Source organism: Pseudoliparis swirei, chromosome 4 (assembly GCF_029220125.1).
Source record: "Pseudoliparis swirei isolate HS2019 ecotype Mariana Trench chromosome 4, NWPU_hadal_v1, whole genome shotgun sequence".
Classification (NCBI taxonomy): Eukaryota; Metazoa; Chordata; class Actinopteri; order Perciformes; family Liparidae; genus Pseudoliparis; species Pseudoliparis swirei.
The window spans coordinates 32065733-32354090 of NC_079391.1; the positions used below are offsets into that span (position 1 = coordinate 32065733).

The window sequence follows — 288358 nt, forward strand, 5'->3', positions numbered from 1 at the left end:
TGCGGGCGAGTCGGACGAGAGGGGGAAAAAAAAACCTTTTCGCACCCGTGTGGTGAATGTGAAGCAGCAGCCAGTTAGCTTAGCTTAGCATAAAGACTGGAAACGGTAGGAAACGCCTAGCATTCCGCCCATCGGCGCCTCTAAAGCTCAGCGGTCGTCGCCGTCGGATCGTATCTCTATATTCTCCACGAAGCGCTTCGTTTCTCTCGTCGTGCCATGCCGCCAGCCCAAAACGCTTTTAGTGCGGCATTCAAGACGTTTGGAAATAATTTAAACTCGTAATGTTCAAATATGCAAAGAAGACTTGTTTTATTTATTTTTCTGGGGGCTTAAAGTGATCACAGAGCCGGCGGGTCTCTGGAGAGGACGCGCCGCGGCGACGCCCACCTCCGCCCCAATTAGAGCGCTTCAGCCGTGAAGAATGTCTGCTCATGCTTATTTTCCCAGAGTGCACCTGGATTGACAGCTGCTCGCGCGCCACTAACGAGGACGGGGTGCAACAGACTCGAGCTTCTCATACGTTTAAAAACCTTCAAATTTAACGCCGGCGTCCCGTTTCGATCGACGCTCGTGATGTACACGTCGTTCTGTGATGTAATATTCGGTGTTGTATTGGCTCTACGTTACCGTGGTAACACGCAGACAGAAAGTGACGTTTGGTAAACGGAAAAGAGACGGAAGACTTCATATTTTACCCCGCGGCGTTTCAATTGTTTCTTCTCTTTCGTTTTTTAATAAAGTTGCCAGCCGTGTTATTGATTTATTTCCCGACAGACACATTTTTGCAGGAATTTATCACTGTTGTTGTTCGCTTTGCTTTCTGCACAGAGCAGATAAAAGATGACGTGTGTGTGTGTGTGGGTGTGTGCGTGTGTGTGTGTGTCCGTGTCCTCAGAGATCATCCCTCGCTCCATCCTCATGACCACCTTCGAAGGCAGCTACTACCTGCTGTGCGCGCTGGGAGACGGAGCACTCTTCTACTTCGGTCTGGACCTGCAGACCGGTAAGTCGCACCGGCGCCGACGGACGAGAACGGCGCATTTTTTCTTCCCGGGAAAATTGTCGAATAATGCGTTTAGAACTGTCAGGGTTCGTACGGTCATGGAAAACCTGGAAAAGTCATGGAATTTAAAATGGTCATTTCCAGGCCTGGAAAAGTCATGGAAAAAAACTTAAATCATCAAAGTTTTGGAAAAGTCATGGAAATGTGTTAAAATCACATGTTCATTTACGCCGAGTTTGAAATAATTAATATATTTTTTAAAGAAAGACGCTCAAAATATAAGTCGTCGTACGCTCTCAATAGGCAACATTTTCTAACTTTTTCAGCAGGAAGAAGGTTTAGACAAGCTGGCGTCCCGAATGGAGGAAATAATAACGTTTCCACAGAGATAAGCCCCGCCCCCTCCTGCTGCCACAAACGGTCAAGCGAGTCACGCGTTGCGAATATTCTCAACGCTCTTGGTGCGAACGCAGCGTCAGGTGGGCGTGGTTCGTCTCTATATTCGGTGGTTTAAACTTTGCAGCCTGAAGCAAACTTCTTTGCGTACACTAGATTATTTACATCTCTGTAGGAGCGTTGTTGTCGTCGTCGTTTGGAGGCGTGTCCGTCGCCGCGGCGACAGCAGAGGGCGACGTAGAGCCCGACTTCAAGCTGCATCCTCCTCCTGCAGCTCAGTCGCGGGGCAGAAGCGACGAGCTCTCTCCTTAAGTCCCCGAGACCCGAGACCACCGGGTGGCGTCGCTGAGATGACATCACCCGGTCAAGGAGCCCGAGTGATGCAATTTCAAGGAATAAAAGAAAGCAAATTAAAGAGCGCGGAACACACAAGCCGGGCCTCCGCGCGAAGAGCCCTTTAATTCCTCCTCCATTGATCGCTGTCTGAGCCGCTCTCCGGGCTCTCTTGACCTTTTTTAAAGAGACGCCTGTTTGGTTTATTTAACCTTTTGATGATGTCAAGTGGACTGAATAGTCGATGCGGCGATGAGAAACCTGGATGTCATCATCACGTACACGAGAATATAAACGTAAAGCGGGTTATTCCCGCGGCTCGTAGGGGATTTAATAAGATGTTAAGCGTGTTCTTTTTCCACCCGCACGTCTGCGTTGGAACAGACGGGTCGGCGGCGCCGTTCAGTTACATTACGATGCCTTCAGGTTCCGTTACGTGAAATATAGGACTGGGCGAAGCTAAATTGTGTTGCATCACGATGTGTTCAAACGTAATTAGATTAAATATTCCTTTATTTGTCCCACAGTGGGGACATTTCAGGATCACAGCAGCGGGTGCACATCAGAGTATTAATAGAAAATAAAAATAAAATACAAAACACAATAAGAATACAAAATACTAAATATACAGAGGAAACATAAAGTGCTGAGTTTTCCAAGAGCTCCAGTGATCTACTGCAGTTTGTTGTGCAGCCTGACGGCAGCGGGAAGTTTTAATTTTTTTAATTTTTAATGTTTTAAATTGAGCTTTGGGGAGCAACTTGAATAAATTCAGTTGTTTTCACGTCAATGTACCAAAAAATTTAAACTACTAATGTCGAGATCTTTTGAATCAATAAAGTACGTCATCGTTCAAATTGTGCGTTTTTATGGAAATAAGTAAAAAGATAACGTGTATAACTTGTGTTGGTCTCCATGAGTCTATAGTGCGGAGCCTCGTCGATTGGCTGCTATAACAAAAACAATCTGCCAATACCTCCATGAAATCATCCGTCTCTTTTTCTTTCTCTTCCTCCAATCTGCGATGCAGATCGCGTTTTACGATCCGGCTGTTTACGGCGAAAAAGCCGCCGAACACGATGCGTAATATTAAGACTGTTAGTCGTGATTTAAAGAGAAGGAACGAGAATCTGAGCTGGGAAGCGTAGAGGGGGCGGGGCTTAACCACCATAAAAGAGGATGGACTTTAACCATCTCCTCCTCGGGGTTCGTACAGTCATGGAAAACCTGGAACAGTCATGGAATTTGGAAATGGTTAATTCCAGGCCTCGAAAGGTTTTGGAGAAACAAAAATCCCACATATTTGGAAAAGTCCTGGAAATGTGTTCTATTCACATTTAAAGTAATTAAAGGACCCACGTCTGAGTTGATTTAAAGTAATTAATCTGAATTAAAAGAAGGGTTTGTGCCCTTTTTATATATGACGCTCGAAATATAAGCCGCATACGCTTCATTTGAGTTATTTAAGGTTATATACTGTATACTTTGGAGTTCTCTTTGTTAGTTTAAAGACGACGATTTCTCACTTTTTCATGTACGAGCTGAGATTTCACAAAATGTTTGCTTATGGAAATTTGGTTTAAAGTCCTGGACACCCATTGGTCGACATGTGTGTGAACCCTGCCTCCTTTCCTCCTTTCCTCCCCCTCTAGGCGCCCTGAGCGAGCGCAAGAAGGTGACCCTGGGCACCCAGCCCACCGTGCTGCGGACCTTCCGGTCGCTCTCCACCTCCAACGTGTTCGCCTGCTCCGACCGGCCCACCGTCATCTACTCCTCCAACCACAAGCTGGTGTTCTCCAACGTCAACCTGAAGGAGGTCAACTACATGTGCCCCCTCAACTCCGAGGGCTACCCCGACAGGTCGGCCGGCCGGACGCTCGCACCTCTCCCAACGCGTTTTTAAAATCTCCCTCTTACAGGAAGTGAGCGTGTACTCTGCCGTTCAAAAGTTTGGGGTCACCCAGCAATTTCGATTTTTATTTATTCAATTAATTGCAACATTAATATAAATATAGTCAAGACTATACAAGTTTAGAATGATAATTTTTATTTTAAATATTAATGTAGTTCTTTTGTGGCTCAAAGGAAGGCCAGTTTTATAGCTTCTCTCACCAGCTTAACTGTTTTCAGCTGCGCTCACATAAAAAGGGTTTTCAAGGGTTTTCTCCCCCTCCGCTAGTCTTCTAAGGCGATAACACCATGTGCCACTAGAACACTGGAGATGGGCCTCTACACACCTCTGTAGAGACTTCATTACACACCAGAGAATAGTCATTTACACATTAACTATGTAGAGAGAGTATTTATGATTAATTTAATGTTATCTTCATTGAAAGAAACAGAGCTTTGATCAATAAGGACATTTCTAAGTGACCCCAAACCTTTGAACGGTAGTGTATCTACTAATACAGATCTACGAACACAGATATACTAACACAGATGTACTAACACAGATATACTAATATAGATATACTAACACAGATATACTAACACAGATATACTAACACAGATATACTAACACAGATATACTAACACAGATATACTAAAACAAATGTACTAAAACAGATATACTAAAACAAATGTACCAAAACAGATGTACTAATACAGATGTACTAATACAGATGTACTAATATAGATATACTAACACAGATATACGAATACAGATATACTAAAACAAATGTACTAAAACAGATGTACTAATACAGATGTACTAATACAGATATACTAACACAGATATACTAATACAGATGTACTAACACAGATATACTAATACAGATATACTAACACAGATATACTAACACAGATGTACTAATACAGATGTACTAATACAGATATACTAACACAGATATACTAATACAGATGTACTAACACAGATGTACTAATACAGATGTACTAATACAGATATACTAATACAGATATACTAACACAGATATACTAACACGGCGTCGTGCTTTTCGTTCCCAACAGTCTGGCTCTGGCCAACAACAGCACGCTGACCATCGGCACCATCGACGAGATCCAGAAGCTCCACATCCGGACCGTCCCCCTCTACGAGTCGCCCAGGTCAGTGTCCTCAGGCTGAGGAACTGAGGATCAGTACCCAACCTCCTCCTCCGTGTTGGATTCGTCTGTTTGTTGCACATTTTGCATGTTTTTGAGCTCAAGACGTTTAAGCGACGACTCCAGGTTGTTGCATCTTTTATCAGGGTTCGTACGGTCATGGAATACCTGGAGAAATCCCCAAAGTTTTGGAAAAGTCACGGACATTCTGCTATATTCATACGGTCATTTACGCAGTTTGATTAAATATAATAATATTCTTTTAATCCAACGATTGTCTCTCATGCATTTGTGTTATCTAAGGTTATACTCATGTATGAACTGAGATTTCACAATGTCTTTTATTTTATTTCTAACGTCTTCCTTTTCTTGACCTTGACTCTCCCCCACCAGGCGGATCTGTTACCAGGAGGTGTCCCAATGCTTCGGGGTTCTCTCCAGCCGGGTGGAGATCCAGGACGTGAGCGGCTCCACGTCCGCCGTGCGGCCCAGCGCGAGCACTCAGGTGCGGGAGCTGCTCCCGAACAACCGCCCACGGGGCGCGCTTGTTTTGCTCTCTTATCCGACCGGGCGGGCCGGAGGAGGACATTATGTTTACGCGTCTGGCCCTGTTGGTCGCTCAGCGGGTTTCCTGGAGCCGGTGTTCTCTAAACCAGGATTTAAATCTCAATGCTTCTGATCATTTTCTTTTCACAGTGTCGAAATCGTCTTTTAAGCCGGTTTTCGTTCTAAAATAGTATTTGTTAAATGTAATTATTGTCTCAGCCAGGAGCATCGTGAGTGTGTGTGTGTGTGTGTGTGTGCACCTCTCTGTCCGTCCGCGGCCCAGCTTCATTTCTGCCGCAGCAGTATATTGTTGTACGGCTGCAGGACCTCTCGTGGTTTCAGTGACTCAGTTTCTCCAAAAACACCATTTAGTTTTGACTGCCTGCTCCTCACGGCTCAGTGCACGGCCGACCAGGAGCACGGTGGGATGGAGGGGAACGGTGTGGTCGACTAACGTAACTACCGGCTAATGTAACTACCGTCTAACGTAACTACCGGCTGATGCAGCGCTGAGTGCCTCTCGGCCACCGGGTCTGCTCACTCCATTAGTCTTTTAAGGCTAATGGCTAACGTAACTACCAGCCAGCTTAACTACCGTCTAACGTTACTACCGGCTGACGCACCGCTGAGTGCCTATCGGAGATTAGTCTGCTCACTAATGTTGTCGTGTGAGGCAGAAGCGTGTTCCTACCGGGAGGAGGAGGCTCAGCCAGTTGTGAGACTGACTCTCAATGTTTCTATCGCAGGAGTTCAAAACGAGTTCAAACGCCATTAAACACAATCGTCTTTGTTAGAGTTTTGTTGTGGAGGAATCCGGGGAACGAGTTGGAGGACCAACAATTAAGAGAGATTTATACCCGCGGAGCTCCTCCGCGACTCCTCTCAGCCAGATTGACGCGACGGCGTGTCCACTCGGCTCTTTAGCTCCCCCAGAGGGGGGGGGGGGGAGGGGCCGTTTTATCTGTTCTGTGTCGGAACAACAAAGCCTCGAACGCGTGAACGATGTTTACCTGGTTTTTTAAATGCACCACATCTGCTGCTCCAGATGGTGCCTTCAGTGTCGCTGGAGCTCACAGAGAAACGCTTCACAACCTTTTTCATTAAGTTTATCCCGAGTCTTCCTCCTGACTCCTGAGTCTTCCTCCTAAGTCTTCCTCCTGACTCCTGAGTCTTCCTCCTGAGTCTTCCTCCCGAGTCTTCCTCCTGACTCCTGAGTCTTCCTCCTGACTTCTGACTCTTCCTCCTGACTCTTCCTCCCGAGTCTTCCTCCTGACGCTTCATCCTGACTGCTGAGTCTTCCTCATGAGTCTTCCTCATGAGTCTTCCTCCTGAGTCTTCCTCCTGAGTCTTCCTCCTGACTCTTCCTCCTGACTCTTCCTCCTGACTCTTCCTCCTGACTCTTTCTCCTGACTCTTTCTCCTGAGTCTTCCTCATGTTACTTCCTCCTGACTCTTCATCCTGACTCTTCCTCCTGACACTTCCTCCTGACTCTTCCTAATGACCCTTCCTCCTGACCCTGACTCTTCCTCGTTGCAGGCTCTCTCCAGCAGCGTGAGCTCCAGCAAGCTCTTCCCCAGCAGCACTTCTCCCCACGAGACGTCCTTTGGTGAAGAGGTGGAGGTCCACAGTCTGCTGGTGGTGGACCAGCACACCTTCGAAGGTGAGGAGGCGAACAATGTCCGAGCAGGAAAACTCTCCGCGGTTGTTTTTTATTTTACAATCAAACCGTGTTTTCATTTTTTCAACATCGTTCTATTTTAATATTAGTCATTCATTCATACTTAGTATTTAGAAATGTTTGATATTAAAATCCCGTGAGCGCTGTCCTCGACCTCGCCTCCTAAGAAATGATTTTAAGGCTTGTAATGGAGATATTTTTTTACTTTTTCTTTGCCGAGTGAATTCAATGAGCGACGGGTCTTCACAAAGCATCGCACAAAAGCACAACTTTAAATATCGATGTTCATTTTTAAAGCCATTCGGCATGAAAAGGGCGATTTGTGTCCGTATTGCGCAACACCAACCACGGGCATCCCATAATCCCATAGTGCCCCTGCACCCCGGTCTCCATGTGGGACCCCCCCCCCCCCCCCCCCTGACGCTGACTAGCACCTCTGCTTTGCAATGCAGATTCCGCTGCACCAAGAGGAGCGACCGCACCGGCATGCATTAGCGAGGGATCATATGCTAATGATATGCTAATGATATGCAAATGAGGGCCCCGCTGCAGGAGGACGGATAGGGGATCCCACGGCGAGCTCGCCTCCCTCGCTTGGCGTGGGATCCCCTATCCGTCCTCCTGCAGCTTCATAGGCGCACACTGAGGTGTGTGTGTGTGTGTGTGTGTGTGTGTGTGTGTGTGTGTGTGTGTGTGTGTGTGTGTGTGTGTGTGTGTGTGTGTGTGTGTGTGTGTGTGTGTGTGTGTGTGTGTGTGTGTGTGTGTGTGTGTGTGTGTGTGTGTGTGTGTGTGTGTGTGTGTGTTTTGCAATCATTTATTCATTCCGCCGCTGAGATCCGCAGTGGTTTTATCTAATAAGATTAACTCGTGTCTAACGGGCGCCTGATGCACGTCCGGGGGGGACGCCGCTTTGTGCCGGTTTACTAAAAGTAGATTTTATAAAAAAGGGTTGCGTAATTGAGCAAGAAGCCGAGCGGCGTCGAGACGTAAACAAACCTCCACTCGGCCCTCGCTTGTGTGGAAGAGAAAATATTATTTAGTTATTTAATGTTCTGGTATTTAGATCGGCGGACGTTTAAAGGTTATTTATGCGAAGAGAGAACGAAAATGAATTTTAGTTTGGATTATTATTCTGTTAGTTTACTCCCCAGGAATGAATTTGTCTTGGAAGAAGACTTTTAAATGTGTGTAATGCAAAAATGAATGAGATATGTTAAAGGGGCTTTATTTAGACTTTCATCTCAATATTCATGAGAATCTATTACATCATCATTATTGACGTGCATTGAATACAGAGAGACACGTTTCACTGACTCATCACTTTAAAATACAGAAGAGTCTCGTCCACATTATACTTAGTAAAAAAAAAACGTCTGAAAAGAACTTTTATGTTATGAAATTTGTACGTTTAAAAAAAAATATATATATATAGATTGGACTTTTTAGTCTTCAAACTTCTCCGTCAGTCCTCTGGTGGTGTGGCGTGTCTCTATCAGTCCTCTGGTGGTGTAGCGTGTCTCCATCAGTCCTCTGGTGGTGTAACGTGTCTCCATCAGTCCTCTGGTGGTGTAGCGTGTCTCTATCAGTCCTCTGGTGGTGTAACGTGTCTCCGTCAGTCCTCTGGTGGTGTAACGTGTCTCCGTCAGTCCTCTGGTGGTGTAGCGTGTCTCTATCAGTCCTCTGGTGGTGTAACGTGTCTCCATCAGTCCTCTGGTGGTGTAACGTGTCTCCATCAGTCCTCTGGTGGTGTAGCGTGTCTCTGTCAGTCCTCTGGTGGTGTAACGTGTCTCCGTCAGTCCTCTGGTGGTGTAACGGGTCTCCATCAGTCCTCTGGTGGTGTAACGTGTCTCCGTCAGTCCTCTGGTGGTGTAACGTGTCTCCGTCAGTCCTCTGGTGGTGTAACGTGTCTCCGTCAGTCCTCTGGTGGTGTAACGTGTCTCCGTCAGTCCTCTGGTGGTGTAACGTGTCTCCGTCAGTCCTCTGGTGGTGTAACGTGTCTCCATCAGTCCTCTGGTGGTGTAACGTGTCTCCGTCAGTCCTCTGGTGGTGTAACGTGTCTCCGTCAGTCCTCTGGTGGTGTAGCGTGTCTCCATCAGTCCTCTGGTGGTGTAACGTGTCTCCGTCAGTCCTCTGGTGGTGTAACGTGTCTCCATCAGTCCTCTGGTGGTGTAACGTGTCTCCGTCAGTCCTCTGGTGGTGTAACGTGTCTCCGTCAGTCCTCTGGTGGTGTAACGTGTCTCCGTCAGTCCTCTGGTGGTGTAGCGTGTCTCCGTCAGTCCTCTGGTGGTGTAGCGTGTCTCCATCAGTCCTCTGGTGGTGTAACGTGTCTCCGTCAGTCCTCTGGTGGTGTAACGTGTCTCCGTCAGTCCTCTGGTGGTGTAGCGTGTCTCCGTCAGTCCTCTGGTGGTGTAACGTGTCTCCGTCAGTCCTCTGGTGGTGTAACGTGTCTCCGTCAGTCCTCTGGTGGTGTAACGTGTCTCCGTCAGTCCTCTGGTGGTGTAGCGTGTCTCCATCAGTCCTCTAGTGGTGTAACGTGTCTCTGTCAGTCCTCTGGTGGTGTAGCGTGTCTCCATCAGTCCTCTGGTAGTGTAGCGTGTCTCCGTCAGTCCTCTGGTGGTGTAACGTGTCTCCGTCAGTCCTCTGGTGGTGTAACGTGTCTCCGTCAGTCCTCTGGTGGTGTAACGTGTCTCCGTCAGTCCTCTAGTGGTGTAACGTGTCTCTGTCAGTCCTCTGGTGGTGTAGCGTGTCTCCGTCAGTCCTCTGGTGGTGTAGCGTGTCTCCGTCAGTCCTCTGGTGGTGTAACGGGTGGTGTCTCCGTCAGTCCTCCACGCCCACCAGTTCCTGCCCAGTGAGTACGCCCTCAGCATGGTGTCGTGCCGCCTGGGCAAAGACCCGTCGGTGTACTTCATCGTCGGCACCGCCATGGTGTACCCGGAGGAGGCGGAGCCTAAGCAGGGGCGCATCATCGTCTTCCACTACACCGACGGTCAGTCTCTCTCTCTCCATCCCTCTCTCTCTCCATCCTTTTCTCCGTCCTTCTCTCTCGCTCTCTATCCCTCTCTCTCTTTCTCCATCTCTCGCTCTCTCTCCAGCCTTCTCTCTCTCTCCATCCCCCTCTCTCTCTTTCTCTCCATCCCTCTCTCCCTCCCTCTCTCTCCCTCCCTCCCTCTTCATCCTTCAACAGGTTTCATTTCCTTCCCTCCCCCCCGCGGTGTCGTTTCCTTCTTGGCCCGCGGACACTCCGTCCTCCCGTGCTCTCTTAATCTCTTTCTCATCTCTTTCTCATCTCTTTCTTATCTCCACCCCCCCGATACCGATTCCCTCTCATTTCCTTTCCTACCGCGTCCCTCTCAAGGTGCGCCGCACCTTCATTTATCCTCCTCTTTGACTTTCCGTGCCACCGTCTTCCCCCTTTTCTCTTTGTGTGTTTCCTCTCCTCTTCTTCCTCCTCTCTCCCGGCTGTCGGGGGTTGTAGACCCCCGTGGTTCTGGAGTTCCACCGTCGGCGCCCATGTGACGCCGCTGTGCTCCCTGCTGCAGGTAAGCTGCAGACGGTGGCCGAGAAGGAGGTGAAGGGAGCCGTCTACTCCATGGTGGAGTTCAACGGAAAACTGCTGGCCAGCATCAACAGCACAGTGAGTGGTGTATTTGTGTATATATGTGTATATATATATGTGTATATATACGTGTGTGTATATATATATATATATATATATACATACATACGTATATTTCACACAAAATGTACCACAGGGGAAATGTGACGTTTAAAAAAAAAAAAAACTTTCTTTGAAGTAATTTCAACAGTAAAAATCCCCCCCCCCCCCCGTAACACCAGGCTCATCCACGCCTACTATAGATGGTTTAAATGATTAAACCGTGACGGGGAAGCTTCGTCTCTCCAGACATGGAGTGGGGGGTTCCTGCCGCTTCCTCCGCTCGACGCTTTCCTTTCGCCCAATCGGACGAAGGCGTTTCACCCGAAATTAAACCAGCGAGTGTTTCTAATTGGCGATAAATGAGTTAAAGTTGCACCGACATCAACGTTCAGTCACATTTGTTTTATTTGGGTTTCTCTGAATCTGAATCAGTCGCCTCTAAACTCACCGTCACCCCCCAAATGTCATCCAGTCATTAAGGACTAACTCTAATGTCCCCCTTTTTGTTGGAGTCACTTAATGCAACACGGTGTCGATGTCTGACGTTCGTCGCTCATGACATCTTTTCTTAAATTTCCTCTCTTTGTCCTCTTTCCTCCGGCATTCCTTCCTCGGCTGAAGCCGGCGAACAGTTCATCACTGTCACTCGGAGGAAAACAACTCCCATATTTCTGTCAATATGATGAAACGGCTTCTTTTTTTGGGGGAGATTTCCCCAGCTGGAGCGGTTATCCCCCGCGGAAGTTGTCCGTTTGGACTCGTCTGGGAGCGACGAGATCTCATCGGGGTTTAAAACGTATAGCGATGGCGCGCGTGTTCAGATTAATTCTCCCTTTTATCAAATAACAGGACATTTTCCCTCAAAAGCAAGATGGGGTTTGACTGACGGCCTCTCCATCTGTCACCACATGGTGTCATTGATGCTCGTATTAACATATTATTTTCTATAAGCGCGATACTTGGCGTCGACTTGGAACGCAAACTAAATGTCGATGTTTTATTCAGCAGCCGTTTAGGACAACATGGAAATGAGGTTCATTTTTCTTATTTCACTCGTGTCTGTAAGGGAGATGTGAAGCTACAGCCAGCAGGTGCTTAGCTTAGCATAGTTTAGCTTAGTTTAGCTCAAAACTAGATTAAACAGAATCTGCCGACCAGCACGTCTTTAAAATAAATGTATTTTTAAAATAGCATGATCTAACGTGTTATATCCGGTGAGCTCGTCCTTATCTTCACCAACAAGTGCTCGGCTAACGTTGGTTGAAAACAGGATGTAAACGCATCTGCGACGCCGTCCTCCTCCTCCTTCTCCTCCTCCTCATTAATATTACTATTTTAAATTTTTCGATGCATAAAACTATCAACAATATATTTAAGATTATTTTATACTTTGAAAAGAAAGCTGAGAAGCATGCAGGTTTTATTTCTGCTGTGTAAAAAACAATATGATAAACAAATGGAGACGATGCCGGTCACTGGACGAGGTCCTTTAGATATTTGAAAGATTTTCCCAATAAAAGTATTTCTTTATATATATATATATATATATATTTAAATGTATATATATATTTCTATATATATATATTTTTATATTTCAATATTTATATATACATATTTATTTATATATATATACAGTATATTTATAAATATATTTATATAAATATATATATACAGTATATATATTTATATACAGTATTTATATATATATATATATACAGTATATATATTTATATATAGATACAGTATATTTATATATATTTATAAATATATTTGTATATACACTACATTTATATATATTTATAAATATTGATATATATAATAAATAAAACAAATACCATCTGAGCTTCTCCTTTAGGACCGCGTGGAAGACTTTCTTGTTTTTTTCCCCCCCATGGTTTCATAATGATCCGTTAACTCCTCGCGTAACGTGGCAGCTGATCGCTCGAGGCGGTTAATCATCGAGGCGGGACTTTTTAAAAAGTCGGCCTCGCTAATCGATACCGCAAAAAACGCTGACTCGGCTTGTGTGTGTCAGGTGCGTCTATACGAGTGGACGGCGGAGAAGGAGCTGAGGACCGAGTGCAACCACTACAACAACATCATGGCGCTGTACCTGAAGACCAAGGGGGACTTCATCCTGGTGGGGGACCTGATGAGGTCCGTCCTGCTGCTGGCCTACAAGCCCATGGAGGGCAACTTTGAAGAGGTGAGGAAGACCTTGTGGCGAGGAAGGGCAGGCAAGAGCAAAAACAGTTGATTTCCTCTCTCTCAGCCAGAAGGCGGCTGGTTGGGAAAATACATTTATTTTTTTCCACACTGATACGATCACACATCAAACGAATATTTTGGTTGCCGTCTGTTTATCGTCAGTTGCATGTTTCATGTTGGTGTGTAAATGTCTTCCCTCTCTCTCTCTGAAGCATTGTAGCTGACACACACACACACACACACACACACACACCCCTTTTTGATGAGCAGTGTTCAAAATTGATTTGCGGCGGAGAGATGAAGAGATTTGAGGACGAGTCACGAACGCTGTCGGGGAAACGCTCGGGCCGCTCGGCGTAATAAGTGAGAGAGACGCACGTTTATTCAGAAACAGAAAATAACTCGCAGTAGATTGAAAGCAGGAATTTGCAGCTGTCATTTAAAAAAATCATTCGATGCGGCTCTCGTGCATCGTGCAACCGGTTGTGTGTGTGTTTGTGTGTGCACCTCTGTCTGTCCACGGCTAATCTCGCATTCTGCTGCAGAACACAGCGTGATATTTTTGCTGCCCTGTTATGGCTGCATGCTCAAGGTGAAGCCGACGCTGAAGGACTTCAACCTGCATTCTCTCTACTGACCACCAGGGGGAGACTCCTCTGGTTGTATAGAAGTCTATGCTTCACGTGTTAAAGCTGCATTCTCTCTACTGACCACCAGGGGCGACTCCTCTGGTTGAATAGAAGTCTTTATAAAAGGACTCTACTCCTCTCTTGATTTATTCCCTCAGTAAACATCGTAACAATAAAGAGTCTCGAGCTAACGACAACCGGAATTCCCCAAATGGCGTCCGTTGATTAGTTTTACTTTCCTCTCTGCAGCCTTTTTGTTTTTCTTTGTCGTTCGAGTGCCGTTCATCTCCTCGTATAACCCTGAAAAATGATTCCTACTAAGTGTCAGATTCTGATTACGGCGATGTGACCCAATAAACACGACATTTAAAATCCAGAGTGTCGCACAACGCTCGCCGGCTGCTCCGAGGAACCGATGTTCTGGCTCTTTGGGACTCTGGTCCCTTTTTTTGGGGGATGCGAATGTCTCCGAGGGCATTTTATAAATACCCATCGCCCTTCTACTGAGACGCAGAGAGAGCGCTGGCTGCATAACAAGTATGTGTGTGTGTGTGTGTGTGTGTGTGTGTGTGTGTCTTTAACAAGTCTTGTGCACACTAACTATGTCTTTCTGCCCTCGTGTGCAGTCAGCGTTTCATAGATAATATATTTACTCGGAGGCGAGAGCCACACAGTGCGTCCTGGTTGTTTATTTATTTAGAGCGGAGTGCTCTCCTTTATTTATTTATTTAAGGAGCGTCCTGGAAGCCGTCCAGCTCCGTCTTATCTGCCCGAGGCGGGGTTAGTTTGAGCGCCTTGCTCAAGGGCACCTCCAGATTCATCCCGCCGGTCGCAATCTCGCTTCTCCGACCTTTGTGTCGAGGGGTCGCCGCTTCTGTTTTATTCATTTTGCATTTGTTGTTTGTTGTTGTCAGATCGCGCGTGACTTCAATCCCAACTGGATGAGTGCCGTGGAAATCCTGGACGACGACAACTTCCTGGGGGCGGAGAACGCCTTCAACCTGTTCGTGTGCCAGAAGGACAGGTGAGGACACCTTCACAGGAAGTTACGGGACATCAATATTGTTAAATTATTATAATATTATATATATTATATATATATTATTATTATTTTATATATATATTATTATTATATGATATATATATATTATTTAAGTATAATTATAATTAATTCAATTAATATGATTTATTATTAATTATATATACAAGAATAAATAAATGTATCTGTTTTTTTCAATTGGTTATCAGCAGCCTTAAAATCTATATTAACCTAATGTCGTTGGTATAAGATCATGTAATAAGATGGTAATATCTATAATATATAGTATCGAAAATAAAAATGTAACATACACTGGACAATTTTGTGTTTTCTATGAAAACTAACACTTTTATTAATCTAATAAATTGCAAAATAAATATAAAATATAGTAAAGACATTGAGAATGTTAGAAACAATTATTTTTAGATGAAATATGAATGTAGTTCTTGTGGCTCAAAGGAAGGCCAGTCTTCTCTCACCGGCATAACTGTTTTCAGCTGCGCTCACAAAAAAAGGGTTTTCAAGGGTTTTCTACCCCTCCGTTAGTCTTCTAAGGAGATAACACAATGTACCATTAGAACACGGGAGATGGGCCGCCGGTGTCGTTGTCACGGGGACCGGCGAGCGAGGCGGTCTGAGAGCGCCGCCACTCCTTATCCGTGTGATGCATCGGCCTGACGCCGCTGACCTTTTGTTTTAGTCTCTCATCCCTCTTCCTGTTCCACTCCCCCCTCACCCTTTTATCCATTACGCCTCTGTTATTATTATGACCTGACCTTTCACAACACTTCTGATATCGCCCCCCCCCCCCTCCTTCCTGTGCGCAGCGCGGCCACCACGGACGAGGAGCGGCAGCACCTGCAGGAGGTCGGGGTGTTCCACCTGGGGGAGTTCGTGAACGTCTTCTGCCACGGCTCGCTGGTGCTGCAGAACCTCGGCGAGAGCTCCACGCCCACCCAGGGCTCCGTGCTCTTCGGCACCGTTAACGGCATGATCGGTAGGGGTCACGGACCGTCACACACACACACACACACGCAGATGCAGGTAAAGCTCTATTTCTACGTTTGAGTCTTTTACGGTTTCATTTTGATCCAAACTGTTTGAAATCCATCATTTAAAGGGCCAGTGTGAAGCATTTAGGGGGCAGAAAATGAAATATGATATGAATAAGTTAGATTTATTTAGTCGGAACCTTTATTCTGAACTTTTAGTCGGAACCTTTAGTCGGAATCTTTATTCTGAACTTTTAGCCGGAATCTTATGTCGGACCCTTGAGTCGGACCTTTGAATCGGACCCTTGAGTCGGACCCTTGAGTCGGACCCTCTCGCGCTACGGTTTCCTCCTCGTAGTTTTGCTGCTCGTCGCTCAGATAAAACGAGTTCTTCCGGCAAATTAGATGCTGCAGGCCACAGTTTTAATAAAGTTTGTTTTGGAGACTGAAGGTGAAGAAGGACACAAAGTTTGACTCACTTCTCTAAACTTTGTGGGTTCAGTTGGTTTCACGCTGACAGCCCAAACGTCTCCGTCTTGAATCGCCCTTTGAACTGTTGTTTGCTTCTCTGAGTAACTCCATCTGTTCCATCTTTCTTTTCCGTTTATTTATTACTATTTGCGCGTACAAAGTTTTCTCTCCAATTTGCATTTAATCCATCTAACAACTTTTCCACCTCCATCATCATCATTGTTATTATTTTCCAGTTTTTGCTTTTCCAGTCCATCCGTCAAACATTTAGAAATTTAAAATGCACATATTAATAGAAAAAGATGAATGGAAACACACTGACTGTGTTTCGTTGCGCAACCCTGCACAATAACAATAATATAACCGTGTTATACTTCATACAGGCTTCGCACGGTCATGGAAAACCTGGAAAAGTCCTGGAATTGTAAAATGGTTATTTCCAGGCCTGGAAATGTGCTAAAAAAAAGTAATCTTAAAGGTTTTGGAAAAGTGTTATATTCATATGTTTGATTAAAAGAATAAACATTTCTATACATTATTATTCTTTTAATCAAACTATTGTCTCTCATTCATTTGTGTCATTTAAGGTTTATACTCATGTAGACACGGAGATTTCCCAATGGTTGGTCATGCATGTTTGGTTCACAGTCCTGGACACCCATTGGTCCAGAGGCGTGTGAACCGCTGCTGCTTCATGGAGACGCAACGCACTCCAGCTCTGTCGCTACGTTCTGACATGTCTTAATGAATTGTTGTAATAATTCTAATAATAATCAGCAGGTAAGTAATGAAGATATTCATGAGCTGCAGTCAGACCGTTGTTCTGGCTTCGCTGCAGAGCGACGAGCTCTCTGTTCACACCGGTGGCTTTTTAACATATTTTATTATGATGGTGCATGCTGTCACTTTCAGTGCCCATTATTTCCCGGGATGCTCTCGGTGTCACGGAACTGGAAGGAAACGCTCGCTGCGACTTTTTCACATTTTTTTGGGAACGTTTTTGAATTATTGAGACGTTAAAATCGCGACCTTTGCCTCCCGACGCTGTCGCGCGACGGAATTTATTCAAATGTAGCTATTGTGAAGCGTCCACGTGTTCTCTCGCAGATCCTTAACGCCTTCATGGTCTCGTGTGTGTGTGTGTGTGTGTCAGGTCTGGTGACGTCCCTGTCAGAGGGCTGGTACAGCCTCCTCCTGGATCTGCAGAACCGCCTCAACAAGGTCATCAAGAGCGTCGGCAAGATCGAGCACAGCTTATATCCTTCCTGTGTTGGCGCCGCCCGTCATGGGGGGGGCAGCGACGTGGCGTTAGATACAGACATTGCATTGAATTGTCGTTACTGTGAGGAAGTTTGAACCGTTTATGAACCAGTCTGAGTTTAAGCCCGTTTCCCAAAGGGCACTACCACCGGTGTCCACAGGGGGCGCCACCTTCCACACGACAGTCCATCGTAGAAGTAGTTGCAGCTTCACAATTCTTCAGTCCGTTACAGTGATAAACTAATTCTATTGAGCTTTTAGAACTAAGCAACAGAAGCAAATATCCCTTTTTAGGCTTGAGGAAATCTCGAGGGGCCTTTTCCAAGATTTATTTTAGTCCTTAAAGATGAAATTCAAACATAAAAGTAAAGAACCGACCCTGTTCTACAGTCCAGTGGGGGAGCCGTGAAACTGCAATGTTTAGTGAAAAGTATTTTCAGGAGCTTTAGTTTCAGGTCGTTGAACTGCTGATGTGAGGAAGTAGAACTAAGACTGCACTCACAACGCCGAGCCCTAGAGCTGATACTGTTGTTGTTGTTTACATCCCATAAATACACCTGTCTGCAGGTTCCATACGCGGTTCTTCCAGCTGCCGGCTCTTATGAACAGAGCTCTTCATTATTATTATTAGACATCAAACCCCCCCCCCCCCCAGTGGTTTTCCTTGACTCCTCCGCACCTGGAGGTCGTTCCACACGGAGCGTAAGACGGAGCAGGCCACGGGCTTCATCGACGGGGACCTGATCGAGAGCTTCCTGGACCTGGGCCGGGCCAAGATGCAGGAGGTCGTCAGCACTCTGCAGGTACCGGGAGCCGTGAGGGCCGAGGAGTTGGGAATACATGGTGTCAAGAAAGCCGCCGGGAAAAAACTCCAAAGAGTTGATTTAAAGTTGATTTAAATGCAACGCGGCATAACGCAGCGGCGTATTGAGGCGTATAATAAACGTGAAAAAATGTTAACAATAATAATAATTCGACAGCCCGGAGATGTGGAACGCAAGTTTTCTGACTAATGTCGGTGCGATCCCAAAATAAATGTCTCAATGTGGGACCGTTTTGTCCTTCAGGGCGCTTCATTCTAGACTTGATGCAGGAGGCGGAGCCTCCACATTATGTCTGTGTGTGTTTGACTGAACTTCCAGAGAACCTTTGAGCCAGTTTTATGAGCTGTGGGTGGGAACGGGGCAGCAACGTCACTTTAAACACATTCTGCTTTGATCTCTAGGGATTAGAGACGTCAACGTCCGCTGTAAAAAATCAAATGTGCTTCAAAAAATTTGCACGTTTAAAAAAGAAAATGTGTGTATTTGTAATCCAACTATCAGCAATTTAGGATTGTTCTCAATCATCTGACTATTCGCTCGGTTGATGTTTTTTTGTGGCTTTCAAACATCAGAGCGAGCCAACCAATCAGAGCTCAAGTTGATGGCATCACATTTATCGTAAACACAAAGAGTAAAACTGTTCAAATGAAACTCTTCTTGACTGAAGGAGCTCGAGGCTAAAACCGAAAAGACGTAGCCGGCAGCTCAGCCTCACGTTCCAGAGCGTGTGACCGCGAAATGTTTGAAGCGACGTTAACGAGATGATTATCCGAAAAGGGAACTGTGTGACGGGTCGCTTCATGTATTTGCAGTTTTATTGAAAGAAACGTCATCAGAAACGTGCGTCTCTCCTCCTCACGCCGTGTGTTCCCCTCCAGATCGACGACGGCAGCGGCATGAAGCGCGAGGCCACGGTGGACGAGGTCATCAAGATCGTGGAGGAGCTGACGAGGATCCACTAACGGCCCCGAAGCCCCGCCCCCCCCACCGGGAACCCGCCGGCCGAGCGAGAAGGAGCGACATTCAGCGAAGAGGAGGAAGAGGAGGAAGCAGTGGGGTTTTACAGATTTGTAAATAATTATAAATAAGCGGCGTGTGCATGTTCGTCCTTCAGACGTCGGCGCCCAAGGCCCCCGGAGCCGCGCTCGGACGACAGCAAATGACGAAAGTGGAGACTTTTGGTCCGAGGTGTGTGTGTGTGTGTGTGTGTGTGTGTGTGTATGACGATAAACGGGAGGAACCAGTTGTTTGTTGTTTTTTCTGGGTTTTTTCTCACCAAATATTAAAATATCATTCTCTGGGATGTCTGAGTGATCCGGGCGGGGGGGCGACGCCGTGAGAACATCCTCCTCCACACACACCCGGCAGTTCAAATCTGACCGACTCACGCTTTTCAAGTTTTGTTATTGGAGTGTGGCGTGACCACGCTGAGTCAGCAGAACGGTAGATTTATAGCTATTTTGTCTTTGTGATGTTTTTCTTTGTTTATTCTAATAAACTTTGCTTTAGTACCGTCGGCGGCCGAGTCTCATTTCATGTCCTCGGTCTCATTTTTACATTACATGTCATTTAGCAGACGCTTTTATCCAAAGCGACTTTCAATAAGTGCATTTCAACCTAGAGTACAAACTAAGAACAACAAGAACACAGGAAGCAACACTTCCTCAACTCAGTCGAACTACAAAAGCACCACAATAAGTGCCATCCCAGTGCCACTGAAGTGCAAATCTGTGTTTTAATCCAGATATAGTCGGAAAAGGTGTGTTTTCAGTCTCAGGCGGAAGATGTAGAGACGTCCTGCTGTCCTGATGTCAGTGGGGAGCTCGTTCCACCACTGAGGAGCAGGACAGCAAACAGTCTGGATGTAGAGTGGTTAGCTCGAGGTGCAGGAGTCACAAGTCGATTGGCTGTTGCCGAGCGGAGCGAACGTGCCGGGGTGTACGGTGTGACCATATCCCGGATGTAGACGGGGCCCGATCCGTCTAGAGCACGGTACGCCAGGACCAGTGTTTTGAAGCGGATGCGAGCAGCCACCGGTAACCAGTGAAGAGAGCGGAGGAGCGGAGTGGTGTGGGTGAATTTCGGGAGACTGAAGACCAGTCGAGCTGCTGCATTCTGGATGAGCTGCAGAGGTCGGATGGCCTTAGCAGGTAGACCAGCCAGGAGGGAGTTGCAGTAGTCAAGGCGTGAAATGATCAGAGCCTGGATCAGAACCTGCGCCGCCTTCTGAGTAAGAAGAGGCCGTATTCTCCTGATGTTGTGCAGCATGTACCTACAGGAACGCGCTGTTGCAGTGATGTTGGCCGTCAGGGAGAGTTGACTGTCGAGTGTCACCCCGAGGTTCCTGGCAGTCAGGGTAGGGGCCAACACGGAGCTGTTGAAGGTGGTAGTCAGGTCATGGGTGGGGGACCCTTTCCCTGGAAGGAATAGTAGCTCGGTCTTGTCAGGGTTGATCTTCAGGTGGTGAGCAGACATCCACAGAGATGTCGGTCAGACAGGCAGAGATTCGCGCCGCCACCCTTGTTTCGGACGGTGGAAACGAGAAGATCAGTTGGGTGTCATCAGCATAGCTATGGTAGGAGAAGCCATGCGAACGAATGACAGAGCCGAGAGAATTTGTGTACAGAGAGAAGAGCAGGGGACCCAGGACGGAGCCTTGAGGAACCCCAGTAGTGAGAGGACAAGGATCAGACACAGATCCTCTCCAAGTGACCCGGTAAGTGCGGTCTTTAAGGTAGGAAGAGAAAAGAGCGAGTGCAGTGCCTGAGATCCCCAGGTCCTGAAGAGAAGAGATAAGGATCTGGTGGTTCACGGTGTCAAATGCTGCAGAAAGGTCGAGAAGGACAGAGGAGAGAGAGGCTGCTCTAGCAGAGTGAAGCTGCTCAGAGACAGCAAGGAGGGCCGTCTCTGTCGAGTGGCCGGCCTTGAATCCAGACTGGTGAGGGTCAAGAAGGTTGTTACTGTGGAGATAGGAGGACACTTGGCTCAAGATAGCTCGCTCCAGAGTTTTGGAGAGAAAAGGAAGAAGAGAGACCGGTCTGTAGTTGCTGACTTCAGACGGGTCGAGGTGGGTTTCTTCAGGAGAGGGTTGACTCTCGCCTCCTTCAGAGAGTTAGGGAAACAGCCAGTTGAGAGGGAGCTGTTAATAAGATGGGTGAGGAAGGTCAGAAGGTCAGGAGCAATAGCCTGGAGAATGGGAGACGGGACGGAGTCAAGGGCACAGGTGGTCGGGCGGAGGTCACCAAGCTAAGAACTTGATTGGGAGACAGGGGGGTGAAAGAGGAAAGAGAGGGGGATGAAGAAGTTAGTGTTGGTGAGGTGATAGAAGATGGATTAGTAAAGGAGGAGCGTATGTCATCTATCTTGTTTGTAAAGTAGTCGACAAAGTGGCTCGGCAAAAGGGTGGAAGGAGGAGGGGGACAGGGGGGATCAAGGAGGTTGGAAAAAATGAAGAGTTTTTTGGGGTTAGAGAAGGAAGACTGAATTTTGGGCAGGTAGAACAAGCTTTTGGCTGCAGATATAGAGGAAGAGAAGGAGGAGAGGAGAGATTGATAGAAGAGCAAGTCTTCCGCTTGATTCGTTTTTCGCCATTTTCTTTCCGTCGCTCGCAGGGTGGCTCTCTCGGCGCGCACCGAGTCCGACAACCACGGAGAGGAGAGGATTTCCGAACCGGTCGTGTCTTAAAAGGACAAAGAGAATCAAGAGATGAAGACAGGGAAGAGAGGAGAGTGTCTGTGGCAGAGTTAGGCTGCATGAGTGAGAAGCAGTCAGTTGAGGGGAGAGCAGATAGGACAGAGGAGGCCAGAGAGGAGGGACAGAGGAGGCCAGAGAGGAGGGGCAGAGGGTGCGAATGTTGCGGCGTACAGGTGCAGAGTCTGTAGATATGGGTGGGTTGTCAGTACCATAGAGCAAGAGAGAATAAGAGATGAAGAAGTGGTCAGAGACATGGAGAGGAGTTACAGTGAGGTTAGAGGTAGAGCAGCTTCTAGTGGACATGTAGTCAAGGCGGTTGCCGGCTTTGTGAGTGGGAGGTGAGGGACTGAGTGAGAGGTCAAAGGAAGACAGGAAGAGATCACATGACTTCTCTGTCTGGATGTTCAAGTCACCCAGAAGGATGAGCGGGGGGCCGTGTTCCGAGAAGTTCGACAGGAGGGCGTCTAGCTCTTCCAAGAAATCTCCCAAAGAACCAGGGGGACGGTAGAGAACAACCATGTGAAGTTGAACCGGATGAGTAACGGTCACAGCATGGAACTCAAAAGTCAGTGGGATAAAGAGTGGAAGCGGGTAGGGACAGAAACACCATGTGGGTGAGATGAGTAAACCTGTAGCTCCACCCCGACCAGAGGGTCTGGGTGTGTGGCTGAAGGAGAAGGCCGAGGAGAGAGCAGGTAGACGTGTTGTCTGCTGTGATCCAGGTCTCAGTGAGAGCCAGGAAGTCAAGCGACTGCTCCATGGCAAAGAGATGAAACCGGCCTTGCGGTTGGCTGACTGACAGTTCCAGAGGCCTCCTGTGACAAGGTGCTGGGTGTGAGTAGAACGGGTAGGAAGGAGAACCGAGGAGGGGTTCCGGTACATGAATGAACGAGTCCTATAGTAACTACGAGTAGAGATACGCACAGGTATGGAAAAGACACACATATTCACAAAATGGTGGAATACACAGCCACCGACGAAGACTTCTATGTCTTTGTCCTCCGAGTCTTGACTCCAACGGAAGACTCCGATGTCTTTGTCCTCCGAGTCTCGACTCCAACGGAAGACTCCGATGTCTTTGTCCTCCGAGTCCTCGTCCGATGACGCTAAAGACCCGATCCGGTTATGAGCCCAAGTTGGTGCCAATTACCTCCAGCCGCGTTGACACCACCCTTTGCTCGTTGGTATTCAAATGACACTCAATTGAAACCAGGTGATGAGCGCTCGTCCAATCAGTGAAGATTCAGGTGTCAGTAATCAGGACACACCTCTACCAAAACAAATCCTAAAACAGTACAGACCAACAATCCAGCAGCTCCAAACAACAAATACAACAGTAACTCAGCAGATAAACTAATCCAAAGAAGACACTTAGCAGGATCCAAGTAGTCAGTAGTCTCGCCTCACAGGTAGAAAATGCATTTCAGGTCCTCCGTCTCATTTCATGTCCTCCGTCTCATTTCATGTCCTCGGTCTCATTTCATGTCCTCGGTCTCATTTCAGGTCCTCCATCTCATTTCAGGTCCTCCGTCTCATTTCAGGTCCTCGGTCTCATTTCATGTCCTCCGTCTCATTTCAGGTCCTCTGTCTCATTTCAGGTCCTCGGTCTCATTTCAGGGCCTCCGTCTCATTTCAGGTCCTCCGTCTCATTTCAGGTCCTCTGTCTCATTTCATGTCCTCGGTCTCATTTCAGGTCCTCCATCTCATTTCAGGTCCTCGGTCTCATTTCAGGTCCTCTGTCTCATTTCAGGTCCTCGGTCTCATTTCAGGTCCTCCATCTCATTTCATGTCCTCGGTCTCATTTCAGGTCCTCTGTCTCATTTCAGGTCCTCTGTCTCATTTCAGGTCCTCGGTCTCATTTCAGGTCCTCCGTCTCATTTCAGGGCCTCCATCTCATTTCATGTCCTCTGTCTCATTTCAGGTCCTCGGTCTCATTTCAGGTCCTCCGTCTCATTTCAGGGCCTCCGTCTCATTTCAGGTCCTCTGTCTCATTTCATGTCCTCGGTCTCATTTCAGGTCCTCCATCTCATTTCATGTCCTCGGTCTCATTTCAGGTCCTCCATCTCATTTCATGTCCTCGGTCTCATTTCAGGTCCTCCATCTCATTTCAGGGCCTCCGTCTCATTTCAGGTCCTCCATCTCATTTCAGGTCCTCGGTCTCATTTCAGGTCCTCCGTCTCATTTCATGTCCTCGGTCTCATTTCAGGTCCTCTGTCTCATTTCAGGTCCTCCATCTCATTTCATGTCCTCGGTCTCATTTCATGTCCTCGGTCTCATTTCATGTCCTCTGTCTCATTTCAGGTCCTCGGTCTCATTTCAGGTCCTCGGTCTCATTTCATGTCCTCCATCTCATTTCATGTCCTCGGTCTCATTTCAGGTCCTCCATCTCATTTCAGGTCCTCTGTCTCATTTCAGGGCCTCGGTCTCATTTCAGGTCCTCTGTCTCATTTCATGTCCTCGGTCTCATTTCAGGTCCTCCATCTCATTTCATGTCCTCGGTCTCATTTCAGGTCCTCCGTCTCATTTCATGTCCTCTGTCTCATTTCATGTCCTCGGTCTCATTTCAGGTCCTCCGTCTCATTTCATGTCCTCGGTCTCATTTCAGGTCCTCCATCTCATTTCATGTCCTCGGTCTCATTTCAGGTCCTCCGTCTCATTTCATGTCCTCGGTCTCATTTCATGTCCTCGGTCTCATTTCAGGTCCTCCATCTCATTTCATGTCCTCGGTCTCATTTCAGGTCCTCCATCTCATTTCATGTCCTCGGTCTCATTTCATGTCCTCGGTCTCATTTCAGGTCCTCTGTCTCATTTCAGGTCCTCTGTCTCATTTCATGTCCTCGGTCTCATTTCAGGTCCTCCATCTCATTTCATGTCCTCGGTCTCATTTCAGGTCCTCCATCTCATTTCATGTCCTCCGTCTCATTTCAGGTCCTCGGTCTCATTTCAGGTCCTCTGTCTCATTTCAGGGCCTCCGTCTCATTTCAGGTCCTCGGTCTCATTTCAGGGCCTCGGTCTCATTTCATGTCCTCCATCTCATTTCATGTCCTCCGTCTCATTTCAGGTCCTCGGTCTCATTTCAGGTCCTCTGTCTCATTTCAGGGCCTCCGTCTCATTTCAGGTCCTCGGTCTCATTTCAGGTCCTCGGTCTCATTTCATGTCCTCCATCTCATTTCATGTCCTCGGTCTCATTTCAGGTCCTCCATCTCATTTCAGGTCCTCTGTCTCATTTCAGGGCCTCGGTCTCATTTCAGGTCCTCTGTCTCATTTCATGTCCTCGGTCTCATTTCAGGTCCTCCATCTCATTTCATGTCCTCGGTCTCATTTCAGGTCCTCCGTCTCATTTCATGTCCTCTGTCTCATTTCATGTCCTCGGTCTCATTTCAGGTCCTCCGTCTCATTTCATGTCCTCGGTCTCATTTCAGGTCCTCCATCTCATTTCAGGTCCTCCGTCTCATTTCAGGGCCTCCATCTCATTTTATGTCCTCGGTCTCATTTCAGGTCCTCCATCTCATTTCATGTCCTCGGTCTCATTTCAGGTCCTCCGTCTCATTTCAGGTCCTCCATCTCATTTCATGTCCTCGGTCTCATTTCAGGTCCTCTGTCTCATTTCAGGTCCTCCGTCTCATTTCAGGTCCTCCGTCTCATTTCAGGTCCTCCGTCTCATTTCAGGTCCTCTGTCTCATTTCAGGTCCTCGGTCTCATTTCAGGTCCTCCATCTCATTTCATGTCCTCCGTCTCATTTCAGGGCCTCCGTCTCATTTCAGGTCCTCTGTCTCATTTCAGGTCCTCGGTCTCATTTCAGGTCCTCTGTCTCATTTTAGGTCCTCCGTCTCATTTCAGGTCCTCCGTCTCATTTCAGGTCCTCCGTCTCATTTCAGGTCCTCCATCTCATTTCATGTCCTCCGTCTCATTTCAGGGCCTCCGTCTCATTTCAGGTCCTCTGTCTCATTTCATGTCCTCGGTCTCATTGCAGGTCCTCCGTCTCATTTTAGGTCCTCCGTCTCATTTCAGGTCCTCCGTCTCATTTCAGGTCCTCCGTCTCATTTCAGGTCCTCCGTCTCCTCCTCTGATGGTTGTTTTCCATGAATCTGTCTATCTTTGGGGGGGCGGCCATGTTGGTTTGTGTACCTCTCACATCGACAACGATTTATTTTGATCAACTTTTCGTACACACGCTTGTGACTCGCTGACGTAAATGACATTTTTATTAAGTGTGTCCAGGTTTATTACATTCATACGACCTTCATGGTCGTATTAACCGTCACGCGGTGTGTTTATTTAATCCTCATTGTTCATGAACGGCGACCTCGACAGACGTTCATTCACAGCAAATATTTACTTCATAATGTGAATATTTGCTCCTTTTCTTAGTTTCATGTCTTATTTTAACGTCTCTGCCCTCACAGCTGAGTCGGCTTTGGGAATTAGACATGTTTTACTGCATAGCAACCATTATTTATTCAATAATGAAAATAATGATTTACAGCTCCAGATATTTGTGTATATACAGGACTGTCTCAGAAAATTAGAATATTGTGATAAAGTTCTTTATTTTCTGTAATGCAATTAAAAAAACAATAATGTCATGCATTCTGGATTCATTACAAATCAACTGAAATATTGCAAGCCTTTTATTCTTTTAATATTGCTGATTATGGCTTACAGCTTAAGAAAACTCTAAAATCCTATCTCATAAAATTTTAATATTTCCTCAGACCAAGTAAAAAAAAAGATTTATAACAGCTGAGTGTTTGTCAAGGCTCAGGAAACCCTTGCAGGTGTTTCGAGTTAATTAGACAATTCAAGTGATTTGTTTAATACCCTACTAGTATACTTTTTCATGATATTCTAATATTTAGAGATAGGATATTTGAGTTTTCTTAAGCTGTAAGCCATAATCAGCAATATTAAAAGAATAAAAGGCTTGCAATATTTCAGTTGATTTGTAATGAATCCAGAATGCATGACATTTTTGTTTTTTGAATTGCATTACAGAAAATAAAGAACTTCATCACAATATTCTAATTTTCTGAGACAGTCCTGTATATATATTTATTTATATATATATATATTTATGTTTATTTTCACGAGGCAGTGATGACCCATTATGAATGTTTTAATATTAACAGACTCACAACTAATATAACTCAGATGATAAAAGAGTTCAATAAGAGGGAGAAAAAGAAGTCGTCCATGAAGCTGCCCGAGTGAAGGAGCCGGTTCAATAATCCTGGAAGGTCAAACCATTATTATTTAACATGAACACTTGGTTTCCATGGAAACGCCCACCTGTGTGCACAGTTACCTGTGTGCTGATGACCAACACGCTGGGACCAAACTGAAATGACAAAGTATTTAAAGTTTGGGGACTTAATTTATATATAGATTATATTTATATATATATTTATTTAATATATATATGTGTATATATTTAATATATATATGTATCTATATATATATGTGTATATATAATATAGATTATATTTTTATATATATAATATATTTATATGTATATTAATTGATGAGATATTGACTATAAATAACCTTTAGATTCACCCCCAAAGAGTTTGCGTATATAGTTTCTGGATAAACTTCCATAGTTCAGCTAAACTAAAGCAGCTGCTGATTAACTTCCAACCCCGAGCTCCTGATGAGAGACGGCAAGAATTAAATATTGACATCGTTTCCTTTGTGCTCTGTTTTTAATTTGATATTTTTTACACATTTGGCTAAACAGCATTTTCGTCACCTTCAGACTCAAAGAGACGGAAAATAGGGTAAAAACCAAGTGTGTGTGTGTGTGTGTGAAACTTGCTCCTCTCTGGTTCTCCTTGTAGTAAAATCATTCAGTGGAGAGGAAGTCGTTCCAGCTGGGCAGACCCCAAAAAATAAACCATCCTAAAATATCTCCTGCAGGGCGTCGAACATCACGGACAATGTTAACAGGCTGTGAGGGAGGATTTAACTTGGTGGGGGTGGGGGGGTCAACCGTGTAGAACCACCTCGGGGTGGCGTCCAGCCCTGATTAAACCAGCAGCAGCTGGCCGGCCAAAGCAAATTGTTCCCTTCAGAACATCTGAGTCTGAACCAGAAGGTTCTGAGGAGTGAAGCTGAAGGGCCTCAAAGCTGCCGTAGCCCCGCGCACAACGCGCTCTGCGTCACGGGCGGTGTGACCCTAAAGAAAGTAGAGAGAATGAAAGTTGAAGGCACTTCAGCATCGGCTTCATGTGTTAAAGCTGCATTCTCTCTCCTGACCACCAGAGGGTGACTCCTCTGGTTGTATAGAAGTCTATGCTTCATGTGTTAAAGATGCATTCTCTCTCCTGACCACCAGAGGGTGACTCCTCTGGTCGTATAGAAGTCTATGCTTCATGTGTTAAAGCTGCATTCTCTCTCCTGACCACCAGGGGGCGACTCCTCTGGTTGTATAGAAGTCTATGCTTCATGTGTTAAAGCTGCATTCTCTCTCCTGACCACCAGGGGGCAACTCCTCTGGTTGTATAGAAGTCTATGCTTCATGTGTTAAAGCTGCATTCTCAGTAATGACCACCAGGGGGTGACTCCTCTGGTTGTATAGAAGTCTATGCTTCATGTGTGAAAGCTGCTTTCTCTCCTGGCTAAACGAACACTCATCCTCATCTTTAATAACATCCTCAAACAGAAGTTGTGTCTTTGTTGAGGGACTATTTTCTCTGTAATGAGGGAATCCGTCAGGCTCATTGATCTGTTTTCATTCCATGTTCGACAACGAGCAACGAGCTCAGGGTCCACGGGGGATACTCATCGGATCAATTCATTGTCTGTTTGGGTACTTTGTAGTTGACAATAAGAAGAAGAACAAATATATATATATATATATACTAGTGCTGTGAAAAATAACGCGTTAACTCAGTTAATTCAATTACAGGTTTAACTAGTTTTTTTTTTTTAACGCATTTAACGCATGCGCAGAATGAGCTTCCAATCCGTCTGTTGTTGGTCGTCGGGACGAAAAAAAAGTCACTTGCAAAATGAGCTTCCAATCCACCACTTCAATCTGAACTCTGTCCGCTCTCATGCAGACGGTCTGTTCATCGGTAATGATCCTTCCGCAGGTTCACCTCCGGAAACCTTGTTACGACTTTTACTTCCTGTAGATCAGGGTCTCAACACGTCGATCGCGACCCGCCAGTCGATCGCGGCGTAGTGTCGGTAGATCACATGACATTAAAAAGATTGGCCCGCCCCCTGACATGTTCTCCAGAGCACGTCTTTGTTCTTTTATTAAACTAAACGTCTGTTGTTGATCGTATCTCCACAGCAGCATGTCATTTCTGTCTCTTCGCGTCGCGTTAACACTTATCGATCTCCGTCTGGCGCGCCACAGAGCTCCGTGCGCGCGCATCGGGACCGAGCAAAAAAAAAGTCACTTGTCAATCTGTCCACCTTTAGATTGTATCATGGTGGAGTTAATGGTTGACAAACAAGAGAAAAATTTTCTGTTTAACCCTCCTGTTACCTTTACATTTACTAACATGTTTTACCCTCGGGGTCAATTTGACCCCAGCAATTAAAACCTCCAGAAAATTATTAGAATTAATATTGCTTCCCAAGTTTAAGTGTGAGGTACTTTATGTTTGTTTGTTGACTACCTAAATAGCCCTTTAAATAAATAAAAAAGTTGATATTTCTGATATGTTTGACACAGTGAAAAACAGCCTGGGGTCAAATTGACCCCAAAGAACACCGACATTAAACATTGAATGGGGTCAAATTGACCCGAAAGGTAACAGGAGGGTTAAACATTCTGTTTAGGATGAAGATGTATTAATGTTCCATATGGAAGAAAACTGCTAAATAACTGCTGAGTTGCAGCACCATTGTATAGAAGAATGTATAAATGTATATATCCGTCTTTTGTCATAAATCTCTATGTTCTCACAAAATATACCGAGAATATCGGTAATATGTGATTAATCATGATTAATCCACAAAAACCTGTGATTAACCCGATTAAAAATTGTAATCGTTTCACAGCCCTAATATTTATGTCACCATATATATCTGAAAATACTCTCAAAAGTAGAGGCAGGTAACTTTAGCTAATTATCACAAATCCACAAACACATCCACCATGACATTGTGGATTCAGCCAGGCTAGCTGTTCCCCCCCGTTTCCAGTCTTTGTGCTAAGCTACGCTAACTGAGGTCGTTAAATTAGCATACGTCGTATATCTCCCGATGTGTGTCACGTGGACAGTTGTGTATTTTTCTTCGTGGATGGAGGGTTTACCTTTTGATCCGGTGTCACATGACCTCATGTCGACCGTTGCGTGTCACGGCGTGTCTGATTAGCAAGAGGAAGTGAAAATGACCTTTTGGTACCGTCTCCCTCAGAGGGAGGCGTCATGACAACGCTCCTGTGCTAATGACGGACCCGTCGCCTCGCGCTTCAGCTTCATTTCCTTATCTCTGGATTCACAAAACCTGAGCTCTCCGTCTACATTGTCCCTGGATGAACCGTGTGTGTGTGTGTGTGAGTGTGTGTGTGTGTGTGTGTGTCCCCCCTTCTTTATGGAGTCTAAACAGCATGGATAATACATTATGTGCAGGGCCCCAGGCCTCCACCCCCCTCCCCCTTTCCCACTCTGGCACATCATTTGCTGCTGTCATTCCGGTTCTGCAGCAGCTGGGGGGGGGGGGGGGGGTAGAGTACCCTTCTCCCGGGCTACCTGTCGCACCAGGATGAGACTTTAAACCTCTCTGTTTTTGTGTGTGCAGCATTTTATTAGGATAATGTCTCCTTCAACAGATTGTTATTGAGACTTTACCCCCCCCCCCTCCCCACCACCAACCCCCCATTTCAGGGTTGATTCTAATGGCATGAAACACGTGATGAGGTCTCCTCCTCCGTGCATCCGGTAAAAGAAAAAAAGCGTCCGTCTCTCTTTAAAAGAAAGAAAATGATGTTCATATTTGCTCTCCGTTGTGAAGATCAGATATGAAGGGGAGTGTTCTGCAGATCTCTGAACATCATCTCCACCACGTTGTGTTCATAATCTCGCGGCCTCTAATCTCATTAGTTTTGACGCAAAGTGGGATTGGTTTTGATGCTCCGGCGTACCGCACGAAATATGAAAAAATTCAAAGTGCCCTACATTGGGCAGTGAAGGTTTATTTATTTATTTGAAGCACACTCGAGGCGAGTGTCTGATAACGCAGCCTCGTCTCTGAGAGCGCCGTTAAGATGCTAATCCGGTTTTCCGAACATAAAATGACGCTGCAGAGGGAGAATCCGCAGCCATTTCCTCGTGTTGTTTAATTACACGATGCAGATGAAAGGCGCTCGCTGGCCACGGAGAGACGAGAGGCCGAGCGTCTCTGAGCAGAGAAAGGGAAAGGTGTGAACTCAAATGAGTGCATTGTCTAAAGGGATGCTAGCAGCTGTGCGAGGCTGTTTAGGCTAAATGCTAACGAGCCGACTTTCAGTTACCGAGAGAATTTTAAGCAAAACCTTTCAAATGTTGCAAATGAAGAGAGAAAATGTGAATTAGGAGCGAATAAACTCAGCCACAGCGGAGTGTGGTCAGACGCTGGCGCTAAAGGCTACGTGTTGGTGCTAAAGGCTACGTGTTGGTGCTAAAGGCTACGTGTTGGTGCTAAAGGCTACGTGTTGGTGCTAAAGGCTACGCGTTGGTGCTAAAGGCTACGCGTTGGTGCTAAAGGCTACGCGTTGGTGCTAAAGGCTACGCATTGCCGCTAAAGGCTATGCGTTGCCGCTAAAGGCTACGCGTTGCCGCTAAAGGCTACGCGTTGGCGCTAAAGGCTACGCGTTGCCGCTAAAGGCTACGCGTTGCCGCTAAAGGCTACGTGTTGGTGCTAAAGGCTACGTGTTGCCGCTAAAGGCTACGTGTTGGTGCTAAAGGCTACGCGTTGCCGCTAAAGGCTACGTGTTGGCGCTAAAGGCTACGCATTGCCGCTAAAGGCTACGCGTTGGCGCTAAAGGCTACGTGTTTGTGCTAAAGGCTACGTAGTTGGCGCTAAAGGCTACGGGTTGGTGCTAAAGGCTACGTGTTGGTGCTAAAGGCTACGTGTTGGCGCTAAAGGCTACGTGTTGGTGCTAAAGGCTACGTGTTGGTGCTAAAGGCTACGTGTTGGTGCTAAAGGCTACGTGTTGCCGCTAAAGGCTACGTGTTGGCATTAAAGACTACGTGTTGGCGCTAAAGGCTACGTGTTGCCGCTAAAGACTACGTGTTGCCGCTAAAGGCTACGTGTTGGTGCTAAAGGCTACGTGTTGCCGCTAAAGACTACGTGTTGCCGCTAAAGGCTACGTGTTGCCGCTAAAGGCTACATGTGGAGTCTTGTTTGAAGCTGCTGGCTAAGGATAAGCGGAGATACAGTCAGATTGTAATACACGCCGGTGGTAATGACGCCCGAGCCCGCCGCTCGGAACTCACTAAAATTAATGTGGAATCGGTGTGTGCTTATGCCAAGACGTTGTCGGACACCGTAATTTTCTCTGGCCCTCTCCCAAATTTGCAGACAGACGAATTGTATAGCCGAATGTCGTCTTTCAACCGCTGGCTGTCGAGGTGGTGCCCAGCGAATAATGTGGGCAACGTAGACAACTGGAAGACTTTCTGGGAAAACCTGATCTGATGAGGAGGCGGCATTCATCCCACGTTGGACGGAGCGTCTCATTTCTGCGAATATGACCAAGTTGATCACGGACTTAATCTATGACAACCCAGGGTTCAGATCAGGAACCGGGAGCAGAGTTGTAGTTTAACACCCTTCTCTGCTCTTCCATTCGAGCAGTTACCCACCCTTGACTTTAGAGTAGAGACTGTGTCTGTCCCACGGCCACTTCAATTAAATAAATCAAAAGTAAGCAGAAGAGGAGTCGTACACAATAACCTTATACAAGTTAACACAATTATTTCAGCAGTGCAACAAAATAGGTCTATTAAATGTGGTCTCCTAAATATTCGATCTCTGTCATCTAAAGCTGTGTTACTGAATGATTTAATATCAGATAATCACATTGATTTATGTTGCCTAACTGAAACCTGGCTGAGCCATGAAGAATATGTCTGCCTGAATGAATCGACTCCTCCAAGTCATATTAATACTCACATTCCTCGAGGCACCGGTCGAGGAGGTGGAGTAGCAGCCATCTTTGAATCGAGCCTATTAATTAATCCTCAACCAAAATTACACTACACCTCATTTGAAAGCCTTGTTCTTAGTCTTTCACATCCAACCTGGAAAACACTACAGCCAATTCGATTTGTGATTCTGTACCGCCACCAGGTCCATATTCAGAGTTTATATCTGAATTCTCAGAATTTATATCAAGTTTGGTTCTTAAAACCGATAAAGTTATTATTGTTGGAGATTTTAATATCCATGTGGATGTTGATAATGATTGCCTTAGTGCTGCATTCATCTCCTTGTTGGACTCGATTGGCTTCTGTCAGAGAGTACAGAAACCCACTCACAGCTTTGGCCACACGCTTGATCTTGTTCTTACTTATGGCGTTGACATTGAGCATTTGAACGTCTTCCCACAGAATCCTCTTCTGTCAGACCACAACCTCATAACTTTTGAATTTATACTACCGTGGTGTACTCCGTTAGTCAAAAGTTTCTACACCAGATGTCTAACTGACAGTGCTGTAGCTAAATTTAAAGAAGCGATTCCTTCTGTATTTGATTCGATACCACGTCTCAATATAACAGAGGACTCCTGGTCTAACTTTAGTCCGTCCCAGATTGATCATCTTGTTGACAGTGCCATAGGCTCTCTGAGAATGACACTGGACTCGATAGCTCCTCTGAAGAAGACGACAGTGAGGAAGAGGAGGTTTGCTCCTGGTATAACCCTCAGACCCGCAAACTGAAGCAAGCGTCACGAAAGCTTGAACGCATATGGCGTTCAACTAATCTCGAAGAATCCCGCTTAGTTTGGCGAGATAGTCTTAAAACATATAAGAAGGCCCTCCGTAATGCCAGAGCAGCCTATTACTCATCAATAATAGAAAAATAAGGACAACCCCAGGTTTCTCTTCAGCACTGTAGCCAGGCTGACAGAGAGTCACAGCTCTGTGGAGCCGAGCATTCCTATAAACCTTAGTGGTAATGACTTTATGAACTTCTTTAATGAAAAGATTTTAACTATTAGGGACAAGATTAATAATCTCTTGCCCATAACCAGTGCCAATCTGTTCTCAAGTGGAATGGCCTTGGAAACCGCTGTATGCCCTGGTGTATATTTGGAGAGATTTTCTCCTATCAACCGTGAACAATTATTTTCAACGGTTTCTACTTGAACACGTCTACCTGTCTCTTGGACCCCATCCCGACGAGGCTGCTTAAAGACGTTTTGCCTTTAATTGGCGGCTCTCTATTAGATATTATCAATGTGTCTCTGCTAACAGGCCACGTACCACACTCCTTCAAGGTGGCTGTTATTAAACCTCTCCTGAAGAAGCCCACTCTGGATCCAGAGGTATTGGCTAACTACAGACCGATCTCTAACCTCCCTTCCTCTCCAAGATCCTTGAGAAAGTGGTCGCAAATCAGTTGTGCGACTTTCTACATCATAATAGTTTATTTGAGAAATTTCAATCAGGATTTAGAAAACACCACAGCACCGAGACGGCACTGGTGAAAATTACAAATGACCTCTTAATGGCAGCAGATAAAGGACTCCTCTCTGTCCTGGTCTTGTTAGACCTTAGTGCTGCATTCGACACCATTGACCATGACATCCTGTTACAGAGACTGGAGCAGTCGATTGGCATTTCAGGCACGGCACTAATTTGGTTTAAATCCTATTTATCAGATCGATCTCAGTTTGTATTTGTAAACGATGACGCCTCGATAACCACCAACGTTAATCACGGAGTTCCACAAGGTTCTGTGCTTGGACCAATTTTATTTACCTTATACATGCTTCCTTTGGGCAATATTATCAGGAAACACTCCATAAACTTTCATTGTTATGCAGATGACACTCAACTATATTTATCGATAAAACCAGAGGAGAGCAACCAACTCTGTAAAATTCAAGCATGTCTTAAAGACATAAAACATGGATGACCTGCAACTTCTTGATGTTAAACTCAGACAAAACCGAAGTAATTTTAATCAGCCCTGAGCACCTCAGAGATCAATTATCTGGTGATGTGGATTCTGTAGACGGCATTGCCCTGGCATCCAACACCACTGTAAAGAATCTTGGCGTTATCTTTGATCGGGACTTGTCCTTTAACTCCCACGTAAAGCAAATCTCAAGGACTGCATTCTTTCATCTACGTAATATTTCAAAAATCAGGCACATCTTGTCTCAAAAGATGCAGAAAAATTGGTTCACGTTCGTTACTTGAGACTGGATTACTGCAACTCCTTATTAGCAGGCTGCTCTAATAAATCTCTTAGGTCCCTCCAGTTGATCCAGAATGCTGCAGCTCGTGTTCTCACTAAAACTAAGAAAAGAGATCACATCACTCCTGCACTAGCTGCTCTGCACTGGCTCCCAGTAAAATCAAGAATCACTTTTAAAATTCTTCTCTTAACCTACAAAGCCTTGATTGGTGATGCTCCATCATATCTTAAGGAGCTTGTCGTACCATATTGCCCCACTAGAGCTACGCTCACTAAATGCGGGACTACTTGTAGTTCCTAGAGTCTTAAAAAGTAGAATGGGAGCCAGAGCCTTTAGTTATCAAGCTCCTCTTTATGGAACCAGCTTCCAATTTCAGTCCGGGAGGCAGACACAGTCACCTCGTTTAAGAGTAGACTTAAGACCTTCCTCTTTGACAGAGCTTATAGTTAGGGCTGAATCAGGTTTGCCCTGGTCCAGCCCCTTGATATGCTGCTATAGGCTTATAGCTGCCGGGGACGTTTTAGGATGCACTGAGTACCTATCTCCTCTTTTTCTCTCCTTAAGAATGAATTTTCATCTCTCAATCACACGTTACTAACTATTCTTGCACCGCGGAAGACCTTTTGACTTTACGTCTCATGGGGTCATCGGACCCTATGAGTGGGCATAGATCCTATCTGCCTGATGGATCGTCTGGGTCGTGGAATTCCTGCTCATGACTACGCCACTGTCCTGTTGAGACTCCGCCCCTCCTCCTCCCACCGCCATCTGCCTGATGGATCGTGGAGGTCTCCATCGTGGAATATGCCTACTATGAACTATTCATACACTCTGTCATATTCATTGAATGTATTTTAACTCTAAATCTGTCCTTCTGTACACATTACATCTATTGCATCTGTCCATCCTAGGAGAGGGATCCTCCTCTGTTGCTCTCCTCCAGGTTTCTTCCCTCTTTTTCCCCCTGAAGGGTTATTTGGGAGTTTTTCCTGGTCCGATGTGAGGTTTTGGGGCAGGGATGTCTATGTGTACAGATTGTAAAGCACTCCGAGACAAATTTGTAATTTGTGAAATTGGGCTATACAAATAAACTGAATTGAATTGAATTGAATGTTGGCATTAAAGATTACGTGTTGGTGCTAAAGGCTACGTGTTGGCAGCACTTGTTGCCTCAGACCCGTGTTACTGCGTGGCTACATATTGAAGCTCGGAGTGTTTTAACAAGGAAGGCAAAAAACCTGCTGCAAGACATCTGAGCCAGAATCCGATGTGAACAGCGGCCCGTTGACTCTGAGGCTCTAATGATGCTCTCCTTCTCATCTCTTGGGGCCCAACGGACCTCTAAAAGTCAGCCGGGTCGAGGCAAACACAGACGGCCAGACATCGACATTTCTTCTCACTAATTGGCTCAAACTTTCCCCACAACATGTTTTTTGTTTTCACTTATAGCTTTTGTTGTATATACATATATTCTACTATAGATCTAAATAATTTGTCCCTATGGAAACCCAATTAAGAGAAGCTCCAGTGACACTCGGCCAAAGGAGAGACGTCCAGTCGCGGTCGTCGTGCTCCGGCGAGCTCAGTGTCAGGGCGCCGTAAACAATGCCGGCGTCTCGCCTTAGCACGAAAAGAGAATTAATGGTTTGTAAATCAAAGCGTTGCATTCTGGGGGAAAGCAATCGGAAAGAAGGATGGAGGCGGTCGGTCGTTTAACCTTTCGTGTTTTCTTACCTCTCACTCAGGGAAGAATGTGCAAAGTCCTTTGGAGGGTCTCGGTTATTTCTCGGCTCACACGTTGTGCTGCGTGTCAGCTGATTGGTGGATATCCAAACGAACCCGGGCCGAGTTTTTTTGATGCATGGGTTGATGTCGTGCACCTGGAGGTCAACCGGGGGTCAAGTGGGAAGTTGTCTTAATTTATGTATTTGTTGAACAGGTGACATGTACAGGTGTGAGAACATGGAGGAGGAGAGTAATAAATAAAAGCTCAACTAAATATTAATTTTACGAATGTCGATATGTCAATTTAATACTGTAGCTACATAAATATTATTAGTATTCATTTTATTATTTCTTATATTATTGTTATTGCTATTACCATAATCAGTAATACAAATAAAGAAAAGTAAGGAAAACATAATAAGACAAACAAAACAATGACAAATGAATGAATAATAATAATAACAATGATAATATTTTTAATTGTTGATATTGCTATTACGATAATCAATAATATAAATAAGAACAATTAAGGAAAATAAAATAAGGCAAAATTACATAAAAAATAATGACAAATGAATGAATAATAATAACAATAATAATAATTAATAATATTATCTTTTGAATTATTGTTATTTATTTTACCATAATTAATAATATAAAGAAAGACAATTAAGGGAAATTAAATAGGACAAAATTAAATAAAAAACAATCACAAATGAATGAATAATAACAATAATAATAATACTTTTGAAGAATCATGTGTCTTCGCTATAGCCCAGGAAGAAGGCGACCTCAGAGGACCAGAGCCGCCCACTCCTCCAGGTGTGACCCCTGACCCTCTGTTAAAGACGCCGGCCCCTCGTGAGCGGCTCGGTGAAGTTATCTCCCCGCCTGCGGCCTCAACCCGTCGCCCCGGCCGCCTCCATCTCTCACGGCTGCGCTCCATCACCCGATCGATAGACCTCCTTCCCGGCAGACGAAGCTCCGGTGACACGAGTCCCATTAGCGGCGGCTCGGTTCCATCAAAGTGTCCCGGTGAGTGACGCCGGAGCGCCGGCTGCACGCGGCACGCGGACTCCGGTGCTTCTGACACCCGACAACAGAGGAGGAGGAGGACGTGTTTTTAACGAGTGAGTCGAGCCCTCGGCTCCGAAGGGATTCTCCGGTGTTTTCTTTGTCTTTGTGTCCAGCTGATAACGGGCGACGTCGTCGTGACATCCGCTGGAATGCTCTTTCAAACGCAGTATAAATATGTATGAGTGTAAACAGAGGATTCTGTATGGGACCTTTACTATGGAAATGTGGTTAAAAAAAAGGACTTTACAATAAAATCCATTTGAAATGTCTTTGGAACATCCCAACAGGACTGACTGAGCCCAGTGTCCTGAACATGGAAATATCCTGGAGCCAGACACAGAACATAAAAGAAGGAGAAATTACTTTTTCTGGGGGGGGGGGGGGGACTGTTCGCCGCCGCCTCGCGGTTTTGAGAAGGCCGCGGTGCCGCGCGGTTTTATCACCTCGCCGCCGTTCGGCTGCAGGAACAAGACGAAAGGAGGCGAGGGAGGCGCCGCACGGGAATGTTTTGTTGATCGAGCACGAAACGGGAGAAAGCCCGAGGACACGGCGTGAATAAAGCATGGGGGGGGGGGGGGTCGAGGCTCGTGGAAGGCCGGCTGTGTTTCAGCGACCTCGTTTCCGGACTGATGGAGGGAGCCGGAGCCTCTTTCACGGTGAGAGGCCTCTCTTCTTCTCTCCTCTTCTCTCAGGTCACTGTGCGTCTCTTAGAGGTCATTGTTTGTCTCTTAGAGGTCATTGTGTGTCTCTTAGAGGTCACTGTGCGTCTCTTAGAGGTCAGTGTGTGTCTCTTAGAGGTCACTGTGTTTCTCTTAGAGGTCATTGTGTGTCTCTTAGAGGTCATTGTGTGTCTCTTAGAGGTCATTGTTTGTCTCTTAGAGGTAATTGTTTGTCTCTTATAGGTCACTGTGTGTCTCTTAGAGGTCATTGTTTGTCTCTTAGAGGTCACTGTGTGTCTCTTAGAGGTCATTGTTTGTCTCTTAGAGGTCATTGTTTGTCTCTTAGAGCTCACTGTGTGTCTCTTAGAGGTCACTGTGTGTCTCTTAGAGGTCATTGTGTGTCTCTTAGAGGTCACTGTGTGTCTCTTAGAGGTCACTGTGCTTCTCTTAGAGGTCATTGTTTGTCTCTTAGAGGTCATTGTGCTTCTCTTAGAGGTCACTGTGTGTCTCTTAGAGGTCACTGTGTGTCTCTTAGAGGTCACTGTGCTTCTCTTAGAGGTCACTGTGTGTCTCTTAGAGGTCATTGTGCGTCTCTTAGAGGTCACTGTGTGTCTCTTAGAGGTCATTGTGCGTCTCTTAGAGGTCATTGTGCGTCTCTTAGAGGTCACTGTGCGTCTCTTAGAGGTCACTGTGCTTCTCTTAGAGGTCACTGTGTCTCTTAGAGGTCATTGTGCGTCTCTTAGAGGTCATTGTGCGTCTCTTAGAGGTCATTGTCTCTTAGAGGTCACTGTGCGTCTCTTAGAGGTCATTGTGTGTCTCTTAGAGGTCATTGTTTGTCTCTTAGAGGCCATTGTCTCTTAGAGGTCACTGTGTGTCTCTTAGAGGTCATTGTTTGTCTCTTAGAGGTCACTGTGTGTCTCTTAGGGGTCATTATTTGTCTCTTAGAGGTCACTGTGTCTCTTAGAGGTCACTGTGTGTCTCTTAGAGGTCACTGTGCTTCTCTTAGAGGTCATTGTTTGTCTCTTAGAGGTCATTGTGCTTCTCTTAGAGGTCACTGTGTGTCTCTTAGAGGTCACTGTGTGTCTCTTAGAGGTCACTGTGCTTCTCTTAGAGGTCACTGTGTGTCTCTTAGAGGTCATTGTGCGTCTCTTAGAGGTCATTGTGTGTCTCTTAGAGGTCACTGTGTGTCTCTTAGAGGTCATTGTTTGTCTCTTAGAGGTCACTGTGTGTCTCTTAGAGCTCACTGTGTGTCTCTTAGAGGTCATTGTGCGTCTCTTAGAGGTCACTGTGTGTCTCTTAGAGGTCATTGTGCGTCTCTTAGAGGTCATTGTGCGTCTCTTAGAGGTCACTGTGTGTCTCTTAGAGGTCACTGTGCTTCTCTTAGAGGTCACTGTGTCTCTTAGAAGTCATTGTGCGTCTCTTAGAGGTCATTGTGCGTCTCTTAGAGGTCATTGTCTCTTAGAGGTCACTGTGCTTCTCTTAGAGGTCATTGTTTGTCTCTTAGAGGTCATTGTTTGTCTCTTAGAGGTCATTGTGCTTCTCTTAGAGGTCACTGTGTGTCTCTTAGAGGTCACTGTGCTTCTCTTAGAGGTCACTGTTTGTCTCTTAGAGGTCACTGTGTGTCTCTTAGAGGTCATTGTGCGTCTCTTAGAGGTCATTGTGCGTCTCTTAGAGGTCACTGTGTGTCTCTTAGAGGTCACTGTGCTTCTCTTAGAGGTCACTGTGTCTCTTAGAAGTCATTGTGCGTCTCTTAGAGGTCATTGTGTGTCTCTTAGAGGTCATTGTTTGTCTCTTAGAGGCCATTGTCTCTTAGAGGTCACTGTGTGTCTCTTAGAGGTCACTGTGTGTCTCTTAGAGGTCATTGTTTGTCTCTTAGAGGTCACTGTGTGTCTCTTAGGGGTCATTATTTGTCTCTTAGAGGTCACTGTGTCTCTTAGAGGTCATTATTTGTCTCTTAGAGGCCACTGTGTGTCTCTTAGAGGTCATTGTGTGTCTCTTAGAGGTCACTGTGTGTCTCTTAGAGGTCATTGTTTGTCTCTTAGAGGTCACTGTGTGTCTCTTAGAGGTCACTGTGTGTCTCTTAGAGGTCATTGTGTGTCTCTTAGAGGTCACTGTGTGTCTCTTAGAGGTCATTGTTTGTCTCTTAGAGGTCACTGTGTGTCTCTTAGAGGTCACTGTGTGTCTCTTAGAGGTCATTGTGTGTCTCTTAGAGGTCATTGTGTGTCTCTTAGAGGTCACTGTGTGTCTCTTAGAGGTCATTGTGTGTCTCTTAGAGGTCACTGTGTGTCTCTTAGAGGTCATTGTGTGTCTCTTATAGGTCACTGTGTGTCTCTTAGAGGTCACTGTGTGTCTCTTAGAGGTCATTGAGCGTCTCTTAGAGGCCATTGTGTGTCTCTTAGAGGTCACTGTGTGTCTCTTAGAGGTCATTGTGTGTCTCTTAGAGGTCACTGTGTGTCTCTTATAGGTCACTGTGTGTCTCTTAGAGGTCATTGTGCGTCTCTTAGAGGTCACTGTGTGTCTCTTAGAGGTCACTGTTTGTCTCTTAGAGGTCACTGTGTGTCTCTTAGAGGTCACTGTTTGTCTCTTAGAGGTCACTGTGTGTCTCTTAGAGGTCACTGTGTGTCTCTTAGAGGTCACTGTGTGTCTCTTAGAGGTCATTGTGTGTCTCTTAGAGGTCACTGTGTGTCTCTTAGAGGTCACTGTGTGTCTCTCTGAGGTTGTTCTTGTAGTTTCGGGCACATCTTGCCTCCTCCGGTCCTGACCCCTCTTTATCTGGTCGAAGGTGTCGCTCGTCTCTGTGAACTCACCTCCCTGTCCTCGGGTGTTCCTGACTGAAGGCCCCAGACGGTGGATTGTCATTTCCATTCATCGTTTCATTTACGGTTTCATCACGTGAAGCCTTTTGAGACTCGAGGGCTGTGCACACCAACGTGACTTATTTCTAAATAAGAACGGCTGTGAAGTCAATGAAAACACACACACACACTCACACACACACATATAAGAGCTCAAATCAATGTGTGAAAAGTCGATGTTTGGTGTAATGGGGCCTTCAGTCTTAACATCTGCTTTGGCATTTTTAAAACGACATGTGTTCACGGGGATCAGCGGGCGTCGGCTAAACCAGCAGAAATAAAAGCTTGTGGATTTTACGCGTCAACGGATCCGGCCCATCGTGCCATGTTTACACATCTCTGTGTTATTAGTGTTACTGTGTCTTGGTGTCTTGGTTAAAGGTGCCGTGTACAGGACTCAGCAAACGGCTATGACCGATGGAAAGGTGTTCTACATTTGAATGATGTCTTATTCCATTGTTTTTATTGTCATGCGCCACCAAACGTACTTATAAACTGATTTCTGATTCCCCATCCTGTTGTTGAGCACGACTTGGAGCTCTCGCTCCTCCGATGTGTCGTTGGAAAAGACACCTGATTGTTCCCGAGGGTTCCTGAATGCACCGTCGTTTGGCTTGGCGGCTCCTTGGTGCGTCTGAACGACGACACAAGAAGCTTCGAGCGGTCGGGAGACCGGAGAGGCACTTTGCGAGTCCATTTACCATGCCCCAGTGCATGCTGGGATAGAATCAGGACTATTTGCAGGGTCAACACTTACCACTGCGCTGAAGATAATCCCAGTAGGCTTCCAGACTTCGCCTGTAAACCCTGAACCTGTAAAGAAATACTCAAACGTCTTGTAGCCGGAGACGAAGTATGTCGCTTCACGCCGACGACCCGGCGCGGTCGGTTCGGGTCGAGAAGGCTCCGCCTCCACGCCTCGTTTGTGTGCGTTGACTTATTCATGCGATACTTTCACAGAGAGTTACAACTCCAGGGATCTGTCACTAAATAACTCGGAAAGGGGGGGGGGGGGTAAATATTTACCAACCAATCGCTGGAGACCAACATATCCACCTGAATCCAACATAATAAAGTCACCATGTGATGTGTTGCCATGACAACATATGCTGAGAGAGATGGATGGATGTAGGTCGATATTGAGAATATTAATCAAATTAATGTGTTAATAAATGTCATGTCATACTATTCAAAAGGGGAGTCCCTCACGTTGGGAACATAAGTATTAATATCCCTCCATCGAGGAGCATTCCTGTGATTGATTACCCTGAAAAGTCTCAAGTCTTTTTAAATGTAATAGAATTGTCGCTCGCAGTTACACGTCGTTTAAAAGCTTCGTCGATGTCCGGCAGCGTTACAATAATTTAAAGCCGATTTAATTTGGAGGGAAAAAATAGAAACGCTGAGCGTCTGAATCCCGGCACGACAGAGGAAGATGATAAATGTTTTTAAGACTTCAAAGGGGAGCGATTAGAGGAACCTTTAATGGGTTTATGACGTCTGCCGCTCCATTGGCCCGGCTCTGATTGGCTGATCGTTAGTGTCCCGATTAAAACACCAGAAGAACCGCTGTTTGTCTCGTTTGGATCGTCTGCTTCCTGTTCCCATGTCTAGTTTGGATCCTCTACTTCCTGTTCCCCATGTCTAGTTTAGATCATCTGCTTCCTGTTCCCATGTCTGGTTTGGATCCTCTGCTTCCTGTTCCCATGTCTAGTGTGGACCATCTGCTTCCTGTTCCCTATTTCTAGTTTAGATCATCTGCTTCCTGTTCCCATGTCTAGTTTGGATCCTCTGCTTCCTGTTCCCATATCTAGTTTAGACCATCTGCTTCCTGTTCCCATGTCTAGTTTAGATCATCTGCTTCCTGTTCCCATGTCTGGTTTGGATCCTCTGCTTCCTGTTCCCTATTTCTAGTTTAGATCATCTATTTCCTGTTCCCATGTCTCGTTTGGATCATCTACTTCCTGTTCCCCATGTCTAGTTTAGATCATCTGCTTCCTGTTCCCATGTCTGGTTTCGATCATCTGCTTCCTGTTCCCCAAATCCACTTTGGATCATCTACTTCCTGTTCCCATGTCTAGTTTAGATCATCTACTTCCTGTTCCCATGTCTGGTTTGGATCCTATGCTTCCTGTTCCCATGTCTAATTTGGATCCTCTGCTTCCTGTTCCCTATTTCTAGTTTAGATCATCTACTTCCTGTTCCCATGTCTAGTTTGGATCATCTACTTCCTGTTCCCCATGTCTAGTTTAGATCATCTGCTTCCTGTTCCCATGTCTGGGTTGGATCCTCTGCTTCCTGTTCCCTATTTCTAGTTTAGATCATCTACTTCCTGTTCCCATGTCTCGTTTGGATCATCTGCTTCCTGTTCCCATGTCTGGTTTAGATCATCTGCTTCCTGTTCCCATGTCTGGTTTGGATCCTCTGCTTCCTGTTCCCATGTCTAGTTTAGATCATCTACTTCCTGTTCCCATGTCTAGTTTAGATCATCTACTTCCTGTTCCCATGTCTAGTTTAGATCATCTATTTCCTGTTCCCATGTCTGGTTTGGATCCTCTGCTTCCTGTTCCCATGTCTAATTTGGATCCTCTGCTTCCTGTTCCCATGTCTAGTTTGGATCATCTACTTCCTGTTCCCCATGTCTAGTTTAGATCATCTGCTTCCTGTTCCCATGTCTGGGTTGGATCCTCTGCTTCCTGTTCCCTATTTCTAGTTTAGATCATCTACTTCCTGTTCCCATGTCTCGTTTGGATCATCTGCTTCCTGTTCCCATGTCTGGTTTAGATCATCTGCTTCCTGTTCCCCAAATCTACTTTGGATCCTCTGCCTCCTGTTCCCATGTCTAGTTTAGATCATCTACTTCCTGTTCCCATGTCTAGTTTAGATCATCTACTTCCTGTTCCCATGTCTAGTTTAGATCATCTATTTCCTGTTCCCATGTCTGGTTTGGACCATCTGCTTCCTGTTCCCATATCTGGTTTAGATCATCTACTTCCTGTTCCCCATGTCTAGTTTAGATCATCTGCTTCCTGTTCCCATGTCTGGTTTAGATCATCTGCTTCCTGTTCCCATGTCTGGTTTAGATCATCTGCTTCCTGTTCCCATGTCTGGTTTGGACCATCTGCTTCCTGTTCCCATGTCTGGTTTAGATCATCTACTTCCTGTTCCCCATGTCTAGTTTAGATCATCTGCTTCCTGTTCCCATGTCTGGTTTAGACCATCTGCTTCCTGTTCCCATGTCTGGTTTAGATCATCTACTTCCTGTTCCCATGTCTAGTTTAGATCATCTGCTTCCTGTTCCCATGTCTGGTTTAGATCATCTGCTTCCTGTTCCCATGTCTGGTTTAGATCATCTGCTTCCTGTTCCCATGTCTGGTTTGGACCATCTGCTTCCTGTTCCCATGTCTGGTTTAGATCATCTGCTTCCTGTTCCCCATGTCTGGTTTGGACCATCTACTTCCTGTTCCCATGTCTAGTTTGCATCGTCTGCTTCCTGTCTCGCTGGTTCGAGGGTTGTTGGTTCACTTGGTTACGTTTGACCTCCTTTTAGACCGATGACACGCCCTTTTATTTAGACGTCAGCCAATGGGAACCTTCACATTCCTCCGGCTGCCTCTGGGGAGACGGCGTCTCTCTCACACTTCACCTCTGAAAACACGACACGGCGTGTTAAACACGACACCCGAGGGGAAACCACGAGGAAATGTGTTTTCTCTTTTTTATTTTGTTTTCATGACTAATAAACGTCCTGAAAGGATTTCACCTGCTGGCTGATGTATGCAATTAATTTGGCAGACTTAATGGGGGGGAGGGGGAGGGGGTGGGGGGTTGATGAAACATTTCCACATTCCTAGTTGCTTCGGGGACGTTCGGTCTCTCAGGTCCAGATGGTTTGAAGCCAGGGGAGAAAAAAAATGTAGAAATGCAAAAATGGTTCCTGTAAGTGGACCTCAAAGCATCCTGAGACAATTTAATCATCATGTGTCTCTGGTGTACCGGCCAGCACGGCCCAGTATATTGGTATAAATATTAATATATAATATATATTTATATATATATTTATATATTATATATTTATATATATATAAATATATTTATTTATATATATATATATATAAACCGAACTTTGGACCGAATGTCGTCCCGAAAGATTTGTTGTTAACAGATTGCATTTCGTGACTATACTTTCAAAACTGCAGCGAGACTGTTTGCTTCACAGAATCTCCTCTTCGGAGCTGTAGTGTGATAAATAAAGCTTTCGGGGAGCATCAATTGGCCGAGAGTTAAACCGTCGGGGATGCCACGGGCCTTGGATTACATTTAAGGGCTCAAAGTAGGAAGCGGAGAGGAAGCCAGAGGGGGCTTCACAGCCTGCAGATGAGTCCTTGTCCCGGGGGCTGTGAGCGGCGCTCAGAGGGCCGTCTGGAGGATCCTGCTCGACTTTGTTGCTTTTAAAGTCCTCTGACGGACTCTTTTCTAGATGGTGTATTTATCATGTCTCGGATAAATCCACCCGCTAGAAAGAAAAGCCACAGGAGTCCCAACGCGGATCATTCCGATCGACGTGTATCTAATCACCGGCTCGATTACTTCGCCGCCACCGAATGTTTTAATGCACAGGCGTCAAACACGAGGCCCGCGGGCCCAATGCGGCCCACCACGTCATTTTATGCGCCCTCCTGACGGCTTGAAAGACATATGCTCACCGTTATATCCTGTGCTTTTATTTTGAAGGTTACAAATTAAATGGATTTGTTTTATAATATTAGAGAAATTTTCTTGTGTACAATATTTTTACTCTCGAATAAACATTAATCAAATGCAAAGAGAGTTATTTAACTATATGTTCGGGAGTAGTTTATACACTTCAGTTACACCGGCCCTTTAAGATGCGGCCATGAAACAGAGTTGGACACCCTTGTTTTAATGACTCGGAAACACGTAAACGCTTTGGCGAGTTTCCTCCGCTCTCCTGTTTTTGCCATCGAGCGTGTTTTTCGGGGATCGGTCACGGAAACCTTCAGCGTTTTTATTTTTTCCCCCGTGGAGGAACGACAAGACGACGGCGTTCAGTCGAGCCGAAACATTTAATACGCACCATGGCAGGAGACATGCACTTGCATCACTTCACACGGTCCCCGACTGCATCGCTCTCGTTGTGAGAACACAAACCCTCAAATAATTTAGAACAAAACACATATTTTAAAAAAGGGTGGTACATTTCTTTCTTTCTTTCTTCTTATACATAGTTCATAATACTGCTTCATAAAATGTATCACAAAAAAAGTAGCTTTTTTTTGGGGACAAAGAGCAAACCATAAGAAACCAAACTCAGGTACACGGACACGGTGCTTGTGGATAGTTGGCGGAAAACACTGTGAAGAGGTGACATCCGAGAGGGAATGTCACGAAGAGGACGAGGAAAGAAGAGTCTGTCGGGGGGGAGGAAGAGGACGAAGAAGAGGAGGACGGTGGGTCTATATCCGTTCCCTCTCTGATGAGAAACAATCCAAGTGTGCTGAAGGTCAGAGAGGTCGATCTCTAGGCGTAGAAGGTCTCTACTTTCACCGCCTGACAGAACATCGTCATGGAGAACACCAGGCCCAGGATCTGAGGAACAAAGGCCGCCGTTAGAACCGACAAGGACCGGCTCCAGGGGCCCGCTGGCACTGAGATGGAGCCTCTGTTTGGCTCATGTCATATCAATAAAAGCCCAAAGATTGTACCACTCACCAAACTCATGGTCTGTACTTCCTGTATATTTATACATCAGACATTACAGCTGTTAGATGTGGGTGAGCTTTATCTCTCCACTCAGCAGAGGCTCATAAAGCAGCACACACACACCTGTTGTGTAAAGACAGGGAGTGTGTGTTGTCAGTTTCTCTGCGCTTTTGTTCAGGTAAACAATGTTAACTGCACTGTTTTCACCGTTAGCGCTGTTTTCACCGCTAGCTCTGTTTTCACCGCTATCGCTGTTTTCACCGTTAGCGCTGTTTTCATCGCTAGCTCTGTTTTCCCCGCTATTGCTGTTTTCACCGTTATCGCAGTTTTCACCGCTATCTCTGTTTTCACCGCTAGGTCTGTTTTCACCGCTATCGTTGTTTTCACCGTTAGCGCTGTTTTCACTGCTATTGCTGTTTTCACCGCTAGATCTGTTTGCACCGCTATCGCTGTTTTCACCGTTAGCGCTGTTTTCACTGCTAGAGCTGTTTTCATCGTTAACGCTGTCTGCTCTGTTGACGCTGTCTGCACAGTTAGGGCTCTTAGCGCCGACAGCTGTTTGCGCCGTTAGCTTCTAGCCGCCGTCTCAGGGGCTTGTAGAGAGACGAGGAGAGACAATCGTCCAGAAAACGGCGCCCACTGTAGCCACGCAACATTAATTACGATAAGATAAGGATTACTGAAGTGAAATGTAGCGGAGACGTCCAAACAGACGTGTTAGGTTTGCTAACGTTAGCCGTCATAATCAGTGGCGGGTCGCAGCTAAACCCTTTCATGTATCAAGCTAAATAATCATTCAGCTTTTCATTTGTAAAAGAAAGAATTTCTTCTACTTCTACAATTCTCAGTCAGCAGGAAGACGTCGTAGACGTTTGAGATGAATCCGGCTGCAACTTCTTCTTCTTCTTCTTCATCTTCTTCTTCTTCTCATTTCGCTGCATGGACAGTCGCATTTCCGCCGAAGCTTCGCGTGATCGATGTTTTAAACTCGAGCGTCACGTCGCCGCTCGCCTGGAACGGAGATAAAGCGCTCCCCTCCCGTGTGGCGTTCAGCGGCTCGTCCTAGTTCCTGACCAGAGAAACCCGTGCGAGCGTTCAGCCGCTAATGGAAAGCGTCGGGCTTATTTATCACAAAGCCCGCGGCCGCAGATAGCTAACACCGCGAGGTAATGACAGCGGGAAGAAGAGAACGGCAGAGAAGTCACACAACCTAAACGCTGCAATTACCTGAGTAAGTGCTGTGCACAGAGCGAAGATCCAAAGGGCCACCAGGTTCTCGTGAAGCCAGTCCTTCACGCGCTCGTAGCACGGCTGTGGAGACAGAGCGAGCAGACGTTAGCCCGCCGACGTGAACTCACCACTTAGATGTCCGTGTGATATTTGCAAAAACAAGATCCTCCTCGTGGCAACATCTCCCCGTCTGCGTTCTCGGACCTATTATTCTTTTGGAAAACTTTTTTTAAAAAGTGTTTCCCTCGCTGTACGAACGCGAGTAGCGTGAGTACGGGAGCGGCTCACCCCCCCCCCCCCCGCAGGTTTTCTTTAGACACGACGACGGTGTTATTGTTTATCAGATTTATTGAAGGGACCGTAATGTCTAGGTTCCGGCAAAACATCAGAAGAGACGGCACTATGCCTGGAAAGAGAGAGAGATATTGCGACAGACAGCCCCCACCCGGGGGTAGGAGTGAACTCTCATGAGACCAGAGCCAAGAAGACGTCAGGGGGTGGGATATGTCCCCGTGACGAGATCTGGGTATTAAAGATTGAACCTTTATTGGGGGGGAGTGTGTTTTTGGCCTCATCTTGCATGTTGAGGAGAGCTCCCCGTGTGATTGCAATCGCTGGTGAGCGTTTGTACTTTGCGTTTGATGAGTGAATAACCGTCTCCCTAAAGGAGAGGACGACAGCAGACTGTGGGTCTTATTATTGTAGAAGCTCTTCCAGGCGGTCAATTCTGAATTACGTTACGACGGGCTGAATTCTTCATGTCTGGCATCTCTTCAACGCATCTCGCGTTCCACATTAGATTTTATTTTTGTTTCACCACCTCAAGAGTACTTTCTGGAAATCTCGTATCCAAACGGTATCCTCGAGCCACGTGGGAAAAAGAAAAAACAGGCAGAAGGAAAAGGAAAATGTAATAATGATGGCGCTCTGTCCTCGAAGAAAGTGTCTTTCTAGGAACCGGCGACATTACATCAGCGATGCGAGCGGCGTTTACAGGCGGCTCCTTCGCCGCCTGTGTTTTTAATAAGTGTGTTAAACATCGACGTGAAGGTGAAGTAACAGAAGTCTACACCGCTGCTCCAGGGTCATTAGTCGTGTCTGCAGACGTGGCTTTGTTCTCATCTCCTCCCATTAAGGAGTGGAGTCTGAGCCGGGGGAAACACGATCTGCATCCAAACATCGAGGGAAGCGAAAGAAAATATGTTTTCTCCTTCTGCTATTTTTTTATATTGTTGGATGTGAAAAATAAATCTGGTTAAGTGAATCTGAACCTGAAGGTGGGAAAAGGCTTGTGGGACGTCCTCCTGCTCTGGCCTCCTGGACCTAGGATATATCCCTCTTCCTCCTCTTCCTCCTCCTCTCTGATAACATGGTCTGATCTGTGTAGGCGGCTCGACTCGGAGCTCAGAAAAACCTCAGTAGGTGTTTTAATTGGGCATAAATAAAAGGTCAAGACTGAGTTCCCGTGCTGGACAACATGGCGGCCGGTGGCTGTTGCCTTTCACAACATTCACTAATGGGAGTTTTCTTTAATCATCAGGTTTTGCTTTGAGTTCAGAAAACCAATTGGAAGAGTCAGAGAAAGATCAAGGTTGTGGTGAAAGGGCAACTGGAAGCACACAGCGGGTTCACAGCTTTGAGCTTCAAGTCCAAAGTCCTCTTGATGTTCACCGGATCGAGTTTCCACCTTGATCGACCTTGAAGAGGGACGTTTTGACCTGATTAATTACGTTTCAGGGGAATCGGCTGTGACGCTGATAGGTCATTGGGGGGTGCAACAAACACAAGACTGACCACCAGGGGGCGACTCCTCTGGTTGTATAGAAGTCTATGCTTCATATGTTAAAGCTGCATTCGCTCTACTGACAACCAGGGGGCGACTCCTCTGGTTGTATAGAAGTCTATGCTTCATGTGTTGAATCTGCATTATCTCTACTGACCACCAGGGGGCGACTCCTCTGGTTGTATAGAAGTATATGCTTCATGTGTTAAAGCTGCATTCTCTCTCTTGACCACCAAGGGGCGACTCCTCTGGTTGTATAGAAGTATATGCTTCATGTGTTGAATCTGCATTATCTCTACTGACCACCAGGGGGCGACTCCTCTGGTTGTATAGAAGTATATGCTTCATGTGTTAAAGCTGCATTCTCTCTACTGACCACCAGGGGGCGACTCCTCTGGTTGTATAGAAGTATATGCTTCATGTGTTAAAGCTGCATTCTCTCTCTTGACCACCAGAGGGCGACTCCTCTGGTTGTATAGAAGTCTATGCTTCATGTGTTAAAGCTGCATTCTCTCTCTTGACCACCAGAGGGCGACTCCTCTGGTTGTATAGAAGTCTATGCTTCATGTGTTAAAGCTGCATTCTCTCTACTGACCACCAGGGGGTGACTCCTCTGGTTGTATAGAAGTCTATGCTTCATGTGTTGAAGCTGCATTCTCTCTCTTGACCACCAGGGGGCGACTCCTCTGGTTGTATAGACGTATATGCTTCATGTGTTAAAGCTGCATTCTCTCTACTGACCACCAAGGGGCGACTCCTCTGGTTGTATAGACGTATATGCTTCATGTGTTAAATCTGCATTCTCTCTACTGACCACCAAGGGGCGACTCCTCTGGTTGTATAGAAGTCTATGCTTCATGTGTTAAAGCTGCATTCTCTCTCTTGACCACCAGAGGGCGACTCCTCTGGTTGTATAGAGGTCTATGCTTCTACACTACCAAAGACACATACCAGTTGCACCTTGTGTTGCTGAGTACCTCGCTGCAGCTCGATGGCGCTCGGTTAGGCGACTTAACCGATAGACGGCGGCGTGTAGACGACTTTGGGTCGATCGCTGCATACTTTGATGTTTGTTTTTGAGTTTAAATAAGTTGAGTATAAGTTGGCTCAGCATCCTCGTGTTGTCGCGTGGGTTTGGCTCATATCTCACAGAAGTACGACACACACACCGACTGCTTCGGTGAGTTGAATTGTCTTCATAACGAGATTGTGCGAAATGTCTTTTCAGACGACGGGCGCTCGGCGGGCGCCGGTCGTGCTCGTTCCATCGCGCGGGGCGGCGGCGGCGCTCGTTGCAGACGCACCTGCTGAGCGCACCTGTCGACTTCAGGAGGCACTTTTCGTTGTATTATAGGAATGTTATAATATAATAGGCACGGTTCCAGTCTGCTGCAGCGCCACATTATCTTCAGTTAGCGTGTGTGTGTGTGTGTGTGTGGTATTGTTGTTGCACAGAAGGAGCAACGGAGACATTAGAAGTGCATTCGGAGCGTCACGCCCTTCGCCTACCGCTGGTTCACCGACGCCTCGCTCTTCCCCCCGTCACTTCACTCTCTCACCCTCCTCCTCCTCGCCTGTTAGTCGTCCCCCAAACTCTCCCTAAAGAGCACGTAACCTGCGGATCTGGAACCCGTACCTGCCTCCCTGAACCTCCCCCTGTAGTCACTTTATTCCTTCATCAATTGGTCTTGATCCCAGTGATGAGTGTGTGTGTGGGTCAATGGGGATCGAGTGTGTTCCTGGATTTGAAGGCATTTCTTCCTCTTTTTTTCCGATATATTTGTGAAGGGGTTGCGTTCAAGATGAAACGTTTAAAAAAGGGCGTTAAGTTGCTCTTCAAAAGCAGTAAGTGTTGTTTATTTGAATGCAGTCATTTTTCCTTTATGTACATCGTGGATGTTACGCACACGGAGGAAACCTTGACACATTGGCAGGCTTTCAAACCGCGAGTGTGTGCTCGTGGGTTTTTTTTTCTTTTCGCCATCAACGAGGAGAAAAGATCTTTCGCGCATTTCTTGAGTTCACGATCCCCTCGAAGAAATATATAAAGCCGACGCCGAGGATCAGCCTTTGTGCAAACTCTCTGGGAAAAGTTACATAAGGTCTCCGTGAGATTTATCCGTCAAAAGAAACGCTCTCATATCTTCCTTGAGGCGTTCCAACAAACGACTTCTTTTGGAGCTCAATGAATGAAATCTCTGGACTATGATTTGATTTCAAACTGAGGAGAAAGGATTAAAATGTCTTTTTCCTAATCTATTATGTGCACCACGGTAATATGGATGTCATTGAAACATACAATATGGACTTTTTTTTAAAAGAGCCATGTGAACTACACTAATTAAATCCTTCATCTGCTGGGCGAACAATCAAAATACAAAACTCCCCGGATTAACTTGTCTTTCACACTCAGAGGGCTGCAGAGAGTTACGTGGAGGCCAATAAGCTGTCGCCTGAAGGACCTACATATGAATTAGCGTCTGAAAAAATCTTTCAATGGTTTGTGCAAAACCTGTTTTTCAGGACAAGTAATAGAAACATACTTTTAAAAGGTTACGTCGTTCATTTCTAGAATGGAAAATGGCTGCAGCTCGGCCTTCCCGCTGCTGAGTGGACGAACCGAATCGAGCTGCACACACTCGGGGTGAAGGGCTTCACTCAGAGACGACGGTCTGCTCCCATGGGACCTCCGTGATGACATCACGTTTAAAATCTGCCCTTTGCAAGTGGAAACTAAGGTTGACTTCATTTACTGAAGAATGGAATAAATATACCAAGCTGTCCTTCATTTTTGTTTTCATGAAGTTCGACTGCATATCGAACAGCGTGGCTGCACCGGGTCGAACACCTCGACCCCTCCGTGTTGGGGGATGGGACAAACCTGAAGTGTCTTAAAGCTGCATTCTCAGTAATGACCACCAGGGGGAGACTCCTCTCGTTGTATAGAAGTCTATCCTTCATGCGTTAAAGCTACATTCCCTCTACTGACCACCAGGGGGCGACTACTCTGGTTGTATAGAAGTATATGCTTCATGTGTTAAAGCTGCATTCTCTCTGCTGACCACCAGGGGGCGACTACTCTGGTTGTATAGAAGTATATGCTTCATGTGTTAAAGCTGCATTCTCTCTCCTGACCATTAGGGGGCGAATCCTCTGGTTGTATAGAAGTCTATGCGTCATGTGTTAAAGCTGCATTCTCTCTGCTGACCACCAGGGGGCGACTACTCTGGTTGTATAGAAGTATATGCTTCATGTGTTAAAGCTGCATTCTCTCTCCTGACCACCAGGGGGGCGAATCCTCTGGTTGTATAGAAGTCTATGCTTCATGTGTTAAAGCTGCATTCTCTCTCCTGACCACTAGGGGCGACTTCTACGGTTGTATAGAGGTCTATATAGTGACTCTACTTCTCTTTTGATGTTTTCCCTCATTAAACATTGTAAACATGAGTTTATGTCTCAGTCTCTAGTTTCTAGTCTTCAATACAACATTATTTTTTCTTACATCTGAAGCTGAATCCTCACCCTTACTGTTCATCCTCTCCACTCGTTACGGTGGATGAAGGAAGTAGAATCACTCCTGGTGATTAAGAGGTCTCACTGTGTTCCTGAAGACAATGTGATGACTTCAAAATTAATTTCAGACTTAATTTCCCCGTCAAGTTTGACTGTGGCTTCATTTTTATGGTTTATCCCTCATGCATATCCTCTAAATAATAGTGACACAATCAGCTTTTGCAGTTGGCAGAACTGAGCATCAGCTGCTGTGTGGGCCTTCTCTTGGTTTTTTTTCTCATTTTGGCTCACATTGTTTTGTCACATGAGGATTTTGATTTAAACAAATACATTTCTTGCTCAAGATTTCCAATTATAAAGTTGAATTATATCACTTCCATTGGGAAAGAGACAAAGAGTTATTGTCCTTCCTCCATTCATGTGAATGAGAACCAGAAGGAGGCTGAATGTACTCCTCTGTATCTTTGAATAGCACATTTTGGATGCCATGACAACAAAAATCAACACACTATGGAACTGACTGAAGATCCCAAATATAATAATCTGAATTTGTATCCTAGATTTGATATTCTGAGGAGAAGAGGCCTATTGGGACCTTGAACTGCAAAGATGAGAGGACCCAAAATCGAACCCTGAGGGATCCCAAAGGAAAGCATTGGACTTAGAGCCTCAATAAAATGAATGAATAAAACAAAAATGAGAAACAGTTGCCTACAAATATTTTATGTCTATGGCTTTCATTGCGAAAGCTGAGAAGGGAAAGTGTAGCTCTGGTTTTCGCTGCCTTTGTCGAGGTTGAAAGGAATAATGAAGTTTGCCATCTTGGTTCGGACTTCTGAGTTTTCGGATTGTTTGTTTCACATATAAAAAGGTAAAATATACCTTGTTTGGACAAAATACTGTGTAATATTAGCCTTCTGACGGTTGTTATATAAGGTTTGTGAAGACCTTGAGGGTGAGAATGAATTTCCGAAACAGAATTAGTTATATCTGATAATCCCATGTTCCTGCATAAGACTATGAGGTATCAAAGGATGCTATGGAAACCAGAGGAAGGTCACGACGTGATGTGTCAGCTGCCAAGCGGCGAACATTACTCAAGATGGCTGATCAGGTTCAATGGAGCAAGGTCTCCAAAACCAGACCGACATATTCAAAGGAAGCAGCAGTTCAGTAAAAACACGATTTATTCAAGACTTCGGGAAGAAAGAGCTTCTGAATATCAGGACTGGAAAAAAAAACCGGAGAAAAAAGAAACGTCAGTTGTCATATTTTTTTGAGCTCGAGCTTCGTTCAACGACCGAACGACCGCCGGGACTAATTGCGTTAAATGACGAGTTTATGGGAAGAGTGTCGAGAGAACAGGTGGTGGGTTTAATGAGGGACACAGTTTCAGCTTCAGTTCAGAAACTATTACACTTTCGTGAAAAGATTTCCAGGCAGCAGCGTTTGCCGGGGTCACAATAGGCGGGAATAACTCCAGTTGTGAATGTAGGCGTCATTAATACCAGCTGTTCCTCTATTACCTCCCGTGCAACAACTTCCAATCTCGCTAAATAGCGTCGCATGCATTCAGATTCCTCAGAATGCGACTTCCTCCCGTCGCTTGTATTTTGTTCTCCTTTTGATCGATGCCATTCTCGGCACATCCTGTTTTCGTTTGTTTATCTTTTTTTCCAGCAGTGTTTACAGTCGAGCTCAGACAAACAACAACCAACATCTGTTGCAGATTTTCCACAAATTAATTTGAACTCAAGTGCCAACTGTTCCCCTAAAGTGGAATCAATTCTTGGTTTAAACCTGGTCAGGATGCAACGCCTGTGAAGACTGTTAATGAGATAAGATGAGATAAGATAAAATAATCCTTTATTAGTTCCACGGTGGGGACATTTACAGGATTACGGCAGCAAAGTGCACCCGAGACATCGTAAGATCAGATATAACGACACCAGTGAATACAACAGTACACAGTCCACGGTAGCTGAATAATATATACGATGTACAATAACATGTACACACAGGCTGAATAAATACGGCTATTCCCACAGTGCATTGGTGTTAATGCCCCCCCCCCCCCCTCCAGAGCCTTTGTTTGATGGTTGGGTCCGGCGGTTGCTTTCTGAAAGTAAACCACGGCTCTGTGCACGTTGCAGCTCATAATAATGTTAAAAACACAGAAGTGATTTATTAAAAATCTGTGGTTAAGAATATAAAACTCTCTGTTTGCCGGCTGCGCAGCGAAGGTTGGCTTTGCTTAATTGGACAACTGGTGTTGAGTTGTTTTCTACGGCAGATAACTGGTTATTTGAATGTGTGCAGAAACATTAATTATGGTGCCGGGGACAATTTGAGGGATTTAAATGAGGAATTAACATTTGACATTACAAATTAGCATTTAAATTAAATGGGACCAACGCTGAGGCGACCTCACTTACCTGAGATTATACCGGAGCTCGACCTCCTCGTACGGGTCACGTACCGATAATCAACTTAATCGTGTCGGTTGTGATTGTATTTAAGTACAGCATTCAAAATTGGCCACCAGACGAATTACAGCAGAGTACTAGAATACTTCTATACAACCATAGGAGTCGCCCCCTGGTGGTCAGAAGAGAGAATGCAGCTTTAACACGAAGCATTTACTTCTATACAACCAGAGGAGTCGCCCCCTGGTGGTCAGTGGAGAGAATACAGCTTTAACACATGAAGCATATACTTCTATACAACCATAGGAGTCGCCCCCTGGTGGTCAGAAGAGAGAATGCAGCTTTAACATGAAGCATTTACTTCTATACAACCAGAGGAGTCGCCCCTGGTGGTCAGGAGAGAGAATACAGCTTTAACACATGAATCATTTACTTCTATACAACCAGAGGAGTCGCCCCCTGGTGGTCAGTGGAGAGAATACAGCTTTAACACATGAAGCATATACTTCTATACAACCAGAGGAGTCGCCCCCTGGTGGTCAGTAGAGAGAATGCAGCTTTAACACATGAAGCATAGACTTCTATACAACCAGAGGAGTCACTCCCTGGTGGTCAGGAGAGAAACAGAAGTCGCAGCCTCCGTTTAACCGATTATCAAACTTTAAATACTGACTCTCTCTCTTTCAGCCACGTGCACAACGCTTCACCGGCCGGCTGTGCCTAGTTACGGTTGCTACGGTATTATTCTACAATCCCTGGGAGAGGGGTTCAGGCAAACATTGAATAAATAAACCTGTGAAACTGAAGAGGATTAAACGAGTGCGTTACTCGGAGGTGAACCGAGACTCACCGCCGTCCACCACGTCCCCGGGTTGTCCAGCCCACAGTTGTCGCTGTACTCCAGGCAGCAGGAGTCGGGCACGCGGGACGCGTTGTACACTTCAAACCAGTCGGTGTGGTTGGTGACTCCACAGCATCGGAACTGCACAGAGACAATGAGATCAGAGCGGCCGGACTTTTCTTATATTTTATTGTCACGGCACTATAAAAATCCAAACGTGGGAAAAAACAGTTATTAACCTGCCGAACACAAGATTTACCGGGCAAAATAATTCACATTCGCATGTATAGAAGCTGATATCGAGCGCCTTTGATGTACAATCCACGTCTCATTTGACTCAAAGCACAACAATCATTTTCCAACTCGCCAATAGCTCCTTTTTTTATCTACACCCTCCCCCCCCACACACACACACACACCTCTGTGATTGTTATGGATTTTTGATAAGGGATCATGGCTTCCACCACAATTCATTTCATCAGTGTGCATTGTGAAGAAAAGATAAAGCGCCCTCGACGTTGTCGTTCATTCTGTGGACTTTGTTTCCCGCGCGGGAATAACGTCGCTCCGTGCTCAGAATCGGGGATCGCGCGTTAGTTTTTGGAGCTTAAGCAACGGCTCGTGTTTACGATCCGTCGCGGAGCGGAGAGCTGTGAAAAAAGAAAGAAATGGCGGAGAACTTCACCATCAGTCGGGCTATTCAAATGTTTTCACCTTGTAAACTTGACACCCTCTTTAGGAGTTACAAGAGGATTCTCTTCTCTTCCGAGAAGCGGCCGTTAATAATATTCGGGGGTGAACTTTGCCCCGGGGACATCTGCAGTGTTATTTACTCAGTGACTCAGTGGGGGGGGGGGGGGGGATGACAGAATGAGAAGCCCATTTTTTCAATGGACTTCATCTCGGCCTCACACACAGCAGAGGGGGGGGGGAAGAGAAAAAAGTGCACGTTCACGCTTTTGCATTTGCATGCCTCCTCCTGAACGACGGCTCATTCAGGAATCTTCTGTCATCCTGGAGGCAGAAAAAAACTACTCTGCACGTTGCCACGCTCACATGGCTCACATTTTCATATATTATTATTTGTAAACGAGGGCTCAGTTTTGCCTCACGAAACAGAAGTTTCCCACAACACTGGATCTGGGAGGTGGATCCGGGCCCCGAAGGCCCCGAAGGCCCTGAAGTCCGCCTGTTATCTGAGGCCTCAGACTCTCAACTCCACATCTCCGTTTCTCGTATTGTTGTGCGATTCTTCGCAAAAGGGGGAGTTTAAGAAGATTTAAATAAATAATACAAAAGGAGAAAGAATAGGGGGGGGGGGGGGGGGGGGAGGAAGCCACATCAAAGAGCTGGAAAAAAGATTAAAAGATTCTACCTCGGAGAGCCTGCGATGTTTCCATGAATCCATCTCACAGCGTTTTACCGCCACATTTAAAACCGTAAAGCTCCGAGCGCCGAGACATTTTGTTCCACTGAAGCCATTATTTCGATTTAGATCGCTGGTATTTATATATATATATATATATATTTTGTCTCTCTCTCTCCCCCGGCCCGGTTTGTAAAATGTCCAGATCCCATTAACGTCGGGAAGGATCTCAGTTTTATTCAAATTTTCATATTTTTTAAAGAAATGTGATCATAATGTGAAACACAGCCAGGAGCATCGCCACCGTGGATAATGCAGTCAAAGCCGGCGCGCACCTCAACTTTGACGCGAGGTATATCCGCCGTGACTCCGCCCCCTCCCCCCCTTACATCGGTCTGTACGATCATCCAGGCGTTGGTGAGGCCCACGTTGCCCTCGGTGCCGAACAGCTGGAGGCCTTTCTTCAGATCCTTCTGGGCGTAGTGGTCGATCTGAAGGAGACGGAGGGAAAAGAAATATAAATAAATAAACCTCAGTCGAGGGAACCGACAAGTTATGGTTTTTAATATCGGCTTTATCGAGACAGCGGACGCGTTTACGTTTGTTAGACCTCCGGTTCACGCAGTAAATATGTTTGGAATAGTATAAAATGAGTAAAATAGATCTTTTTTCCCCGCATCAGGGCAGGAAATGTGTCTTATTTCACCAATAAAGAGCCAAACGACACCTTGCAAAGGTCAACGCTGAGTGGAAATCTCCCTGCGTGGGGAATATTTGATCACTGTTTGTTCTTGGTATCGATTCCTCGAGGAGCAAAAGATCCCTCGCGTCCTTTTAAGTTGTTGGTGTGTCAGACCGGAGGAGACGTCACAGACAACAGACACTCTGAGACCTTCAGGTTGGAGGAGGAGAAACGCCACAGCGACTTAAAGTTACCGGGAGGAACATCGAACTGGTTCTGAACCGTCCCAGGTTAGCTCGATGTTAAAGCTTTGGTTCTGCAGTGACCTCAACAATCAAGATCAAACATTTAACAAAGAGATGTTTAAAATGCACCGGAGCTTAACCGAATCTAAAATACAGACGTTCATATAAACGAAGAGCAAACAGGATCTCCGGAACCTGCTCGGCCTCGTTTAAAGGAGATCCCGCTGACTTTACTCTGGCTCCAAAAACCTCAAAACAGGCGACACGGCTTCCTTCCACCAGACGACGACGACGGTGTCCGACATTTACAGTCGGGAAATGTTTCCTGAACACAACGTATGCGTCCCAACAAAGGGTTTGTCGGCACTTTGCTACTGGCTGTCTATGCTCCATGTGTTAGAGTTGCATTCTCACTACTGACCACCAGGGGGCGACTTCTCTGGTTGTATAGAAGTCTATGCTCCATGTGTTAGAGTTGCATTCTTACTACTGACCACCAGGGGGCGACTTCTCTGGTTGTATAGAAGTCTATGCATTGTGTGTTAAAGCTGCATTCTCGCTACTGACCACCAGCGGGCGACTTCTCTGGTTGTATAGAAGTCTATACTTCATGTGTTAGAGCTGCATTATCTCTCATGACCACCAGGGGGAGACTCCTCTGGTTGTATAGAAGTCTATGCTTCATGTGTTAGAGCTGTACTCTCTCTGATCACCAGGGGGCGACTCCTCTGGTTGTATAGAAGTCTATGCATTGTGTGTTAAAGCTGCATTCTCTCTAGTGACCACCAGGGGGAGACTCCTCTGGTTGTATAGAAGTCTATGCTTCATGTGTTAGAGCTGCATTATCTCTGACCACCAGGGGGCGACTCCTCTGGTTGTGTAGAAGTCTATGCATTGTGTGTTAAAGCTGCATTCTCTCTAGTGACCACCAGGGGGAGACTCCTCTGGTTGTATAGAAGTCTATGCTTCATGTGTTAAGCTGCATTCTCTCTCCTGACCACCAGGGGGCGACTCCTCTGGTTGTATATAAGTCTATGCTTCATGTGTTGAAGCTGCATTATCTCTACTGACCACCAGGGGGCGACTCCTCTGGTTGTATAGAAATCTATGCTTCATGTGTTAAAACTGCATTCTCTCTACTGACCACCAGGGGGCGACTTCTCTGGTTGTATAGAAGTCTATGCTTCATGTGTTGAAGCTGCATTTTCTCTACTGACCACCAGGGGGCGACTCCTCTGGTTGTATAGAAGTCTATGAATCATGTGTTAAAACTGCATTCTCTCTCCTGACCACCAGGGGGAGACTCCTCTGGTTGTATAGAAGTATATGCTTCATGTGTTGAAGCTGCATTCTCTCTACTGACCACCAGGGGGCTTGTAACCTCCTCCATTACATTGCGCCATTTTATTAATCTACTCCCTGAGTACTTTTATACCGCGGTCCTTCAATCAATCTGAATACTTCGTATTCTATCGAAACAGGAAGCTCATAAACTAAAAACCACCAAACAACACAACGTCGTTCACAACAAACAAGACGAGATTCTTTGCTCAACACGCGGCTAGGCGCGCTCCTGTGTGTACGCGGCGGGTTTGTTTCTCAATTCCCCGAATGACTTTGTGAGTTTTGGATTTTTCTTTTACCCGAAAAACAAAAAGAGAATCTTCCTTCTGAAGGAAACCAGAGCCGCGAGAACAGAGGCTCTGACACTCAGACGCTCCCCGCCGCGTCAACCGACTTCTCATTCGACGCCATTTGGAAAACAAACTTTTTGTTCTGGAGCGGTTGCCGTGGGAAACCATCAAAGAAACCTGTAGCCCCGCGAAAAGGTTTCAACGGGCCGTTACGCTCCCTGCGCTCGCTCTCAGCGTTAAACTTCTTTTTGAATCATTATTTATTTTTCCCCGACAGACTGTCAGAAACCGAAGTATAAAACACCTCAAAAATAAAGGAAAAGACGTGATCTTTCTACCTTTTAAGCAACTGTCATGTTTTAATTGCTTGGAAAGCGTCTCTGGCTCAGTGGGCAGCAGGTCCGTCTTTCACTCGGGGGGTCGGGGGTTCGATCCCCGCTCTAGTCCATGTGTCCTTGAGCAAGACACGTAACCCTGAGTTGAAGCTGTGTCTACGCGGGCTAAGTTGCTCTGGATAAAAGCGTTAGCTAAGCGACGTGTGGACGACTCGGTAGCTTTAGATACAAACACAGGCCTTTCACCCTGGAGACCGGAGGTCCTGTCCTCAAGCGACGGTCACTCATTGTGACGCGTTCAGACCTTTTATCTGTCACCGTTCCACGTATGTCAAGCCAACCGGGACGCCCGAAACACAAGAGGTGCACCGCGACGGGAAATGTTTACGTGGTGCGAAGAGGGAACGAAAGAACGAGGGAACAAGGCAACGAAGGAAGGATGGACCGTGGGGACGAGGGGACAAATGAACGAGGGAACTAGGGAACGGAGGAAGGATGGAATGTGGGAACGAAGGAAGGATGGGCCGTGGGGACGAGGGGACGAATGAACGAGGGAACTAGGGAACGAAGGAAGGATGGACCGTGGGGACGAGGGGACGAATGAACGAGGGAACTAGGGAACGAAGGAAGGATGGACCGTGGGGACGAATGAACGAGGGAACTAGGGAACGAAGGAAGGATGGACCGTGGGGACGAGGGGACGAATGAACGAGGGAACTAGGGAACGAAGGAAGGATGGACCGTGGGGACGAGGCGACGAATGAACGAGGGAACTAGGGAACGAAGGAAGGATGGACCGTGGGGACGAGGGGACGAATGAACGAGGGGACTAGGGAACAAAGGAACGAGGGGACTAGGGAACAAAGGAACGATGGAACGTGGGGACAAGGGGACGAATGAACGAGGGTACAAGGGAACTAGGGAACAAGTGAGCGAGGGAACGTGGGAACGATGGAACAAGTGAACGAGGGAACGAAGGAATGAGTGAACAAGGGAACAAGGGACGATGAACGAGGGAACAAGGGACGATGAAAGAGGGAACATGGGAAAGAATGAACGATGGAATGAGTGAACGAGGGAACGTGGGAAGTAAGGAATGAGATAACGAGTGAACGATGGAACGAGGGTACGAGGGAACAAGAGAACGAGGGAAAAATGGACGATGAACGAGGGATTGTGGGATCAAGGGAACAAGGGACGATGAATGAGGGAACGTGGGAACGAATGACCGAGTGAACGATGAACGAGGGAAAGAGAGAACGTGGGAACGATAAAACAATGGAACGATTGACGATGAACGAGGGAACAAGAGAACGAGGGAACAAGTTTCTCGCCACGACAGAGAGTTGTCGATGTGATTTCTGGTGTTTCTGGGCGGCTGCGTGACATCTTCACTCCAGATCCAACCTCCCGCCCGAAGTGGACTGGAGAAGAAGAACAACATCCTCTGTATCGGGTCAGTTACGAATACAGAGTGAAATACTTTCATCTCAAAGTCGGTCATTCGTGACTCAGAGTCGTCCTCGGGACTTCAGTCGCCCTTTAACGGCACCGAGCCGTCAATTATTCACAAGGAGGGGAAACAAGGAGAGAGGAGAGATGCATGTGGAGAGGAGTTAAGGAGAGAGGAGGTGGGGAGGAGCGTCAGCAGATGGTTTACATTTCATTGTCTTCGTGGTTTTTAATGGCGTCTCTGTCATCGGCGTGATCCACGTCACCGGGACGAAGCCCCGACGTTTACAATCAGCGGTATTCAGTTAACTCACCTTTTTTTAATTATTGCACTTTTTTACACTGGCTTTTAATTTAAATTTAAATCAATTTACGTTTCTCACCATTTTCAGGGTTGTTTTCAATTGAGGTTTATTTATTTAGCGTTCTAATTATTTATTGTGTTTTAATCTTTTTAATATGGCTTTTAGTTGAGCTTTATTCGTGCATATTTATTATTTTGTAATCCTTTTAATATGTTTTTTAATTAACCTTTATTCATGCATATTTCTCAATATTTATTGTGTTTTAATCTGTTTATTCTGGCTTTTAACTGAACTTTATTTATGCATATTTCTCAATATTTATTATGTTTTAATCTCTTTATTATGGCTTTTAATTAACCTTTATTCATGCATATTTCTCAATATTTATTATGTTTTTCTGGCTTTTAATTTAACTTTATTTATGCATATTTCTTAGTATTTCTTATGTTTTAATCCGTTTTTTCTGGCTTTTCATTGAACTATATTTATGCATATTTCTCAATATTTATTATATTTTTAAATTAGAATTATTTATTATTTAATGTACTTTAACCTTTCACACTGGCATGTAAAATGAGCTTTATTTATCTTTTGTATTATTTATTCTAATACACCTCTTTATCTTGTGTTTCTGAGCTTCCTCTGCTTCTACCCGTACATTCATATTCATGCATTAAAATGTCCCTGTGTTGTTTTTTCTTCTGTCCTTTCATTTATTTTTCCAATTACTAATGTTATCTATTTATTACAAATGTGACAGGATGCGTAAAACAAAGGGTTAGTGAGCACGAGAGCTCCATCAGACTCAACGATCTGAACTATCCAGTCGCCCGACATTAAAATGAATGTTCACACCCCGTCTCCTCTCTGATTCCACGACATTGAACATATTGAATTGCCAAGAGGGGGAGATATGGAAAGAAGAATATAACCCTTCACCGCCTCTTGTTCTATACTTGTTCCATTCCTGTTGAGATGTTTTTTGTTCCCTTATAGATCCGCTCAGCTTTTTAAAGCTGGAGTGAACTTGGGGGCGGGGCCTCTAGCAGCAGGGTGTGTCCAGGCGTACCGTGTTGACAGTGGTTGGGACCAGACTCGTTTGACGGAGGTCCTTTGAGCCCGAAATCTAAATAATAAAGTGTTCTCTGCAGGGATTCAAGTGGGCGGATATATGTTTTTTTTATAGATAAATCGCTGGTTATCCTGCATCGATTACAAAAGACACAAAGGTTTTAGGCACGCACTTATATTCGTGTGAAAAGTGCAATACGGAAAAAAAGTCTGCATGCGTAAAGAGCTCAAACACAAGTGATGAAGAGGAGTGAGGAGGATGTGACGAACACAGTTCAGTGTACAGAGAAACGGAGCTTTGAAATAATGAAATGGAAAAATGGGTCAATTTGCCTCCAAACAGAGATATCCATTACGCGTGTGGAGGAGGAATACAAGACAGAGGAAGATCTGTGATCATATCCCCCCCCCCCTCCCCTCCCACCGCAGATTTCCCGTAGAGACACAATTTCATTACAATTTCATTCTCGGAAAAACTAAACTGCATAAAACATTCCCCACTTCGTCTCCGACGATGACGTTTACTGATCTTAAAAAAAATCCACTTCCTTTTAAGTAGAAAGTGGATTTTAACATTATTGATTCATAACTTAAAATTGCTGTTCCCCCTCGAGTGCAGAACCGTTCCAAAAAAAACCTGCCATGGATTTTAAAAGGTCCTGTTTCAGTCTTTTTTTCACGTATGTATGTAAAGTTCATGTACAGGACTGTCTCAGAAAATTAGAATATTGTGATAAAGTTCTTTATTTTCTGTAATGCAATTAAAAAATATTAAATATTAAAAGAATAAAAGGCTTGCAATATTTCAGTTGATTTGTAATGAATCCAGAATGCATGACATTTTTGTTTTTTTAATTGCATTACAGAAAATAAAGAACTTTATCACAATATTCTAATTTTCTGAGACAGTCCTGTATATGTAATTTACCCCTGAACGCACCGTGAGGTCCCCACTGGGGGTTCTTCCTTCCTCGCCTCTTGGCACCGAGGTACCGCGAAACTCATTTTCACCGTGGGCCACATCAAGCATCACGGCCGCCTCTTAAAGGGCCGGTACTCAAACACAGTATTGAATAACTCTCTTTGCATTTGATTAATGTCTATTTGAGTGTAGAAATATTGTACATCAGAAAACGACTCTAATATTGCAACGTGAATCCTTTTAATTTGAAACCTTCAAAATAAAAGCGCAGGATATTTTACTTCAATTTCTTTAAAGAAAAGGTGATCATGTGTCTTTCAAGCCATCAGGGGCCACGTAAAATGTTGTGGTGGGCCGGATTCGGCCCCCATGCCTTGTGTTTGACACCTGTGCTCTACGCCCTCCGGTCCGACTCGCACGTGTTTTATTTCCCTTCCGACCTCGACCGTAAATCTTTCCACGAGCCCACGAGCCCCCCCCCCCCCCCCCCGAATGCGACGTGGTGGGGCAACGAGGTCCAAGGCCTCCATCTCTGTAATTGTATTTCTGCCCCCTGGGGGAACCGAAATAACCCACGGGAATAATTTAAATTGTGACTAATCTCGGTCCTTATCCGGGGCGAATCAATTACAATTTCCATCCTCTCCTTCTAATCAGTTCCTGATGAACACTCGGCGAACCAGCGAAGACAATCAATGAGACTCAAGGGTGGGTTAAGGAACGGTTTCAAGATTCAAGATTCAAGATTCAAGATGTTTTATTTGTCACATACACACACAGGGTGTGCAGTGAAATGAAAGTGGCAATGCTCAGCAGGAATGTGCAAGGGCAACAAGTACACACTATTTACAAATAAAAAACAACACAATATTTACAGTAAGTGTGTGTGTGTGTGTGTGTGTGTGTGTGTGCCTAAGAGGGGCAGTTGTGTGGGTCTATGTGGGGGTCCTGGTGAGGTCGGAGTTCACAATCCTGATGGCCTGAGGAAAGAAACTCCGTCTCAGTCTCTCTGTTCTTGCAGCGTGACTACGGGCGCCTGCCTGACAGCTGAAACAGTCTGTTGTTGGGGTGGTGAGGATCCTTCATGATCCTGTCTGGTTCTGCACCTCCTGGTGTACAAGTCCTGCAGGGTGGGAGTGTAGTTCATATAGTGCGCCAGCAACGCACTACTCTCTGCAGAGCCTTCCTGTCCTGAGCGAGCAGTTGCCAAACCAGGCTGTGATGCTTCCTGTCAGGACGCTCTCTACTACCAGAGTAGAAGGACTGAAGGATCCTCTGGGAAACTTTAAATTTCCTCAGCTGCCTGAGGTGGTAGAGGCGCCGCCTTGCCTTTCTCACCAGAGTGTCTGTGTTTGTTGGCCATGGCAGATCCTCGGTGCTGTGGCCTCCCAGGTATTTATACCGCTCACCCTCTCCACACTAGTGCCGTTCATCCCCAGTGGTGAGTCCGTCCTCTGTTGTTGTACCTTCCAAGAGACCACATACAGCCCCTTAGTATCGGTGACACTCATGATGAGGCTGTTGTCCCGGCACCAGAGTGACAGATCAATCAGGCCCACCACCACTGTGTCATCCGCAAACTTGATGATGGTGTTGGGGCTGAGGACGCAACCCTGGGGATCCTGTGTTCAGGGTGAGGGATTTGGAGGTGTCTCGCCCACCCTGACCACCTGTGGCCGGACTATGGTGTTGAAAGCTGAACTATAATCAATGAACAGTAGTCTCCGTAGCCCCCTCTGGCTGTCCAGATGAGAGAGTGTGGTGCAGTACCTGGGAGACAGCATCATCCCGGATCTGTTTGGGCGAGAAGCAACTGCAGGGTCCATGGAGGAATTCATGACCACCGAGGTGAGGGCCACCGCCGTAGTCATTCATACATGCTGGAGAAGCATTCTTGGGCACAGGGACAATAGTGGATCTCTTGAAGCAGCGGGGACACGGACTCAGCCAGGAGAGGTTGAATATTGTGGTGAACACTGGAGCTAGCTGGTTAGCACAGGTCTTCAGTACTCGCCCAGATATGCCATCTGGACCTGCAGCTTTCCTGGTGTTCAGTGTGTGTTCATCCCCAGCGGTAACTCACCTCGGCTCTTCTTAACGGTTGTTGTTGTAGTGAGCTAGGCGCTGTTGTTGCTAGCCTCAAACCGTGCATAAAATGAGTTCAGGTCGTCCGCTAGGGATGCGTCGCACTCACCATTGCGCCGGGTCTGCTCCGGTAGTTGTGATAGTCCGTAGCCCCTGCCATAGCGCCTGGTGTCGCTGCTCCATCTGTGATTCCACTCTGTCTCGGGACCTCCTTTTGGCGTTCTTCCCTGCCCTCCTCAGTCCATCTACCGCTGCCGTGTACTGAGTTATAGGCAGCAGGGGTTCACAGCTTCACGGATGGATCTATCAACCCGATGGTGTCCGTTAAGTTGCTATGAGGCTCATTGCTACTTCCGAAAAACTCGCTGCGTCACTGGAACTGGATTGGATCATGTCCCAGTCGACAATACGCTCAGCCTCTGATTGGTCAGACCACCGCATTCGTTCCTCGTCCTACCGCCTTCCCCGCGATCCTTTGTTTATACTCCGGAAGCAGAAAAATGGCGGCATGGTCTGATTTCATGACTTTTTAGGTTTGCCTTGTTAAAGTCCCCAGCCACCACCACAGCCGCGGGATACTTGTTCTGATGCCGACATAACACATCATGTAGGTCCGATAGTGCTACGCCGGTGTCCGCTTGTGGTGGAATGTAGACGGCTGTGGTGATGACCGAGCTGAACTCCCGGGAAGGTAGAATGGACGGCATGAGTCAGATGTTCCAGGTTCGTGAGCAGGAACGAGAAAGAGTCTTAATGTTCTTGGGATCGCACCACATGTTGTTCATTCATAAGCAGACCCTCCACCCTTAGATTTACCAGACTCTTCCGTTCTGTCTGCACGGAAAACAGAGAAGGACTCGGTTGGATATGGCTCGATCCGCACCAGCGGGTGGTCCAAGTTTCAAACACAAAAAGATGTTACAATCCCGCATGTCCGTGAATCTGATCCTTGCCCTAAAATCATCCATCTTATTTTCCAGAGACTGGACGTTAGCAAGAAGGATGCTGGGCAGAGGTGGACGGTGGGCTTGAACTCTCAGTCTGTTCCTCCACTGCTGTTGTTGTGGTTCGCTCGAGATCGATGGAAAAAGTGGACAAAACCCTTGTTTTGCGCAAAGTTTATGTCCAAAAGTGTGCTGCGTCGTATGTTTGTAGTGCCCATGTGTTTGTAAAATATTAAAAATAAACACAAAAACTAAAAGAGCGCACAATCTCCGCGGAGCTGCCGCGACGGCGACTGGACACTGCCGCGCCATCTCATCTGCCGCCGTTGAGGTAGAATTAGGATTTTAGACACAGGTCAACGGAAACTTCCAGCTCAGAGATTCCCTTTCAGGCTGAGCCTTCAAACAAAAAGCAGAGCAAGTTTTTGAAGCTCTTAAAAGCTGCGTTGGCCTGCAGCTCTTGACCACAGGTGGGTCTTTTCTGGAGCCGTCAGTCTTCACATCAAAGGACCGCGGAGGTTTTTATCCGCCGCTTCTCCGACTCCTCTGGAATGAATGATGTGGGGACGGATCGCCGTACTTTAGCTGCTCAAGAGGAATCTGTTCCGATACCAGGAGAATAACTTCTGGGGGAACCGGAGCCTTGAGGAGGATATTAAGAGCGGAGGGAAGCAGCACAGCTCAGCTTTCAACTGGCCGTGAGGCATACATGGAAAGAAATATACATGTATAGAAATATAAAAATATGAATAAAAAATATACATACATGTATAAAAAATGTACATCTATGTCTAAAAAATATACATACATGTATACAAAATACAAATATATGTATAGAAATATACATATATCTATAAAAAATATACATATATGTATACAAAATATACATGTATAAAAAATATACATATATGTATAGAAATATAAATATATGTATAAAAATATACATACATGTATAAAAAATATACATATATGTATATTTCTATACATATATGTATAAAAAAATATACATATATGTATAAAAAATATACATATATGTATAGAAATATACATACATGTATAGAAATATACATATATCTATAAAAAATATACATGTATAAGAAATGTACATCTATGTCTATGAAATATACATTCATGTATACAAAATACAAATATATGTATAGAAATATACATATATCTATAAAAAATATACATATATGTATACAAAATATACATGTATAAAAAATATACATATATGTATAGAAATATAAATATATGTATAAAAATATACATACATGTATAAAAAATATACATATATGTATACAAAATATACATATATGTATAAAAAATATACATATATGTATAGAAATATACATACATGTATACAAAATATACAAATATGTATACAAAATAGACATATATGTACACAAAATATACATATATGTATACAAACCCCCTTTTATGTTCCATGGGTTCTCACTAGAACCCACCCAGAGGGTTCTAGTGAGAACCCTTTTATGTTCCATGGGTTTTGTCTAGAACCCTGACGGGCTGATCCTGGATGGCGGTCGTTCCCTTTTCAACATGTGCTTTCCAGAATCCTTGGAAGAAGAACTCTTTCTTCAGAAGCAAATGGTTCTGAAGAACCTGTTGGGAACCCTTATTTAAGTATCCGCTGAGTTATTCAGTTTGGGGAGAAACAACCGGAGACAGAAATAAATGAACAGAAACTGTTCTGAAGTAAAGTAACAGAAGTCCTTTGTAGTTTTTGTACATGAATGTCAGCTTATCGGATTTAATTTTCATACATAATGAAGTCTTGAAAGGGAAGTGTCTGACTTTTGGAATTAAATGTTGAGGAATAAGCTGCTCAAATTTGACAAAGCTCATTTACATCTGGCAAAAATATGGATTTGAAAATATCCATCATCGCAGGCACCGAATCAAAACAACGTTTTTAAAGATGGAAGAAATGCTGAACTCGTTCCATCCGACGCAGCGTTAGTGCCTTGCTCTGTCTATGACCCGAAACCACCTGCGAGGACCCGGAAAGGTCTTAGAACATGTTCACCGGAGGTTAAGATCTCAGAAGGTTGTTATATATATACAGTATATATATACACAGTATATATATGCACGGTATATATATATATTTATATACATATATACTGTATATATGTATATAAATACCCAGTATATATATATTTATATAAATATATATATATATATACCCAGTATATATATACATATATATACCCAGTATATATATATATATATATTAAATATATATATATATACTGGGTATATATATATATTTATATAAATATATATATATATACCCAGTATATATATATATGTTATATTTATGTAATGGCCGATGTTTAATCCCAAAGCCACTTGTATCAGAATGGCACAGAGCCAAGAACAGAGAGAAACTCCAGCCTCTCCGACTCTCACAGTGAGAACGAGTTCGCTGCCACTGAGAGGTGAACACGTCTGATTTGACGCTTCAATATTCTGTACTAGTGGTAAATGAATGACGATTAAGATGTTTATTAACTTCACTGAACTGAGTGGGCGACCAGCGGTTTAAAACAAGACATTCAAAACATGTACAAGACATTCAATAAATACAGACCATTCCTCCACATCCTCTCCAGCTCCCTCGCCGCCCGCCTGTCTAGTGACATCATCTCCACGCAGCTTAGCGTCGCCCCGACGTGGGCGGGATTTAGCCAGCGGTTGTTTATCTAATTGCATTTCTCTGACGCTCTATACGTGGAATGAAGAAAAAAATTTAACCAGGCTTGAAATGTTTTCTTTCTCCGACTGGAGCGCCGCATCGAGATACATCTGCCATTACATAAATATAACATATATAAATATATATATATACTGGTTATAATGTATATATGTATATACTGGGTAAATATATATATACTGGGTGTATATATATAAATATATATGTATATATTGGGTATATATATACTGAGTATATATATAAAATATATAGGGTATATATATATATATATATATATTAATATATATATATACTGGGTATATATGTATATACTGGGTGTATATATATACTGTGTATCTATATATAAATACATATATACTGTATATATACTGTGTATCTATATATAAATACATATATATACTGTATATATACTGTGTATCTATATATATATAAATACAAATATATACTGTATATATATACTGTGTCTCTCTCTCTCTCTCTATATATATATATATATATATATACACACTGGTGGTTTCAAACATACCTGACAGGTGATGAATGCAGGAGAAAAACGTCTTTGTTGAGACCCCGTTCTCCTTTTTAACCATCCTATTTATAATTCATGAACACTCCACAGACACTTAAAACATATGTAACACGGCCGCGTGTCAACCAATCACACGCCGGCTTCGCTCAGTTTCCTGGTCCACCGCTGCTCTGAATATATCTATTTCAGCACCTTTTAATAGACATAATTCATAAATACTTCATGTTTAGTATGAAATATGCAGAAGTGACGAACCAAGAGGATCTGGAGGAGCGTGAAGGCTCACAGATGTCCTCACAGCCACGTTACGGTCCGTCTACACGGCTGATTCACGGTTTATATGCTGCTAAGAGACACTTAATAGAGCGGTTAAACATTTTTATATATTTTATTGTATTCTTTAAGTCTTACGAACGGCGCCGTCGCGCGGCCTCGTGATTCACTGCTAACGACGCCGGCTCCCCTCTGTGCACGAGGTCTGATGGGGACCCGGCCGGCGCTCGCCATGACTCACCTGCACAGCCCCCCCCCCCCCTCTTCGTGCCTCTTTTCTCTTGATTTGTTTTCCGGAGGGAGATTTGAAACCACATGACCACTCGTTGAAGTTGAAGTCAGAGAAGTGAAGAAGACTCACCGCGGGGGGACATTGGAATCATCTTTCCCCAAAATAATACCTGGCACGGCAGGAGGATGTAAACTCGCCTTTTTGTGTGTGTGTATGTGTGTGTGTGAGTGAGTGAGTGAGTTTGTGAGTGTATGAATGTGTGAGTGTGTGTGTGTGAGTATGTGAGTGTGTGAGTATGTGAGTGTGTGAGTGTGTGAGTGAGAGGCAAACTTAGTGATGTTTTCTCTCTACAAAGATACACATCGTTGTACAATCACAGGTTAATGTCTTTATATAAATATGACATCACAGGTTAATGTCTCTCTATAAAGATGACATCACAGGTTAAAGTCTCTCTATATGAAGATGACATCACAGGTTAATATCTCTCTATAAAGATGACATCACAGGTTAATATCTCTCTATAAAGATGACATCACAGGTTAATGTCTCTCTCTATAAAGATGACATCACAGGTTAATGTCTCTATATAAAGATGACATCACAGGTTAATGTCTCTATATAAAGATCACATCACAGGTTAATATATCTCTATAAAGATGACATCACAGGTTAATGTCTCTATATAAAGATCACATCACAGGTTAATATCTCTCTATAAAGACGACATCACAGGTTAAAGTCTCTCTATAAAGATGACATCACAGGTTAATATCTCTCTATGAAGATGACATCACAGGTTAATGTCTCTCTATAAAGATGACATCACAGGTTAATGTCTCGATATAAAGATGACATCACAGGTTAAAGTCTCTCTATAAAGATGACATCACAGGTTAATGTCTCTCTCTATAAAGATGACATCACAGGTTAATGTCTCTCTATAAAGATGACATCACAGGTTAATGTCTCTCTATAAAGATGACATCACAGGTTAATGTCTCTCTATAAAGATGACATCACAGGTTAATGTCTCTCTATAAAGATGACATCACAGGTTAATGTCTCTCTATAAAGATGACATCACAGGTTAATATCTCTCTATAAAGATGACATCACAGGTTAATGTCTCTCTCTATAAAGATGACATCACAGGTTAATGTCTCTCTATAAAGATCACATCACAGGTTAATATCTCTCTATAAAGATGACATCACAGGTTAAAGTCTCTCTATGAAGATGACATGACAGGTTAATGTCTCTCTATAAAGATGACATCACAGGTTAATGTCTCTCTCTATAAAGATGACATCACAGGTTAATGTCTCTATATAAAGATCACATCACAGGTTAATATCTCTCTATAAAGATGACATCACAGGTTAAAGTCTCTCTATGAAGATGACATCACAGGTTAATGTCTCTCTATAAAGATGACATCACAGGTTAATGTCTCGATATAAAGATGACATCACAGGTTAATGTCTCTCTCTATAAAGATGACATCACAGGTTAATGTCTCTCTATAAAGATGACATCACAGGTTAAAGTCTCTCTATAAAGATGACATCACAGGTTAATGTCTCTCTATAAAGATGACATCACAGGTTAATATCTCTCTATAAAGATGACATCACAGGTTAATGTCTCTCTCTATAAAGATGACATCACAGGTTAATGTCTCTCTATAAAGATCACATCACAGGTTAATATCTCTCTATAAAGATGACATCACAGGTTAAAGTCTCTCTATAAAGATAACATCACAGGTTAATGTCTCTCTATAAAGATGACATCACAGGTTAATGTCTCTCTCTATAAAGATGACATCACAGGTTAAAGTCTCTCTCTATAAAGATGACATCACAGGTTAATGTCTCTCTATAAAGATGACATCACAGGTTAATGTCTCTCTATAAAGATGACATCACAGGTTAATGTCTCTATAAAGATGACATCACAGGTTAAAGTCTCTCTATAAAGATGACATCACAGGTTAATGTCTCTATATAAAGATGACATCACAGGTTAATGTCTCTCTATAAAGATGACATCACAGGTTAATGTCTCTATATAAAGATGACATCACAGGTTAATGTCTCTCTCTATAAAGATGACATCACAGGTTAATGTCTCTCTATAAAGATGACATCACAGGTTAATGTCTCTATATAAAGATGACATCACAGGTTAATGTCTCTCTATAAAGATGACATCACAGGTTAATGTCTCTCTATAAAGATCACATCACAGGTTAATATCTCTCTATAAAGATGACATCACAGGTTAAAGTCTCTCTATAAAGATGACATCACAGGTTAATGTCTCTCTATAAAGATGACATCACAGGTTAATGTCTCTCTCTATAAAGATGACATCACAGGTTAAAGTCTCTCTCTATAAAGATGACATCACAGGTTAATGTCTCTATATAAAGATGACATCACAGGTTAATGTCTCTATATAAAGATGACATCACAGGTTAATGTCTCTCTATAAAGATGACATCACAGGTTAATGTCTCTATATAAAGATGACATCACAGGTTAATGTCTCTCTATAAAGATGACATCACAGGTTAATGTCTCTCTATAAAGATGACATCACAGGTTAATGGCGTGTTGGTAGTTTAAAGAGCAGCTCTGGGGCAGAATTTAGTCTTTTTTTATTTGAACCCGTCAGCGTCAGGATGAAACCTCTTCTTCTTCCTCTTCCTCTTCCTCTTCGGGGCCTCTGTTGCGCTCGCCGTCTGAACTCGGCAGACGCAGAGCGCCGTCGGTGCCAAACCAAATATGTATCCGTCTCCATTGAAGTCTCTCGAGCTTTACACTTTGAACCGCCTCAGAACCCTTGAGCACGTTTCTTTTCATTTTGTGGTTTCATTCAACAGCGGATGGTTAAGAATGACTCCGGTGATCCACGCGGGCACGAAGAAGACGGCCCTCTCCCTCCATCTGCTGCAGTGCGAGGACCCCCGGTGTAACACACAGCCTCTCAGTTATTGATCCCAGTGTGTATCATTTATATCACGGACGTTGAGTCCCATCGGCAGCGTAGCGGCCCGACGGACAGACGGCCTGACGGCCTGACGGACAGACGGACAGACGGACAGACGGACAGACGGCCTGACGGACAGACGGCCAGACGGACAGACGGACAGACGGACAGACGGCCTGACGGACAGACGGCCAGACGGCCAGACGGACAGACGGACAGACGGCACAGACGTTTCCACCTAGAATAGACATTTACCACATTAACAATGTATAGAGTGTATTTCTGATTGGTTTAATGTTATCTTCATTGAAAAAAACAATGCTTTTCTTTGAAAAATAAGGACATTTCTAAGTGATCCCAAACTTTTGAACGGTAGTGTACATACAATTATATTATAATAGTATGTATATACAGGACTGTCTCAGAAAATTAGAATATTGTGATAAAGTTCTTTATTTTCTGTAATGCAATTAAAAAAACAAAAATGTCATGCATTCTGGATTCATTACAAATCAACTGAAATATTGCAAGCCTTTTATTCTTTTAATATTGCTGATTATGGCTTACAGCTTAAGAAAACTCTAAAATCCTATCTCATAAAATTTGAATATTTCCTCAGACCAAGTAAAAAAAAAGATTTATAACAGCAAAACAAAATCAAACATTTGAAAATGTGTTTCCAGGTGTTTCGAGTTAATTAGACGATTCAAGTGATTTGTTTAATACCCTACTAGTATACTTTTTCATGATATTCTAATATTTAGAAATAGGATATTTGAGTTTTCTTAAGCTGTAAGCCATAATCAGCAATATTAAAAGAATAAAAGGCTTGCAATATTTCAGTTGATTTGTAATGAATCCAGAATGCATGACATTTTTGTTTTTTTAATTGCATTACAGAAAATAAAGAACTTTATCACAATATTCTAATTTTCTGAGACAGTCCTGTATATGTGTATAAATAAATAAATATATAATATATATTTATACAATTATATTATAATAGTATATATACATTTTATTATATAATAGTATATAATAATGTATATAAATATAAATATATATGCACCTTTAGTACATAAAGTTTGTTGCCGTCTCATGAATCTGTTTCCAGCGAGGCCTCGTTAGCTCAGAGTGGAAACACCTGCAGCGAGGCCCCAGCGCTCCAGCGCAGGTGAGCCGGTTCCCCCAGCGGCTCACCTGTCGGCCGCTGTGAGCCGGAGCGCCTGAGAGCTGAAGGCGCCGAGAACTCCCTCTCAGCAGGCGGCCGCCGCTCTGATGTCGGCGTGCTGAGTGATTCTTTCCCCTCGAGGTGATCATAACGCCATAAACAAGCCATTCATCAGATCTCAATACCCTCGCCGCTGAGTCCGCCTCATCTTCATCCCCCTCTTTGAGCGTTAACCTGGCAGCAACCCCTCCTCTCTCTCTCTCCGCCGTCCTCTTCATCGCCCTCGGGAGCCAGCGGAGTGTAACGAGCGGCGGCCATTGTTCTGCCCGCTCAGTTCTCACGCCGCGTGGCAGAGCGCTTTATCGGGTTTTAAAGCTCGTGTAATAAACCGGTCCGCTGAGCGTGACCCCCCCATCGTCGTCGTCCCCCGTCGTCGTCCCCCGTCACCCCCCCCCCCCCCCCCCCATCGGACTCTGCAACGGCTCGACTGAGATCCAGGTCATGATAATTGCCGATTTAACTAGAGCGCAAAAAATTAAAATTAAAAGAAAATAAATGAAATAATGAATTAAATAAATATATTAAATGAATAAATAAAATAAATAAATGGGATAAAAAAACACAAAGTATCACTAATGAGCGCCTCTTCTAAACGGACTCCGCAAATATGTGTGCACGTAAAGAGGTATTAAATGTTTTGTGTAAGTAGGCCGTATTCAAAGCTAAATTCCCCACAGATAACTTTAATAACCCGAGGCGTATTTATTGAGCAAAAACTCTAGATTGTAAACTGAGCATATTCTTCCTCGGCACCCTGTTTTAAATTATGCTTGAACTCCTCCAACATCGAAACTGAGACACTAAAATACGCTTGAAAGGAGTTGTGTGTGTTTTGTTTGTTTTGCAGTATAATGGGGAATAACACAAAAAATGACAAATAATGCCAGTCAGATTCTCCGATAATGACACTATTAAAAGAAGATAATGTACTTTTCACGGAGGAGGGAGCGAATTACCGTGATTTATGAAGTGAGGGCGTCAATAATGGAAGACAGAGACTACATTTTTCATTACCTTCAAAAGACTCCTCGTTATGTTTTCCATCTTCTCAGTTAATGTCTGCTTCCCATGCATGAGCAACAACTCCCCAGTGATGAGCAGCACGGCTGTGTGTGTGTGTGTGTGTGTGTGTGTGTGTGTGTGTGTGTGTGAGTGTGTGTTGCTTCTGTGAACTAAGGAGGTGGTTTCAGGCACACACAATATGTAAAGGTATGTCCCAATGCTTAGTCTGTCCCAATGTTTAGTCTGTCCCAATGCTTAGTCTGTCCCAATGTTTAGTCTGTCCCAATGCTTAGTCTGTCCAATGTTTAGTCTGTCCCAATGCTTAGTCTGTCCCAATGCTTAGTCTGTCCCAATGTTTAGTCTGTCCCAATGCTTAGTCTGTCCAATGTTTAGTCTGTCCAATGCTTAGTCTGTCCCAATGCTTAGTCTGTCCCAATGTTTAGTCTGTCCCAATGCTTAGTCTGTCCAATGCTTAGTCTGTCCCAATGCTTAGTCTGTCCCAATGCTTAGTCTGTCCCAATGCTTAGTCTGTCCAATGCTTAGTCTGTCCCAATGCTTAGTCTGTCCCAATGTTTAGTCTGTCCCAATGCTTAGTCTGTCCCAATGCTTAGTCTGTCCAATGCTTAGTCTGTCCAATGCTTAGTCTGTCCCAATGCTTAGTCTGTCCCAATGTTTAGTCTGTCCAATGCTTAGTCTGTCCCAATGCTTAGTCTGTCCCAATGTTTTGTCTGTCCCAATGCTTAGTCTGTCCTAATGTTTAGTCTGTCCCAATGTTTAGTCTGTCCCAATGCTTAGTCTGTCCCAATGCTTAGTCTGTCCAATGTTTAGTCTGTCCCAATGCTTAGTCTGTCCCAATGCTTAGTCTGTCCCAATGTTTAGTCTGTCCAATGCTTAGTCTGTCCAATGCTTAGTCTGTCCCAATGCTTAGTCTGTCCCAATGTTTAGTCTGTCCAATGCTTAGTCTGTCCCAATGTTTAGTCTGTCCAATGCTTAGTCTGTCCCAATGCTTAGTCTGTCCCAATGTTTAGTCTGTCCAATGCTTAGTCTGTCCCAATGCTTAGTCTGTCCCAATGTTTAGTCTGTCCAATGCTTAGTCTGTCCCAATGTTTAGTCTGTCCCAATGCTTAGTCTGTCCCAATGTTTAGTCTGTCCCAATGCTTAGTCTGTCCCAATGTTTAGTCTGTCCCAATGCTTAGTCTGTCCAATGTTTAGTCTGTCCCAATGCTTAGTCTGTCCCAATGTTTAGTCTGTCCCAATGCTTAGTCTGTCCCAATGTTTAGTCTGTCCCAATGCTTACTCTGTCCCAATGTTTAGTCTGTCCCAATGCTTAGTCTGTCAAAGGATGCTTTGTTTGCATTGGATTCACTGACAGGTCTCTTGAGAATACTCACATAAAAAGAGACATTGTCTTTTCTCAAAGCTCACAAAAAGTCATCGGGATGGATAACTCTTAAATAACAGGCAATAAACTGGAACCTCAGAATTATTCCTTTTACCTGGGTCCAGGAGCCAAGCACACAACCTCAATTTGTTAAGACATAAGATCACTTTTTAACAAGTTTATTTCACGTCCAAAAGTCCTTCCTGTGAAACCAACTGAAGGGTCCTAAAGGGTCCCGCGGGCCCAAACGGGCTTTTGATGTATGTTAGATTCTGCAGCAGCGATCACATTGGAACAACTCACAATAAAAACGAGTTCCCCTGCTGTTTTCAAAAAAAGAAATATCAACGTCAGCGCCGGTTAATGGCCACCCATTCTTCACGGTGAGCGCCTCCCGGGTGGGCAGCGCTGAATTATTCAGAGGGTGAACGATGCGGCGCACTGAACATCGGGCAACACGGACGCTGAGGGGGAGGTTCATTCATTCATGTAAAGAGCTCAACAGGGCAGCGCTGATTGGCTGAGAGCCCAGAGGAACACGCCAGTCAGGAAGTTACGCCACCGAAGAGGAACGAGGACGGAAACGCAACACACGTTATGTAAATCATATAGAACTAGAACGGGCACTCGGTAGAGCGCATACCTTCGCATATCACAAAATTGGGCATTGAATTATGAACATTTTGGCATTAGTTGCATGCCAATTGGACACAAATGTATCGTGCTATGGTTAAAAAAATGTTTTGACCTTTCCATGACCTTGACCTTTGACCCGATTGATCCCAAAATCTAATCAAATGGTCCCCGGATAATAACCAATCATCCCACCAAATTCCATGTGATTCAAGAAGATTTGACCTGTTCATGACCTTTGACCTTGACCTTTGACCCGATCGATCCCAAAATCTAATCAACTGGTCTCCGGATAATAAACAATCATCCCACCAAATTTCATGCGATTCGGTTCAATACTTTTTGAGTTCTGCGAAAGATTTTGAACTGTTCATGACCTTTGACCTTGACCTTTGACCCGATCGATCCCAAAATCTAATCAACTGGTCCCCGGATAATAAACAATCATCCCACCAAATTTCATGCGATTCGGTTCAATACTTTTTGAGTTTTGCGAATAACACGCATACAAATAAATAAATAAATAAATACACGGCGATCAAAACATAACCTTCCGGCATTTTCAATGCGAAGGTAATAACGAAAAGACGACAGAGAACCTGCAGGTTCAGGGTCGTCGACAGAAAGTGGCGTAAATATAAAAGTGAGTTGTTATTTACAGGAATGTCGACGTCGGCCTTCAGGGATAAAGTTCTCTCATGAATAATATAACGCAAGTCTTTTGAAAATTGCCTCTGATTTATGGCGGAGATGTACGTTTCCAATCCACTGTGGCATCGGGCGCCTCTAGAGGGCGTCCGATGTAATTACAGCAGCCGCAGATTTTATTTTTCACATTTTTAGCCCATTACGGGAAACTCGACTCCTTTACTGGGATGAAAACATGTCGACGATGAAATCAGACAAATGATGATGAAATGAAGAACAGTTTTGAAGAAATAAAATGTATTTCTCACACTCCAACTTCTTCCGTCTTTGCTCATATATTCCACACATCGCCCGCTGAATATCGAGATGTTTTCGCCTCTTGATTAAACAAAACGAGCGGTTTCAGGACGTCTGGGAAATTGTTATGAGCGACATTTTATTTACTGAGCAAATCGGTCTTCTCTACAATCTACAATTACTTACAGCCCTAAACACAAATTTAATAAATTAATTTATAATTGCTTAAAATAATATGCAGCAGTGCTTTTTTTCCAATGCTGCGGTTGTTTCTGCTTGTAATGTTGCCTGTAATTTAATTTTTACGACCCATACTTCTGACTTCTATTCTTCCAATAAGTCCAGTGCTGCGTTACGAGATAACGAAGGCATCCTCTTCGAGAGCTCAACTAATCGCTCTAATATCGACACGTGAAGTGAGTATTTAGTTCGCCGACAGAGAGACAAACAGCACGTTGGGTATTCATTTAAATTCCAATAATTTGGAGGTTTAAATCGCACCCCGGGAGTAAAAGCTGTGCGTGTGTTTGGGGGATGGGGGCATTGATTAGGACCACGCTGGATGCAATTCAACGGGCCCTTTTCAACGCTTTATTAGAAGCCCGGTTGAAAATGTGCCCGGTGAGAGGAAGAGCTCCTCGGCGGCTTGTGTCTCGTCCGACTTGTTTATTTACAAGGAAATCATCCTGAATGCACGAGCTGAGATGAATGGGGATTTATTAACGAGGAAAAGGATGTTTGAAGATGTGCGAGCGTGAACCGCTCCAGCAAAAAAAAAAAAAAAACATTCTTAAAGCTTCGCTCACGACCCTCAAGCAGCAGCTACTCCCTCGCCAGTAGGGATGGGAATCGTTTTTTTTCTTCTTTTCCCGATACAGGTGCCTGAACCGATACTTAAAAAAAAGAAGCACAAAACGACGATTGACAATGACGACACTGGGGCCACGACGTGTAGTTCTACATCTCACCAGAGGGTGCACAGAAGCAGTGCACCATAAATAAAAAATAATAAATGAATAATGCAGTGCAGATATGGTCAACAGTGGAAATGTACAAATAAATATGGACAGCATGTGCAAACAGCAAACCAAACAAACGGCAAACCAAAAGCCAAAGGTGCAAGTGACTATATTTAGACGTTTGTGAATCTTTGTGTTTGCGTTTGTGAGTCTCTCTGAGTCCATTACAGTTACTGAGACTGATCTGACCCCATAGTGATAGCGGACTTCGGACCACACCCTCTCCACTCTTCATGCGTGGGGAGGAGGTGGACAGCATCACATTCCTATACTGCTATCCACATTACTAAAGACCTCACTTGGTCCCTGAACACATCACACCTGGTGGAGAAAGCCCAGCAGAGGCTCTTCTTCCTGAGGAAGCTAAAGCCAGCTAGCCTGAATGATGAGTCGCCAACTTCATTTCGTTGTATTATTTTTTTACAATGACAATAAACGTCCGTACCGTACAGCCAGAACTAATAAAGCGTATAACTTTGTACGTATCGCCGGTGTTACGTGCTTTTTCCTTTTCTTTCACCGTTAAATTCCGAGAGGAATCTACTTACGATGTCGGGTTCACACAGCTGTGGCTTGATGGATACGGCGAGGGAGCCGAGAGGCGGTGATATAAGCAGCAGCGGGGTTATGTCAGCCATGATTGATGACACGCTGCCTACAGGGAGGTAAGCTCCGCCTCCTCAGCGCGTCTGCTTATGTGTGTGGGGCTGGTGTGATACTTTATCACGATTTTAATGGGATTGTATCAAGATGTATTGATAATAAGCACCCGTCCGACTCAGGTTTATTGCACTTTACAATGCAATTAAGTAATATGGAAATATATAAATGATTTCTAATCTGTAATTTTACCTGCAATGTGTGTGTGTGTGTGTTCATTTAGCAGAACACACTGCTGGAGTGAGTTCAACAGCATCCTTTTAAAGGCAGGCAATCCGCATCACGGAGGGCTCTTCTCCTCTCCTCCTTCAGGTGGACAGAGAGAATCCCAGCATGCAACACTCCGAGAGCACTTCGGGGAGTCTTACCTCGTCTCGGTAGATGAAGAAAAGCATGATGGACAGAATCTCCAGGAAGAAGATGAGCAGGAGGAGGATGAAGAACTGCGGAGACACGGAGGGAAGAGACTTCTTTGTTAACGCGCCATTCATCTGTGAGGTGTGCGTGTGTGTGTGTGCGTGTGCGTGTGTGTGTGTGTGTGAAAAGTAATAACAATGAATGAAATGGCCAAAGAGTGTCAAGGAGAAAGAGGACGGTCGAGGAGCGTCGATATTTCTAAGTGTCAGGTCCAGAGAGGAGAGAGGCGAAGGTAGGAGACGAGGAGGCGAGGAGGAGACGAGGAGAGGTGACGCACTTTTGCCTCATTTTATTCCTGACCCGTCGCCTCCTGCCTGACGGGTGATTCACCTCCTCCCCGCGGGCCCGTGTGAGCGCTTAAAACAGTTACTGGCTCGGTCATCAACCACTCTGCCGGGGGGGGGGGGGGGTCATTTGAGACTATGGTGTAATATTCCAGAGGGTCATCAAATAATCTTGATGGACCGACACTAGTTTGTCAACCGATGCGTCTGCGGAGCCATAAATCGGGCAGATTGTGCCGCGCGTTGTAAAACGGTCCAACGTGAAATATCTCTGCAGACGAGGAGGCTAAACAACTCTCAGCTGCCGCCATCCCATAATTACGGAACATCAAAAAGGACTCCGCGAGCCGGAGTCAAGATAATGGTAATAGGGCTGAGCGATATAGAATAATCATACGACAACAATACATTGGCGTAGATCTTTCGATGGTATGGCGACGACACCGATATCGTGATATGAGGCTCAATAAAGTCTGTTCTTCATTATTATGAGATAATAAGTAAAAATATTGAGATAGTATCTCATAATAATGAGATGCGAAGTCATTATTATGAGATAGTATGTGGAAATATTGAGATAATATCGCATTATTATTAGACAAGTCAAAAATAATGAGATAGTATCTTATAATAATGAGATGCTCAGTCATTATTGTGAGATAGTAAGTCGAAATAATGAGATAGTATATCATTATTATGAGATAATAAATCAAAATATTGAGATAGTATCTCATAATAATGAGATGCTAAGTCATTATTATGAGATAGTATGTGGAAATAATGAGATAATGAGTCAAAATAATGAGATAATATCACATTATTATTAGATAAGTCAAAAATAATGGGATAGTATCTTATAATAATGAGATGCTCAGTCATTATTGTGAGATAGTAAGTCAAAATAATGAGATATTATCTAATTTAATATGAGATAATAAGTCAAAATTATGACTTAGCATCTCATAATTATGATATAGTAAGTCAAGATAATGAGATAGTATCTCATTATTATGAGATAAGTCAAAATAATGAGATAGTATCTTATAATAATGAGATGCTAAGTCATAATTATGAGATAGTACGTCGAAATAATGAGATATCTCATTATTATGAGATAATAAGTCAAAATAATGAGATAGCATCTCATAATAATGAGATGCTAAGTCATAATTATGAGATATTTAAGCCAAAATAATGACTTAGCATCTCATAATTATGAGATAGTAAGTCAAAATAATGAGATAGTATTTGATATTTATGACGAACAGGGTCTCACAGTGTTGTTATTGGGCTTCCATACTAAACTCATTCCCACATACACACTACAAAAACAAACAAAACGGAGATCAGTTCATATTTCTGTGACCGCATCAATGGTCCGCCCTTCAACTTCATGGATATTGAAGGTATCTAGTTGTAAATACTTGTGATGTTTGATTCTCATTGGTCGTCCGGCATGAGAAACACGAGTGCTCGTGGCTTATGTTCAGTTTTGGGGGATAATTGTGCTCCGAGACATTTTAGAGAGACGTGGATCTGCCACCTGGAGCCATTGAACGATTAGCCCGTTAGCTACTAGCAGTTGCTGTTTGCAGTGTGTGATTGGATGCACGTCATGCTGAACAGTCTGGTTTGAGACTGAAGAGCCTTCAAAGACGTGACGGCTCTCAGGAGAACTCGGCGATGTGGAGAAAATCTAAACATCGGCATATTCATGTCCAAATATCTGGATATCAGGGCTCTCAAGTTTTGAAGCCAGGCAAGAGTGACATTTCCATCAGCACCCCCCCCCCCCCCCCCCGAACGAAATTTTCGGATATCAGTCAGTCGCGCGCAATTCCAGGATGCTTTATTTTCATTGGTTGCTGGATTAAATCTTACCCAGATACAACAGATAAGTTTTTTTCTGATTGGCTATTGTGGAGCCCATTTCTTCTTTTTGATTGGCTGATAAGTGGCTCCTCACAGCAGAACTCCAGGGGAGCGCTTGATTCCTCCACGGTGAGGGCAGCGCGGCCAGCTCATGTTGGCGTGCTGCGGCACATTAAAACATTAAATTGCCGAGAGTTTTTTTCAGCGTGAGAAATACGATGTGTGGCGGGAGTGCGTGACGTAAGACCGAAATGCGTGAGTGTCACGCTCAATGCGTGACACTTGAGAGCCCTGGGATATTCATATCGTACGGTTGACCGCCGCTGCTGTCGACAGATATTTACACACAGGGGTTTTTTTTGCGAGATAACCATCAGTAATGTGGATATAATGAGAAAGTGTACAAAAAGATGACATCACAACCAGGAAGAGACATTTTACAATATTACGAGATCCAAATCCAAGACGATACGGCGTCTGGTAGAGGGAAGTTGAAGTTGCCGTGACTCCTGACAAAAACAAAACCTCCCGGCGGCGCCGCTGGCTGTCGACTCTCGGCCTCTTGTTCCTGATTGTGAGGTTTTGTTTTTTCAGAAGCAGATTCTCAAGAGCGCAGATGTTCAGTTTCTCAGGCGTCGCCGTGGTTACGCCGTCGGGCTGCAGAGTCTGTGTGCGTTGCATGAAGATGCTGGTAACTCCACTTCTTTTTTGTTTTGTGGGTGTTTTATTGAAACTTTTTAATAAATATGCTCCTCTGTGGATCTGATTAAAATTCAGCTTTTTTCCCTTTTTTTTCCGGGGCTGATGAAATCTTTTACCGAGTCACGTTTTTTCTAAATATGAACTCAGTCAAGATAAGAAGCTGACAGTATTTATTAGTTTCTGAATTTTTTATTTTTTTTCTGCAACAAAATTATTTTAGAAAAAGGCTCAGAGCCAAGAAATGAAGACATTTTGTCTTTTTTTATTTATTTCTTGACCTGCTATTTTACTTTTCAGCATGTTATAGAGTGAATGGTGCAGCTACTCATTTATATTCCATTTCTCTGTTTTTGGAGTCCTGAATATCTAAACTAATAATCTAAATATCCTTTTTTTATTTTTAAAAGAGGAAACAAAGATCATATTGGTTGCTTCCTCTCTCTCTCTCTCTCTCTCTATTTATTTCTCTGGCTTCAAGTTTCAAGTTTCAAGTTTTTATTGTCACATCCCCTTTTATACAAGTATAAATCGAAATTTTAAATTCTTATGTGCAAAACACCCGACAAGTGCAAGAGAAAAAAAAAAAGAAATAGAGAATAAATAACTATACAATAAAACACAAAAGAAAAGAAGTATATATATATATATATAAAACAGTGTATATACATATACATCATATATATATATAATAAATAAAAAAAAAAAATAAAATTTTTTTTGGATAATGTAATAAAATATACCCCATGGCCATAGATATTCACAGAATATGTTCTGGTGTGTGTTTAATAAGGGTCTCAGTCCTTGTTCAGCAGCCTGAATGGCTGACTGAAGAGTCCTGTCCCTCAGTGTGTGGCACTTGATACTATACTGCTCGCCTGCCCTGCTGAGTAGAAAGGGAAACAGATTGGCCGGGTGGTTGTGTCTTTCAGCATCCATCCGGCTGGCCCCACCTACCGCTTGGTGTATAGTGTGATGGAGGGGAGCTCGAAAGCTCACCTCAACGATGTACCCTGTGTCGCGCTGCACCACCTCCAGATTGCAGCCTCAGGCGGTAGGGTGCGGTGAGACGGTGATGCAACCTGTCAGAACACTCCCGTCACTGATGGGTGTAGAATGTTCTGAGGATGGATGCGGGGATGTTGAATTTCCCCCTTTACAGCCTAAGGAGGCGGTTATTGGGGTCTTTTCACCACGTGTGAGTGTGTGTGCACGGGTCCTCGTCCTCGGAATCGGAGGAACTTGAACTTGAAGACCTCTCTGCACCCTCTCTACTGCGTCCTGGGTGGAGATGGTGGGGTGCCTCCCTCTCCCCTCCTTCTGTAGTCCACTTTGAGCCTGGCTCCTTTGAGCACAGGACCGAGGCTGTTGTTCTGGTGATCCAGTACTCCTGGAGGCCGTCTCTGCTGCTGGTAGCTGTCTCCAACCATCAGCTGTATGAGCAAGCAACTTGTGTGGGCTCAGCAAACTTGATGATGCCGTGCAGTGGTGGGTGGGAGAGAGTAGAGGACAGCTAGACAGGCTCAGCTCAGGGCTCTGAGGGGCCCTGCCTGAGGTCTCCGTGCATTCCTCACTATCCCTGAGGCGCACCACTCCCAGTGCAGGCCGGCCCGGCTGCACAGTCCAGTCAGCTATGGTAGAGGTGGCGCTTGGTGTGAGCTGCGAACAGAATAGTGTTGAATAGTGTTGAACGCAGTCCACAAGTCCACAACCAGCATTCCAGGTCCAAACAATCCTCCCTCCGGTGGAAAGAGGCGGTGGTGGGTGCGCCGTACGTGGCGTCACCGATAATTAATTTGCCATGGGTGGCGGTTGCAGCCATGCATGGAACGGGAAACAAGGACATGGAACAAAGCACCTCTCACAAAGCGAGGTGAGCGAGGCGTGGGCTACGGTCATTCACGTCTCCTGCAGTTCCCCTCAGGTGTTTGGGGACAGGCACAATGGACAGACACTTGGGGACACAACACACAGCCTGGGACAGTGAGAGAGGGGGAAGACAGGAGAAGACTCCTGCTGTCTGATGCTGCCAACTGGCTGGTCTGGAAGCTGTTTTCGGTGTGTTTGTTCGAGCCCATAAAATCACACCGGAGAGCAAAGGGACATCCTTAATAAAGAGAAACTGATGCTCGCCGGCACTCGGAGAATAAACAGAATCATCCCCCGTGGCTCTCTAAATATTTCCCTATTAATCTGCCATAATAAGAAATTTAACTCAGGCAATAGGAAGACTCGATGGGATCATGCTATGGCAGCAGACTGCATTTTAGTTTTCATAATATATTGAATTAACTGGAGTAATTTCCGACCGCAGCAATGAAATGGGCTGTTACTATAACACAAGTTACACAAATTAACGGTTAATGATGAAAACCCATTTGTGGAAAGGGTTAATAATATGAGCAATAACAGTGTGCTAATTAAGTTAATTGTTTTCACTTCATGAAACATCATTCATTTAGATGTAACTTTGTGTTGATCTTTTTTTTTCTCTAAACAGTTTCTTGAAACAAATTTAGTCTTTGAGAAAAATTAATGGTTTAATTGAGATGGGAAACGAACCCACAAAAAAGCCATAATTTGCTCTAAATGCCGTGAAAAGGCTGTTTCCTAACGAGCCTAATGAGTCTTGCTTACGTGACAGAGATGCATCGGGAAAAGCATTTGCATCTGCTTGGTTAAAGTAATGTTTGTCTAAAACAAACACGGCTCCAGTGCGTCCAAAAGAAGCGTTGTTTGTTTGGCGCTCGGCGCGTCGCGGAGATAAATTAATACAAACAAAAGACTCGGATCTCATTACAAAAAGGACCCAAACGGGCTCAATATGTTTTCCCCAAATCGCCATTATTCAAACTGAAAATACGTTTCTGTGGTTCGCAGCCGAGGCTTCGAGCTGCATAAACTACAGGGAGAGATTTATAGCATATCAGAGTGGAAGGAAACTAAATGGGGCCATAAACATGTTTTCTATGGATCAGAAATATCTACGACTCTCTAAACTGAGATTCGGCTGTTTTTTAAATTAAATCTACTCTCTGTGGTGGGAGACTCAAGATCCAAAATAAATACTTCATTACAAGTAAAGGAAACATTGGCAGGTGGAGGTGGAGCTAGTTTTGTAATATACAGTATTTTAGTCCAGTGGTGCCCAATCAAGGGCCGGGGCCCCCTTCAGAGTGTCTTAAGTTAAATCCGAGGGGTCATGAGACTATTAAAGAAGAGCAAAGAAAACACAATCTACGTTTATTGGATCTTTCCCGAATTTATCATTAAATGGCTAATTTAACCTCTTTACAGTCAACTAAATGAAACAATTTAAAATATATGAAGGAGAAATCGGCCCTTGGTAATACAACTCCTAAACATCTTACATTGCTTTTATATAAAATGTCACAATCTGGTAAGACTGGGAAGCACTGGTTTAATAAGTATTAATTAACTTTAATTAATTAACTATCTTTTTTTAATTAATTATGTAAAACCTCAACTTGAAAAGTAATCACGAGCGGTCAAATAAACATTCATTTTAATCCCTGAAACGTCTCTGAGATGATGAAATGATTGATTTTAAATGTAAGATGAGGTTTTGGAGTTAAGTAAACATAAAGACTGATATGCGTGATTTTATATTTGGGTGATTGCATTGTCTGGAAAAAGGAAAAATAAGTGGACCCAGTACCGAGCCTTGGGGCACCCCACAGTGAACGCATTAGAAGACAGTAAGTACTTCAGTGCAGTAAATCCCCACCACTGCATTGTATGACCTTCCTATTGATAAACCATCACACAGCCCTCTCAGTATCTTGTTAGAAGGCTTCTTTCAACCCTGAAATCTTTCACCCAGATCATGTCGTCTCACTCTGAGAAATCCTAAAGATTATTCTTTGGCCTCGGGACCTTTTTTTTCCATCCATTTCTCAACAACCAGATAACACAAAATACAAAGTGAAAAGCTCGCTAGCGCTCTCACAGAGCAAAGCCGGGAGGTACAGATAGCACTGACACGTGTAATGGAGAGTATTATCATCTCAGTCTATCACCAGCCAGATCAAACTCGGCAAAGTGGTCCTTTAAGACCTCTAAATCCCTGTCGCGTTGGACCGGCGTCCTGCGGTTATTTGTTCCATTACAGTTGTTGGACCGTGAGAGTTGATGAGCCACAGCTGGTCTGTATCCAACTGAAGCCTTCAGCGGGGGGGTGGGACAAAAACCTGCAGGATACCGACTCTCAAGCACCAGAGTAGAGCTTCTCCTGGCGAAAGGCTTGTTTTTACTGCGGGGTTCCAGCAGCGAAGGCACCGGAGCAATTAGTCGCGAATTTACTCGGCGTCTAAGTAGACATTAATGTATCTGAAGGACGGGAGCTTCTATTGGCCACCGAAGACGCAACGCACACCGTGCGCATTGTGAAAAACGAGTCCTCTGCAGACGCCGCCCCTCGCACGCAACTCTTATTTATGTTGTGACGCGTTCAGCCAGCGGGGCTGAAAATCCCCGTTAAGCAGAGATTGATGTCTCGGCGGGACCCTGGGATGGGAACTACAATCAAAGTCCAGGCTCAGGGATTGATTCCTTATGTGCTCATCCATGCTGTGATTTCCACGCAGTGCGAAAGCTTCAGGGGCTTTTTGTGGTTTGACTGGTGGAGGCGGTCGCGTCAGGCACACGGTCTATCAACACCCTCCCCAAAATCAATACCTCCATGGGATCTGTCCATCCTTGAGTGTATGAGGAGAGGAGCCCTCGAGGCTTTTCTCTTCACATGAGGGATCCCATCGGTTTCTTTCAGGCTCTTTATCTGAGACCGCTGTGAGAGGGAGCTTCCTTTTCCACCACGGTGACCTCTCCTCTCTGACTAATATGTGGAGAGATTAGGTCGCGGACCCCCTGCACCTCCCCCTGTGCCGTTTGACTTGCACTCGAACTCACCGGTGTGAAACATGACTTTAATCACCGATAACCCCGGTGGAAATTGAAGGCACAAAAGGCTCTTATTCCTAACTTAAAAGGACAGGGTATTGGTTTTTTTGTGTTTAATGTCATGACTTCAGGTCTTCAATGTCTGCTTTTTTACTCATTTTATCTATTTCATCATTCTGCAGACAGCAGCCGCTAAACAAGCTGTTCCGCCAATGTGCGTTGACTAAAAGTGCTTGTTTCTTTCTCCATTGACAGGATCAGATTATTATAAGTGCCTGACAGCATTATGGAAAGATCCCCGACAGAGAAACAAAACCTTTTTCTTTCCCTTTCGCTCTGTCTGTTATGAAAGTATCTAAATATTCAGCCACATTAGAGGAAATCTATTACGTAACACCAAGCTACGCTTTCTGATCTCCAACACAACAAACTCAAAACAACACTGGCACTCCCCCTTTTTTTTTTTACTCACTCACATTTCCATCATTGTCTTCAGGCAAAATTTCGCACGACAAAACCAGACAGAGCGGATCCAGTGAAAGACAAAGAGAAGCGTTTCATTTCTCTCTAGGGTTCTTTCCATAACGCCGTCAGACACCTTTAATAAAAATCTGAGCCTGTCGGTGGCAAAAGGAAGCACTTGACGTACATTGGCGTCGCAGCTTGTTTATTGGCGTCCATTTGCAGCCTTCTCCCTCCTTACTGGATCAATAAGGACGAATAACGAAATGCGTCATTTAGAAACAGAAACATACAGAAAAAAGAAAAAAAATCCCCTGAGGTTGATCAAAGTGGCGACATACAGGTCAGAAGGAAGACACTAATATTTCAAATATCCAGCAGGGGGCGACTCCTCTGGTTGTATAGAAGTCTATGCTTCATGTGTTAAAGCTGCATTCTCTCTCCTGACCACCAGGGGCCGACTCCTCTGGTTGTATAGAAGTCTATGCTTCATGTGTTAAAGCTGCATTCTCTCTCCTGACCACCAGGGGGTGACTCCTCTGGTTGTATAGAAGTCTATGCTTCATGTGTTAAAGCTGCATTCTCTCTCCTGACCACCAGTGCGCTACTCCTTTGGTCATATAGATTTAGAATTAGAAATTTAGCTCACAAGTAGACCGGAAATTAATAGGCAACGATCGTCATTTTAGTAATTTATTAATTTATTAATGCAAAAATTTGAATTTTGGGAAACCTCCAATTCTGAAAAGCGTCTTAAACCTGCATTATTTGTAATATCCACCAGGGGGAGACTCCTCTGGTTGTATATAAGTCTAAGCGTCATGTGTTAAAGCTACATTCTTTCTACTGACCACCAGAGGGCGACTCCTCTGGTTTTATAGAAGTATATGATTCATGTGTTAAAGCTGAATTATCTCTCCTGACCACCAGGGGGCGACTCCTCTGGTTGTATAGAAGTCTATATAAATGGATCTACTTATCTCTTGATTTATTCCCTCAGTAAACATTGTTTGTTTCTATCTCTAGTTTCAAGTCTTCTTCAACACAACGACTAAGTCAAGACTGAAGCGTATTCAAGGACTTGCCTGGCTGTGTTTGCAGGAAGCTGTACATTCATTTAAAGTGTAACATGTCTCATGTCAAACCTTCCAGAAAACATAATTGCCAGATTATTAATATCTGACGTTTGTTGCTACAAATCAAAAAGATTCACCAAAAGCAATATTACTTTTGCCAGCACGGATCGCAACAGGGAGTCCTGCTAATTGCCTCTGTGTTTTGACCAGGGAGTCTTTTCTGATCTCCGTGGAGCCGGGCGGCTCTCTCCCTCATCGAAGCGGACTCATAACCATCATTACATTGACGCAGCTCAGGAACCGGCCGGTCACTGTGGGGGAAGTGCTCCGGATCAGGCTGACGATCGACACCCAGACTCCTTCCCACAGAGTTCACCATTGCTCTTTCCAGCTGTGCCGACATCTCCAATGATGAATTATATATTTCGGACCCACACATAATTATTCTTTGCGATGGATGCTGTGCTTGATTACAGGAGCTTATTTTTTTATCAAAATAATTACCAATCTCATAAGGATTCTGGGTTCACGCTTCATCGTCAATGCGCCGTTTGAAATTAGAGCAAACGGTGTGCAGATTAGAGCAGGAACATGTTGGATGTCGAGCACTTCCTGTTCCCTCGGCTGCATCGCTATAGCCATCGATTTCTCCATCGAGATAATGAGTTTATATTGATATAGAGATGAATAGTGAGAGAGAGATACAGAGATATGTAGAGACAGAGATTGTAGAGATACATATATCTAGAGATAATGAGATTTAGAAATATGTGGAGAAAGAGATATGTAGATATAGAGATTTACATAGCTAGAGATATATAGAGATAGAGATAATGATATGCAGAAATAGAGATAATCGTATTTAAAGATATTTGGAGAAACATATATGTATGGATATAGATTTATAGAGCTAGAGATATATAGATATGTTGATAATTATATTTTAAGATATGTGGAGAAAGAGAAATGTAGAGGTAGATATTTATGGAGCTAGAGATGTATAGAGATAGAGATAATGATATTTGGAGATATTTGGATAAAGCTATATGTAGAGATGTATAGAGCTAGAGATAGATAGAGATAATGATATAGAGATATGTGAAGGAAGAGACATTTAAAGATAGAGCTGTATGGAGATAGATATGTAAAGATGTATAGATAAATATATGGAGAAATAAAGATATAGCAATATAATTATATGAAGATATATAGAGCTAGAGTTATGTGGAGATGGAGGTATATATAAATGTGTAAAGATAGATATAGAGACTTAAAATCTAAAGATAGATAATGTATATTGGCATGTGGATATAGCTAGAGTCAATATAGAGATGAAGATATATAGAGATACGTCAAGATAGAGATATAAAGAGTAGAAATATGTAGAGTGACAGTTATATAGAGATATATGTAAAAAGTAGAGGGTAGAGGTATGAAGAGATGGACATCTATAGAGCTCAAGTTATACTGTATATATATATATATATATATATATATACACCCACATTTAGAGAGATATATACAGATATGGAGGGATATATATAGAGGTGTATGAAGATAGAGGTGTTTTAAATATCTACATATAGATATATCGTCCCCTGCTGTAAACACCAGTGCTGTCTGGCTCCAACACGACTTTAACTGCTGTGAACTCCAGACGAACAGGCCGGAGCTGGTCTACGAAGATTAGTGAAGCAATAAAAATAAATATAGACATTAAACGGGATAAATTAGAGCAGCCGTGTCCGTGGCCAGTGCCCCCGACAACAACAAAGCCAGACTCCCACAGGGCCCATCAACTTGTTTTATCTCCGTCGCCCAGTTACCTGTTAGGAATATGCTTTAAATAGAAAAAATTACAAGTTTATTTATTGCTAGATTCTAGTAATTTTATTTGTAATATTTTGTCGCCGTCCATTTTTTAAAACTCAGTTTAATTATTATTATTAATAAATTATTTTGAATATAATTTTTTATTTTTTTTATGATAACATGGACAATTATATATGGACATTTTTGCGAAATTAATGGTGTGAGATACAGACGCTGACACAGAATGCAACGTGTTCACTGAATTAACATAACTACTAAAGATCAGATCAGGATTAATTGATTCACAGAGATGGTGTGGGTTGTTGCAGCAACAGGGACATCAAGACGTGCAGAGAAAAGAACTAAAATAGAGAAAAATAAAAAAACAGAAGCTACACGAGAGCAATAAAGATGAAATTAGATAAAAGTGAAAGAGGTGTGAATAAAAGAAGCAGAGTCCATATGGTGTATAAATACGAGATTAATAGTACTGCATATTAGTATATAATGATCATTAGTATTGGTCTGTATACATATATATATATATATTTGTATATATATATATATATGTATATGTATATATACATATAGTATAACATCAAGTGATTTTGAAAAGCAGTGTTGTATAAATATCATGGGGATCTGCTGTGGGATGTATGAGGTGTTGCCAACGCCCCTTTATTGCCTTAGTTGGCCATAAAGTAGTTTATTGTGCGTTAACACCAAAGGCAAAACGAACGGGGCCTTGAATGCATCCTTTGTGTGCAGTGGTGTAACCTCTGGGGCTGTTTGTCTTATTCGTGGGCTGCATGTGTAGCACAGCCTTCACACCTTTATTTACATATACAACACGGTTTTAATAAACTGGAGGAGAATATGTTAGACCATTAGTGTCCGTGGATTAAAGTTAAATAATGTTAATTCTGTTGGTTTGTCAATGAAGCGCCCGGGAACACGGCTCCTGTTCTGGTTCAGCTTGTTCAAAGATGGTTTCTCTCATATTTTGGGTGTTTGGAGGGACAGATTATCTCGACTTGGCGTCAAATCATTTTCACACGGCTTGGCAGCTCGCTGTGTCTCTGGAGAGAGTTATTAACGTATCACATCAGTGCTTTGAGCAGTACTGGAGGAAATATTAGGAGACTTTACCGAAGTAAAAGAAAAATACTAATATCCTAGTGTGAAAATACTCCTTTACGTAGTCCTGTAATAGTCAGTAATAGTCCTTACGTACTTTAGTACTTGAAGTACTCGAGAGACACCGTACGAATATACAAAATGGGTTCAAGTATTTAAATGAAAAATAAGAAAATCCTCACATTTGCAACCAGAGGAGTCGCCCCCTGGTGGTCAGTAGAGAGAATGCAGCTTCAACACATGAAGCAAAGACTTCTATACAACCAGTGGAGTAGCACCCTGGTGGTCAGGAGAGAGAATGCAGCTACAACACATGAAGCAAAGACTTCTATACAACCAGAGGAGTAGCACCCTGGTGGTCAGTAGAGAAAATGCAGCTTTAACACATGAAGCATAGACTTCTATACAACCAGAGGAGTCACCCCCTGGTGGTCAGTAGAGATAATGCAGCTTCAACACATGAAGCATATACTTCTATACAACCAGAGGAGTCGCCCCCTGGTGGTCAGGAGAGAGAATGCAGGTTTACCATATGAAGCATAGACTTCTATACAACCAGAGGAGTAGCACCCTGGTGGTCAGAAGAGAAAATGCAGCTTTAACACATGAAGCATATACTACTATACAACCAGAGGAGTCGCCCCCTGGTGGACATTAGAAATAATGCAGGTTTAAGACATTATTCCTGATTAGAGTTTTCCCAAAATAAATTACTAAAATAACAATAATCAAGATAGTTGCCAATTAATTTCCGGTCTACTTGTGAGCTAGACTTCTAAGTGTTCAGGCTGCACTAGCCGTAAGGTAATTGCACTGCAGTAAAAACAATTAAAAAAGTACAATTCTTCCCTCTCGTAGTAGTGGAGTAGAAAGAGAAAGTGGCATGAAAGGAGAAAACAAACATGGTGTGTATAATGATTACATCTCCACAGCTCTCAGTAAACATGCTGCATCACTTGTGTATTTAAATTAGTGATCGAGAGGACAAGAAACTCAAAGCGTAACGCTTCGTGAGATATTAGTGGTGTTGTGTGCCGTGCAAACGACGGCTAAATGTCGCCGCCTCGCGTCCGACTTACCGTGAGCAGCAGGGGGCGGCTCTCTTTGACGGCGCCCACGCAGCCCAAACAGCCGATCACCATGATGACAGTGCCCACCGCGATGAGCAAGTTGGCTGCCGACAGGGAGGGAAGGGATGATGACAGGGTGGCAAAGTTTCCCTGGGTTACCGAGAGCCAGACGCCCACTCCCAGAATGCCGCATCCTCCCAACTGCAGAGGAAACACGAAAGAGGCGTCAAAGGCTGACAGAGAGACAGCTGAACACTGTCAGAACTCATCCCGGACTGACGCCCATCAACACAGGAAGGTGCAGAGAAATAGCTGCAGAACTGTTGGGACTTGCTTTATTTATTTTTTGTTGAAGTTTGAGAAATGGAAATCCTCCCCCCAAAAAGAGCATTCTTATGAACAGCAACAACAAGTCATCAGAGGATCAGAGGTAGCAGAGCAAAACAATCTGAGCCTCCAAAACAACCCAGTTAGAAGTCTGGTGAATAAATGCTCATTCGCTCGAATTTAAGGCGAGAACCAGCAGCCAAGTAGCTTCGTGTTGCTCGAAGAATGGAAACATGGGGACGCTTGGCTCTGTGCAACCAGAACGAGCTCAGGCTCACTAAATGCCCTGTTTGCTTCAGCCAAACAAACAGAGCAAAAATGACCAATTGTGTCCTGACATCAAACAATAACCACCCTGAAATATCTGCTGGTTGCCTGGCGACCAACCATCCCGCCATCAGTCACTGAAATTAGCTTTTTGACAATAACGAGAAATAAAATGTCTCTTTTTGTGCTATTTGGTGGGCATGTTGTGTTACTTTAAGACAGCCAGTGCTAGCGGTTACCCTCTGTTTCCAGTCTTTTATGCTAAGCTGTGCTGACTTGCTCCTCGGTGTCGCTCGTGAAATCAGAATAGGAGTGTTGAACTGTTTTTCTATTTGACTGGTGCAAAAGAAAATGGTGATTTGTTGTTGACAAAACAAGCCAGTTGGGCCGAAGAAAGATGTCCGTCTGGTTATCTCGGTAGCTTGTTCTTCTCCGGAGGACGATGGGCCACCAGCCTCCTCTTTGGCTCATTTGCCATAACATAGAAAGGCTGGTGGAATTAGCAGGTTAGCCAACTAGCCATCTGCCCAATACTTAGCCAGCTAGCTTGTTAATCCCAACGTGCTTTCATGCTACACTAGTGGCAAGAAAATGAGCAGAACAAAGTGTCCCAATGTGATTTTATTACGCTGAGACAAGAATGTGGATGAAGTATGAAGTAACTCCGCTGCTTCTTTTAGTCGAAAAAAGACAAACTCAACTCCCTGCGTCTCTCTGTAAGTTCATTTAGTTTAAACGTTAGCCGGTCACAACGGTCGCATAAAGATGGCCGCCGCTCCGACCATCCGGCTACAAAATGAATGAATGTCCGTTCTTCCGCGATCATATTTCCGTCATGGTTCATCTGATTCCCTCATACAGGCAGAGACTAAAGCTCTGCAAACCTGTGGTGAGGAAGTTCAAGAAGTGGACCAGTGAGGCTCTGGAGGATCTACGGGCGTGCTTTGACTGTACCTGACTGGGATGTCTTCAGGACTATACCAACAGCCTGGATGAGTACACAGAGGCTGTAACTCAGCTTCTCAGCTTCACAGCTGTATTCCATCCAGCATCAGGTGAGTTATAACAACGAACAACCCTGGTTCACAGCGAGAGCAGAGTCAGCTAAGACTGACAGAAGGACCAGGCATGAAGGGGAGGAGGAGGAGGAGGACCAGTCCAAAGACAGAAAACAAGGAAGTGAGAAGGTGAGAGATGCTACTCTGAGAAACTGCTGAAACAGCTCTCAGCAAACAAAGGCAACTTGCCTGGAGAGAGTCTGGAGAGGGATCAGGCAGATCACAAATCACCCCACTCCATGAATAACACCCACTCGACAAATGCTTCTGGCAGATGAGCGCTATGAGTTCTAAGACCCGCAGTCCCTGAGACCAGCATGGAGCCCACCCATCCCACATCCAAGCCAGCTCAACCACCCAGCCCCCTCACCCATCACCCCCCCCATCAGCCCTCCATCACCTCCATCAACCCAGCTCCGCCAACTCAGCGAGCAGTCAGCAGTCCTGGAGAGAGCAGAACAGGCCCTTTAAAAAGCCAGACCGCCCACTCCTCCTCCCTGCTGAAGCACTGTGCGGACCAGCTGTCTGTGTGTTCAACGACATCTTCTCACCTCTGGAGACCCCAGCCTGCTTCCCCTGCTCAAGGCTCATCATCCCCCCAGGCCCCCAAAGACATCCCCCAATGACAACACCAATGTCACCCTGAGACCTGAGTACTGACGTCAGTCTCTGCCCTTTGGTCTTCCACCTCTTCAACCAAGACCATCACCACTCAAGACCCACCCCCACCCACTCTGACCCACGCCAGAGCCCCCACGTAGAGCAGTGCAGAGGTCTGCACCTTCACTAGTCATCCCTCAGCATCTCTCCCAGGAACCTCTCTGGCATCCCTGTTTGGACTTTTCCTCTGCACCTCACCATCATCCCGTCCTTCTGCCCACTGCTGCTCTCCAGCTGCATGCTGACCCGTGCCCAGGACCACCCCACAGACTGAGACACCACAGGAAGCAGCACGGTGAGTGAAAGCAGACCGTGGACCCTCAGGACCCTGCACTCCACCACCCAGGCGGCTTCTCCTGTTCCCTGTTCTCTCCCCTCCTGTACAACTGTTGCTGCAGTTGCTGTTCCCAGTCACCTCCTCACCAGGGTCCCAGTCACCCGCCACCACCACCTCTCATCTGGCGGGACACCTCACTGACTCTATGACCTGGGACTGACCGACTGGTGACAACCTGTGCCCAGACCTAACCACTCAGGAGCTGGCTGTGAAGAACAACAGAGTGTTGTGTGGATCATGGGAGAATGAGGCCCCCCGCCCCCCATCCTGTGTGACTCTACCTGCTGGCTGTGAGTCCTGCTGTGCTCCCTGGGCTCCATCTCCATCATCTCCCAGGACCTGGGCTCCATCATCTCCCCAGGACCAAAGAGGGAGCTGATTCTGGCTACTCAGGCTTGCGAGGCAGCAGAGGAGGCTGAGGATCGTGAGGTACATCTGCACACTTCCATCACTGAGTCCATCATCTGCACGGCCATCCACGGCTGCACCCTGCAGCCACAGCATCAGGCCAGCAGCGCAGGCTCGGCAGCATCATCCGCTCCGCCGAGAGGGTTATCGGCTGCACCCCTCCAGGTCCCAGGTCACCTCCCTCCTCCAGTCACTGAAGCAGGCACCCCCCCTTGTCGCCGACCGAGATGCACCCTGGACCCGAGTCCCTCCCTCGGGAGACACACCAATAGCGTCCATTCCCACGGCCCCTTTTTGCACACCATTTTCCCACGACACACTCTCATCACCACTGACCTGCGGTCAGGCTCTGTCACGGACCTCTTCCCCACCTTCCTCCTTCTCCTCCTCCTTCTCCCTCTCCTCTCTCTCCTCTCCTCCTTCCTCCCTCTCCTCCCTCTCTCTTCCTCCTCCTCCCTCTTCCCATGTGTCAATCCCTCCTGTTGCACCCAAATGTCAAAATTGTTGTTTGTCAAAACCAATAAACCTGTTTCTGATTCTGATTCTGATCATGTAGCTCACATAAAGCAGTGGAACATACAGTGAACAGTTTACAGTGCTCATTTAACGACAGTACACAAGTATTTTACCAAATTACCACATCAAATGGTCCTGAGCACAGAAAAACATCACATTAACTAGAACGGGCACTCAGTAGAGCGCATACCTTCGTCGCAGCCACATTTCGGCATTAGTTGCATGCCAATTGGATACAAATTGACCGCACTATATGATAAAAAGAAGATTTTGACCTTTTTATGACCTTGACCTTGACCTTTGAACCGATCGATCCCAAAATCGAATCAAATGGTCCCCGGATTATAACCAATCATCCCACTAAATGTCATGCGATTCGGTTTAATACGTTTTGAGTTATGCGAATAACACACACACACACATACAAATAAATAAATACACGGCGATCAAAACATAACCTTCCGCATTTTCTATGCGAAGGTAAAAAATGGCGGTAACTTAAATGCATGACATGTAGCACACGCCTTCTTCATGAGAATTATTAGTCCTGATTGCAACTGGACCTGATAATTGATGATGAATGCTAAGTGGTTGGAAAGCAGGGCCTCTCTTACCGTAACATTAAAGGAGGGATGGCGGCTGCGTGGTCGCTTCTTTCTCACTCGCTTTTTAATGAGCGATTTCTCTTTAATCTTTTCGATGTTCGAGGCGGAACTCTCCGCTAACACGTTGGCATTTCCCCCAAATGATCTTGCATGATTATATCAGGGTATATAGGTTGTTATAACTGATCTCCTTTGAACATTGCCTTCTTTAGTGTTCTCTCAATAAGCGTATTAATTTAAATCATGGTCAAGATTTAATATTTAAACCACATATCTACTCAGTTCAGTGAGTCTGCTTTGCTTTCACACCGTAGAGCAAACGGCAGAGTTTGAAGAGAGCTAGTGAGGTGTGAAAGCTCCCGGGACATCTAGCGCGGTGATGTTTGGCGCCAGTAAAGTGATAGTTTGACAACTTTATGAACTTTAAATAGTATTTGAATATATAGCACAGTGGCCTGGCTACAGTACTCAGCTGCGTTTTGGGCTTTAATTTGGTTTATTTGGGTAAATAGTTGTACTAATAACAACGTTTTACTAAAACCTATTATTCATCTTGAGGTCCAGGTAATAAAAGCACTTTGGTTGAGAATGTTTGGGAAATATTGTGATTGTGTTTAAATGTTGATAATAATCACTTTGTGTTTGGCAAACGATGACATCATGCTGTATAGAAGACGACTTGAAACTAGAGACTGAGACATAAACTCATGTTCACAATGTTTACCGAGGGAATACATCAAGAGAAGTAGAGTCATTATATAGACTTCTATACAACCAGAGGAGCCCCCTGGTGGTCAGTGGAGAGAATGCAGGTTTAACACATGAAGCATAGACTTCTATACAACCAGAGGAGTCGTCCCCTGGTGGTCAGTGGAGAGAATGCAGGGTTAACACATGAAGCATAGACTTCTTTACAACCAGAGGAGTCGTCCCCTGGTGGTCAGTGGAGAGAATGCAGGTTTAACACATGAAGCATAGACTTCTATACAACCAGAGGAGTTGTCCCCTGGTGGTCAGGAGAGAATGCAGCTTTAACAAATGAAGCATAGACTTCTATACAACAAGAGGAGTCGTTCCCTGGTGGTCAGTGGAGAGAATGCAGGTTTAACACATGAAGCATAGACTTCTTTACAACCAGAAGAGTCGTCCCCTGGTGGTCAGTGGAGAGAATGCAGGTTTAACACATGAAGCATAGACTTCTATACAACCAGAGGAGTTGTCCCCTGGTGGTCAGGAGAGAATGCAGCTTTAACAAATGAAGCATAGACTTCTATACAACCAGAGGAGTCGTCCCCTGGTGGTCAGTGGAGAGAATGCAGGTTTAACACATGAAGCATAGACTTCTATACAACCAGAGGAGTTGTCCCCTGGTGGTCAGGAGAGAATGCAGCTTTAACAAATGAAGCATAGACTTCTATACAACCAGAGGAGTCGTCCCCTGGTGGTCAGTGGAGAGAATGCAGGTTTAACACATGAAGCATATACTTCTATACAACCAGAGGAGTCATCCCCTGGTGGTCAGGAGAGAGAATCCAGCTTTAATACATGAAGCATAGACTTCTATACAACCAGAGGAGTCGTCCCCTGGTGGTCAGTGGAGAGAATGCAGCTTTAACACACGAAGCATAGACTTCTATACAACCAGAGGAGTCGCCCCCTGGTGATCAGTAGAGAGAATGCAGCTTTAACACATGAAGCATAGACTTCTATACAACCAAAGGAGTCGCCTCCTCTCGGCCATTAGAGGTAATGCAGGTTTAAGATGCTTTTCCGAATTGGAGGTTTTCCCAAAATACCACTTCTACAGCTGTGGTTTCGTTGGCATGGTACATCTGGACAGCTTACATACATTGAAATCAAACATAATTACCATTACTTTAAAACATTTTCCTCATTATATTAATAATTAATCTGGTCGTATTCGCTGTTTTTAACTTAATTTGAGGCCCTCCTTCCCCCTCTCTCATTGTGATAACTGCTGCACACAGTTTGTAATTCTTCGAACATTTAAAAGAAGAAGATAAAGCGTTGATTTCAGTTATTAATCCCACTGCATGAGTACGAGGCTAATTATCACCTCCACTACAGAGGCTCAGTGTTTAGTATTTCAGAGCGGCATTGGAAGAATCCAGCTGCTCCGGGAGTCCAGAGATCCCGTTTCTGCTCACAGCAGGTTTTCCTTCAGAGGCGCAGAAATTAAAACGAATATGATGACAAATATACGAGGGGATCATCAGACGCATCTGTGGGAAACATCGCTCGCCAGATCTCCCAGAGGCAACGTGATGTACATGGCTAAATACACACTTATTGCTTCTCCCCTACAACTTCTCTTTCCTATTTCCAGCCACAGCACCAGATCTCATTTAATGAGCTCTGGAAGTAGGACAAGGCGGAAATAATAAAACAATAAATAAGAAGAAAGCACTGGTGTTAGGGGGGGGTGGGGGGCTCCATTCACTGAGGCAGGTTACTGTTCCCTCTCCGTGATGAGGAAGATTGTCCGCATTGAAGAGGTCGAGGGATCAAGGAAAGGGATTAAGGAAAGGGAACGCATGGGAGTACATGCTGGTGAACATTTTGAGGTCAGATTCTTCGGCTCATTGGAGGAAACGACGACGTGACGTTCAAGAGAAAAGAAAGCAAATGTATTTTTTAGATATCCTTGATCACGCTTCAATACCAAATGCCCATATCGGCCAATAAATATCATTTTTGTTTTGTTATAACAGCTGGTCCACATTTAAACTGCCGGTTTAAACCATCAGCATTTCTAAATGTTATAATGTTTCTTTGTTATAGTCATCAATAAGGATAATTAGCTAAATAAATGCATAATTCAACTGATTGGTGAATAAAAGATTGTCTTTTTTATTGGCGCAACATTTATTTGTTTATGATGTATTTTAAGCTGCTTGGAAACCATAATTAATCTCGATTAAATGTTGCTGTGAGAGAAAAAAATCACTTTCAAACAACTGAATCTCTTCAGGTTTCACGCCAAAAACAACAATTTACAAGACAACCTTTGAACACATCACGATAACGTTATAATTTACCTTCACCCAATACTCATTTCCCCTGAGCAGAGCCTGAACGCATCACGAAGGAACTTATTTGAACCTCCGTACATTGGCCATTAGCACGTTAGCGGTGCTGCTAACCTTACTCGCTCTGTCACTTTCCACTCAGATGTGTTGTTTACAATGTAAACATATATGAGAGTTGAGAAAGTATCAATGCATGTGTTCTACAGAACATTGGCGATAACGAGCAGCAGCGCAACTTTATTTCACACTGCGGTGGTTAAACCCGTGTGACTAATCCACATGATTAGCTTAGCTTAGCATAAAGACTGGAAACGCAGGGAAACAGCTAGCGTGATTCGACATCTAACCTCCAGCGACATTTACTCGTCACAGTTTCCGAGCCGTGGTCTTGTTTGTATTGAAGTTGCTTCCATGCGACCGGCGTTGTGCTTCCACTATGATCACAGCTGGTCTTGATTAGCACCACCCACCCAACAACAACAAAAAAGCAGCCGTTTAAATCTTTATAGTCCCACGGATCTGTCGCGTTTAAATTGATCGCGCCATCTGGACTGCCTCCCGTCCTCACAGCACGTCTGTGGGTTGGAAGCGGAGCGTCTCGTTCTGGCGGCTGATTAAAACGAAGCCCGGTCGGAGGACATAGTTTACTTCAATAAACGCCCATCGACTCGGGAAAACGTCGCCAAAGTCGGGGCAGGTTTTAACGACTCGCGGCGCGCCTGCCGCCGCTCTGATGTCGCTGCAGTCGTGAGCTCGTGGGATGCGGCGTGGGTCAGGAATACATATTAATACGGTGTCAGAACGTCGGTATGATCTGAATTCAGATTTACACATGAATAAAATGTGGAGCTCTCGGGGGGCCGTGGATTAGTTCGTGGGTACCGTAGCGAGAAATGTTTGAATTCCACCAAAAAACGTCATGTGACACTTTGATGTGTGAATTATTTATTCAGTTTGCCCCAAAAGAGAGAGACCCGGTCCCTCTTCCCCTCTCGCGGCGACGAGGGGTTTCCTTTCAACCTGAGGTTGGACGAGGTTCAAAGGTAGGCCTTCGTTAAATATTAGCATTGCTCGCGACCTCAGTTCTGGCAGATGGCGTTCCTTGGGGGCGGAGCTTAAGAGCACATGAGAGCTCTTCATACGTGACTCTCCCAAATATAAAAATCTCCATTTACATGTCAATGGATTAAACCAAAAAAAAGGCAAAATTCATTTTTAGATGCTTATGGGGGACTAATATATCTCCAATGTAATACTTGACGACAGGGTTCATAGAAAGGTAATAAAGTCGTCTATGATTATGAGTTATGAGTTTATAGTAATTATCCCTCCGAGCATTCAGGAAGCTTTACATGTCGGCCAAACCGACGAATCACAACGCACGACAGTTTAATGATCCACGGGCATCAGATCAGTTCTCCGTGTCGCTGCCCGCCAACCTGGGGATCAAAGGAGGCTCCGCCTCCTGAGCCACGGCCGCCCGCAAACATTAAAGGCTTAAAGATAGAGATATATTTCAACAATAAGGATATTATCTTTTGCACGACAGCTAACGGTTAGCGTCACAGTAGCATTGATTGAGCGACACGCAGACAAATCAGTGATGAATTCAAAATCAAACGTGCATTGCAGATGTTCACGCCCACCCCCCCCCCAAGCCCCACGCCCCACACCCCACGCCCCATCCTCATACACTGAATGTCTCAAAGAGATAAATGTCAACACTTTGTCCCGAAGGGCAAATAAGCTGATCCAAACAAAACAATATTTCATCTAAATCAGATGAAATAATCAATAGTCACAAATCCCCCCAGCGCAGGTGCACTATGTACCTTTAGAATAAAAGAGTTGGCGGATCATCCAACCCGAACGCAAGGGAAGGCAAATAAATAGCACAACACGTCCTTTTGTGTACTTTCAACATAAACGTCACTAAAGTAAAAAACAACACGGACATGTTGGGCCTCGTGTGAGTCCTGTGTGCTGGGCCCAAGCACCCCCCCCTGGACCCCCACGACAAGTCCCACTCGCATAGTCATGAGGATGCGTTTACAGACACATGACGACGCGAAAAGGCAAGATAGGCAAAGTGATAAATGACCGACGCATTGTTATCATTCATAAACCATTTGGCCTGGATCATTGGGAGTTATTAGGATGCTATCGAGTCCTCAGACCGTCGGGAGAGATTACATTGAAAGAGATCCTTGGCGGGTGATGAGATCAGTCCACCGACATTAAGTTGAAGAAAGGTCAAGTCTTTGGCAATCAGATCCTATCGTTACGTCATATTTAAGGGGTTTTACGGGTGTTTCTTCACCCTGAAGTGATGTGGAACAGGACTTCAGATGACTGGTGGTGATGGAGATTGGAGGTGAAGGGTGTGGAGGATGGTTGCACTACCCTGACAATTGGGTGTCGTCAATGCGTTTACAGACAAATGACAACGCAAAAAAAGACAAAGATAGGCAAAGTGTCATCCATAAACCATTTGGCGAAAGCGGGTCTGGATCATTAGGAGTTATTAGGATGCTATCGAGTCCTCAGGCGGTCGGGAGGAATTAAAGGGTGATGAGATCCGTCCATCGACTAAACATTACAGATTTGATCTGCTCATAGAAAGCAATAGAGATTAATAAAGACACTAAGACACTGGAGATACTGACGGCGACCTTCGGGCTTCATGGAATAGACGATGGGAAATAAGAAGGCGTTCCAATAAGTTGAAGAAAAGTCTTTGGCATTCAGATCCCATCGTTACGTCATATTTAAGGGGTTCTAAGTGGGTTTCTTCACCCCGATGTGACGTGGAACCGGTCTTCTGATGACTGGTTGTGATGGAGATTGGAGGTGAAGGGTGTGCAGGACGGTTGGGACAAGTTCACAGAGATTTCTGGCTGAATCCGGTCGGCACAACGGACGGCGACCGCCTCTGGTCGGCTGATGACGGAGAGAGAGTCAAAGTAGAGCGAGCGAGCATGAAGAGTCTCCCTGATTGAAGCGGCGCTCGGCAACATGTCGTCCTGTGACCAGCCGCGTGGATGGCGTGAAAGCGAAGGCTCTGTTTATTGATTTTCTCTTTTTACTCTCAGCCTTTTTTTTTTTTTTGCACAATCCAACGACTGAGCTTTAAACTCAAGTGAAATATATACCCAGCAGAGTGAATAGCAAATTCATCTTGCTAACAGGGTGAGTAAATGTTGCCTCCTCCCAGATGCTCTTTCATCCGCCATCTCCCCTGGAGGGCCGTGCACTTCCTCCTCGGACTGGAAGTCGTGTTTTATTTACAAATGGCGGCCGCGGTCAGCAGGAAGAAGCGATGCCCGGCTTCTGTTGGCAGCAGAGGAGGGACGTGGTCGAGAACAGCGGTTCTTAACCTGGGTTCGATCAAACCCCAGGGGTCCGGCAGGGGGTCGAGACCCACACGGTGCAGCCCGGTTCACACAAGGCGGGATGTTTTTTGTCAGCCCGTCAAAAAATTGGCTGCCAACAATTTGGCAACATACCATTTTTCTTCTTTCCAATCCTTTTCGAGGACGGTAGACATGAAAAAACTAAGAAAAAGAACAAACTTTTTGGAGCATTTCTGAACTTCTGAAAGGTAACGGCAAAAGTCACATTGATGTGCAGTAAATATTCATTGAGTTATGTCTGTGTGTGAAATTCATGTTTTGTTGGTTTTCCTTAAACAGTGATTTTAATAGAATATATACCTATGTTTTGAAGAAATCATCTTTTATTTTTTCAACTACGAAGGTTCGGCTGATGCACTGATGGAGCTTTCAGGGTTCACTACCTCCAATAAGGTTAAGAACCACTGATCTAGAATTAACGCCGATAGGTCGCAATGCCACCGCCGGCATCACATTACATCCATGTCTGTCCTAAAAGTTGCATTTAAATATTGAGTTACGGCCACAAAGTTTGATCATTTCAATCTGCAGGGCCGAAAACAGACTCAAAGTACATGCTTGCCATTGGCGCCCATTCATATAGTACCACGATCAATACAGCGTGTGGATAGAAACGGATGTATGGATATCTTTTATTGACTCTACTGACTTTTTAAACGGATGTTGACGACAGTAAATCTGCAAATAAAGTTTTTTTGTAATAACTTTTTTCGTTTTTTTCCAAAGTTTCTGTCTGGTGCCTTGATTTTAAAAAATGAATACATGGATTTTATATATTTTTCAAGATGCTGGTGATGAAACACGAGTGGAACTGGCCTCAGCTGGCAGGAGGTGTTGGAAGTCGTTTGCTCGGCGAGGCCGACGGTGATTGTCCCGGCCGCCCACACGGAGGAGTTTGAAACGCCGCTCGGTGAAGAGCCGCTTCAGAACCCAGGCGGCGGGATATTTTGGGCGTCGTTGGGCAAAAAAGTCGATAATAACCTTTCAGCATATTGTAATTCAAGTAGTCTGAGAGAAAACTATACGACTGCAACTGCTCAGACTTCAGAAATCTAGCCCATTGGGAGATTCTGGCCAGTCACAGCTGGTCCTATTGGACCTTTATTGGCAGAATAAGAGTCACATGCACGTGTATGAGGCAGGGTGTTTCAACTAGACGAGTGTTATCCCTCCAGGTTACTGCAGGAAGATTGATGCTGATAGTTAGACACCGTCCGGTGGCGTGTCGGGAACCTCAGAACTGCGTCTCCGATGTGGTTCTGTTGGACTCGTCGGGCCTTCAGGTTCAGTTCTCCCACTGATGATAACATCCACAATGACCTTTCAGCATATTGTAATTCAAGTGTTCTGAGAGAAAACGATACGACTGCAACGGAATTGCGTCTCGACTCTTTGCAGATGACGCGGTTCTGTTGGGTCGGAGGGGAGAGCTGCGGGATCTTCAAAAGCTGCCGTTTGTCTTTTATTTGCCAAAACAACGGTTGAATTACTGAATATAATGAAAGGTTTTTATGGAATTGTTGCTTTAGCAACTTATGTCCTGATCCGGAGTTTCTGTGTCTTGTTGTGTCTTATTTTGAAGGCCTCGTGTTTCCCTGCATCTCCTGTCCCTGTGATTGGCTGCCCTGTTCCTGATTGGTTCCTCCTGTGTGATTGCTAGCTCCGCCCTCATTGTGTCCACCTGTGTCTCGTTCCCCGGTGTCCAATCACCTGCAGCTCCCTGTGTATTTAAACCCTGTGTGTCTCATTCCCAGTGTGGGTTCGTACTGTTTCGTTCATGTCTGACCTGGTTTGAGTAAAGGATTCAATCTTACAGGTTCAGAGTGTTCCCTGAATGCACCACGGCAGTAGACAACACACATAAGGACCGTGCAACAGGTTCCGAGTGGTCCCTGAAAGCACCACGGCAGGAAACAACACACATAAGGACCGTGCAACAGGTTCAGAGTGGTCCCTGAAAGCACCACGGCAGGAGACAACACACATAAGAACCAACCGTGCAACAGGTTCAGAGTGTTCCCTGAACGCACCACGGCAGTAGACAACACACATAAGGACCGTGGAACAGGTTCCGAGTGGTCCCTGAACACACCACGGCAGTAGACAACACACATAAGGACCGTGGAACAGGTTCCGAGTGGTCCCTGAAAGCACCACGGCAGGAGACAACACACATAAGAACCAACCGTGTTCCCTGAACGCACCACGGCAGTAGACAACACACATAAGGACCGTGGAACAGGTTAAGAGTGTTCCCTGAACGCACCACGGCAGGAGACAACACACATAAGAACCAACTGTGCAACAGGTTCAGAGTGTTCCCTGAACGCACCACGGCAGTAGACAACACACATAGGGACCGTGGAACAGGTTCCGAGTGGTCCCTGAAAGCACCACGGCAGGAGACAACACACATAAGAACCAACCGTGTTCCCTGAACGCACCACGGCAGTAGACAACACACATAAGGACCGTGGAACAGGTTCCGAGTGGTCCCTGAAAGCACCACGGCAGGAGACAACACACATAAGAACCAACCGTGTTCCCTGAACGCACCACGGCAGTAGACAACACACATAAGGACCGTGGAACAGGTTAAGAGTGTTCCCTGAACGCACCACGGCAGGAGACAACACACATAAGAACCAACTGTGCAACAGGTTCAGAGTGGTCCCTGAACGCACCACGGCAGTAGACAACACACATAGGGACCGTGGAACAGGTTCCGAGTGGTCCCTGAAAGCACCACGGCAGGAGACAACACACATAAGAACCAACTGTGCAACAGGTTCAGAGTGTTCCCTGAACGCACCACGGCAGTAGACAACACACATAGGGACCGTGGAACAGGTTCCGAGTGGTCCCTGAAAGCACCACGGCAGGAGACAACACACATAAGAACCAACCGTGCAACAGGTTCAGAGTGTTCCCTGAACGCACCACGACAGTAGACAACACACATAAGGACCGTGGAACAGGTTCCGAGTGGTCCCTGAAAGCACCACGGCAGGAGACAACACACATAAGAACCAACCGTGTTCCCTGAACGCACCACGGCAGTAGACAACACACATAAGGACCGTGGAACAGGTTAAGAGTGTTCCCTGAACGCACCACGGCAGGAGACAACACACATAAGAACCAACTGTGCAACAGGTTCAGAGTGGTCCCTGAACGCACCACGGCAGTAGACAACACACATAGGGACCGTGGAACAGGTTCCGAGTGGTCCCTGAAAGCACCACGGCAGGAGACAACACACATAAGAACCAACCGTGTTCCCTGAACGCACCACGGCAGTAGACAACACACATAAGGACCGTGGAACAGGTTAAGAGTGTTCCCTGAACGCACCACGGCAGGAGACAACACACATAAGAACCAACTGTGCAACAGGTTCAGAGTGGTCCCTGAACGCACCACGGCAGTAGACAACACACATAGGGACCGTGGAACAGGTTCCGAGTGGTCCCTGAAAGCACCACGGCAGGAGACAACACGCAAGGACCGTGCAACAGGTTCAGAGTGGACCCTGAATGCACCACGAGACTTATGAGTGTCCACAACGTTGAATCCTCTTATTCTAAACAGAAATATGTAAACTTAATAAGCCCACATCGGCCATTTTGGAGAATGTTTTTTTTTTGTGAGCCATCGTGTAAACAGGAAAAACCTTGCGGGCTGTTTGCTGCTTTCGGAGCGAGAGTTTGAAGATCATCGACACCCTCCCAAAGCGTTGCCATGGAGAACGTGAAACAGCAGCACAGAGAGAAACGCTCCGACACAATCCAGCAGCGAGAAGCACTTTAAATAAATCTCACCATTGAAATGCGCTGCTAATCAAATCAGGACAGACTAACGTCTTTAAAGCCGACGTCGTGGAACACGTTACGGAAAAGGAAATTGTTCATTGAAAAGCTTGCATATTTTAGTCAGAGCATGACTTGCTTCCTAAATCTATTGGAGGTTCTTAACACCAATCAAGTTTCACACCAGCAGCTCATTTGCAAAGACAAATTAAGTCATTTCAACTAATTCACCCCCCCCCCCCAATCCATTTTCCATTTGAAGTAATTTGCGGCTAATGCTACGCTCAATTTCCCCCACATCTGTTCATTTTGACAAAGTAGGGGTTTTTTTGTGTGGAGAAAGGAGGAAAAAAAATAACGAAAGCGTCCTTCTTGTTTGCGGCAGGAATAATGCATCATGGGAGGAAAAACAGGGGTGTCACACGAGTGGAAGCCGAAATCAAAGAGTCAACAATGAAGCGTGAGACGCGTTCCCCCTTTGATCCGGAGTGTGTCGCAGGAGGTAAACGGCCACGTCTGCCGCCATTGATGTGCACGGCAGAAAAGGAAATCTGCTGATTTAAATCTCGTGAATGTGACACGGAGCCACAAAGGCAGTAATAACCAGTTCCTCTCTGAACACCGAGGGAGACGAGGAAGCTCCTTTTTGTAAACCTCAGACGCTCAAACTAAACTCTGCATTTTTCTAAAAAACTCTTGGGAGCTTAGATTCACATAAACCTTTTCCAGCTCATCCATAATCTGGTCACCCTAGAAACATTACGCAATTTAAAAAGGCCTTGGAGCTTGTCTCACGCTGTTGTGTGGTGTAAAAACAGGATTCACCAATCATAGAGAGAGATTTGTCTCTTTTACAAGTGATTTAAATCTCATCCCACAATCTTATTTGATCCCCTTTGACAGAATTTTGCAATTCAAGGCGAGAAATTATTAGAACTCACGGAATAAAAAAACGTGTGTTCCGTTCTCAGCGTCGGACTTCACGGTTATTATTTTCTCAGCGTGAAGTAATTGCTGGTATTTGGGGGTCGGGTCATGGAAGAGGGTGGGAGGGGCTGTATCTGTTCATATCTCTTCCAGTGGTTGGAGGGCGGGATTGAGGCTGTTTTGGGGCGGCTTTAGCTCAGTGGGGTAAGAGGGCCGTCCTGCAACCGCAGGGTTGTGGGTTCGATCCCCGCTCTCCCCGTTAGTTGCAAGTCGAAGTGTCCTTGAGCAAGGTACTGAACCCCCAGTTGCTTCCCGGGCGCATCACCGCAGCCCACTGCTCCTTAATAACTAAGGATGGGTTAAATGCAGAGAACTAATTTCCCCTTGGGGATTAATAAAAGTGTATATTCTATTCTAGACGAGACCCAGGGACATCTAGTGGCCAAACTGTGGAATTGCATGCCAATGTGCCCAGAAAGACTTTCCCCCAGAGACTTATATTGGGAAAGTGACGTTTTTTAAATCCAGCGTGAGACACACGGGCGGTACCCGGCGCCGTGTGCGCGATGTGGGCGTGTGCTGGATATCTGAATACATCCTCTGTAACGATGCTAATCTGTCGAATCCATTTCAGCCCCCGAACGCTTCGTCCGACAAACAAATCTGATCTCTTGATCTTCTTTTTTTATTTTATTATTATTTTATTTGCAGTCTGAGTCGGTTGTTATGAAATGTAACACAGAGCCGGGAGGACGCGGCGTTACGCAATCAAACAGCCTCCGCATGTAATTTTACACCGACGCAATAATCTCGCCCGTTAACTGGGTTTAAAACAATAAAGCGTGACGGAGGAGTGCAGTAAAAAGGTCCCGTGAATTCATTATTGAATGACAAATGAACGCCGTGAATGTAAAGCGTGTCGGAAAGATCCGAGACAATAGAAACGGAGCGATAAAGAGACTTCATAAGGCGTTAAGTGTTACAGCAAAAGTCTCCGTGAAAATCTATTTCTCTTCATGATTTGTTCTGCAGAGGGACGCGGTGTGTGTGTGTGTGTGTGTGTGTGTGTGTGTGTTTCTGTGTGTGTGTGTGTGTGTGTGTGTGTGTGAGTGATGGAATTTCAGCAGGGATAACGAATGGAGCCGACGGGGCCGAATGTTCTCCAAAGTGCAGAACAAGAAGAAGAAGAAAAAAGCCGGTTTGTTTTCTGTTAGCACAACAAAAGGCGTTAAGTATCGCTGTTTAAAAAAAATAAAAGTTCATAATTCATGAAACGAGTATTTGGAGTGAATATTTGCCCTCGGCTCTTCCACAGCCGTCTCACTGTGATGTTTATTTTCCTTTTTGAAAGCCTCGATCTCTCCGAGGAGCGAACGCCGCTCCCCGCCTCGCCTCCCGGGGCTTCACCGCGCAGCACCGTAAATACCTCGTGACTGCGCTGTGTGTGGTCGGTCGCTCGAAAACCCTGAAAGACCAGAGAGACTTTTTATTTGCGTCGGCGTCCCGCTGTCTGCGGTTAGATTCTACAGGAAGACACAAAGTCGGGGCAGTTTTTAGTCATTTTGCCTGAAATATTGATTTTTTTATTGCTCTTCTCACTGGTTTTTGACGTTGGGTTCAGGTGTTGTGACGTCACGTAACAAAAGGTTTCCTTCACGCAAAGAAGGAGGCGGGAAACTACAGAGCCGCCATGACGGCTTCGCATTACTGCGGTTAGATTCTCCACGAAGACACAAAGTCGGGGCAGTTTTTAGTCATTTTGCCTAATATATCGATTTTTATTCCAATTTTTTTTTTTTTTGCTGTGTTGTGACGTCGGTGTCTTTCCGCGGACCAATCGGAGTTCGGCAGCGGTTGAAAGCCAACTGTACGACCCGGAGAGCAGAACCGAGCTTCAGGAACCCGAATGCGCTGGTCCCGTACGAGGAGGCGCATGAAACACGGAGCGGCTGAAGGGGTTCAGGGCCTCGCTCAGGGGCCCTTTGGGGTCGGCTGGGGCTCGTGGGTAGTCGGTTCGATCCTCGCTCTCCCCGTTAATTGCGTGTGGAAGTGCCCTTGAGCAAGACACTGAACCATCAGTTGCTCCCTGGGTGCTTCACGGCTCCTTAATCACTCAGGATGGGTCAAACACAGAAGAATGTCTCCACAGGGATCAATAAAGGATTTAATATTATTATTATTGAGGCGCTTTATTGATCAAGCCTCACCTGCACAACCTTGTTGACCTCTGACCTCTTACCAAGTAATACATACAGACTTTTTTTGTATCTCTGATTGCTGCTTATGTAGTCATATACACATTTTTTTATAATTAAGTATTTATTAAACCTTTTGTGATAAAAAAAAACCCAAAAGTTATGCAACTATAACGTCAACTGAGGTCATATTCGTGATCTCGTTGACTTGTTCTGTGATCAGATGGTTATTGATTTAAAAGATGCTCTAAATGAGGGTGGAAGCATTTCGGTTGCCTCTTTACGGCTCTCAACATGGCGACTGCCGGAGCGCTAACAGCGCTAATGGCGCTAACAACGCTAACGGCGCTGATAGAAGTAACAGCGTCAACCTGGGAGGGAGCTGGAGGCTGAGGGGCAGGTGCACATGTTCTTGAAGAACAGGCCGTTTGTTTCTTTAGTTGAGTCAAGAAAAAAATCCAACCGATATTTTTAGGAATCAGGTAAAAAATAAAAATGAAAAAGTGTCAGTATTTAAATCAACAAGCTGTATTTTTTAATCTTCCAGCTTCAATCTTGGATTTTCTATTTTCAAGTAGTGACAGGAAACTCCATCTGACGCCTGAACAATGAGGCCGCGTAACAAAAGGTCCATTTCCTTCCCGCTAAGAAAGAGGCGGGAAACTACAAAGCCGCCGAGACGGCTTCCCATGAGGAAGAAACCGCCATCTTTGTTCCAGCGGCTCGTCGACAGAGAATATTTTACTAAATAGAGCGGATTTAATAACTGATTACAGGCCAGTAACAAAGTGAGTGAACTGTGGAGCGCAACCCTTTCACGTTCACATCGACGGTTCATTTGACTTCAATATAGTTGAAACTGATGTGTTTAAAATAAAGCCGTCCTGTGAACGTAGATTTGGATGGAGAGGTCCGTTCTGCTCCGGTTTTCTTAACATGAGAAATGCTTCTAAAATTGGAAATGTTGTGCAGCTATTCTCCTCTGGATCTGGCTTCCTGCCATCTCACACACACCCACACACACACAAACACACACACACACACACACACACAAACACACACACAAACACACGCGCACACACACAAACCAGTGGGGTGTTGGAGTGGAATCTCTAAAAAACGCCCCCGAAACTTCACGATGCTCATATTATCAGCGGAAACATTGGGATCTTCTGAGCCACAGCGGATCGTGAGAGTCTCGTGATCTCGGCGTCGCGGAGCCGGCGGGTATGAAGTCGCTCTTTACACTTCCACTTCGGGCACTCAGACGTGGCGGCCAGCCACACCTCGGAAAGGAGTGCGACAAAAGTGCAAAAAAAAAATTCAATTGCATTCGAATTTCCAAAAGACGACCAGTTGGGCCTCTGATTCCCCCTAAGGCTTCTGGGTAAAGAAGATCCAGCCGGCCTCGTTCCACTTCCATCTCTCCCCACAATGTAAATCAACATGTAGCCCAGCGGGTCAAACTGCTGCTAGTTTATACCCACGGTTGTGTGTGTGAGTGTGTGTGAGTCTGTGTGTGTGTGTGCGTGCGTGTGAGGTTGTGTGGGTGCGTGCTTGTGATACATATTACATGTGCTCATCATCCAAATTAAATCTTGACTCTCAAACTACATTATGGATTTAATATATATATATAATGCATATATATAATACATATAATTCATATATATAATACATATAATATATATATATAAATAATACATAATATACTGTATATATATATATATTATACATAATATATATAAATACTATATAATATATATACACACTATACATACTAAATATATATAAATAATATATAATAGATAATATATATAAATATTATAAATATATAATATATTATACATATGTATATATATTATACATAATATATAATAAATACATATATATATATATATATATATATATATTTAGCCTCGGCCGTTTTTCACCACATCATCTCTCTCATCATCTCTCTCGGATGATTGATATCTTGCTATCAGGTGGGAGGCTGCAGAGTGATACAAGAGCCCCCCCCCCCACCCCGCCACACACCTCGCCCCCAAGATAAATAAACTGGCAGAGAATATGGAAACGACCCGATAGAGGGCGGGCAGAGGGAGGAAGAGGAAGGTGGAGAATAGGAAGAGGCTATGCAAAGGGTAATCAATAAAGCTCTAATCTCTTGAGAGTTCTCCCCCCCCCACACCCACCCACACAGCTGCCTGCAGCTCTCGTTATATATCGACTGGGATTGGGAGGAGACTGATTTGTTGCCGCGGCGCCCGGTTTGTAAGTCGCTGTGACAGCAGTCACCAAGTCCCGGGGCAAAGTCAGGGTGGAGGGACACACACACACACACACACACACACAGCTAATATGCTGCTTCTTATTTCCCTAACGACAGGTGCTAAAGCCGCCCCGTGACTCTCTGCCCGGCGACCGCTGTGTGGACCCTTTGTTCTTTTGTTTAATTGTTCGCGTGAGTTTAAACGAGGGAGCGCCGTCGTGTCGTCTGACCTCCACAGAACGGCTTTCTCCTTCTCCAAATTGGTGATTCGGTTTCGAATCATCAAAGGCTCTCGCTCCCTTTACTCCTTTTACTCCTTTCACTCTTTTTGGAAACTGTCCCGACATTTTTTTTATTATTAATTTTGGAGGAATCACATTAAAGTAAATTACTCTCAGTCCCCCTAAGTGTTGTCTCATCTAAATGTGGCTCCATTTGAGTCACTTCGCCATATGCAGCAGGTCCCTGAACGCCCCTCAGGACAGGTGTGACATAATGAAGGTCCCTGAACGGCCCTTAGGACAGGTGTGTCATCAAGAAGGTCCCTGAAGGCCCCTTAGGACAGGTGTGTCATCAAGAAGGTCCCTGAAGGCCCCTCAGGCTCCGGGATTCGAACTCGGAGCCTTCTTGCTGTGAGGCGACAGTGCTAACCACTGAGCCACCGTGCCGCCCGATTAAAGGTTTTCCTTCTTCTTTCTTAAAGCCACGTGGAGCAGCCATCTTGGATTTTGAGATCGGGGTTAGTCCGACTTTGCGGAGGCAGAAATTCGTCTTCAATCTGTTTTCCAGATACAAACTTTGAAATTCCGACAAATTATCGCCAAAAACAAACCCGACACCTTTCATAAATGGTTGCGAGCGGAGCACGCCGGTGCTCATGGGAAACGCGGTTCCTTAAAGTCGACGTGATGCCGAAGAAATCCGACAATCGAGACATCGAAAGAAACTTCGGAAGAAATCAACGAGTATTTTTTATTTTAATTTTTTTATTTTCAATTTATTTAACCAGGAAATGCCTCATTGAGATTAAAAATCTCCTTTACAGAGTATTGCGCAATCATCATAAAGTGCACTAAACCACGTCAATACGCTCAATACACGCATTATAATATATATTTAAACAGGGTGTAGAGGGCAAGTAAATACTAACAAGTAAAATAATAATAATAATACCCCCCCCCCCCCCCATGGCTGTGTGTTTGATCCATGGTCAGACCCCCAGAGCGCCACATTCCCTATAAATACATTCATACGCATGTATTTCCCTCGACATAAGCGTTGCGTCGCCGCAGCGAGCGGGCGGATAACAGCCCCCCCCCCCCCAAACTGCAGCGCCGCAGTGAGACGCGGGACCCTTCATGTTGATGGAGGAGGAGAAGACGCCATAAAGTATTTAGAGGAGATATTTAAGGACGAGGCCGCGTCTGAAAACACGTGTTCGGCGGCGTTTATGTTCTTCGCGTCCAAGTACGAAATAAATGTGAAGTGAAATGAATCTTGTGAAGCCTCCTTGTATCGAATCGTGAACAAGAGGAAGTCTGGCATCTAAAGGGCGTCTAAAGGGCGTCCGGAGGGAGCGGCGCCGGCGCTTTAGGGTTGCTAAAAAAGACCCCGGTGCGTTCGCCAGCGTCGACCAATCGGGAGCCCCGAGGACTCCCGTGGCCCCTCCCCCGCGTTCAGCCGATCACTCGGTTTCTGGACGCACGTTGTGAAAGCCTGGAGTTCGGCGATTTTGCAAACCCTTCCTGGCTTCATGGTCTGTGTGACTCTAAATGACCATAAAGTATAAATGATGACATCATACTGTATAGAAGAAGACTTGAAACTAGAGACTGAGACATAAACTCATGTTTACACTGTTTACTGAGGGAAAACATCAAGAGAAGTAGAGTCACTATATAGACTTCTATACAACCAGAGGAGTCGCCCCCTGGTGGTCAGGAGAGAATGCAGCTTTAACACATGAAGCATAGACTTCTATACAACCAGAGGAGTCGCCCCCTGGTGGTCAGGAGAGAAAATGCAGCTTTAACACATGAAGCATAGACTTCTATACAACCAGAGGAGTCGCCCCCTGGTGGTCAGGAGAGAGAATGCAGCTTTAACACATGAAGCATAGGCTTCTATACAACCAGAGGAGTCGCCCCCTGGTGGTCAGGAGAGAGAATGCAGCATCACTCTGAGCTCATCAACGAGGTTGAGGCATGAGACTTTAAAGTCCCTCAGAACGTTGAAACACCTCCCAAAATGGAACGCTCTCTTAAAGTCGACAGCGCTTGCCAGTTAACACTCGGCGGGAAACGTTTGGCCCGCTTGCCAGCGCGACTCGAAATGTGAATTATTTTGTCGTGATTTGGTATTTTTAGATTTCTCACATCCAAACCGCCGCGCCGCGTTTCAGGAACACCTTCCCCGTTCCCCCGATAACGAACCTGTGCTCCCAGGCCGCCTTCCGGTGCATTCAGGTGCTACTAATGACAGATGGAAAAGGCAACACCTGCAGTGTGTGTGTGTGTGTGTGTGTGTGTGTGTGTGTGCAACACTGACTTAGTAATTCCCCCTGAACATAAATACGGCCTCACACCACGCAGGTGGTGTAACACACCTCGTCAGATGTGGGAGAAACAAATCTGTGACAATGAAAGTATGGCATCAAACAATAAGGAGGGGAGGAGGGGGGGAGGGGGAGGAAAGGGGGAGGCAGGCGAGATAGAGGGTAATGGAAAGCTCAGCGGACAGTGACCAATGAGACGTGTCCGAGGGGGCGGCGGCATCACAAATCACAACTGGAGGGAGTAAAGGAGACCAATGAGAGCCGCCCTGCAGAGCGAGAGTGGCATGACAAATTATTAATGGAAATAAGAGAGATGGGAGGAGGAGGAGGAGGAGGAGGAGGAGGAGGAGGAGCAAAACAGTCCCATGAGAGCGGTGACAGATAGACCGGTGGAGGAGGCGGGTGGAGGAGGCGGGTGGAGGAGGTGGGTGGAGGAAGTGGGTGGAGGAAGTGGGTGGAGGAAGCGGGTGGAGGAAGTGGGTGGAGGAGGCGGGTGGAGGAAGCGGGTGGAGGAAGTGGGTGGAGGAGGCGGGTGGAGGAAGTGGGTGGAGGAGGCGGGGTGGAGGAAGTGGGTGGAGGAGGCGGGGTGGAGGAAGTGGGTGGAGGAAGTGGGTGGAGGAGGCGGGTGGAGGAAGCGGGTGGAGGAAGTGGGTGGAGGAGGCGGGTGGAGGAAGTGGGTGGAGGAGGCGGGGTGGAGGAGGCGGGGTGGAGGAGGCGGGTGGAGGAGGCGTGTGAAGGAGGCGGGTGGAGGAGGCGGGTGGAGGAAGTGGGTGGAGGAGGCGGGTGGAGCACATGGGAGTCCAACGCCGAGTCCCACAACTCAGCTTCTTTTCTTTCTTTAATATTTAAGAAGAAAAAAAGCTTTTTATGAATTAATAAATGTACAAATGCGTTGCGCCGCCAGAGCGTGGAACAGGAAGCAGGAAGCAGGAAGCAGGTGTTGCACGCCGCTGTCGGCCGTTGTTTTGGGGCGTATTTCTAATTTATCTGCTGACATTTTGAACGTCAAAACTTTATTACAAATGTAATCGTGGAAATAATTCATCTTTACTGACGGCCGTCTTTGGTTTTACCGATTTGGACCGACGGCCGTCTTCCCTCCACCGCGCGCGTGTGTGTGAGTGTGTGTGTGTGTGTGAGTGTGTGTGAGTGTGTGTGTGTGTGTGAGTGTGTGTGTGTGTGAGTGTGTGTGTGTGTGTGTGTGTGTGAGTTTACGTTCACGCTTCAGCTGAGCGGGGCCATTTATAAACCCTTAGCTCTCCTTCACTCGTCTCTCTCTCCGTCTCCCAGTCGACTCCTCTGACATTTTACTTCCCTGTTTCTTAATTGTGCTGCTCTTTCGCTCCCTTCACACCCTTGTGCATCTCCTCTCTCCTCCTCTCTCCTCCTCTCTCCTCCCATCATTATCTCCTCTCCCTCACACACACACACGTCTCTTTCTCCCACTTCCTTTGCGTTCCCTTCGCATCCTTACCTTGTCATCCTTTACCCTCGCCGCCCTCCCGCCGTCCACCCTCCCCCCTTCATCTCGGCCTCGCCTCCCTCATCTTCCTCCTGCAGTCGCCGTTTTCAAATCGCCACCGTGTCCACCAGGCTCCTCAATATGGAAAATCCAGCTGAAGGGCTGGGACGGGAGGGGCGAGCCTGCCGCCGACGCGCTACCGGAGGCGGGAGACGACGAGAGGGCGATGTTAAGAAGAGGATTAATCACATAAAGGGTTCACACACACACACACACACACACACACACACACACACACACACACACACACACACACACACACACACACACACAGCAGCGTAGCGGGGAGCCTTCTGCACAACCAGCTGGATAAGCAGGTAATAAGATGGAAGGTTTGGCTCTGAATATTTCAACAGGCATCAAATAGAATGAAGAGGAGCAGAAACACGGGGGGGGGGGGAGAAGAGCGAGGGGGCGTGGCCTACTTCAGATTCAAAAGGTTTGGAATGCGGCAGTAAAACCTGGGAAGAGAAATAAGCTAAAGACAAAGATCTGAGATGATAAAGAGATAAAGATCTGAGATGATAAAGAGATAAAGACCTGAGATGATAAAGAGATGAAGACCTGAGATGATAGAGAGATAAAGACATGAGATGATAGAGAGATAAAGACATGAGATGATAAAGAGATGAAGACATGAGATGACAGAGAGATGAAGACATGAGATGATAGAGAGATAAAGACCTGAGATGATAGAGAGATAAAGACATGAGATGATAGAGAGATGAAGACATGAGATGATAGAGAGATAAAGACATGAGATGATGAAGAGATGAAGACATGAGATGATAAAGAGATAAAGACATGAGATGATAAAGAGATAAAGACATGAGATGATAGAGAGATAAAGACATGAGATGATGAAGAGATGAAGACATGAGATGATGAAGAGATGAAGACATGAGATGATAAAGAGATGAAGACATGAGATGATAGAGAGATACAGACATGAGATGATAGAGAGATAAAGACATGAGATGATAGAGAGATAAAGACATGAGATGATGAAGAGATGAAGACATGAGATGATGAAGAGATAAAGACATGAGATGATAAAGAGATGAAGACATGAGATGATGAAGAGATGAAGACATGAGATGATAAAGAGATGAAGACATGAGATGATGAAGAGATGAAGACATGAGATGATAGAGAGATGAAGACATGAGATGATAGAGAGATAAAGACATGAGATGATGAAGAGCTAAAGACATGAGATGATGAAGAGATAAAGACATGAGATGATAAAGAGATGAAGACATGAGATGATGAAGAGATGAAGACATGAGATGAGAGAGAGATGAAGACATGAGATGATAGAGAGATAAAGACATGAGATGATAAAGAGATAAAGACATGAGATGATAGAGAGATGAAGACATGAGATGATAGAGAGATAAAGACATGAGATGATGAAGAGCTAAAGACATGAGATGATGAAGAGATAAAGACATGAGATGATAAAGAGATGAAGACATGAGATGATGAAGAGATGAAGACATGAGATGAGAGAGAGATGAAGACATGAGATGATAGAGAGATAAAGACATGAGATGATAAAGAGATAAAGACATGAGATGATGAAGAGATGAAGACATGAGATGATGAAGAGATAAAGACATGAGATGATAAAGAGATGAAGACATGAGATGATGAAGAGATTAAGACATGAGATGATAGAGAGATAAAGACATGAGATGATAGAGAGATAAAGACCTGAGATGATGAAGAGATAAAGACATGAGATGATAAAGAGATAAAGACATGAGATGATAGAGAGATAAAGACATGAGATGATAGAGATAAAGACATGAGATGATAGAGAGATAAAGACATGAGATGATAAAGAGATAAAGACCTGAGATGATGAAGAGATAAAGACATGAGATGATAAGGAGATAAAGACATGAGATGATAAAGAGATGAAGACATGAGATGATAGAGAGATAAAGACATGAGATGATAGAGAGATAAAGACCTGAGATGATAAAGAGATAAAGACATGAGATGATAAAGAGATGAAGAGATGAGATGATAAAGAGATAAAGACATGAGATGATAGAGAGATAAAGACATGAGATGATAAAGTGATAAAGACCTGAGATGATAAAGAGATAAAGACATGAGATGATAAAGAGATAAAGACATGAGATGATAGAGAGATAAAGACATGAGATGATAAAGAGATAAAGACATGAGATGATAAAGAGATAAAGACATGAGATGATAGAGAGATAAAGACATGAGATGATAAAGAGATAAAGACCTGAGATGATAAAGAGATAAAGACATGAGATGATAAAGAGATGAAGAGATGAGATGATAGAGAGATAAAGACATGAGATGATGAAGAGATGAAGACATGAGATGATAGAGAGATAAAGACCTGAGATGATAAAGAGATAAAGACATGAGATGATAGAGATAAAGACATGAGATGATAGAGAGATGAAGACATGAGATGATAGAGAGATAAAGACCTGAGATGATAAAGAGATAAAGACATGAGATGATAGAGAGATAAAGACATGAGATGATAAAGAGATGAAGACATGAGATGATAGAGAGATAAAGACATGAGATGATAAAGAGATAAAGACATGAGATGATAGAGAGATAAAGACATGAGATGATAGAGAGATGAAGACATGAGATGATAAAGAGATGAAGACATGAGATGATAAAGAGATAAAGACATGAGATGATAAAGAGATAAAGACATGAGATGATAGAGAGATAAAGACATGAGATGATAGAGAGATAAAGACATGAGATGATAAAGAGATGAAGACATGAGATGATAGAGAGATAAAGACATGAGATGATAAAGAGATAAAGACATGAGATGATAAAGAGATACAGACATGAGATGATAAAGAGATAAAGACATGAGATGATAGAGAGATAAAGACATGAGATGATAGAGAGATAAAGACATGAGATGATGAAGAGATGAAGACATGAGATGATGAAGAGATAAAGACATGAGATGATAGAGAGATAACGACCTGAGATGATAGAGAGATGAAGACATGAGATGATAAAGAGATGAAGACATGCGATGATAGAGAGATAAAGACATGAGATGATAGAGAGATGAAGACATGAGATGATAAAGAGATGAAGACATGAGATGATAAAGAGATAAAGACATGAGATGATAAAGAGATAAAGACATGAGATGATGAAGAGATGAAGACATGAGATGATGAAGAGATAAAGACATGAGATGATAAAGAGATGAAGACATGAGATGATAGAGAGATAAAGACATGAGATGATAGAGAGATAAAGACCTGAGATGATAGATAGATGAAGACATGAGATGATAAAGAGATGAAGACATGCGATGATAGAGAGATAAAGACATGAGATGATAGAGAGATAAAGACATGAGATGATAGAGAGATAAAGACATGAGATGATAAAGAGATGAAGACATGAGATGATAAAGAGATGAAGACATGAGATGATAGAGAGATAAAGACATGAGATGATAGAGAGATAAAGACATGAGATGATAAAGAGATAAAGACCTGAGATGATAGAGAGATAAAGACATGACATGATAGAGAGATAAAGACCTGAGATGATAGAGAGATGAAGACATGAGATGATAGAGAGATAAAGACATGATATGATAGAGAGATAAAGACATGAGATGATAGAGAGATAAAGACATGAGATGATAGAGAGGTAAAGATCTGAGATGATGAAGAGATGAAGACATGAGATGATAAAGAGATAAAGACATGAGATGACAGAGAGATAAAGATCTGAGATGATAAAGAGATAAATACCTGAGATAATAAAGAGATAAAGACGAGATGATAAAGAGATGAAGACATGAGATGATGAAGAGATGAAGACATGAGATGATGAAGAGATAAAGACATGAGATGATGAAGAGATGAAGACATGAGATGATAGAGAGATAAAGACATGAGATGATAAAGAGATAAAGACATGAGATGATAAAGAGATAAAGACATGAGATGATAGAATAGAAGAATATACACTTTTATTAATCCCCAAGGGGAAATTAGTTCTCTGCATTTAACCCATCCTTAGTTATTAAGGAGCAGTGGGCTCTGGAAGCGCCTGAAGCAACTGGGGTTCAGTGCCTTGCTCAAGGACACTTCGACTTGCAACTAATGGGAGAGCGGGATCGAACCCACAACCTTGCGGTTGCAGGTCGGCCCTCTTACCCCACTGAGCTAAAGCCGCCCGTCATAGAGAGATAAAGACATGAGATGATGAAGAGATGAAGACATGAGATGATGAAGAGATAAAGACATGAGATGATAAAGAGATGAAGACATGAGATGATAGAGAGATAAAGACATGAGATGATAGAGAGATAAAGACATGAGATGATGAAGAGATAAAGACATGAGATGATAAAGAGATAAAGACATGAGATGATAGAGAGATAAAGACATGAGATGATAGAGAGATAAAGACATGAGATGATAAAGAGATAAAGACATGAGATGATAGAGAGATAAAGACATGAGATGATAGAGAGATAAAGACATGAGATGATGAAGAGATAAAGACATGAGATGATAGAGAGATAAAGACATGAGATGATAAAGAGATAAAGACCTGAGATGATGAATAGATAAAGAACTGAGATGATAAAGAGATAAAGACATGAGATGATAAAGAGATGAATACATGAGATGATAGAGAGATAAAGACATGAGATGATAAAGAGATAAAGACATGAGATGATAGAGAGATAAAGACCTGAGATGATAGAGAGATGAAGACATGAGATGATAAAGAGATGAAGACATGAGATGATAGAGAGATAAAGACATGAGATGATGAAGAGATAAAGACATGAGATGATAGAGAGATAAAGACATGAGATGATAGAGAGATGAAGACATGAGATGATAAAGAGATAACGACATGAGATGATAGAGAGATAAAGACCTGAGATGATAGAGAGATGAAGACATGAGATGATAGAGAGATAAAGACATGAGATGATGAAGAGATAAAGACATGAGATGATAGAGAGATAAAGACATGAGATGATAGAGAGATGAAGACATGAGATGATAAAGAGATAACGACATGAGATGATAGAGAGATAAAGACCTGATATGATAGAGAGATAAAGACATGAGATGATAGAGAGATAAAGACATGAGATGATAGGGAGATAAAGACCTGAGATGATGAAGAGATGAAGACATGAGATGATAAAGAGATAAAGACATGAGATGATAGAGAGATAAAGATCTGAGATCATAAAGAGATAAAGACCAGAGATGATAAAGAGATAAAGACGAGATCATAAAGAGATGAAGACATGAGATGATGAAGAGATGAAGACATGAGATGATAAAGAGATAAAGACATGAGATGATAAAGAGATAAAGATATGAGATGATAAAGAGATGAAGACATGAGATGATGAAGAGATGAAGACCTGAGATGATAGATAAATAAAGACATGAGATGATAGAGAGATAAAGACCTGAGATGATGAAGAGATAAAGACATGAGATGATAAAGAGATAAAGACATGAGATGATAAAGAGATAAAGACATGAGATGATAGAGAGATAAAGACATGAGATGATAGAGAGATAAAGACATGATATGATAAAGAGATAAAGACATGAGATGATAGAGAGATAAAGACCTGAGATGATAGAGAGATAAAGACCTGAGATGATAAAGAGATAAAGACATGAGATGATAAAGAGATAAAGACATGAGATGATAAAGAGATAAAGACATGAGATGATAAAGAGATGAAGACATGAGATGATTGAGAGATAAAGACATGAGATGATAAAAAGATAAAGACATGAGATGATAAAGAGATAAAGACCTGAGATGATAAAGAGATAAAGACATGAGATGATAAAGAGATGAAGACATGAGATGATAAAGAGATGAAGACATGAGATGATAAAGAGATGAAGACCTAATCTTAACCTAATCTGCCGCTGGTACCAGACAACAGGAGAAGAGGAAAGTGAGACTTCTGATTGGCAGCCAGACGTCAGCGGATCGACATCTTCATCATCTTCATCATCTTCTCCGAGCTGTTCTCGGTGTCATCAGCCACATGAACGCCAGGGGGCCGGGTCGCCTAATCAGAGCCCGCCCCCCCGACTGCCCGCCCACTTCAGTAATCATCCAGAATTAAACCCCCTTCAGTCTCGAGTGAGTTCCCCGGCGGCGAGCGCGTCCCTGAACGCCCCTCGGGACGTCTCCAGTGCCAGACGGTTGTTTTTGTATCGCTAATAACAAAAAGTGATCGAAAGTGAGAATCTCCGCGGCGATCAATCACTTTCTCTCGCTTTGCAACCTCCTGCGGTTCCGACATCGAGAGGCGTGGGAAGGACGAAACCTCCGAGCCCCCGGAAAAGAGCCGATTGCCGATTTCGAGAAGCACTTCTACTCCGAATTTATTTCATTGTCCTTCATTTATCTCCCAGGAGTCGATTAATGTCAACGCTCACGTCTCGGTTAAACTCCGCCTCCTGAAGAGCGAGCGGCCGTCCAGGCTGCTGCCGCCGGTGTGAAGAGTTCCTCACGCTGCTTCTGGAATGAATACTGCAGACTGCAGAGGCCCATTTATCGATAAATACCGCGAATATATATTCACACGGATGTATATATCGCGATATGAATCGCTATTCATAGACGACAAAAACGCACGTGCCCAGAATCAGGAGACGTTTCAATTAGTGTTTGAGGTCGCGACCTCACGGCTGCTCCCGTGAGTTAACCGACACGCGTTCCTGTGACTGATCCACGCCGACGTGGAACGGGACTTTTTCTTTTTTCCATGACATTTTTTTCTCCCCCGCGACAGCCCAATCAGCGCGGCGGCCGGGGGCCGGGAGCCGGGGGCCTCGTCATTTGTCAGAGCCTTTGCAAAAAGAATACAAAATATATATATTTCAAAATCTCTGCGAAAATAAATCACATTTCTTTTCGTTTTTCACTCTGGAAACTTCTCCACGGCGAAGAGATCTATGAGTCACAGAACTCTTAGCTTAGCATAAAGACGGGGAAACAGGCTCCGCCTTCCACACGTTAAATCTCCTCTAATCGATGCGTACGCAAGACGAACCGGTGATTGTTTGCGTGGCCGTCACTCGGCCCGGTGCATGTGAGACAATAACTTCCTCTCACACCACAAGCGGTCACGTTCACGCTTACATATTTACACAGGTTATGCAAATGAGGTAAATAACGTGTTGTAGACTTGCTGGGAGGAAGATTTAACTCGGCCGAGCTCTCCATGTGCCGGCTTGTTTCCAGGCTTTATGCTAAGCTAAGCTACTTGCTGCGGCCTCGTTCATGCATCTATCTGACAGATGCCTGAGGACTGATCCTCTGGAACAATAACGCTTATTTACCAGCTGTAGAACTATTTCTTTAAGGTTTGGTGAAGAGAAATGTTTTGGATCAAAATAACCAAATAATCAGCCGGTTAACCATCATCTTCATGGTGGAGGAGGAGGGGGAGGAGGAGGAGGAGGCCTTTGATTGTGTTTGTACTGGGTTAGAGCATGACGAACATATGTGAATGGAAAACTATTATTATCGTTTTAATCGTGCTGAAAAATGTCTATTTGTGTCACTTGAAAGCAAACGTAGTGGTCTGGAGAGTTAGCATATTACATATACATCTATATATATATATATATAATTATAGATATAAATATCAAAAGGCAGAAGAACAACGCGTCAGTAATCGGAGGTCAGCGAGAAACGGAGGACTCGGAGCGCCTTAATTGGGTTATCAGACGTACGGGGGCGGGGCTATAATAAAACTGGTGATTTCCGGCTGCCGTGTTCATCGGTTCGCCATATGGGAACTAATCGACGTGACAGATGGGATCCCGGCTCATGCACTGGTGTGTGTGTGTGTGTGTGTGTGTGTGTGTGTTGGTTTTTCACTTCAATTGAGATTATTTATGATTTTTTATAAACCTTTTTACATTTATTCAAGTACTTCGGGTCAATTGAGAGGAACTTGTCTTGGCTTATTGATATATTTATATATAATGTATGCTTCTCCGCTCTTTACTCCTCGACGTGTACATTTAACTGCTTTAGTTATTTCGCTAAATGTGGAAAAACATTCGATGAATAAATTAAATGTGATGCATTGTTAAAACTCTTTGGACTTTTGGTTTCATCACCAACACGGACTTCTATTTAGAAGAATGATAAAGTTGTAAACTGCCCAGCAACAAAACTAACAAGAGACAGAAAGAGACTCAAAGATTTATTATATATATATATATTATATATATGTATAATATATAATATATATATATATTATCTATATAATACATATACAATATATATGTATATATTATACATAAATAATATATAATATGTATGTACGTATATATTATATATGTATAACATAATATATATATTATATGTGTGTGTTCTTGTGCGTGTGTCTGTGTGTGTCTGCATGTAGGTGTGTGTGTGTGGGTCTGTGTGTGTCTAGTGCCTGTGTGTGTATGTTTTTGTGTGTGTGTGTTTGTGTTTTTGTGCATGTGAGTGTGTGTGTTGATTTGTGTGTGTGTGTGTGTGTGTGTGTGTGTGTCTGTCCAGAAGTCTCGTCTCTATAAAAAGTGCTCCAGAGGGTTTTATTTTGATGTTCTTTATATTAGAACATAATATATGTTCCATCCATAATATATGTTCTATCCTCCTATCCTCCTCCTCCTCCTCCCTAAATGATGAAAGGAGGCGCGGTCTCTCCATCAGGCAGGATTTGTACCTGAGGAGGACAAGAGGTCCGGTAACACTCGGGCGTGACTCCACCTGTTTGTGTGGAGAGATCCCTTCACAGAGACACTGTGTGTCTGTGTGTGTGTGTGTGTGTGTGTGTGTGTGTCTGTCTGTGTGTCTGTGTGTGTGTGTGTGTGTGTGTGTGTGTGTGTGTGTGTGTGTGTGTGTGTGTGAGGTGCAGCAAGGTCGAGCTGAGTCTCCTTGGCTGCTTCTCCGGCGAGCGACAGATGGAACAAACACCTGACGATAACATCGGTGTCTGCTTCCGATGAAATCAAACCACTGTGTGTGTGTGTGTTTGTGTGTGTGGGTGTGTGTGTGTGTGTGTGTGTGTTTGTGTGTCTGTGTGTGTCTTCTTCTTGTTGTACAAAACAAGGGAGACACTTCCTGATCTCAGAGTCTTGAATGTCTTTGCGTGTCCTGGCCTCCGCCTGCGTGTGTGACCTTGTGATGATGTCATCGTTGGAGGACGCTCAGCGGTGGGCCGACCCCGCCCTTTAGCCTCGAGTCCCTGATGATGATGATGGTGATGATGGTGATGATGATGGTGATGGTGATGGTGGTGGTGATGATGATGATGGTGATGGTGATGATGATGATGGTGGTGATGATGGTGGTGATGGTGATGATGTTGATGATGGTGATGATGATGATGTGTTCTCCAGAGCTTATGTTCTTCCTCACTACCTGATGAAGACGCTCTGAGGTTCATCTTCATCTTCTGTTGCGCTCGAGGCTCGTGACTCACCGACGCCGACACGGCGCTCGTGTTTGTTTACACGCTTTTACGCGGGGAGGGGGGTTATATTCTTGAATCGCTTCTGGTTCCTGTGAACGGTGCTTCACCAACTGGGTCCACAGCGATGACATCATCCCCCCCCTCCAGAAATACACAGAATATTTACGGTAACTGCTAATTATTACGGCGCAATTATAATAATATAGCTACGAGTGGCGGAGGAGAAACGGTTCACTTCAAGGTCGGAAAAGTACAAGTAACCAGTGTAACCAGTAGACTGGTGGCCTCTGACTGGTCTCTCCTCCAGGAGGTGGGGCCCCTGAGAGCCTCTGACTGGTCTCTCCTCCAGGAGGTGGGGCCCCTGAGAGCCTCTGACTGGTCTCATGATGCATCTCTTCACCTCCGGGTCGTCTAGGTGCTTCATGGTGCAGCAGCTCCTCTCTCCTCCCTCCTCTCCTCCCTCCTCCCTCCTCTCTCCTCGTCCCCCACCTGCTGTTCCCCCACCTGTTCCTGCATGTCTCTCCCTCACTCGCCCCTCCTCCTCCTCCTGCTCCTCCTCCTGCATTCAGGTGTCTGTGTGTGGATGTGTGTGTGCGTTTGTGTGTGTGTGGATGTGTGTGTACGTCTGTGTGTGTGTGGATGTGTGTGTGCGTCTGTGTGTGTGTGTGTGTGTGTGTGGATGTGTGTGTACGTCTGTGTGTGTGTGTGTATGTGTGTGTATGTCTGTGTGTGTGTGTGGATGTGTGTGTACGTCTGTGTGTGTGTGGATGTGGATGTGTGTGTACGTCTGTGTGTGTGTGTGTATGTGTGTGTACGTCTGTGTGTGTGTGTGGATGTGTGTGTACGTCTGTGTGTGTGTGTATGTGTGTGTACGTCTGTGTGTGTGTGTGGATGTGTGTGTACGTCTGTGTGTGTGTGTATGTGTGTGTACATCTGTGTGTGTGTGTGGATGTGTGTGTACGTCTGTGTGTGTGTGGATGTGTGTGTACGTCTGTGTGTGTGCGTCTGTGTGTGTGCGTCTGTGTGTGTGTGTGGATGCTTGGACACGGCAACAGGAAGCTGGGTAAACGTCTATCGACTGTTTTAAATGACACAAAGAGGAGAACCTCATGTCTCTGGGAAAAGATATTGTTCTCGTAATTTGTTTGTTGCGTACTTCACGTGTTGTTTGTGTACTTCACGTGTTGTTTGTGTACTTCACGTGTTGTTTGTGTACTTCACGTGTTGTTTTCGTACTTCACGTGTTGTTTGTGTACTTCAAGTGTTGTTTGTGTACTTCACGTGTTGTTTGTGTACTTCACGTGTTGTTTGTGTACTTCACGTGTGTTCATGACACAGCGTAGAAGGAGTCGTCTCCTCTTCCACATCTATGAATATCTGAATATGAATTATCTGTCGCCTGTGATCACTCAAGTCTCTTTCTGTGGAGACTCTCAAGGGGGTTGAGAAGAATATACGTGTTTAAAATTACCATTCAAAGTTATTTAAAAAATATATAAATGTAAGTTCATGAAGTGAATTTTATATATTCTATATTAAAATGCAGCTTTGACACATGAAGCATAGACTTCTATACAACCACAGGAGTCGCCCCCTGGTGTTCAGGAGAGAGAATGCAGCTTTAACGCATGAAGCATAGACTTCTATACAACCAGAGGAGTCGCCCCCTGGAGGTCAGGAGAGAGAATGCAGCTTTAACACATGAAGCATAGACTTCTATACAACCAGAGGAGTCGCCCCCTGGTGGTCACAAGAGAGAATGCAGCTTTAACGCATGAAGCATAGACTTCTATACAACCAGAGGATGATGCCGCCTGAACTCGAGTTATTGCTATTTTCCTTGTCATTCTTGGCCCCGCCTACCGAGCTCCGATTGGTCGGTTTTGTGTCTGAATGGCAGAAGCAACCTTGAATGAGCATGTTCTCGACTCTAATGTGGTACGTTGTACACAAGCCTCTGAATATACACATTTTCTAAGTAGGTTTGTCAGTTTGAATACTTTTTTTCGAAGCTTTTGAAGAGGGCAATTAGAAATGCACTCGCGCCTCAGCCTCAGTACTCTACTCTGCTGCAAACAAAAGATCTGGCAAACAAATCAAAAGTGAGATTGGATCGTCCGGGGAAAAGAGAGGCGGGAGAAAAAACAAACACAAGGACAGACCTGAGATCAGCTTCACATCGGCTTCATTACCCGAGAGGATTCCTCACTGACACACGTTCTGCTCCTCCTTATGCCGAGACATTCATATTTTAGACAACATCGCTGAATGAAAACACGTATTATAGCCCGGCCGCATTAATAACATGAATATAAAAGAGCTTTTATCAGAAATTGCATTCAAAATATCGAGGTTCTGTGTTACGGGCGGAGTGTTTTCACTTCATCCCTCATGACGGAGGATCCGGCCCTCTAATCCCTGAGTATCGTGAGAAAATAAAACTCTTATACGGTCTCACTGCTGGGGAATGAATGAAACCACGACTTCAAAACCGACAAACTGATGTGGCTTGACTTTCATAACCATGGAAACATGAAGAAAAATTTGACTTTTTTTTTTTAAGTTGAAGAAGCCTTCAAGTAGGTCAGTGTCATGGCAAAGCCTGAAATCTGGTGTGTGTGTGTGTGTGTGTGTGTGTGTGTGTGTGTGTGTGTGTGAGAGCTGGAATCAAATGGTTGGAGCATTAAACTGGCGGCGGCGGTGGAGTCAGAGCGGCCGACCAACCGGAGCCAGGACCAAACCCCGGAGAGCTCCATGAAACGGCGTTCCCTTTTTCCAGAAGAATAAACTTGGGAATAGATTTAATTGAGACTCCTTCTAATGTTTAACTACGTATCCCCGGCACCTGACCGGACAGCACCGCCGCCGGTGTTTTTAATGCGAAATAATAACGATAATAATGTCTTCATATCCAAATAATGATCATAATAATGATGTGTTTAAAATAAATAAATAAATAGATGTTGTTTTTCCTCGCGCAATCAAATGTGCGTTTGCATGAAAGGCCCACGGGGCGCGACGAATGTCACACAAACAAACTCCTGGAGCGCTTGCACCGTGACGGGGGCGGGGCAAAAGGGGGCGGGGCAAAAGGGGGCGGGGCCGAAAGACGATTTTCTTTTGATCCGGTTTAAATCGCTGCTGACGGATGCGACTCCCTCTCCGGCGGCCTCTGACCTACATCCCGATGACAAGTAAACACAATTTCAGTGTCGTCCTCCTCCTCCTCCTCTTTCTCCTTTTTTTTGTCGTTGCTGCTACATTTAGGGGGATGATCAGCGATGAAGTCTCTTCATTCTCCTCGTTTTTTTTAATGTATTTTTTTATTTTTTTATTATTAAATTGAGGCTTTGTGTGCTCTCAGCCACACACACACACACACAGCTTGATGTACGAGGTCAGAGTGCTGAACTTATTTCAAACAAAGGGAATTAACAAAAGAGTCACCGACTGTCGCCCCGAGTGAGTGAAGGAAGAGTCATTGGGTTCCACTTGACATGAGCGCACACACACACACACACACACACTCATACACACAAACACTCACACACACACACAAACACTCACTCTCACACACACTCACTAAACTTGGAAGGACCTTGGGATTTATTTTCAATTTATTTTCATGCGGGGCCTGGAAATACAGTAGACTTGTTTCCATGACGATCTGCTCGTTGATGGACCTTTGAATGTCCTAAAAGCATGTCATTAGAATTCTAATAAGAAAAAACAAACACCCAAACAATCATGTTTAATATAACTAATACATATATGTATTTATATACACATACACACACAGTTCTGATGGTTAAAAAATGTGATAAAATCTAATTTTAAAAAGGGCAATAGTACATTTTGATTAATTTGTTTAATGGTTTCCTTTTTAACCGACTTTAGAGGAGCTCTGGTGCCTAATTAGCACTTCATTTGGGTTTCTGTTCCTCATTTCTATCACCAGAAGTCTCGTCTGAGCTGTGAACTCTGCGTGAGGCGTGTTTACTGTAAAAAGAGGTGATAAGTGACGGCAGCGGGGGGCATTAGTCAGAGGCTCGCAGACATAACAATCGGTGAAACTGGTTTTAAACCAATTCCCTCATGTAAACAACCAAAACAACAACAAAACAACTCCGGGGACTTTTAAGTGCACATCCACTGTGAAGGATCCATTGGGTGTGGGCAAAGTTACATTTATTGTGAAATAAGTGCGGAGAAAACGTCGCACGGACATCATTGGGGTAACTTTGGGACTCGAACGCCGGTCTCCTGGGTGAAAGTCCTGTGTTTGTTTGACCCGCATCACTTGGTGGGTTTCCATATGACATCACTAATTTGATTCTTTTTTGAAGCAAAAAGACTATTCCTGACTATTTTGTTACATTTTATTGTTTTAGTAAAAGATGATGTTTTTTTGCTTCTAAAAATCTTATAGAAACAAATGAATGTCAATTTTTTTTTTGTGTGTGACTATTTTGTAACATTTAATAATTAAAATAATCAAATTAAAGATTGTGCTTTTTTGAGGTGTCTTTGCTTTAAAAAAATCTTTTATAAACAAATTAATTGTTTGAATGTTTGATTATTGAAAACATTATTTAAAAAATAAAGCTCATACAACCCAACGTGGTCGGGTCTACATAGAGCTCATTTTAAGGTAACTAAAACATTTTATGCGTTCATACACTACAGAAAACATAATGTTTCTTATTAGAAACCACCTCCGAGTCCATTAGGTGACTAATTGGTAGTTTTGGTCGATGTCCCTTCACGCATCCATTAAATGAGCCAACTCCTTCTCACTTGTTCGTTGCCAACCGGTGTGAAGGTATCGAACCCCCGGGGGTTCCAGCAGGTAGCAGATAATTGACACTTCCTGTTCCTCGCTGACAAATGAGCACGAAAACGCCGTCGAAACCACCGGCTCGACTTCCCGGTAAATCCATCACGGTGATTGGCAGTTTGCTGCCCACCACGAGGGAGCTGTGGTAGCAACATCCCCCCCCCCCCACCCCCGAAGCTGAAAACTTGCTCCTTTCTTCCACTTTTGGGAGCAACTGTCAAAATATTGTCACACTGTGATCACATCCACACATCGCGGTCACCGCTGCCACCGCGTCGGGGTCACCGCGCCCCGTCGGGGCTGAACTCAAGCAACTTGTGAGTTTTCACGGGTGAGGTGAATGTTCGTCCTCTGTCTGTCATGCAGCGCGCGATCGTCAGCTCGTCAAAAAAAATAAGAAGTGTGAAATCAATAGCGTTGATAGAGTCGAGGTTTTCTAAAGAATTAACATATGGATGTTCACACTTCTCCGGTGTGAGAGCTTCCCGAGCGAGGTGATTAGCTTCGTCTGCAACGCGACGAGTTACTTTACTGCTGCGGTGCGTTGGAGGTCTAACTCGGAGGGTAAAGTCGTAACTGACTTTTTTTCACATCAAATTCATGCATTTGATGCGTGTGCTTTATTTTTATAATAATGTTTTCAAAAATGAAATAATCAAACAATTAACTTGTAAAGCAAAATGACACCCCAAAGAAATATAATCCTTACTTTAATTATTTTAATTATGAAATGTTAAAAAATAGTAAAAAATATGTTTTACTATTTTGCAACATTAAATAATATTACAAGATAGTCAGAAATAGTCAAATAGTCAAGAATAGTCGAAAAAAGTAAGGATTATGGTTTTTTGGGGTTTATTTTTCCTTTAAAAAACAATCCTTACTTTAATTATTTATATAATTAAATGTTACAAATAGTCCAAAATGTTTTTTGTGTGTGACTATTTTGTAACATTATATAATATTGCAAGATAGTCAAAAATAGTCAAAGATAGTCAAGTATAGTCGAATCGTAAGGATCATGGTTTTTCGGGTGTATTTTTCCTTTAAAAAATCTCTTTTCTAAACATACTAATCGTGAAGTACTTGGTTATTCATTCTCTCTTAGACCCCGTTTACACGATGGGAAAACGCATATATTTTCATGCGTTTTGGCCTTTCATTTACACAAAAACTGAGGTTTTATCACGGAAAACGATCATTTCTAAAAACTCCGGCCAAAGTAGAGATTTCTGAAAACTCCGTTTTTGTGTTTGCGTGTGAACTAAGTCAAACGGAGTTTTAGGTTGTCAAACGTCACAGTATGCGACTAATAATGCTTCACGTCATGTGAGCGTCCTGTTTACAGTTGGTTTGCTTCGGTGCGCCCGAGATATTTCCTCCTTGACATGAGGATACTCCTCGGAGGTCTCGGACGGGGACTGTTCTCAGAACAATGCCAACATATCCCTATATTTAGTTTGGCATGATTCCCAATCCACATTATCGAGTGCTTTCTTTGCCTTATAATCTCAGGCGACTCGAAGCAGCAGCTCCACTTCGCTGTCTGTCCATACAAATGAACCTCGCGCCATATTTACTCTCTAAAGGAAAAGGAAGTTGATCGTGTTTTTCGTAGTTGGTGTTGGTTTTGAGAATTCTGATTGGTTTGCATGTCTTCATCCTTCTCGTTACACTGCCGACTACAGGTTTGGCAGAGTTATGATGGCGCCCGGGGGCGTATTCATGCGGGTTCATATAAACAGAAACTTTTTTGAAAACGAAGGGGCAGAAATATTCGTTTCTGTAAATACCCGGCTATGTGTAAATGTGGCCTTAGACGAATGAAGATGTATTTATTCAGAGGGAGATTGCCGTGCAGCAGCTGCAGATCAAAGTGGGAAAGAGAGGGTATCACAGGAACAATCTGATGTGAGGCCGAGCCTCTTTGAGAAGAGATCCTCTTGAGGATCCACGTGAGAACCGATTAGCAGAGCAGCTGACGGAGGCGGAACTCTCACTCTTATAAATAAACTACAGTAGATGAAGTAAAGTCGGAAAATGTAGATCTATTCCCGCCAGGAAGGCCGTCCACTAACGAGTCACTCTGCGGCTCTTACGGCAAGACTCTCCTCGCTAGTCACGTGAGTCGTTAGCCACGTGACACGTAAGTCCCGTGAGTCGTTAGCCACGTGACTCGTTAGTAACGTGACACGTAAGTCACGTGAGTCGTTAGCCACGTGACTCGTTAGTAACGTCACACGTAAGTCACGTGAGTCGTTAGCCACGTGACTCGTCAGTCAGGTGACTCGTCAGTCACGTGACTCATTAGCCACGTAACTCGACAGTCATGTGAGTCATTAGCAACGTGACACGTAAGTCACGTGAGTCGTTAGCCACGTGACTCGTTAGTAACCTGACACGCAAGTCACGTGACTCATTATCCACGTAACTCAACAGTAACATGACTCGTTAGCCACGTGACTCGTTAGTAACGTGACACGTAAGTCACGTGAGTCGTTATCCACGTGACTCATTAGTAACGTGACACGTAAGTCACGTGAGTCGTTAGCCACGTGACTTGTTAGTAACGTGACACGTAAGTCACGTGAGTCGTTAGCCACGTGACTCGTTAGTAAAGTGACACGTAAGTCACGTGAGTCGTTATCCACGTAACTCAACAGTAACATGAGTCGTTAGCCACGTGACTCGTTAGTAACGTGACACGTAAGTCACGTGAGTCGTTAGCCACGTGACTCATTAGTAACCTGACACGCAAGTCACGTGAGTCGTTAGCCACGTGACTCGTCAGTCAGGTGAGTCCTTTGGCATTGGTATTTGATTGGTCGTATTTGATTGGCCGTGAACGTTTAACACCAATCCTGTTTTTTCTACAGCATGAATATAAAACCACGTGATCTGGGTAGACTGTCCACTCCACTGTGCACGCGACATTGAGGTCACATTAAAAACCAATGAAACCCCCCCCCCCCTCATAAAAGTCTACAGTTTTAATGTGTAAAAGGTTGTAAATCGTCATAGCAACTGGGGCGAAGCCGAGGTCACCACCAGCTGCTTGAAGGACTTCTTTATTACATAAGAGCTGCTCGGCGTGTTCATGTGCTCATTTTAAACACCAAGCAACACCACACACACACACAGTGTGCTAATAACACACACACTGCTCTCTCTGACAGTGCTTTATAGCGGAGAGAAGATGAAGAGTTGAAGAGGTCACTCGTTCCCAGAGGGAGATTGCATCCTGGCAGCTAGATTGGATTTCGGGCATTCGAGGCCTCGTCTCGCTCCGCTACCAATAAGATCAGAAGTATGACGAATCAGAGTAATCACGGGGGCCACGGCGGCCCCTCAAAGACTCTGAGACGGAGTCGCAACACAAAGGAGAGACGGCGGGAAATAATGGATTAGAAAAAGAAGAGGACACACACGAAGCCCAGATCTGGATCTTCAGACATGAGAGTGATCCGTTATGGAGAGGCTCGGACCGAGAGTCAGATAGGATCACCCCGACAGAGTGGCATGCCGGTGGGAGGAGGAGGAGGAGGAGGAGGAGGAGGAGGAGGAGGATCGCACACCCACATTGGAACAGAAGAAGCTCGACTCCCCCACGCAGGGCTTCGTTACGCGTGATCTAAACACATGACCCCCCCCCCCGTCTGAACAGGAAGTACGCCGAGCAAAAAGCCTCGAGTCGCTCACACAGGACTCGTCAGTCAGGTGACTCGTCAAGGCGAGTCCTCCTTTACACGCTGCACTTGTCGTAAGTCAGATAAATGTGATGTAGTGGAGTCAGGTGACTCGTTAGTAACTCACTAGTCAGGTGACTCACTAGTCAGGTGACTCGTTCGTAACTCACTAGTCAGGTGACTCACTAGTCAGGTGACTCGTTCGTAACCCGCTAGTCAGGTGACTTGTTAGTTACTCCTTAGTCAGGTGACTTGTTAGTAACTCACTAGTCAGGTGACTTGTTCGTAACTCACTAGTCAGGTGACTTGTTAGTAACTCACTAGTCAGGTGACTTGTTCGTAACTTACTAGTCAGGTGACTTGTTCGTAACTCACTAGTCAGGTGACTTGTTCGTAACTTACTAGTCAGGTGACTTGTTCGTAACTCACTAGTCAGGTGACTTGTTAGTAACTCACTAGTCAGGTGACTTGTTAGTAACTCAGTAGTCAGGTGACTTGTTAGTAACTCACTAGTCAGGTGACTTGTTCGTAACTTACTAGTCAGGTGACTTGTTTGTAACTCACTAGTCAGGTGACTTGTTAGTAACTCACTAGTCAGGTGACTTGTTCGTAACTTACTAGTCAGGTGACTTGTTAGTAACTCACTAGTCAGGTGACTTGTTAGTAACTCACTAGTCAGGTGACTTGTTCGTAACTCACTAGTCAGGTGACATGTTAGTAACTCCCTAGTCAGGTGACTTGTTCGTAACTCACTAGTCAGGTGACTTGTTAGTAACTTACTAGTCAGGTGACTTGTTAGTAACTTACTAGTCAGGTGACTTGTTAGTAACTCGCTACTAAGGTGACTTGTTAGTAACTCACTAGTCAGGTGACTTGTTAGTAACTCACTAGTCAGGTGACTTGTTAGTAACTCACTAGTCAGGTGACTTGTTCGTAACTTACTAGTCAGGTGACTTGTTCGTAACTCACTAGTCAGGTGACTTGTTAGTAACTCACTAGTCAGGTGACTTGTTAGTAACTCACTAGTCAGGTGACTTGTTAGTAACTCGCTACTAAGGTGACTTGTTAGTAACTCACTAGTCAGGTGACTTGTTAGTAACTCACTAGTCAGGTGACTTGTTCGTAACTCACTAGTCAGGTGACTTGTTAGTAACTCACTAGTCAGGTGACTTGTTAGTAACTTACTAGTCAGGTGACTCGTTAGTAACTCACTAGTCAGGTGACTTGTTCGTAACTCACTAGTCAGGTGACTTGTTAGTAACTCACTAGTCAGGTGACTTGTTAGTAACTCACTAGTCAGGTGACTTGTTAGTAACTCACTAGTCAGGTGACTTGTTAGTAACTCACTAGTCAGGTGACTTGTTAGTAACTCACTAGTCAGGTGACTTGTTAGTAACTTACTAGTCAGGTGACTTGTTCGTAACTCACTAGTCAGGTGACTTGTTAGTAACTCGCTACTAAGGTGACTTGTTAGTAACTCACTAGTCAGGTGACTTGTTAGTAACTCACTAGTCAGGTGACTTGTTAGTAACTCCCTAGTCAGGTGACTTGTTAGTAACTCACTAGTCAGGTGACTTGTTAGTAACTTACTAGTCAGGTGACTCGTTAGTAACTCACTAGTCAGGTGACTTGTTCGTAACTCACTAGTCAGGTGACTTGTTAGTAACTCACTAGTCAGGTGACTTGTTAGTAACTCCCTAGTCAGGTGACTTGTTAGTAACTTACTAGTCAGGTGACTTGTTAGTAACTCGCTACTAAGGTGACTTGTTAGTAACTCACTAGTCAGATGACTTGTTAGTAACTTACTAGTCAGGTGACTCGTTAGTAACTCAGTAGTCAGGTGACTTGTTAGTAACTTACTAGTCAGGTGACTCATTAGTAACTCGCTACAAAGGTGACTTGTTAGTAACTCACTAGTCAGGTGACTCGTTAGTAACTCGCTACTAAGGTGACTTGTTAGTAACTCACTTGTCAGGTGACTCGTTAGTAACTCGCTTGTCAGGTGACTCATTAGTCATTAATCCCGTGTCACGTCACATGAGTCGAAAGTCACATCAAAGTCACTCTTCACTCACACGAGTCATTAATCACTCTCTAGTCACGTGACTCGCTAAGCACCCTAAATTGAGTCTTCCATCACTATAATGACGTGACCCGTCTCCCTCCTCCACACGGTTGCACATACCGGAGTAAACAGAGTAAACATGCAAAAGTCCAGAAAGCAACCAAAAAACAACAACAAACAAACAAACTCGCACAGCCCAAACCCAGCCGACTCACCCAGAACAGCAGGTTGAAGAAGACCATCCCGTAGCGCAGGGCCATCATGCAGCCCTCCGCCATCCTGCAGCGCCGTAGCTCTAGGAGGAAGATGAAGGACAGGTCCAGGTAAAACACCACGTACTTCTTCCCGCGCGGGGCGCAGCGGCCCTTGGCGGCCCGCGGCCCGGCGGTGGCCGTGTGGAAGCCGAACGCGAAGGGCGGTCGCTTGTACTCGAACTCCCCGCTGAAGCGGTGGAAGCCGGAGTTGAACGGCGGCGACTCGGGCTTGCTGTCCAGAGACGGACTGCGCCGGTACGGGGTCTCGTCGGTGCTGGAGCGTCTCATCGTAGGGAGGGGGGGGGTCCAAAAAGGAAAAAGTCCTCAAGGAGGGGACCAGAAAGTTAGTCCACGGAGTGCTGATGGGTGTTTTCTCCAGTTTGGGCCTCAAACTCCTATCTGATTAAATCCTCCTCCTCCTCCTCTTCCTCACACGAAAAGTGTGATGTGATCACACTTGATCTGACTTAATCTGTGGAAAATACGGTGCTCTTTAATCCCACGGTGCCACTATATTCGCGCGTAATCCCGCCGCCGCAACACTTTGCGTGATTCTGTGTGTTCAGGACATGATCCCGACTCACACGCGCGCGCGCGCGTCCCTCTCTCCGCAATCACTCAAACGCAGGTGGCTCCGAGAGATTAAATGCAGTTTCAATCCGGAGGGGGCGGGGGGAGGGGGGTCCAACTCGATCCGGCCCCCTCCACAAAATAAAATAAAAAAATAAAGATCCAGAAACGTCCCTACAGCTGGGTCTCCTGAGAGAAGTTCCTGGGCAGGTGCTCTCTCTCTCTCTCTCTCTCCGGGCTCGGAGGTAACCGTATCCCCCTCCCCCCCTCTCTCCACCCCCCACACACCCCGATCCGGACCAATCAACTTCTACTACTCAGAGACACGTCCAGTGACAATGAGGGGGGGGGGGGCGGGGTCTGAGTGGCTTTCTTCTTTTTTTTTGCTGACATGCAAATAAAATGGAAAGGAAAAGGATGGTGTTGATGGTGTTGATGGTGTTGATGGTGTTATGTGTGCGCGAGGAAGGTCGAGCAGATGGATGGAGCGATGAAGAGCGCGCGTGCGCGCACCGCACGCAGCCTAAATGTCCCTTTGCGTCCGCCTCAACTTGTCTGGTTTGTGCGTCTCTGAAAAGTGAGTCCTTCTGACTCCTTCCTCTGACTCCTTCCTCTGACTCCTTCCTCTGACTCCCTCCTCAGATTTCCTCCTCTTCTCCTCCTGCTCTCCTCACTCCGCTCCCCCTCTGCGCTGACGGCGGTTAATTAATTTCCAGACTCAGCTCATCAGCGAGGAAAAAAGTGTGCGACGCACCTCCTCCTCCTCCTCGTCCTCCTCTCTTCTCTCTTCTCTCCTCGTCCTCCACCCCCCTCCAGTCTTCTGCTATACGGCTATTTTCTCTTTCCCCCTCCTCCCCCCCTCTCCTCCTCCTCCTCCTCCTCCTCTTCTCTCAAGTGGGCGAGGACACCGAGGTGTCCACGGGGGTCATGGCCACACAAAAAAGAAACGCGACGAGAGAAGAAGTCTCGAGTCTGCCTCCTCCGAGAAGCGCGGAGAGAAAGACCGCAGTGTGTGAGCGCTCGTCCGAGCTCTCTCTCTCTCCCCCCCTCTCTCCCCCCCCTCTCTCTCTCTCTCTCCCCACCTCTTTCTCTCTCTGTTCTTCTCCTCAGCAGCGCTGCCGCGCTCCCCTCCGCACGCACCTTATCAAACCCCATCCTCTCCTCTGTGACTGCCCCCCCCCCCCACAACCCTATAATAAAAATGTTTTGTTTTTTTAACTGGCAGCGCGAAAAGACTGGAGCAGTCGTTCATATTCTGGCCACGCCCTTAAGAGGGAGAACAGCCAATCGGTGTCTCTGTGCACCAGGCACAGGGCGATCGTTTTTTCTTTTATTAGATCAAACTCGCACACGCGTGTGCGCGCAACACCTGGTGCGTTGGGTTTATACCAGGAGCTTGCTGCACTGGTGCCTCCTCCTCCACCTCCTCCTCCTCCCTGCAACTCATTCCACATGCAGAGGTTGTTCTTGTGCACAGCCCAGGCTGCTCTCTGCACGCTTGGCTCCGCTCATGCTCCTCCTCCTCCTCCTTCTCCTCCTACTCCTCCTCCTCTTCCCTGGACCTTGACTTTTGCACTTTTCCCCGCCATCCAATACAACTTGACTCCCGAAGGTGTGTCGCTGTTACCGATATAGCTGCATTCTCTCTACTGACCACCAGGGGGGCGACTCTGGTTGTATAGAAGTCTATGCTTCATGTGTTAACGCTGCATTCTCTCTCCTGATCACCAGGGGGCGACTCCTCTGGTTGTATAGAAGTCTATGCTTCATGTGTTAAAGCTGCATTCTCTCTACTGACCACTAGGGGGCGACTCCTGTGGTTGTATAGAAGTCTATGCTTCATGTGTTAAAGCTGCGTTCTCTTCTTCAGTACATTCTGGTCCATTTAGCGGGGTGTGCTTGGGGGCGGGGCTACAAGGTGATTGACAGGTCTGGGGGTTGGCCGTATTTTCATTATCTTACAGTTTGTTTTAACTCCTCCGCGCGTCTTATTCGGCGTACCGTTGATGCTCCTCCCTCTCGCGTCATTTTGATGGCGACGGCCAGAAAATGCTGAATAAATCGAGGTAAAAACACGTGGATGTCCCTGAACACACCGCAGCTTATCCACCTTCCAGCAACGTGTTTGTGTAGCTGACGTTTAACCAATAAAGGTTTACATGGAACAGCTGCTCCCTGTAGAAATATTGTTTTTCTTCCTTGGCACCGAGCATGCATATTCATGCATAATGCATATTCTGTTGAATCACTACACAAACACACACACACGTATATATTCATACAGCATGTGCTTGGTTCCAGTATGTGTGTGTGTGTGTGTGTGTGTGCGGGTGTTAATCGACACAATCTGTCGTCATATTTCGCGAACTGTGAAGTCTGGGATGAGACTCATTAAACGTCATTAACATGAGACACCTTCCTTATCATCGGTTATGTAATCCCCAAATCTGACACACACACACACACACAGTAGGCATCTCCCCACAGCTGGCGGCAGCTTTGAATTCCTCAACTTGCACAAATAAAAGCGAGGAAACCCGACGAAGGAGACGCTCTTGTTCTGAGAAGGTTTACGGGGAACAAATTAAAGTTCTGTATGAATCACTGGGATGATAAAAAAGAAAAAGAAGTGTGTGTGGGGGGGGGGGGGACCTTCTGTTCTGCTCACCTCGTGGTCTTCAGCCCACTGGAGACCACATGGTCACATCCATCTTTATTTAATAGTTCTTCTTTGTTTCTCACGCAGATCTTCTAATTTACTTTTATATGTTTATTAAATGAATATCAAGTCATAAATCGGACATCTGGCTCTTTACCAGCTGCCACTTCTCCTCCCTTTCCCCTCGCGTTGCAGTTCCTCTGTTTGGCCCGGAGGCGTCGGCCTCCTCTTCCTCAGTGTTGTTGTTCTTTATGGTTTCATCTAACGAGCAGAACGTAGCAAAAATTATACAAACAAGCTCAGTAACAGTGTTTGATAATGTTTGAAGAGCCATTCAAGCTTAAATCTACACCCTGCTTTACGGTCTGCTCCACTCCACACGACCGGAAAGCACTAAACGATGACATCATGCTGCATAGAAGAAGACTGGAGACTAGAGGCTGAGACATAAACTCATGTTTACAATGTTTACTGAGGGAATACATCAAGAGAGAAGAAGAGTCACGATATAGACTTCTATACAACCAGAGGAGCCCCCTGGTGGTCAGGAGAGAGAATGCAGCTTTAACACATGAAGCATAGACTTCTATACAACCAGAGGAGCCCCCTGGTGGTCAGGAGAGAGAATGCAGCTTTAACACATGAAGCATACATTTTCAAAACGCACCGTCCAAAACAATAAAGCTGAGCAACCCCCCCCCCCCCACACACACACACTGTTGTCTCACTAGCGCCCCCTACTGGAGTCAGCAGGAAGTCAACTGCAGCATAAAACATGCAATAAAGTGAGTCACCGCGACCACGAGAGGTCGTCACCACAAACCAAACCTCAAAGTCACACGCGGTTCGGTACAACAGAACACGGACAGACACCGAGACGCACACACACACACACACACACACACACACGCACACACACACACACACACACATGATAAATCAGAGCCACGTCGATGAGCACCAACGGCTCTGGTGGGAAATAAGCGCGTTGCATTCATGGAGCGGCCTCGTGGCGACGTGAGCGTCACCCGGCGACAACGTTGAGATTTATGCACAATAAAAACAAAAATAGACGAACGCGCCGCCGCCAAAGAGTTCCGGGAAAGACAAACGCCGACGATGCAGAAATGATAATGAAGGAAGACACAGAATAAATTATGATTATGAAATCATTCTGGTGGAAATGTATTGAAGATATTAAAGGACAGACGCCGTGATGCAGCGTCTCCAGCAGCGTGATGAGAAGACGTCTCGTCACGTGTTATAAAAGTCGTTCAATATTTTGATTTAAAGTTTAAAGTGTATTTGTCCTCCGGCTCAGAGACCTCCTCCTCCTCCTCCTCCTCCTCTTCCTCCTCCTTCTTCTCCTCCTTCTCCTCCTCCTCCTCCTCCTTCTCCTCCTTCTCCTCCTCCTCCTCCTCTTCCTCCTCCTTCTCCTCCTCCTCCTCCTCCTCTCCTCCATCTCCATCTCCTCTTCCTCCTCCTCCTCCTCCACCTCTTCGTCCTCCGCCTCCACCTCCATCTCCTCCTCCACCCCATCTCCACCTCCTCCTCCACCTCCACACCCATGTACACCTCCTCCTCCACCCCATCTCCATCTCCATCTCCATCTCCACCTCCATCTCCATCTCCACCTCCATCTCCACCTCCATCTCCATCTCCACCTCCATCTCCATCTCCATCTCCATCTCCACCTCCACCTCCATCTCCACCTACATCTCCATCTCCACCTCCATCTCCACCTCCACCTCCACCTCCACCTCCATCTCCCCCCATGTCCCTCCACCTCCACCTCCACCCCATCTCCATCTCCATCTCCACCCCATCTCCATCTCCACCTCCTCCTCCATCTCCACCCCAACTCCACCTCCACCCCCATCTCCACCTCCACCCCCAACTCCACCTCCACCTCCATCACCCCCATCTCCACCTCCACCTCCACCTCCACCCCCAACTCCACCTCCACCTCCACCCCCATCTCCATCTCCACCTCCTCCTCCACCTCCACCCCATCTCCACCTCCTCCTCCACCTCCACCCCATCTCTCCTCCTCCTCCACCTCCACCTCCACCTCCTCCCACCTCCACCTCCACCCCCATCTCCACCTCCTCCACCTCCACCTCCCCCATCTCCACCTCCTCTATCTCCACCTCCACCCCATCTCCACCTCCTCCTCCACCTCCACCTCCTCCTCCATCTCCACCTCCACCCCATCTCCATCTCCACCCCATCTCCATCTCCACCACCTCCTCCTCCACCCCTACCCCCATCTCCATCTCCACCTCCTCCTCCATCTCCACCCCCATCTTCATCTCCACCTCCTCCTCCATCTCCACCCCCATCTCCACCTCCACCTCCACCCCCATCTCCCCCTCCTCCTCCACCCCCATCTCCATCTCCACCCCCTCCATATCCACCCCCATCTCCCTCTCCACCTCCTCCTCCATCTCCACCCCATCTCCACTCCACCTCCACCCCAACTCCACCCCATCTCCACCTCCACCTCCACCTCCACCCCCAACTCCACCTCCACCCCCATCTCCAACTCCACCTCCACCCCCATCTCCTCCTCCTCCTCCTCCTCCACCTCCATCTCCACCTCCTCCTCCACCTCCACCCCATCTCCACCTCCTCCTCCACCTCCACCCCCATCTCCACCTCCTCCTCCACCTCCACCCCATCACCACCTCCTCCTCCACCTCCACCCCCATCTCCATCTCCACCCCATCTCCATCTCCACCTCCTCCTCCACCCCTACCCCCATCTCCAGCTCCACCTCCTCCTCTATCTCCACCTCCACCCCATCTCCACCTCCTCCTCCACCTCCACCCCCATCTCCATCTCCACCCCATCTCAATCTCCACCTCCTCCTCCACCCCTACCCCCATCTCCAGCTCCACCTCCTCCTCTATCTCCACCCCCATCTCCATCTCCACCTCCTCCTCCATCTCCACCCCCATCTCCACCTCCTCCTCCATCTCCACCCCCATCTCCATCTCCACCTCCTCCTCCATCTCCACCCCCATCTCCACCTCCACCTCCTCCTCCACCTCCACCCCCATCTCCATCTCCACCTCCTCCTCCATCTCCACCCCCATCTCCATCTCCACCTCCACCCCCAACTCCACCTCCACCCCCATCTCCACCTCCACCTCCACCCCAACTCCACCTCCACCTCCATCACCCCCATCTCCACCTCCACCTCCACCCCCAACTCCACCTCCACCCCCATCTCCACCCCCATCTCCACCTCCACTTCCAACTCCGACTACACCTCAAATTTCAACTACACCTCCAACTCCAGACCCAGATCTTCCCCTGCAGCCTCTGACCTACAGTCGAAGCTCAGCTCCAGGCAGCAGCAGCGTAACCTCCTCCTCTTCCTCCTCCTCCTCCTCTTCCTCCTCCTCTCCTCCTCCTCCTCCTCCTCTCTGGGAGCCGACGCCGCGCTGCAGAAGAGCAGGAGTGTTTCTGGAGGGAAGTGGGTCACTGGCAGACGTTTCCATCCCAGATTCTCCCCCTCAGGTGCGACGGCTCCGATAACGATCTCATGGTAACAACGAGTGCCGATGCGTTCAAAGACCCCTCGACATTACTATCAAGCAGCTCACACTGTGAATGATACACGAATTAAAGGGAAGAAATACAACTCACACATTAACCGTCATGAATAATAAAAAATCCACAAAGCCTGAGGGCAAAATATTGAATGAGTCACACCTGGGTCATCATTAGAGTGACTTTTACCTTTTGAACATTACGAATAAGCGTTAATTAAACTGAAGGATGTGATTAATATAAAAATACAACGCAGGGTTTTTACACGAGTGGACACAAACCAATTAAGGAGGCGTGACGGCGTGTGAGCCGACCTATTGTTGTGTTTGAGTGTGTCGATTGTTGTCTGCAGTTACGCATCAGACATGGAGAGATGATATGTGGGGCAGAAAAGATGAGCTTCATTGTGTAAAGAATGAAATAGAGGGGGCGACTCCTCTGGTTGTATAGAAGTCTATGCTTCATGCGTTAAAGCTGCATTCTCTCGACTGACCACCAGGGGGCTCGTCTGGTTGTATAGAAGTCTATATAGTGACTCTACTTCTCTTGATGTATTCCCTCAGTAAACATTGTAAACATGAGTTTATGTCTCAGCCTCTAGTTTCAAGTCTTCTTCTATACAGCATGATGTCATCGTTTAGTGCTCTATAGTTTAAAAAGGGCGGGGCTACAAGTTGATTGACAGGTCGCCCCCACAGCGTTGTCCGGGGTGGGTGTTGCTCGTGTTTTTTCATCTTACCACTTTCATCCTTTTCCCTCGTGAAAGTTAATTTTAACATTGTTTTCACCCTAAAAGTTTATTTGTTGTCCTCCACCCTCTTCGGTCAAAAAAACCAAGATGTCGACGGCCAAGATGTCGAACTGGAGTCTTCAAAACGCCGGTCTACGAGCCAACGGGCGACGCCTACTTCTTAAATACACTAAGAGAGAATAAATAAGCTTATTTTTATTATCTGATTCACTGCTGACAGCCTGAAGATAAATCACCCGTCATTCTGGAAATTGAACTTTAATTATTTATAACGTGTTTTCATGGCACAGGCTGCCTCGGCACAAAGAAAGCAAGTGGGCTAAAGTTGTAAACAGCAGGTTTGTGTCAACAATGCAGCGCAACACGGCTCAGACGGAGCATCAGTGAAGACCTCTATCGACTATTTAAAGAACAACGGGAACTCGTCTGTTGTGAAATATTAACAACAGAAGCTCAAAGAGCCACTTCATCCTGGAAAGGTTTCACCACATTACACCGCGTTTTTATTATTCTCATACATGTTACGATCATCTTCTAACACTTTGTGTTGCATTGAATGCATCATTGCATCAGTGCTGCATACATATTATTATTATTATGATAATAGTTGTTTTTATCTTGCATGTTCTATAGAAATCCAGATGTTTTTGTATTGTTATTAATAGGATTATTTGAATAACAGTAATACTACTACAATATTAATACAGATAATATTAATAATAATGTTTATTGAATCTATTAAAACATAAAATATGTGCAGAATTATTTTAATAAAAGTAAAACTACTACTACAATATTAATACTGATAATATTAATAATAATGTTTATTGAATCTATTAAAACATAAAATATGTGCAGAATTATTTTAATAAAAGTAAAACTACTTCTACAATATTAATACTGATAATATTAATAATAATATTTATTGAATATATTAAAACATGAAATATGTGCAGGATTATTTCAATAACAGTAATACTACGACTACAATATTAATACTGATAATATTAATAATAATGTTTATTGAATCTATTAAAACATAAAATATGTGCAAGATTATTTTAATAACAGTAATACTACTACAATATTAATATAGATAATATTAATAATAACATGTATTGAATATATTAAAACATAAAATATGTGTAGAATTGTGCAGTATTTGTGATTTCCCTCCAGTTTAATGAGCCTGCAGGAGGCAGACGAACACTTTTAACCATCGACTTTAATTTTGAAGCACCTAATCACGATAAAAGACTCAGCTCCTCAGTGAGTCAGATAAGTGAGGAGCGGCTTTCACGAGCCGCTACGAGAGGTTAGTAATCAGCCCTTTGATTATCAGAAAGAGACAAAATCATCTGTGACCACTCGGCTGTCAAAAAGAACCTCAAATAAAAAATATATTTTGATACTCAAGGACGAAATGTGAGAAACGCCCGATGCATCGATGAAGAGCAGTAGCTGTAACACATACGAACATGCAGCCCCCTGCTGGCCATTAGAGAGAATGCATGTTTGAGGGAACCTCGGCATTGGCTTTAGGCTTTAAGCTTTTTACCCGTGACCCGGATGCAGTTTGGGGTTGATGCAACAAAACCAGTGTTAAAACTTGGTGGTGTGGGAATTTAAATAAGTACATAAACTCAGTAAAACCCGTCTTCCCCTCCCGAGTGGCCGTAGAGAACAATAGCGAAAAAGCAAGAGCGCCGTCGTAATTGCACGTCGGACGACTTCACAAACGCGCCTCGTATCTGACGGTCGATGGATCGGCGCGCGAGAATAAATAAAAGCTGCAGACGACTTTCATTATTTACATTCCGACGGCCGACGAGCAAACCGCGGTATCTGGGAATCAATCTTGCGTTCTTTCACTTCGCAAAAAAAAAAGAAGTTGACGAGGACATCTCATCCAGGTGCGGCATCAGTCAGCCTGATGTGACATCTTTTCACAGCCGGGGCGCAGAACGGTAATTTCCACCTCTGGTAATGTCTCCATCTATCTCCATCTGCACATCGGGCCTCGCAGTTTACACATCTCACCGGGGGGTGGGGGGGGGACGACATCAAAATAAATACAAATAAATACAAAACCTGCAAACGTGACGCGTGCATACAGGACGTGTCACATCCGCCATTTTTTTCATTCTGCCGCTAATCTAATCCCTGAGCTGGAAGGTTATTACCGGACCTGTCAATCAAACGCTCGCTGTGTGGCCATGTGTGTGTGTGTGTGTGTGTGTGCGGTTACAGTCACAAACATTATGTAAAAACACACATGCATGAACGAGCCCCCACACACACACACACCACTGCGCTGACAGCTGACATACATGGTGTGTGACTCCCACTCCGAGGTTACACTCCTTTGAGAGAGAAGGAGAAGAAAAATAATCTGTTTTTACGTCACGTTGAACGAAAAGAAATCCTTTTTCTTTTTTTCTTTTTACAGAAATCATCCAACTGGTTCTAAAACTGAGAAAGACGTGACGCCTTGAAGGTTCATTCACGAGGGTTTTCCTCAGGAGCCGAGTCGAAACGGTTTCAGGGGCCAATTAGATCGGGGCTCACACACACACCTACACACACACACACACACACACACACACAGTCTGACATTTGATTTGCGAGGCCCAACGCTTTTAAAATCAGATTTCTTTTCAAGTCTTTTTTTAAAAGTCTTTCAAGACCCGAAATGAATCGGGGTCGTCGTGACGACCCTTCAGGACCCCGAGGGGCCGAGCTGGTGCCTGAGCAGCTGTTTGTTTCTATGTTTATGTTTCACTAATCGGTATCATCGATCAGCAGACATGAACGGAGAGATGGAGTGGAAGGAGGTGCAGGGGAGTTAGAAGACACAAATAATAATAATAATTATAAAGATATAAATATATATATATATATATATATATATATATATATATATATATATATATATATATATTATCTCCTGTCACTAGTCTGAACAAGATTTGACATTTTTTTGAATTTCAAATAAATCCCCTCCTTCTGATTTATTTATATATTTATTTCTACAGTAGGCCACAAATACACACACACACACATAGACAAACACACATACACACACAAACACACACACATACACCCATACACACACACACAAACACACACACATATACACACAAACACAGATACACACACACATACACACACACATACACACACATACACATACACACAAACACACACACATACACACATACACAAACACACACACATACACACACACATACATACACATACACACATACACATACACACACACATACACAAACACATACACATAAATACACATATATATATACATACACACACATATATATATATACACACATATATATACACATACACACATACATACACATACACATATACACACATATACATATATATACATACACATATATATATATATATACATATATACACATATATATATATACACATATATATATATATATACATACACATATATACACATATATACAGTACATATATACATATACATATATATACATATCTATACACACATATACATATATACACACATAGATACATACACACATACATATATACACATATATATATATACACATATATATATATATATATATATATATACATATACACATACATATATATATATATATACATATATATACACATATATATATACATATATATATTTATATGAATATATATATATAAATATATATACACATACATATATATATACGAATATACATACACACATACAAACACATATACATATATACACATATACATATACATATACACACACACATACACACACATATATATACACATACACATACACACACACACATATACACATATACACATACACACACACACACATACACAAACACATACACACACAAACATACATACACACATACAAACACACACATACACACACAAACACACACACATACAAACACATATACACACAAACACACACATACACACACACACACACACATACAAACACATATACACACAAACACACATACACACATACACACAAACACACACATACACACACAAACACACATACACACACATACACACAAACACACATACACACACATACAAACACACACACGGAGACATTAAGAGGGAATCACTTCAAACACCTGCTCAGCACAACACAGAGTAATCTCATGGGTGGGGGCCGGGGGCAGGAGAACACCAGAGAGAGAACCAGAGATCAGATTCTCCCCCCGGAGCCGACATGAATCTCCTCGGATCGAGACCTATCAATTGGTGTGTGTGTGAGAGAGTGTGTGAGAGTGTGTGTGTGAGAGTGTGTGTGTGTGTGTGTGTGTGTGTGTGTGTGTGTGAGTGTGTGTGTGTGTGTGTGTGTGTGTGTGTGTGTGTGTGTGTGTGTGTGTGTGTGTGTGTGTGTGTGTGGTGTGTGTGTGTGTGAGTGTGTGTGTGTGTGTGTGTGTGTGTGTGTGTGTGTGTGTGTGTGTGTGTGTGTGTGTGTGTGTGTGTGTGTGTGTGTGAGAGAGAGAGAGCTCCATCTTTCCCCAGGGACCTTGCTGAGGCTGCCAATAGCGCTCGCAGCACAGATACTGCACGCAGTGGGAGTCCCAATGGCGTCCAGCGGCGTTCCCATCTCACCTGCCGGCGCTGCTCGTTAGCGTTAGCGTCACGCGGCGCCGGAGGGTCTTCTCTCACGAGGGCCGCGATGGATTCAGCTCTAAAGACATTTTTTAATGAATCTCATTAGTGGGAATGTTTTTTTTCTCTTCATAAAAAAGTTCTTGGATCAAGGTCCCGAAACCAACAAAGAAGAACACGTCGGTTCCATTGTTGTCGTTTCCACGGTGACGTCCGCTCCTCGTCTCGGAGACAAAGTGTTTGATGATGATGATGATGATGATATATACTTTATTAATCCCCAAGGGTTGTTTGCGTCTGTGCTGAAGCCGGACGTCAAATGAACCCGACCGGTTCCATTATTCAGAATAATACACGCATTTTGACTATCGGCCAAAATCAGAGGGTCGGCGGTTCGATTCCTAAGTTACGTAGAAACAGGGACAGTCCACTCCACAAGCCCATTGACTCTGGGAGGAAGGAACCAGAAGCTGCATTCTCTCTACTGACCACTAGGGGGCGACTCCTCTGGTTGTATAGAAGTCTATGCTTCATGTGTTAAAGCAGCATTCTATCTACTGAACACTAGGTGGTGACTCCTCTGGTTGTATAGAAGTCTATGCTTCATGTGTTAAAGCTGCATTCTCTCTACTGAACACTAGGGGGTGACTCCTCTGGTTGTATAGAAGTCTATGCTTCATATGTTAAAGCTGCATTCTCTCTACTGACCACTAGAGGGCGACTCCTCTGGTTGTATAGAAGTCTATGCTTCATGTGTTAAAGCAGCATTCTATCTACTGAACACTAGGGCGTGACTCCTCTGGTTGTATAGAAGTATATGCTTCATGTGGTAAAGCAGCATTCTCTCTTCTGACCACCAGAGGGCAACTCCTCTGGTTGTATAGAAGTCTATGCTTCATATGTTAAAGCTGCATTCTTTCTACTGACCACTAGGGCGTGACTCCTCTGGTTGTATCAGCATTCTCTCTTCTGACCACCAGAGGGCGACTCCTCTGGTTGTATAGAAGTCTATGCTTCATATGTTAAAGCTGCATTCTCTCTACTGACCACTAGATGGCAACTCCTCTGGTTGTATAGAAGTATATACCTCATGTGTGCAAGCTGTATTCTCTCTTCTGACCACTAGAGGGCGACTCCTCTGGTTGTATAGAAGTCTATGCTTCATTCTCTATCGAGAGGTGGTACAGAGTGAGGTCCTCGTGGTCTGTGTCTCTGTATCAGGGAGACTGATGGGAAGTTAAATGGAAGTCTTCCCTTGGGGGCGTCGGCCTACCGGCCTCCGCGCAGCGCGGGTCAGGTGGTTGAACGCGACCAGCAAACGACTGGAAAAGGTTCTGATCACCAGATGTGTTCATGTTGTGTTTCCTCCGGAGGTGGATGACAGCGTCTTTTCTTTGAAGGTGTAGCACGTCGCTGCGTCCCGCTTCAACTAAAACACGATTATAGAGGAGGAGAATAACCGCCGCTCATCAAACCGGCTTTCATGGCGGCCTTCGGCGCATCATGAAACGTTCCCATTGTTTTGATGTCTTCACCTCGAGAAAAGATATTTTTAGACCTTCTTTCAAAGCGACGCCTCTGAAGCCGCCGTTAGCCGGGCGCCGAGCCGCGCAGCGGAGGCGTCGCTACCGCCTCTTTACAGTTTTTCTCAATTGATTACACACAAAAACTGGAACTTATAACACAATGACCACAACCTGTAACTCATGTGCCAACTCCCTAAACCAAGTCTGCTAAACTAGAAGCACAAGTATCTGCTTTAGACACAGATTTCAATTGTTAGCCACACTTTCTTCAAAACACTAAACACCATCCTCTCTACTTTGCACACTTCATCAATGCCAAAACCTCCTCGTGTCCAGACAGAACACACTGCTGTTCAATTGGCAAAACTTCCATTTCCACGGCTGTTGTGCAATTTTTGAATCAAGGCTTTAGCAATACAAGGGCCACAGGTGACCTCCTGATTTGAAGAAGAATGGATGAAAACATGGAAGTTAGAGGAGACTAGAGAGGCAGAGGAGTATTTTTTTGGTCCTTTTTTATTTACACTTTTCTTTCTTTTTTTGTTGACTGTTGTGGTCTATTTTCTACTGTTTGTTCTGTGAAAAAATTAGAAAAAAGAAAGAAACATTTTTGTTGCATATTTGTGTGTTGTTTTATATTTTGAGTTAAAACATTATACATTTACAATATTTTACAACAGGAGAAAGCGTACAGTACCACTGGACATGAAAAGGCATAATGCTCCTGATAAGGCCTTCATGCTGGTGTTTTCCCATTTCATCGTGTTTTCCATTGAGCACATCAGTGTTCAATCGATGCTCAGAATGTCTACTCATATAATGGGCTGTGTTTGTCATTTGAAAACAAAATACCCTTTTGAGGTGACATAACACTGTTTTGAAAGCAAAGTTGCATTTTGCAGGAGATATAAAGGGTTTTGCATTTTGTGTGAGTGGTTTTGGGATTTGTGTTTAGAGTTTTGAGAAAATGAGGCATGCTTTCAAAAAATGTGTTTAAGCAATCGAGAAAAACTGTAAGAGGAAGACGCCGGCTTTGTCCAGATGACGTGACGTCCTGCACGTGACTCAACTTCAAATGTTCTCAACGCAGCTTTCATTAAAAACAAATGTGATTCTCTATTAAAATACAACGTGAACTCAGAGAATTACGTAACATTAGTACGAAAAACAGATTTTAACTGACACTAAATTAATCTAGGAATAAACAATTGCAGTCGTCATTGCAGTCGTCATTGCAGACGATGAACCGAAGAGCAAGAAAGGGCGTTCTTATTACATGTAAAATTACTTTCAAATGATTGTGTGATCCTAAAGTTGGTATCTTAAAATAATGAGTTAATATCTCTGAATGACTCACTATCTCAAAATGATGAGTTATTATCTGATAGTAATGAATTAATATCTCATAATAAATATCTCAAAATAATGTCTTGTCTTGAAATAATGACTAAATATCTCAAATTAATAACTTTAGTATATTAAAATAATGAGTTACTAACACAAAATGAAGACTTATTATGGGATCGACCGGCTGCTCGATGCCCCAAACGCTGCTCACAGTTCATATTCATAAAAGACGTTCTATCTTCAGCGTTGGTGGTTTCACATGGGGTCACCCGGCCTCGTCCTCCCACCTCAAACCTATGGAGGACTTAAACGACTTAAGTATAAATAAATAAATAAATAAATGCATGAATAAATACAAGAATACATAAATAAATGCTTAAATAAATGTATACATAAATAAATAAATACAGGAATAAATAAATAAATGCTTAAATAAATGTATAAATAAATACAAGAATAAATGTATAAATACATAAATACAGAAATTAATAAATATAAGTTATAAATCAACAGGACATCATTACATAAATGTATTTCTACATTTCTGTATTTCTTCATTTATTTATATCTCTATTTATGTGTCCACACGTATTTCTTCATTTATTTATGTGTGACATTTACGTGTCCGTATATTCAAATGAGCATTTATTTATTTATACATTTATTTAAGCATTTATTTATTTATTCCTATATTTATTCATGCATTAATTTATTCATTTCTTTATACTTAAGTCATTTTGAGTCCTCCATACAAACCCACTAAACGGCTCATTTAGCTCCCAGTGGCCAACTTCAGAACTGCGTGCTCAGTGCTGGGACCCCAGTGGCTCCAGTATGACCGCCATCCACTGGGAGCTCCTGTGCTGCCTTTTGGGGTTTCTATGATTTGCAACTCGAGGATCTTTTCTCTTGAAGTCCGATCACGACTATCTGCTGATTAATCTGGATAACGCGGAGAGAATCAAGCTCAAGGCGGTAACAATGCGGGGAAGCAGACATGTAGCTCCTCTCGGTGAATAATGCATGAAGGAGTTATCCGGTTATTAATGCACGGGCGTGATGATGGTCTTCTCCTTCGTCTTCTGTGTTTTAAGCCTCGTGCGATTTGTTTTTCAGCTCCGTTTGGCTTCTGATGGATGAACCGCGGAAACCTCAGGTGTGACTCTTCAGAGCCTGACGGAGGGGAAGAGGGGAAGCCGAATCCTCCCACGTCCACAAAACTCTTACAACTTTTTTCTCCGTAAAGTATTTTCCTCCGCCGGAGAAAAAGCAAACACGCCCGCTGCCTCTCGACAGCTCTGTCTCCATGGCAACTAATCCGCAGGCTGCGGCGGTGAAGAAGTACCTTGTGAACTTCTCGATGAGAACGAGTCGCTGTGGAGGACGGAGCGGCGGCCCTGAATGTTAATCACACATGAGAAAGGAACCCGGCGAGTAAGAGCAAAATGAGGCTTTGGTGTTGAAAGAGACACCATTTGATTCCCTTAAACTCCTCAAACCGACACAGATTAGACCAACGCATGAATGAGTCGGTGTTATGATGAGATGAACGTGTGAAAAGCCCTCAACATCTCTCTGGTCATTTTGCATCCCTCTGTTGTCCTTTTGTATCTCCTCAGGTAATTCTATGTCTCTTTAAACTAATTTTGCATCCCTCTGTGGTCCTTTTGCATCTCCTCAGGTAACTCAATGTCTCTTTAAACTAATGTTGCATCCCTCTGTGGTCCTTTTGCATCTCTTCTGGTCAGTTTATGTCTCTTTGTACTCATTTTGCATCCCTCCGTGGTATTTGTCCATCTCTTTGGGCCATTTGATGTATCTTTATACTCATTTTTAATCCCTATGTGGTCCTTTTGCATTTCTTCGAATCATTCGATGTCCCTTTATAGTAATTTTGCATCCCTTTTTGGTCTTTTTGCATCTCCTTGGGTCATTCAATGTCTCTTTCTGTGCATTTTTCATATGTCTCTTTGTACTCGTTTTGCATCTCTTTGTCGGCCTTTCATGTATCTTTATACTATATATTTTTTGTCATTTTAAATCTTTTTATTCCATTTTTTTATATCTGTATTTTTTTAGTTGTCATTTTAAGACCAGTGGGGTATTTCTGTTTCTCCTTGAGACACTTTTGTGTCTTTGTGGTCATTTTGCATCTCTTTGAGGTCATTTGAAATCTTCCTTTACTCACTTTGCATTTATATTTGTCATTCGGCATCTCTTCTCTTTGTGGTCATATTAAACTCTCTTTGGTAAATTTGCTTCAGAATTCTGTTACTGGTTTTGCATCTCATTGTGCTCATTTTGCTTTTACTCATTTTGCATCTCCTTTTCGGTCCTTTAGTTGACGTCAACAAATAGCAACACTCACTTCAAACCGATGCTCGGTCCCAGGGGCTCTCTCTCTGAATACTTGGGCCTGTAACCCACACGTGTGTGTGTGTGTGTGTGTGTGTGTGTGTGTGTCACAAAGGACACAGTAATCAAGGCAACAAAGGGGTTGATTACAGCGCCGGAAGAATTACAGCTAACTGGGGCTAATGATGTGTGACATTAGCGCCTGTGAGCTGATTGGAGGACATATTTAGAAGAATCGTTCCATAAAGGCACGAAGAAGAAAAGAGATTCTATTAGTCGGCGTTCTCAGTGCTTTAAAATAAAAAATATATTGAATCTGGAAGAGCCGGTACTCAGAGTGTCATTGCTTCAAAGAATGTACACAAAGTGAGATCTCACCAACACATCGATGAGTAAGTGTGTTATAAGTTTTTCGATTCTCTGCAACTTTAAGAGACTCGAAGTCGACTTGTGTTCACTTCAGATGGAAAAACGTGCTTAAAATAAAATAAATAAAACATGACGTGCACCGATACGGCAGGACATCTGAAAATACTGTGTTTTTTCCTTGTGCAACTCTTTAACTCCTCTGGTTGTATAGAAGTCTATGCTCCATGTGTTAAATCAGCATTCTCTCTCCTGACCACCAGGGGTGACTCCTCTGGTTGTATAGAAGTCTATGCTCCATGTGTTAAATGTGCATTCTCTCTCCTGACCACCAGGGGGTGACTCCTCTGGTTGTATAGAAGTCTATGCTTCATGTGTTAAATCTGCATTCTCTCTCCTGACCACCAGGGGTGACTCCTCTGGTTGTATAGAAGTCTATGCTTCATGTGTTAAAGCGGCATTGTCTCTATTGACCACCAGGGGGCGACTCCTCTGGTTGTATAGAAGTATTTTCAGGAGACATGATCCTGTTGTATTCACATTATAATAACAGTATTCTTATTTGTCTCCCTCCATATAAATAAATAAATAAATATAAATGTACTTTTCCCCAGTCGGGTCACGTCGGGGACAGATTGGTTTGAGGCTCCCCTCAATGACAAGAGCAATAAATGCAGAGTGTGTTTGACGGAAAAAGTCACAGGGACACACTAACACACACACTCACACACACACACACTAACACACACTCACACACACACCCTCAGGTTGTTGTTGAAGTCCCCTTTTCCCGTCTGAGACGTCGCTGCCGAGTGGAAACCACGAGCCCGTAAGACCGCTGCCGACTCCCAGTCTCACGCCCTGTTTAACACACACACGCACACTCACACACACACACACACACTCACACACACACACTCCACTACATCTCACCCTGCCCTCCATGATTTTCTCCTCTCGTCTTTAAATCCTATATTTAAACGTTTGTTTTTAGAGCGGAGGCCATTTTCATTCTGAGTGAAGTTTTAACTTCTTCGTGGCGGAACAAATGCAGACTGACTCTCTCTCTCTCTCTCTATTTCTCTCTCTCTTTCTCCCTCCCTCTCTCTCATCCTCTCTTGTCTTGACTTTCCAATGAAGAGCAACTGTGTGGTAGATTTGAAGCGATGTCTTTAGAGACGTTGTGAAGTCGTCCAGAAGTGTGAGCACGGAAACTCAAACATTTAAATAGCACAACTTTAATTAGAGGAGTCGCCCCCTGGTGGTCAGGAGAGAGAATGCAGCTTTAACACATGAAGCATAGACTTCTATACAACCAGAGGAGTCGCCCCTTGGTGGTCGGTAGAGAAAATGAAGCATTAACACATGAATCATAAACTTCTATACAACCAGAGGAGTCTCCCCCTGGTGGTCGGTGGAGGGAATGCAGCTTTAACACATGAAGCATAGACTTCTATACAACCAGAGGAGTCTCCCCCTGGTGGTCGGTGGAGGGAATGCAGCTTGCACCCTGGCAAAAACCATCAAATGTTCTTAAAGCAACAATTTTTCTCGTTGGATTCATCAACAGTGGTTATGGTTATGGTTCGTGGTTGGATGAAAACTAACAATTCAAATACAATAGTTTATATTGTACGCTTTGTCTTTAAAACTAAATGTTGTATTTACGGTTTCCTGAAGCCTCGTTTGACCCAGAACAACCATCACAGTTAGATCTTCCAGTTTCTTATCTAACGCGGTTCCTGTTGGGCGAATAATTAATTCATATCGGCCGTATCAGACTTTGAAGTCTGGTATCTGCGGCGATGCAAGATTCACGCAAAGATAACTATTTCGTATATATATATTTTGAATATATATTTGTACGCCTCTCAGCTCTTTCTTCCTCTGGCAGGACTGGAAGGAACGTGTCTCATGGAGAACATGAGGAAACTGCCAGTGTGAAATATGGAGAGGCACCAGAAAAATAAACTAAAAAGAAGAGCAGTAGGCTCCTGGAGGAACAGAGGACTGGGGAGGATTTAGAGAATAGTGCTCACACACACACACACACACTCGCACACACACACACACACACCTGCAGCACAATGCAGCCTTGTGGGGCCCCTCACTGAGGAGCCAGTGTTCGGGGAGGTTCTCCGGAAAACACCCCAACGCATCCTCACTGCTTACGACCTGAAGAAGAAGAAGAAGAAGAAGAAGAAGAAGAAGAAGAAGAAGAGGAGTCGTCATCTCCTGCGCGGTCATTGGGTTCCTCACAGGGCTCTGGCTCATTCAGAGGGGTACCTAATAAACTGGTTTATTTCTGTTAACTGGAAGCAGAAGGAGATGTGCAGCAGTTTAAGGGTCCTAAAGAAGGGTGTTCCTATTCACACGTGTTTAGAGGAAAGATTAGAAGCAATATATATATATATATATACTGTATATATACAGGACTGTCTCAGAAAATTAGAATATTGTGATGAAGTTCTTTATTTTCTGTAATGCAATTTAAAAAACAAAAATGTCATGCATTCTGGATTCATTACAAATCAACTGAAATATTGCAAGCCTTTTATTCTTTTAATATTGCTGATTATGGCTTACAACAAGAAAACTCTAAAATCTATCTCATAAAATTTTAATATTTCCTCAGACCAAGTTAAAAAAGATTTATAACAGCTGAGTGTTTGTCAAGGCTCAGGAAACCCTTGCAGGTGTTTGAGTTAATTAGACAATTCAAGTGATTTGTTTAATACCCTACTAGTATACTTTTTCATGATATTCTAATATTTAGAGATAGGATATTTGAGTTTTCTTAAGCTGTAAACCATAATCAGCAATATTAAAAGAATAAAAGGCTTGCAATATTTCAGTTGATTTGTAATGAATCCAGAATGCATGACATTTTTGTTTTTTTAATTGCATTGCAGAAAAGAAAGAACTTCATCACAATATTCTAATTTTCTGAGACAGTCCTGTATATATATAAATATAATCCGTATATATATTTGAACAGGAAGCATCACTTTGACTTCTCCTCAACTTTTCGGAGCTACTGTGCTGAAGAATTTCTCTTTATTGTATGTATATATATATATATATATATATAATATAATATTTATTTTATATATATATACATAGTCTATATATAGCCCGTATATAGATATAGATATATACAATAAATATAATATATAATATATATACACATATATATATATATTACATATATATTATATAATATATACTATATATATATATTAAAATATATATATATACAATAAAGAGAAGTAATGTTTCCTGTTCAAATATATATATATATATATTATTGTATATATATATATATATATATATATACAATAAAGAGAAGTTCTTCAGCGCAGTAGCTCCGAAAAGCCGAGATAAAGTCAAAGTGTCTTGTTCAAATATATAAAATAAAACAACAACACGGGCAACGGGAACATCTTCTGTTTGAGTAGTTTTGTGTTGACTCCTCACACACACACACACACACACACACACACACAAACTATAATACTGCCTCCATTGAAGCTGCTCAATGTGTAATGTGCCACATGGAGCAGGTCCACGTGGGGTGGGGGGGGGTCTAACCCGGCACAAGGCCTTGTTGTCCCCCTCCTGAAGGCCTGAAGCTCCTCTGACCGCTCCAGGAAATGAAAAAGTAAAATGAAAGAGAGGACCGGCGGGAGGGAGTCGCTGGAGGAATGGTCGGTATTCCGAAATGTTGTTTCTTCTCCACAGGTTTATTTCTGTCTTTTCATCGAGGCCCCTGAGGGGTGGGAGGGGCTGGCGTTCCTCAGCCAATCAGAGAGCTTCGTTCTCACCACATCACCACTTTTCCACAATCACAACATGAAACCTCGAGACGACCACTAACAAGCTGGTGTGTGTGTGTGTGTGTGTGTGTGTGTGGGGGGGGGGGGGGATTTAAAAAGAGTTTTAAAAAAGTTTTTCTTGTCATGAGAAAATGACAAATGTGATGATGTCATCTTCATCGATCCACTCAGCACGATGGATGAGACGAGGACCAGAGTTCATCCCGTCTGACGGGACCAGAGATCCCCAATCTATCAACGTTACATCGCCACGACAACGCCAATGACATCGGCGTCGGAGCCGGAATGCAGAATAAAGACAGGAAGAAGAGGAGGAGGAGGAGGAGGAGAAGTCAGGAAGAAGAGGAGAAGGAGGAGAAGTCAGGAAGAAGAGGAGGAGGAGGAGGAGGAGGAGGAGAAGTCAGGAAGAAGAGGAGAAGGAGGAGAAGTCAGGAAGAAAAGGAGAATGAGAAGTCAGGAAGAAGAGGAGGACGAGAAGTCAGGAAGAAGAGGAGAAGGAGAAGTCAGGAAGAATAGGAGAAGGAGGAGAAGTCAGGAAGAAGAGGAGAAGGAGGAGAAGTCAGGAAGAAGAGGAGAAGGAGGAGAAGTCAGGAAGAAGAGGAGAAGTAGGAAAAAGAGGAGGAGGAGAAGTCAGGAAGAAGAGGAAAAGGAGAAGTCAGGAAGAAGAGGAGAAGGCGGAGAAGTCAGGAGAGGGGGGTGATTCACTAATGAAGAGAAGCGACTTACCTCTCTCACTTATCTCACTCCCGGCTCTCGCTCTGCTTCTCTCACTGGAGCACAAAACTTCTGAACTTGTTGGTCTCCCCTCTCTCTCTCTCTCTCTCTCTCTCTCTCTCTCTCTCTCTCTCTCTCTCTCTCTCTCTCTCTCTCTCTCTCTCTCTCTCTCTCTCTCTCTATCTCAACATAGATGCACGTGCAAATGAGGAAGGAAAAACAGCAAAAGGTCGACCCCCAGTGGAGAGTAACGCTACTGCACCTCTGTGGAGCTGCAACTGGAGGATACAACCAGAGGAGCCCCCTGGTGGTCAGGAGAGAGAATGCAGCTTTAACACACGAAACATAGACTTCTATACAACCAGAGGAGTCGCCCCCTGGTGGTCAGTAGAGAGAATGGAGCTTTCTGGTCCCTTCTTCTCAGAGTCAATGGGCTCGTGGAGAAAATAAATGTGTTTTTGATTTTGGGGTGGACTGTCCCTTTAAGTGCACCAGACGATGTCGTAGACCACAAGAACCACGAGTAGGCACAACCTTAACAAAACAAACCGGACACTCTGTGAGGATAATCAAGAACAAAGTTCACGGTATCTTATTTGCACTGTTGGAGGTGTTTATTTTTGCCTTTGGGGTGGAAATCATTTATTGAAGGGAGGATTTCACACATGGAGAAACTCTGAAGCTCCTTGAAGTCCTTCAGGTAATGATCAATGCCATAACACTATTGTTAAATATCAATATGAGTAAATTAGACCTATAAGAGGTAATGCAGTGGGTTACAGCGTGAAGCTGCCGGAGGGTCGGACTACCGTTTTTCTTCTTCTTCTTCTTGTAATACAGGCGCGTGAGCTGAAAGGTGAGCGGAGGCAATCACACCAAATGTAATAGTTTCTTAAATTAAATTTCCCCCCATATGCAGTGCAAATAATAGTATAATAGTCGTGTTCAAGTGGCTGTTACCAGAGGGCGAGGAGATCTATTATAGGACGAGGAACCGTTATGGAGATCATCAGGTCCAAGATGGCAACTTAATTCCTTCAATAGACTTTATTGCACCGGGATGGAGGACGCGGTGCGATACGGTAACCGATGACGACCGGCCGATACCTGCAGGGCATTTCTCTTTCTTCCATTGCTGAAGCCCTGAGGGTAAGAAAGAGAGATGGATTGTATAAATATGAATTCATGTCCCATTAATAATGCACAATACTAACGTTGCTCCGTTGTGATCCAAGTTACACCTGGTCCCTAGTCCCTGGTCCCTGGTCCCTAGTCCCTGGTCCCTGGTCCCTAGTCCCTGGTCCCTGGTCCCTGGTCCCTGGTCCCTAGTCCCTGGTCCCTGGTCCCTGGTCCATAGTCCCTGGTCCCTGGTCCCTGGTCCATAGTCCCTGGTCCATAGTCCCTGGTCCCTGGTCCATAGTCCCTGGTCCCTGGTCCATAGTCCCTGGTCCATAGTCCCTGGTCCCTGGTCCCTGGTCCATAGTCCCTGGTCCATAGTCCCTGGTCCCTGGTCCCTGGTCCCTGGTCCGTGGTCCCTGATCCATAGTCCCTGGTCCCTGGTCCCTGGTCCGTGGTCCCTGATCCATAGTCCCTAGTCCCTGGTCCCTGGTCCCTGGTCCCTGGTCCCTGGTCCCTGGTCCCTGGTCCCTGGTCCCTGGTCCTGGTCCATCCATGGTCCCTAGTCCTGGTCCCTGTCCTGGTCCCTGGTCCCTGGTCCCTGGTCCCTGGTCCCTAGTCCCTGGTCCCTGGTCCCTAGTCCCTGGTCCCTAGTCCCTGGTCCCTGGTCCCTAGTCCTGGTCCTAGTCCTGGTCCTGGTCCGTGGTCCTGATCCATAGTCCCTGGTCCTGGTCCTGGTCCCTGGTCCTGGTCCTGATCCTAGTCCCTGGTCCTGGTCCCTGGTCCCTGGTCTCTGGTCCCTGGTCCTGGTCCCTGGTCCCTGGTCCTGGTCCTGGTCCTGGTCCTGGTCCCTGGTCCTAGTCCCTGGTCCCTGGTCCTGGTCCCTGATCCTGGTCCTGGTCCTGGTCCCTGGTCCCTGGTCCCTGGTCCCTGGTCCTGGTCCCTGGTCCTGGTCCTGGTCCTGATCCATAGTCCCTAGTCCTGGTCCCTGGTCCCTAGTCCTGGTCCTGGTCCTGGTCCTGGTCCCTGGTCCCTGGTCCTGGTCCTGGTCCTGGTCCCTGGTCCCTGGTCCTGGTCCCTGGTCCCTGGTCCTGGTCCTGGTCCTGGTCCCTGGTCCTGGTCCCTGGTCCTGGTCCCTAGTCTGGTCCCTGGTCCCTGGTCCCTGGTCCCTGGTCCCTGGTCCCTGGTCCCTGGTCCCTGGTCCCTGGTCCCTGGTCCCTAGTCGCTGGTCCCTGGTCCCTAGTCCCTGGTCCCTGGTATTTCATCTTATACGTTATACTTCTTTGATATTTTATATTTCTTCTACAAGTACATAGCGTAATACAAATTCAGCCGACATTTATTAGCATCCCAAAGCATATTACTAATTATAATAGTGTAATATTGTGAAATGGTAGTGCTTGTAGTACTACGTGTTAGTTAATGGTATACTAGTACTTAATGTCCTTAATATACGTTTTTAATGCAGGACTAACATATTTAATTATTCCACCACTTCCTGTAATATAAATACGACGTGCATAGATAAATCTAGCGCACGTGATACATTGATGAGAGTAATATAATCTGTTGTTTTACAGTCATTTACTGCCTTCTCTGCAGCTTCCTTGAATCTGCCCGGTGCGCGCTCCCGCCCCCTTCAAAGAGCGTTGCGCGCTCCCGTGTCTCTGAAACTCCGTCCGCTCCCACGTGCTCCTCTGTGTATAAAACCGGGTCTCCGCTCAGCATGTCGAGTCAGTCACCGGACAAACGGAGGAAGATGGAGACTGCGCTGGACCAGCTGAAGAAGCACACCGTGGTGGTGGCGGACACTGGCGACTTTAACGGTAACAACAACAATAACAACAACAAACGAACAACCGTGCAAACGCTAGCTCGGTTAGCTCGCTGCGAAAGTCCTGATAATCCGTTTACTTGTGTCAACCGTCACCGAACCGACCGTAGCTCCTTTCGTTAGACAGAAAGCTAGCTACTGCTTGTTCGTATTGCGCATGCGCGTGTGTGGAACTATAACTAAACTATATTAACAGACTGCAAATCAAATTGGCAATAACTTGCTCGTACTGCGCATGTGCGGTGTGGCGTAAATATAACTGTTAAACTAGTTTATGAGCTGCAAATGTACTAGCTGACATCATGACGTCTGTGTTTATAACATTTAAGAATCTACATTCTCTACAAAAACCTTCACACTGCAACTTGCACATACTGCGCATGTGTGTCAGTAAAATATAACTATTAAACTAGATTATAGACACCAAATATACTAGTTAACCTGATGGCGTCAGTGGTAATTCAATTAATAATGCTCGGGTGTGCATTACCCTCAAGCTAGAAACTTTCTCGTACTGCGCATGCGCAGGATGTGAAAAATATAACTATTTAGATTATAGACTGCTGCCTTGCGTGAACGCGCAGCAGGGTGTAGACGGACAGGTTTCCCCGCTTCTTGCCACACAGGGGTCAAAGGTCACGTTTCTCAACGGGGTCATCATGCGGAACTGTGCAGAAACACGACCCGGAACATAGTTCCTGATCCGAGACGCTGCAGACTCACCGTGACGCGACAGATCTGGTGTGACCCTGGAGAGCAGAGACTGTTCCTGCTGGAGGCTGTTTGCATTCACGAGTTTAATTGTATTATGTGTGTAAGCGCAGTCTTCTGCAAATTGTATACAATGAGCTCACACTGGGATTTAGACTTTTTTTTTCTTTTTTTAAAAGTTATTCATACATACCACAATTCTTACTTATTTAAACCACACACAAAAATGTGAGTAAAGTCTTTTGCTAACTTTATACAATGAGCTTACTGGAATTTAGACTTTAAAAAAATTAAGTTATTCATACATACCACAAGTATTACTTAATTAAACTACAGCACAAAATGTGAATGTCAGGATTTTTTTGCTTCTATTTAAAATATAAATGTGATTATATAAAAAGGAAAGTTTTTAAAAACTTTATACAATGAGCTGACTGGAATTTTGACTTCTTTCATTTTTATAAAATGCATGCATATAGGGAATCAACACGTTTGGTGTGTACCACAATTATTACTTAATTAAACCACAGCAACACATGTTAATGTCAGAAAATGTACACACAAATGTACTTAATTAAACTACAGCTAAATTAATTAATTAAAATATATAAATATGATTATTTATAAACATTTACACTGCATGCATTAATCTGCAGTCCGCTATACGTCCGTTTAAATTTTTTAAAGAAAATGATATAGTAAACTTCATATTTGCCACCAGATATCACATTAAGATTTTTTATAATGAGTGTTATTGAAAGCAAATTATTAATTTGTTACCTTCTTATTGAAAATGCGGAAGGTTATGTTTTGATTGCCATGTATTTATTTATTTATTTGTTTGCGTGTTACTCGCATAACACAAAAAGTATTAAACCGAATCGCATGAAATTTGGTGGGATGATTGGTTATTATCCGGGGACCATTTGATTAGATTTTGGGATCGATCGGGTCAAAGGTCAAGGTCATGAAAAGGTCAACATCTTCTTTAATCGCATGACATTTGGTGGGATGATTGGTTATTATCCGGGGACCATTTGATTAGATTTTGGGATCAATTGGGTCAAAGGTCAAGGTCATGGAAAGGTCAAAATCTTCTTTTTACCATAGCGCGGTCAATTTTTATCCAATTGGCATGCAACTAATGCCAACATGTTCATAATTCAATGCCCAGTCTTGTGGTATGAGAAGGTATGCGCTCTACCGAGTGCCCGTTCTAGTTCTCATTGTGATCAGTTGTCATCGTATTGCCTAACGGCTTCTCGGCAGTGAGCGTTTCCAACAAAGCAGTCGTCTGTCATGAGAACCAAAACCAGTTCATGAGGCGATGAGATGTTTCTCAAGAGGCCTCGGCTTCCCCCTTAAGGCGCGGTTTTAAAACATCGGTGTTGCATGAATGTCGTGACGTTGCACTGGATGCAGGTTGAGACAAGTTGAGCACAGGAAGCTGGCGCAACGCGGCGCAACCGCCTCTTGCTTCACGTGGAGAAACGTTACCCGGAGAAGCTTGAGAAGTAAATGGAGAAGGCTTAATTACCTTCGCATTGAAAATGCGGAAGGTAATGTTTTGATCGCCGTGTATTTATTTATTTACTCAAAAAGTATTAAACCGAATCGCATGACATTTGGTGGGATGATTGGTTATTATCCGGGGACCATTTGATTAGATTTTGGGATCGATTGGGTCAAAGGTCAAGGTCAAGGTCATGAAAAGGTCAACATCTTTGTCCCATAGCGCGGTCAATTTCTATCCAATTGGCATGCAACTAATGCCAACATGTTCATAATTCAATGCCCCATCTTGTGATATGCATGCGCTCTACCGAGTGCCCGTTCTAGTTATCCATTTATTGATGGTTTATTATCCATATGCATGCTTTTGGATGTGGGAAGTCATGTGACTTTCCGAGCTTACAGGCTGTTCTAGCTGCTTCTATTTGTCTTTACTCTTGGTATTGTGTAAACCTGCCTAAAATGAAGTCTTAATACGGATATCGAGGTTCTTTAATGCCAAATGTTGCCATAAGTTTCTCCACATGGCCGAAGGCGAGTGTTGCGCACGCGACGCTAGAGAAGTGTCGTCTTCCTCTCGGCTCGACGCCGCTCACGAGAAGGAAGTTAAATTCACTCTGCGAGGAAACGCCACTTAAATGTTGTATTTCTGCTCGTACTCGTTTGTCTCTGCAAACAAAGAACCCGTTTTATAGAATTATGAGTGTCTGAGTATTAAAATGTCTGAACACACAAAGGCACCATCGTCTCGTCACATCCTCCGCTGACTCCAATAACATTGTATGATTAAAATATATATGAATTCGTCTTTTTAACTATGGTATCTTTTTTTTTAAAGCATTCGAATTTGTACCTTTTTATTGTATCTATGTTATAATTTTTGACTTGCGTCAACGTGAGTGTGCATACTTTAAGTGAAGTATTACTCATGTAAATGTAAGGAAGTGTTTTTTTCTTTTTTAAAATATAAACTTGATTTAAAAACATTTACACGTCTGCATTAATCTGCTGCCCACTAAACTATATTGTACGATAGTGAACTTAATATTTGCCACCAGATATCACATTAAAACAACTTTTAATAACTTTATAATGAGTCATGAACTTACTAAAACACTGTCGTACCGGTACTTATGAAAAGAGGTATTGCGATACTCCTTTCTAGTATTGTTCCAGCATGCAACACTATGCAGAGTATTTTAGGGCGTGTGTGAATATGGAGTTGACAAAGCTGCGTTTCTGTGCACAAATGTGACCTGACGAGCATCCAGAGCCGTTCATCCGCTTATAAAGAAGTTCATTGTTTTATATTTTACGCTTCAATAAACATGCTCCAGGGCAGGAAAGTTACATATTTCTTTGGGGGCAATTTTTGCCCCACTGACTTCCAGACCCATTTAAAAAGAAATTGGGGGCACTTTTTGAAACTTGTGAAATGACATTTAACGTTTGTTCAAAAATAATAAATAGACTTATTTAGGCTTACAGGTTATGAGCAATTGTCATTAAATGTTAGTAAGACTATAAAGCAGTCGTCTACAGAAGTGTTTTATTAAATTTATTAAAACAAAAACAGACTGTCATATTCTATTTTATTCTTATTTCTTTGTGGTTATTTATAGATATTTAAGAAAAAATTAAACAACTATACAAGTATTTATTTCTTAGTTTTTTTTATAATTCAAAATTATATATATATATTTTGTGTGTGTGTGTACCTACCTCGTACAGGCGATACAGTTACAGACACAACAAAGAACACAAACACAACACTATCAAATTATTAGAGGAAATTATGGGGCATTTTTTTGCCCCTCCTGGTGACATCAGGGGCATCATCATATCTCTGGGGGGCAGATTTTACACTGATGCTCCACAAAATACCAACTCGAGTGACCCCGACTTGTTTTATCTGTAATGTGCACGTAGAATATAAAGTTCCCATCAAGAGACAGAAAAGTCTCGGCGAGTGTTTCAATGTTGACGATCTTTTAGTAGTTTTTAATCTTCCCGTCATCGCTGCGTTTGTTCCCCGTTGATGTCGAGTTGTTCTCCTCTCGTTGCAGCCGGAGCGGGGCCCGTGTCGGGGAGTTCCCAGCAGCTCTTTAGTTCGTTAGGTATTCAGGCCAAACCCACTGACCTGCACACGGATTCCAATTGAGGTTGTTTTCTTCCTTCCTGAATGGGGGATTCGGGAGATAGCCGGCTTTGTTCCTCGGCCGCGTGGAAGCTTCCCGAGGAGGCGCTCCAGCATATCGAGTTAAAAGCTGCAACAGGGCGTTTAAAAAAAGAGAAAAGTTCTTACTCATCCCCTGTCGTATTCCAGTCGCTCCTCAGCTGGTGTTTTGTTTGCATACATTTTTTACGGTGCTTAAGTTTCAGTAAGAGCTTTAAAAAGCAAATTTACTAAGCGGCGTCTTAAGAATTTGTATATTTGAGCTTTAGGAATGAACAGAAGATGCTTGAATCCTTCATCTGTGTGTCGGTGTTGAACCGGATTCTTTATATCTAAAGATCTGATGTGTGTCTGCTTCTGTCGCAGTGTGGATAGTTTTGAGGTTTCTGTCCACTAGATGGCGCCATCTTCCATCTGACAGCAGCTGGTTGAATTTGGTCCGTTGTCGGACACCTAGTGGTGAGGTTGAGCATCGACCTGCAGACTATTCATGAAAGAAGATGAAACATGAATCAAAACTATATTCAAGAAAGATAATAAAAAAGATGACACAATAATCATAACTATATGCAACAAAAAGATGATAAAAAAGGAAACAATAATCACAACTATATTCATGAAAAATGACAAAGATGATTCAATAATCAAAACTATATTCATGAAAGATGATAAAAAAGAATAAACAATAATCAAAACTATATTCATGAAAGATGATAAAAAAGATGAAACAATAATCAAAACTTCATGAAAGATGATAAAAGAATAATCAAAACTATATTCATGAAAGATAATAAAAAAGATGAAACTATAATCATAACTATATTCATGAAAGATGATAATCAAAACCTTCTTGGGGAACAGATTTTAAATATGGCTTTTTGTCTTTGTAACCAATCAAACAGCCAAAAGGGTCAGAGGAGCGTGTTACTCCTGTTGGTGAAGATGATAATTTAGTAAATAATGCACTCGCACACATGTTCATAATAATAAAGTTGTTGAAATGATTCCGTCTCACGGCCTAAATGTGGACTCTGCCGATATGAAAGCATTCAGTTCAACATTTTTCTCATCTACTGCAGCGGTCCCCAACCCTTTTTTGAGCCACGGACCGGTTCCGTATCAGAAATTATTTGCACGGAACGGCAATATAAATATGATGTCATAAAATTATACGACCGGCATGAAGTGCAAAAATACAGCTCACCATTACGCCGAATGAGTGTGAGCCCTGCGCTTGTTTACCTGCAACGAGCCGCTGAGACGACGACACCGACGTGTGTTTGTTACGTCTGCCCCTGTGGGGGACTTCAAAGAAATGTAGCAATGGATTTATTTAATGTTGTCCTGTTTAGGTGTAACTTATATTTATTCATTCCTGTATTTATTTAAGCATTTATTTATTTATTAATACATTTATTTACGTATTTATTTATTTTTGTATTTATTTATGTATGCATTTATTTATTTTTGTATTTATTTATTTATACATTCATATATTCCTGTCATTATTTATTTATTTATACATTTATTTAAGCAGTTATGTAAGTATTTATTTATACATTTATTTAGTCAAGCATTTATTCATTTAAGCATTTATTTATTCTTGTAATTTGTACATTTATTTATACATTTATTTAAGCGTTTATTTATTCATTTAAGCATTCATTTTTCCCTGTATTTATTTAAACATGTATTTATTTATTCCTATATTTATTCATTTATTTATTTATACTTAAGACATTGTATGTCCTCCATATGCTCCTACCTGAGTTCTGGTCACTGTCATTAGAACACCGGCAGAGTTGTAGCGTGAAATGTCCCTTTAAGGCCACCGTCATTTGCATCTTGAGCAGATCTTCTGACTTTGATTATTTCTTTATTTTTCACTTTTTTTCACGCTGATCTACTGGATCAGAAATGAGGAAAAACAAAATCCCCATTTTAACCGTTATAAAGTATTGATCTGTATCCCCCGTGTGCATATCCGATGTTAGAATGTGACCTTTTAACCCCTCTCCTCCTCGTGTCCCCGTGCTGCAGCCATCGAGGAGTACAAGCCTCAAGACGCCACCACCAACCCGTCGCTCATCCTCGCCGCCGCCAAGATGCCGGCCTACCAGCACCTGGTGGACCAGGCCATCAAGTACGGCGTCGCCAAAGGCGGGTAAGACTGTCGAAGCACACGCGGGAACATTTAACGTGGTTCTGAAGCGGTCAACGTTTTAAAAAAATGTTTATAAAGCCGTATATCTTCTGCATTAAGTCCAATTTCAATCTATTGTTTACCAGAAATACTCTTAAAGGTCCTTTTGAAATGAGCCATGTGTAATAATGCTGGTGCGTGACATGGTGACTCTAACCGTCTTCATAACGGCCGCTCTGCGTCCAGAACCGAGGAGGAGCAGGTGGCCAACACCATGGACAAGCTGTTCGTGAGCTTCGGGCTCGAGATCCTCAAGAAGGTCCCCGGCCGAGTCTCCACCGAGGTGGACGCCAGGTAGGTTCACACACATTGGATCGGGACCGGGGACTCTTTTTAATGCGACACACGGTTTACAGCATCTCTGTGAACTGGCATTGAGAGAACAATGTAGGAGCGCGGGAATGAACGATATGGACAAAGTCACTTTCTTTGGCTGCACACCTCTGTGGCCGTTTATTTCCTCACACAAACATTTCACCCGTGACCCTGACACCTCGTGACCTTTAAACCCCTCGACGCCACCCCGTTGCCCTGGTTACGCTCCCAGCTCTTAAAGGGACCCGGTCACGTATCCTGCACACCACCCTACTCGTCTTGTGAATTATGTGCTCCCAACAGAGTCCCCTACATACGCCCCCCCAGAATTCACCAAGACTAAAGAAAACAAAAAAACCACACTCATAGTCTCGGGGCCCGAATCAACCGTCCTGCCCGACTCCTTGTTACTGGAGCCGGAATTGGAGGCAGCGCGGCCGTCGCCGGCAGCTTCTGGGCCTTGCAGCGGCGTGGTGGAAATATAGGAGGGCGCCCGCGCCGCGGGGGTTCGGCCAACCTTACCGGCTGGTCTAGGTCGAGCTGTGCTGGTTTCAGGCGATCAACCGACAATTGCTCCACCTTACCGCCAACGTCGACTTTGAAGGTTTTGTCCCCGGCCTCTAGAACGCGGAACGGTCCTTCGCCATTTTAGCATAATCCAGTCCCAAATGAACCGGCCCCACGATAGCTCTTGATAAACAATCTGCGACCAGGTTATGTTTGCCTGCCACATGTTGAACATCCGTGGTGAATTCGGAGATGGAGAGCTGGCGCTGCTGGCGGCCTGACCGTGGTTCAGCCGTCTTACGCATAGCGAATGTCAATGGCTTGTGATCTACAAAAGCTGTGAGCTGTCGAGCCTCTAGCAGGAACCGGAAATGTCGAATGGCAAGAAACGGGCCGAGGAGCTCCCGATCAAAAGTGCTGTACTTTCTCTCATTAGGACGCAGCTGTCGACTAAAAAAAACAAGTGGTTGCCGTGCCCCTTTCACCCACTGCTCGTACACGGCGCCCACTGCAAAATCTGAAGCGTCAGTGGTGATGGCGATCGGAGCCTTGGGTGCGGGATGTGCCGGCATCGTTGCCCTTGCCAGAGCAGTCTTGGTATCCCCAAATGCCTGGTCCCGCTCTGTCCAGTCAACCGCTTGTTTGACCGTCTTGCCTTTCAGGGCTTCGAAAAGGGGTCGCATCAACTGTGCTGCCCGGGGGATGAATCGATGGTAAAAGTTTACCATTCCTAAAAACTCCTGCAGTGCCTTCACTGTGAGCGGGCGCTGAAAATTAGCCACCGCGTCCACCTTCGCTGGAAGGGGAACGGCCCCGTCTTTAGTGATGCGATGTCCAAGGAAGTCAATGGTTGTCAACCCAAACTGACACTTAGCCGGGTTGACGATCAACCCGTGTCGGTTGAGCCGAGCAAACAATATCCACAGGTGAGACATGTGCTCTGCCCTCGATGAACTGGCAGCCAGGATGTCGTCCAGGTAAACAAACAGAAAAGGCAGGTCCCTAAGCACAGTGTCCATGAGGCGCTGGAAAGTCTGTGCTGCATTTCTGAGGCCAAACGGCATCCTCAAAAATTCAAAGAGGCCGAAAGGTGTGATCAGTGCACACCTCGTGACCTTTAAACCCCTCGACGCCACCCCGTTGCCCTGGTTACGCTCCCAGCTCTTAAAGGGACCCGGTCACGTATCCTGCACACCACCCTACTCGTCTTGTGAATTATGTGCTCCCAACAGAGTCCCCTACGATACAATCTTTTATTTACGCTCTCTTTATCTGCAGGATTTCAGTCAATCTTTTATTTATCTATATATTATTTTTATGCCCACTATGATACATTCATCCTTATATTTAAATCACCAGGTACATTAACTTTCATGTCCCTTCCATCCCAAAATGGAATTTTTTCAAGGAACAGTGTTTCAATTAAGGGGGTTTATTGGCATAAATAGCATTCTTAAAGGGACAGTGTTTCACTTCAGGGATTTATTGGCATGCATGGAATTCGTGTTTTCCGACGTGTGACGTCTCCGTTGTTCGACAGGCTTTCCTTTGACAAAGACGAGATGGTGGCCAAGGCTCTGAGGCTCATCGCTCTGTACGAAGAAGCCGGCATCGGCAAAGAGCGCGTGCTCATCAAGCTGTCGTCGACGTGGGAGGGGATCCAGGCTGGCAGGTGACGCATGTTTTTAAATATTTATTACATTCTTGTTAATACAATTAAACAAGTGTCTAAAATACACGTTGTCTGAAGTGAGTACTCGTTCATTGAGAAGATTTAGTCTTTAGAAGAAAAAATAAACTTTTAATCGTGATTAATGAATTTCAAAATGTGCGATTTTTTTTTTTTTAATCGATTGACGGCCTTAATTTTTAAATCCTTTTTTTATTTGATTCTTTTTACAATTTTATTCTAAAAGAGTTTGAAGGGGACCACTTTTATTTTGTTGTCACTGAAATAGTTTTATTCGTTTAGATATATTAACGTGAATCAAATACAAAAATGTTAGACATAAATGTATAAATAAAAATAAAATATATATATATCAATAATAATAATAATAATAGATTATATTTATAATGCACTTTTTAATTTGCATGGGCAAAACTCAAAGTGCTACAAAGTAAAAATGGTTTAGATAAAACAGAATAAAAGCAGCGACGTCTATGTTCAAATCTAGTGAAAAGCTATTCTAAAAAGGTGTGTTTTTAGGCCTTTTTTAAAAACATCCACAGTCTGTGGTGTCCTCAGCTGGTTTGGGAGGGCATTCCACAGTCTCGGAGCAGCGGAGCAGAAGGCTCTGTCTCCCATAATTTTCAGTTTGGTCCTGGGGGGAAGAAGGAGGTTTGCCTTTTCAGAGCGTAGGCTCCTCGTGGAATTTTGTGGGGTGAGAAGTTCTTTGATATATGAGGGCGCATTTCCATGAATGCACTGATAGGTGAAGAGGGTGATTTTGTAGTCAATCCTGAGTGAGACCGGGAGCCAATGCAATAATTTGAGTATGGGCGTGATGTGCTCATACTTCCGCACTCTCATCAGGATCCTAGCAGCACTGTTCTGGATGTATTGCAGCTTCTGGATGTTCTTGGCAGAAGTCCCAATGAGAAGTGCGTTACAGTAATCCAGCCTGGAGGAGACAAAGGCATGGACAAGCTTTTCAGCATCTGATAGGCTGAGTGAGGGACGGAGTTTAGCAATATTTCTGAGGTGGTAGAAGGAGGTCTTGCATGTTTGTTTGATGAGTGTTATTGATAAAAATAACGGCACCAAACTGCGAGGCCACTACTTTCTGTCATTTTTATTAATGCCATTTTTTTTTAGCAGAAACTGAAAATATTCTCCGTGTTGCCACACAGTGAGCGATCCAAACAGGAAGTTGTTTACTCCTCAATTATTTTTTTTGTGAGACGTAAACTGAACATTAGTATAAATTAAATACTCTACTCTAACAGATTGAACATCTGATCGGCAGCCGACGCATTTAATAGTCGGCAACTGATCGATTTCTAAATCACCGCAGCTCTAAAAGTAAATCTACAGCTCAGATATGATGATGATGATGAAGATGAAGACCTGAAGGCTCTGCGGAGGTTCTGGTCTGAAATGGGACGCAGAGGAAAAACAAATGTTTACGTCTGAATATTATTTTTTGTGTGTGTGTATATATATATATATATAATTTTGTGTGTGTTTTCGTTCCCCCCTCAGGGTCCTGGAGAAGGACCACAGCGTCCACTGCAACCTGACGCTGCTGTTCTCCTTCGCTCAGGCCGTGGCGTGCGCCGAGGCCAACGTGACCCTCATATCGCCGTTCGTGGGCCGCATCCTGGACTGGTACAAGGAGAGCACGGGCCGCGCCGGCTACGAGGCGCACGAGGACCCGGGTAGGATGACGGCGTCTGGCCGTTGGTTTAAAAAGTGAAATGTATCGACCCGCGTTCGGTCGAGACGCCGGAGCTGTGGCGACTCTTTGGTTACGCAACCGACGCGCCGGAGCCTCGCTTCAGGCTGCGCTCGCAACGAGCACGCAGACGGTCGGCCAATCGTGAGCGTGTGAGACACGCGAAGGTTCACGACACCACTGGTTCTGTAATGAGCCCGTGGGTTGGCGAGATGTCAAAATAAACAAACGACCTCAGCAGGAGAGGAAAGAGTTCACTGGAACAAAACAAGCCAATTAGTGCTTCAAGGCACCGAACCCTGAACGCCTCGCAGGCTTTGATGTGGTGTCCATACGACTGGGACACCGTGTGCGTGTGTGTGCGTGTGTGTGTCGCTTTATCATCTAAATCAGTTGTGCGACTTTCTACATCATAATAGTTTATTTGAGAAATTTCAATCAGGATTTAGAAAACACCACAGCACCGAGACGGCACTGGTGAAAATTACAAATGACCTCTTAATGGCAGCAGATAAAGGACTCCTCTCTGTCCTGGTCTTGTTAGACCTTAGTGCTGCATTCGACACCATTGACCATGACATCCTGTTACAGAGACTGGAGCAGTCGATTGGCATTTCAGGCACGGCACTAATTTGGTTTAAATCCTATTTATCAGATCGATCTCAGTTTGTATTTGTAAACGATGACGCCTCGATAACCACCAACGTTAATCACGGAGTTCCACAAGGTTCTGTGCTTGGACCAATTTTATTTACCTTATACATGCTTCCTTTGGGCAATATTATCAGGAAACACTCCATAAACTTTCATTGTTATGCAGATGACACTCAACTATATTTATCGATAAAACCAGAGGAGAGCAACCAACTCTGTAAAATTCAAGCATGTCTTAAAGACATAAAAACATGGATGACCTGCAACTTCTTGATGTTAAACTCAGACAAAACCGAAGTAATTTTAATCGGCCCTGAGCACCTCAGAGATCAATTATCTGGTGATGTGGATTCTGTAGACGGCATTGCCCTGGCATCCAACACCACTGTAAAGAATCTTGGCGTTATCTTTGATCGGGACTTGTCCTTTAACTCCCACGTAAAGCAAATCTCAAGGACTGCATTCTTTCATCTACGTAATATTTCAAAAATCAGGCACATCTTGTCTCAAAAGATGCAGAAAAATTGGTTCACGCGTTCGTTACTTGAGACTGGATTACTGCAACTCCTTATTAGCAGGCTGCTCTAATAAATTTCTTAGGTCCCTCAGTTGATCCAGAATGCTGCAGCTCGTGTTCTCACTAAAACTAAGAAAGAGAACACATCACTCCTGCACTAGCTGCTCTGCACTGGCTCCCAGTAAAATCAAGAATCACTTTTAAAATTCTTCTCTTAACCTACAAAGCCTTGATTGGTGATGCTCCATCATATCTTAAGGAGCTTGTCGTACCATATTGCCCCACTAGAGAGCTCCGCTCACTAAATGCGGGACTACTTGTAGTTCCTAGAGTCTTAAAAAGTAGAATGGGAGCCAGAGCCTTTAGTTATCAAGCTCCTCTTTTATGGAACCAGCTTCCAATTTCAGTCCGGGAGGCAGACACAGTCACCTCGTTTAAGAGTAGACTTAAGACCTTCCTCTTTGACAGAGCTTATAGTTAGGGCTGAATCAGGTTTGCCCTGGTCCAGCCCCTTGATATGCTGCTATAGGCTTATAGCTGCCGGGGACGTTTAGGATGCACTGAGTACCTATCTCCTCTTTTTCTCTCCTTAAGGATGAATTTTCATCTCTCAATCACACGTTACTAACTCTGCTTTCTCCCGGAAGTCCTTTTGACTTTACGTCTCATGGGGTCATCGGACCCTATGAGACGGCATAGATCCTATCTGCCTGATGGATCGTCTGGGTCGTGGAATTCCTGCTCATGACTACGCCACTGTCCTGTTGAGACTCCGCCCACTCCTCCTCCCCACCGCCATCTGCCTGATGGATCGTGGAGGTCTCCATCGTGGAATATGCCTACTATGAACTATTCATACACTCTGTCATATTCATTGAATGTATTTTAACTCTAAATCTGTCCTTCTGTACACATTACATCTATTGCATCTGTCCATCCTAGGAGAGGGATCCTCCTCTGTTGCTCTCCTCCAGGTTTCTTCCCTTTTTTTCCCACTGAAGGGTTATTTGGGAGTTTTTCCTGGTCCGATGTGAGGTTTTGGGGCAGGGATGTCTGTGTACAGATTGTAAAGCACTCCGAGACAAATTTGTAATTTGTGAAATTGGGCTATACAAATAAACTGAATTGAATTGAATTAATATCGCTTCTGGCGCTCAACGTTTTTCTCATTGTTCTCATCGGGGACGTTTATTGTGTCGCACTGCAGAGTTCGCCTCAACTTTTCCTCCACGGCCACCAAAAGAACCCCAAATCATGAGCCGCATCATTATAACGACGTCCTCCTCCTCTTCTCCCTCCATGCCCAGGTGTGCTGAGCGTGATCAAGATCTACAACTACTACAAGAAGTTTGGCTACGGCACCGTGGTGATGGGCGCCTCCTTCCGGAACACGGCGCAGGTGAAGGCGCTGGCGGGCTGCGACCTGCTCACCATCTCCCCCGGGCTGCTGGCCGAGCTCAGCGGCGACTACGCCGTCGTCACGCCGACGCTCAGCGAGGAGGCGGGTGAGTGGCCTCGGAGCCGGTGTTATCTTAGAGGGCGGAGTGGTGGCAGACGAGTTAATGACGGCAGGCGGGTAATTAGCTTCATTGTGTGACGTGGAATGTGGATCATGAGGTACGCTCTTAATGATTTAACGTTTCAAAACAATCGGGAGCGACGAGCTTCACCTCGCACATTCTGTTGGAATTAAATCCGCAGGCCTTCTGCAAAAAATGATCAGCAAAAATAATAATGATCGGACATTGTATCATCGCAGCGTTGTAACATCGCAACGTTGTAACATCACGACGTAACATCGCAGCGTTGTAACATTGCAACGTTGTAACATTGCAACGTTGTAACATTGCAACGTTGTAACATCGCAAAGTTGTAACATCGCAGCGTTGTAACATCGCGACGTTGTATCATCGCGACGTATCAATGCAACATCACAACATTGTAACATCGCAACGTTGTAACATCGCAAAGTTGTAACATCGCAGCGTTGTAACATCGCAGCGTTGTAACATCGCAGCGTTGTAACATCGCAGCGTTGTAACATCGCAGCGTTGTAACATCGCGACGTATCAATGCAACATCACAACATTGTAACATCGCAACGTTGTATCAATGCAACATTGTAACATCGCAACGTTGTAACATCACAACGTTGTAACATCGCAAAGTTGTAACATCGCAGCGTTGTAACATCGCAGCGTTGTAACATCGCGACGTATCAATGCAACATCACAACATTGTAACATCGCAACGTTGTATCAATGCAACATTGTAACATCACAACATTGTAACATCGCAACATCGTAACGTTATAAAAAATGAGTTTTCAATCAAATCCCGTCTAAATGTATTTTTTGGTGTGGCTATAAATGTATTTCTTTGTGCCGCTATACTCTCAGTTGTTTTCACACCAGTTATAAAATAGACAATAGAGATAATTATGACCTGTGTAACTTCTCTGAATGCCTTAAAATAAATCATTCAAACTACGAACGCCAAGATGTCTGGTTTAATCGAAGCTGATGCTTCAAATACGAGTTCATAAAGTTAATTTCTTAATCTTTTGAATCGTGCGTCTGGATGGTGAAAACTATGCCGCCGCTCGACTCCGCCCCCAAAGCGTTTATGTTCAAAATAAGTTCCCGAAATACATTTGAGGTGTCCTCCGGTGTTTAATTGAAGGTCACGTGTGTGTGTGTGTGTGTGTGTTCGTCATCGGTGACATTAAATAAATGACTTGTGGTCACAATGCTAAAGAACTGATGCCAGTAAATAAATAATTAATAATCTGGCTGCGTTTGAGGTCGCACACATTCCTGTGTGTGTGTGTGTGTGTGTGTGTGTGTGTGTGTGTGTGTGTGTGTGTGTGTGTGTGTGTGTGTGTGTGTGTGTGTGTGTGTGTGTGTGTGTGTGTGTGTGTGTGTGTGTGTGTGTGTGTGTGTGTGTGTGTGTGTGTGTGTGTGTGTGTGTGTGTGTGTGTGTGTGTGTGTGTGTGTGTGTGTGTGTGTGTGTGTGTGTGTGTGTGTGTGACAAATCACACTTGTAATAAAGTGTCGGCCAATGTCGAGTTACTAAAGTTTAGTCTGTAATGTTTCAACTGGACCCAGATGTTTCATCATGAGGACCATTTGTTTTTATGAAGGCCATCAGATTACAGGAAGGATCATCAAAGTGACGATCGGACAAAAGATCTCGAACACGCTCAGGAGATGTGTCTGAACGTTCCTCTATTGTCTTTGTGTGACTCGTATTAATGTTCAACCCGTTTATTCCGTCTGAGTTTCTGATCGATTTGCTACAAATGATCCTTCTTAAAAAAGGAGAACCAGATTCATCTTCATCCTCCTGATTATTAATGATCCTCTTCATCAGCTGCTCCCGGGGAATCGAGGCAACGAGAGTTTAACAAAAAAACGTTTTAATGGATAATTCCCTTAATGTAAAGTTACCGATTTAAAAAATAAAAATCGCACAATCAAGGACTCGTGTTCTATTGTGAATCTATTTCATGACTTCTCCTCACTAGTTGAGTTTAAAAAAAATACATATTTAGTCTATATGTGTGATCTTAGTCCAAATTTTGTTTTTGTGTCTATTCTATTTATAGACGTGGAAAGTGATCGGGACGGATTGTAAAACTTTTTCTTTCTTTTTTAAAACTCGAATGTGTGCGTTTCCAGCTCGACCTCCAATGTGTTTGTTGTTTGTGTTTGTTGTGTCGCGCAGCCAAGTCGTGCGACCTGGAGAAGATCCACCTGGACGAGAAGGATTACCGCTGGCGGCACAACGAGGACCGCATGGCGGTGGAGAAGCTGTCGGACGGCATCCGCAAGTTCGCCGCCGACGGCGTCAAGCTGGAGACCGTGATCCGGGTACGGAGGGTTTCTATTGGCCGGTTCCTCGGCCGCTGAGGCGATGTCGCGACTCCGTTGGCGTCTGACGACTTTCTCGTTTTCCGTTTCTTCTGAATCTCAGGAGAAGATGCTCAGCGGGAAAAACGGCAAGTAGCGGCCGGACGTCGGCGTGAAGCGGGAGGCGTCGGCGGGTCGGCCATCTTTGTCGCCGAGAGCAGCTCCTCCGCCAGGGACCTCTCGCCGACCGTCGTGCGTTTCCCCGAAACGTAACAACCGGCGACTCGACGCTTGTTTGCATTTTGCTGTAAAAATAGTCTTTAATATTTTGTATAAATCTGACCATAAAGGGACGAACTCCCACAACGGTTTTGAGGCCCAGAGTTCTGATAACAGCCGACGACACGGCGCCCGTCATTCCTCCAGAAGGTTGCACTTCTTGTTCTTTCTCACAAATAAAACTATGAATCTGTCATCCTGTTTATTTGTTTTTATTTCTCATTGTTCTGAGTTCAGGTGAACTGATTGTTCTTGGCTGCGTCTCAAGGTCTCCGCCCTCCTCCTCCTCCTCCTGACACGCACCGCTGCTTCTCTTCTTCTTCTTTTCTTCTCCCTTCTCCGGCCCAGCCAGTCCAACATCATTCTCTTTGGCTCCGCCTCCACCGCTGCGAGCGTTAAAACCGCGTCTGCGCTCTCGGCCGCCTGTTAGTGCTCGTCTGACGCCCGGCGGCAAGTAGCAGGTGCTTTCTGAAGGAAGTGTGATTAACGGAACCGGGCTAATCAAGGTAATGGCTAATTAAGGATTCACACTATTAATAGTAATATTAATATATATATATATTATACATATACTCTGTTTCCTCATTTGGGGGATTATTTCATGCAGCTTGTGGAGATTTGAGCCGACTGATTTGTATTTTTAGCAAAAAAAAGCTGATCTGAGAAATGGTCTTGCACAAGCTGAATTATAAATATTTATTATTATTTCGCTGAAGCAAAATTACAATTATTTTACTGTGAAGTAGAATTATAATTATTTTACTGAAGCAGAATTCTAATTTTTTTCACTAAGTCAAACTGAAGTTTTCTGTCCTGATTTCCGAGACTAAAACAAGTTTAATTGTTCATGTTTTTTGGTTTCCGGGAGAAAATGTTATTATTAATTGTCCAACAGAAGAAATGTGGATGTTTGAGTGTAAAAGTGTATCAATACGGCGGTGAAGAAGCTGCTGCTGCTGCTCGGCTCAATGAACTCCACGGTTTTTCTTCTGAACCGGTTAAGAAAACAAAAGAAATTAACTGAAAACATCGGAAGGTTACAAGTTCACTGCTAATAGTACTGTAGTAGTAAATAGTACTGTAGTAGTAGACGGTAGTAATGTCGTAGTAATGGTAGTAAATAGTACTGTAATGGTAGTAAATAGTACTGTAATAGTGGTAAATAGTACTATAGAAGTAGTAAATTGTAGTAGTAAATAGTACTGTAGTAGTAGATAGTAACGTAGTAAATAGTACTATAGAAGTATTAAATAGTACTGTAATAGTGGTAAATAGTACTATAGAAGTTGTAAATTGTAGTAGTAAATAGTACTATAGTAACGTAGTAAATAGTACTATAGAAGTAGTACTGTAATACTCGTAAATAGTACTGTAGAAGTAGTAAATGGTAATAAATTGTTCTGTAGAAGTAGTTAATAGTAATAAATTGTACTGTAGTAGTAGTAAATAGTACTGTAGAAGTAGTCAATAGTACTGTAGTAAATAGTAATAAATTGTACTGTAGAAGTAGTAAATAGTGCTGTAGTTAATAGTCAGGCATGAGAATCCCTCACCTTTCGGCGAAATTCGCCGTTTTGAAACTAAAATAGGTGACTTACGTGAATCGTGTAGAACCGAAGAGTTTTTGTTTTGGGGTAGGGGGGGGGGGTCAATTGGCCGGCCGGCGTTTATGAGATTGGAGTGGGACACGGAGAAAATGTGAAGTGTTGCTCTTCGCAATAGAACATCTTTGATGGGACGTGTCGCGTCTCGGCCAATCAGCGTCAAGATGTCTTCAGCGTTTGGTGGTTTAGGTTAGCTTGAATGTTAGATGCTACTTCTGCTGCTGTCGCGCTGCACGGTGGAGCGATACTAACAAAGTACCCGTACGTTAAGAGCGATGTGATTTAGCATATTTTTAGTCTCAATACTTCATTAAAAGAGCGATCAGAGCGCACGCGCTGCTCCGTGTCGAGCTGTCTGCGCACACTGCGCAGCGCTCACAGCGAGGGGCCTTAAGTGGCGGAATTTTCGGCTTTAAAAATAAAAAAAGATGCCAGAAGTGAAATGTTTAAGTTCAGTCTGTAAAGTTGTGTAACTCTCCAGCTGCTCTTCCTGATGAACTCTGTATCATCTGGTCAGAGACTAACGGCCTCATAGTGTATAATCATTGATCAATGCTATGATGGCTCCATGTAGTTTCATTAATATCTTGCTGTATTAATACTAATATTACTGCTATTTGTTAAGTGTTGAAAAAGTTGGTAAAAAGTGAACCATACAGATATTTTATTTATTACTATTATAGATAAATATACCAGTATCGTATTTATGGTATACTGTTTTTATGGTATTGTATCATGATATCTATGGCAGGTATGGTATAGAAGATTGTGACAACCAGGTAGAGGCAGAACAGACTCGAGGAACAGACTTGAGGAACAGACTCATGGCTCAGCAGAGCACAAGACTTGAAGACTTGTTCACCCCAACAACAAAAAAAGGAAGTTGGTTCATGAATGACCATATTATACACAATATTACTATTATTATAGTATTATAGGGCCCGATCACTGACTTGGTGTCAGAATGGAGGGCCTATAGATTATCATACAACGTCCAACATCGATGTTCGTGGAAGTCACCACCAGCACCCCCCCCCCCCCCCCCCCCGCGCGCCTATCCTCCTCACCTTTTTCACCCCTGACCCGTTTTCATGTCTGAATAGTACTGTAGTAGTAGTACTGTAGTAAATAGTTCTGCGATGCGTCAACAATAATTGGCGTTGCTTGTAATTTGTTGATCATCTCCGGATGATGAGCTGACAGCAGGTCTTCAGTCAGATTATCAGGTCATCAATCAGATTATCAAGTCTTCAGAGTCAGATTATCTCCTGGGAGAAAAGATGCCGTTGATTCATCCAGACGGAGCTTTGCTTTAATTAAAAAGTCTTGAGACGTCTCCGTCGGGTTCAACACGCCGTGAGCGATGAAACATGAGTTTATATTCAAGTATGAACATGAGAGAAGAGGATCATCAGTGATGTGGACCATCACAGCCAATCGGTTACGTTTGAATCCATGTTTCCTTCACTTGAGTCCTTTACTTCCCTTTTGAGAAGCAACCGAGGAACTCGACCTTCCTGTTTGAAATCCGCAATGAACAATAGAAGAAAAAACATCAAAAGAAACAGTTACGCGACCATTCATTGGTGTTTTTTTGTGAACAACCTGTGAAGAAGAAGAAGGTATTTAATATTCAACGCTTAACATCTACGAACCACATAAAAACACCTTTTTTTGATTTAAGACAAATTCATGAACAATATTTTTTTTGTCCGTCAGCAGCTTCAATTCAGTTTATTTTGCAGAGCCCAAAATCACAACTCTTCCTCAGAGGGCTTTGCAGTCTGGACACATACGACATCCCTGACCTTTGACCTCACATCGGATCAGGAAAAAGTGAAGAACCCTTCAGGAGATCAAGAGGAGAACCCCTCCCGGAGGGACGGAGAAGAGAAGTCATGTGACCGGAAGGAATCATTACAGAGTTCCATAAACATGCAATGAGTATGACATCATGAGGGATGAGTAGTTGGCATGGACCACGAAAGAGAAGGAGGTGGAGAGGGGGGGGGGGGGGGCAGGGGGCAATGAGGTCAGGCCTTTAAGGCAGGATGCACAGAGAAGGAGGCGGGGCCATTGGGAAGGAGGCCGGGCCAGAGGCCGGAGGGGAGGAAGTCGAGTTCGTAATGAGCGATGAAGAGACCTGGGCGTCTCTATTATATGAAATGGAGTATTCGTTCATATTCTTCGACGCGTTGTTTGAACCGTATTGTCTCCGTTTCCCCAGAGATTCAGACTCCCTGTGTGACGGAGCGTCTGCGATGCGGAACACATTCCTGCTGCGGGTCCTGACTCTGGCCCTGGTCCTGGGGGCCCCGGCCTGCGAGGCCTCTTCTCTGGGCCTGACGGTCCACGTCGTGCCCCTGGAGGCCGACGGAGGGAACACGGTGCTCCACATTCTAAGCTCACGCTCAGCTCCTCATGTTCACTGAAGCGCAGCGCCTCCGACTCCCTGAAGCACACGTCAATAATCAAGTGATTGTTGCAGGTGCACGCCCACTTCAGCGCCATCGCCGCCGGCGCCTGTCCGTCCCTCTCCGGGCTCTGTGGCGCGGGCGAGGACTGCCTGGTCCACCAGACCTCGGACCCCTTCGTCGGCACCAAACCCGGATCCGGCTGGTGCGTCCGCCAGTGGCAGAAAACGGTCCCCAGTGATTACAATGACACCATCAGTTTAGGGTAGGAGACTCACACACACACACACACACACACACACGTGTGTGTACAGGGGGAATGTCGTCATTCTTCTTTCACATTTCTTGCCATCCTGATGTAATGTTCAGCCGGTGGAAATAGTTTTGAAATAGTGCTTTACTTCCTTCATGACTTATTTTCCCGGTTGGTGGTGCATTTTAGTTTTTATCTTTTAAGAATATAAACAGAATTACTAAATAGTTAAATAAATATTAAGTAGCTCATCTTTACAAATATGTCGTATGATCTTCAGTCGTACTGATGAAGTGATCAAAGTTTTGTATTTTATTTATTTGATTTGATTTTATTTATTTTATTTATTTTATTTTATTTAATTCATTGTTTTCATTTCATTCATTTTATGTATTTATTGTATTTAATGTATTTAATTTATCTTATTCATGTTCTTCATTTGGTTTTATTTTATTTATGTATTTATATTGTCATTCACTCTGATTGGTATCTCATTGCTTTTATTTATTTAACTTTGCAGAAATCTTGCCTTTAGGTATAAACCTAATTATAATCTATTCTTGTGTCTTTAGATGTTATTTATTTATATTTTATTTATTGAAGCATTCCAAACTAATTCAAAGTCTCTCTAATACACTTTCTTCTGAAATGTTTAGGCCCAACACAGAGATGTATGTGTCCCTGAACGCAGCTCCAACCATTCGAGAAAACAACGGAAAACTCAACCAACCTCCTTATGTTGGTCTCCCTCCGCCACTGAGGTGCACACGCACACACACATGCACGCACACACACACACACACACACATTGGTGTTCTTGTCAGTGCAATAAAGCCTATGATGTAATCAACTTACCTGAATCTGTCAACACCTATTTTAATATAAAATAAATATATATTATATGCATTTTTTACAAATGGAAATATGAAGCAGCCGGCTAACTTAGCTGAGCATAAAGACTGCAAACAGGGGGTAGCTGACCCCCCCCCCCCCCCCCCCCAGGGCCCGGGTGGGTTGCTCTCACCACTTCCAGCTCTCGGTGATGGACCTGGACGGCGACCGGGTCACGTGTCGCTTTGCGCAGGCCGACAAGGGGGAGTGTGTCAACTGCCCCCAGCACGCCTTCATCGAGCTGAATGAGGCGAGTCTCCCCGTTAAACAGCACACATAACGCATCATCATCACTGCCATCATCATCATCACTCCAGCAGAAGTGTAGACATACTTCCATGTAGAAAGTAAAAGTCCTCAAAGTCCGGTAAAACGAGCGCTCGGGAACACTTCCTCGTTCGTCCACAGGGGGCAGCAGAAATCCACCCAAAATGAAAAAATTCCTCTCGGTAACTTTCAAATAAAAGTATCGATCACTGCGCTGCTAAATACAAGTATGAGAAACATCTTCTTTTAATGTATATATATATATATAATATAAAACATTAAATTATTGCACTTCTTATTGCCGATGCACAAACTTGTAAACAGCAACTTTAGTAGTTGGTTGAGACTTTATAATGTTGGACACTTTAGTGTCAAAAAATCCTCATGTGCAGAGGGTGATGATGATGATGATCATCATCATTCTGACCATTGGGGCCAGTTTATTTAATTATGACTCTTTTACGAGACAGAATGGATGTTAAATGCTTTTATATATATATATATATATATGTGTATATACATACATATATCTAGATATATACTGTATAATATTTATTGATTCAGCTACTTTATTGAGATAAGAATTCAAAGGCATTTTGGATAAAGGACTTCTTAAATACATTTCCAGGACTCTATAGCGCCCCCTGGAGCTTTATATATCTCACACGTCCATCTTCTGCGTCCCTAACGGTTCTCAAACAGACATCCGTCTGCACACTGATGCCTTCGGTTGTTTCTTATACATCTTCTCAACTCTTTCTCCAGGAGAAGTGCTTGTTGTCCTTCACCGGCGCCGCGGCAGCGGGACAGTATTTCATCTACCTGATGGCGGAGGACCGGATCCCCGCCCCCCCGAGCAGCCAGGCCACGGACAGCGGCCCCCTCAGCGCCGTCCCCGTGCACCTCTCTGTCACCGGTGAGTCGGTCGGGGTATGACGCTCGTTGTCCTCGACAACGCCGACACAATAGAATGAGGATGGTCAAGGAATATTTCGATGTCCTTCCCTTCAGTGGAGTCGTCGACCGGCAGCTGCCTCGACGAGCCCGTGGTGTCGGGCAAGACCCCCGAGCAGGACGCCACGCTGTATGTACTGCCGTACGAGGAGGTTCAGTTCGACACCGACTTCGAGTCGCAGGTGGAGAAGTGAGTCCTTGTTACCTTTGTGTATACATCGCAACTTTATTGTCTTTAAGCAACACGGGGACAAACAAAACGAGCCGTCCCGTGCTACCAACGTGAGAGACGGCGTCCGGAGACTCGGCACGAAGTCAAACGGGATCCGCCAGAGTTGCCCCGAGTCGGCCGAGTTAAAACCATGGCGTGTGTTTGTGAGTGAAACTGAAGGTCTCTCTCTCTCTCCCTTTATGTCTCTGTCTCTCTCTCTCCCTTTATGTCTCTGTCTCTCTCTCTCTCTCTCTCCCTTTATGTCTCTGTCTCTCTCTCTCTCCCTTTATGTCTCTGTCTCTCTCTCTCTCCCTTTATGTCTCTGTCTCTCTCTCTCTCCCTTTATGTCTCTGTCTCTCTCTCTCCCTTTATGTCTCTGTCTCTCTCTCCCTTTATGTCTCTGTCTCTCTCTCTCCCTTTATGAGCATCTCTCTCTCTCTCCCTTTATGAGCATCTCTCTCTCTCTCCCTTTATGAGCATCTCTCTCTCCCTTTATGAGCATCTCTCTCTCTCTCCCTTTATGAGCATCTCTCTCTCTCCCTTTATGAGCATCTCTCTCTCTCTCCCTTTATGAGCATCTCTCTCTCTCCCTTTATGAGCATCTCTCTCTCTCCCTTTATGAGCATCTCTCTCTCTCTCCCTTTATGTCTCTCTCTCTCTCTCTCTCTCTCTCCCTTTATGAGCATCTCTCTCTCCCTTTATGAGCATCTCTCTCTCTCCCTTTATGAGCATCTCTCTCTCTCCCTTTATGAGCATCTCTCTCTCTCTCTCCCTTTATGAGCATCTCTCTCTCTCTCTCTCTCTCTCTTTCTCCCCCTCTCCCCCCCTCCCTCTCTCTCTCTCTCTCTCGCCAGTGTTTTGGAGGTGGGGGTGGTCGGCCCCCCCGGACTCTTCAGGGTTGGTTTTAAATCCATCAGCTACCTGGCGACCATGACGATAGCCTGGGTCCGCTCCGAGAACCAGCTGCCCCGGCTGCTGCCCGTCTGCTTCGCCGCGAACAGCAAGAGGTGAGCGCCGACCGGAGGCCGGAGAACCGGATCAAACCGGTTCCACAAAGACATCGGACTCATTTGGAAAGTTGAAAAATAAAGTTTCAAAAAACATATGGACCAAAAGGCTTTCATTTGTTAAAATGAACTAGTTACTTGCACAAATGTACACACAATGTACACACAATGTACACACAATGTACACACAATGTACACACAATGTACACACGATGTACACACAATGTACACACGATGTACACACAATGCACACAATGTACACACGATGTACACACAATGTACAGGAGAACATTCCTACCGGCGGCTATGAGGCTCTACAACAGATCACCTCTTGCCAGATCATAGTGCAATAACTACAACAATCACTGAATACTTACACTATGTTGATCTGCACTTCACACATCTCATTTGTTTGCACTACACATACACACACATTTCATTTCATTTGCTCTGCACTCATACACACACTTTGCTTTTTGCACTCTGTCTATATTTAATATTTTTTGTATTTGATTTGTCAGTGTTGTTGTGTGTTGTGTATGCATGTGTGTTGTATATTTACATATATATTTTGTTTTGTATTTTACTTTTATTTTACTTGTATACTTCTATATCTTTCATCCCTGTTCTTATATTTTGTGTTTTGTTTTTATTCTTGTGTGTTGCTGCTACTGTCACGACAAATTTCCCCTTGGGGATTAATAAAGTATATATCTATCTATCTATCTATCTACATAATGTTTACATATAATCTACTGAAATATATAATGTACATATAATATATAATGTCCACATAATGTACACACAATGTACATATAATGTACATAATGTATACATATAATGTACATATAATATATATGTACATCATGTGTACATTGTGTGTACATGTTGTGGACATTAGATGTACATTATGTATATTATATCTACATTATGTGTACATAACATGTATATTATATACATTATATATACATTATATGTTAATTTACATATGTACACACACTGTACATAATTTACACATAATATACACATAATACACACATAATATACACATAATATACACACGGTGTACATACTGTACACACGGTGTCTGCCTCTGGGTGAAACATGTCTTGACAGGTTTCCGTCGTTCTTCTAATTCTTACGTTAATTAACTCAAACCGGCTTTGAAGAACCTCCGGTTCACGGTGACTCTGCCAGTCAGAAATTCACATTTGGTTTGACCCGGTTCCTCTCGTCCCCCAGCCTGCAGTCGGGGCTTCGCTGCGTGTGGCTTTACCAAAGTAAGTGAAACATTACAATTATACGTTCATACGCCGTCGTCATAGCAACAGGGAGCCGAGAAGGCGGACCTTTACGACATCATTGTAAAACGTCCTCTTTCTTTCTTTCCTCTTGTTTCCAGGGGAGACGAAGGACCTGCCGGTCGGAACAGGTGGAGATTAAAATATCCTCATATCCGAGTGTTTTTTTAATTAATTTTTTGCGTACGATTGAAGATTCCTGAGAAAACTTAAATTTGATTTAGTGCTGACGTGTGATAAGACCCAGATGACCCTGGTGCTGCCCGTCGCCACGCTGAGCGCCATCGACCTGTCGGAGCTGCAGCTCAACAGCCCCACCTGCCCCGTCAGCTACAACAGCACCCACCTCACCGCCTCCATCCCGCTGGACGGCTGCGGCACCATCATTGTGGTGAGTCCTCTATCGCTTTCTTTATTTTTATAAAAAGGACGTGATAAATAGTGCGTCAATAGTGGGAGATTTCTAATATTTTTTGGGGGGAGGGGGGGGAATATTTACATAACACATGAACTTTACTGATATTTCCTCTGGTTTTTTTACGTATTCAAAAGACAACAAACCCACTGGGCTGGAAAATAACTCAAACTCGTCTTAATTGACACGCGCTGAAAATAATTGGTAACAAAATATAACCACGAAAAAGACAAAAGGCAAAATGTACTTTTGGCTTTCCCCAAAATGTGGATGATTGGATTTGAAGCTTTATCAGTTGACGTGTTCCTGTCCTCCACGGCGACGCCTCACCAAGGGCCACACGGCACTTTGAGTCAGTTCACATCCCAAAGGCCTTCAGGGTTCAGGTCTTCAGGTCTTCAGGCCTTCAGGTCTTCAGGTCTTCAGGTTCAGGACTTCAGGGTTCAGGTCTTCAGGGTTCAGGTCTTCAGGGTTCAGGTCTTCAGGTCTTCAGGGTTCAGGTCTTCAGGAGCTCCAGTGCTTTACCTGGAGGGTGCACGGGGGTCTTGTTGGATGAACTAGGATATTGTTGGGTGCACTGGGGTCTTGTTGGGTGTATGGGGGTCTTGTTGGGTGTATGGGGGTCTTGTTGGGTGTACGGGGGTCTTGTTGGGTGTATGGGGGTCTTGTTGGGTGTATGGGGTCTTGTTGGGTGTACGGGGGTCTTGTTGGGTGTATGGGGGTCTTGTTGGGTGTATGGGGTCTTGTTGGGTGTACGGGGGTCTTGTTGGGTGTATGGGGTCTTGTTGGGTGTATGGGGGTCTTGTTGGGTGCACGGGGGTCTTGTTGGGTGTATGGGGTCTTGATGGGTGTACGGGGGTCTTGTTGGGTGTCTGGGGTCTTGCTGGGTGTCTGGGGTCTTGTTGGGTGTCTGGGGTTTTGTTGGGTGTATGGGCTCTTGTTGGGTGAGCAGGGTCTTGTTGGGTGTCTGGGGTCTTGTTGGGTGTATAGGGTCTTGTTGGGTGTATGGGGTCTTGTTGGGTGTCTGAGGGTCTTGTTGGGTGTATGGGGTCTTGTTGGGTGTAAGGGGTCTTGTTGGGTGTGCGGGGGTCTTGTTGGGTGTATAGGGTCTTGTTGGGTGTATGGGGTCTTGTTGGGTGTATGGGGTCTTGTTGGGTGTATAGGGTCTTGTTGGGTGTCTGGGGTCTTGTTGGGTGTATGGGGTCTTGTTGGGTGCAGGGGTCTTGTTGGGTGTATGGGGTCTTGTTGGGTGCACGGGGGTCTTGTTGGGTGTCGGAGGTCTTGATGGGTGTTGGGGTCTTGTTGGGTGTCTGGGGTCTTGTTGGGTGTCTTGGGTCTTGTTGGGTGTATGGGGTCTTGTTGGGTGAACGGGGGTCTTGTTGGGTGCACGGGGGTCTTGTTGGGTGTACGGGGGTCTTGTTGGGTGTATGGGGTCTTGTTGGGTGTATGGGGTCTTGTTGGGTGTCTGAGGTCTTGTTGGGTGTCTGGGGTCTTGTTGGGTGTCTGAGGTCTTGTTGGGTGTATGGGGTCTTGTTGGGTGTATGGGGTCTTGTTGGGTGTATGGGGTCTTGTTGGGTGTATGGGGTCTTGTTGGGTGTATGGGGTCTTGTTGGGTGTATGGGGTCTTGTTGGGTGTATGGGGTCTTGTTGGGTGTACGGGGGTCTTGTTGGGTGTACGGGGGTCTTGTTGGGTGTATGGGGTCTTGTTGGGTGTATGGGGTCTTGTTGGGTGTACGGGGTCTTGTTGGGTGTACGGGGTCTTGTTGGGTGTACGGGGTCTTGTTGGGTGTATGGGGTCTTGTTGGGTGTATGGGGTCTTGTTGGGTGTACGGGGGTCTTGTTGGGTGTATGGGGTCTTGTTGGGTGTACGGGGTCTTGTTGGGTGTATGGGGGTCTTGTTGGGTGCACGGGGGTCTTGTTGGGTGCACGGGGGTCTTGTTGGGTGTACGGGGGTCTTGTTGGGTGTATGGGGTCTTGTTGGGTGTATGGGGTCTTGTTGGGTGTATGGGGTCTTGTTGGGTGTATGGGGTCTTGTTGGGTGTATGGGGTCTTGTTGGGTGCAGGGTCTTGTTGGGTGTCTGGGGTCTTGTTGGGTGTATGGGTCTTGTTGGGTGTATGGGGTCTTGTTGGGTGTCTGGGTCTTGTTGGGTGTATGGGGTCTTGTTGGGTGTATGGGGTCTTGTTGGGTGCGGGTCTTGTTGGGTGTATGGGTCTTGTTGGGTGTATGGGGTCTTGTTGGGTGTAAAGGGGTCTTGTTGGGTGTATGGGGTCTTGTTGGGTGTATGGGGTCTTGTTGGGTGTATGGGGGTCTTGTTGGGTGCACGGGGGTCTTGTTGGGTGTATGGGCTCTTGTTGGGTGTATGGGCTCTTGTTGGGTATATGGGGTCTTGTTGGGTGTATGGGGTCTTGTTGGGTGTATGGGGTCTTGTTGGGTGTACGGGGGTCTTGTTGGGTGTGCGGGGGTCTTGTTGGGTGTGCGGGGGTCTTGTTGGGTGTATGGGGGTCTTGTTGGGTGTATGGGGTCTTGTTGGGTGTATGGGGTCTTGTTGGGTGTATGGGGTCTTGTTGGGTGTCTGGGTCTTGTTGGGTGTACGGGGCTCTTGTTGGGTGTATGGGGTCTTGTTGGGTGTAAAGGGGTCTTGTTGGGTGTCTGGGTCTTGTTGGGTGTATGGGGTCTTGTTGGGTGTCTGGGGTTTTGTTGGGTGTCGGGGGGTCTTGTTGGGTGTATGGGGTCTTGTTGGGTGTACGGGGTCTTGTTGGGTGTATGGGGGTCTTGTTGGGTGATAGGGGTCTTGTTGGGTGTATGGGGTCTTGTTGGGTGTCTGGGGTCTTGTTGGGTGTCTGGGGTCTTGTTGGGTGTCTGGGGTCTTGTTGGGTGTATAGGGGTCTTGTTGGGTGTAGGGGTCTTGTTGGGTGTCACGGGGTCTTGTTGTGTAGGGGTCTTGTTGGGTGTATGGGGGTCTTGTTGGGTGTATGGGGTCTTGTTGGGTGTACGGGGCTCTTGTTGGGTGTATGGGGCTCTTGTTGGGTGTATGGGGTCTTGTTGGGTGTATGGGGTCTTGTTGGGTGTACGGGGGTCTTGTTGGGTGTATGGGGTCTTGTTGGGTGTACGGGGTCTTGTTGGGTGTCACGGGGTCTTGTTGGGTGTATGGGGTCTTGTTGGGTGTCTGAGGGTCTTGTTGGGTGTCTGGGGTCTTGTTGGGTGTCTGGGTCTTGTTGGGTGTATGGGTCTTGTTGGGTGTATGGGGTCTTGTTGGGTGTATGGGGTCTTGTTGGGTGTACGGGGCTCTTGTTGGGTGTATGGGGTCTTGTTGGGTGTACGGGGTCTTGTTGGGTGTACGGGGCTCTTGTTGGGTGTATGGGGTCTTGTTGGGTGTATGGGGTCTTGTTGGGTGTATGGGGTTTTTGTTGGGTGTGCGGGGGTCTTGTTGGGTGTATGGGGTCTTGTTGGGTGTCTAGGGTCTTGTTGGGTGTATGGGGTCTTGTTGGGTGTATAGGGGTCTTGTTGGTGTATGGGGTCTTGTTGGGTGTCTGGGGTCTTGTTGGGTGTATGGGGTCTTGTTGGTGTATGGGGTCTTGTTGGTGTATGGGGTCTTGTTGGGTGTCTGGGGTCTTGTTGGGTGTCTGGGGTCTTGTTGGGTGTCTGGGGTCTTGTTGGGTGTCTGGGGTCTTGTTGGGTGTCTGAGGTCTTGTTGGGTGTCTGAGGTCTTGTTGGGTGTATGGGGTCTTGTTGGGTGTACGGGGGTCTTGTTGGGTGTATGGGCTCTTGTTGGGTGTATGGGCTCTTGTTGGGTGTATGGGGTCTTGTTGGGTGTATGGGGTCTTGTTGGGTGTATGGGGTCTTGTTGGGTGTATGGGGCTCTTGTTGGGTGTATGGGTCTTGTTGGATGTATGGGGGTCTTGTTGGGTGTATGGGGTCTTGTTGGGTGTATGGGGTCTTGTTGGGTGTACGGGGTCTTGTTGGGTGTATGGGGTCTTGTTGGGTGTATGGGGTCTTGTTGGGTGTATGGGCTCTTGTTGGGTGTCTGGGTCTTGTTGGTGTATGGGGTCTTGTTGGGTGTATGGGGTCTTGTTGGGTGTATGGGGTCTTGTTGGGTGTACGGGGGTCTTGTTGGGTGTATGGGGTCTTGTTGGGTGTATGGGGTCTTGTTGGGTGTATGGGGTCTTGTTGGGTGTATGGGGTCTTGTTGGGTGTATGGGGTCTTGTTGGGTGTATGGGGACTTGTTGGGTGTATAGGGTCTTGTTGGGTGTATGGGGTCTTGTTGGGTGTATAGGGTCTTGTTGGGTGTATGGGTCTTGTTGGGTGTATGGGGTCTTGTTGGGTGTATAGGGTCTTGTTGGGTGTATGGGGTCTTGTTGGGTGTATGGGGTCTTGTTGGGTGTATGGGGTCTTGTTGGGTGTATGGGGTCTTGTTGGGTGTATAGGGTCTTGTTGGGTGTATGGGCTCTTGTTGGGTGTATAGGGTCTTGTTGGGTGTATGGGGTCTTGTTGGGTGTATGGGGTCTTGTTGGGTGTATGGGTCTTGTTGGGTGTATAGGGTCTTGTTGGGTGTATAGGGTCTTGTTGGGTGTATAGGGTCTTGTTGGGTGTATGGGGTCTTGTTGGGTGTATGGGCTCTTGTTGGGTGTATGGGCTCTTGTTGGGTGTATGGGGTCTTGTTGGGTGTATGGGGTCTTGTTGGGTGTCTGGGGTCTTGTTGGGTGTCTAGGGTCTCTTGTTGGGTGTATGGGGGTCTTGTTGGGTGTATGGGCTCTTGTTGGGTGTACGGGGGTCTTGTTGGGTGTATGGGGTCTTGTTGGGTGTATGGGGTCTTGTTGGGTGTATGGGGTCTTGTTGGGTGTATGGGGTCTTGTTGGGTGTATGGGGTCTTGTTGGGTGTATGGGGTCTTGTTGGGTGTTGGGTGTACGGGGCTCTTGTTGGGTGTATGGGGTCTTGTTGGGTGTACGGGGGTCTTGTTGGTTTCGGTTACATATTTTCTTGACATTTAATTCCGCTGAATGTTAATTCTTCTCTTCCTCTTCCTCACCGCCCCCCCTACAGCACTCTGGATCAGAGCTGGTCTACACCAACACCCTGCACAGTGTGCATCCCTTCACGAAGGTCAGCCGCCGGCCCTCCATGGAGCTCCCTCTGGCCTGCCGGTTCCCCGCCATCAAGGTCGGTGGGCCGCACGTCAACATCAGCATGCCCTCGGAGCAGGAGACCTTCGGTAACTTCCGGATCTGGGTCGAAGTTCACAAGCCCGGAGAGGGTCCCATGGGGAACCACACGCGGGTCCCTACTTTCCGCCCCCTCCGGATGGCGCAGAGACGATTGCGCCGAGAAGCAGAGTCTGTGTCCTCCAACGCCGTCGGGTCCCGGTACTCCTATCTGGACCTCCAGGTGATGTCCAACTGCAGCATCGGGCGAGCCAAGATGATCGTGAGAAACTGCATCGAGTCTGAGACGGCGGACTTTGCCATCTCCTCCCCCATCCTGGATCAAGGGTCAGTGACCCCTTGACCCCCTGTGTGTCGCGTTGAACGCAGTCCTCTGCGAGAAGACGTGTATATATATATATAAATTCCAATACCTCTCTCTGTCTTTTTCTTCCAGGTGTTCAGCTTCCAACACCACGTTAGAGGTCACCACCACGCGAAACAACTCCAAGGTTTACCGCCTGGATTTGAGCAACATAAAGGCCCAAGGACTCACGGTGGGTACCTCAACCCTGGTGACCTTTGACCCTGACTTTTTCCCCTCTCTCTCTCTTCTAAACCGTAGAAGTCATATCCTGTTTGCTCACCTGTCCGAGTGTTCGTGGTGTTGTTTATTTGCAGATGTTCGTCGAGTGCACCGTGAACCTCTGCATCGCCACCATGCCCTCTCAGACGTGCCCGGATCTGTGCAGCGGCGCCGCCGGAAACAGAAATGTGGTGAACAGCGTGTTCACCAACAGTTACAAGGTCCACTCGGGGCCCGTCAGCCTGGTGGTGACCCCGACTGTCGCAACCACCACCACCGCACCCCCCACAACAGGCAACAGCACCGCTGCAGCAACCTCCGCCGCTGCTGCTGCCGCCTCCGCCGCTGCTGCTGCCGCCTCCGCCGCTGCCGCTAACGCCGCCGCCGCCGCCGCAGCCACTTTCAACTGCACCAGCTCGCATGGTAAGACATCATCTTTGTGATGATTCATGTAGTAAAATGTGAACATCATAGTTTTCTTTGAGGATTGTCTGGGAGGAACGTACTCATAAATACGTATTGAGCTGTTTACGAATGACGATCGTATGAATTAAAGTTTATCACGTGTGAGAAGATTAAGAGCAGGGGGACAAACGGTCACTTGTTTCCTCATTGTCGGCCTTCCCGAAGAGAAAAGCAGCATATCCTCACCTCAGTGAAGCTTTTTCCCTCCATTATCCACTTTTATTAGTTATGTAATTCTCAATAAGCATTCTTCTAAGATATTTTGTTTCCTTCAGAATTTTAAGTATTGATTCAAGTTTAAAAACCCTAAAATCTTGAATGTTTTTTCCTGCAGCTCCAGAACGGGTCGCCGCCTCCTCGACAGCAGCAGTGATTTCAACGTTTATCGTCATATCTCTTCAAAACTTCCCTCACTGAGCGGTTACGACCTGTGGGAACACGCAGCGCTGCATCACTCCACTGCGTATGATTTCAGAGACGTGAATAAAGCCGAGAGCACACTACACAGTACCGTCACATCTAAAAAATACCAAATAAATCAGAGGGCGGTCAGCTATGTATGGCCAAAACCTTCATAATTGAATATCTCAAGAACAGATATAAATCCGAATAAAGCTTAATTTAAAAATAAATAAACAGTCTCTCTGAAATAACATCATAGTGTAGCTTAATAGTGTTTACTCCTCTGTAAATTCAATAATTAAAAAATGCAGAGAATTAATTATTTGGTTATTAATTGAAAAGCGTAATTGCAAAATTAAAGTTAAATTAGAGATAAAGAAAAACGTAATTTTTTTTGTCTAAACACAAAAACAGTGTCATTTAAATGTCAATTGATTTAACTTTGCTAGTGTATTCGCATAAACAGAATTCCAATCAATTGAGAGTTTTTATGAGAAATTGCGAGCTTGCTTTTATAAAAATTTTTGATCACTAAATCTCAAAATATTAATGCATATTGAATTATCTCGCAGCCCGAGTCACACTGAATGACGTGTGTTGTAGTCACACGTTAAGGTCCTGCAGGTCCTCACGGTCTGAGACCTCGGTTCATGTCGTTCTTCACTTTTCCGTCACTTCCTATCGACAGTCGACTGTTTATTGTAATCAAATCAAAAAATATATATTGACTCTTTTTTCTTCACAAGAACACCAGACTCAGTTAAAATGCCTTCTTGTGTGTTCTTTGCTAGCTTGGTGCTGGTTGTGCAAATTCAGCATGTTGTCTGCGAATATTATTTGATGAAAATTTAAATAAATAAAAAACGGCTCACCAGTCTGTGTCACAAACTTGTGAGCAGGCAATAACAAATACACTGTTTATTAAAGTGTTTATTACAACATTGTGGATAACATGTATTTAAATTTATTTTCCACGAAGGGTTGTGTGCATCTCTCTTCACATTACATATAACAATGTGATATTATAAAATATTGATGTGACATTAAAAACTTGCAAACCTTTATGTTGTGTTGATTTGTTTGATTTGTTAGAACAAAGCAAAAATATCACTGGTGCTAAATGAGGAAAGGGTTTCAAAGATTATAATACAATATTACTTATTTTAGATGTATTTAGTCATTGACTTCTGGAAATATACCAATAATAATCTAAAAATGATCTTATTGGTACGAATAATGATAATGATGTTAATTATAGAACACAAAGAGTTTCACAGAAGTAATACAACAATTTAAAAAGGCATATTGAACAACTTACAGGAGTCTTAAAGACAATAATAAAATGAACCACATGAATAAAAGTCCACCACAATCAACAGATAATTATGTCTTATAGGTAAAAATTGAAAGCAAAAAAAAGACAACTATTATGTCAAGATAAATGTATAAAATAAAGCCTCATGATGAAAACGTTGACATATGCTGGTAGTTTGACTTCTAATGTGTGAATTGTGCATGGAAAACATAATCAAAGGACAGTTGAACTAATATTTTGCAAAACTGCACTGGCAGAACTGCATGTTCAGCATATGAAGCAGCTGCATGTGTGCACAGTGAGATTAGATATTGTCAATAGCACCATCAACAACAATAATAAAAGTGAAGCCGCGGTCTATTTATGGTCCAACACAACCGTTTAGTTGTAATAATGTGAAACTGCTCTGCTTTGTAAATGTTTGAATGAAGGTTTGAGACCAGTAATGCTCCAAAACATTTTGTTGCAAAACACTGCCACTGTGTAAAATGAAAGGGTAAAAGTAAAACACGTTGTAATGGTGTTATTTGAGCTTCAAATTAGTTGCAAGACGAAAGTGAATTTGATATATCTGTAAATGAAAGAGCGGCTCCTAATCGCATACCTTCCTGGACACAGGCGTGTCTTCTCACACACTAATATAGATAATATTGTATATTTTGTATTGCTGTATAATAAATATAGGAGACCTTACAGCTGATCAGTGTATGTGTAAAAAGAAAACTGAAGTGTCACATTTTTTTATTGAGACCTGGCATGCACTTTGTTCAGGAAGCACACGTTTGTATAAAGTTACCTCCAAGTGGGAATAAACATCCACCTGTAACGCACCAGGTGAGCAACATGGAGGCCTTGGACCTGCACTGGACGTGACCATTAACCCTCCTGTTACCCATTCAATGTTTAACATCTCTAAACAAATTACTAAGATAATTTTTTTTGCTTCACATTCCATGACTTTTCCTAATTTATTGGGGACAACTGGGAAAACATAAAATTCACATGATATGTTTTCAATGTCCTGTACACGACTTCTACGCATCGGTGTTCTTTGGGGTCAATTTGATATAAAAAATATGTACTTAGAACTAATATAAAGCTATTAAAACACCAAACCTTTTTATTTTTATTTAATGGGCTATTTAGGTAGTCAACAAACAAACATAAAGTACCTGACACATAAACTTGGGAACAAATATGAATTCTCATAATCTGGAGGTTTTAATTGCTGGGGTAAAATTGACCCCACGGGTAAACGATGCGAGTACATTTGAAGGTAACAGGAGGGTTACAAGTCAAACGCCTTTAACCGAGGACACTGGCTCGCTGCCCTTTCTGTATTTGTTTTCATTCTGGAGCACCGACCAATCACAAAGGAGACTGGGCGGGGCCTAGCCCGCCTCCGTGTTGGCCACGCCTCTCTGTTCAAGGAACACCGCTCCATACATACACTGTTGTTAGCGACGTAGCCTCTCCGGCCGATTCCTTTTTTTTGTTGACATTTCCACCGGCTGCCACCTCTCAGAACTCAGAACTTGTTTTCCTGCCGCGGACAGGCGAATGCGCGAGTAGCGGTTCTCCCGGTCTGCGCCCGGTTCACTGTTGGGTCAAATCGTTGCTGGCTGCGGGTCCTGCGAGGTAAGTTGAAGCGGCGCTAGCTCGCTAGCTCCCGGAGATGCCCTGCGCTGATGGGGGGTTGGTTGTTGTGCTAACGGAGCTTTTCACTTAGCTCCCACATAACCTTGCCGAGTGGACCACGACGCCATCGTGCAACACGCTCCTTCCTCTGTGATTACTGCATTGTGTTAGTATTTGTGTACTGTATTTCCGCCTCACAACTTTAATAACGCGGGATTACAGTTAGTTACGTTGAGCTAGCGAGGCTAGCTTCGCTAAGAGCGGCGAACGTGAATTAGCTGACATGCTAAAGCCGAGCTGACCTGACATCATGCATTGTATTCATGTTTAAGTTTCTTCGCGGTATGTCGGATTTCACTGCCATTTTATTCAACTATCCACGCGTTAATGTTGTTGAAGCGGTTTGTCTGACAGCCAAACAGCCATTTTTTACTGAGGAACTTCTCGCACAACTTGAGCGTCAATGCGCCGCTAGCTCGCTAGCGGGTCTTTCCTGCTAGCGAGAAGAACCGTGTGACTCTGATTTCACAGAACGTGCAGCGGGAGTTCGGGGGTCGTGAGCCGGCCGGGGGGGACCGTGTTGTCGCGCTGTCAGCTGCCACGAAGCGCGGCTGTTTTTTTTTTTTCTCTCTCCCCGATTTAACTGCAACACGTTCAGCTCAGCTGGGTTTTTATTATTTATTTATTTATTCTACTTAAGTCCTTTTTTTCTCTGAGGACAAACTGTCAAACCGCTTCTTTTTTTGTGCGTCTCTAACTAGCTTTTTAATTTGTAGACGGTCGAGCTTTTCTCGTCGCTGTAACTTCTCTCCGCTAAGCGATGACGGCGAGAGCGAGAAATCACCCGAGTGTTGAAGCTCGGTGTGAGGGGAGAGAGACGGAGAGGGAGGGAGAGAGATATAGACCGAGAGGGGGAGGGGACAAGAGAGAGCGCCTGTAAAAAAATGTTAGCGGCTAAACGTTAGCCTCTATATTTTTCTCGAGATAAATTCCGCCATCTTTTTTTTTGTTTTTTTCCTCCTTTCCTTTTCCCCTCTTTTTTAAATATATAAACTGTCGTATGTCGCTTCGCGTCTCGCTCGAAGAAGCCGGGTGTGCGACCGACGGACGGCGACTAGAGGACCGTTGGCCCAGAACGGCCGTGTTCTCCGGTCCAGAGGAGCTCAACGTCTCTGCCCTCCTCAACGGCTGGACTGCAGTGACGTTTCGCTCAGGGAGCGTCGAGCAATTAATTGTCTCTACGTGAACGTGTCGAGGCCACAAATACCTTAAAACAAATATATATATTTACCTTCGCATTGAAAATGAGGAAGGTTGTGTTTTGATCGCCGTGTATTTATTTATTTATTTGTATGCGTGTTACTCGCATAACTCAAAAAGTATTAAACCGAATCGCATGCAATTTGGTGGGATGATTGGTTATTATCCGGGGACCATTTGACTAGATTTTGGGATTGATCAGGTCAAAGGTCAAGGTCATGAAAAGGTCAAAATCTTCTTTTTACTATAGCGCGGTACATTTTTATCCAATTGGCATGCAACTAATGCCAACATGTTCATAATTCAATGCCCCATCTTGTGATATGTGAAGGTATGCGCTCTACCGAGTGCCCATTCTAGTTTAAATAGTACAAATTGATGACTGGTAACTTCCTTCCGTCTTAGTAGCAGGCAAAGGGAGCTCTGGGTCCCCGTCACTTGAAGGACGGCCCCTAACTGGCTGAAACGTGTCTGTTAGGTTCCTGCAGCCGAAGTTTCTGCCTTTGTAGCCCTGATTTCTTTGTTGTTTTGTTTGTGTTGTGTGCATTTGTTTCATGAATGGTGAACTTTGTAAAATAGGATGTTCGATCGTCATTATGTGTTTCCAAGTGTTTATATATCGAGCAAATAAAGGTTGTATTTAAGATCACGACTCAAATTGAAAATATCACTTTGGTGGTTGCAGCGTTCGTTTATAAAGTGGACTGAGACTGATCGTAGTAAACCAATCACACGTCGACCATCTTCACTGCAACCGTGTCCTCGAGCCTCAGATAAACGCTTCAATTCATTGTGCGGATAATTGTTCTTATCGAGTCCTTTTGTGAAACCTTTGACACCAAAGTTTTATTGGATCAGACCGAAAGGCCTCCAACTAAATCAACACCTTTCTGTCACAATCTGCTCAAAACACCTGCGATGCTCTTCATGAAATCAGAATGGAGTGCGGTGCAGTATTTTGTTTTTGTTATTTCAAGGTGATAAAAAATAAATAAAAAATAGCAACAGTGTCACGTTGCTTTTATATTTGGCGATGCAGTCGATTCCGGTGTCGTTTTACCTCAAAATACACAAGTAATAATATGTTTTTGTTCGCTGATTTAAAACCAGACTGTTTACCGTCCACCTGTCTCTGTCCACTTTAGCCCCTCTGAGTATGCGTGGACAATGAAGAGGCGCGTGGAGGACCAGGAACCCATATTTGCCCCCCAGCAACAGCAAACGCGTCGCCCCCCAGTCCAAGGCATCGCAGACGGCTTCCAGCACCGGGCCCTCGCCCCGGCCCCCTCGGGGATCGAGGCCGTGGCGGACAACATGCAGCCGTCCACCGGCATCCAGTATTCTCTCCCCCAAGGCTACCAGGTATGACGGCTTGTACGACGAGAGAGAGAGAGAGTTGTGTGTGTTATATACCGCTGGGTCTTAGATTAACTTGGATTAACTCCCTGCCTATAGACAACTTTTCGTTAATCCCGGCTGAAATAGCCGCTGTGTTGGAAACTTCATCCGGCAGAACTATCTACAGGGTTCGTACGGTCATGGAAAACTTGGAAAAGTCATGGAATTTTAAAATGGTCATTTCCAGTCATGGAAAAAACGTAAATCATAAAAGTTTTGGAAAAGTCATGGAAATTTGTTATAATCACATGTTCATTTACGCCGAGTTTAAAATAATTGATATGTTTTTTAAAGAAAGACGCTCAAAATATAAGTCGGCGTACGCTCTCAATACACAAAATGTTCTAAATTGTTCATGTATATACCGAGATTTCATTTTGGTCATGGAAATTTGGTTAAGTCCTGGAAAAGTCATGGAAAAGCATTGGTCAACATGTGTAAGAACCCTGTATCTAGCAAGCCACACGTTGGCTGGTTAACTTCAGCTGCATGAAATGGCAAAATAAACAATTTTATGGTGAATTGCAATAAATTAATAAAAAAATAGCTTCTAAAATAACTCCAGACTTATGCAGGTGTGTAAAAAGTCTGAATTGATGGTTTCTTAGTTCCACAAGCGAAACAACTTTTAAAATGCTTGATTTCTGAAATGGAGTTTGTTAGTTTTGATAACCTTGCAGCTGCTCCATCGACACTCAAAATGACGCCTAAAAGGCGTAAATACGGCGGCGGCCGTAGAAAGTCTTTCGTTTGTTCGCTGTCTCATTCATGCGGAGTGATCTTCAAGGTTCACGGATCCTCACGTTGTCATTTTCATCCTTTTTTAAACAATAAAAAGGTGCCTATAATGCCCCAGAGCACGAGCGGCCACGGCCACAACAACGCCGCTCCTCACGTGGTCGCCCACGCTCACGCCCTGGCGGTGCAGGCACAGGGCGCCGCGGCGGTCCACGGGCACGGCCATCCACCTGCACCCATGACCTCCACCCAAGGACAGCAGTTTCAGCGACTGAAGGTACTTCATGTGTGTGTGTGTGTGTGTGTGTGTGCCAATGCAATGACCTGTTGCACGGAGAACAATAGTTCAGTTCACATTATCGTCCAAGGGAAGAGCGTTAAAACGTTACGCGGACGGGATCTTTGTCTTCAACGTTTATTTTCATAACTCATTCAGTGGTTGTTGTTCGTTGCCGCTGCAGGTTGAAGACGCCCTGTCCTATCTGGATCAAGTGAAGCTGCAGTTTGGGAATCAGCCACAAGTTTATAATGACTTCCTTGATATTATGAAAGAGTTCAAATCACAGAGGTGAGTTTAAAAACAATTGTATTGCCATTTTACTCCAAATCCTTCAATGATATTTCTCTCTGACCTCATTCCACTGAACATTTACACCACATTCACACCGCCGTCGACACGAGAAACCGTCCGGTCCGGCCCGGAAGTCTTTCAATCGAAAAATTATTGAGAATCATCACATTTTAACGGAGCGTTTCTATATTTATTTTTTATCCGGCAACGTTTTTTTCTTTCTTCCTTCTTTCCTTTCCAGCGTTGTAGAAACCCACACGCCACATGACCTCGTGCTTTAGTTGTAAAACATCTCATGATGCTACTTTAGATCGGGGCGTTCAGATGAGCATCGTCACACACACACACACACACACGATGGAGAGATGAGATGTTCATTATTCCCCGGGGCAGTTCAAAACCACTGCCTCAGATGTTGAGAGCAAATATAAACACTCAAATCCCAAATGAAGGTGCAGAAAATATACAATATAAACTGCTGCTTCAATACATATATATATATATATATTTGTAATTAAAAGTAGGCGTCAATGAGACATTTACAGACGTCTTTCATTGACATTGCGTGTGCAGATTTTTAGATGACGCTCATTTTAGTTTCACATATTTAGAGCAAGAAGTGTAAAACATAGAATAAACAGCAACAAAGAGACAAAGTAACAAACTAAAAGAATATAACCGAGGCGTGAGCTATTCTCGATTGTACATTCATTAATTTAGGTAAAATAAGATCAGGTCTATGAGGTGTTACGTATGGAAACGTTTTTGTTCCCCCAATATGGCAAAAACGTATCCAGTTTGTCGTTGCCTATATATATATATATATATACAGGACTGTCTCAGAAAATTAGAATATTGTGATAAAGTTCTTTATTTTCTGTAATGCAATTAAAAAATATTAAATATTAAAAGAATAAAAGGCTTGTAATATTTCAGTTGATTTGTAATGAATCCAGAATGCATGACATTTTTGTTTTTTTAATTGCATTACAGAAAATAAAGAACTTTATCACAATATTCTAATTTTCTGAGACAGTCCTGTATTATATCTGTTGCTGCTTTTTGCACTTCTGGCTGTGACTGTTTTACCTCTGTGTGCGATGACGGTAAAGTTGAATCTACTTCTTTCAAAGTTTTAACCTCCGTTGCCGATAATTAAAATCTAGAACTTTCCGTCCCTCCAGCATCGACACCCCTGGAGTCATCAACCGCGTGTCGCAGCTCTTCAAGGGCCACCCGGACCTCATCATGGGCTTCAACACCTTCCTGCCGCCCGGCTACAAGATCGAGATCCAGACCAACGACCTGGTGAACGTGACCACGCCGGGCCAGATCCACTACATCACGCCCCACGGCATCTCGGTTCAGAACATCCCGATGAGCGCGGCGGCGTCCGGCCCGCCGCTGAGCCACAACCAGCACCAGAGTCTGCCGCCGGCCGGCCCGCACGCCGCCATCACCGCCGCCGGCAACAACAACAACAACGACACCGCAACAACCACCACCACCTCCACCACCCCACCGACCCCCGCCCAACCTGCTCCGAACAAAACCAGCAAGGTAGAGGACATAATATTATTATTATTACGTTAAATTAAAGCTTTCTACCACATACAAAATATTTTTTTGTTTTGGAATGGATTTGTTTCATTTGTTTCTTTTTTCTTCACAAAACTGAATATTTACCAGATAACTGTCAAATGTAATGTTCTCATGGACTTCTATACAATCAGATTAATCTTCACAACCAGAGGAGTCGCCCCCTGGTTGTCAGGAGAGAGAATGCAGCTTTAACACATGGAGCATAGACTTCTATACAACCAGATCAGTCGCCCCCTGGTGGTCAGTAGAGAGAATGCAGCTTCAAGACATGAAGCATAGACTTCTATACAACCAGAGGAGTCGCCCCCTGGTGGTCAGTAGAGAGAATGCAGCTTCAAGACATGAAGCATAGACTTCTATACAACCAGAGGAGTCGCCCCCTGGTGGTCAGTAGAGAGAATGCAGCTTTAACACATGAAGCATAGACTTCTATACAACCAGAGGAGTCGCCCCCTGGTGGTCGGAAGAGAGAATGCAGCTTAAACACATGAAGCATAGACTTCTATACAACCAGAGCAGTCGCCCCCTGGCTCATGCGTCTATATTGATCTGCTAAGCCGAGAACAACATATCGAAATATGCTGAAAGACGACCAACAGCGTTCTGCCACATAACATTTTTTTGTTTAGTTTTAGAATGTATTTGTTTTTTGTTTTCTTTTTGCACCAAACTGAGTGTTTACTAAGTGACTTTAATGACATCATTCTGTAATGACCCTGCAATGTGCTCCTCTCCGCCGACCCCCTGCAGCCGGTCCAGTCTCCGGCCCACACGCCCACCAGCCAGACCAACCCGTCCATCCCGTCCTACGCCTCGCCGCGCTCGCCCTCGGCCCAGTCCCACACTCCCGTGAGCAGCACGCCGTCCGGCGGCGGGCCGCCTCTGCAGAACAACCAGCCCGTGGAGTTCAACCACGCCATAAACTACGTCAACAAGATCAAGAACCGCTTCCAGGGTCAGCCGGACATCTACAAAGCCTTCCTGGAAATCCTCCACACGTACCAGGTGAGAAGACGTACCACATGTGCAATGTACAGGTTCCAGGGTACCGGCAGCGACGGGCGGTATTAGGATTATATCGATGGGTAATTTTTCAACCCTCCTTTTTTTTCATGATGCGTTTTCCAGAAGGAACAGCGGAACGCTAAAGAGGCAGCAGGCAACTACACCCCGTCGCTCACCGAGCAGGAGGTCTACACTCAGGTGGCGAGACTCTTCAAGAACCAGGAGGACCTGCTGTCGGAGTTCGGACAGTTCCTGCCCGACGCCAACAGCACGATGGTGAGTCCGAACACATGGAAATAAACTAGTGTGGTTCAAAATGTTTGATCTCGAAGTCGTAGTGGTGCAACGGACTACTGCCGATGTTCAGGCGCCCCCTAGTGGCCAGTAGAGAGAATGCATATTAACTTCATGTTGGCTTCACTTTCAGAATCGGAGGTTTTTCCGCCTCCCTCCGAATGAACTGTGATTTTTCTTCCGTACGTTTCCTGTTGTTTTGTTGCCGGTGAGATTAAAGATGATGTAATCCTCTCTTCAGCTGCTGGGCAAGACGACGCCCGACAGGGCCGAGTCGGTGCGCAACGACCACGGCGGCACGGTGAAGAGGCCGTTGCTGAGCAGCAAGCAGCGGCTGAGCCAGAACGGTCTGCCAATCAGGAGACCCGCTGGAGTGGGAGCCCCGCCTGTCAAGGTACACGCCGCCTCTTCTTTTATGTGCAGCTTTTTGGTTCTTTCTACTGGGCTTTAGATGCCAGAAACGTCCGCATGCTGCAATTTATTTATATATATATATTAGTGCTGTGAAAAATAACGCGTTAATTCAATTACAGGTTTAACTAGTTTTTTTTTTAACGCATGCGCAGAATGAGCTTCCAATCCGTCTGTTGTTGGTCGTCGGGACGAAAAAAAGTCACTTGCAAAATGAGCTTCCAATACACCACTTCAATCTGAACTCTGTCCGCTCTCATGCAGACGGTCTGTTCATCGGTAATGATCCTTCCGCAGGTTCACCTACGGAAACCTTGTTACGACTTTTACTTCCTGTAGATCAGGGTCTCAACACGTCGATCGCGACCTGCCAGTCGATCGCGGCGTAGTGTCGGTAGATCGCATGACATTAAAGAGATTGGCCCGCCCCCTGACATGTTCTCTATAGCACGTCTTTGTTCTTTTATTAAACTAAACGTCTGTTGTTGATCGTATCTCCGCAGCAGCATGTCATTTCTGTCTCTTCGTTGCGTTAACACTTATCGATCTCCGTCTGGCGCGCCACAGAGCTCCGTCTGCGCGCATCGGGACCGAGCAAAAAAAGTCACTTGTCAATCTGTCCACCTGTCCGGGCCGGTGAGGTTTCAGCTTTGCAGCGGTGTCCCCGCCGTCCCTTTCATCACGGCCCAGTTCATGAAGAAAACCCACACAGTCAGTTTGCCTCAGCAGCTGCTAGAGGAAGACTAGAGGCCTTTAGATTGCATCATGGTGGAGTTCATGGTTGACAAACAAGAGAAAAATGTTCTGTTTAACCTCCTGTTACCTTTACCTTTACTAACATATTTTACCCTCGGGGTCAATTTGACCCCAGCAATTAAAACCTCCAGAAAATTATTAGAATTAATATTGCTTCCCAAGTTTAAGTGTGAGGTACTTTATGTTTGTTTGTTGACTACCTAAATAGCCCTTTAAATAAATAAAAAAGTTGATATTTCTTATATGTTTGACACAGTGAAAAACAGCCTGGGGTCAAATTGACCCCAAAGAACACCGACATTAAACATTGAATGGGGTCAAATTGACCCGAAAGTTAACAGGAGGGTTAAACATTCTGTTTAGGATGAAGATGTATTAATGTTCCATATGGAAGAAAACTGCTAAATAACTGCTGAGTTGCAGCACCATTGTATAGAAGAATGTATAAATGTATATATCCGTCTTTTGTCATAAATCTCTATGTTCTCACAAAATATACCGAGAATATCGGTAATATGTGATTAATCATGATTAATCCACAAAAACCTGTGATTAACCCGATTAAAAATTTTAATCGTTTCACAGCCCTAATATATATATTAAAATATCTACACCGTCCATCGGCATCGAACCCCAAATTACAGTTTCCAAAATGCAAAGGAAAGTTTTTTCTCAAACCCCAGGATGAAAATATTCTCTTCTGTTATAACGTCCATGGTTGCAGCGATCATATTTTTCTGTCTTGTCCCCCCCTCCCCATCACCTCTGCAGAAAAAGCCCAAACTATTGGGGAAGGACCACGGCATGACCGAACTCGGCAAACACAGCACCAGCACCGAAACCATGTTCTTCGAGAAGGTCGGTGTCGTTTACTACTGTAAACAGGGTTCGTACGGTCATGGAAAACCTGGAAAAGTCATGGAATGGGAGAGAGCAGAGAAGAAGGAAGAGGAGGAGGAGAGGGAGGGAGGAGGAGAAGAGGAGGAGGAGGAGGAGGAGGAGGAGGAGAGAGAGAGGAGGAGGAGGAGGAGGAGGAGGAGGAGGAGGAGGAGGAGGAGGAGGAGGAGGGAGAGGAGAGGCGCTGGGTCTCACCAGCATGTCACAGAGGTGGTCTGAGCCCGAGCTGAAGCCGCTGGTCTCAAGAACAGAAGAACAAAAGGAGAGGAGAACAAGAGGAGGAAAGAGGAGGAGGAGGAGGAGGAGGTGCTGGGTCTCACCAGCACCAGACTCAAAAGTCATGGAAAAAACTTAAATCATCAAAGTTTTGGAAAAGTCATGGACATGTGTTATAATCACATGTTCATTTACGCCGAGTTTGAAATAATTAATATACTTTTTAAAGAAAGACGCTCAAAATATAAGCCGGCGTACGCTCTCAATACGCAACATTTTCTACAGTTTTCATGTTTATACCGAGAGTTCAGTTTGGTCATGGACATTTGGTTTAAAGTCCTGGAAATCCATCGGTCAAAATGTGTAAGAAGCCTGTGTAAAGACACACACACACACACACACACACACAAAACACACACTTAAATGAAGTCGCCGCTTGAAGGGAAGATGTTTATTCTTCGTCACAACTGAACACGCGTCGTTCCCCAGGTGAAGAAGGCTCTGCGGAGCTCCGAGGCGTACGACAACTTCCTGCGGTGTCTTCACATCTTCAACCAGGAAGTGATCTCTCGCTCCGAGCTGGTCCAGCTGGTCATCCCGTTCCTCGGGTGAGTTCAACGACGGCGCCGGAGCTTCATCGCCTCTCCAGACGGACCGCCGTACGCATCGCACTGAACACATGTTCACCAAAGTGTATACATGCAGTGAGCACAAATGTATTTATTCATCCTAGAATAGAATACACACGCCGTGACGTACTTGTGAATAGATACTGATTCATAAATAATTTAGTGGAAGTAAATACTAACTTTTAATTGAATTTCGCTCGAAAGAAAAATGTCTGTCAATTCTTGTTCTTGGATTGGAAGGAAAACCTCAAACTATTTTTACAATTGTTGAATTTAAATTTCCGAGAGACATTTTTGTGCAGGATTTGCAATACAAAGCAAATTAAAAAAACTATAAGCGATAAAAGAAAAGTGCAACGACCTCCATACCAGAAGAATATCCACTGCAGATGTCCGCTGTCAACCCTCCGGGCTGCCGTCTTGTTCTGGTTTCTTCATCGTTGTTTCTGATCGACAGAAATTTCCCGGAGCTCTTCACGTGGTTTAAGAACTTCCTGGGCTACCGGGAGTCGAGCCACGGGGAGTTGAGCCACGCCGAGAGTTTGCCCAAGGAGCGCGCCCTGGAGGGCATCGCCATGGAGATCGACTACGCCTCCTGCAAGCGGCTGGGCTCCAGCTACCGGGCGCTGCCCAAGAGCTACCAGCAGCCCAAGTGCACCGGCAGGACGCCACTGTGCCGGGAGGTGAGCGCTCGGCTCTCGCTCCGGGCTGACGGCTGCCGTGGCGAGCACGCCGTTGAGCCGGGACACTGTGTGTGTGTGTGTGTGTGTGTGTGTAAAGGAACATTTAACAAACACCAAATTGGGTTTAATTCTGAAATATTGCCATTGTGTGTGTGTGTTGATAAGGAGCCGCTCAGTGTTTGTTACCTTCGCATTGAAAATGCGGAAGATTCTGTTTTGATCGGCATTTATTTATTTATTTATTTGTATGCGTGTTACTCTCATAACTCAAAGTATTAAACCGAATCGCATGAAATTTGGTGGGATGATTGGTTATTCTCCGGGGACCATTTGATTAGATTTTGGGATCAATCGGGTCAAGGTCAAGGAAAGGTCAAAATCTTCTTTTTACCATAGCGCGGTCAATTTCTATCCAATTGGCATGCAGCCAACATGTTCATAATTCAATGCCCAATCTTGCGATATGCGAAGGTATGCGCTCTACCGAGTGCCCGTTCTAGTTTGTTTTGTTTTTACTTGGATGATCGAAGGTGCCGGTGCTTAAAAAATGAACTAAATGGGGTTTATTTCTATATTTTAAGAGCAACATGACGATGGCTACAAGTCCTCCCGTCTGTGTGTAACACCTCACGCCTTCGTTCCATAACAAATGAAGATGATTATTAGACAATTAGACACGTTGTGCAACATAAGATTATTTATTTTTTGGATGCATAATTTGGTAAATCGCTTAATTAAGAGTTCTAAAAACAACCACTAGAGGTCCGTTAGAAGTTAACAGAGTGCACGTTTAGTTTCTCGTGCTTTTTTTGGGTCTAATTGTCAAAATTAATTTAAAGCTTCATCTTTTACACCGGATTATTTGCTACAGCTTTCGTGAAGCAACCATTTATAAAACATGAGCAGCGTGTTCATCGTTTTTCTAAAAAGCATTTCCAAGTAATCGTCCTGAAACCTTCTTGCCTTTATTTATACGCCTCCTCGTCTTCCTCTTTGACGTTTGAGCTTCCACACAAAGTCTTTCCCTTTTCATTTTTTCCGAACATTTAACCCGAGCCGAATGTTCTCCTGCAGGTCCTGAACGACACGTGGGTCTCGTTTCCATCGTGGTCCGAAGATTCGACGTTCGTGAGCTCCAAGAAGTCTCAATACGAGGAGCACATTTACAGATGTGAGGACGAGCGCTTTGAGGTGAGGCCGGCAGAAGATCGCAGACTCATTTCTTTTATTTTTGAAATCCAATGAAAGCTCACTTCTCCATATTGCCCCTGTGGCGGCGCTCCAGCTGGACGTGGTGCTGGAGGCCAACCTCTCCACGATACGAGCCCTGGAGACGGTGCAGCGGAGGATGTCGCGCATGTCGGCCGAGGAGCAGCTGCGCTTCAAGCTGGACAACTCGATGGGCGGCTCCTCGGAGGTCATCCACCGCAAGGCCATCCAGAGGATATACGGGGACAAGGCGCACGACATCATCGACGGGCTCAAGAAGAACCCGGCGGCGTCGGTTCCCATCGTGCTGAAAAGGTGAACGGTCGTGTTTATTGCAACCTAAAAGCGTTGGTGTACTTCCGGTTTAAGCATCTCTTTCTTTCTTTCTTCAGATTAAAAATGAAAGAGGAGGAGTGGAGAGAAGCCCAGAGAAGCTTCAACAAAATCTGGCGGGAGCAGAACGAGAAGTATTACCTGAAGTCACTGGACCACCAGGGCATCAACTTCAAGCAGAATGACACCAAAGTGTTGCGTTCAAAGACCCTGCTCAACGAAATCGAGATGCTGTACGATGACGTGAGTAAACGGGAGTGAGGGAGTGTGGGAGGGAGGGAGGGAGAGAGTGAGGGAGGGAGGGAGTGAGAGAGTTAGACTAATTTGGGATAATGCGTTAATTGCCTCCCGGTTGCAACGGCAGCGCATACCAATTTACTGCTTCTGTTTTTGCCTTTCACAATAAAAGCCCTGGACATGTATGATTTTGTAAAAACTTTTATTTCTAGTTTTTTTTCTCCAGTTTAACTAAACAAAAAAAAGAATGCGACAAAACATTGTAAATAACAAAAAGAAAAACTTACATTAATTTAAAGAAAATAAAAACAAGAAAGACCGACCTGAGTAGAAGGCGTCCGTGTTTACCGGTGAAACCCAAACGCCCAATAAGAGCAACGCCTCCATCTTGTCCCCGTGCGTCCCGCAGCGCCAGGAGCGAGCGTCGGAGGACGCCGCCACGCCGCCGCCGAGCGGCCCGCACATGACCCAGAGCTACGACGACAGCCAGATCCTGGAGGACGCCGCCGCCCTCATCATCCACCACGTCAAGCGGCAGGTGGGCATCCAGAAGGAGGACAAGTACAAGATCAAGCAGATCATCCACCACTTCATCCCCGACATGCTGTTCGCGCGGCGCGGCGAGCTCTCCGACGTCGAGGAGGAGGACGCCGACGACGAGGAGGAGGAGGACGACGAGGACGCCGCCGACGGTCCCAAGAAGTCCAACGGCCTGCCGGGCGGCAGCCCCGCCAAGGCCAAGCTGTTCTTCGGCGGCGCGGCGGCGGCCCAGAAGCTGCGCGGCGCCGACAACGCCTACAACATGTTCTTCGTCAACAACTACTGGTACATCTTCCTGCGCCTGCACCACATCCTGTGCTCCCGCCTGCTGCGCATCTACGGCCAGGCGGAGCGGCAGATCGAGGTGGACGCCCGCGAGCGCGAGTGGGAGAGGGAGGTGCTCGGCCTGAAGAGGGAGAAGAGCGAACACCCCGCCATCCAGCTGAAGATGAAGGAGCCCAGTGAGTCCTTTTTCAATTGGGTCACGCCCCTTTAACCCTCCTGTTACCTTAGGGTCAATTTGACCCCATTCAATGTTTAATGTTTAATGTTCTTTGGAGTAAATTTGACCCCAGGCTGTTTGTCACTGAGTCAAACATATAAGAAATATCAACTTTTCTATATATTTAAAGGGCTATTTAGGTAGTCAACAAACAAACATAAAGTACCTCACACTTAAACTTGGGAAACAATATTAATTCTAATAATTTTCTGGAGGTTTTAATTGCTGGGGCAAATTGACCCCACGGGTAAAATATGTTAGTAAATGTGAAGGTCACAGGAGGGTTAAAAAAGAAAAAGTTTTCCTTCCATGTTTGTGTACGGGGTTCGTACGGTCATGGAAAATCTGGAAAAGTCATGGAATTTTAAAATGGTCATTTCCAGGCCTGGAAAAGTCATGGGAAAAAAAACTTAAATCATCAACGTTTTGGAAAAGTCATGGAAATTTGTTATAATCACGTGTTCATTTACGCCGAGTTTGAAATAATTAATATATTTTTTAAAGAAAGACGCTCAAAATATAAGCCGGCGTACGCTCTCAATACGCAACATTTTCTAAAATGTTCCTGTTTATACCGAGATTTCAGTTTGGTCATGGACATTTGGTTTAAAGTCCTGGAAATCCATCGGTCAACATGTGTCAGAACCCTGTGTGTAACTCCTCCCCCTCCCTCCTCTAGTGGACGTGGACGTGGAGGATTACTACTCTGTGTTCCTGGAGATGGTTCGCAACCTGCTGGACGGGAACATGGAGCCCACTCAGTACGAGGACTCCCTGAGGGAGATGTTCACCATCCACGCCTACATCGCCTTCACCATGGACAAGCTCATCCAGAGCATCGTCCGGCAGGTGGGGGCGCGCATTGTTTATATTGTTTATGTGCACATCTGGAGAAGTTTCATGAGGATATTAGTTTAAAAATATATATTTTAAAGGACTTTTTTTTAACGCTTCAAATATATCTGAAAGGTTTGTTCAGATTTCATTCGCCGCCTCATTTCAACAACTTTTAATTACTAAGAACTTGGAGAAAAATTGCTTTTTTAAAATGTTTATTTATTTATTTTTTACATGTTACGGAGGAGGTTTTTGCACTTTAAAAAAAATAGTTTGTATATATTTTATTTTCATGAATCCTACTTTGTGGATGCTGCACAGAAATGTCTCTGGTTAATTTAAATTCTAACAATTGTAATAATATTTTGGGGTTTTCCTTCCTTTCCCAGAACAATAATTGACAGACATTTTCTTTCAAGGGAAATTAAATGAATAGTTCATATCTTCTCATGACACAAGGAGAGATGTCGTTTTAACAGATTAAACGAGAACATTCAACCTGATTTTATCTGATGTTCAGATTTCTCCTCCGGAAATAAGATGATAGATACATTTCTTATTTAAACAAAACATTTCAGAAATCTTGTGATACAAAAAATAACTAATAACTATTTTAATGGAAGACCTCTAGTGAAATCTTCCTGGTCATATCTGGCTAGATTCAGTCGAGTTTTCCCCGTTTCGCGGTGCACATGACGTGGAGTAACGACAATACCCTGAAGACGAGCTCCTCTGCTCCTCTTCCTCAGCTGCAGCACCTGGTGACCGACGACGTGTGCTCGCGGGTCACGGACGTGTACCTGAGCGAGGGCGCCAACAAGGCCACCGGCGGCTCGCTGTCCACGCAGACGGCCCGGGCGCCGGCCGAGGGCGCCTACCAGCGCAAAGTGGAGCAGCTGATGTCGGACGAGAACTGCTTCAAGGTAACGAGAGCGACCACGACTACCACCACGACCACTATGACCACCACGACTATGACCACAACCACCACTACGACGGGAAGAAAAAGAAGAACCACGACTACTATGGGAGGAAGAAGAAGAAGAAGAACCACGACTACTACGGGAGGAAGAAGAAGAAGAACCACGACTACTATGGGAGGAAGAAGAAGAACCACGACTACTACGGGAGGAAGAAGAAGAAGAACCACGACCACAACGGGAGGAAGAAGAAGAAGAAGAACCACGACTACTACGGGAGGAAGAAGAAGAAGAACCACGACCACAACGGGAGGAAGAAGAAGAAGAACCACGACTACTACGGGAGGAAGAAGAAGAAGAACCACGACCACAACGGGAGGAAGAAGAAGAAGAACCACGACTACTACGGGAGGAAGAAGAAGAAGAACCACGACCACAACGGGAGGAAGAAGAAGAAGAACCACGACTACGGAGGAAGAAGAAGAACCACCGACCACAGCGGAGGAGGAAGAAGAACCACGACTACTACGGGAGGAAGAAGAAGAACCACGACCACAACGGGAGGAAGAAGAAGAAGAACCACGACTACTACGGGAGGAAGAAGAAGAAGAACCACGACTACTACGGGAGGAAGAAGAAGAACCACGACTACTACGACCACGACAGGAAGAAGAAGAAGAAGAACCACGACAGGAAGAAGAAGAAGAAAAGCCACGCCGACCACGACAGGAAGAAGTAGAACCACGACTACCACCATGACCAGCATGACCACTATGACCACCACGACTACCACTATGACCACAACTATGACCACAACCACCACCACGACCACCACAAAAGAAGAACCACGACCACAACGGGAGGAAGAAGAAGAAGAAGAACCACGACTACTACGGGAGGAAGAAGAAGAAGAACCACGACTACTACGGGAGGAAGAAGAAGAACCACGACTACTACGACCACGACAGGAAGAAGAAGAAGAAGAACCACGACAGGAAGAAGAAGAAGAAAAGCCACGCCGACCACGACAGGAAGAAGAAGAACCACGACTACCACAACAGGAAGAAGAAGAAGAAGAAAAACCACGCAGACCACGACGGGAGGAAGAAGAAGAAGAACTCCCGTGCCGACCCCGGCCTCCAGTCGGCGTGCAGCCCCTCCCTGACGCTCTGTGTTCTTTCAGCTGATGTTCGTGAAGAGCCGCGGGGCCGTCAGTCTGTCCATGGAGCTGCTGGACACGGAGGAGGAGAACTCCGACGAGCCGGCGGACGCCGAGGTACGTGGCGCTCCGGAGGCCGTGAGCGGCGACGCTCACATCCAAGTCTCTTTAGGAAGATGGATGCTTATGTCCTCCTCTCTTCCCGTTGGACGGCGTCTCTCGCGTCACGCTGCCCGTCTGGTGACTTCTGAGCACTCGCGTTCATATTTGTCCATATTGTGCTTTCTCACATTTAATATCTCTTGTGTGTATAGATGCTGCTGTAGTGGGATTAATACTGCAGATGTCACATTTTTAGAGATCAACGACGTCGAGTATCCGACTGAATATCGGCGGATAAAGAATTTGATTATCGACACCAAAAACTGTTTAATATCCCAAATCCTGCCCGGCAATAACCGCCGTCCATCTTTTATTCTGAAGGCCTGTCTGCGTGCTGCTGTTGACCCGTTTCTCTCTGCTGCCTCCACAGCGGTGGTCCGTCTACGTGAGCCGGTACCTGAACTCGGACTCCGCGTCCCCGGAGCTGCGTGAGCATCTTTCCCAGAAGCCCGTGTTCCTCCCCAGGTGAGGCCCCTCCCCCACGCGCCACCCCCCCCCCCCCCCCCACCAGCCACGTGTCCCTCTTGTCTGCGTACTTTCTGCCGCTCCGCTGCCGACGAGCCGAACCAGCTGCCAAAATACAAACTGGTGTTTCCCAGATAAAGAACGGTGGCACTTCTGCACAAAGCCCGACGTAGGAAAAGCTCTTTGGGCTGAAGAACCGCCCACTTTTTTTCTTTTCTTTTTTTTCTTTTCTTTTTTTTCTTCCCCGGACGAACGAGGGTTTGACGAAGTTTATTTACACCAAAAAATAAAAATAAACAGAAGACAAAACAGCGACGCGCTCGAAGACGCCTGGACGCCCTCTCCGTTTGTAAAGAAGCTCATCGGCCGTTTTCAGTTTCTGACGTCCGCCTCACGCGAAAGATGCACTTTACACGGCCATCTTTTTAACAAGAGAAAGAGAGAAAAAATAAAAAAAATAATGGAATTTATTTATTCAACGATTCAGTTCCTTTTTAACGGGGAATTTTTTATTTATTAATAGCAAAAGGTTTTATAAAAAAGAAAAGAAGAAAAAAATAATGTTTGGGCTTCATCGTGGTTTTCTTATTTTTATTTTATTTCCGACCTCGAAAAAAAACACGAAGTTATTTGGTTTTGATTATTCATATTGTATCGAATTGAAGAAAAAAAATTCTGATTCTCATTGTGTAACGTAAGAACAAAAACAGAAAACAAGTCATTGAATGCACAAACTGAACGCAAAACAACCGTATTTCTTTTCCCCTCCCCTTTTTTCCCCCCTACGATGTCTTTTTTTGACCGAGTTTGAGAGACTGAAGCTGTGTGTGTGTGTGGGAGACGTAGTTCAGAGAGGACAGCTGTTTCCTTTCCTCTATCATCATGCCCCCCTCTGTGGTTGTATCCGGATCAAAGGCTCCTGTGTCTGACTGTAACATGTTCAAATGTCCATTTTGTTCCAAGTCTGTTCTACTCAGTGTTACGTTTGTAATTATTCTCGGTGGGAAACGTCACGCTCCCCCCCCCCCCACCCCGAGGGTCGAGGGGTGTTTTTATTTTCCACCGGTTTGACAGACATCAGTGCGCCAAAAGGTTTTTAAAAACTCTCGTCAAGCACATTATCTGCAACACTTGTACAGAGGAGTAGGGTTTGTAAATAAAATGATTGTCTAAATTGTACGTTCATGTCGGCGTGTTTCTTTCCCTCCGTTTCATTGTCGCTAATATACTATTTTTTCAACCCATTGCATAAATCTGGTGCTATGATTTATCACCCACATCTTTTGCCTTTTTTAAAATTTTTAATTATTTCTATTTTTCATCAAATCTATGAGAGGTCAGCAGCGTCTTCTATGGCAGCAACAACAAAAAAGAAACGCACAAAAACAAACTCCCTCCTCTTCCTGTCCAGTTGTTCATCTCATGTTCATTCCGCTCCGTCTGCACGGCAACAGGTTTTTCTCAGCTCATATTTTCTTCCCATCGGGCAGGAAGTTATTTGTTCTTGTTTATTCTAACGGTTTTAAATTGGCCTCACTTGTCTTTTTTTAAGTGGAGCATCCAAAAATATGTTGTGAGTCCCCCCCGCTCACCTGTACCCTCAGTGGTAAGTACACATTCAGCACTTTCCTTCAGGTGGGGTGAGTCGATGCTTTTTATTCATTACCTGCAAAACAAATACAAAAAATTAGAAAATCGTCAAAACTTCCAATTAAAATTTAAAAAAGGATATTTTTAGATTTGGAAGTGAGATATTACGACTGCTGCCTCTGCTGCTCTTATAGACGATAAGACTCCCAAATCTAATTCAGTCACTCGGTGAGTTTATAATGCATGGGTTAAAAAAAAAAAACATGTTTAAAGGGACAGTCCTCTCAAATTATTATTTTTTTAAACCAAGATTTTTGTACATTTAAACAAAATATATGTGCGAACTTTCCCTGTAAACTATTTTTTTTAAATTCTTTGTTATATTTCTATTTATAATTGACATTTTGCACATAACATTTTTGTTGCAAACTTTCCCTGTAAATGCTTTGAAAATTGTTTTTAATTAAATTTTAGATCTATTTAGAATTAAGATTTAGTACATTCATTAAAAATAAAATTGAAAATTTTCCCTGTAAATGCTTTTTAACATTTATTTTAATGTTATTTCTATTTAAATTTACGATTTAATACATTGAAAAAAAATATTTGTACACCTTTTTTTTCAATTATTTATATTTGTATAGATTTTTTTATGTGTGGCGTATTCAGAATATATATATATATATTTTTTTGTTGCATCCTCCGTCAGCGCTGCTCACTTCCTGTCGGTTTGTTTTCCTCCAGGAACTTGCGGCGCATCCGGCGGTGCCAGCGAGGATGGGAGCGCCTGCAGTGGGAGAGGATGAACGCGGCGCCGTCGGACGGGCCACAGGACGCCGGCAGCGGAGGGCCGAAGATGGCGTGCATGTTCAACCTCAACTCCTACAAGATGGTGTACGTCTGCAAGTCGGAGGACTACATGTACCGGCACACGGCGCTCACCAGGGCCCACCAGGTAGGAACAGGAAGTAGACGAGATGTAAAGAGAGGACAAAATAATGATAATAGATATCGGCATTAAACTTCCACGCCTATTTCTTACAACGGGACAATTATTATTTGTATTACAGGTTTTCTGACATGATGTTTAAATATGCAAATGATGCATCATCTCGTCAAATATGTGCTCATTTGCATGTTTCCAGAGGCATGATGATACCTCTTTGTTTAATGTTATGTTTAAATATGCAAATGAGGCATTATCTAATGGTAACTTTTGAGACATTAACAGATGCAAACCTACAGAATATTAAAATAAACACCTGAATGTGTTGATGTAAAGTTATATTTGATGTCGGCGTTCATCCCTTGGTGAACAGCGCCCTCTATTGAATTTTAAGAGGAGCATAAAAAAAGAAGGGCTGAACCATTTAAATAAACAATTGGGATTATTAGAGTTCATAATGATTATTACTCTGCAGCACCACAATATTTAATTAAAATAGTATTTCTGGCAAAATTAGATAAATTTGTATTTAAATATATCACTTTATTTATTTATACATATATATATGTGTGTGCATATATATATTTATTTTATTTTATATATATTCATATATACAGGACTGTCTCAGAAAATTAGAATATTGTGATGAAGTTCTTTATTTTCTGTAATGCAATTCAAAAAACAAAAATGTCATTCAATTCAATTCAGTTTATTTGTATAGCCCAATTTCACAAATTACAAATTTGTCTCGGAGTGCTTTACAATCTACACATAGACATCCCTGCCCCAAAACCTCACATCGGACCAGGAAAAACTCCCAAATAACCCTTCAGGGGGAAAAAAAGGGAAGAAACCTGCAGGAGAGAACAGAGGAGGATCCCTCTCCATGCATTCTGGATTCATTACAAATCAACTGAAATATTGCACGCCTTTTATTCTTTTAATATTGCTGATTATGGCTTACAGCTTAAGAAAACTCAAATATCCTATCTCTAAATATTAGAATATCATGAAAAAGTATACTAGTAGGGTATTAAACAAATCACTTGAATTGTCTAATTAACTCGAAACACCTGCAAGGGTTTCCTGAGCCTTGACAAACACTCAGCTGTTATAAATCTTTTTTTTTACTTGGTCTGAGGAAATATTAAAATTTTATGAGATAGGATTTTAGAGTTTTCTTAAGCTGTAAGCCATAAATAGCAATATTAAAAGAATAAAAGGCTTGCAATATTTCAGTTGATTTGTAATGAATCCAGAATGCATGACATTTTTGTTTTTTTAATTGCATTACAGAAAATAAAGAACTTTATCACGATATTCTAATTTTCTGAGACAGTCCTGTATATGTGTATTAGGGCTGGGCACGTTAACGCGTTAATCTTGCGTTAACGCATCAATTAATTAACGCCGACAATTATTTTATCGCGCGTTAACGCAGGTTTTAGTATTTATTTTAGAATTGTAAAAGTTTGTTGCTCACAGGCTTTTATTTTGAAAAGTCTGCTACTGATTGCTGCGGAGCCGGAAAAGAAAGTCATTCGCGGTTTAACAAACATGGAGAAGAGTACGGAGATTTTAAATGGCCATTTTCAATTTAAAGTTCTGAAAGACGGCGGAGTCGACAGAAACAAAGTCATATGTAACACTGTCAAGATGAATTGTCTCATCACCGGAGTACTTCCAGTCTTAAATATCATTTAAATGCTAAACACACCGTTGATGCAGCGAATCATACAACCAACCACACAGTGGAGCGAGGCTTCGGCAGACGAGCTGCAGGGAGGAGATAAACCAAGGCAAGAGCACCAATGCCACAGCGGAGTGGAGAGCTACAGACTGCAGGCCGATTAGTCTTGTGGAAGACGTCGGTCTGAGAAACATTTTGAGAATCTCAACAAATGACGGCAGGTATGAGACGCCCTCGAGACACACCGTCACACGGAGAATACACGAGTTATATGAAAAGGAGAGGACTGCAAAAGCGACAGCTTCACAACGTGCTGTTGCTCTCACTGGGGACGACTGGACATCACTCGGTAACCACAATTAGGCCAACGGGTTTCTGAATCATGGCATTGTTAATAGCTGGTTCGTTTCCACATGAAACCCATGTTACCCTCCACGTTTGCTGTTGGTTGAGTTAATCTGATTGAACTGTAAATCTTGTTCATAGCCTCCTGTAGGACTGTACAAAGGGAAGAGCTATGTTAGAAAATAAAAAATGTCTTTACAATTCAATACACCTTGGCTAACTTCCTTCTGTTTGTCGTTTTCTGGTTTACGTAAATGTAATCACATTTTTGGTGCTTCACCACACTAACATTAATGCCCTGGCAGTGGCAATAAGCTTTAGTTTTGTGTTTGTTTTGATAACATTGTTTAAGTTGAGATTTACACAAAGTATTTATTTTATTTAACTGCTACTATATACAAATGCTGATGTTAAGTGTTTGTTTGCACAACATATTTTATGGCACTTTCATTCATATGGCAGAACATTTAAAATAGAAGTGCGCTATACACTACTTTTGAATTAATTATTGGATTTTGCATATACAAATGCGATTAATCAGGGAAATCATGCGATTAATCGGGATTAAAAATTGTAATCGTTGCCCAGCCCTAATGTGTATATATATTTATTCATATATTTATTTATATATATATATATATACATTATTTATACATATATATATAAATAAATTATTTATATGTGTGTTTTCCCTCTAACTGGTTCCTCCGTATCTGAGCCGTGTGGTTCTGGTTCTGTTCCCCAGTCCCAGCAGCGGGTCAACACGCGGCTGCACCGACGCTTCCACGCCTGGCTGGACGTCTGGGCCGCGGAGCACGTGACGGCCGACATGTCCGCCGCCAGCCGCCAATGGCTGATGGGCGAGCGGCGAGACGGCCTGCTGCCCTGCAGCACCACCTGCTGCCCGGAGGTCCTCCACTACATCGGCGTCAACAAGTACCGGGTGAAGTACAGAACTCTGTAGTCCAGGATGAGCCCATCCTCCACGACACACGCCGCCGGATGACCACCTCACACGGCGAGTAGCGTCTCCTGCTGCCGGAGCCGGAGGGCGAAACACAGGAAGTCAATAAACAGCCGTCCCAGATATCCCAATGTTTTGTTTATTTTATATAAATATATATATGTGTGTATATATATGTATGTATTGTATATTATAATATATTGTATGTATTATATAATATATATTATATATATGTATTAATGTATTATATATTATAATAAATTATATATATATATTTTTTTTTATTATAACGAGAAAACGCTCCCGTCTGCCTCGTCTTTTTGGAGGACTGCTCAGTTTAAATGTCATCGTTTACGGTGAATCCGTGTAAAGCCTGCGAATGTTTTCTTGTTTGTTTGTTGTTTCTCGTGTCCCGCTGGTGACGGTGCAGCGAGGCACGATCATATATTCTCTGGGTTGACGCTCAGCTGTGTATATTGTGTACAATAATTTATGACCGCCCCTAAAAAAAAGCTGTGTAAAAATGTTGTTTATGTATCTCGATCTTTTTTTCTTCTTTGTATCTGACGTGTCACGTACACACGGCGAGTATTATCCTTTAGCTCGAGGTCCCTGAATGTTTTTAGACCTTGTCGTCTTTAATGTCTTTTTAAAAAAGAATTCCGTGTCTCGTGGTTTTCAGATGATCTAATGAAGCTGTTTAATTTCTATTCAGCACTTATCCCAAAATGTTTACTTTATCTAAATTACTTCACTGTTAAATGTACCCTAATTATTTGGTTCACTGTAAAACATTCATCCTTTCTGATAAAATAAATACTCAGAAGCAACTTCGAATACCTCGATATAGCATCTCATTTTTAAACTTAATACAATTTTATTTTCACATTTTTCTCCAAATTTTTGTTACAAAAGCAACAAAACTCAAATCCATCAAACAAAAGGAATAAAACTCTTAGACACTGACTCCTGTGGTCATAATCCTCAAACAGAAAATAGATTAGCTATGACTCGTCCCCTGACGACCATTATTTACACAGATCACAAGTCTTACCGGTTACCGCCACTAGAGGGAAACGGCGTGCGCTTTGCTCCTAAATTCATTTAATCACCAGTTTTAAATCACTGAAATATTTTCCACAGCACACAAGTATGTTACACGAATGAGGATTAAATATTGTCCCGTACGTGTTTATTTTGACTGTCTGTGCAGTGTACACTCCAACAGTTTATTGACCCTGTCGCGAAGCCCCGCCCCCCTCAGAGCTGCATTACCATGGAGCCCACACTGTCACTAACCGCACTTCCTGAATACATATCTAACTTTTGGGGGAAGGAGGCAGAGAAAAGAAAATATACAGGCTGTGAAACTGAGTCATCATTTTAAATGAGGCTAAAAAGATAAAGACGGAAGTTAAAGTGAAGTACGACATCTCCTGGAGATCCAGACGATGAAGATAAAGAACGATGTTCCCCTTCATCCACTTTTACAATCATTAAAACGTGATAATGATGAGCTAGGATTGGCCAATCGGCGCTGGAGGGGCCGGACTTAGCGAAGGGTCAATAAAATAAATACCAACGACGCAGAGATGATAAACATGATGAATTATTTCTTTCTTCTCCTTTCACACGTTAAAAAACAAAAAGCAGATTGTTCAGATTTTTAAAAGAAGAGGAGATCGACAGCAGTTACGGTTTGTTTACTGCGGATGTGAATGCGTCATACAAGCATCAAGTCCACTCGTATCCACGGCAACCGGGCTAGAGCGTCGGGTTTAACCCGGGTCGGCCGCGACGGTGTTCCGTGTCTCGGTGGCCTGATTCCGGATTGTACCCGTGACTCGGTATTTTAAATAAAACCTCTTTTTAATCCAGTGGTTTGACAGGAAGTCTCGACTCCGGGGCTGAAACATGGTCCACGTGCTGGTCTACCTGGTCTACCTGGTCTACCAGTGTCTCCACGTGCTGGTCTACCTGGTCTACCAGTGTCTCCACGTGCTGGTCTACCTGGTCTACCTGGTCTACCAGTGTCTGGAGTCCAGCAGCTCCGGCCTCAGGCTCAGCTTCTTCAGCGTCTCGTAGCCGACCACCATGACGACGGCGGTGGGCGTGGAGGAGATGATGCGCGCCGACAGTCCTTTGGTCAGACCCCAGCAGCCCTCCTCCGCCAGGAGCTGCCTGAAGGTCTCCACGACGGAGGACCGGCCTTCCACCTGGGCGAGAACACACACACACACACAAACAAACAGTAGGTTACATTACATTATTTCAACTCATGTAGATTATTGTTGATCTGCTCTGCTGGTGTCATCACAACATGCACAATATTGTTTATAATGTAATTCCAGCTTTCAGGAGTAACACATCCGTATGTGTTCCATTGTGAATCGTAGTGTGGAAACATGTTTTACGATGCCGTGTAATGTTTTATTACAATCGGTTAATGTTCAACCTTCAGACTAGAGCCTCGCTTCTGTGCGTCCATCAATTATTCCTCCGCTCCACTTCCATTGAGTTTGTCCGTTGACGCTCGGTACGCACCTGAACTCGGGCCCGGACCACGTCCATGGGGTTGGTGACGGTGGAGGCGGTCGCCGCCGCCAGAGGTCCGGCTATGGCTTGTAGGAGGAGATGTGGGCAGTCACTGGGAGCCAGCTTAGAGAGTTGCTCTGTCGGACATTAAAGACACGATTGTAAACACAAGCAATGAGGTCTTTGACGCTGCGAATAGTTTAGAAAACATGTTTTTCCGCAAATTTACCTGCATAAAAATGATAGAAAGGCCACCAGACGGCGCTGTTTGGGATGTAGGTGAGCAGAGACGCGACGTATCCCCTGTAGAAGCCACGGAGACCGTCGGCGGCAAAAATCTGAGCCATGATGTTCCTGGTTTGGCCGAAGAACTTCTTGGACTTCCCGGCGTCGGGGTGGAGTTGGAAGCGCGTGAGGTGCTCCGCGCCCTTGAGGCCCTGCATCATTTGCTGCTGGGAGACGACGTCGACGGGCACCGTGACGCTCTGGGCCACCAGGGAGGCGGCGCCGCCCGCCACCAGCGACTTGACCGTGTTGTTGTCGGAGTACCGGGACGTGTACTTCCTCACCAGCTCGTAGGTGGTGATGTACGCCTGGCCCGAGATGAGCGTCAAGGTGTTGACCATGAAGCCGCGGTACAGGCCGCGGACGCCCTCCGCCCGCACGATCTTGAAGAAGGCGTCGAAGGTGCCGCCGTAGAGGGATTGGCCCCGCTGCACCTGCAGCCGGGTGCGGATGAGCGTGGCCGGGTAGACGGTGGCCCGGATGGTCATCGTCATGAACACCCCGAAGGAGTAGAACTTCCTCTTGTCCAGGTCCTCCCACTCGATGATCTGGATGTTCCTGTTCTGCTGCATCCTGACAGCTGGAGGCGGGCCCTCATCAGACTGATTCCTGCAGGTGAACAGTACGGGTCAGTACCTTCCTTCACTAAAGATAACAAGAGTATCGTCAGATAATTCAACCTAAATACTGCCGACGTGAAACGTAATCGCTTGTTTAAAATGCATAAAAGATGTTTTTAAAACACGCATTTAGCCATTCGACTTGCATATTAGCAGATGGATACTTTGCATTAGTTGCAAATATCATCCAACACAAGCAATGTTGTCATTGGTTTGAAACGACCTCAAACTGGTCAAATTAAATGATGATTACGAACAGAACAGTAACAGAAAGGTCGTGAGAACTCTGACAGATGACACGGTGTCCTCTCACATGGAGACCTCCACCCCTCCAGGGCCCGACCGTCTTCTCCTTGAGCAACGATATTGATCTCGTTATCTTTGTGCGAGTTCAAAGGTCACGCGGAAGGAAAAACGAGCTCGAGCTAAATGGCGAATTATTCCAACGATACGATCCTCTTCGAGCCACGTTGCTGTTGATGTTACATGTTTTGATGTTACATGTGCTGCTATGTTACATGTGTGTCCCATTGGCTAAACATCAGAGTCGCCGGTTTGTTTTGGCCCTCATCGGCGACCCCCCGGACAGAGGACACCGTGTTCCCGAGCAACAACACTTCATGTGAAACCAAGTAAATTAAGTCCAAACAAAGACAAACACCGGAGTGCTTTAATAATAATCCATAAATAAAATCGTGCACGTAGTCAACAGGACTTCTCGCGTGCTCGGAGCTCGTGACAGCTAACGCTGAGCTAGCCCTGAGGTTACACGTCGTTAGCGAGCACTTACCTCCTCGGACAGGTGTTTATTATTAATTACACGGTCACGTGCGGAATCTGTGTCAGGCGTTGAGCATCGTGTCAATCAGTCGATTAAAATATATAAATACATATATAAATGTATAATTCTGAATAGCGTCCTTCAATTGCTTGTATACATAATGTAACGACGTACTAGCTAGCTACCAGTCTTGTTCGTCGGCTTACTTCCTGTTCCCATTCAAAAAGCACGTGGCTGAAACAACCAATCACACAACAGCCTCTTCTTCTTCTCCTTCTAAAAATCCAGCCACGCAGACTGCTTTGCGGTGCTTTGCTGCCACCCACAGGTCAGCGTTATATCGCTTTCAACTGCTCCTTCCGCACGAGTTCCAACCAATGGGAGCAACGAGCGTCAGCCAATCAGAGACGGAGTAGGTGGGGCTCACCGGCGCGCGTGAGAGCCACATCAAACTGCAGTAGCTAGCCCTGTCGGCCTGTTTGGAAAGCTACGCTAACTTATACCCATTTCCCGCCAGGTAAAGTGTTAGAATGTTATACTTTAGTAAAGCATTGTGTTATTACATCATGAATATCAGAATGTAAGTGCAGTTTGACTGCGTAAAGCCAGAGAACTGCCTCTACTGTGAGCTAGCTAGCTAGGTGGCTAGCACGCTCAGAGACTGCAGATTCATTCAGCAGCTGCTAGCTTAGCTTAGCTTAGCTTCGGGTCTGTGGATCCTAAACGTTGCGTGCTGTTGTGAGTTTAGCGTTCCTTGCAAAAACATCAACAGAGACTTTCTTTCGTGTGTATATTCTTCAGATCGTAGGGAAGGAATGTGTTTATTTCTGTATCCAGTTGATACAGAAACAACTTCTTATTCTCACTGTTTTGTTTTTTGCTGGTTGGATCTCTTAACCTTTTGTTTTATTTTTGCAGTGACAGTTTGAGCGACGGGAAAAGATGGCGAGGAGCTCTTATAATCACGTTCCTGCTTGTTTCTGCCGGCTCATATCTGTTTTTGTTTTTATTTGTTGTGAAGTCTCGTCGATATGATTCCCGAACAACCATATTTTCTCCAGAAGGCAAGTAACTTTTATAAAAAACATTATTACTGCGCCAAATCATGATATTGTAAATCCTCTACCTCGTGTGCATGTTGTCCTGTAATGTGCTCGATGTGGCCTTGTTGACATGGGAGACGTCACGATGACGTCATCTCTTTAACTTTCACACACAAAGTCAATGAAACTCTTTGATCTGATCGACCCTCATCAGTGGAAAACATTTCATGACCACAATGGACCGTATGTTACAATTATTTGTTTCCTGCTACTTGGCTTCTCCCGTTGGTCAGTGTGTTGTCAGTCGTGTTAGGTTGTAATAGTTTATTTTGATAACATGTGCAGAGGCCTTATGCTATAAATTAATACATATAGAAAGATTTTATAATAGGAAATATTAGGGAGGTTTTTGTTATTAATGTATTATGAAGCATAGGGGTAATGTTTACTCTATGCAAATGTAAATGGCAAGAATTAATATGTTGCATGAGAGTGACTGTATGTTAGTATTATAGATTGACGAAGCCGGTTAAAATCCGTGAAGTGACTTACAATAATAGACGGGACTTTTATTGTGAAAGTGACTTTAATGCGGACAATAACAAGACGGGACTCTTATTGTGAAAATAGTGACATTCGACCCCTCATTGTTCTAGCGGAACTTTGAACCAATCACTAGGTGTTAAAGGCTGGACTCACCTTTGAGGGTGAGGATTGGCTGATTTTGAGTCTAAGACTTTGTGGATTAGAGATAGCGTGTTCTTCCACTGGGACCGAGGACGATGAAGACCACGATCGTGAGGCCTTGAATGTTTGTTTGACACTTCCTGCCATTAAATGTTGATAACTTAATTCACGAGCGTCCGGAAGCCTGTTTTCCATCATTTGCGAAGAGCCCGCTTTCAGAACGTCCTTCTAGTCGACACTGTTGTCGTGACTCCGTTTGGCAGGACGCCTTTACCAGGTGGAGTACGCGATGGAGGCCGTCGGTCACGCCGGAACATGCCTGGGGATTCTGGCCAACGACGGCGTGCTGCTGGCGGCGGAGAGACGCAACATCCACAAGCTGCTGGACGAGGTCTTCTTCTCCGAGAAGATCTACAAGCTCAATGAGTGAGTGGACCGAGCCGCGGGGAAACCCTCCGCCGGGCTGAGGCGGATCTCTCGCGTGTCTTTCTCTTCAGGGACTTGGCCTGCAGCGTCGCTGGAATCACGGCGGACGCCAACGAGCTGCGGCTGATCGCACAGAGGTGAGTTTCAGGTTGTGGGGGTGTCCCAAAAGGTCTGTGGATGTTCAGCATGTTTCAGAGACTCATCTTTACCTTTATCGAGCGAGGAACCATACGTGGGAACGTTATTGATGTTGATTTTCTACCTAGAAACAATAAAAAAATGTAAATGTCACAACAGTAAAACAGTATTGATATGTCCTCTAATAGCACCGTAGTGTTGACATTTTGAATTTCAACGTTTTTCAATGAGTGCCCTTAAAGGGTTAAATATAAAAATAATGAATTTAAGTAATAAACGGAGGGAGAACAAAATAGTAAAAATGCTATACGTCTTATTTATATACCAGAACCTTTTAAATGTACACGTCTGTAAGTACAGATTGTATATTTGTTGACGCATTTCCGGACTGTCAAATGTTATTAAACTATAAAGTGCATTTATTTAGATATATATATAAATATATATATTATATTTACTTGTAACATTTTGTTATAAATAAGAAAGTAATATTGGAAGTAGGACGACTAATTTATTTATATACATTCTCGATTTAATATATGAATAATTTGCCCAAAATTTAAAAAAAATCCTGTTTTTCATATTTCATTATTTTATAATATAATATAATTTTCTATCACCGTTTCTTGGAACGTGCAGCAGGATGCATCCCGTGACTGGAATTGGTCCGATTCACCGACCCGTTTCTTCTTCTTCTTCAGGTATTTGTTGCAGTACCAGGAGCCAATCCCCTGCGAGCAGCGGGTGACGGCGCTGTGTGACATCAAACAAGCGTACACGCAGTTCGGAGGCGAGTCGCACCGCCGTTCGGGCGTCCCGTCGGCTGCCTGTTTCCTTCCTCGTGGATTCCTCCGGGTGGGTCCGTGGCTCTCTGTGACGCCGTGTGTTTGTCCCGACAGGCAAGAGGCCGTTCGGCGTGTCTCTGCTCTACATGGGCTGGGACCAGCACTACGGCTTCCAGCTGTACCAGAGTGACCCCAGTGGCAACTACGGAGGCTGGAAGGCGACCTGCATCGGCAACAACAGCGCCGTGAGTTTACAAGTCTGGTTTGGTTTTAGTCGGCCATTATTTCACCGGGTTCCCGTCTGAAGGGTCCCTGGCCGACTTAAAGCGCCAGTCAAGAGGTTTCACGTGAAAGCAGCAGAGTTGCGACATCACGTCGTCACCCGGGTTTCTAATAGTCCGTAATCCTGTTTTTAAACTCTCCTAAAAAATAATCTAATTCAAAACGAGTCCAGCTGGACCAAGATGAGGGCTTCTGATGTTGGATGTGTTTTTTTGGGGATGAATATACTATTATTATTGTATTATTATTACCCGACCCCGGATTGAGCCAATGAGAATGGATTTATATATTATATGTACTAGTATATTCTATTTGTATGTGTTACCTATTTAAATCTGCTTTTAGCCTGTGGTGCTCGTTATGGATGTTTTTGTTTTATTCTGCCTTTATTTTATCGTTTTTATCTTTTCTGTTTTTACATCTCTGTAAAGTGCCTCTGAGTTCCTTTTTTAAAAGTGCGATGCAAATATAATCTATTCTCCTTCTTCATATCTCTCCTGTAATGTGTCCTCTTGACTAATGCTTGACCTCTTGACCTCAGGCGGCCGTGTCCATGCTGAAGCAGGACTTCAAAGAGGGCGAGATGAAGCTGGCGTTGGCCGTCAAAGTCCTCAACAAGACGATGGACGTCAGTAAACTCTCGGCGGAGAAAGGTGAGACTCAAAGCCTTGAACTGGTTCTAACTGTTATATATATATAATATATAGACTTTATCTTAACTCATGTTTAAAGGAGCAAAAAGCAACGTTCAGAGCGTTGATATAGCAGCAATGTAAAGAAGTTACTACTACGTTAAAAATTGTAATTCCTGTAAAATGTTATTAAACTATAAAGTTAATTTATTTATATATATATATATTTGTAATGTTTTTTTTGAAATAAGAATACAATATTGATGTTGAACGACAAATTTACTGATCTTTTAATTTGTTTCAATTCTAGATGTAATATAATAATAACGATAAATATATATCAATACTTGTCTGTTTTAATATTTATATATTTAATTCTATCACCGTTTCTTTAAAACCAACAAGTGCAGCAGGTTACATCTTTTTTTCTTTTATAATATAATTATTTTATAATACCGGAAGTCAACAGTCACTCAGAATTCAGCCAACAGGAAGTCAACAGTCACTCAGTATTCAGCCAACAGGAAGTCAACAGTCACTCAGAATTCAGCCAACAGGAAGTCAACAGTCACTCAGTATTCAGCCAACAGGAAGTCAACAGTCACTCAGAATTCAGCCAACAGGAAGTCAACAGTCACTCAGAATTCAGCCAACAGGAAGTCAACAGTCACTCAGTATTCAGCCAACAGGAAGTCAACAGTCACTCAGAATTCAGCCAACAGGAAGTCAACAGTCACTCAGTATTCAGCCAACAGGAAGTCAACAGTCACTCAGAATTCAGCCAACAGGAAGTCAACAGTCACTCAGAATTCAGCCAACAGGAAGTCAACAGTTACTCAGTATTCAGCCAACAGGAAGTCAACAGTCACTCAGAATTCAGCCAACAGGAAGTCAACAGTCACTCAGAATTCAGCCAACAGGAAGTCAACAGTCACTCAGTATTCAGCCAACAGGAAGTCAACAGTCACTCAGTATTCAGCCAACAGGAAGTCAACAGTCACTCAGTATTCAGCCAACAGGAAGTCAACAGTCACTCAGAATTCAGCCAACAGGAAGTCAACAGTCACTCAGTATTCAGCCAACAGGAAGTCAACAGTCACTCAGTATTCAGCCAACAGGAAGTGTTTTCACTGCTTGGCGTTAGAATAACTCGACGCCGTTGTGCCGTTTCAGTGGAGATCGCCACTCTGACACGAGAAGACGGGAAAACCCAAATCAAGGTGCTGAAGCAGAAGGAGGTGGAGGAGCTCGTCAAGGAGCACGAGGCGGAGGAGGCCAAGACGGAGAAGCAGAAGAAGGAGAAGGAGCAGAGGGAGAAGGACAAATGAGCAACATCTCAATTAGTTTCATTTCCTCCTGTGTTTTGTCTTTTATATTAAAAGTTTGTAAACTGATGGACGTGTTGTCTGATTCCTTGTCGATGTGTTTTATTTAAAACGTTTTCAACATTTTACACCTGAGAAAGTAAAACATAAAATGATAATAATTTTCTTTAATCACCTGATCTCATCCATATAAATGGGACAGACACAATTATTAAACTACAACTAGTTCAGTCCCCAACTTTAATTATTAACTGATTCACCAAGTTTTGTACAATTTCATATCAAAGCTGGTCTTAAATCATTTATATATATAATATGTTTACTTGCTGTTTTGTTTCTTCATCACATGGTGGAGCCGTCAGTCCTTTAGTCACATGTTCAGTGACTCAAAAGAGCAAAACATGTTTTCCTTTTGTAATTTGTCCTGAAGTAAAAAAAAAAAAAATCCATTTTAAAAGATTTGTTTCCTAATAAATCTCACGCTCGGCCTCCAACTTTTTTTTATTTATCAAATGTGATTCTGTATTTCCAAAAATTAAACTACTCTCATAAAATCTAAATCTGTCAGAAGATAAACAAGAACAAACAGTCAGTAATACAACTTTGGATATGTAATTGTTGAGTTCAATTAAATAAATTAAACATTTAAAAGAAAAATAGAAGCCATATTTTTGGACAAAAAGGAACAAATATTATTAATTTAGTTTTGGTATAAATCATATGTCAAGATGAATACTGTATGTGTGTGTATGTAGGTACAGTTTCAGATTCCAGTTCGGTACCCTCTAAAGTGTTATTACCTCTATCGACCGCTAGATGGCGATAGTGTTCACTGATGGAATTCATTCTGTTGTAAATCATAAAAAATGGTGCTATTTAATCCCCAAATAATGCAAAGATAGTGCCATGATTAAGAAAAATACGAAATATATTCTTGTTTAGTAGATACAGTGGAAACCAATACATACTTAACTTTTGGCCATTTCTTTATCTCTCTAAAGGTGTTGCCCTTTATATTATTAAATATATAATATATATATTAAAGCCTTCAAGCTGTGGAGGTTAGCAACAAGCTAAGCTAAATTAGAATATTTCTCAGAATATAATGTCTGTCTTCATACAAACGAACGATCGCATTAAAACAAGTTTATCGTATCACACAAAAGAAACAAAGATAAGATATTATGAGTTAAAATAAGATAATTATTAGGTTAGGCCCGCAGCGGGGACACATAGTAAAAAGAAAGTATTATAAATAACGAAGTAATATGATTGACAGATAATAACAGACTCTTTAAGTGACTGACATCTGAGCTAAAAGACTTCTTGAAGGGTCTCCTGTCAGCGCGTTTCATTTGATAGGAACGTCGTCTTCCAGCGTAAACTGTGACGACTGCAGCAGAACTTCAAAATAAGTCTTTAAACTACGCGCACTTAAAAAAAAACCTGTAAATGTACGGCGCCGATTCATTTAAAGGCCGTGACGCGGCGAGGTCACGGTGTTCACATGAGCTCCTCGCACAGCGTCGGTGGGAGGGTCCTGGCATCTGGATGACCTGGACCCCCCCCCCCGAGTCTAAAGAGAAGATGGCCCCCGTCTGCGGGGAATTAGGATATTACAAGAATTTAGACCTTCATGTTCGACGCTCTGTGGATGGGGGGCGGCGTGTTGAGGTCCACTACTGAAGCAGATAGAGAGAGAGAGAGAGAGAGAGAGAGAGAGAGCAGGCCAATCTGTTGCAGTGTAAACACAGCCCCCCCACCCCCCCAACACACACACACACACACACACTGGAATGTCTCTGCAGTGGGAGCTGGAGGACGAGGTCATCCCGAGGCCAAGGCAGGTGGTACACATCAGATCCGAGGCTGACATCTCAGCATTAACTTATCCAAACAAGAGGAGTATGTTATCCCTACGAGGAGGAGGAGGAGGAGGAAGAAGAAGAAGCAACCAGAGAAAATGGGGAGGGGATGCAATCATCTTCCCATCTCAGTCCCCAGGGGGGGGGGGGGGGCACCAGTTAGCATACGAGGCTGAACATGACACGAGAGGACCTTGATGCAGAATCTGGTGGTCAGGAGAGAGAATGCAGCTTTAACACATGAAGCGTAGACTTCTATACAACCAGAGGAGGCGCTGGTTGTATATAAGTCTTACTTCGTACGGTAAATGAGCAAATAGCCTCCGGGATTAGATTTAAAGTTGAAGGAGTTAAAGTTTGTGTCCAGTCGGAGGCCCAATTATTTGTGTTAAGATTTAAACAAATCAACTCCAAGAAAATAAAACTTTCAGTTTATTCTACTAATTCTGAGGTTTGTTCTTTTTTGGTCAGGAGAGAGAATTTAACACATGAACTATCGGCATGGTGAGAACGGAAGCTTTTTTAATTTTTTTTTATTGTAAGATAAAAAAACATAACTTGTAAAAGTAAGTAACTTGTATTTAATCATTAAACTTGTGATATGAGCGAGCAGCAGGTGTGAGGCCTTGGAACTCGCTGACCTGATGACCTGATGAACATTAAGTGTGTGTAATGCATAACAGCCCATAATAACACACATGTGCTCCAACATGAATGTTGATGTTATTAAAAGCAACACAGGTTTTCCATTTATGAACACGAAGCTGCAAAAACTCCCAAAATCCCTGAAATAAAAAACAAAGGCGATAAAGAAGACCTTGAGGCTCACCCGGCGGGCGACACCCCGACCTCGCCGCGCATCGGGAATTAAATAATCCTCTCACCCGTGACGGTCGCGTCGGGAGCGGCCGCACGTCCTTGAGGTTACAGACTCGCCGCTCGCCACCGGATCGAGGCGGTTCTCCATAAATGGAGCCGAGGTCGACGTAAACAGTCATCACCGCCTTGTACGGAGACGTGGATGAAGTTATTGTTGCCGCTGGAAACATAAGAGCACGGTCCAGAGTGCAGTGTTATTGGCACGCTCGGATATTCGGGGCCAAATATTTACGCGGCCTTGAAATAATACCGAGGGGGACTTCTGTTTCAAATCTCTCAGGCTTTTAAAATCTCTTTAATTTGACGAAATAACAATAAAGACACGAGATCGAGCCGATAAGCGCGGGTAGTTTAAAAAAAGGAAAGAAGACGTAATTGAGCGTAAAAACTCTCAAACAAACACCGGCCGTTTGTTTTGGTTGTCGTGGTTGTTTATTTGAGGCGGCGCTGTGTTTACGGCTTAACAGGCGGCGACCTCTGGTTCAGCCGAGTGATGCCGATGCTTCATGTGTTAAAGCTGCACTATCTCTCCTGACCACCAGGGGGCGACTCCTCTGGTTGTATAGAAGTCTATGCTTCATGTGTTAAAGCTGCATTCTCTCTACTGACCACCAGGGGGGCGACTTTTCTGGTTGTATAGAAGTCTATGCTTCATGTGTTAGAGCTGCTTTCTCTCTCCTGACCAGGGGGCGACTCCTCTGGTTGTATAGAAGTCCATGCTTCATGTGTTAAATCTGTATTCTCTCTACTGACCACTAGGGGGCGACTCCTCTGGTTGTATAGAAGTCTAAGATGCATGTGTTAAAGCTGCATTCTCTCTCCTGACCACCAGGGGGTGACTCCTCTGGTTGTATAGAAGTCTAAGATTCATGTGTTAAAGCTGCATTCTCTCTCCTGACCACCAGGGGGTGACTCCTCTGGTGTATAGAAGTCTATGCTTCATGTGTTAAAGCTGCTTTCTCTCTACTGACCACCAGGGGGCGACTCCTCTGGTTGTATAGAAGTCTCTGCTTCATGTGTTAAAGCTGCATTCTCTCTCCTGACCACCAGGGGGCGACTCCTCTGGTTGTATAGAAGTCCATGCTTCATGTGTTAAAGCTGAATTCTCTCTCCTGACCACCAGGGGGCGACTCCTCTGGTTGTATAGAAGTATATGCTTCATGTGTTAAAGCAGCATTCTCTCTCCTGACCACCAGGGGGCGACTCCTCTGGTTGTATAGAAGTCCATCCTTCATGTGTTAAAGCTGCATTCTCTCTCCTGACCACCAGGGGGCGACTCCTCTGGTTGTATAGAAGTATATGCTTCATGTGTTAAAGCTGCATTCTCTCTCCTGACCACCAGGGGCGACTCCTCTGGTTGTATAGAAGTCTATGCTTCATGTGTTAAAGCTGCATTCTCTCTCCTGACCACCAGGGGGCGACTCCTCTGGTTGTATAGAAGTCTATGCTTCATGTGTTAAAGCTGCATTCTCTCTCCTGACCTCCAGGGGGCGACTCCTCTGGTTGTATAGAAGTCTATGTTTCATTCATTAAAGCTGCATTCTCTCTCCTGACCACCAGGGTGGGACTCTTCTGGTTGTATAGAAGTCTATGTTTCATTCATTAAAGCTGAATTCTCTCTCCTGACCACCAGGGGGCGACTCCTCTGGTTGTATAGAAGTCTATGCTTCAAGTGTTAAAGCTGCATTCTCTCTTGACCACCAGGGTGGGACTCCTCTGGTTGTATAGAAGTCTATGCCTCATGTGTTAAAGCTGCATTCTCTCTACTGACCACCAGGGGTCGACTCCTCTGGTTGTATAGAAGTCTATGCTTCATGTGTTTAAACTGCATTCTCTCTTTTACCATCTTTCATATTGAAAGGCCGATGTTTATTGTTTGTCTCACTCCACCTAAACGTTTTCATTTGGTCTAATTTATACAATATTTAACTCGGATATCTTTTTAATAATATAAAGTGACGTGGAAATGGAAGTGAAAAAAAGAAATCTAGGAAAACACTTGTGCCGTATTCCCCAAAATCTCCGCCTCCCACGTTCCCTGAACACACCGGCCCAGGTCTTCATGGAGTGAGGTCAGGTATCTCCAGCAGGTGTCTGCCGTCCTCTCTTAAGATATCTTTCTTCTCCCCGTGACCTCAGTGACCTTGACCTGCCGGCAGCTGCCCCCCGTCAAAGGGCCTTTTGTTCCCCGCACCGACTCCGCTGGAACAAAAACTCTGATTTACGAGCCGTTCGATGCCCGCTGACATTCAAAGACGTCTCCGGATTGCACCTGAAGTGGAGAAAACAACGACCTCGTTAGTCTTAGTTCACGTGTTTTTAGTTTTAAATAGGCGGTACACGAAAAGTTTCATGTCTGCGAAGACAAGTTTTGGCCATCGTCTCCACGGGAACATCTTCCCCCTTTTAGATTTTAAAAAAAATCCCCCAGAAACTCAGCGCCTGCTACATTTTTGATAAAGCGTCTGAATTATGCAGCGTCCAGGCGTCGTCTTCGGGGAGGAAGTGAGTTGTCGGAGGGAACGCGCCGTGACAGGGGGGGGGGGGGGGGGGCGTGCATTATGGATGGGGATAAGTACGCCTCTGCCAAAGGAGCGATGGAGCGGAGAGGCGACGGTACGGTGCCGACCCATTGGCCGCCCGCGGGTAATGTGCTTCACTTTACCCCCCCCGCCAAAATAAAACAACATTCTCTCGTCCTGCCGCGACCCTGAAAGGTCGTCCAGAAGAAAACAGAACTTTTCCCCAAAAATATAGGACGGCACTTCCTGTCTGGGATTCTGACTTTCACTCAGCGACAATGGAGCCGGTCCGTCGTTTGGTTTTAAACGCTTCGTTCGTCGGTGTTTTTGACATCGAGGACGAATCCGCGCAGAACATCTCGTTAAATAAAAAAGTCCAGATGGAGGACGGAAACCGACTTGTGTTAGCGCCTCGACGTCCGCACGATGTTTCGCTTTTGACGTCATAAAACAGGATTGAAAATACTCCTTATTAAACATTTAAAACATATTTAAATAAGTTCCTTTGAAGCAGAGCTGTTTTGACGAACGTTTTTTCCTGAAGACTTTCGGTTGTTTTTCCTGAAGTCTTATCGTAGCTTATTCTAGTTTAGCGTAGTTTATCTCATCCTAGTTCACCTTAGCTGAGCTTATCTTCTTTTATCTCAGTCTCTTTTTTGTCTCCTCTTGTCTAATCTCTGATGCTTATTTCATTTAGAGTTTGCATTTTATAAATACTTTTCCAGTAAGATGTTATAACAAAGCTCTGATTGAGTTCTGTTGCAGGTTGAAGACACAGTTCCTCGTCATCCTCTCACCTCCGTGTATCTCCACATCATCTCTGGGCTCGTCTCTGAAATGAGACTCAGTGTGCGTCGCTTCCTCTCTTAATATTTAGATTTCTCAGATTAATGATAAGTGCTTGACTGATCCTGTCATTACAGGATGTGAACCTTTAAAAAAAGAAAAAACAGATTTCAACACAGAAGAAGGAGTCACCTTGTGACCTTTTCTTCTCCAAGTGTCCTTAACAGACGACGTCACCCCCCCCCCCCTTTGCAGAAGTTGTCGCCCTTCTGCCTGATTCAACCTGAAATTCCTGCAAGTTCTTTCATTTACTTGGAATGTGTGTTTTATTTTTAAACACAAGAACATTCAATGACACAGGCTGCAGTTTTGCTCCTTGGTCTTAAAGGTACAGTACGCAGCATTTACGGGGATCTGTTGGCAGAAACGTTGTATAAGAATACGTATGTTTTCTTGTGTGTACATTACATTACTGATAATAAGTATTGTTGAGGTTTCGTTACACCTTCATACACAGCGGTGGCTCGTCTGGCTTTTCTACGGTAGCCCAGGATGGACAAATCAAACACTGGCTCCAGATGGGGACATTCACGGGCACATCGGTTGCAACCTGCAACCTCGCCACTAGATGGCGCCACATACCACGCGCTGCACCTCCAACTAAAACCGGACTTTTTGTCGAGCAATCTTTGATTACTAAAACTCAATGTTTTAGTAATGTTCTCGTCTCTTTTGACTCTGACGTCCGATTGGCTAAAAACACAGAAACTAAAACTAAATCCCAAAAAGTAGCCGACTAAAACCGAGCACATGTCGCACGAGAGGAGAAGCTGTTTGGCACTTTGACAATGTAAATATTTATTACAACATACTGGCTAGATCAGTATTATCCAAATGATACAAAAGATATCACAGAAGACGAAAAGATTCTAAAAAAAGGTATAGTCAGTGAATCTTGACTTCAGAATATTTCCTCACAGATAATAAATATATCATTTATTTATTTTGGTGCCAAAAGCTTTCGAAAGGGGGATTCCAGATTTAATATTTCCCCACAATATTTTGTATTAATAATTTTCTTTTCAAAATGGCTGCCGCCCACGTCCACTTCCTGTGCGAGACGTCACGATCCTCCGGCTCTCATGCAGGGAAATCCCTCTGGAGTCCAGCTTTCATATCTGATGGCATTACTTCTGCTGGCTGCTCCTCTCCTCCTCTTCTCCTCTCCTCCTCCTCTCCTCCTCTCCTCCTCTGCTCCTCTTCTCCTCTCCTCCTCTCCTCCTCTCCTCCTCTCCTCCTCTTCTCCTCCTCTTCTCCTCCTCTCCTCCTCTGCTCCTCTCCTCCTCTCCTCCTCTTCTCCTCCTCTCATCCTCTTCTCCTCTCCTCCTCTGCTCCTCTTCTCCTCTCCTCCTCTCCTCCTCTTCTCCTCTCCTCATCTGCTCCTCTTCTCCTCTCCTCCTCTTCTCCTCTCCTCCTCTCCTCCTCTTCTCCTCCTCCTCTCCTCCTCTCCTCCTCTTCTCCTCCTCCTCCTCCTCTCCTCCTCTCCTCCTCTCCTCCTCTTCTCCTCCTCTCCTCCCCTCCTCCTCTTCTCCTCTCCTCTTGTCCTCTCCTCCTCTCGTCCTCTCCTCCCCTCCTCCTCTTCTCCTCTCCTCTTGTCCTCTCCTCTCCTCTCCTCCTCTTCTCCTCCTCTTGTCCTCTCCTCCTCTCCTCCTCTCCTGCTCTCTTTACTTCTGCTGACAAATTGAAACCTGATTGGTGTTGTTTGGTGCGTTTCACTTGTAATGAGCGACAATTTAAAGCTTTGTGCCAAAGAAAAATCCCCTTCAGAGAATATTGATTTTCTTTAGCCGCCTCGTTGTTGTTTTTATTAATGTACAACTTAAATTAACTGAGTGTGACAAGGAATGTTATTTTCTGAAATAGTAAATGTGCGTTTGTGCTCACACGCAGACTCTGAAGAAGAAGAAGAGTAGAAGAAGAAGAAGGAGAAGAAGAAGTAGAAGAAGAAGAAGAAGAAGAAGAAGAAGAAGAAGAAGAAGAAGAAGTAGGAGAAGAAGTAGAAGAAAAAGAATTTGAAGAAGAAAAAAGAAGAAGAGCCTGCTCGTCTTAAAGGGACAGCGCAGAAATATCTGGCTGAAAAGAGGACCAGGGAACAGCTGGAGGAGTTTGAGCAATATTGATAAACAGAAACACGGCAGGAGAAATGAAGTCTAAGTGGTTTTACCTGTAAGGGCCCTGTATGTATATATGTATAAATGACTGACTGTAAGGGCCCCTCAGGGCCCCGGTGATATAGACATTTCAAACATGAATAATGATTTGTTGTATGAAAAGAAAAAAGTGCAATAACTTGATAATGTCGTCTCTATATGAAAAGAGAAAACGAAAATTCAGAATTCCTAAAATTGCTTCGCTAAAACTGCGGAAATATGAGTTAAAGCGCCGCCGCTTTGTTTACCCGACTCATCTGCTCCTCGCCGCGTGATGAATCACAGACGCCGCCCTCCGGTCTCAGGTTTCAGGATGAGCAAGTGGCGCAGAAAGCCCGATGTTTATGTGAAGGCGATTGATTTAGTGTCCCAGAGTGGGACCGCACGACTATCAACCGCCTTGTTATTGTCCACGGGATGAGAGCCATGCCTCGGGAACAATGTGCGTGAACGCGTGTTTGGGTTTGCAGTCGGTGATTGATGCTCTCGGAGATTTACCCTCCGACACGTACAGAGGTCTCACTGCGCTGAAGAACCACGAGACCAGACTCAGAGAAACATCAATATAATGTAGGAGCACACGGAGTATGCCCAAGTATACACGTGTATTTAAATATATGTATCTATCCATCTCAGGCACGTGCACAGACATTTTGGGGGGCAGGTGCTCAAACCAAAAAAAAGGGCACCCAATGCCAAAAAAAAATTCTGACAGAGTTGAAGCATAAGCAGCAATACACTGATGATGCTGTCCTCAACCTGCGTCTCCTCTGGCAGCATCAGACCACTAGCTTACATGTTCTTTATGAATAAAGATGAATTATTAGATAGCAACAACAGTACAAGCGTTCTGATTGGCTAATGGGTCTTCATGCCAGCCACGTATCGCCCTCCTCGCTGGTCTGACACGGATCCGTATTGCCCTCTTACGTCATTTTCAAAATGAGCGATATTGATAGACATCAACAGCCAAGAGCAGTGGTCCTCAAACGGCGGCTTTAGCTCAGTGGGGTAAGAGGGCCGTCCTTCAACTGCAAGGTCGTGGGTTCGATCCCCGCTCTCCCCAATAGCTGCAAGTCGAAGTGTCCTTGAGCAAGGCACTGAACCCCCAGTTGCTTCCCGGGCGCTTCACCGCAGCCCACTGCTCCTTAATAACTAAGGATGGGTTAAATGCAGAGAACTAATTTCCCCTTGGGGATTAATAAAAGTGTATATTTATTTATTTATTTTAAAACTAAGGCCGCGGCCGGATACGGCCCGCCTCCACATTTGGCCCGGCCCTCTGAACAAGAGAGGCCTTATGATTTGTTTTCAGTCTGGCCACAAAAATCCTAGACTAGCCCCTGTTGAATAGAACGGAATAAGAATTTTCTCTCTCCTCTCTCTCTTTCTCTCTCTCTTTCTCTCTCTTCTCTCTCTCTCTCTCTCTTTTCTCTTGAATTCTCTCTCTTCTCTCTCTCTCTCTCTCTCTCTCTCTCTCTCTCTCTCTCTCTCCCTCTCTCTCTTTTCTCTTGAATTCTCTCTCTCCCTCTCTCGCTCTCTCTCTCTCTCTCTCCCTCTCTCTCTCTCTATTCTCTAAACATAACTAACGTCAGTAAACAGCTGGACGAGGCTTTGAAATCACGGAGTTTTTGTTTGTTTATTTGTTTAGGAACCGTCGGACCAGTGACGTCATGTTTTCAGCAGCGCTAATGTTGTAGTTGATTTATCACAAAACAACGTCAGGGGACAAACACCGTCAGGTGTGTCTGGTGCTGCGGGTCAGAGGAGAAGGAGGTGCAGCCGTTCGGTGGCGCGAGGAGCACTGCGCGGAGGAGGAAGTGGAGGAGGAGGAGGGAGGGGCGCGGCGGGGGGAGGGAGAGGAGGGGGGGCTCGGGGTGAAATTCTCACAAGAACTCAAATAAATGCCCCGTCGGATATTAAAACACATTTGGGGGGACTTGATGACAGAAAGAGTAACGTTTATTCTTAAATACGGATGAATAAAAAAAATGTGTCTCCAGCAAAAAGGGCACTTTACTCATCCAGGGCAAAGGGGCTGGTGCTTGAGCACCACTTGGGCTCTATCTGTGCACGTGCCTGATCCATCTATCCATCATCGGCCTACCTATCCATCCATCCATCTATCCATATACCTATATAGATATATACCTATATATCCATCTATCTATCTTTCTATCTATTTATCCATCTACCTATCTATCCATCTATCCATCTATCCATATATCTACCTATCCATCCATCCATCTATCCATATATCTACCTATCCATCCATCCATCTATCCATATACCTATATAGATAGATACCTATATATCCATATATCTATCTTTCTATCTATTTATCCATCTACCTATCTATCCATCTATCCATCCATCTATCCATATATCTACCTATCCATCCATCTATCCATATATCTACCTATCTATCCATCCATCCATCCATCCATCCATATATCTACCTTTCCATCCATCCATATATCTACCTATCCATCCATCCCATCTATCCATATACCTATATAGATAGATAGATACCTATATATCGATATATCTATCTTTCTATCTATTTATCCATCTATCCATCTATCCATATATCCATATATCTACCTATCCATCCATCCGACCATCTACCTATATAGATAGATACCTATATATCCATCTATCTATCTACCTATATATCCATTCATCCACCCATCCATCTATCTATCTATCCACCCATCCATCCATCCATCTACCTATATATCATTCTCTCTATCCATCCATCCATCATCCATCCACCAATTAATCTATCTATCTATCTATCCATATCCATCTATCCACAACTTCAGGGAGTTTGCCATGACTTAGGGCAGGGGTGGGCAAACTTTTTGACTTGCGGGCCACAATCGGTTCTAAAATATGACAGAGGGGCCGGGCCAGGAGCATTTGGACACGCAATGTAATTTATTAAACCTGGAGATTGCGTCTGATTTTTATACATTTCAATTAAAGGTGCAAAGTTAAAGAAATCAACATTTACTGGAAAAAAGATCAATGGAAGCACTTTCAACATTCAAAACAAATTATTACCCAATGACATACTCAAGCTCAATAATTTCTAATTGTTTTAAACCCCTCAAAATAATGGACGGATTGTCTCAGCTCTCTATATAATGAGGCACAATTGTCCTCAGGTACAAGTGGAAAGAGAAAATATGGCCCTAAAGCTGAAAATTGAAGTTCGATTTTTAAAAATTCTTCATATCGCTTCTGAAAATACACCTTTACTCATGTGGACCAACTGTTTTTGTAATTGGTTTACCAAAAGGTCATAGGTTCACAAAAGCAGTGAAATATCTGAATACAATGCTAGATACATGTAAATAAATGTGGAAAACTACATTTTGTTTTATCGTTTTGAGTAAAAATGATGTGGTCTGTCACACATTCACCAAAATGATAAAGATGGGACTGAGAAATTACTTCATATTGCAGATAAAGCTTCATGAGGTGTGTGCAAATAAAAAATTACCATTACTTTTTTTTACAAAATAAATATGTATTGTACATAAATAAAATAAAAAATCTACATTATATACATGTTGAGAAATAGAAAACAGAACACAACTATTGACAGACTATTTACAATATGGCTTCACTATAATAACACCATGTCATCGTGTCACGAGTCCTCTCTGCTGGCCGGGCAGGTGGAGCTGCAGGTGGAGCTGCAGGTGGAGCTGCAGGTGGAGCTGCAGGCGCTGGTGAATCCTCTCTGTAAAATACAAGACTAGTCAGCAGTGCGCACACGTAACAGACACTGTAAAACAGACACTGTAAAACAGACACTGTAAAACACACACGTAACACACACGTAACGTGTAGTAAAGACTCTTACCCGGTCCAAGTGGCTCTCTTCTGGCTGCATGTTCCTCCTCGTGGCTCTGCAGCTCCTCCGGAGGCTCCGCGCTGCTCGCCAAAATCACTGCGCTGTTTCTAAATGAGCCTCACCTGTGTGGTGGGCGGGTCCTTTGTGATTTACTGAGTGTTCATTGGTTGTTTTTTTCGCAAAATGTTGACAGACAAACGGATTAACAAATCATGGTGAAGGGTTTCGTGTGACGAGTACTTTCCGCGCCAACGCACACCGGAAGTAAACAAAACTGTGATTTGGACAAGTTCGGCGGGCCGGATTAAAAAGCCTAATATGGCCCGCGGGCCGTAGTTTGCCCATGTCTGACTTAGGGCCTCAATTTTGTGTTAAATGTCCACAGAACGTTTGTTTGTTTGGCTCTAAACCTTTAGTGTCCATTATTTCATCAGAAAAAAACAAAACGAAAACATCAATGCAATTAAATTGTATTTATACAGCCCAACAACACAAACAGCATCCTCTATCCCTGGACCCCCCCCCCCCCCCCCCATATAGGAAGAACCCTCAGGGAGAACAACTGAGGAGCGACCCCTCTCCCAGAAGTGTAATAGATGAACTAATGAGGGAGTTTGCTGAGAAGAAGATGATCGACAGACGAGGATCTCACACACGATGTTTATGTTGATCAAACTAACAGGAACACACACACGATGTTTATGTTGATCAAACTAACAGGAACACACAGGTGACGGATCCCCAAGAGCGTCAATACGCAGCTGCAAGAATGAGTCCAAATCAAGTGAAGTTTAATTAGTTTATTAAGTGTTAGCTGCTCACTGTCCTCCATCAGAGGCCTTGTTTATGATGGGGTAGGGTGTGTGTGTGTGTGTGTGTGTGTGTGTGTGGGGGGGGGGGGGGGGTTGTAGTGGGTAGTTTACATTCCAGAGACGCCGCCACAAAAACCAGATCATGACCGCGCGGCCCCGCTGAGCCCAAAGTGTCCAAACATCGCTTTAGAATCTGCCGGAGGAGACGAACCGCCCCGTCTGGGCGTCGCCGGTCCGATTGTTATCGGCCTTCCTGTGTTTGAGGTCCTGAGCGTCCGCCACGACCACCACGACCCCCACGGGGGCCACGACCCCCACGGGGGCCACGCCACGACCCCCACGGGGGCCACGACCACCACGACCCCCACGGGGGCCACGACCCCCACGGGGGCCACGACCACCACGACCCCCACGGGGGCCACGACCCCCACGGGGCCCACGACCCCCACGGGGGCCACGCCACGACCCCCACGGGGCCCACGACCCCACGGCCCCGACTGCCACGGGGCCACGACCGCCATGACCCCCACGACCACCACGACCGCCACGGGGGCCACGACCCCCACGGGGGCCACGCCACGGAAACACAGAAGGAGAACGGACATCGCACTTTTTCATTTCTTCCTTCTGCATTTGACTGGTACTAAAAGAAAACGGTGACTAGCGCAGCTAGTTAGCGAGCTAGCTTGACCTTCTTAGCGTTAGCAGCGTTAGCAGCGTTAGCGTCAGCTTGTTTTCTTCCAAACCAGCGGAGCATCAAAGAGTGAAGGAACCGGCTAGCTAGCGTGCTAATCCCACCACGCTTGAATGCTACACTGTGTGTACTCTCTGTGTGTACTCTCTGTGTGTACTCACTGTGTGTACTCACTGTGTGTACTCTCTGTGTGTACTCTCTGTGTGTACTCTCTGTGTGTACTCACTGTGTGTACTCTCTGTGTGTACTCTGTGTGTACTCTCTGTGTGTACTCTCTGTGTGTACTCACTGTGTGTACTCTCTGTGTGTACTCTCTGTGTGTACTCTCTGTGTGTACTCACTGTGTGTACTCTGTGTGTACTCTCTGTGTGTACTCACTGTGTGTACTCACTGTGTGTACTCTCTGTGTGTACTCTCTGTGTGTACTCTGTGTGTACTCACTGTGTGTACTCTCTGTGTGTACTCACTGTGTGTACTCTCTGTGTGTACTCTCTGTGTGTACTCTGTGTGTACTCTCTGTGTGTACTCTGTGTGTACTCTCTGTGTGTACTCTCTGTGTACTCTCTGTGTGTACTCTGTGTGTACTCTGTGTACTCTCTGTGTACTCTCTGTGTGTACTCTGTGTGTACTCTCTGTGTACTCTGTGTGTACTCTCTGTGTGTACTCTCTGTGTGTACTCTGTGTGTACTCTGTGTGTACTCTGTGTGTACTCTCTGTGTGTACTCTGTGTGTACTCTGTGTGTACTCTGTGTGTACTCTCTGTGTGTACTCTCTGTGTGTACTCTGTGTGTACTCTCTGTGTGTACTCTCTGTGTGTACTCTGTGTGTACTCTGTGTGTACTCTCTGTGTACCCTGTGTACTCTCTGTGTGTACTCTGTGTGTACTCTCTGTGTACTCTCTGTGTGTACTCTCTGTGTACTCTGTGTGTACTCTGTGTGTACTCTCTGTGTACTCTGTGTGTACTCTGTGTGTACTCTCTGTGTGTACTCTCTGTGTGTACTCTCTGTGTGTACTCTGTGTGTACTCTCTGTGTGTACTCTCTGTGTGTACTCTGTGTGTACTCTGTGTGTACTCTGTGTGTACTCTGTGTGTACTCTCTGTGTGTACTCTGTGTGTACTCTCTGTGTGTACTCTCTGTGTGTACTCTGTGTGTACTCTCTGTGTACTCTCTGTGTGTACTCTGTGTGTACTCTCTGTGTGTACTCTCTGTGTACTCTCTGTGTGTACTCTCTGTGTACTCTCTGTGTACTCTCTGTGTGTACTCTGTGTGTACTCTGTGTGTACTCTCTGTGTACTCTCTGTGTGTACTCTCTGTGTGTACTCTGTGTGTACTCTGTGTGTACTCTCTGTGTGTACTCACTGTGTGTACTCTGTGTGTACTCTGTGTGTACTCTCTGTGTGTACTCTCTGTGTACTCTCTGTGTGTACTCTCTGTGTACTCTCTGTGTGTACTCTGTGTGTACTCTGTGTGTACTCTCTGTGTGTACTCTGTGTGTACTCTCTGTGTACTCTCTGTGTACTCTGTGTGTACTCTCTGTGTACTCTGTGTGTACTCTCTGTGTGTACTCTCTGTGTGTACTCTCTGTGTGTACTCTGTGTGTACTCTGTGTGTACTCACTGTGTGTACTCTCTGTGTGTACTCTCTGTGTACTCTCTGTGTACTCACTGTGTGTACTCTCTGTGTGTACTCACTGTGTGTACTCTGTGTGTACTCACTGTGTGAACTCCGCGCACAATTCTCCGTGTCAGTTTGAAAAGTGACGCTATTTAAATCCCTCAAAACAAGAACTTATCTTGTTCTCTTCTCCCCGTTCTGATTGTTTGAGGATTAAACAAACACGATGTTCACGAGCATCGATGTGCTCCTTCGGCTTCATGCTAAGCTAGGCTAACGACATCCTGTGACGTTTTCTTGTAAACAGACACAAGTTGTGTTTACATTTCGTGTTACTCTTTATCTCTGAGCTCTGACTAACGTGCTTCTCTCCTCATTTGCAAAACCAAAGCTTAAAAGAAATACACAACTAAAAACCTGTCTGAACTTCTTTAATCTCAAAAAATAAACTGCCAAGAAAACAATCCTCGTGAACTGGAAATCAAGGAATAACACACATATCTCACACTGGAAACATTTCATGTCAGAATATATTTCAATGGAACAACTCACCTCATCTATCATTTACAGTACAACAGAACACCACGACATCTGGTCATCATTCACTATATTTTTACAAACATGACACCACTCTTCTTATTTATTAGTTAATTCATAATGCACACGCACACACATATACACATGTACACATGCATCTGTCTTTCTTTCTTCTTCTCCTTATAATTATTATTATTATGTTTGTTTTGTTTGTTTGTTTTTGTTGTTGTTTTTTTGTTTTGTTTTCCACAAATACTCTGACTTAATGATGTTATGTCCATTGTTTTGTCATCTGCATTGTTTATTGTCCTCTAGGTGTTATGTCTATGTTTTGTCTTATAATAAAATACTCCATCCCCCTCTCCGTTGAACGTTCCTCTCCTCCATCCCCCTCTCCGTTGAACGTTCCTCTCCTCCATCCCCCTCTCCGTTGGACGTTCCTCTCCTCCATCCCCCTCTCCGTTGGACGTTCCTCTCCTCCATCCCCCTCTCCGTTGAACGTTCCTCTCCTCCATCCCCCTCTCCGTTGAACGTTCCTCTCCTCCATCCCCCTCTCCGTTGGACGTTCCTCTCCTCCATCCCCCTCTCCGTTGGACGTTCCTCTCCTCCATCCCCTCTCCGTTGAACGTTCCTCTCCTCCATCCCCTCTCCGTTGAACGTTCCTCTTCTCCATCCCCTCTCCGTTGAACGTTCCTCTCCTCCATCCCCTCTCCGTTGAACGTTCCTCTCCTCCATCCCCTCTCCGTTGAACGTTCCTCTCCTCCATCCCCTCTCCGTTGAACGTTCCTCTCCTCCATCCCCTCTCCGTTGAACGTTCCTCTCCTCCATCCCCTCTCCGTTGAACGTTCCTCTCCTCCATCCCCTCTCCGTTGAACGTTCCTCTCCTCCATCCCCTCTCCGTTGAACGTTCCTCTCCTCCATCCCCTCTCCGTTGAACGTTCCTCTCCTCCATCCCCTCTCCGTTGAACGTTCCTCTCCTCCATCCCCTCTCCGTTGAACGTTCCTCTCCTCCATCCCCTCTCCGTTGAACGTTCCTCTCCTCCATCCCCTCTCCGTTGAACGTTCCTCTCCTCCATCCCCTCTCCGTTGAACGTTCCTCTCCTCCATCCCCTCTCCGTTGAACGTTCCTCTCCTCCATCCCCTCTCCGTTGAACGTTCCTCTCCTCCATCCCCTCTCCGTTGAACGTTCCTCTCCTCCATCCCCTCTCCGTTGAACGTTCCTCTCCTCCATCCCCTCTCCGTTGAACGTTCCTCTCCTCCATCCCCTCTCCGTTGAACGTTCCTCTCCTCCATCCCCTCTCCGTTGAACGTTCCTCTCCTCCATCCCCTCTCCGTTGAACGTTCCTCTCCTCCATCCCCTCTCCGTTGAACGTTCCTCTCCTCCATCCCCTCTCCGTTGAACGTTCCTCTCCTCCATCCCCTCTCCGTTGAACGTTCCTCTCCTCCATCCCCTCTCCGTTGAACGTTCCTCTCCTCCATCCCCTCTCCGTTGAACGTTCCTCTCCTCCATCCCCTTCTCCGTTGAACGTTCCTCTCCTCCATCCCCTCTCCGTTGAACGTTCCTCTCCTCCATCCCCTCTCCGTTGAACGTTCCTCTCCTCCATCCCCTCTCCGTTGAACGTTCCTCTCCTCCATCCCCTCTCCGTTGAACGTTCCTCTCCTCCATCCCCTCTCCGTTGAACGTTCCTCTCCTCCATCCCCTCTCCGTTGAACGTTCCTCTCCTCCATCCCCTCTCCGTTGAACGTTCCTCTCCTCCATCCCCTCTCCGTTGAACGTTCCTCTCCTCCATCCCCTCTCCGTTGAACGTTCCTCTCCTCCATCCCCTCTCCGTTGGACGTTCCTCTCCTCCATCCCCTCTCCGTTGAACGTTCCTCTCCTCCATCCCCTTCTCCGTTGAACGTTCCTCTTCTCCATCCCCTCTCCGTTGTACGTTCCTCTCCTCCCTCCCCCTCTCCGTTGAACGTTCCTCTTCTCCATCCCCTCTCCGTTGAACGTTCCTCTCCTCCATCCCCCTCTCCGTTGGACGTTCCTCTCCTCCATCCCCTCTCCGTTGAACGTTCCTCTCCTCCATCCCCCTCTCCGTTGAACGTTCCTCTCCTCCATCCCCCTCTCCGTTGCACGTTCCTCTCCTCCCTCCCCCTCTCCCTTGCACGTTCCTCTCCTCCATCCCTCTCTCCGTTGAACGTTCCTCTCCTCCATCCCCCTCTCCGTTGAACGTTCCTCTCCTCCATCCCCCTCTCCGTTGGACGTTCCTCTCCTCCATCCCCCTCTCCGTTGAACGTTCCTCTCCTCCATCCCCCTCTCCGTTGAACGTTCCTCTCCTCCATCCCCCTCTCCGTTGAACGTTCCTCTCCTCCATCCCCTCTCCGTTGAACGTACCTCTCCTCCATCCCCTCTCCGTTGGACGTTCCTCTCCTCCATCCCCTCTCCGTTGAACGTTCCTCTCCTCCATCCCCCTCTCCGTTGAACGTTCCTCTCCTCCATCCCCTCTCCGTTGAACGTTCCTCTCCTCCATCCCCCTCTCCGTTGAACGTTCCTCTCCTCCATCCCCTCCGTTGAACGTTCCTCCTCCATCCCCTCTCCGTTGAACGTTCCTCTCCTCCATCCCCTCTCCGTTGAACGTTCCTCTCCTCCATCCCCTCTCCGTTGAACGTTCCTCTCCTCCATCCCCTCTCCGTTGAACGTTCCTCTCCTCCATCCCCTCTCCGTTGAACGTTCCTCTCCTCCATCCCCTCTCCGTTGAACGTTCCTCTCCTCCATCCCCTCTCCGTTGAACGTTCCTCTCCTCCATCCCCTCTCCGTTGAACGTTCCTCTCCTCCATCCCCTCTCCGTTGAACGTTCCTCTCCTCCATCCCCTCTCCGTTGACGTTCCTCACCTCCATCCCCCTCTCCCTTGCCCCTTCCTCTCCTCCATCCCCTCTCCGTTGAACGTTCCTCTCCTCCATCCCCTCTCCGTTGAACGTTCCTCTCCTCCATCCCCTCTCCGTTGAACGTTCCTCTCCTCCATCCCCTCTCCGTTGGACGTTCCTCTCCTCCATCCCCTCTCCGTTGAACGTTCCTCTCCTCCATCCCCTCTCCGTTGAACGTTCCTCTCCTCCATCCCCTCTCCGTTGGACGTTCCTCACCTCCATCCCCCTCTGCGTTGAGCGTTCCTCTCCTCCATCCCCTCTCCGTTGGACGTTCCTCTCCTCCATCCCCTCTCCGTTGAACGTTCCTCTCCTCCATCCCCCTCTCCGTTGAACGTTCCTCTTCTCCATCCCCTCTCCGTTGGACGTTCCTCTGCTCCATCCCCTCTCCGTTGAACATTCCTCTCCTCCATCCCCTCTCCGTTGAACGTTCCTCTCCTCCATCCCCCTCTCCGTTGAACGTTCCTCTCCTCCATCCCCTCTCCGTTGAACATTCCTCTCCTCCATCCCCCTCCGTTGAACGTTCCTCTCCTCCATCCCCTCTCCGTTGAACGTTCCTCTCCTCCATTCCCCTCTCCCTTGAGAGTTCCTCTCCTCCATCCCCTCTCCGTTGAACATTCCTCTCCTCCATCCCCCTCTCCGTTGAACGTTCCTCTCCTCCATCCCCCTCTCCGTTGAACGTTCCTCTCCTCCATCCCCCTCTCCGTTGGACGTTCCTCTCCTCCATCCCCCTCTCCGTTGAATGTTCCTCTCCTCCATCCCCCTCTCCGTTGAATGTTCCTCTCCTCCAGTCCCCTCTCCGCTGCACGTTGCTCTCCTCCATCCCCTCTCCGTTGAACGTTCCTCTCCTCCATCCCCTTCTCCGTTGAATGTTCCTCTCCTCCATCCCCCTCTCCGTTGAATGTTCCTCTCCTCCATCCCCTCTCCGTTGAACGTTCCTCTCCTCCATCCCCCTCTCCGTTGAACGTTCCTCTTCTCCATCCCCTCTCCGTTGAACGTTCCTCTCCTCCATCCCCCTCTCCGTTGGACGTTCCTCTCCTCCATCCCCTCTCCGTTGAACGTTCCTCTCCTCCATCCCCCTCTCCGTTGAACGTTCCTCTCCTCCATCCCCCTCTCCGTTGGACGTTCCTCTCCTCCATCCCCTCTCCGTTGAACATTCCTCTCCTCCATCCCCTCTCCGTTGAACGTTCCTCTCCTCCATCCCCTCTCCGTTGAACGTTCCTCTCCTCCATTCCCCTCTCCGTTGGACGTTCCTCTCCTCCATCCCCTCTCCGTTGAACGTTCCTCTCCTCCATCCCCCTCTCCGTTGAACGTTCCTCTCCTCCATCCCCCTCTCCGTTGGACGTTCCTCTCCTCCATCCCCCTCTCCGTTGAACGTTCCTCTCCTCCATCCCCCTCTCCGTTGAACGTTCCTCTCCTCCCTCCCCCTCTCCGTTGAATGTTCCTCTCCTCCATCCCCTCTCCGTTGAACGTTCCTCTCCTCCCTCCCCCTCTCCGTTGAACGTTCCTCTCCTCCATCCCCTCTCCGTTGAACGTTCCTCTCCTCCATCCCCCTCTCCGTTGAACGTTCCTCTCCTCCATCCCCCTCTCCGTTGAATGTTCCTCTCCTCCATCCCCCTCTCCGTTGAACGTTCCTCTCCTCCATCCCCCTCTCCGTTGAACGTTCCTCTCCTCCATCCCCTCTCCGTTGAACGTTCCTCTCCTCCCTCCCCCTCTCCATTGGTCGTTCCTCTCCTCCATCCCCTCTCCGTTGAACGTTCCTCTCCTCCATCCCCTCTCCGTTGCACGTTCCTCTCCTCCTTTCCCCTCTCCGTTGCACGTTCCTCCCCTCCATCCTCGTGTCCGTCGAACGTTCCTCTGCGCCATGCCCCTCTCCGTTGAACGTTCCTCTCCTCCATCCCCCTCTCCATTGGACGTTCCTCTCCTCCATCCCCCTCTCCGTTGGACGTTCCTCTCCTCCATCCCCCTCTCCGTTGAACGTTCCTCTCCTCCATCCCCCTCTCCGTTGAACGTTCCTCTCCTCCATCCCCCTCTCCGTTGAACGTTCCCCTGCTCCCGCCTCCCGGCCCCCTGAGGATCTGGCAGCAGACTTCCAGATCCCGCTCGGCGAGCTGGGAATCTGCTGCCCTTTGGGTTTAAATAGCATAACCCTCCGCGTCCCGTTTTCCATCCGCCAACAGGAAGTGGAGACCTTATTGCTGAGGGAGGATGTTGTGCAAGTGTGTTTAATGTTATTAGACTGTGTTCACAGCGACTTAGTGTCTTGTCCGACATCACTTCTGAAATATGTAGATCGGCTGGTTTGTTGTGTTCATTTATTTCTTTAAATGTCTTTAAATTATTATTTTTAACCATCCCATGGGAATGTGATTCCAAAATGTTGTTTTTTGCATGTTTTTGTTCCCATGTAGAGGGAGATCTCACTGGAGTTTCTTCTTTAGCTGCTATTTTCATGAGAAAACGACTTATTTAAATGGTCCCAGTGGGTCGTTTCCTCATCATTTCCTCTTGTTAGGGCCGCTCGGGGTGGGAGTGGAATAGGAAACTCTTTGATATTGCGTTAAGGACGAGATCATCATGTCGTTTCTCAAGAACCCCCCACCCCGTGAGAAAAACAGAGATCGCCAGACTGCCAGAAACCCTCCCCCCAAAAAGAATCTGAGCACAAACAACGTGTTTCACACAATCTCGCAGTAGTTTATCTGGCAAATCCGTCAGAACATTTTTGAGCTCACAGTTTTGTTTTCTGCTTCGCATGAAACCATGAACACGGTGGCCGCTGGCTCTGTTGTCCCTGTGAAACACGACAGCGCTGAGAGGCGGAGGCGATGAACTGGGCTAACCGCGCTCGGCGAACACGAGGAAGCCCGACGATTCCCGCTCGCCCCGATGCGGCCGAGGCCTTTTTTTTTTTGGGGTTGTTGTTTATTTTCTGTACGAATTTGTAACGCTTGGCGTGCTACACACAAACAAAGCCGGCTTCGGGGTCGGTGAGAAGAGCGTCCAAAAACGCCTCTTCGGTAAACTCTGTCTCTTTCCTCTCGGGCCTGATGTGCTCGGTGCTGCACATCTGGATCAGGAGGTGTCGGAGCGTCGCAGCTGCCGTTCAGAGTTGTTTTTTATCAGTCGATGAAGGATTCTGATCATCGTGGTTCCTCTGGGTATCTCAAGCTTGTGACGGTTTAAATTCCTACGTTTTACTCTTCTACTGTAAGAGTAAAAAAAAAAAAAATTCCCACAGCCGACTCGTGTCAAAGCAGGAAATGCTGATGTGTAATTAGTGACATTAACAACGTGCCCCAGTAAGCAAAACCTAAATAGAAGCAGCTGTCATTAAAGTCTAGATTAAATGAAGAATGGCCTTTTCAATCCCCTTTTGGATTACAACCTGCCGTCATACTGTCTATTTAACAATATGAAAATATAATCCAGTCATCTTTTATACCTGTACAACTTAATATAAAGGTAGTTAGGTAAGCTAGTGCCAAACTATTTAAACCAGTAATGTCAACATGGATGTGTGTGTAGCCAACCATCCTCTGTGGCTCTGTATCGCGATACATTTTAAGCCCTTTGGGAGGTCCAATAAAATGCAAAGTTTCACCGCTAACATTGTCATTTATTTGTGACTGCGTTTCAGTCACGTGACTGAAACGCAGTCACAAATCGGTCTTGAATAAAAGCAGATCATACAAAGAAGGCCAATTCTCTTTAATGTAAATGCTGCCGAAACAAGAGGTCTCTAAAAATCTACATTTGAGAAAAGATTTTCAGCCAATTCAAGTATTGCACCTTTGTGTATAGCTGCATTCTCTCCTGACCACCAGGGGGCGACTCCTCTGGTTGTATAGAAGTCCATGCTTCATGTGTTAAAGCTGAATTCTCTCTCCTGACCACCAGGGGGCGACTCCTCTGGTTGTATAGAAGTATATGCTTCATGTGTTAAAGCAGCATTCTCTCTCCTGACCACCAGGGGGCGACTCCTCTGGTTGTATAGAAGTCCATCCTTCATGTGTTAAAGCTGCATTCTCTCTCCTGACCACCAGGGGGCGACTCCTCTGGTTGTATAGAAGTCTATGCTTCATGTGTTAAAGCTGCATTCTCTCCTGACCACCAGGGGGCGACTCCTCTGGTTGTATAGAAGTCCATCCTTCATGTGTTAAAGCTGCATTATCTCTCCTGACCACCAGGGGGCGACTCCTCTGGTTGTATAGAAGTCCATCCTTCATGTGTTAAAGCTGCATTCTCTCTCCTGACCACCAGGGGGCGACTCCTCTGGTTGTATAGAAGTCTATGATTCATGTGTTAAAGCTGCATTCTCTCTCCTGACCACCAGGGGGCGACTCCTCTGGTTGTATAGAAGTCCATCCTTCATGTGTTAAAGCTGCATTCTCTCTCCTGACCACCAGGGGGCGACTCCTCTGGTTGTATATAAGTCTATGCTTCATGTGTTAAAGCTGCATTCTCTCTCCTGACCACCAGGGGGCGACTCCTCTGGTTGTATAGAAGTCCATCCTTCATGTGTTAAAGCTGCATTCTCTCTCCTGACCACCAGGGGGCGACTCCTCTGGTTGTATAGAAGTCCATCCTTCATGTGTTAACGCTGCATTCTCTCTCCTGACCACCAGGGGGCGACTCCTCTGGTTGTATAGAAGTCTATGCTTCATGTGTTAAAGCTGCTTTCTCTCTACTGACCACCAGGGGGCGACTCCTCTGGTTGTATAGGAGTCTATATAATGACTCTACTTCTCTCTCGATGTATTCCCTCAGTAAACATTCAATACAGCATGATGTCATCACTTAGTAATCTATGCCCATAAAGGAGGGGATGCTTTAGGGCGGAGTCTGCCTCAAGTGGCCATTTGAGGAGCTGCAGTTTTTTGGCACTTCCGTGTTGGCTTCCCAAACCCAATCTCTCGTCACGAGAAAGAAGAAGCGGAGGGTGCGTTTGATGGTAAACGGTCAATTGATCTTTAAGCCAATGTCAAACCGGCGCTGTCGCTCGCTACCAGGCCCTTAAAGACATCATTGGTTCTCCTCCAGCGGACAGGGCTTGAAACCCTTCATGCACGTCTGTTATCAGCTCTCATGTGTTGGTGGACATGCGCTATATATTTGACAAAGTACTCACAACGAGACATCAACAATGCCCCCCCCCCCCCCACACACACCCCACCCCCGCCCAGTGTGTGGGCGGAAGGGCTTCAAAGTTTTCCGAGGACCTCCAAATGGACGTCTGGCTGCTCCGCAGAGGACAGGCGGAACACAAGCTAAGTGCTGCAGCGGCGGCTGACGCTAACGCAGGAGGACGGGCTCAGCGTGGCGTGAAGCAGAAGAGTGCTGCGCGAGGTGACTTATGGGACAATGGGCCGCTTTGCACAAATAAAACATGAGGGCCGATCCAGAGCCTCGGAGACGGCTTCTGTCAGGTGTTTGTGGGTGGAAAGAGAAGAAGAAAGAGGGGGGGGGCTGATTTAATGCTCCTGTAAAGCTGTTTATCTGATGGACACAATGGAGCGTAACTCTTTCACATCCAGTTTAAACTGTTATTTCCTTTGAAGCAGCTTTAATTTCCTTAAAAATATGTTTTACAGCCTGACAGTATTGTATAAATACACTATATATATATATAAATATATATATATAAATATGTATATATTCTGACTAAGCTTCTGATTGAAGATACATTATGAGTGCCATAATAAGAATATGGATATGGGATAAGATGTAAGACTAAGAATGCACTTGACATCTAAAATAAGGTTTTGTGTTATACACAGTACACACCCACTAAGACGCGGCGCTAAGAGGCGTCGCTAAGAGGCGTCGCTAAGAGTCGGCGCTAAGATGCGGCACTAAGAGTCGTAGATAAGAGGCGGCGCTACGAGGCGCTAAGCAGCGACTCCACTTTGTCGTCCGTCCACCGGAGTCAAATTTAGTTTTCACCAAATATCTAGAATGCACAAATAAATAATAAATAATGAGCGTTGGTTCACTAAGGAACTCGAGCTGCCCGAGCGCGCTCAGACTCTTCTTCTCTGGTATTTGCGACGGCGCTCACGAAGCCTCCGTCGCCACCTCCTGGCCCGGCCGAGCGCTCTGGAGTCGTTTTACTTATTTATTTGACGCACAAGAGGAGATGACGGCTTCTTCAATTAAAAGAGACGCGGCAGCGATTCTGATTCCTGCAAAGCCGCCGAGGCGCCGAGGCAATCCTGTTAAATAAATTAAATAACAATGAAACGTCTCTTGATGATTCCGGCTTGTAAAGCGTCTGTAGAGACGAGGTCGAGCGTCGCATTGAATCCAACATGAGACGTCTCCATCTTCTTCAAAGGTTCAGTGACTCATTCTGGCGTTTTTTTTAACCCTTTGAATGCCACCGGTGCGTATTTTCAATATAATAATTTAGCCATGACAACAAAGGCAATAAAAGAACATGTTCCTGGCTCCAAATGATTTAATAAATGGGATTAAATAGGATTTAAAAAATGATATCAACATGTTTCAATTGCATGTTCTCAACACTGGAAATAATCTGCTTTTGTTTGAGGTTTAAAACGAGAAGAAAAGTCTCTTCATGTTCAGACATGCAGCAAAATTCAACCTGATGAATTATTGTGTTATGAATTACAAGATATCAAAGTATTTTTAAATAAAGTGGCACTCAGTCATTTATTTGAATGCTTTATGATCGTATCATCACTTTAACGCCTCTGAGGTTTTAGTGTATTGATTCCTTTTATTCAACCGGGCAAAATAAAACAAGTGAAATAACATCAATGACATGATGAAGATGGTGCGGCTCGTTGCTGCTGTGAGTTTAAACTTCAGTTCCTTCTGAACGCTTCCATGAAAAACTCAGCGGCAACGACCAGAACGCGAGGAGAGAGTGTTTTATTCATATGAGGAGATGTGTGCGTTCATATCCTGACTTTAAGGGGAAACGCACAAAAAACTTGAACTTAAGAATGGACACACAACTACACCATGGACACACAACATGATGGACACACAACACGATGGACACACAACAAGATGGACACACAACACGATGGACACACAACAAGATGAACACACAACAAGATGGACACACAACACGATGGACACACAACATGATGGACACACAACACGATGGACACACAACAAGATGAACACACAACACGATGGACACACAACAAGATGGACACACAACACGATGGACACACAACAAGATGAACACACAACACGATGGACACACAACAAGATGGACACACAACACGATGGACACACAACATGATGGACACACAACACGATGGACACACAACATGATGGACACACAACACGATGGACACACAACAAGATGGACACACAACACGATGGACACACAACAAGATGAACACACAACACGATGGACACACAACAAGATGGACACACAACACGATGGACACACAACATGATGGACACACAACACGATGGACACACAACAAGATGGACACACAACACGATGGACACACAACAAGATGGACACACAACACGATGGACACACAACATGATGGACACACAACAAGATGGACACACAACATGATGGACACACAACTACACCATGGACACACAACATGATGGACACACAACTACACCATGGACACACAACATGATGGACACACAACTACACCATGAACACACAACATGATGGACACACAACATGATGGACACACAACAAGATGGACACACAACATGATGGACACACAACTACACCATGAACACACAACATGATGGACACACAACTACACCATGGACACACAACACGATGGACACACAACACGATGGACACACAACACGATGGACACACAACAAGATGGACACACAACATGATGGACACACAACTACACCATGAACACACAACATGATGGACACACAACTACACCATGGACACACAACATGATGGACACACAACATGATGGACACACAACAAGATGGACACACAACATGATGGACACACAACTACACCATGGACACACAACATGATGAACACACAACATGTGTGTGTGTGTTTATGTCTGTTTATGTTCCACCTGGTTCAGTCAGTTGTTACAGAAACTCTGAAAACACAGCAGAGCTCCTCTATTTTTAGACCAGAGCTCTGAAGTACAGTGAGAATAGGACCCTTCCTCCTCCTCCTCCTCCTCCTCCTCCTCCTCCTCCTCCTGCAGGTCTGATTGTGTTCCTATACAAAGTCAGGAAGCTGTGTGGCCTCTGAGGGCCGTCGTGTCGTGAGGAAACGCACTGCATGCTGGGATCACGTCCAGGGCCGAGCCTCAACGCGGTGGTTTATCCGCCCCACGGCCATCTTATCAGCCTGGTATCTTTAAAACACACACTTATTGTTTTTATTATTTAATATTATTTGTATTATTATCATTATTATTATTAAATATTATTATTATTATTGTTGAATGTACTGATTTAGCTTTGCAATGATACAGATATGGGACATCACTGTTTATCATTTTATTTATTTATCACAGTCACATCCCATAAATGTGTGTGTGTGTGTGTGTGTGTGTGTGTGTGTGTGTGTGTGTGTGTGTGTGTGTGAAATAGGAAATACAGTATTTCCTTAAATCAGAACAGGCAGCTGATGACGATGATGAAGGTGAAGCTCTTCTATAAACAAATTAAAAATAGCTGATGTAAAATACACAATATTAATTTGACTTTGATAAAGGCGTTAAATCCGTTATATATATGATTGATTGATATATACTTTATTAATCCCCAACGGGAAATTAGTTCTCTGCATTTAACCCATCCTTATTATTAAGGAGCAGTGGGCTGCGGTGATGTATATATCAAAATAAATAGGGATTAAATAAAATCATCAATTGTAGTCTTTGTTGCTTTAACATTCACCTTTAATAAAATGTGCTTAAATTGCAGAACATTTCCCTTTAAATATTGTTTTGGTTATTAAGTCATAAATATGTTTCTTTGCGCAGCAAGCTATTATTTATTATTGTATTGTCAGTGATGTTTTCTTTATTAATAAAATAGCTTTTTGTTCTATAAAATGTCAGAATATTGTGAAACATTTCAATCAGCTTCTTGTTCAAATATATTAAATGTACATTCACGGAGGAGCAAAGAAAACCAGAAAATATTAATATTTAAAGCTGGAATCGGATAATTCAGAAAAAATAAATAATAAATACTCTAACCAATTAATCGACTTTCAAAATAGCTGCTAATAAACTAATTAATTATACAAGGAATTTAAAAGATACACAAACAAATATAGAATATATATATTTAATGTGTGATAATATATAATATATTAATATAATATATATTTAACATTATTGCTCATCTCAGACTCTTTAAATTATTTGTATGACCTGCCACGAATTAACATAATTTATTTGTCATATATGTATATTTGGGGGGCTCGGGACGCGTTCCCATTGGCTCTCCGGCTCCCATAGAAACGGCGACGCGGCTCTTCCTGCAACAGCTGAGGCGGATCTGCGGCGTGATTACGGCTCGCAGCGGACTCCCACATAATTGATGACCTAATTGAAAAGCAGGAGGAGAGAAAGAGAGAGAGAGAAACAGAGAAAAGAGGAGGGGGACTCACTCGGCAGACAGCAGAGAGAAAAAGAGAGAGAGAGAGAAAAAGAGAGACGCGCCGCCAATGAGGAAAGTTCACTAGTTCTTCCTGCGCACAGCTGAGGGGCATTGACGTGAGCCGGAGCTTTCTGTTTTCCACGCGCACTTCTTCCCCCCCTCCACGTCTCACTCTCACACTCACGGAGCACTAACCACCCTCTCACCTTTATACTTTCAGAGCGCGCGCGCGCCGCTCTTGTAGATTTCTTTTTTTTTTCCTCCCCTTCTTCTTCTTCTTCTTCCACTCCGGTTTTTTTCTCATTTTTTGTTGTTCCCTTTCATGAATGATTGTCTCGCGCAGCACTTGCCAGACATCCCCGGACCGCTCTCCGTCGTCCTCGTCCGCGCGCCCCCCGCTCCTCCACCAGCTCCGCCGCCCCGCCGCCGCCGCCTCGCCGCTGAAGGTCAGCCGCCGGCCGGACTCCCACTGCAGCTTCGCGCGCACCTGGAGCAGCTACCAGTCTGCGAGGAGAAGCCTGATCCTGTGCGCCGCCGCAGAAGAAGCCGCAGACGCCGCAGACATGAGCCTGAAAGCCGACGTGGAGCCCAGCAGCAACGTCTCCGTGGAGGAGGAGGTCAGTCCGCTTTACACAACATTAATATATATATTAATGTGTGTTTGTGTGTCCGTCAACTTTTATAAAGTGACTTTTCTAAAGAAGTAATTCCAAAAGGGGCGAAACCACTTCCAGGTATATCCTGCACCGTTTTTTATTTAAACTTTTATTCTTTTAAAAGGTAAAAAATACATAATGTTAAAATTGAAACTGGTTTGACCAGGTGTAAAGTGATTTCTGCTGTTAAATGCACCAATTAAGCTGTTAACCGCGTGTTTTTATTAAATATATTGTATTAATTGTTCACCGAAACGTCTTTCTATTTGCTCCTAATTATAGGCTGTATTTAAAATATTACATGTTTATATTAAACACGCTGAATAATTAAATTAATGAAATCCTTGGCCTGTTAAATTAAAAGTTGTCTCTTAATTTTCCAATTTTCATCACTTTTGAGCTTCCGGTTTTGTTGCGTTTTTCATGTGAAAAATAAGCTGCGTCACTGTTTGTCTGACTACTTTTTATTTGAAGAGGTCATCGAGAAACGACCTAAAATGTATCTGAAGTTTATGATGACACTCTTAATAAATGCATTTGATTTAAGCATGAACGTCACAACTGTGCAAATGTGTTTTTAAAAAAATGCATTTTAAATCTAATTTAATGACAGAAAAATCTAAAGGCACTTAATTTTCAAACAATTAAAACACCTTTTTAAATATCATTAGCCTTAAATGATTTAAATCTTGAATTTGAATCCTGAATTTATTCCTATAAATGTAAAGCGTCAGGAAGTCAAAATGATGCATGTTCAGTTGTGTGTGGCCGGCTTCCTCTTCAATGGCGGCTCTGAGGGGCGCGCCGGGCCTTTTGTTGCTCCTCCTTTGTTCCATTATCTTTCAACAAAGACACGTGTGGCCTCTTGACTTTTCTGAGCCTGGTTTCTTTTTTCTTCGAGTGTATTTTGGTCTTCAAGAGCAGACGAGATGGAACCGGACGTTTTGTGTGGAAGCAACAAAACAAAAAAAGCGGTGCATTTATTTGGGTTCGCCGAGAAGCCGGCGGACGAATGTAAAGGTCCCCGTTGAGTCGGCGCCCCGCTGAGCCTCCGCGCCGCTTGTGACTGGGCCCGAGGATCCGCTGCTGTGCGGCACCTGAAACACGCCGGCGGGGTCGAGGGCCGCGGGGTCGGAGGAAGGAAATGGCGTCACGCTGGTCCCCATTGTACCGAGGGCCTCCCCACCGGCTGGGAACTAATGGGCCTCCACTGTTTGTGCTTCCAGGGCCGCACTGTACGGGGGGCGGGGGGTTCTCAATGTGAGGGGGAAGTCCAGGGGTCCTCGATCGGTACCCAGGGGGTCTCCGTCAGGATGAGGATCCTGTTTACGGGCGCCGTCGAGCTCGTATCATGTCGGAGGAGCAGTTTTCATTCAGAGGCAAACGTTGCTGAGGGTCGTCTAATGTTTGGGCAACATGAGGGTCGGGGGCCCAAAGGGGTCGCAGTGGGACATGTTTTCTTATCTTCGCCTCTAATTACGCGATAATTTGACCGAATTTAACAATCTAAATCAATCTTTGAGGAAATAATCCCGATTTAAGGGCTCACAAATTGAGTTTGGGTTGACCCGGTTTCACTTTAAAGGGTTTTAAAGTTAAGGGTCGAGTGTCCGCCAACACTTCCACTTCACCCCCGAGCCAACAGGACCGTTTCATTCAGGACCCTCGTAGTTCTGTTCCTCCAGTCTTAAGATTTTCACAATAAAAGCATTTCTTCTTCTCTTCCCGGACTTAAAGAGCCTCTATAAATATCAATGTGTGTTTAAGGAACAATGAGATGTTCTTTGGGTGCAGCTCACGGTGGATCTAGAGAATGAAATATTAAAACGGTCAAAATAATAAACAATTCTGCTATTTTTGTTTGCAGGTCCGAACTCTGTTCGTGAGCGGCCTCCCGGTCGACATCAAGCCGCGGGAACTTTACCTTCTCTTCAGACCTTTTAAGGTAAGTTATGCCTCTGTGAACACTGGGTTGTGAAGCAGTGATTATATTAAAGCTGCAGACTTCTCACCAAATCTCAAACCAGTTGAGGGAGCAGCTGTAATCCGTCTGTCTTCATGACGCAGAATCTCTCAAAGTTAATCAGCTCCTTTATGGTTTCATCCAACAATCCCCTCGTTGATGGCCGTGCAGATATTTGCATATATGGAAATGAGGCCACATCATTGTTTGTCTTTTCTTGTTGTTGGACTCCAGGTCCATAAACTTCGCCTCCCACCCGTGTCCTAACTAACCAAATTGGAAGTGGTGTCCCTCACACATGGATGACCTCGTGGAATGTGTAAATGAGTAGCCCTCACCACCGGCCCTGTGACCCAGCTCGCCCACTTTGTGGGGGAATTATTATTTTATTTACTTGTGAGGAAACTAAATGGTTTCACTTTATTTTTTTCACCCCAGAAATGACGTTTACAGAGAAACCTTTAATATGAAACGCTGTGTTCCAGCCCCTTTCTTTATCTGAGGCTGGATCTGGTTTGGATTGTGGCGGCCAGTGGAAGTCGTCTTAATTTTTCCACGGCAGTAAATCAGGATCAGCGTAGATCTCATCCGTCAATCCTCCGGTCGGCCGAGTTCCCCTCTCGGTTCTCAGGAATCTGCTCTCGCTGCCACCGACCCTCTCACTGCGTTTTATTATTTAACCCCGTTTCAAACCGGTTGCGTCATCTGGACGTCGTGCTTCAAGAGGGAACCGGCTCGTATCTTTAAACTAGACGTGGTGTAATCTGCCTATTTGTCATCTTTTTAAGGGTATTTATTATAGTCTTTTTTTCTGGTAAAACAAACGCAATAGTGCTTTTTAGTTTCAGACTTCAGAAGAGCAACGTTAAGGTTCCCAATGAAACGACAATAATAAAACTGAATCATCCTTTAAATCTGTTTATCCAAAAGAAAAAGACTTGATAGGCCTCGTCGATTAATTGTGAAAAGAGTTTTAAACACTTGCTCCTGCTAATTTTTGCGTCCCCTTAAGTGTGATTTATTAAAGTCTTCTAAATATTCCATTTGTGTTCATGCGCTTTCAAAAACAAACGCATGTTAAATACTTTGAGACGGCTAGTTTTTAATATAAGCTTCAATGTCAATCAGAACATTGAGGCGCCCTGGTGTGGCTCAAAAATGAACTGAAAAGAAATTCTGCTCGTAGATATTTGGTACATCCATATGAAATAATCACAAAGCTTCTTTTTTTTTCTCCACCTGTGAATTTAATACTTGATGAATGAAACTATGCATTTTCTTTAATTCATGCAAAATTGGCTGATTTTCTGAGATGCTAGAGGAGGTTTTTATTGTTAATTATCAAAGTAAACGACCTAATTGTGTCTGAATCCTCTTGTGTTGTGGCTCTGCTCTGGCGGTGCTTTGATGTTTCACCACAACTAACCCAACTGCGCCCTCGTCTCCTCCGGCCTCGTCTCGCTGCAGAAACGCAAGCTCGTTTCTCTGGACGCAGCGAGAAGCGTTCACGCCTGACTTCCTGCATGTGACTCCAGGAGGATAATCGGCTATCTTTTCTCCCCGCAGGGTTACGAAGGGTCACTGATCAAGTTAACGTCAAAGCAGGTGAGACTGAGTCGCTTTAATGCTCTTAAAAAAATACGAAAACGCTGTTTCTGTAACTTTTTTAATTGGCTAAATACTTTTCTTGTTTTTCTTGGCTAAATATAAATGTGATATTTGAGAAAAGCGGCTTCTTTTCCTCAGATGGTCGTTGGTGATTGATGTCGGCTGTCAAAGTGTTTTTCTTTTCCCTTCCAGCCGGTCGGGTTCGTGACCTTTGATAGTCGCACCGGAGCTGAAGCTGCCAAGAACTCCCTAAATGTAAGCGTTGCCTCATTTGTGTTGTATTTATATCTGACTGTTTTGAATTGATTTGCGTTTTGTATTTCTTGTAACCGTTGCTTAAAGGGACAGTTCACCCCCCCCCGGTTCATGTTTTTCCTCGTACCCGTCGTGCTGCTTATCTTGTTCTGGAGACGTCGCTCGGTTTAATGAGCCTGAGCGACGCTTCCAGAGATCGTCCTGACCCGTCGGCCGGAGACGAACCACAAACATGGTTCTCCATTCTGGCTGAAATGAATGTTATGACTGCTCCACAAGTCCGTCGGACCGGAGGAGGCTCGCCACCAGAGCTGTGGCTTATCTTCAGTCACCGCGGCGTTCAGAGATTCATACCGTCCCGTTACATCAGAAGACTGACATCTCTACGGGTAAAAGGACGACATGTATTCTGGGGGTAAACTGTCCCTTTTCTTGTCTGGAAGCTTTATAAATGAAAACGATATTCTTTCCCATTTTAAAAAATCTCAACGTGAACCCGTTGCGTCTTCTACAACGCGATGGCCGGGCCAGTTTTGGAAAGGGGCCAGAATCCCGTAGCCTCTTACGGTAGTGCACTTTGACCTTGACGCACTTCTTTAGTCCGGTTTAGCTCCACGTTGCACATCACCGCTTTAACCGTCATACTTTGTCCTCTCCCCCACATGTGTAGTGTGACCCGGACACGTCTCCAGTAGCGTAACCTCTCACCGAGTAGCCCACCAACTGCGTCCGGCAGTAGCTAACACCTCTTTTACACACACACCAAAGTACTACTCACCTGCATGTGGGCACACCGCTTAGGGCACCAGAACACAAACCGGGTTCAACCACCTGAAAAGGAGTCGCACTCCAGTCTCCATCGGCCCTCTTCTCTTTTATTCCCCTCATCTCGCTCTCCTCCTGGCTCGAGGGGGTCGACCTTCCTGATTTTGTCACGAGGAGAAAGGGATGAAGGCGTGTTTGGAATATCTCAGGAGTGGATCCTCCTTCTTTTAAAGTGAGGGTACATCCGGAGTATTGCAACGTGAGGAAAAAGGAGTCTGTGTGAGACCGCTGAGCTGCAGCCCCCTTTTCTTTTTCCTTTAACTCAGCCCACCTCCCTTACGATGTCCTCCTCCTCCGTCTCTCCCCCCAGGGAATCCGTTTTGACCCCGAAAGCCCCCAGACCCTGCGCTTAGAGTTTGCTAAAGCCAACACGAAGATGGCAAAGAGTAAGCTGATGGCCACACCGAACCCCACAAATATCCACCCTGCTCTAGGAGCTCACTTCATTGCACGGGACCCATGTAAGTTGTCCGGCTGCACCACTCGTAGGCTCTTCTCCTCCACTCTCACCTCGACTTCTCAGGATAGTTTGTTTTTTAAAGAGACTAAACCAGTATCTAACTAATTTAAAGACTAACTCACCTCCACATGCATGCTTCATCTCGACTCGTAGTTCAGCCGCTTTGCTTCTGTGCAGCTGGGACGTCTCCACGCCCTCACGGGGGGTTCTCTGGGGGGGTGTAGGTCACGGTTAGCGGTCCTCTTCGCGTTAAAACACCTGCTCGGTTCAGGGGGCGTCGACGGGCGACGTCTGTTGCCTTCAGACCGGATTCCCCTCGGTGGAATATACTCGTGGCAGAAAGAAAGCGTGCGCTTGAGTTTGAACGAAGCTGAGAAACTATTAAAGTAAAATTGTGACATTCTATTAAAACTCGTTTATCGTCTTTGTTCTCAAACGGCTCAACAGTTAGACGACTGGTTTTTTCTACTCGGAGATTATTCTTTTTTTAGATTCAATGAATTCATTTTTGACCAAGACACAGAATTTAATGATTTAAAACTTGCTTTTAGTTTGTCGTTGACGTGTTAAAATGCTGTTGGAACCATTTATTTATCGGTCCAGAAAAGCGTCGTTGATACTCGATATAACTCTAAATATTGACATGTCTCTTCCGAGAGCTTTAAACTGTTCATCTTGTATTCCAGTAGTGCTAACCCTAAAATATCTGGTTTCTATTGTATAAGTTTGAGGCGCGTTGGTCTGTTGACTGCGGCTGGTTATCCGCTCCAACGCTGTGAAATGCGCTAACGTTCCGTGTAGCGGAATCTGGTCTGACTTCAGCTAACTTTTTTACTGTTGTAAAACCCAATTCCTTGCTTTTCGTGGCAGTTGAAGCTCTTACTCGTCGGTCGTAAACCTTAAAGTCACATTGCAGTCAAGAAAAACGTCTTCTGCGCCATTCTGGACATTTCCTTATCCGAGACCTTTAGCTTCTGTTCTGACGGCCGCTGTCCGGGCCGTGTGTTCTCGGGTCGGTCGGTCAGTTTCTCCTCCCGTCCTGTACTTCCACAGACGACCTGTCGGGGGCGGCGCTGATCCCGGCGTCTCCGGACGCCTGGACCCCCTACCCGATGTACGCCACGGAGCTGGCCCCCGGCCTCCCTCACGCAGCCTTCACGTACCCGGCGGCCGCCGCCGCCGCCGCGGCCCTCCACGCCCAGGTGAGCGCTCCGTCGCCCTCTTCTCCTCCAGAAGAACTTCAGCTGCAACTAAAACGGGGAGCCTTCGGATGAACTCCCTCACCGGGTTCAACCCGAAACCTTAAAACGAGGCCATGGAGACGCAGTCTTGCCCCTTCACGGGGATTCACACGATCGTCAGTTTAAAAGCTAATTTGTGCACCTAAAAGAAAGTGATTGTCATAAAATTGTATGTTCGGTAGACGACAAACTAAAAATGTGAAGCGGGATGTTCTCACTTGTTCTTTTATTCCCGGATCATTTTAAAAAAATAGTCTCTTGATTAAACTCGTAAGATAACGTTGCGTTGGCTAGCAAAATCGCTAGCATTTAAGCTAACGGGCTAATTTGGTGGTAATTATGACACACTGCAAATTTCTTGCCGCGCAAAACTATCTTTAAAAAAAACAAGTGTATAATTGTCACTATTTTAAATAGGATAATAAAAATAATCTTTTACCATTGACTGCCATACAAATGATTTTTGAAATAAGGTCCCATGGGGAAACCGACTTCGCCTTTCTATTCATGGCCAGTTGTCATGCCAACGGAGGGACTGGTAACCTGATTTTGTTCTGGTTCTCCTGACCCATAACTACGTCTTCAAGTCTCTACTGGCTGCACAACGCGTCTTTATATCATCCCGAAACTAAGTTTAAAAAGCCAAGAGTTGTATCTCAATAAAAAGATCTGTCGTCTCCAAATGGAAGCGTCTCTCCTGCCGTCAGCAGGCGTGACGTGCTCATGCTCTTCATGTGGTGTAACCTTACGCTGCACTTACCTTAAATCCCTCTTTGTGGTTGTCATCTGGCTCTTTCTGGCTCTTGGAGATCCTCTTTTCTTTTTTGGTGTTGATGGAGATATACATTTTTCCTTTAATGGATCTCTGTGCTGGAGGATCGAATGTGCTCCAAGTAATAAAACATGTTTTGGTCTGAAGTAGAAATGATGACATGGAGTTTAATACCAGTTGTTCAGGCTTTCATTCAAACAGTAAATCTGTTTAAATTGGAATCTGGTCTGCATAAATATTTTTCAACAATTCATCAGGACGCGATGGAGCTTTGTCCATCACAACGTGTTTACGTCGCCAGCGAAAAGCTACAGAAAGAGCGGCGGGCTTCTGGTAACAATAGCAATGGAAAATATGTTCCCTTGTTGCTTCGTTTAAAGTTCATTGTGATCCGACTTCCTGCTGCAGTGTAAGAGGGGGGGGTGGGGGGGAGAGGCTATTACTCGGACCGTTTTTGTCGGGGCGTAAAGAGGACGGAGGAATGCAAAGTATTTGCTTGGAGAAGTTGTCCGCCAACTTACTGTCCACGTTCCTGTCGGAACATAAGCTGAGAGGGGGGGGGGGGGGGCTTTTTAATTGCAATCCGGTGAAAGATCGCCATTAGAGTCTCGCCCGACAACGACTTGTTTTTATTTATATTCTGCTGAAAGTACTCTGAGGTTCCACGCTCCCCGTTTCAATGAGTCCTTCATTACTCTGACTATTGTCCTCGGTGACCAGCCGCGTTCCCAGGGCTGAAAGGGACGTCCCCGTAAACCTGCTCGGCCACCAGTGATCTGCAGGATGGAGGACTGGAGCCTCTTTTATTATTCTTCTGTATGTGACTCTGTTTTTGTTTCTGCAGATGCGCTGGTACCCGACGCCCTCTGAGACTTCCCAGCCTGGATGGAAGTCCCGGCAATTTTGTTAGATTTCTCGTGAGTAAATAACCTTTGGTCAACGCCCACCTTCATCTTCATCCTGATAACCTGACGTCTTCCAAACGTAAACCTGCTCGATGAAACCAACGATGTGTCTGAGTGAGAACTACACGGTCTAAAAATATGTATTGGTTGTTTGAAGGATACGTCGAGTGATTCTTGTATTCAATAAAACGGCACGTTGGCCTGCCCCAAAGAACAGGCCTTGAATAGACAATTGAATCAAAGAACTGAGATCTGTACATCAAATATCATTCAAACGGGAATTAAAGTATTGGGGACTACTTCCATCTGCGGATGGATACACATTTGGTGCGTGAACTGGTAGCAGGGCGGCGTATGTGGGATTGCTGCAAAAGCAAACTAGTGTTCTGATATAGAATGAGCATGACGCCTACAGGAATGCAACGGAGATAAAACGCTCCGATTTGTTTTCAGTCATTTGACGAACAAAAGAAAATGGCGGTTGCTCGTTGCGTTAGCGCACTAGTTTTCAAAAGCTTGCTAGTTAATGCTTCCATGGTTACAGACATTGAGGTTTCCTCTCGGCAGTTGACGTTCTTAAGTTGTTAAATTGTAGTTATTTGGTGAGTCCGACATGATGAAGTCCGTTTTACTTCATCCAGACGTTAGCCGGCTACATCGATCCCGATGGAAAACTATAAACATTAAAAATGGCCGCCGCTCCGAGCCTTCCTGCTCGGTTGAGCTTTTATTTCTGATGTTTTGTCGGCCCTCATGTGTGGGTCATTGATGCGTTTTATTTTTGGAAAACAAAGGCGTTCTCTGGCAAAAAGAGTCGCTGTCGCTCTTCGGAAACGGTTTCATGGGATTTATTAATGAGAAGGGGAGAAAAAAATAACCCATCAAACTTTTTCTTGTATCCAGTTTTCCGTTTGTTCAAAAACATTCTTTTAAAAACTGAGCCATGTTTTTACTGACGCGTTCTTCCATTACGATGGCGTTTGGTAAAATCCTTTTCATTTGTAGACTAGTCCACGGTCACATTCTGGGGCAATTAAACATTAATTGGCACCAAATGTAGCAATCGGCAGCTTAAAGTCTCCTAAAAGCACATTTACTTCAATTCAAGGAATGTTTTTACATCTCAAGTATATTATGGATTGGTTTATACATAAATGGAAACATATTTTCTCAGGGCGAGAGCCAGTGACAGAAGTATTGTGGGACTATTTTAGGTCTTTTATGAATTTTTATTTTATTTATGTATATTTATTGCTTAGACTAACTCTTGTTTACCTTGTTTTCTTCAGGCCTCTGGGAACCACACCTCTTGTCCAGCGGACGTGAGGTTTGCCAAGCTCTACAATAATTTAATCGGGTTTATTTAATGGACAAATGTGCATTATTATAAACAAACAGTATTTATATCTCCTCCCGATTGTCTCTTATGAAGGAAAGGGGCAGGGGGAGGAGTCTGAGTTGAAACCATCTTGCTGTCGACAATCTGTGCGTATCCATGGCAACTATTGCGGTACCGTCTTAGCACTTCAAATTAAAAAAAGAGAAGAAAATGTTAATAAAAAAAGATGAACCTCATGCATTAGTCAAAACGTCGTGGATCATAGTTGCTGAGGGGAAACGGCGACGTTGAAGTTACCGTTGTGACGCTAGTCCTTCACTGGGGTCACCGCTGCCCCCGGAGGTTCAACGCGTCATTGCATGTTCGTCTTTATGGCATGAATCTAGAGTGCAGAGTTCTGTGTCCTAATTTCCTTCGTGTCGGCGTTGCCTCTTTACCGTTTCTTTATTTCTTTTGGCCTAGACAGTGATATTGTTCAGTTCCCTGTAGACTGTCTTACCTCTGAAGGCCGTTGTGTAAATGGCGTCTCTCGCATGGACCTCGTGAATGCTTCCCCGCGTACGACGACCCCGCCGCGTCCTCTACCGGCGTATCGGTGTCCGTCATTATCAGAAAAGGAAAGTACAAGTGCTTCTGTACTTTTTTTTTTTTTTTTTGCGTGATGTATATTTATGCAACTAAAAAAGAACCTGTATAAGTTTGATGTTTAGTCGTCTCTTTGTGTTTTTCGGTGTTACTTTTTGATTCTATAATCCTCGTTGACGTAGTTTTAAAGAAGTGCAATTTGTTTAAAGGTGAAGTGTCGGCGGGAAGGACTCTGAGCGCGGCTCGATGTAACGCGGATCTTTCAGAATGTGAAACTGGACTACAAACGTAAAGGTTGTTTATTTTCTTGCAGGGGGGAGGGGCTGGGGGGGTGCATTTTGAAATGGGACGCAGGAACGGAGCGATGGAGGAATTTAGTTTGTGGTTTAGAAACATGTTTGTCTTTGTATCTGCTGTGCATAAGATGTAAAAAGAAGAAAAAAAGATTCCCATCTTATGAATAATAAAAAAAGAAGTGAATGCAATTTCTTTTGTCTCCGGGTGTCTGTCGCGTTTCGTCTCGTCGGCCAATCGGAAGTCGACAAAACGGCGTCGACGCCCCCAAAGAATTTAACTCTGGACGTCAGACGTTGCCGTCAACAATTCATGCCAACTTTTTTATTGTTATCGTCTTGTGCCCGAGTGCATTAGTGTCTCTGCGTCGTGCTGACCTGCACATCGGCCCCGTGAAGCTCAACCAACTCCTCCTGGGACCCCTAAGTGAGGACCCAGGACCACCAGCTGGGGCCACAGTGGCTCCCTGTAAACCTTCTGTCCATATTAGGACATGTGGAGGACTCTGACTGCTCTTTGTGTGTGTACATTTTTGTAATATTGGTTCCAAATAAATATCAAAGAATATTGGAGAAATGGCATTTTAAGTTCAAACTTTTAGATTTTTGGGTTAAATTTTTATTTAATTTTGAACTTTTTTTTAAAATACAAAATTCTAGACTTAGTGCAGAATCCACAAATTGACTCATCATGAAATGTTTTATTTAATTTAGGAGAAATATCTAATTACAAAAATGTGAGGATTTGATTATTTATATATATCTCTGACTGAACATATCTAAATTGTTGCTCAGACAAAACGAGATGTTTAAATTTAGGTATTTTTTCTCACTATTTGGGCATTTTCTTTACTGAATTGGGATCAATCGATCGGGGTCTGCAGGCCTGAAGGTAGACGCTCCAGCTCATCGATGGACGTCGACTCGCTGATCTGAACGTCGAGGGATCAAACGGCCGGTTCAGAGGAAGATTCTCAGTCTTTCATTTCCTCTTTTCATGGTTCATGACACTTTCACACAATATTTGGATTGACATTAAATCGATAGAGCCTGAAGATGGAGACGCAACTACACATCTTTTCATCTGCAGACCAGCTGGGCACTTAAACCTGAACATAGATTAATATTGTGAATTATTTACAGATGAGAAGCACAATAACTGCGGTTGGTTTTAAACACACTTTAGTTTTGTATATTTATTCTGAAGTCTTTATTTACAGCAGTCTCCTCTGTCTGCATGAAGGCGATCACATTAAGAAAATTAATTCATCGCATTAAGAAAAGGAACAATGAATTTAAGGAACATGTTTTTTCTGTTTTTCCCTCTGACGCCGTCACTTATGTAAGAAAATAATACGATGAACCTTTCTGTGTTCGGCTCTCTAAACAAGACACAGCTTTTAAGGATGAAAAACACCTGTCTTTTAAACAGTAGGGCTGAAGACTATCTTAAGAGATTTCTGGTCTGATAAGCATTAATATCCTAAAACAAATGTTCAAGAGTTGTAATATAAAAAAATAGACGTCATCTTAGGTTTGAGATTTTAAATAAATGCTTTTCTCGTATTTCAAACTGAATTCAGTCAGATATACATGTAGAGTATATATAATGTACATGTATGTATACATATACAGAAATATATACAGAAATGCACATATCTACTATACATATTTATCCCACGTCATCATTCCGAAAGACCCTCAAAACCCAGCTCTTCAGAATGACCTCTGTCCCCCATGTTCTTTAATTCCTAGTCCGTACCATTTTATTGTAATTCTATTATAGATTTATTAAATATATATAATATATGATATATATAATATATCATATATAATATATATATATGATATATTATATATCATATATATTAAATATATAATATATACAGGACTGTCTCAGAAAATTAGAATATTGTGATAAAGTTCTTTATTTTCTGTAATGCAATTAAAAAAACAAAAATGTCATGCATTCTGGATTCATTACAAATCAACTGAAATATTGCAAGCCTTTTATTTTTTTTTATATTGCTGATTATGGCTTACAGCTTAAGAAAACTCTAAAATCCTATCTCATAAAATTTTAATATTTCCTCAGACCAAGTAAAAAAAAGATTTATAACAGCTGAGTGTTTGTCAAGGCTCAGGAAACCCTTGCAGGTGTTTCGAGTTAATTAGACAATTCAAGTGATTTGTTTAATACCCTACTAGTATACTTTTTCATGATATTCTAATATTTAGAGATAGGATATTTGAGTTTTCTTAAGCTGTAAGCCATAATCAGCAATAAATCAGAATAAAAGGCTTGCAATATTTCAGTTGATTTGTAATGAATCCAGAATGCATGACATTTTTGTTTTTTTAATTGCATTACAGAAAATAAAGAACTTCATCACAATATTCTAATTTTCTGAGACAGTCCTGTATATATGTTATGATATATATATATCATATATTATATATTTAATAGAATTACGATAAAAAGGTACAGACTAGGAAATAAAGAACATGGGGGACAGATGTCATAATATTTATATATATATATATATATATATATATATATTGTGAGAACTTAAAACAAAATTTATAAATCTGATTTCTTATTTTTATTAACTGCTTTTTAAAAAAACAATACATTGAAAACCCTGTTGGGGTAAAAGTAAAATACAAATAAATAAAAAAACTATCTGTTCCACTGCAAAAAACTAATTGCTAAAAGTTTAAATAAGTTATACAAAATTAACAAACTATGTTTTTATAATTTGGTAATATCAGCCAGGTGGACGGAGGCCTGGAGGTTTCACTGAAGGAATTTGTCGCCCTCTGGTGGCCAAACATCCACATGACCAGAACAATGCTAATTAATTAAAAGTAGAATCAATGCAGAACAATGTCACTGTTTAACTATTATATATCATATTACTGAGAGTATTATTACTTTATTACTCTGGCATCAATGTAAAAGCAGGATTGTAGTTAAATTAAAGGCAACTCATGATTATTTTAATTATGGATTATATTGCAGAATAATTACACCATTCATTCTTTGTTCAATATTTCTTATAAGTTATTAACAATATGGTCAACTTGTCCATTATAGTAGTACTTGTACATCATAATATGTGTTTTTAAATACCCAGAATGCATTACGAAGGAAACATTTGGTAACTAGGGAGTACTTTCATGAAGTACTAAAATGAAAACGCTATAAATGTCACTCAGAGAATATATTTAAAACTTTAAAAAAAAAAAAAAATGTATCACGCTTTAATACGCCAACAGTTTAAATATGTCAACAGTCTTCAAGTAATTAAAGGTAATTAAAGATAAAAAAACGTTAAATATTTCTTTAAAAAAATTAAATTAAATACATGTCATGTTAATAACATTATGGTCCACTTGTACATTATAGTAGTACTTGTACATCATGTGTTTTAAACACCCAGAATGCATTACGAAGGAAATAGTTAAATACGAGGGAGTACTTTACGTTATTTAAAGAATATATCTACAACTTTTTAAATTTATTTTGAATCCCGCTTTAATTCGTCAACTGTCTTCAAGTAATTAAAGGTAATTAAAGATTATAAACGTTAAATAGTTCTTTAAAAAAAAAAATACAACCACGTGCTTTTCTTCTGTGGGCGGCGTGCCTCTTTGATGTGCGTCACGTGACCAGGGTCGAGGCCTCTCGCGACCCCCTCCTCGTGTCATTCGCCGAGCACACGTTCAGTAAATTGAGACTAATTAGCTAGCGGAGCTTTCTTAAATATGACCTTGTGTCGCTGCCAGCGCGTCTTCCTGCACCTCCTGCTCCTCCTGCACTTCTCCCCCTGACTCCACATGGCGTTTTCTCTGGTGAGTTCATTGAAATTAGGCAACGGAACTTTTTAACTTCCACACTTTGTTTGTGTGTGTCATGAAACTCCCTCCGACGTCTCTTTCAGGCTCCATTTTTTTAATCCTACCCACAATTTACTAGCTTTGGAGAGAGAAAAGTCTGGTTTTCACTCCACGTGTCTCGCCCTCCTCGCGCTCATTGTGTGTGTTTTGTGTGTGTGTGTGTGTGTGTGTGTTTTGTGTGTGTGTTTCCTCCTGCAGAGAAACGATCCCCGCAGGCCGGACAGCCCGGACCCCGAGTCTCCGGCCCTGTCCACCTGCAGCAACGCGGACATCTTCCGCAGGATGAACACCATGCTGGGCAACGCTCTGGATTTCACCGGTGTGTGCACCACACCCAACAACAACAACACCAAGGGAAAGCCAGACCTGCTGTGTGGTAACGTCTGCTTAGTATTCTCCACCCTGCAGCAGGTCGAGTTGGCTGTAAAATAGTTGCATTGCTGGTGTGTAAACCCACCAGGTGTCTTGGCAACCATGGACCAATGCGCGAGGCCCTCACTGCCCCCAGCTCACTGATGACACACACTTCAGTACACACTTCAGTACACACTTCAGGACACACTACCAGTTAATATCCAGTTCATCATTTGCTTTGAGATGAGATTTGTATTGCAAGTTCAGACAATTTGTTTTTGATTCAATATTCTAATGAGGGATGGCCTTATGAAAGATGAGCTCATTTGCATACAGAAATTAATCACTCTCTAAACCAGAAAGTAATCAAGACAAAATAAATACTCTTTTCTCCTTGTTTTTAGGAGTAAAATGTGTATAAATTAGTCTCTAAATGCTGTGTGAACAAACTCCTCTAAAAAAGACCAAACAATATAATCTTATTGGTAATAATTATTATTAATAATAACTTATTGATAATAATTATAATTTATATATATATCTAAGTTTTTATTATTACATATATATATATAAATGAGGCTCTAAATGATGTGTGAACTAACCTCTCTGCATAAAGCTTCATAATATATAGTTTTTATAAATAGATGTTGACTCAACAGGTGAAGAGGGTAAACATGACCTCATAGATCTCACTCTGAGACTTCATTAAGAAGTTATTGTGCAACACGTTTTATGAAATGTTATGTTTGAATATGCAAATGAGGCATAAAGTAGTCAAATCAACCCCTTTATGTGTATTTTGGATGTTTTATTTCCCCTCAACATGTTATGAGAACAAAATATCCCACATTTGATTCTATACATTTTCTGCAATTAATTTAATTTGCAATAATAAAGCAAACTCAAACGTTGAAAAACATTTTCTCGATTAATTGATAATTAAAATTATTTAAATATTCACATTTAAAACAAAAGCCTGAAAATGCATATAAATATGTTCGTTTAAATTATATTTGGACGCATTATATAGTTTATCTCTTTAAAAAGCGGAGGTCGTGACTTCTGCGGTCGCTGCAGCCGTTTGGTAAACGCTCCACATCTCAGAGCGTCCAGATTTAACATTTCAAGGTGGCTCCTCGCCTCCTCCAGAGGAGGCGCGCTCACATTCTCCTCTACCAGCTGATTCATGCTGCATCGGCCTCTTCTGCAGCATTGCAGCACTTTGAAGAGCTTTTGGGGTTTTCTTTTTTTTAAGAGTGAGATTTGACGTTATTTTGCTTGCGTCGGCACTTTTCTAATGTCTGAATATAAAGGTTTTTTTGTATTTTTTTTTTTAAACTGCAGCACATTTCTCTGGTCCTGCAAGTTCAAAGTGAATCTTGTATCTGAGCTAAACTTTCGGTGTGCGGCTCGTGTTGCTGAATCAGGGCTGCAGCTGGATGTGTTCCAGGCTGTGGTGGAGGATGAGGAGGAGGAGGGGGAGGAGGAGGATGAGGAGGATGAGGAGGATGAGGGGGAGGAGGTACACAAACCGCTCGGTCAACATCCGGCCGCTCCACCGAGAGGCTCCGTCTGTCCAACTATCAGAATCCGATTTAGCAAGTTATTTAAATGCCTCTTTGAGCTGAAGTTCTTTTCTCTTTTTTCTTTTCTTGCTGAGTCATTTGCTCCCATGCCTCCGGAGCTCAGCCCCTAGCCTCCTTCCCTCCTCCCCCCTCAGTCAGCTGGCTTAGGAAACGAGGCGCGGCGGCAGCAGCAGCTGTGGCTGCCGTCTTCACACCGAGTCCAGAGACCAGGCGGCAGCTCTTCTACCGACAAGCTAATAGCTCCCGACAGGAATTTATCAGTAAAGTTGTTAGGCAAGGAAGCGGGGAGGGTGTGTGTGTGGAGCTGATGTCATTAGCAGGGGTGTGTGAGTGCATCAGCAGCCATGTCACATGCTGCTCGGTGGGTCAGTGATGCGGACGGAGATGCATGGCAGTTGCACCGGGAACAGAGGCAGCAGGTTAGCTCCCCCGTCAGCTGGTGAAGGGGGGGGGGGGGATCGGAAGTTTTATTTTTTCACGAGATTCACTTGGTGTGGCGAGTCTCTCCCTGACTTTCTCAATGCAGCGCAGACTGAAACAATACTTGCTATAATTTTTTTAACACCCTCTCTTTTTGTGCTTCTTGTTTTTGTGAATCTCTGACCTGGATCTTGGGATTGAAAAGAGTCGGAGCTCGCCGCGGTGGGCAGCAGGAGGAGGATGCTCTTCCCCAACTGCGGCGGCGTTGGCGGCATCGTGCCCGGCTCCCAGGAGATACCGTCATCCAGGGGCCCGGCGGGCGTCGCAGACCTGGGCCTCGGCCTCCAGTCCCTCCGGCTGTCGGGCTGGGACCGGCCCTGGAGCAGCCAGGACACGGACCCTCACAGCTCGCCCTCGCAGGTCCACACCAGCTCGCCGTCCAGTGAGTACCCACGACGTGCTGCACGCCACGCTGGCCCAGAGTTCAGCTGAAGGCCGTTTCCCCTCGTAGTTCAGAGCCGACGTCATGATGAGCTGGTTTGTAATGTGCGTTGCTTGGTTATTAACTGTGTGTGTGGGCTCTAGCGTCAATGGGGAGGAGGATGATGTGGCACTTTCTGCTTTGCTGCATTTCTAGCAGGAGGCACAAAAAGAACACGCTTCACTGAAGCAGATTTCATGTAAACAAGAGAACTTAAAGCAGTCAACGGGTTTTTGTTGTTGTTGTTGGTAGATTTTGCTTAAGATTCTCTGAATATTTAAAATACCTGTTGCTCTGAACTGCAGGAAACGTGCAAAGAGCCGGACTCGCGGTCCCAGTTCGTCTCTTAACGCTCGTGGATCCTGAGAGGAGCTTCGTGGGCTTAATGAGACTCGTCGCCCTCGTTTTATCCGTCTGAACTGACCCGTGTAACTTTATTCAGCTTCTCTTTTTTAATTTTTCCGGCTCTGTCCCAGTTTGGGACGGGGCCCTGAACGCAGCCTTCAACTCGACGTCACAGCCTCGTGTTCGGCTGTCGGCTCACTTTCACTTTGTCATCTGAGGGAAGCGGCCGGCGTTACTGCGAGGAGACGAGCATTTAAAAAGTGAACCAGCCGGCAGCCAGCGAGAACATCAAGTCTCCTCGTGCATGCAAATTCAGTGTGTGTGTGGGGGGGGCGGGGGCTTGACTTTGCAGCCTTTGAGTTCCCTCAGATCAATGTGTTCTTGAGACTCGGCACAAACCCAAATGTTCTTCACGTGGCTCTTTGGTGGGAACCTGTGGCTTTAAAGATTCACACTATGGGAACTGCAACAATGTATCAACGTGGTGACGTCATGGTGGTGATGTCATCGCCTCTATCTGGACTGGTTGTGTGTAACTTTAATAGAAGGATTATTTCTCAGATGGGAATATCTTCTGATTTCTTGACTGAGGTCATTTTAATATCTGGACAAAAATTGAGAAATAATCTGCAGATTAATCCACAAACAAAGTCACACATCAAACCTTTAAACGACTGAACCGGCTTCTCCTTCCCCTCGTGCGCACTCGCTTGTTTCCTCCTTCCTCCATTCTCCCTCTTCTTCCTTGTTTCTGCCTCTTCTTCCTCCTTGTTCTTGCATCTTCGTGATTCCATAAATAATCAGTGGCTTTATTTAAAAATGATTAATCAAACGAAAAGTTCTCACCCCTCCAAACCGTCTGAAACATCGTCTGACGGCCTCCTCTTCCTCAGTGCTGGGCATCCTGAACAGCCCCTTCAGCAGCATCCTGGGGAAGCCCCCCGGCTACCTGCCCCCCGAGTCCCTGAGCATGACGGCCGACTTCCTGGAGAAGTTCCCCAGCATGGCGCGCATGGCGAGCCGCCTGGACTCCAGCTCCTTCCTGGACTCTCGCTCCAGCAGCCCGGAGGACTCTGAGACCAGCGGCTTCAGCTCGGGGTCCGACCACCTCTGTGACATGCTGGTGAGACCCAGCGCCTCCTTGTTCGCCTCTCTCCTTCTCTTTTTTTTCTCCTCTCTCCCTCTTGTTCACCGCTCCTCCTCCTCTTTCCATCTCCTTCTTCTCTCACTCTTGTTCTCCTCTCCTCCCTCCTCCAGAAGTCCTGATTCCTCCCAACTCGTGACTACCGTCTGTGATGCCGCAACTCACCACGATGTTGTTTTTATTCACGTTGTTGTGCGTCTCACTGACAGAAGTTGTTGTTTCTCTCAGTCGACTCTGCGTATCTCCCCCCCGCTGCCGTACCTGGCCTCCAGCATGCAGAAGGACCTGCTCCGCCTGGGCTCCCGTCTGGACCCTCAGGACTCCAGCTCCTCCATGACTCCGCCCTCCAGCGCCAGCCCCACCTCCAGCGTGTCCCGCCGCTGGCGCAGCGCCTCCCCGTGGCCCGGCTCGGAGATGCTCGACCAATCGGACGACACGTTCAGCATCGAGCGGGAGGCTCGCCTGCACCGGCAGGCTGCAGGTACGACTCGCCTGGCTTCATCACTGATGCGTTCAGGCGCAGTGAGAACCAGTTGGCTGCAGGTACGACTCGCCTGGCTTCATCACTGTGATGCGTTCAGGCGCAGTGAGAACCAGTTGGCTGCAGGTACGACTCGCCTGGCTTCATCACTGATGCGTTCAGGCGCAGTGAGAACCAGTTGGCTGCAGGTACGACTCGCCTGGCTTCATCACTGTGATGCGTTCAGGCGCAGTGAGAACCAGTTGGCTGCAGGTACGACTCGCCTGGCTTCATCACTGTGATGCGTTCAGGCGCAGTGAGAACCAGTTGGCTGCAGGTACGACTCGCCTGGCTTCAACACTGTGATGCGTTCAGGCGCAGTGAGAACCAGTTGGCTGCAGGTACGACTCGCCTGGTCATCCACTAGTTAACAGGAGAGCTGGTGACTTTTTATTTTTTAGACCTTTATTTAACCCATGAGGTTAGAAAAGAACTGACTGTGACTTGGACAAGACAAGTTAGAAGACCTTATGATGCCTTCAGGCGCCGCTCAGTGAAAACGAGTGTTGGCTGAAGGTAAATTTAACGCTGTCGTGCTGCGTTTAAACGTTATCTTGCAAATGTTTTTGGTGATTAACTTAAATAAATCCAGTTGTTGGATGTTTTCACAGCAACATAAAAACATAGGAGATGAATTATGGGCCGTTTACTCTAAGCAGCTTATAAAGTATTAAAACTAACCGCCATGCTTTGATCATAAATAAAAATACTCTCAATCAAAACTCTATAAATGACTATTGCATAATAAAATGATTTGTATTTGCTCTCCATAGTGTGGGTCCTTGTAGCTGCTATAATGAAACTTGACAAAGTGATAATTTTTTCCAATGTGGATAATCGATCAGCGATTTTAAATGTAGAAGAAAAAAAATTTGATCGTGGATTTAAATTCTATTTGCGCATTAAGATGTCTTCTTCCTCCCCTCGTCAGCTGTGAACGAGGCCACGTTCACCTGGAGCGGTCAGCTGCCTCCCCGGAACAACAAGGACCCGCTGTACTCCTGCAAGGTGTTCCTCGGGGGCGTTCCCTGGGACATCACGGAAGGTAACGAGCAACGCGAAGACGAGCGTGAGAACCACGACGAGGCGCTTTAATGAAATAAAGAAGCGCATTGAGGCAGCAGATGTGGGTCCAGCTGCACGTCTCCGGTCACATGACTCGCTGCTGCAGTAACGCCGCAGGTCATTCTGTTGAGTCACATTATGTTCCCTCTTGAGCAGCGCTGCGCTTTTACTCTTGTATGCCGGGGCTTTTATTGTGAAGGAGGATGAGAACACATGAAGCTGTAGATGTGGTGCAGGGAGTGATGGAGGCGTTGCAGTCTGACGTAGCAACTCGTAATCCTCGGTTTCAGTACCTAAATCTGCTCTTGACTAGGATTTTTTTTTTTATGGTATCGCGATACTAAGACGGGACACCAACTGTCGTGATGTGAGCTGAATGCTTCAGACGGGCTGTCGGCTCACTTAATTTAGCATCTTGCATTCAGGTTTTTCGCCTTTTTTGTCACTTTGAAAGTAATTTAAGCACTTTATTGTCCGCTTCACATTAACGGGAAGTAAACCTCATGTACAGAAATATAAAAATGTTTAATCTTATTTAAAAGGTTATTGGAAAGTTAACAACCTTTCATTTTATTGTCGCTTGGCAGAAATTAAACCTGCTGTCAAATGGAAATCCTTAACTTGTATCTTATTTATAATTTATTTCTTGTATATATCTATTATATATATATATTGATGTAAAATATTATATATATATATAATAAATTATATATATATAAATAAATGTTGTGCCAGTTAAGTGATTTCTAGGTTCTCTTATGTCTCGATGACCTGTGACCTTTAAACCATATCTCTAATCACTTGTAGGCTGCCGGTCATTAAACGCTGGTTGTGCTTCTTTCAGCCGGTCTCATCAACACCTTCAGCGGCTACGGCCCTCTGACGGTGGAGTGGCCCGGTAAGGATGGGAAGCACCCCCGCTGCCCTCCCAAAGGTAATGTGGCCAAAGGTAAAGACGAGCTGGTAGGCTACCTCATTTTTAATTACTCACGGTTTCTAGGGTGGCACGGTGGTGAGCACGGTGGTGAGGCGGCCTCGAGAGCGACGCCGTGGCTTTACGTGGAAACACTTTAAATGCACTTAAAACACCTTAATTTAAACTAACACCTTAAATTAAGTTAACAACACTTTAAATGAAGCTAAACACTTTAATGAAGCGTACAGCTTGGTGGCGGCACGTGGCTCAGATGTTTAATGTCGGGTGTTTTGTGTTTCTGGAGTTGACGTGTCGTCTCTTAACTGCCTTGTGTTGCGTCGTCTTCATCGTTGTGACGTAGTTATTAATAATATTCTAACCGTCTGCCAGGCGTACGATACAATCTATTTTTATTAAAGAAAATTATATTTAGCTGCAAATATTAGTATTTATATTTAGTTGTCAAATATTAAATTCTCATAATAAATATATCACTGAAAAGTTGATTGATTTCAGCTTCGTAGATGTGATTTATTTTCTGGTTTTATTAACGTTAAACGTTTTGGACCAAATGAGACGTTTGAGGGAAACGATAATATTCTCCCCTTGGACTAGTTGAGAGAATATAATAATAAGTCCGCTGAAGGTTGAGCGTGCGCCGTGTGCCTCAGGCTACGTCTACCTGGTGTTCGAGAACGAGAAGTCGGTGCGAGCGCTGCTCCACGCCTGCTCTCAGGACCCGTTCCACCCTGAAGACAACCGGGAGTACTACTTCAAGATGTCCAGCCGCCGCATGCGCTGCAAGGACGTGAGTTCACCGATAAGTGAATACAGGGGGGGGGGGGGGGGTATATATCACTACTGGCTGAGTTAACGGTTCATTTTTTTTTACATTTCAGATGGAAATATGACACTTTAACTTTTACGCTCTTTATTTTAGAAATTGAAGATTTATTTTTGTTCCATTCCAGCAGCTCATGATGTTCAATGTTTTCTGTGAAAATAACAAAGTGCAGCTGGATCTAAGCGTTATTTGATGATTACAAGTCGATTTATCAACATTTCATGGTTCAAACTGAGCATCTGAATTATTTAAATGTTTTGTTTATAGACTGTTTGGTCACTGGTGAAGTTTATTATCAATAATCTTAATAATAATTCAGAAAAATAGACTTAACTTGACAAAATAAACAAGTAAAATCCTACTTTCACATTGATGCACGAGAGACATTTAAATAAATATGTATAGTTTTTAAACATGTTTTTCTGATTATACTCTGATTAAACATGCTAACCTTTGACCTTTAACTTGTCCAGAGTATTTGACGGGCTAGTTGATTTTAAATGAGTTGATCTGCACATCAGATGTTCCTCAACTTGAATCCCCCCCCAGGTGCAGGTGATCCCCTGGGTGATCTCCGACAGTAACTACGTGCGCTGCCCGGCTCAGCGTCTGGACCCCAGCAAGACGGTGTTCGTGGGCGCGCTGCACGGCATGCTGAACGCCGAGGCGCTCGCCAGCATCATGAACGACCTGTTCGGGGGCGTCATGTACGCCGGCATCGACACGGACAAGCACAAGTACCCCATCGGTGAGCCGGGGGCCCGGGGCCCTCTAGAGCGGGTGGTCAAACTCGTGGGCCACATCGGCGTCATGGCCGCCCCTTAAAGGGCTGGTGTAACTGAAACGTTTAAACTACCCCCAAACATATTGTTAAATAACGCTTTGCATTTGATTATTTCTTTGAGTGTAGAAATATTTTACATAAGAACATTTCTCTAATATTAAAACATAAATCCATTTAATTTGAAACCTTCAAAATAAAAGCACAGGATATTTTAGTATAAACTACTGCTGAACATGGTGTTGAATAACTCATTGCATTTGATTGTTTTGTTTGAGTAGAGAAATGTTCTTATGTACAATAGTTCTACAATATTATAACTAGGGATGGGCACGTTAACGCGTTAATCTTGCGTTAACGCATCAATTAATTAACGCTGACAATTATTTTATCACGCGTTAACGCAGGTTTTATTTATTTTATTATTGTAAAAGTTTGTTGCTCACAGGCTTTTATTTTGTAAAAGTCTGCTACGGATTGCTGCGGAACCGGAAAAAAAGTCTTCTCAACAAATGACGGCAGGTATGAGATGCCCTCAAGACACACATCACACGGAGAATACACGAGCTTTATGAAAAGGAGAGGACTGCAAAAGCGACAGCTTCACAACGTGCTGTTGCTCTCATGGGGACGACTGGACATCGGGGGACCAGACGTCCTCTTTCCCCGGACATGTCCTGCTTTTGAGACCTAAAAAATGCGTCCGGCAGGGATTCCAAAAATGTCGGGATTTTGCTTCGTCGGATATTTGTGTTTCTCTGGGTTTTCATAAACTAGTATTTACCCCTTACACGTTTTGGAAATGGTATCTCCCTTACGGTCCACCTTCTTGCGTGAGCTGACAGAATAGAGAGCAGTCATTGGTCGACCGATCTCAGGGTTGCCAGATACACGATAATTATCCTCCAAATACAACCATTTTGAGCCTTTGGTACGATACTTCACCATCTCCAATCTGGCAACACGGAGCACCTTGCCGCCTCCACTCGTTCATTGTTGTTTGTGCGGCATGCTATACACTATAACCAGCATCGCCGCTCCCATAGCGCACTACGCGCTGTGCGGAGGGCACAAAGTCCTGAGGGGGCTCCACAGAATAGGCAACTAAAAAATCCTCAGTTATAATAATTATAATGCCGATATTATTTCAGTCTAGAAATATTAGGCACCTTTTAGGCATGTATATCACAAAACAGGCAGAACAAGAGAGATGTTTAATCTCAGCCCCCCCCCCCCCCGAGACGAAGTGTCCTCTTTTTCACAAACTCAAATCTGGTCACCCTACTGGACATCACTCGGTCACCACAATGACCTCGAAGTTACTGTGCATTATATTGATGAGAAGTGGGCGCTGCATTCACATGCCCTGACTGTGATGAAAACAGAGGAGACATTCTGCTGACACTTTTCTGAAGTTGCACAGCAGTGGAATGTGTCAAATAAAGTCACCACACTGAGCAGATAGAGCACCAAATATGATCGCTGCTGCGAGACGACTGCCTTTGATCATGTCCCCTGCTTCACAGTCTCCAGCGCTCTGTCACAGTGTCTCTGCATAACTGGCGTTTGACAATGTCCTGACAGATTTTATGGCACTTTAGTTCATTTGGCAGTACATTTAAAATAAGTGTCAAGTTCTAGGCATTGACAAACTGCACTGAAAGTGTTTTCTGATGTCTCACTCTAACAGGGACAACACATGTTATGGCACTTTCATCCATATGGCAGAACATTTAAAATAGAAGTGCGCTATACACTACTTTTGAATTAATTATGGCTTTTGCGTATACAAATGCGATTAAAAATTGCAATCGTTGCCCAGCCCTAATTATAACCTAAATCCATTTTACTTGAAAATTTCAAAATAAAAGCACAGGATATTTGTCTTAAATTTCTTAATAAAAATGTGCTATTTTCTTTCAAGCCACCAGAGGGCCACAAATGACTTGGCGGGCCTTGTGTTTGACACCTGTGCTCTAGAAGAACCCTGCAGAACGGTTCTCTGACCCCCCCCCCCCCCCCCTCTCTGTCTTCAGGCTCTGGACGCGTCACGTTTAACAACCAGCGCAGTTACCTGAAGGCCGTGTGCGCCGCGTTCGTGGAGATCAAAACCCCCAAGTTTACAAAGAAGGTGAGGAGAGGCTTTCTACTTAAAGGGACAGTGCATCATTTAAGGGAGTCTGTTGGCAGCAACAAAACCGACTTGGGGTAGTAATCCAGATTTATAATCTCCTCAAAATGAGGATTATGTTTGATAGGGTCTGTTTATATCTACATAGCTGGTTTCTACAGTGGCCCTGAAGGGACAAACCAGAGACTCAAACCTCAATTCTGAGCACCAACGTCTTTCAGAGGAATAAAAGAAATCCTTTCATCCCTCAGGTCCAGATCGACCCGTACCTGGAGGACTCCATGTGTCAAGTCTGCCTCCGTCAGCCCGGACCGTTCTTCTGCAGAGACCAGGTCGCCGTCTTGAGCTCGTTTTTATTTTTAATTATTATCCGGAGAACAAAATGCTTAGTTTGTTCCTTAATATTTACCAAAACCCTGTTTATCTATTTCTAGGAAGCCTCTTTTAACTGCTGCAATGTGAACATATTTTTATAAAGCATAGAACATAGATTAGAAGTGTTAAGAATCTGAAATTATGCTTAAATAGAAAGTAATTAAATAAAACTAATTCGATCACTCTAAAATTAATAATAATTAGCTCTTGTTGCATTAATCTCTTAAATCTAATTGATAATAAACCCTTATTTTAATTAGATTTTAGAGTTTAATGCAACAGCAAACGCGACTCAAAGCAAATTATTCTCAAAGTTAATCAACTTTTGAATGACGCGTTTAGTATTTATTGATTACAACCTGAACGATTGATCGTGAAGCCTGTCGGATTTCAGTGTTACCGTTGCTGCGTTTCCAACAATGTTAGAACTGAATAAACAACCAGTTATAATTTTGCGAACTTATCTTCTTGGATCTACTTTTTAGAAAGTTCATTCACAATGGACCTCATTTAGAGTTTGTAGTTTTATCTTTATGGATAAAGCAGCCATTTAAATCATAACTCTGTTTAGTGCATTTTATTTATAACACGTGTAAAATACTTTGTAAATGAGACTAAATACATTTAGGGGGAATTACAGGCTTATTTTTATCTAAACAAATGAACTATGCTAGAATTTTATATTGAATGTTATCGGACAAGGAGGAACGTTCAGGCGCCCTCATGTGGCTCAAATGTGTACTGCGTGTCAGAAAGTTGACTGAAATGTGTAGAATAGAATAAATTATTGAAATTACACCCAAAATGTCTCTTTTTCCCTCTCTCACACACACACACACAGGCCTGCTTCAAGTACTACTGCCGCTCCTGCTGGCACTGGCAGCACTCCATGGACATCCTGAGCAACCACCGGCCGCTCATGCGCAACCAGAAGAACCGCGACTCCAGCTAGAGCGGCGCCCCGAGGAGCGCTCTGCCGGGCCGGAGAGAAGACGAGTCGGGCGCTGCGAGGTCGCCGCCGCCGCCACGGAGGGAGCACGTGTGCCAGATGTCCCTCGGCACGGGGGCCACCGCGGCACTGCACCGGGTGGTGGGGGGGATGATATCACTAGAGAGAAATGTTCACTTTTTTGCACTTGCTACATTTTTGCTGTTCAGTGGCTCTGCACAGTGAGCTTGTTGGAGGAGGGGGGGGGGCGAGGTGCCCTTCACACTTATGCATTTTTTTTTTTTTCAGAAGGAAAGATGGCGTCCGCCGACGGTTAAAGAAGTGGATGAAAATTACTTATTCTTTTTTTTTTTTTTTTTTTTTTTTTGCATAGTGGAGAGCAATCATACAAGTCTCATTGCCATTCGTTGGCAAATGCCAAACAGTGCCTTTAAACTTTTATTTCCCCCCCCTGTTAGCGCTCACCCCCCCACCCCCACTTGGCGTCTAGTTTTTTTTTTTTTTTTTTTTTTTTTTTTTGTCCTTTGCGAGCCAACTGGCGTTTCTTACTTTTTTGGGAGCTGACGTCGAGCTTCATTTAAACCAAACCAGTCGCATTTCAGACATTTTTACGCAGTTTTTTACTAATTTGTACACAAACGGTTTTAAGTCATGTCATGAACATTTTGAACAGAATTCTACCCGGCGGCTGTTTTTTGGGGGTAAAATAAACTCACCCCCTTTTATATTTTGGTCATTTATCATCTGTAGCTTTATATTTTTTTTTCTCTTTTTAATTTGCCCTCCCAAAATTTCAACTGTATGGGCAACACCACACGGTGGAACTTTAACTTGCTTGGTTGGTCCAGTTCTATAAAATGTAATGCGACAGTGGTACCGCCGGGCTGCCGTCACCGTGGAGACAGAGATGAGCATCTGATTGTAACGGGTTGTTGTTGTAGGTTTATTGCACTTTTTAATTTGCACGTGTGGAGAGGTGGCAGTGGTTTTTAATCACCTTTGTGCATCAGCAGGGGGCGGAGCCTAAAGTTAAGACCAGCTGCTTGTTCCCTGTTGACTGTAAGAACTTGTAAGACATGATAAATGTAATCTATCCAGAGCTTGAGTAGACCCCCCCCCCCCTAAAGTAAACTACCCCACGCTTTCTTATCCCATTTTGCCTTCCAGTTGGACATTAATGCATAACAATAATATTAATAAGCTGTGTGCCAAAGACCCAGAGTCTTTTCTTTATTGGTTTCGTCGTGCTGAGCTTGTTGTCTCTTTTCGGCCCGGCTGCTTTTTAGAGTTTTGAAGTCTACCTCATTGTGGTCTGCCAAGTTTGCTGCTACTTACAGTTGTGGAGTTTGTTCAGATTGGGCACAATAAAGGTGTTGAAGCATTACGCCACGCGTCTGTGATTACTGTCATGCAACTGGTGAACACTACGTAGATTATATATGTACACACTA

General features: G+C 44.6%; 10 protein-coding genes and 1 pseudogene across 16 annotated transcripts in view; 8 read left to right on the top strand and 3 right to left on the bottom strand.

The window, feature by feature from the left end:
* Positions 1-19613, top strand: part of ddb1 (damage-specific DNA binding protein 1) — a 36177-nt gene extending 16564 nt beyond the window's left edge. The window contains exons 15-27 of the mRNA XM_056412471.1: positions 896-1003; positions 3385-3592; positions 4700-4795; positions 5186-5297; positions 6875-6998; positions 9838-10002; positions 10556-10650; positions 12710-12880; positions 14426-14535; positions 15378-15547; positions 17167-17269; positions 17953-18076; positions 18976-19613. Coding sequence (XP_056268446.1) covers positions 896-1003; positions 3385-3592; positions 4700-4795; positions 5186-5297; positions 6875-6998; positions 9838-10002; positions 10556-10650; positions 12710-12880; positions 14426-14535; positions 15378-15547; positions 17167-17269; positions 17953-18076; positions 18976-19059 — 1670 coding nt within the window. The 3' untranslated portion in view covers positions 19060-19613. The remainder of the gene's footprint in view (positions 1-895; positions 1004-3384; positions 3593-4699; positions 4796-5185; positions 5298-6874; positions 6999-9837; positions 10003-10555; positions 10651-12709; positions 12881-14425; positions 14536-15377; positions 15548-17166; positions 17270-17952; positions 18077-18975) is intronic.
* A 243-nt stretch (positions 19614-19856) lies between these two features.
* Positions 19857-22645, bottom strand: LOC130192948 (uncharacterized; annotated as a pseudogene).
* A 23898-nt stretch (positions 22646-46543) lies between these two features.
* Positions 46544-162126, bottom strand: tspan4a (tetraspanin 4a). Of its 2 annotated transcripts, XM_056412834.1 has the most exons (8): positions 162075-162126; positions 139677-139756; positions 95431-95622; positions 82041-82115; positions 58748-58849; positions 57002-57133; positions 48427-48510; positions 46544-47085 (listed from the first exon to the last, which is right to left on the bottom strand). In XM_056412834.1, the coding sequence occupies exons 2-8, from the start codon at positions 139737-139739 to the stop codon at positions 47017-47019; spliced, it is 717 nt and encodes a 238-aa protein (XP_056268809.1). In that variant the 5' UTR covers positions 139740-139756; positions 162075-162126; the 3' UTR covers positions 46544-47016. The 2 variants fall into 2 exon arrangements, with proteins under 2 accessions (XP_056268809.1, XP_056268808.1); XM_056412833.1 differs by lacking the exon at positions 162075-162126 and having other exon boundaries at positions 139677-140003.
* LOC130192714 (basic proline-rich protein-like) lies at positions 144317-146029 on the top strand (the record flags this gene model as incomplete). Its single annotated transcript, XM_056412835.1, has 6 exons — positions 144317-144374; positions 144543-144713; positions 144797-144955; positions 145032-145353; positions 145431-145564; positions 145863-146029. Coding segments are annotated over 6 exons (1011 nt in total), but the record flags the coding sequence as incomplete, so codon positions are not given.
* A 558-nt stretch (positions 162127-162684) lies between the features above and the next one.
* taldo1 (transaldolase 1) lies at positions 162685-181329 on the top strand. Of its 2 annotated transcripts, none has more exons than XM_056412477.1 (9): positions 162685-162762; positions 164781-165004; positions 171452-171575; positions 171801-171908; positions 173977-174108; positions 175642-175817; positions 178313-178510; positions 180732-180877; positions 180981-181329. In XM_056412477.1, the coding sequence occupies exons 2-9, from the start codon at positions 164905-164907 to the stop codon at positions 181011-181013; spliced, it is 1017 nt and encodes a 338-aa protein (XP_056268452.1). In that variant the 5' UTR covers positions 162685-162762; positions 164781-164904; the 3' UTR covers positions 181014-181329. The 2 variants fall into 2 exon arrangements, with proteins under 2 accessions (XP_056268452.1, XP_056268451.1); XM_056412476.1 differs by having other exon boundaries at positions 162721-163211.
* An 85-nt stretch (positions 181330-181414) lies between these two features.
* LOC130192463 (uncharacterized) lies at positions 181415-198108 on the top strand. 3 transcript variants are annotated; one of them, XM_056412475.1, is made up of 15 exons: positions 181415-181641; positions 184967-185126; positions 185228-185418; positions 186063-186167; positions 186409-186547; positions 187330-187480; positions 187576-187708; positions 188584-188736; positions 189979-190016; positions 190139-190168; positions 190262-190428; positions 195496-195941; positions 196051-196150; positions 196275-196602; positions 196979-198108. In XM_056412475.1, exons 2-15 carry the CDS (start codon positions 185001-185003, stop codon positions 197059-197061), a joined length of 2190 nt encoding a protein of 729 aa, XP_056268450.1. In that variant the 5' UTR covers positions 181415-181641; positions 184967-185000; the 3' UTR covers positions 197062-198108. The 3 variants fall into 3 exon arrangements, with proteins under 3 accessions (XP_056268450.1, XP_056268449.1, XP_056268448.1); XM_056412474.1 differs by lacking the exon at positions 181415-181641 and adding an exon at positions 182560-183000; XM_056412473.1 differs by lacking the exon at positions 181415-181641 and having other exon boundaries at positions 182560-185126.
* A 1607-nt stretch (positions 198109-199715) lies between these two features.
* Positions 199716-222886, top strand: LOC130192366 (paired amphipathic helix protein Sin3a-like). Its single transcript, XM_056412302.1, has 21 exons — positions 199716-199999; positions 202405-202621; positions 203496-203672; positions 203857-203963; positions 205151-205526; positions 206319-206573; positions 206697-206849; positions 207109-207261; positions 208806-208892; positions 209637-209755; positions 210234-210459; positions 211534-211650; positions 211745-211983; positions 212061-212244; positions 212648-213239; positions 213960-214129; positions 214867-215040; positions 216221-216313; positions 216729-216823; positions 219158-219368; positions 222140-222886. Exons 2-21 carry the CDS (start codon positions 202427-202429, stop codon positions 222356-222358), a joined length of 3942 nt encoding a protein of 1313 aa, XP_056268277.1. The 5' UTR covers positions 199716-199999; positions 202405-202426; the 3' UTR covers positions 222359-222886.
* A 326-nt stretch (positions 222887-223212) lies between these two features.
* Positions 223213-226750, bottom strand: LOC130192367 (solute carrier family 25 member 44-like). Of its 2 annotated transcripts, XM_056412304.1 has the most exons (5): positions 226589-226750; positions 225123-225787; positions 224903-225030; positions 224336-224574; positions 223213-224293 (listed from the first exon to the last, which is right to left on the bottom strand). In XM_056412304.1, the coding sequence occupies exons 2-4, from the start codon at positions 225748-225750 to the stop codon at positions 224383-224385; spliced, it is 948 nt and encodes a 315-aa protein (XP_056268279.1). In that variant the 5' UTR covers positions 225751-225787; positions 226589-226750; the 3' UTR covers positions 223213-224293; positions 224336-224382. The 2 variants fall into 2 exon arrangements, with proteins under 2 accessions (XP_056268279.1, XP_056268278.1); XM_056412303.1 differs by having other exon boundaries at positions 223213-224574.
* A 257-nt stretch (positions 226751-227007) lies between these two features.
* LOC130192471 (proteasome subunit alpha type-4-like) lies at positions 227008-231966 on the top strand. The gene is made up of 8 exons (XM_056412492.1): positions 227008-227096; positions 227498-227643; positions 228573-228735; positions 228807-228872; positions 229575-229663; positions 229773-229903; positions 230482-230593; positions 231746-231966. Exons 3-8 carry the CDS (start codon positions 228599-228601, stop codon positions 231898-231900), a joined length of 690 nt encoding a protein of 229 aa, XP_056268467.1. The 5' UTR covers positions 227008-227096; positions 227498-227643; positions 228573-228598; the 3' UTR covers positions 231901-231966.
* A 28323-nt stretch (positions 231967-260289) lies between these two features.
* On the top strand, positions 260290-271292 carry LOC130192891 (RNA-binding protein, mRNA-processing factor 2a). Its single transcript, XM_056413083.1, has 8 exons — positions 260290-260811; positions 262718-262795; positions 264380-264418; positions 264614-264676; positions 265812-265962; positions 267015-267163; positions 268819-268891; positions 270169-271292. Exons 1-7 carry the CDS (start codon positions 260521-260523, stop codon positions 268882-268884), a joined length of 837 nt encoding a protein of 278 aa, XP_056269058.1. The 5' UTR covers positions 260290-260520; the 3' UTR covers positions 268885-268891; positions 270169-271292.
* A 5585-nt stretch (positions 271293-276877) lies between these two features.
* Positions 276878-288291, top strand: cpeb1b (cytoplasmic polyadenylation element binding protein 1b). 2 transcript variants are annotated; one of them, XM_056413159.1, is made up of 11 exons: positions 276878-277355; positions 277562-277798; positions 279076-279305; positions 279555-279807; positions 280778-280891; positions 281756-281860; positions 282499-282635; positions 283221-283419; positions 285489-285583; positions 285835-285915; positions 286800-288291. In XM_056413159.1, the coding sequence occupies exons 1-11, from the start codon at positions 277325-277327 to the stop codon at positions 286908-286910; spliced, it is 1593 nt and encodes a 530-aa protein (XP_056269134.1). In that variant the 5' UTR covers positions 276878-277324; the 3' UTR covers positions 286911-288291. The 2 variants fall into 2 exon arrangements, with proteins under 2 accessions (XP_056269134.1, XP_056269135.1); XM_056413160.1 differs by having other exon boundaries at positions 276879-277355; positions 281756-281845.
* Positions 288292-288358: the final 67 nt, after the last annotated feature.

Coding starts and splice junctions, on each gene's coding strand:
- LOC130192367 (XM_056412304.1), bottom strand. CDS start 225,750: ATGCAGCAGAACAGGAACATCCAGATCATCGAGTGGGAGGACCTGGAC. Junction 225,031..225,122: donor TTTCTATCATTTTTATGCAG/GTAAATTTGCGG, acceptor AATGTCCGACAG/AGCAACTCTCTAAGCTGGCT. Junction 224,575..224,902: donor TGGTCCGGGCCCGAGTTCAG/GTGCGTACCGAG, acceptor GTTCTCGCCCAG/GTGGAAGGCCGGTCCTCCGT.
- LOC130192891 (XM_056413083.1), top strand. CDS start 260,521: ATGATTGTCTCGCGCAGCACTTGCCAGACATCCCCGGACCGCTCTCCG. Junction 265,963..267,014: donor CTTCATTGCACGGGACCCAT/GTAAGTTGTCCG, acceptor GTACTTCCACAG/ACGACCTGTCGGGGGCGGCG. Junction 267,164..268,818: donor CCGCGGCCCTCCACGCCCAG/GTGAGCGCTCCG, acceptor TTGTTTCTGCAG/ATGCGCTGGTACCCGACGCC.
- cpeb1b (XM_056413159.1), top strand. CDS start 277,325: ATGGCAGTTGCACCGGGAACAGAGGCAGCAG. Junction 279,808..280,777: donor CCTGCACCGGCAGGCTGCAG/GTACGACTCGCC, acceptor TCCCCTCGTCAG/CTGTGAACGAGGCCACGTTC. Junction 282,636..283,220: donor GCCGCATGCGCTGCAAGGAC/GTGAGTTCACCG, acceptor ATCCCCCCCCAG/GTGCAGGTGATCCCCTGGGT.
- LOC130192366 (XM_056412302.1), top strand. CDS start 202,427: ATGAAGAGGCGCGTGGAGGACCAGGAACCCATATTTGCCCCCCAGCAA. Junction 206,850..207,108: donor CCGACGCCAACAGCACGATG/GTGAGTCCGAAC, acceptor TCCTCTCTTCAG/CTGCTGGGCAAGACGACGCC. Junction 208,893..209,636: donor AAACCATGTTCTTCGAGAAG/GTCGGTGTCGTT, acceptor GTCGTTCCCCAG/GTGAAGAAGGCTCTGCGGAG.
- LOC130192463 (XM_056412473.1), top strand. CDS start 184,791: ATGCACAGAGAAGGAGGCGGGGCCATTGGGAAGGAGGCCGGGCCAGAG. Junction 187,709..188,583: donor TTCGAGTCGCAGGTGGAGAA/GTGAGTCCTTGT, acceptor CTCTCTCGCCAG/TGTTTTGGAGGTGGGGGTGG. Junction 190,169..190,261: donor GGACCTGCCGGTCGGAACAG/GTGGAGATTAAA, acceptor AATTTGATTTAG/TGCTGACGTGTGATAAGACC.
- taldo1 (XM_056412477.1), top strand. CDS start 164,905: ATGTCGAGTCAGTCACCGGACAAACGGAGGAAGATGGAGACTGCGCTG. Junction 171,576..171,800: donor TACGGCGTCGCCAAAGGCGG/GTAAGACTGTCG, acceptor CTCTGCGTCCAG/AACCGAGGAGGAGCAGGTGG. Junction 180,878..180,980: donor AGCTGGAGACCGTGATCCGG/GTACGGAGGGTT, acceptor TCTGAATCTCAG/GAGAAGATGCTCAGCGGGAA.
- LOC130192471 (XM_056412492.1), top strand. CDS start 228,599: ATGGAGGCCGTCGGTCACGCCGGAACATGCCTGGGGATTCTGGCCAAC. Junction 229,664..229,772: donor AGCGTACACGCAGTTCGGAG/GCGAGTCGCACC, acceptor TTGTCCCGACAG/GCAAGAGGCCGTTCGGCGTG. Junction 230,594..231,745: donor TAAACTCTCGGCGGAGAAAG/GTGAGACTCAAA, acceptor GTGCCGTTTCAG/TGGAGATCGCCACTCTGACA.
- tspan4a (XM_056412833.1), bottom strand. CDS start 140,003: ATGAGACGCTCCAGCACCGACGAGACCCCGTACCGGCGCAGTCCGTCT. Junction 82,116..95,430: donor GCCGCCCCCTGCTGCTCACG/GTAAGTCGGACG, acceptor GTGTCTCCGCAG/TTCTTCATCCTCCTCCTGCT. Junction 47,086..48,426: donor TGTGCACAGCACTTACTCAG/GTAATTGCAGCG, acceptor TTTGTTCCTCAG/ATCCTGGGCCTGGTGTTCTC.